The sequence below is a fragment of the Mytilus trossulus genome, chromosome 1 (genome assembly GCF_036588685.1).
Source record: "Mytilus trossulus isolate FHL-02 chromosome 1, PNRI_Mtr1.1.1.hap1, whole genome shotgun sequence".
Taxonomy (NCBI): Eukaryota; Metazoa; Mollusca; class Bivalvia; order Mytilida; family Mytilidae; genus Mytilus; species Mytilus trossulus.
This window is the reverse complement of record NC_086373.1, coordinates 49,185,145-49,431,712: the sequence shown is the minus strand read 5'-3', so window position 1 is coordinate 49,431,712 and position 246,568 is coordinate 49,185,145. Positions and strand designations below refer to the sequence as shown.

The 246,568-nt window shown below is 31.5% G+C and overlaps 1 protein-coding gene across 1 annotated transcript; it reads right to left on the bottom strand.

The window, feature by feature from the left end:
* Positions 1 to 71,678: 71,678 nt before the first annotated feature.
* On the bottom strand, positions 71,679 to 202,629 carry LOC134723611 (plexin-A1-like). Its single transcript, XM_063587207.1, has 28 exons — positions 202,623 to 202,629; positions 200,669 to 200,899; positions 198,899 to 199,132; positions 196,653 to 196,774; positions 120,082 to 120,224; positions 119,106 to 119,214; positions 118,362 to 118,507; positions 110,769 to 110,957; positions 110,457 to 110,526; positions 108,063 to 108,263; positions 104,343 to 104,507; positions 102,382 to 102,607; positions 100,339 to 100,487; positions 99,363 to 99,493; positions 97,689 to 97,748; positions 97,012 to 97,083; positions 96,745 to 96,811; positions 96,222 to 96,368; positions 94,418 to 94,574; positions 92,060 to 92,224; positions 90,801 to 90,907; positions 90,270 to 90,281; positions 81,708 to 81,788; positions 80,663 to 80,817; positions 79,992 to 80,139; positions 77,170 to 77,301; positions 76,750 to 76,833; positions 71,679 to 72,815 (listed from the first exon to the last, which is right to left on the bottom strand). Exons 1-28 carry the CDS (start codon positions 202,627 to 202,629, stop codon positions 72,711 to 72,713), a joined length of 3,615 nt encoding a protein of 1,204 aa, XP_063443277.1. The 3' UTR covers positions 71,679 to 72,710.
* Between the last annotated feature and the right edge of the window lie 43,939 nt (positions 202,630 to 246,568).

The window sequence follows — 246,568 nt, the reverse complement described above, 5'->3', positions numbered from 1 at the left end:
ATTTGTAGAAACAAAAAAAGTTATATCTTTTACATAGAGAAAGGACACTTGTCTATAGCTATTTTATCAAATTACACATGTTGTACTGTACTTGGCTATACATTCTTTTGAAGAAGATGAATTAATTAAGGCTTTTAAAAAAATCACCAAAATAAGCTTTTTGTGAGGATAAATAGTTATAAAAAAAACTTTGATATTGCAATATACAATGTTATCATAAGTAATCTACAGTAATCATGATGAAGAAAAGTAATCTAATGTAATCGATTACATATAAAATAGGGTGTAATTGTAATGAAATCGATTACATTTTATTAGCATGTAAATGTAATTCAATCGATTACATTTTAAAGTAATCGACCCCATCCCTGGTAGATATGTTACCTATTCATAACAAACGATATTTAGTGTACTCGATTATGCTTTCAACAAACCGTTGCTAGTAACCGTTGCAACGAACGGTTTGTAATCAAGATTTATTTCACCTGAAATTCCACAGGCAAAAACAAGCTATATATATAGCACATTCATCTATCTTATGTTTGACTGTTATATTAATGTAACAGTATAAAATGAAAAAGTTGACATATTTTAGGGGTAGGTTTAAGAAAATATAATAGAATAAGAGCTATTTTAACATTCAAAATTGATCCCATTCAAAATGTAAAATGTTAAAGGTAAAAACAAAACCTGTTTCGATATGGAGGTCACTAAAAAATTTTAGAAAGTGTAAGCAAGGTACTGCACAGTGAATAAATATAAACACGACGGAACAACTTTGATGAAGTAACTTGTTTTTATTTAATTATCAGGAGGATTTCTTTCCATTTTGATATAATTTCAAATTGTAGGTTATTTTAGTTGTTCAAATTCATTATCTTTAATACCATTCTTATATTTTTCCTGCAAATTGCAAAAATCATCATTCAGACGTATGGGAAATTTTACCAAAAGTTAACTTTTCATAAGTTTGGGACCACTGACTGTCGAAAAGGGGGTCCGCGCCAGTCATGCTTCCCTATATTATTAATCTTTTTTTTTCTCCAGAAAGGGGGCGGATCCCCTACCTCCTGTCCCATGCCCCACTAAATCCACCTCTGTATAATTATAAGACAATTATTCTAGTCAATGAAATTAGATGATTCAAGAAATGTGTTGTTTTTTTTATTGGCAACCGAATAGTAAATACTGATTTTTAAATATTTTCATTTTACTTTCTAGAATCGTTTCTTGAAAAAAAAATATCGAGGAATATCCTTTTCTCACTCAAAATGAAATCTCAGCTCCCTCATCCTCTAAAACAAAAAAATATTGTGTCATGATCGAAATAAATGATTTTAATAATAAAAACTAAATTCAAAATCATGCAACAACTAATTAAGATACGAAAACTACGCAAATGTTGACACGTTAACAAAATTAAACCAACACCAGTATCATGTGTTTTAGAAGGTAGTTTATAGTTAATATTTTAATTATAATTCATTTGTCTGTCTGAAAACAATCTTTTTTAACTATAAAAAAAACCCGAACTAAAATAAGATACCTGTAACAAACAGAAACACAAATATATATTAAGAATCTAAAGGTCGTGTCAATTTCAACTCAGTTCGTGTTAGGTCTGTTTGATTCATCCACTTGTGCATAACAAAGTTATTCCATAAAGAACCATAAACAAAGTGTTATAAAAACGTTAAAATCGCTATCAAATAAATATTTAAGCTAGTTTTTTGGTGATCAGTTCTTTAAATTTCATCGTGATTTATAAGATAATTTCATGTGTTAAATGATACCTCCAAAACAGCATCAACGGTTGTGTTACGTACCAACCGTAACTGATACATTTGTACGTAGCAAATCGGAAAATCTCTTATAAGAGTGGGTTGCAATGCCTAAATAATCTTGTTCTGATACAGTACCATCAAAAACTAAAACTTTGACTTGAATATAACAATTACAAAATTATTATGAGTAGCACATCCTTCGTGTCTTGAAATGAACATGATACCCAGAGACCTCCGTTGCGATAAAGTTCCAAATTTGCAATGTCCTGTTTTTATATTAAACGGTCCACTGCATTGTACTGGACAGAGTTAAGTGTAAAACGGTTCAAATTTTGAATGAAACAACCTAAAATCACATTTAGGATATAAACATAATTTTGCAAATACAGTCTGTGAGGGGTTCAAACATAAAATGAATTTAAAGTGTATTATAAATGTTGCCTTATCATTAATTATTCAAATGGACATTTGTGTTTTATTAAATAGTGTTCAAATATTGACACAAATTGATAATTATCACAAATAGTCATAAAATAAACTCATCAAAGATACCAGGACTTAGGCTGCATTTCTTTATAACCAAAATTTTTTAAACGTTGTGTGGTGTTTGTTGTTGTTTTCTAAACGCTATGAAAGTAGAAACAAATACAACGTTTAATAGAGGTTTCCAGATTTGCTACCGTACCAACCGTAGTACGAAGTGGGAGCCGTCATTTAACTTTTGAAAATTATTGATGCATACAGTTTTTATAAACACATGTTTTAGGAATCATATGCAGAACAGTTTTTAGAATTTTTAGCTGTAATTTGAGACTAATTTCATGTGGTTTCTTCTTGTATTCGAAGGAAACAATAGTGTGTGCACTCGATTATGCTTTCAAGCAATCGTTGCAAGTAACCGTTGGTACGAAAGGTTTATAGTTAAGAGTTATTTCCCCGTGAAACTACGTAGATACAAAGAAGCTAAATTACAAAACAAATTTAAAACTATATAAATTTTGTTTGCAATAACTTTATGTATCATTGTAAAATGTTAAAGTTTTGTATTTATTTTGGTAAGTTTTTAGAAAACATGATCAAATAAAATGAATTTGAACAAAATAAATTGACCTCAATAACAAAATGACAAAACTAATATAAAACCAAATTGTTGTTTAGTCTGTACGCGTGAGGTCTAAAACCCTTGTCAATTGATATTAAATCAAGATAATAAAATAAATAAAAAAAAGTCCAGGGAGACATACTTTATGTAAAGTAATATTCTGCTACAAAAAACCGAAGGTGTCAAAACGTTTGATTTCTAATTATTGTACTGATTATGTACATGATGTATGTCATTATACTTTTACCTTTTTTAGTGATAATGTTGTGTTATATGTAATATATATGTTGTATATATATAACTCGTATAAACATCAACCCAACAATGTTAGATCTGTAAATTTGCTTTCGCAAATTTTTGGTTCTTCCCTCGCCGGGATTCGAACCCATGCTACTGTGATATCGTGACACCAAATCGCCTGCACTGCAGTCGTCCCGCTAGACCACACGACCACCTGGGCTCTCAAAAAAAGTTGTATATATATATATATATATATATGTTGAAGAATTAAATAAAGATAATAGAAAAAAATCAGACGTCCGGAAAGAAATCATAAAAAATACAAGGTCAATTACATCTTCAATTTGAACAATTATGCATAAAGATATGGCTGATATCGTATTTACTTGACATCCTTCCTTTTTGGACAATTGTCTTTACCGTCGGGCTTAAAGTTTTTCTATATAAAAAAATCAATATGTTCTATAAATTTTAGAAACATGTCCTTTTTATTAAAACAACTGTTCATATATCTTTTTCGCAGTAAGCCGAGAGAGAAAACTCAGAAAAACTGGAGTTAACTATTTTAAGTAGTATCGTTTTCATGATACTAGTACATATAAACCTGAACAAATTACATAGAAACATTTACCAACCGATGAAAATGATCCTTAATTTTTAGTCCATAAATCAGTTGTAAATGGAACAAAAGACATTATATAGCAACATAGTATTTTCCGTACAACATTATACGAAGAGTAAGAAAGACATATTCATATTGCATTAGACTAAGTGTAAATATAGCGTTAAATTATTGCCGTTATCAGTGAACAAAATACGCTGTGTTGTATGAAGTTTTTTTTGCAATGCTGTACGACAAAAGGATTAATGGATGGATATTGGTTTAACATTACCCCTCGTAGATTATATTATACTACTCATAGGCACGTGCAATACACAATTTTACTCGCGACAATATTTACAAATATTAATGTAATAACAATATCTAGTGACATAATAATAATAAGCGAACACGATGAAGTAACATCGTGATGATAAATATTTCGACTCAAAAAACGGTTTTCGTTAGTGTCATAAAATTTATATTTATTCTTTTACGTGATTAATATAATCAACAATTTTATTAAAAAGTTCAGTGACAAAATATAACATAAAAGATAGATCGATGGTTTTACAATGTGTGTTGCGTTTTATGAAAAAATGTTGCTCCAATTTCGAAAAGATAGCTTAATTAATAAAAAAATATTTTAATGAGAAATCAACACAATTTTGAACTCATGTTTGCCATAAGCCCGTGCACTAGTTTAGTGACGCATCCAGAACTTTTCATTTAGGGGGGGGGGGGGGGGGGGGGGCGCTCCATCCATGCTTCAGTGATTTCCTATATAATCAACCAAATTTTTGCCACAAAAAGGGGGGCGGACCTAAGGCTCCTCCCCTGGATCCGTCTATGTAGTCATTAACGAAACCAGTAAGGTACAAGTAAGATATTATTAATAAGTAATTTCTAATTATTCCAATTTATATTTGAGTATAAGAAAACATTCTTTATTCTAATCCTTTTCTTAATATATACAGAAAACAAAAACATAGCCATACAGAAACGCAAATCTATTTTTAGAATATAAAGGTCGAGGCAACTCTGTTCCAATAAGGACTGTTTGATTCATTCTCTTGTGCACAAAATACATTTGATCGTATAAAATCACGTGCAATGTTTTCTAGAAGCAGAGAAATCGTAATAAAATAAACGATTAAGGTTTTAATCACTGATATGCAATTTTTTTTCTTTATTTTCATCATGATACATACAATAATCTCATGCATTAAATGAAACCTCCCAAACAACACCAACGGTTGTGTAACGTACCAACCGTACCTGATACGTAGCAAATCTGGAAACCTCTGTTAGAGGTTTCCCGATTTGCTACCGTACCAATCGTAGTACGAACTGGGAGCCGTCATTTAACTTTTGGAAATAATTGATTTATACACTTAACATCAACGTATGTTTTATGAATCATATACAGAACTATTTTGAGAATTTTTAGTTGTAATTTGGTACTTATTTCATGTGGTTTCTTATTGAATTCATAGTAAACAATACTGTGTGCACTCGATTATGCTTTTAAGCAACCGTCGCAAGTAACCGTTGGTACGAAAGGTTTATAGTTAAGAGTTATCTCCCCTAAACTTCATGGACAAAAAGATGCTAAATAACAAAACAAAATTTAAACCTATATAGTTTTTGTTCGTAATATCATTATATCAATATAAAATGTTTAAGTTTTGTATTTTTTGGTAGGTTTTTAGAAAACATGAACAAATTAAACTTATTTGACAAAAATAAATTGACCTCATTAACAAAATCATAATGATAAAATAAATTCAAAACCAATTCACATTAAGTTTCCTGTTTTTAAAAAAGTATATAACAGATAAACTTCGGTTTTATACAGATATAAGAAGATGTGATTTAAGAGCCAGTCAATTTATAAAAGTAAACCATTATAAGTCAAAGTACGGCTTATTATCTTGCAATTTTTAGTAGACAGAGAATTACTTCAAAAACAAAAGTGATCAGCAATCCTAAATCAACAGTCGACTAGTTATTGTAGATATTGCCCTTGATTGATAGAAACTTTGAATAGCAAATTTATCAAAAGTAGGATCTGCAAATATGTCAGTGTAGATGGCATTGTCAGTTGTGTGTTTGTGCTTGTGTAAGTCTACGGCAAAATGTGGAAGATAGAGAAGAATTGAAAAAGATAAAATATCAACAAAAATGAGATTTTAGTCATGAATTATATTGTAGTTACTTGAGAGCCCCAAGTTACTTTTAATTTAGATAACCTGTTAGCAAATATATAATTTGCCTTTGAGGAATTATGCATAGAGTTATAACTGTTATCGTATTCACTTGGCATCTCTTCTTTTTGTAAAATTAACTGTACACTCGGACTTGAAGTTTTCCTTTAAAAAAAACCTCATTAAATCATTATGCTATACAAATTTTAGAAAAATGTCCTTTTTTAAAACACAACAGTTCATATATCTTTTTCGGAGTAAGCCGAGTGAGAAAAATAAGAAAACTTAAAGCTGGTACTATTATACTTAACAGTAAGTAAAATAATCCCAGCCTTGAGTTAAAGTTTTTTTGGTAAGATCGTATTCATGGTACATATATAACCCTGAACAAATTACATAGAAACATTTACCAACCGATGAAAATTATCCTTAATTTTGAGTCCAGGTATCATTTGTAAACGGTGCAAAAGACATTGTATAGCAAAATGGTATTTCCCGTAGAACAATACCAAGAGTTAAATTTGTGCAAAAATAGCGTCATATTTTTTGGCGTAATCAGTGAAAAAATACGCTGTGATGTAAGAAGTTTTTCTAGCATTGCTGTACGATAACATGATTAAATAATGGATGGATATTGGTTAACATTATTCCTCCTGGATTAATTTATATAATCTACTCGCGATAAAATTTATCAATATTGATGTAATAACAATTTTTTAATGATATAATAATAAACGAACAAGATGAAATAATATCGTAATGATAAATATTTCGACTCAAGAAATGGTTTTCGTTAGTGTCATATATAATAAAATCTATATTCATACTTAATATAATCAACAACTTTTTTCTAATGATTACATCCACCCCGAAAAGTTCAGTGACAAAATATAAGAAAAAAGATAGACCAATAGTTTTATAATGTGTGTTGCGTTTAAGAAATGTTGCTGCAATGATCGAAAAGATTAATAGCAATTGATTTTAATGAGAAGTCAACACTATTTTGAACACAATTGTGCCATTTTAACGTAAACTAGTTATAAGGAGACCAGTTAGATAATATTAATAAATTATTTCTAATTATTCCGAATTCTATTTAAATATTAGAAAACATTCTTTAATCTATTTTCTATTCTAATTATACACAAATCAAAATCAATGCCAAACAAATAGAAAAACAAATCTATATTTAGAATCAAAAGGTCGAGGCAACTCAGTTCGAGTAAGGACTGTTTGATTCATTCTCTTGTGCACAAAATAAATATTTCCGTATAAAACCACGAACACAGTGTTCTAGAAGCAGTGCAATCGTAACTATATAAAAGATTAAGTTTTTTATCGCTGATATGCAATTCGATTTCTTTAATTTCCCCATGATGAATACAATAATCTCATGCATAAAATGATATCTCCAAAACAGAACCAACGGTTGTGTTACGTACCAACCGTACCTGATACGTAGCAAATCGGGAAACCTCTACTAAGTCTTTACTGACCCTGTTTGAACTTTCAATTATGCCTGCACATGTTGTTGGTAAACATATTTTTTACAAACGTAGAAAAAATATATCGTTTAATCAAGTTCAAGTTAGAAACAAATGTAGAGTTTGTACAAACAAACGACGAACGACAAACTGTAGACGCATCTTTAGCGATTGCATAGTTTGTTAAAGTTTATGTAAACTTTGCCAACGTATGTTAGAAACACATGATCAAAACATGTGCGCGCTTAGTCGTTTGCATCGTTTGTCTTAGAAAGAAATGCGCCCTTAGTTTTGGATATACGCCAAAACGCGCGTTTCGTCTAGTAAAGACTCATCAGTGACGCTCGAATCCCAAAAAGTTAAAAAGGCCAAATAAAACTTGAAGTTAGAGAGGATTGAGAACCAAAATTCCGAAAAGTTTTGCCAAAAATAGCTACGATAATCAATGTCTGAGGTAGAAAATCCTTAGTATTTCAAAAATTCTAAATTTTGTAAACAGTTCATTTATAAATATAACCATATCAATGATAATTAATGTCAGCATGAAAGTGCTGACTACTGGGCTAGTGATACTCTCGGGGAAATAAATCTCCAGCAGCAGTGGCATCGACCCAGTGGTTGTAAATACACTCATCATAGATACTAATGACACTCATGTTACAATTTGTGTCTAAAGTGCTGCAAGAGTTACAATATACTTCAAGCTGAGGTGGGTTTATCAGATAAAAATGAGGAAGCCTACAAAATGATTTAAATGGTACCTTGACACACACACCTCATAAAATGTAATTTCTGTCTATAACACTCACCAGCAATTCCGATTTCGCATATTTCAGAAATATTTCTCTGAATAGGTGGAGCATAAATTAAATATCTGAACACGGCACTGATCTTGATTTCACTTGGTAAAGATTCATTCCTATATATGATATTTTCATCTCGTATACCACCGCTGGTATTTGACGCATAAATGGTATGATAACCTTCTTGTAAAGTGTTTCCTAAAACAAAATCAAAACAACGTTATACATGTAATGCTACACTGATCCTATAGTTACAAATTAATCTATGAGAAAAATAAATTGAAAATAAAATCCGTTGTTTATTTTTGTTCTACTTATTTATTTATCTATTTTTTTTATTCGAATAATCTTTTCCATCATATCGTAAGGAAAGATCAGTATACAAATAAATAAAAGTTCTTTCTGGACACGAACCTTTGATAACTATTGCTTTTTTTGTTTCTTTATATTATCACTAATTTGCACTTCACTTATTGTGAGCAATGATGTTCCATGTTTCGTGAATTTTAAAAACTGACATTTTTTTAAAACAGTGAGAATTTGTTATCGGTTAATTTCATTCGGATGTATTTTATTTCAATAATATTCAAAACTCGCAAAAAACTCTTTTTTATTATTAATTTGAAGAAAAATATCCGAATTGGTATCAATCGATATCGAATTCTCACGATTTTTTTGCCGATTTCTTTTATAATAAAAATGGTCTTTGTACTAAATCAAAATCAAAATTACATGAGATATTCATCTTGTATCATAATTGTACATGAATTTCTTTGTCACATTACATTAATGAGAATACAATCTCAATAATGTGGTCATTGTTTTTACCTTATAACTACACAAAAAGCAGAACGACTCTCTTTATAAAACTGACGTAATTCTTGTTTCTCGTGTCTTAAGGGTCGGTGTAAATGTTGAAATGTAATGAATGAAAAATAATCATGTGTTAGGGTGATTTCTATAATAAACACATCCGCAGCTCATATGCAATCTACATATTACATATGATAGGTCTACAATACAGAAATATGATGAAACATACCAGCGACAATAAAATAAAGTTCCGTCACAATACTTATTCTCTTAATATCAATCTGTATCCATGAATTTGAGCCTTTAATACTAGAACACGATGAAAAATTGCCATCATTTACTTGACTATACAGTTGACTACTTGTTGAATTCTGCAAAACTGAGCCTATAGATGCAAGGTTATCTGTGATAGAAAAAAATCAAATACAATACATAATGATTGTCTTGGCAGATACTTTGGTTGATGTTCCAGATTAGGGACTCCAGAAAACATGTTCAAAAGTCTATTTCCCGTATACAGTAATGTAAAAAAAAAACTAAGTGGAACGTATCAAAAGCACTTGTTTTTCTAAATTTGTTTCTAGCTTCTGCCGACAAAACAAAATGCACATCCAAATCCTTAAAAGTTATTAATGTTCTAAAACATACAACATATAACTATCATATATTTAGGTCCTTTCGTTCCTGGAAACTTTCTTAGATGCATAATTTTTTTTGGTGTAAACACGGTCATATTTCCTTTGACTTTGATGTCTAAAAATGAGCCATAATAAGCTAGGGTTCGAATAACGCCTAGATATAGGTATGAAGCTACTAACATTTTTTACAACTCAGTCCAGTTCGATTTTCCTCACAACCATCTAGTAAACAATATGCATTACAAGTACCAGTACAGTTACATCCTACAATACATGAACCGTTTCCAGGAAAGCAATTTTGATGTATACAATTGTTTGAACAGGATTGTGAGCAGTTATTCCCCCAGAAAGTCTTTTCACATCCTAAAATAAAGAAAAACATAGCTAAGCTAATTTGATTCCCTTGTCGAAGTTATGTGAAACTAAATGTCGTTACAATCAAGACATATCCAACCTCCAAAATTCGCTAAGTAGCAGTTATTGCGACCATGCAAACTTTTTTTTCACAAAATAGTCTAGTCAAAATAGATGAAAAATGTGGCCAACCTCCAAAAAATTGCAACATAATTATTTTTGGTATTTTTCAAATCTAAAAGGCTTTCTTTGTAACATACTAAAAGTCTACCAAGATATCTTAGTGGGAAAATGGATTTTTTGGGTGAAAAATAGCAAAATTTGACAAAAATGGTGAAAAACTGGGAAAAGCTTGTTAAACATTCATTTTTGATGATAATAATTTCAAATCAAAAGTTTTACAACAGGTGATACAGTGTTTATGAAATTTTATAATAAAAAAATAGTTTTTGTTTTATAAACATGAAATTTTAGGTGAAAACATCCGATTTGTGTTGGAATTGGAGATCTTCAAAGCGTGAATTGATTACCAACAGGACTGGAAAAGTATAAATATTGGTAATAGAGGTTCATTTGATAATTAAAAAAAAAAAAAAAAACTTAATTCTAATCATTCCAAAACTTTATAGCAATTTTTAATGGGTAAATGGTGATTTTGGGTAAAATATAGCAAAATCATCAAAAAATCGTTAAAAACTGGAAAAACACCAATTTGGAATTTTAACTGTTTTCAAATCACTCCAAAAATAAAAAAATGCAAATCTTAATAGAATAATAATCAGATCAAACAAAATTCATTGTAAAACAAATTTGTAAATAACTGATTTTGTGTTAAAAAAAAAGCAAAATTTGGCCCAAAATTGACAAAACTAGAAAAAAATCACAAAATTCATAGTTTATTCAGAAATCAATTAAGATCTCAGATAACATTAATTTATATTCTTTATATGAAAAAGTGCAATGCTTAGATTCATACTATTTTAACCAACAAGAGATGTTAAGCGAAAATTATAGATTTGTTGACCATGCATAATGAGAGGTAAAAAGTATCATTGACCAGAACGGATGATTTAAAAGTAAATGACAAGATACATGGAAACATTTTTTTTAAAGATTATTCCATAGTTTACTGTATACAAAAATATCTTTTCATCAGTAAAGTCAGATTCAGCAGTGGGAACAGTATAAGAAAAACTCAAACCACAACATTCACCGCATCCTACCGACCATTTTGTCTACAGACACCTCATTTGGTGTGCAGTTTTGCTTACATTTGCATCTTACGATGTTAAAACTTGTATCAGTTGCAGGAGGAAGTTCAACAAAAATTGGACGAAGTTTTCCACGTGAAATTTACTAACCTGTTTTGTCTGCATGGTCTGTAAAAGGTTTACCCCAATTCAATACGGTATATGAGTTATGTGTTTTCATCAGATTAGAAAAGAAAACTAAAGGAATTTAAAACAAAATCGAAAATAATCATGCTAATTAAAAAAACAATCATTATCAGTAGAAGTATTATCATAATGATATTTAATAGTTAGAACTATAAACCAGACAACGTCTGAAATTGCCTATGTACTGATTATTACTCGACCAGTCTGAATTGATGTGAATTTTACTTGAGATTTGTCGAGGATTGCGGAATCGTAAAGCGTTACTATATGCGCAGTCGCCACTAACTTTATGACGTCGCGTATTCATGTAGATTATTGTAACAATGCATGTTTATGTTTTTGTTTCAATAGAATTTTGAACTGAACAGTCGTATTTTCATGAGGGTCATCCTAGTCTCATCACAACGCGAAGTACACAACTAAAAACCTAACATTGGTGACGTGTGTAACGAAGAGAATTGACATAAGAAGATTAAAATATTTGAGAGCGGGTAACAGATTAGCGGTGACAAAAATTTTCAACAAACTTGAGGACGCCATCAGTAATATGTCTTTAAACTGGGAGGAAATCTCAACATTTCTGGAAGCAGTTTATAAGAAAAAGAAATCAGTAACCAATATTAATGAACAGATATTAAATACAGTATATTCAGAGGGAATAACCAATGAGATAGTTGAGACTAATACGTATTATTAAGAACTAGAAAGCATAAGAAGAAACTCAGAACATTCTCGAAACCCGTTGCCTCCGCCACATCTTCAGTAGTGAAAAGCAACACCCCAGAGTTTATACCACATTCAAATCCATACACACATTCCAGTAGGGAGTCATTATAAACAAGTTTGACATCAAGTCATAAACTCATCATAGATACCACAAGTGAGACGCACGGTTCGTCTACAAAAACAAACCATGGCCTACCCAGGTTCTCCTTTCCAAATTCACGCTTTGCAGGATGATTCCACAACACCTATACGAATAGTTTCTTAATGTGGATGAAAAGCGAATTCCAATAACGCTAGTCTCAACGATTGTTTGATAGATTATCCTTTTCTGATGAACGAACATACTACAATGTGGACAGGCTTTAGAATGGAGAAATATATTGTGATAGCAGATATAGAGAAAACATTCTTACAAATAGAATTGGACGTAAATGACAGAGATGTAGCGATATCCTTTTGTTTACAGAACTCTAACAATCAGAAAAGTCCATTACTTACTTACAGCTTGAAAGTAGTTGATTTTGCAGCCACCTGTTCACTCTTCTAGTTTGAGCGCTACAGTGATGAAACACTTAAGAGAAAATACAACGTACGATTCCACAGAACCGCAAAGGAACATATATATAGACAACATGCTAACGAGCGTTCCTGATGAAACAGCTATCCTTAAGTTTTATTCATAGTCTAGCACATTAATACACGATGCCGGTCTTAACTTGAGATAATAAAATTTTCACAATGAAAACTATTGAAATTTTGCAATAGAGGTAAGGCAGTAGACATTAAAATACTCGGAATAGGCAGGTACACAACATCCTATAAAATTATGTATAACCAACTGACTTTGTCAGAAAATAATGACATACCATTGACAAAACATGAATTGTTGCGTCAGTCGTCAAGAATCTTTGATTCGCTTGGATTTATATCACGAGGAACTGTGACATAAAACCTCTTTATGAAAAAAATATGGAAGAAAAACCGGGACGAAATATTACCTTGCCCTTTTAAAGAAGAGTGGAAATCGATTGCTATTGAAATAGAAGAAGCAACAAAAACTAAAATGTCACGTCAATTAATACTTGAATATGATGCGCAACAGGAAACTAAACTTCACATATTACAGATGCCAGTCAACAAGCATATTGGGCAAGTGCCTTGTCAGTATAATAATTACAAAGAACAGAGACTTTGTCACATTTGAAACTTATGGGTGCACTGGTAGGAGCCAGATTAGCGAATTATTTAGTTGGATTTGTTGATACACAGAACACATAAATTTTCAAATGAAAGTCAAAAAGTGTTGAGTTGGATATCGTTAATATAAACGTTACCTATATTTGTATCTAATCGTCTCAAAGAGATAAAAAAAAATGGCCGAAAACAGTGATTGCAAATATTGCCCAACAGACCAAAAAACAAGCAAATTATCTAACCCGCTGAATAATAAATAATGCACTGCATAACAGACCCAAATGGATCGCCAACTAAGTAGAATGGCAAACCTGGACAAGAAATTTTGAATACTACAACATATTCTCAACGATTATCGGGACTTCTGTAGACGTCGGGATACATGTACCAAAGAGAAGTTGTATTCAAATTGAAAAATATAGCTTATTAAGTACATTGATTAAAATAACAGCGTACGTGTTATGAATTTTCTCAATCTGAAGATACATAAAAGCGAGCGAATGATTGGAGATTCCGAGATGACACTTACCTTTAATTTTCAACGCACGACCTCTGAACTTGAAATTGATAGTTTAAATCCATCATCAAAACAGAATATTGCTATCTAAGACTGTATTTGAATGATATCGGATTTTGCGACGCGGAGGAAGACTAAACAATGCACTATTAGATTAATACTAACATGTAGTACTAATATTTAATGTGTTTCCCAACTGAAAACCATTTTACGTGGTTGATAATTAGAGACATGCATAACAAAAATCTACACTCTAGACTAAAAAGCTCAATTGCGTATATTCAACAGACGTTTCGGATTCTAAGGATTTGTCAATGTGTGAAATATTACGTTAGAAAATGCTCACAGTACAATCAAGTAATAGAAAAACCTTACTGCGCACCTTGGCCCCCGCCACTTCCGAAAGATAGATTTGATAACGAATACCTCTGTTTTGTTACAGGTGTCTACATAACAGGTGCTTCATGTACAAAGGGACAAAATAACTTTATTTGCCTGTTTACCTGTTTAGCAGCACGAACAGTGCATCTCAAAGTTGTGCCGGATCTGACATAGAAGTCATTTATGTTAACTCTTAGGAGATTTGTTGCACGTCTTTAACTTCAAAGAACTTGGATGTCAGATAACGCTAATTCATTAATAGGTGCAGCCGATTCAACTCAACAGAAAGTGATGGATTGTGGAACTAAATGGAAAGTTATCACAAATAGAGTTCGAACGGTTTGGTGGATAGTTTGAAGGACTTAAAAGACTAGTGAAAAATGCATTTAAAAAAGAATTACGTCGAGTATTTGTTACTATTGACCTGCTTAGAACAATAGTAACAAGTTGAAAGTACATGTATGTTAAATAACCGTCCGACACTTACGCCATCACACTTACCTTACGGGAGGAGATTATTTCGCTACCACATCCAATGGATGATAGTGAAAACCTTCATAATTCTAATCATTCGTCTTGTAACCAAAGACTTCAGAGACAACATTATTTGTGGAAAGACCTATTGTATTTCTTCTGATTATTATTTTTTTTTCCGCCAAATTCTAACATTTTTGTTTGCAATATGTCGCTCAGATATTTCTTTTATTGTATCGTCCAGTTTATGCAAAGACGAAAAATTGTCTTTGTAAGAGTTATCTCCCTATTCACTGTTTATCAAATGTGTGCATCTCCTTCGTAACAAAAAAAAGATATCGACATAATTCTTTTTACAAATTGTTCGTTACATCCCCAGAAATTTTCGATCTATTTGGATCGAAGTGGTTCGATGAAATTTTCGAGCAGTAATCTACCTTTAAGAAATAAATTTGTCAGTATGGTTTTTTTTAACTCCTAAACCGTTAACCGTATAATTCTGGAATCGTTTTATTTGAGGTCCCTAGGTCCTAACTCAGGAAATGAGGTCAAGGTCAAGTTCTAAATTATGACTTTTGCTTGGTTTTGCATTTTCTCCAACATTTTGACAGATACATATAAAAGAACAAGAGCAAAATGTTTGCTTTATTGTAATTAGGATATGTTCCAGTTGGTCTGATACAATTTAATGGCATCTTATAGGAGTTATTGCCCCTGAAATGTCTTTAAATAAGAGTATTTGAATATAACTTCAACTTGGTTCATTATAAAGCCATATGACCTTAACAAAAAGGTAAGGCGACATATGACCTTGAAAAATTACAACCGGAAGTGACCTTGAGAAAACCGGCAGTATCTATTTTTGCACTTTCTTCATATAAACATTCTCGGAATCCATATATTTTGTAATATAGATACATACACTGATCGCTCAAGACTAGAAATGACTTTCGACAAACCGATAGTTGCCAATTATCTCCCGTTTTACACACAAAAGTAGTAAAACTATATATTTTTGGAATCAATGTAAAAGAGACTATCATAGGAGACCGGAAGTGACGTTTACTTCACCAGAAGTAGCACATTTTCTCCCTTTTTTCACTCAAAAATAAATGGAAACATTTTTGGTATCCGATCAGTATAAGGTAACTTATAAAAATATTTTTAATTTATTTATAATATCTTTATTTAAACTATGTTTAATTTAAATGACTTCATTTCTGAGATGTCAAAATACCCCTTAATGTATTGGCAAGTTGATAGGAACAAATTCCCTCTCCTACAAAATGTATGAACACATCTTCTTATCATGGAACTTCCATGTTCTGATCAAGCAATATCTGCCAGATTAGCTCCTGTCGAAAGACTTTTTAGAATTGCTGTCAATGTGTTCAGACCAGAGAGATGCAGACTTAATGACAAAATATTAAAATAACTAATGATTATCAAATGCAACTCTTAAACTATGCTACCATGAACATATTACACATGCATTATATATACGTATGTATAATATTGAAAATAATATAATGATTAAATGTAATGTGTAATTTAATTAATTACTTTCAAAAATTGTGTAATGTGTAATTAGTGTAATTGATCATTTTTGCAATGTAATGTGTAATGTAATTAATTACATTTCAATGTAATTGACCCCAAGTCTGGGAAAGACCTATTGGTTTTCTTCTGATTATTATTTGTGGAAAGACCTATTGTATTTCTTCTGATTATTATTATTTTTTTTTCCGCCAAATTCTAACATTTTTGTTTGCAATATGTCGCTCAGATATTTCTTTTATTGTATTGTCCAGTTTATGCAAAGACGAAAAATTGTCTTTGTAAGAGTTATCTCCCTATTCACTGTTTATCAAATGTGTGCATCTCCTTCGTAACAAAAAAAAGATATCGACATAATTCTTTTTACAAATTGTTCGTTACATCCCCAGAAATTTTCGACCTATTTGGATCGGAGTGGTTCGATGAAATTTTCGAGCAGTAATCTACCTTTAAGAAATAAATTGTCAGTATGGATTTGTTTAACTCCTAAACCGTTAACCGTATAATTCTGGAATCGTTTTATTTGAGGTCCCTAGGTCCTAACTCAGGAAATGAGGTCAAGGTCAAGTTCTAAATTATGACTTTTGCTTGGTTTTGCATTTTCTCCAACATTTTGAGAGATACATATAAAAGAACAAGAGCAAAATGTTTGCTTTATTGTAATTAGGATATGTTCCAGTTGGTCTGATACAATTTAATGGCATCTTATAGGAGTTATTGCCCCTGAAATGTCTTTATATAAGAGTATTTGAATATAACTTCAACTTGGTTCATTATAAAGCCATATGACCTTAACAAAAAGGTAAGGCGACATATGACCTTGAAAAATTACAACCGGAAGTGACCTTGAGAAAACCGGCAGTATCTATTTTTGCACTTTCTTCATATAAACATTCTCGGAATCCATATATTTTGTAATATAGATACATACACTGATCGCTCAAGACTAGAAATGACTTTCGACAAACCGATAGTTGCCAATTATCTCCCGTTTTACACACAAAAGTAGATAAACTATATATTTTTGGAATCAATGTAAAAGAGACTATCATATGAGACCGGAAGTGACGTTTACTTCACCAGAAGTAGCACATTTTCTCCCTTTTTTCACTCAAAAATAAATAGAAACATTTTTGGTATCCGATCAGTATAAGGTAACTTATAAAAATATTTTTAATTTATTTATAATATCTTTATTTAAACTATGTTTAATTTAAATGACTTCATTTCTGAGATGTCAAAATACCCCTTAATGTATTGGCAAGTTAATAGGAACAAATTCCCTCTCCTACAAAATGTATGAACACATCTTCTTATCATGGAACTTCCATGTTCTGATCAAGCAATATCTGCCAGATTAGCTCCTGTCGAAAGACTTTTTAGAATTGCTGTCAATGTGTTCAGACCAGAGAGATGCAGACTTAATGACAAAATATTAAAATAACTAATGATTATCAAATGCAACTCTTAAACTATGCTACCATGAACATATTACACATGCATTATATATACGTATGTATAATATTGAAAATAATATAATGATTAAATGTAAAGTGTAATTTAATTAATTACTTTCAAAAATTGTGTAATGTGTAATTAGTGTAATTGATCATTTTTGCAATGTAATGTGTAATGTAATTAATTACATTTCAATGTAATTGACCCCAAGTCTGGGAAAGACCTATTGGTTTTCTTCTGATTATTATTTGTGGAAAGACCTATTGTATTTCTTCTGATTATTATTATTTTTTTTTCCGCCAAATTCTAACATTTTTGTTTGCAATATGTCGCTCAGATATTTCTTTTATTGTATTGTCCAGTTTATGCAAAGACGAAAAATTGTCTTTGTAAGAGTTATCTCCCTATTCACTGTTTATCAAATGTGTGCATCTCCTTCGTAACAAAAAAAAGATATCGACATAATTCTTTTTACAAATTGTTCGTTACATCCCCAGAAATTTTCGACCTATTTGGATTGGAGTGGTTCGATGAAATTTTCGAGCAGTAATCTACCTTTAAGAAATAAATTGTCAGTATGGATTTTTTTAACTCCTAAACCGTTAACCGTATAATTCTGGAATCGTTTTATTTGAGGTCCCTAGGTCCTAACTCAGGAAATGAGGTCAAGGTCAAGTTCTAAATTATGACTTTTGCTTGGTTTTGCATTTTCTCCAACATTTTGAGAGATACATATAAAAGAACAAGAGCAACATGTTTGCTTTATTGTAATTAGGATATGTTCCAGTTGGTCTGATACAATTTAATGGCATCTTATAGGAGTTATTGCCCCTGAAATGTCTTTATATAAGAGTATTTGAATATAACTTCAACTTGGTTCATTATAAAGCCATATGACCTTAACAAAAAGGTAAGGCGACATATGACCTTGAAAAATTACAACCGGAAGTGACCTTGAGAAAACCGGCAGTATCTATTTTTGCACTTTCTTCATATAAACATTCTCGGAATCCATATATTTTGTAATATAGATACATACACTGATCGCTCAAGACTAGAAATGACTTTCGACAAACCGATAGTTGCCAATTATCTCCCGTTTTACACACAAAAGTAGATAAACTATATATTTTTGGAATCAATGTAAAAGAGACTATCATATGAGACCGGAAGTGACGTTTACTTCACCAGAAGTAGCACATTTTCTCCCTTTTTTCACTCAAAAATAAATAGAAACATTTTTGGTATCCGATCAGTATAAGGTAACTTATAAAAATATTTTTAATTTATTTATAATATCTTTATTTAAACTATGTTTAATTTAAATGACTTCATTTCTGAGATGTCAAAATACCCCTTAATGTATTGGCAAGTTAATAGGAACAAATTCCCTCTCCTACAAAATGTATGAACACATCTTCTTATCATGGAACTTCCATGTTCTGATCAAGCAATATCTGCCAGATTAGCTCCTGTCGAAAGACTTTTTAGAATTGCTGTCAATGTGTTCAGACCAGAGAGATGCAGACTTAATGACAAAATATTAAAATAACTAATGATTATCAAATGCAACTCTTAAACTATGCTACCATGAACATATTACACATGCATTATATATACGTATGTATAATATTGAAAATAATATAATGATTAAATGTAAAGTGTAATTTAATTAATTACTTTCAAAAATTGTGTAATGTGTAATTAGTGTAATTGATCATTTTTGCAATGTAATGTGTAATGTAATTAATTACATTTCAATGTAATTGACCCCAAGTCTGGGAAAGACCTATTGGTTTTCTTCTGATTATTATTTGTGGAAAGACCTATTGTATTTCTTCTGATTATTATTATTTTTTTTTCCGCCAAATTCTAACATTTTTGTTTGCAATATGTCGCTCAGATATTTCTTTTATTGTATTGTCCAGTTTATGCAAAGACGAAAAATTGTCTTTGTAAGAGTTATCTCCCTATTCACTGTTTATCAAATGTGTGCATCTCCTTCGTAACAAAAAAAAGATATCGACATAATTCTTTTTACAAATTGTTCGTTACATCCCCAGAAATTTTCGACCTATTTGGATTGGAGTGGTTCGATGAAATTTTCGAGCAGTAATCTACCTTTAAGAAATAAATTGTCAGTATGGATTTTTTTAACTCCTAAACCGTTAACCGTATAATTCTGGAATCGTTTTATTTGAGGTCCCTAGGTCCTAACTCAGGAAATGAGGTCAAGGTCAAGTTCTAAATTATGACTTTTGCTTGGTTTTGCATTTTCTCCAACATTTTGAGAGATACATATAAAAGAACAAGAGCAACATGTTTGCTTTATTGTAATTAGGATATGTTCCAGTTGGTCTGATACAATTTAATGGCATCTTATAGGAGTTATTGCCCCTGAAATGTCTTTATATAAGAGTATTTGAATATAACTTCAACTTGGTTCATTATAAAGCCATATGACCTTAACAAAAAGGTAAGGCGACATATGACCTTGAAAAATTACAACCGGAAGTGACCTTGAGAAAACCGGCAGTATCTATTTTTGCACTTTCTTCATATAAACATTCTCGGAATCCATATATTTTGTAATATAGATACATACACTGATCGCTCAAGACTAGAAATGACTTTCGACAAACCGATAGTTGCCAATTATCTCCCGTTTTACACACAAAAGTAGATAAACTATATATTTTTGGAATCAATGTAAAAGAGACTATCATAGGAGACCGGAAGTGACGTTTACTTCACCAGAAGTAGCACATTTTCTCCCTTTTTTCACTCAAAAATAAATAGAAACATTTTTGGTATCCGATCAGTATAAGGTAACTTATAAAAATATTTTTAATTTATTTATAATATCTTTATTTAAACTATGTTTAATTTAAATGACTTCATTTCTGAGATGTCAAAATACCCCTTAATGTATTGGCAAGTTAATAGGAACAAATTCCCTCTCCTACAAAATGTATGAACACATCTTCTTATCATGGAACTTCCATGTTCTGATCAAGCAATATCTGCCAGATTAGCTCCTGTCGAAAGACTTTTTAGAATTGCTGTCAATGTGTTCAGACCAGAGAGATGCAGACTTAATGACAAAATATTAAAATAACTAATGATTATCAAATGCAACTCTTAAACTATGCTACCATGAACATATTACACATGCATTATATATACGTATGTATAATATTGAAAATAATATAATGATTAAATGTAATGTGTAATTTAATTAATTACTTTCAAAAATTGTGTAATGTGTAATTAGTGTAATTGATCATTTTTGCAATGTAATGTGTAATGTAATTAATAAATTTTCAATGTAATTGACCCCAAGTCTGGGAAAGACCTATTGGTTTTCTTCTGATTATTATTTGTGGAAAGACCTATTGTATTTCTTCTGATTATTATTTTTTTTTTTCCCGCCAAATTCTAACATTTTTGTTTGCAATATGTCGCTCAGATATTTCTTTTATTGTATTGTCCAGTTTATGCAAAGACGAAAAATTGTCTTTGTAAGAGTTATCTCCCTATTCACTGTTTATCAAATGTGTGCATCTCCTTCGTAACAAAAAAAAGATATCGACATAATTCTTTTTACAAATTGTTCGTTACATCCCAAGAAATTTTCGACCTATTTGGATCGAAGTGGTTCGATGAAATTTTCGAGCAGTAATCTACCTTTAAGAAATAAATTGTCAGTATGGTTTTTTTTAACTCCTAAACCGTTAACCGTATAATTCTGGAATCGTTTTATTTGAGGTCCCTAGGTCCTAACTCAGGAAATGAGGTCAAGGTCAAGTTCTAAATTATGACTTTTGCTTGGTTTTGCATTTTCTCCAACATTTTGAGAGATACATATAAAAGAACAAGAGCAAAATGTTTGCTTTATTGTAATTAGGATATGTTCCAGTTGGTCTGATACAATTTAATGGCATCTTATAGGAGTTATTGCCCCTGAAATGTCTTTATATAAGAGTATTTGAATATAACTTCAACTTGGTTCATTATAAAGCCATATGACCTTAACAAAAAGGTAAGGCGACATATGACCTTGAAAAATTACAACCGGAAGTGACCTTGAGAAAACCGGCAGTATCTATTTTTGCACTTTCTTCATATAAACATTCTCGGAATCCATATATTTTGTAATATAGATACATACACTGATCGCTCAAGACTAGAAATGACTTTCGACAAACCGATAGTTGCCAATTATCTCCCGTTTTACACACAAAAGTAGATAAAACTATATATTTTTGGAATCAATGTAAAAGAGACTATCATATGAGACCGGATGTGACGTTTACTTCACCAGAAGTAGCACATTTTCTCCCTTTTTTCACTCAAAAATAAATAGAAACATTTTTGGTATCCTATCAGTATAAGGTAACTTATGATTGGATTCCAATTTTAACATTGATGTGAAAAGACTTTTAATTATTATTAATTTTTTCTTCTTCTGCCACTTTTGTCTTTCTTTTTACAAACGCAATCTTTTTTTTTTCTCTTTATAAACACAATTTAAGATATTAACAACATATGTTTACTTAATTGTTAGTTGCAACATGTCGTTACACATACATAATGGTTTAAAGGGTACGCTGACATAAAATTAGAGTGTTATCCCCTATTTTATTTTAAATACGCATATAGTGATATAACTCGTCAATCAAATATAATTAAGACCTAGGTTCTTTTAATTTGAGGTCCTTGGTTTATGACCTTGAAATTGAGCTCAAGGTCATAGGTTAATTTGAAATTCTAGATTTTGACCTTTGCTTTTACCTTATATGTATACATGATAAAGCCATGGGATTTTTTGCATTAAGTTCCAAGCCATATGACCTTGAAAAAGAATTTCCCTGTGTAAACCGGAAGTAGCCTTTTTTTGTACTTTTAGAATGTGGAAGTATACAGAACGATATATTTTTGGAATCAGTTGCATTTAAACAGTTAAATTAAACCGGAAGTAACATTTTTCAAACCGGAAGTAACAAAGTATGTCCCTTATTTTAAAAATGTTGTAGAGAAACCATATATTTTTGAAATCAGCATACTATAAGCTATCATTTGACGCTGTTAATGACTTTAGCTATTTTTATATCCAAAATACTTGTTTTATTGTGGAAAGACCTTTAATTTCTCTGAACAATTGGTTTTTAATTGTACTTAAATGGCTTATTACACATTTTAGCATCGTTTCTAAAGCGTGTATTTTCCCGTAAAATGCTTATATATTTACTCTATCATTTAATGACGTCGAATAGCTTATTATTTAACAAGCATATGACGGGAGAGTACGATATATTCATATTTTCCAACGGATTGATACGTTTAAAGAACGTCATGTTAGAATAATCAATATACCCGGACGTTGCATTCAATTACCATGGGACGACGTACCGCGCGTTGGTGTTAGTATAATACTTATTCCTTGTGAAATATAGAATATTCCAGATAATCACTGATGCCTTTACTTAAATATTCAATTCACTAACGATTTTATCTGATTATGTCGATCATTTGCACTCATTTTAGTTAATGCATAACTTGGCTGCCACATTGTCAATGAATAAAACTACTAACCTAGCTATGCAAATTACCCACGTTGACGTCACATCATCTGTGATGTAACTCTCACAACATTGAGCGATAAATTCGACCCATATCATTTATTATAATGGCATGTATAGTATAAATATATAACATAACAATAATATAATATGTATTTAAGTTACAACCGACCCGTAGGGGGCTATCAGTTACTTTACACTTAATGTTATTTTTTTTTCAATCAGCAAAATTAATGTTAAATCGTAACTTGTAAAAAGTAAAATCACAAAAATACTGAACTTAGAGGAAAATCTATTCGGAAAGTCCATAATCATTTCCATTCCTTAAAAGAAAAATTAATTTGAAAATTTGGCTGTTTGTCCTCAAATTAGCAAATGCTCTTTCATAGATAAAATTACTGTAAATGTTCACCGATCTAAATATCAATTGTCTCAAATTCTAGTGAGCTTTACAGAATATATACAAATGTCTCTCATTTTCGACAGTCTGTCGTCGCATAAGCTGTAGAAACATTCACTAGGAGCCTTAACATTTCCCGGTTTAATGCGCAAATCATTATAAAAGTCCTCAATTTTGTGAGAGTAGTGATTTTACCAATCCAATCGTTTTCACAGGAATCCATAATACTTCAGAGAAACAACAGTTGCCAAAATGTGAACTCCCGAAAAATATCTAACAACACGGTTTTGTACATTGTCAATGGGTAAGGTGGTACCTAACCCTACAGGGAGACAACTCTGTAAAGTCAGCTAAACGTTTGAATTACGTTGTGTTGTAAAGGGAATATTAAGCTTCTCAATGATGTAAATTGTTGTTTGTCAAACTGCTCTATGACCAGTGTAAATTTTCTGACAAAAAGGTTTGTTCCAAATTTTAAAACTTTTTATATTTTTGTTAAAGGGTCAAAGTAAATACTTTTTTTTGAAAATTAAACGAGCCAAACTAATTTTAGTGAAAGTGTTGGGTACATGTACCACCTTGAATCCCCAAACACCTGCACAATAATCAATGACTGGTACGACGTATGACTCGAAAAGGGTTTCAAATGTTTTGAATCGAATGTTCCAAACATTTTGAGTGTTTATCACGAAAAATAACACCAATATATTTGTACTGACTTATTTACTGGAAACTGATAAATCCGATTTTGAAATTAAAGTCGCCTTGTGGGACAAGCTGTTTTCTAGAGGGCATGACTCGGATTTTGAAAATTAACACTTGGTCTGCAGCGTTGGCTTTAACCTTACAAAACATATAAGCAACGGTGCATATATATATCAGCGTGGATTTCTGTTAAAATAACTATATCGTATGCATATAACTATATAAAGGAAGACTGATTGTTTCATTCTTACCAGGTAATCTCATTTCTAGATCTTAAATGTCAGTAGCTAAATCGATGACAAATAAGGCAAACAAAGTCGGCGATAAATGATACCCTTGACGGACACCATTTGAACACTGAAACTAATTTGTGCGATGATTATTTACACAGACACATGACTCTGTGTCAGTACATAAGCCTGAATTAGTATCGTGCTCGACCATCTGATATAGTGGGAGGAGGATTTTTTTTTTTTTTATGTTTTTTATTTTATTTCTGTGGAATAAAAGGACCGATTATTTATTTTCTGCATTGCTGAATCATGAGTTTTCATTTTCACTTAAACAAGGGTCTAATTTTTTTTTATTATTCCTAATTATATCTTTGTTGTTTGAAATTTACAATTTCTTAGAAAAAAACATAGTCAAGTCATTATGTATCTTTAATCAGAATTGATCGTCATCCTCTGGAACAGATAATCGACAGTTTTGTCAAGGAAACGTACATCAAGACTTATTTTGTATAAAAGCCTCCCCCCGGAAGCTTTGAATGTAATTCCAATTAAATCCATACCATTTATTTCCATATTTTGTTGAATCTAGTTATTAATGTTTTTTCCCAGAAATAAGTTTCGCAAACACTAACATCATCTGAACTTATATTACAGACTAAGGTTCGTCTCAAATTATTGTTATCAACAGACCAACCACTAACATTGATATGACAAAACTTTAAGGAATGTTGATCAGAAAGGTTTAAATCTTATTTGTATTCATTAGTTTGTTCATTTTCATTTGCTGATTCGATTGTTTTCTGTATAATCCTTCCCTTAGCAGTTAATCTGTACGATGAACCATGGAGCAATTCCTTAAACAAATTTCTTGGATTAATTCCAAACAAACGTTCAACATGAGATCTACTGCTTCGTAAATAGAGTTTTTGAAGTCTGTCGAGTTGCTGAGTTAATGTTTTTCTCGTTAAAATACACTTTTTAGTATCCACATTTGTAGCAGTAATTTAAACAAATCCAGGTTGGTCTTGTCTTCGACTTTTCAAACTTAGTGCTGCCACATCATTTTCTGAAATCTCAGTGTTAAATTTGGCAAGGATTTGATAAGCCCTTAATGAAAGTATTTTTAATTTTTTTTCAAACGGAACATCGGACGCAATAACTCTAAGTTCATCATTGTTCATCAGATTACCTTGTTTGGTTTGGTAAGACTGATTTGTTTGAACCGAGTTCGTTGAACCAATAATGCTGCCTTCGGCATCTCATTCTTCTTCTATGAATATCTGATTTCAAAACTTTTACTTCATCCTCTATACTAGACATTTTTTTCTATCGAGTTTAGTATAACAGTTAAAATAGTAGAACAAATTTGCATTTTACGCCAATGTTCTATTTCTAACCATGCCAGTCATGTTGGTTGGCAGGCGAGTTCATGGGACTCTTTCTAAACTAGATACCTAGTAATGATTGTGGCCACGTTTGTTAAAATTTTGCCCAGTAGTTTCAGAGGAGAAGACTTTTGTAAAGTTAACGGACGACGAACAACGAACGCCAAGTGTTTAAAAAAGCTCACTTGGTCCTTTGGGCCAGATGAGCTTAAAATATACAACGAATAAATTATTCTCAAAATATCCTTTGCAATGCTTTATGAACAATATTAGGTTACATTGTATGTAGATTTCAGGTATGCATGCATGTTGATATTTGCATTTGTTTGATTACGGAAAGGATTTTTTTATATTTTTTTAATTTTTGCAATAAAAGTATTTCAAAGCTACTTTAGTCATCATTTCGGTTGTATTGTTTTTGAACAAAAGTTTTTATAATTATAACATTAGTGGGAATGATATTTATATTTTTTGTATATTAACGTCTTAATTTTGTTCAGATTTATATGTTACACGCATTAATTTTTCAATGTTCATGTTGCTATACAAATAGATTTTTCGGTAAAAAAAAATTAAAAACAATTCCTCAGCTTAAATCAAGGCTTTGAATATACACATGTACGTTACGTTGTTTTAGAAAACACATTAATAACCATAATAATTAATGATTATGTTATGATTTGCCTAACCCTCCGAAGAATCTTATTTCAGTGAAGTTCGTGTTGCTAAATATTTAGTTGTTCTATGTTGTGTTTTGCTGATTGTTTGTCCTTCGTCCTTTTTTTTTTATAGAATAACGTCAGTTTGTGTTCAAAATATCAGTTTTAATATCATTTGTTATCTTTCGTCTTTATTGTGTAGCAATGGGTACTAAAATACTAATTAGTTGTCCTGGTTTTCATAGTTTAACAAAACAAGCTAGAGAGAAGCAAAGGATACCAGAGGGACATTCAAACTCATAGATTGAAAATAAACTGACAACACCATGGTTGAAAAGGAAAAAACAAAATGACATAGATTAGTTAAAAAGAAACAACATAGAAATCTTAAGACTAAGCAAAATAAACCCCAAATAAACTTGGGATGATCTCAGGTGCGCATAAAGGGTAAGCAGATCCTGCTTCACATGTGACACCCTTTGCACCCATAACAAATGAGAATGAAAAGGTATAATACTATTCACTTACCATTGATGGCCACGTAACATAACTCAATAATAGCTGTTTTTCCGTTAGAAACCACAGTATTGTAATAAATAACATATTTTCCAAGTTGATAACAAGAGATATTCTGTGTAATGTTCGGACTACCCGAACCTAGATCTTCATAACAAAGAAAACCGTCAGGTGGAATGGCGGTAGTGTTTGCTACAAACAGTTTGAAACCCTTCATCCGATCAGCGTCTGAAAAAACATTATAATGAAAAAATGTATGAATAACTATGTTCTTTTGTATTAAAATACAACATAACGGAGAATTATTCAACATGAAATATAATGAAAAGCATTCTTATTTAAAGGCAATATTATAAACGAATATTGAAAGAATTTTATTTTGTAATGGTTTTCTTTGCATTTTGCCCGTGTTGTACCCAAGAATCCGCAGTCAAAATTTGAGATCAAGCTGATCATCTACTCACTTAACGAAGTATTTATGAACAGTAGAACAATCACTTTTATAATTAAAAACCAATTATTAAGAGAGCAATTGAAGGTCTTTCCACCAGAAGCTTTTTTAAAATGAAAATATTAAAACTTGATTTTAAATGTCAGTTTCAGCGTCAAATGACAGCTTATTGTACGCTGATTCCAAAAGTATATGGTTTCTATATAAAAAGATATAAATAAAGGGGATAATCTTTTATTTCCGATTTAACAGATGTTACTTCCGGTAATGTTTGATAGTTTACTTGACACTGATTCCAAAAATATATGGTTCTATATACTTTAACATTGATTTAGTACGCAAATAGCTACTTCCGGTTTACAAAAAGTCACTTCCGGATTGCTTTTTTAAGGTCACATTGCTTACAACCTAATGCAAAAAGTCCCATGGCTTTATTATGTGTACAATGAGGTAAAAGCAAAGGTCAAAATCTAGAACGTTAAATTAGCATATGACCATGAGCTCAATTACGAGGTCATAAAAACATGTATCTCAAATTAAAAGACTCTAGGCCTCTACTTTATATTGTTAATGAGTTATATAACCATACGGTTGATATTAGAAATAAAAAGGGGGAAAACTCGCAGCAAATGTCTACGTACCCTTTTGACTCAGATTTATGTGGTAGGACATGTCATAACTAAACATTTTGTCGATATCTTATATGATTTCTGGTAATAAGAGATTACAAGGCAAAATCAAAATTTTGAACATGACCTTGACCTTTGACCTTGACCTCATTTTCATTTTTTTGGACCAAGGACCTCAAATCAAAAGACCCTAGGCCTATATCACTTATGGTTTTCCTGTTAAAAATACATTTCACTTATATCAAATACAAAAGGGGAAATAACTCTCATATGGAGTTTTCGGATAGGTTCGGTAAAAATTAATAAAATCATCCTGAGGATATAACAAGCAATTTTGAAAAATAAATTTGTCGGTTTCCTATACGGTTGCGAAGATTAAGCAATAACAAGAAAAACAGTGTTCGGGGTGATAATTCTTATATGGGACAGTATTCGGTTAAGTAGGGTTAGTTTCAAAAGGATATAAACTGTTCGATATCATATTCCAAATATCTAAGTGACATCTTGCGAAACAAAAAAACAGCGAAGGAACCAAATTTGGCGAAAGAAAAAAAATAATAATCAGAACAAAAGCTATAGGTCTTTCCACGGTAATGTGGAAAGACCTGATAATGAAATGCTGTGTCTAATATAATTAGATAGTTTGTTATTAGTATTCTCATTGATTTTTAAATATCCTGCTATGGAAATCTTTGGATCAAGAAATGTTTTGACAATTGCAAGTTTCATTCATTTAAATATAGGGTATATACATATGGATCTGTATACCTTGATAGGAGTACAATGTTTTCTTCAAATTATGATAATTTATCATTCATGCAATTACTTTGTACACACAATAGTGTGTTCTATGAAACCTTGTGAAGGGAAATTAAATTAACTTCGTGATATTTTTTTTTAACTTTCTTAAAAAAGCTGATCTTTTTCGTCATGAATTGTTTAATTCATTAGTTATTATTTGCTGAATGTCCAGTCGCAATCATTTTATTCATGTTCAGGACAATGTTCTGATTTGAAAAACTGTGATTATGTCTGAAGATATGTGCCACGTAAATATAAAAACATAAAAATAGGGGTACAGCAGTCAACACTGTGTTATAATCTTAATCACTATAAAACAAACAAACACATATGTTACAAAAAGGCATATAGACAAGACACATTAGCAAAAAGAAACGACAAGAGTACAAGTCATTAAAGTAATATGAAACGAATGAGGGGTGAAAAATAATGTTAATCAAATTCTTGAACCAATGTTAGATATATCATAAACTTAGTCTACTGTGCACGATTTTATCATTTTTTCGCATCAATTTCGTATAATCGTCAAAAAATATTTCAAAGGTCAGTGTTGTTGTGAAAACATGGCAGCTCAATAATGGTTGTGTTTTAAAGTCGAAGTTTAACGATTGTTACCCGTTTGTAAACAATTAACAAAGAAGCATATATATATTCAGGTAAGCACGTGTATATATTACCTTAGCCGTATTTGGCACAACTTTGTTGAATTTTGGGTCCTAAATGCTCTTCAACTTTGTATTTGTTTGGCTTTATAACTATTTTGATCAGAGCGTCACTGATGAGTCTTATTTAGACAAAACGCGCGTCTGGCGTATTAAACAATAATCCTTGTAACTTTAATAACTATTTACACCACTGAGTCGATGCCACTGCTGGTGGACGTTTTGTCCCGAGGGTATCATCAGCCCAGTTGTCAGAACTTCGGTGTTGTAAATTATAAATGTTCCAGTCTTAATTAAAACAGATTTAAAAAAGACAGAAAAAACGTGTGATAACATTGGTAAACATACTTTTTAATTCTTCTTAATTAATCACTTTTTGCATACTTACAACCTGTTCTGTAGTATATTTGTATGTCTGTGATGTACGCAGTGCCGAAGGAAAATTGAAACCTCCACCATGCATCTGTAGCAGTCAGTTTTGTGTGTGAACAAACCCATTTTGTTGATAAATGATTAAAATTATTTGATATGGGTGGTTCTACCGCATATTCCGCTTTACCCTTGTCAAAGGTAGTACTTTGAGAAGCCTTTCCAAATGGTGTGAGGTTTTCTGTAAAAAAAACCAAAAAAAAAAACATCATATTTAGTAATATATAAAGCATGAACGTATTTTTTTTACGAATGATATTTTAAAATCTATATGTCTTTGGAAAACAATTCTGAATAGCATTCTATTATGACCGTTATGACTATCGCAATACGTGTTGTATCAACCCGAAATGGTTGACTCTAAATGGAGCAATATTGCAAACAATTTTGAGGTAAGGCCAGTTTCCCCTGATTTATTTCACAGAAGGACCAATTTCAAAAAGCGCTGAAAGACAAGAAATAAAAATGTATCTGTAAGTAGTTAATTCCCCCCCCCCCCCCCCTTTACCCCCCATAACAGATGAAAGAAAAAAAAATACCGTGTTTTTAGGTGGGTAAAACAAAGGAATCCTCCGAGAAGGACATTTTTAATAAAAAGTTGAACACCTCTTAATTGTATTTATACAGCTTTGTAAATATAACAGAAGTGTAAATATGAGTCGTCGTGGCTCCGTCGGTAGCGCATAGAACTGAACATGATATATTGCTTTTAAAAAGGGGTTCAAACCTCAATCAGATTTTTGCATTTTTGTTTTGAAATATTTACTTGAAATATTTCTATTATATTTTAACAGATGTTTATTTAATTCGTATATAGTCATTATGTATCATTTTGGCAATACATCATTTCATTAAAGAAAACAATTAACGCGTTGCGTATTGTGTATTCCTTCTACATTTATCATAATAATGCGAGGAACAGTTGCCGTTACACTGAAGTACTAGCTTGAACATACCAATAACGCGAGACTTGATTATTCTGCAGCAATGAATCCCAATTGTATTATGTAATATACACATAACGAAAAAAAGCCATAGCAGAAAAATTTCAAAACAACGCAAACAATTTTTGAATATTGTATTTTAAAATGTACCAAATGTAGACAGCAATTTTATCGCCCATCCACCGAAAGTATAATACTGACATTGTTGCAAGTGTCCCTGTACCGAGTAAAGACATTTTATAACTTATAAGGGGGTGTGGCTTTTTTTTGCTAAACGTTTGATATTATACGACGACCTGTAGCTGTTTGTTTATAATGGAAATGTTTCTATTATGGGTTAAACGATCAGACTATTTATGCAATATTGAAAATATGACATTTATGAAGAAATGGTTATAAAAATCACATGAGCTGTGTTACAGTTTCAACTGTTTATCTTTATCTGCTAAGCACATGGCAAGCAGAATAGAGGTAATGAGTAGTATCACCGTTTCAAATGCTATATTATTTTGGCCTTTAATGCCATTAAGATTTTAATACCTAATACTAGTGGTTGATTATTCATATTTAATACTTATTTGAGGCGTTAACAAACACAAATAAATATTGTTTAAGATAAATAAAAAAAAAAAGTTTTGGCCTTGTTCATGCATTGGTATGAGTACTTGTTCACGGTATGAAAATAAATGGTGTAACGTATTTTCAATTACTATAAGTAGCATCCATTGGGCTATTTAAAACATGATACACCTATCTAATAACATGGAGCGGGGGGTCAGGGAAAAGTGGTCCTACCTCTTTGGAAACTGTTCTTGTATATACTGGCATATCGTTATTGTCGTACTGTTTCTATACTTAAATATTCATCTCCCCCGTCAATTTTGATGACTACATGTATATGCATTGTAAGCAACTGAGTAAACTAGATTTTCGAATGAGGTGTGTGGCATCGTTAAAGTCTACAATGCATCGTCCATAACACCGCAAAGTCCGAAATAAATTTCCGCTTAACTCCATAACGCCACTAAATCCAAATAACTTTCCACAAGAGTCCACAAAATACATATCCAGGTCAAGATCATAATAATGAGATAAGAATGTTGAAACTTTTGTTCTAGATTGAGCTGAACTTAATTTTCAAGTGTTTGTTCAAAATGCATCAGTCCGAGTAAAGACATTTCATAGCTTATTAGTGTGTGTGGCTCTTTTGCTAAGCGTTTAGTTCCATACGACGACCTGTAGCTGTTTTTTTTTTTAAATGAGAATGTTTATATTATGGGTTAGACTAGTTATACAACATTGAAAACATAACATTTATGAAGCCATGGTTATATTTCATTGACAACTTCGCATAATGCCATTCATAATATTGACTTTATGTAATGACCAGAATCAAATTTGCAACAAGCTCAATTTTGCATGAAAATCACACGAGCTGTGTTACGTTTTTTTTTCTTTTTCTGCTGAGCACAAGCAGAAGGGAGGGTAATGTGAAGTATCGCCGTTTCAAATGATATGTCATTTTGGCCATTATTGCCATTCAGATTTGAATATCTAATAGTTGATAATTCATATTTTAATGCTCATCAGAGGCGTTAACAAACACAAATAAATATTGATTTAGATAAGTCAATTATAGTTTTGGCTTTTTTTATGTATTGGTAGGAATACTTGTTCATGGTATGAAAATAAATGATGTGACGTATTTTCAATTATTAAGCTGTATTAAAACATTGTTGTGACGTCATTCTATTGTTTTACCCGTTTTTATTTCAGTAATTGGACTATTATTTACCTGTAAGAAACCATTTTGCTACCTTTACTTAGCTGTCCAATATCTTTATGAATAGCCCTCCTCTTTCTTAAAAATATTATACAGTTAAAGGTAGCATCAATGATTCTTACAGGTAACTGATAGTTCAAACACCGAAATAATTTTTTTTATTAATTACCCCAATTGTTTTCATCATGTAAACAAAAATACAAAAAAGAACAAATGATAATTTTAAAAAATCGTTTTATTAGAGTGACCTTCCAATGCAATAATTTTGTCACTATCAAACAGTTTCTCGAAAAAGAAAAATCACTTTCGAATTGATTTTTAACACTACCAATACTTATATCACAGTAATTTTTCTCATGTTTTTGGGTTGTCTCTTTTAGCACTAATTCAATCAGTTGATTATGCTCGTCGTAAGTCTTGTTTTTTGTTGCTTTTATGAATTTCTTTTTTCAAAAGATGTATCCTCGTCCGTCTTTAGGTTATCAAAATTGACCTATGGTGTTACTCTTATATTAAACTAACTACATGTTACATCATTTTCAACTACAATTACCATGAAAAAAGCAATAAAGTATTATGCTTTAAAATTTAATAGATCATGCCGCAATACAAGGGCCAGGAATAACCTAAACCTTATCCTGTGTACAAAGTACAAAGTACGATTCTTAAACTCCCTTCATGAATTAAGGGACTATACTAGTTTTTATAATTTTCAGGTTTCGGCGTTGATTTACAAGCTGTTGTTTTTCTAAGTCTGATATTATTGACTCAATATGAACCGGCACAATGTATGGAACGCCACAGCTGTCAGGCACAGAATAAATTCATTCTACATTCAATGTCATTTATGGTTATAATAATATATAAAATAAATTTATTTTGAAGTAGAGCTATCTGTATGGTGAGGCTGAGACACAGAATAAATTTATTCTACATTCAATATGAATTTTGTTTTATATTAAAATATATAAAAATAAATTTATTACGAAAGTACAGTAATTATGTTAAGGTTGAGACACAGCATAAGTATGGAACGCCACAGCTATCATATGTGGAACTCTGATATTACTTTATATTGTTTTATTATTACTTAATGATATATTGTCTTAATTAATATGGTTTTGACATAACGCAATGACGTTTTAATATAACTCAATATGGAATAGTCATTACTTAATAATATTTCGATATTACACGATATGGTTTCGTATTGACTTGATATAGTTTTGTCATTACTCAATATGGTGTTGTCATTACTCGATGTGGTTTCACCATTATTTGATATGGTTGTGTCATTAGTCAATGTGGTTTTAACATTACTTGATGTGTATGTGACTTAACGTAATGTAGTTGTTTCATTACATGATGTAGCTTTGTTATTTAGTAATGATGATTTGTCTATTCTTTATATGGGTTTAACACTACGTAATGATGTTTCAAAATTTGAGGATTTTACACTCCTTGATGTGTTTGTTTCATTATTTGATGTGGTCTTGTCATTCTTTGATGTGGTCCTGTCATTCTTTGATTAGGTTATTTCATTACTTGATGATGTAAAACCACGTGACTAATTAGGAAAAACCTGTTCTATTTTAGATGGATTTCCATGTTGTATGTGCCTTGAATGCGTGTGGCCATCTATCTAATTAGTGTTCAAATTAAAGTTCGGGTTACTGTTTGAGTTAGACTTGGAGTTAGTTTTCGAACTCAAGTCATGCTTAGAATTAAAGTTCTAGTTAGCTTTGTGTTTCGATTTGGACTGCGAGTTTGAGTCTCATTTAAAGGTAGAGTTCTTGTTAAAAAACTTTATGGAGGTAATAAATGTATCATGTTCTTTTGGTGGATAGTTGTCTCATTACCAAATCTAACTTTATTTTAACTCCAATGTTGCGTTTTGTATACTGCAACATTGTTTACTTAGTACGCACATCCCGGAGCCCTCTTTTTGGAAGCCCGAGCAAAAGCCCTTGTTCTTCGATAGAAAATTTAATTACGAACTCAAAAAGACATATAAAATAGCTCGAATTTCAACTCGAAATCTTAATTAATCTAAATGAGACTTAAATTCGAATCTTACTCAAGCTCTACATCAAGAAGTGATCACTCAAATTCAAAGTTGTAGCTAGAACTCTGCCTTTAAATGTGATTGAAACTCAAAGTCCAAATCGAAACTCAAAGCTAACTAGAACTTTATTTCTAAGCATGACTTGAATTCGAAAACTAACACCAAATTTAACTCAAACAGTAACCCGAACTTTAATTTGAACACTAATTAGATAGATGGCAACACGCATTCAAGGCACATACAAAATGGAAATCTATCTAAAAATAGAACAGGTTTATCCGAATTGGTCACGTTGTTTTACCTCATCAAGTAATGGTATAACCTCATCAAAGAATGACAGGACCACATCAAAGAATGACAAGACCACATCAAATAATGAAACAAACACATAAAGGAGTGTAAAATCGTCAAATTTTGAACATCATTACGTAGTGTTAAATCCATATAAAGAATAGACAAATCATCATTACTAAATAACAAAGCCACATCAGGTAATGAAACAACTACATTACGTTAAGTCACATACACATCAACTAATCGAGTAATGACAAAACCATATTGAGTAATGACAAAACTATATCAAGTCAATACGAAACAATATCGTGTAATATCGAAATATCATTAAGTAATGACTATTCCATTTTGAGTTATATTAAAACATCACTACGTAATGTCAAAACCATATCAAGTAAAGACAAAATATTATTAAGTAATAATAAAACAACATAAAGTAATATCAGAGTTCCACTTAAGACAGCTGTGGCGTTCCATACTTATGCTGTGTCTCAACCTTAACATAATTACTGTACTTTCGTAATAAATTTATTTTTATATATTTTAATATAAAACAAAATTCATATTGAATGTAGAATAAATTTATTCATCTTTTGAAGGACGATGCATATGGGAAGCAGAATAAAGGAAGACATTATCGCATTGTATCTGTCGAACAAACCACTCATGCGTACCATTCGCACTTTGCGAAAATCGAGACAAAATTACGTTTTGGTAACATATAAAAACCACAAGGGACTAAACACACAAATAAAGGAAAAAAGAGCGACACGACCTTTCAGAAAGAAAAAGAAAAAAGAAAAAGGGGGATATTCAGGCATTCAGATGGTACCATGTGGGTAAACATTAACAGACTCTTGAACATTCCAACAAAAGAATATAACTGATAGCAGGTTGTTATCTCTTCATATGTTCATATTAATTATATATTTGAAAACAAATCGACTGCGGTGCACTCGATCTGGTTTAATAAGAACCTGTTTTCATAGGCTATTCTTTTTTTCTCAGTCACCTTGTAAACTTAAACTAAAAGGAGAGGATTACAATTGAAATAGTATATACATAAAACTTGCCATTATTAGTTGCTTTGACTATATCCTCTTTGTAATCCACATTGAAATAATGTGTCTGAATAGATTCTGAATACACATTTGATTTTAATCCAAAATTTGAAACAACACAATCACTAATAACGACATCTTTCTCTCTCTTCGTGTTTGCATTAAGAATATTTTTTATCACTTTATCCATTTTGAAACACAAAACGCGTGTAAAGGTATTCACGGAAACTATGAGCGGAAAATATGAGTAGTCCTTGCCGACGCAAAAAACATGATACGCATACCCTGTGTGTTATTCTTCATGTAGCAACACATTTTGTTTACCTTCAGCTGTACTTTCTTTTTGTCTATTTTTGTAAGTTGAGCTACTGTTTAAAGGGGCCAGCATTTAGGATATATTTTTTATATATAATATATGTAATCTACAGAAAGATATCACAAAACAATTTTCATAATAGATGAAAATAAATCTTTGCTTGCTTTTTCTTTTGTTTTACCTTTTTCGACGTGTTAAACAATGTTTTACGTAAGATATAAGCCTCTAACAGTCCATTCTGTAAAATGTTGAATAGGTCTTCATCCTGTGGCCTCAGACCTGTCCAATAATTTTCAGAATTGACTGTTATCGGCTTATATCCCTTACATAAAAGTTTTTTGTTTTGTTTCCCCAAAATCATTGGTCTATAGAATATCTATCGATGACCATGTCAGTACCACGCGTACGGCTTGTTAAAATATATGATACTGCTCGTAAAGAGCCATACTCGACAAAGTATGGATATTGAATGTTAGTGTAAAAGTTTAAAATAAAAAAATAATAAAAAAAAAAAGTTTTAAATTACTTCAAACTTTTGAAATGTATTATATTGTACACGGCATCCTCAAAATGTTCAACACCTTAAAAGTATTCAATAAAAAGGTAATTATTTCTGATACAGAAAGACAAATATGTTGTGACTTACGTTGTGCTGTAACTGTCAACACAGCAGTTGTGAGAATAACCAACTGTAATAACATGTTAGCTTTTTCTACATCGTAGTAAACCTCTACGTATGTTCTTATCCTATGCTAAAACATAAAAGATGAGAAATGTGAAAAATAACTTCATATTGTTTTATGTATAATTACATAATTTGTATCGATCTAATGGGTTAAGCTTTTTTTCAACTGACTTTTATAGTTTGTCTAATGTTGTGAACTGTCCAATGTTAGGCGAAGAGACAAGCGCTCACGAGCATGATTAACCCCGTTACAATCTGTGTCAAGTCAGGAGCCCGTATTTCAGTGGTTGACGTTAATTTAATTATGTCTGTGAATTATGTGTTAAAATAGATGATGTGCTTACTCCTAATTTTTATTCTCAAATTGAAGTAAAGCAAGGGGATATTTTAAGTCCAAACCTTTTCAAGATTTTTATAAATGATTTACCGGATGCATTTAGGAAAGCCCAGACGCTATTCATATAAACGATCGCAGGATTGACCGCCTCATGTATGCAGATGATAGTGTTATTTTTTCTAGTTACAAGGCAGGTCTTCAAAACCGACTTGATGATTTATACAAATGTTGTACTAAATGGTGTTTAGAGGTCAATCTATCTAAAACCAAAGTTATTATATCTAACAGACCTGGTAAGGATTTAAAAGAATATTTTTATTTTGAAAAAGATAAATAAAATATAATTTAATGTTGGATGTAACGCGTCTTCTGACTGGCTGACGTTATTTTGTTATCAGCTCATAGACATAATTTAGTTATGTGACCGTGACGTCATCAACGTTTTTTCATGGTTTTCTACGGTTTGAAATGGAATTTAGAAATAAATTATAAGAAATGACTGTAATATTTTTTCTGTCTATTCGAAATAACATTAAAAATGTGGTTCACACTGTTAAATAACCCGCTTCGCGATTTCGCGTTTTCCACTTCGCGATTTCACGTTTTCGCCCCATAGAATATGAAAGGCGAAAACGCGAAATGGCCTTAACCGGCCAAGATAGATTTGCTATATACACGGGTCATACATAATCACAGGGTTGACACTATATTCAAACATTGTCACATTGTTTCCTATTGACCTTATAAGATGACAATACGAATAATAAAAATCTAGACTTAAAATAAGGCGTATACAATTGTAGGTACAGTTTCCATATTTATAACTAATATAGGACAATATTGTTGATTAAAAAAAATAAGGTTTACACATAGTTATATACTTTAATTCAGTCACGGGCCCGCGATATCACGGGTGTGTTTTGGTACCACATTATAGATCCATGGTAGTTTTTCAATAAAAATTCGAATTTATTTTAAGAGTTATTTTGACAACCTCTATAAAAAGTGCAATGGGCGTTTTTCAATAAAAGTGCGAATTTATTTCAAGAGCTTATTCACGAAGCTTCCGTTAACTAACGGACCCGTTAACTTAACGGAGACGTTAACGCGTACGTTCGTTAAAATTTAACGTGGTATTCACAAACGTTTCCGTTAACATTGTGATAACGGGTGTGTTATTATAACGGGTGCGTTAATATGCACATTAGACGTAATTGATATGTCGGGTGTTTTCATTGGTTTATAAATCGACTCGACACTACAATATGATCAAAGAGTTTGTTTACATTTTTATAATAACAGTTAACTTTTTCCAGCGGTTTTGTATTCTAGACAATATGCTACAATACGTCGAAAACAAACAATAAATCAAGACTACATCTTGTTTAGGTTTAATTTGTTGATTTAACTATTTTTATATGTTTTATTTGATTTAATAGGCTTTTGATAGTTAACGTACACGAGTGGTCTGAAAGTTGTCTATTACAAAAACAAAATGTCTCCCCTTTATACACATATACTATTTTTCTAAGAAGTTAACTATTTAGTCCTTTATACCGGTCGCTCGGTCAACTCGGATGCAAAACCTACCAATCGTATTGTGCTTTTGTTAATATGTTCTCGGTTTAAAGAACATGATTAACAGACCGGTATGCCGCGAAGCATTAAGAAAACCCACAAAAAATGTCATTCAAGTAAATGGTGCTAATAGTACTTTAAGGTAAATCGATTTTTACATCGAATGACGGTGAGGGCATTTCAGTGTATTGTTGCCACGTACATTTCTACACACGTGGCTTTCGTTTTTGACTGATAACTAAACACAAAACAAGATTCCCTATCGCTTGTTATACATTAATTGCATCAATAAATATTCATGAAAATTATTTTTAAAAACATACAGAAATAATTTGAGTATCATGTTTTGTCGTTGGAAATATATATATATCTGGTGTACCAAAAAAATATTGACACCTTATGTGTGTGGCATAACATCGTTAATTGTTTTCTGTTTAGTATTAAATTTATATTAAGATCCATTTTGTTACATCTTGTGATCAATTTTATTTGGAAATCGCCAATGGCAGTCAGCAGGATTAAAGAACAGCAGTTGTTCGACCTGTTAGTCAAATGCGTTTTGTTTAAATTTTTCACTTTTTTTGTCTTTTGGAAAATGTTGTTTGTGCTGTATTTAGACCCTTCTACAACGAAATTTGTTTTACATGCACACGTATAAAAATTGCGATTTTTATCCAACACAATCATAGGTTTGAACGTAGTTTTCAATTTAGACTTGTTTATATTTTTTCGTTTGGGCTTGTATCATATTTTCCCTCCGGTTTATATGATCCGTTCATCCTATATTGACTCTTTAAATTCAAGAGTCTATATAAAAATTAGGGTAAGTTTTATATGGCCTTCCAAATACCGTTTCGATCCCTAACATCACTGAAGAGACATTTATTGTCGAAATCCGGATCTGGTGTACCAAAAAATATTGACACCTTATGTTTGTGGCATAACATCGTGGCCACAAGTTAATTGTTTTCTGTTTAGTATTAAATTTATATTAAGATCCATTTTGTTACATCTTGTGATCAATTTTACCTGGCAATCGACAATGGCAGTCAGCAGGGTTAAATAACATCAGTTGTTCGACCTGTTAGTCAAATGCGTTTTGTTTAAATATACTTTTTCACTTTTTAGGTCTTTTGGAAAATGTTGTTTGTGCTGTATTTAAACCCTTCTACAACGAAATTTGTTTTACATGCACACGTATAAAAATTGCGGCTTTTATCCAACTCAATCATAGGTTTGAACATAGTTTTCAATTTAGACTTGTTTATATTTTTTCGTTTGGGCTTGTATCATATTTTCCCTCCGGTTTATATGATCCGTTCATCCTATATTGACTCTTTAAATTCAAGAGTCTATATAAAAATTAGGGTAAATTTTATATGGCCTTCCAAATACCGTTTCGATCCCTAACATCACTGAATAGACATTTATTGTTGAAATCCGTATCTGGTGTACCAAAAAAATATTGACACCTTATGTTTGTGGCATAACATCGTGGCCACAAGTTAATTGTTTTCTGTTTAGTATTAAATTTATATTAAGACCCATTTTGTTACATCTTGTGATCAATTTTATTTGGCAATCGCCAATGGCAGTCAGCAGGGTTAAAGAACATCAGTTAATTGTTACATAGAAAACAATCAGTTTTTAGAAATGTGTTTATATAATTCATTAAATGTATTGATAAAAAGCGGGCGGGCCCCTTCTAGTACATGCATTCAGTCATCCTTATTAGTAGTTTCTTAATATTTCGATTCTCAGTTTATCTTACATGTATGATTTTGTATTTCATTGTTCCTTATAAACTTGTCTACGATTGTCACCCTAAAATATCCCGTTTTTTTAAATTGAAGCTTGTCGCATATAACATAAAACATAGTTTATACAATCATTTATATTTTAAAATGCGTACAACAGAAATTTCAATTTTGAGACCTGTATCATGCCGAACACGTCAATTTTTTCAATGAGGTACGAACATCGCGCGTAACGTCATAACATTTGAACGGCATTCTTTCAGGCAACAATCTTGATTATATCATTAAACAAAAAAAATACTAAGTTTATGAATTCCGAAAGGTCTCCTGTCGCAAAACTTTTAATCAACGTTTAACGTTATTAATTTCGTTGTTCGTTTTAGAAAACAACCAAAAATAATGTGTTATGAGTTTCAGAACGGAAAAATTAAGCCAGTATGATAAATTCTAAACAAAAATGAAAATATTCTATGCTTTAAATTATATTTTTATCGATTAGTATCCGATATCGATTCGTTGAATGGGTTTCTACCAAAATGTCACAATAAAACCTGATTTGATCGCTAAGGAAGATGTGGTCTGAGTGCCAATGAGACAACTCTCTATATATCAAAGTTTAAATTTATAAAAGTAAACCATTATAGGTCAAGGTACGGCCTTCAACACGGAACCTTGGCTCACACCGAACAGCAAGCTATAAAGGTCCCCAAAAATTACAAGTGTTAAAACCATTCAAACGGGAAAACCAATGCCCGTAAATGGGGCTTAAAAATATACATAGTTTACACTAGTTGTTCATCTTGGTTAAGTGTTTTAATCACATGTGAAATTACTCACAATATTTATATGTATTAACTCACAAAACGCTAAATCTGTTCTACATTAACCAATAAAATTGTATTGAAAAGAACAGAAACATTCTTTGATATTATATAATTCGTAAAAAGTTTTAGCTTAAAACTTCATACTAGTCTTCCATTTAGCCTTTTCAAAATACTAAAAAAGTATCTTTAAACGAGAATAAAGAAAGAAAATCAACTCTGAAAGCGATACCGTGAACTTTGATGTGACGTACATTTTATCAATCAATATGACTATAGGATAGTTCAACAATTGTTGGTGTTCGGGCTCAGTGCAAGATGAACGTTCCTATCGCCTTTATTCTATATCCACAACCTGCCTTTATCCTATATCCACACCCTCATAGATACTTAATATTTTTATTAGTTCTGGATTTCTCAACACATAAATACATCGGCAAGTGAATGCAAAAGAAAATACATTTGACGGCATTTAGAGTTGGATTTTCACAAACCATTTGTTGAAAGGCGTAGAATTGTCTGAACAAATATTTGTTTATTTGGTAATATTACTTTTCTTCGGTTAGTTTTGTTTTTCTCCTGGTGCAAATCAAGTTTTTGGATAAAATATAAACTTTGTGTTATATTATCAGAAATTGATAAGTAACGCTGCACAATAGATATATTATCAAATAAACAAATAAACCTATGAGAGTTATGCTTCTATTGGTACTAATTTTGATAAAAATCTTACATGAAATAGTCCCTAAATATTTGTTATGAAAAAACCTGTAGATTTTCATGATATATATAAGAACTAATTGTACGTGACAAATACTTCTGCCCATTATACTTTACTGGCTTTTCTGTTTTTAAAGTACAACGTTCCTAAATGTTCTAAAAACTTATCTTCCAAAATATGCATGAACTCAATTTCATACTAAAAAATGTAGCGTCACTTTTTTATTTGGTTAAAGTTTTTATTTCATTTTCTGACTCTTGATAAAGGGCAAGGTATGATAAGGGGCGTTTTTTGTCCCCTTCCAGAATAACTTTATATATAAAGATGATTGATAGCCTTTGTATCGAAACTAAACAAAACAATGATCTTTTTTTTGTGTTCCGGTGAAAGGAAGGTTGTCTAGTAACGGTTTTATTAAATAGCCAAATCATCACTTATGCATTGCTTCTCATTACAACTGCATTACTCAAAATTAAATTGTTTGTTTAACAATAACTTCGAGTTACAAATGAATAGTCAATTACATTTCAGTTTAATAAATGCTTAGCTACAAAAAAAGTGCCTAGCAACGGTTCAACATTTTATAATTTCTGCCAATTGAGGTCTAAAATTAAGCATTTTTTTAATTTAGGACATGAGCACCAATGTAGACCACCATGATATTTTATCAATTAAAAGATACATAAGAGTAGAGTTGAAGGTTAAAAATATTAGGATGGTTTACGTTGGCGCTGATGTCAAATTTTGTCTCCAAACATGATTAAATTGTAGATTTTTTACACTTTTCGACGTTCATCGCCTTTTCAAGGTCGTATTATGCACAGATATGAGCACATAGCACAGTAAAATAAGGTGCTATGTGGACGAGCAGATACTGCAGTTAATTCCAACGGCGGGATGGGTTCAAACTTCAAAGTTTCCAAAATTCTGGATAAAATGGGGGGAGGGAGGCAGAAACGACCTTTATCATGATACCTTGTCCTTTGACAAATGCACATGTTTATATCTTTATTACCAAAGTCTATATAAACTATAGGTATATAATTAGATCATCATCAATAATACATACATAAACACAGACTATGTGATAGGCTAGCAGAAGGTGTTTTAGTAATAAACAAACATTTTATTATTTTAACATTTCAGATCTAAGCTTAAAAGATCTAAACATAAATTTACTTAAGCCCTAGTCCCACTAGACCACGATCGCACCACGCTCACCGCGATTTAAAATAAATTCAGATCGTGGTGAGGTAGCAGTATGAGCGGCATAAAATGTAAATTTCCATTGCTTTCACGATGCTACTACATGTACGTCCTCATTACGCTTCTACAACGACCCCGCTACGATTATACGACGTTCTTACCGCGCTTATTCTGCGACCTCACTACGCTTATCAAGATCTTTCTACGCTCATCACGTTCTCACTACGACCATACCACGAGTTATCCGATTGCAACACGATCTAACTACGTTTCTACTGCGCTTATATCAAGTTCTTACCACGATTATACTACGTTCATACTGCGATCTTACTACGTTCTCAGCAATAACGTCAACATCGTGTTCCATATCAATACAGTTCCATTCCTTCTATTTCTGATTAGTACGTACATTTCTCGGAAACAATACAGTCATGCCACCAAAATCTACTAGAACACGTGGGCGTGGTGGTAGGGGTTGATGTAGAGGCAAAGAGAGTTCTGATAGTAACGAATCCTGATCCAGCAGAGATGACGGACCGACCAAATCAACCTAAATTACAACCTATTGCTGGTTCATCAAGCTCAAATGACGATATTTTAGTGAACGATAGCAGAGATGACACACATGTGTCAATATTAGTAGATATAGGAAGCTGTGGTATGAGTCAATGAGACAACTCTCCATCCAAGTAACAATTTATAAAAGTAAACCATTCTAGGTCAATGTACGGCCTTCAACACGGAACATTGGCTCACATCGAACAGCAAACTATAAAGGGCCCCACAATTACTAGACGTGTAAAACCATTCAAACGGGAAAACCAACGGTCTAATCTATATAAAATTTTTTGAGGTCTTCAAGATCGTGATGAGCGTGGCCAACTTTGAACATGTCAAAACAATCGTGGTACGGTCGTGGCGAACTCATGTCGTAGTAGAAGCGTAGTTAGAGCGCACTAAGGTCGTAGTAAGATCGCAAAGGTCGCTGTACCATCGTAGTGAGAGCGTAGCGTAAACGTGATTCTATTCGGAGAGACTGCGCCACTATCTCACAGCGACGTTAAGTTACGACCTCATTACGACCATCACGTTCTCACCGCGACCCAACTACGCTTCCACTACGACTATACCACGTTTACACCACGCTGTTTAAGGCCATAGTACGATTATAGCAAGCCATTGCCGTCCTCATCACACTCTTCTTACGACCTGACTACGTTCATACTACGACCATCATTCTCATTGTCATTTTCACATAAAATATATCAAATCTCTCCAGGTTTTGTTGGTCTGTAAGTAATTAGGATTTCTTGTCCATTTTCTATAACGGCTCAACCATGCTTCTCGTTTTTATATAGATTAGACCGTTGGTTTTCGCGTTCAATGGTTTTGCACTAGTAATGTGTGGGGCCCGTTATACCTTGCTGTTAGGTGTGAGCCAAGGCTCCGTGTTGAAGGCGTTACCTTGGCCTATAATGGTTTACTTTTATAAATTATTACTTGGATGGAGAGTTGTCTCATTGGCACTCATACCACATCTTCCTATATCTATTGACACATCTGTTTCATCTCTGCTATCTAGATTGGTCGGTCCGACATTCTTTGCTTGGTCAGGATTCATTACTTTCAGAGCTCCCCATGCCTCTACATCAACTCCAACCACCACGCCCACGTATTATAGTAGATTTTGGTGGCATGACTGTATTTTTTTCCGAGAAATCTACGTATTAATCAGAAAAAGAAGGAATGGAACTTTTTGATATGGAACACGGACATTTGAGGATGAAATGAAACTCATCCTCTATATCATTTTTACAAAAAGGGCATGTTCTATTATTTCTTTTTATACCATAAAATCTTCCATTTTCTATAGCTAAGTTGTGGCTACTTAATCTTTTTTTTGTTATACATTTTTTGTAAACATTTGGAATTGGTTTGCACAAGGACGTATATGTTAGTTATACGTCCTTGGTTTGCATAAAAAAAAATTGCAGACAAAAATTATCTTCTGGTTTTAGACAATCGTACAAACTTTGCTTTATGACAGCAAAATATTCATCAGGCAAGTCACAAATAAGGTTTTGGCTATCCCATACATCACCTAAATCAATAAGAAAAAATTCATTCTTTATAAAATACAACCAGTTACACTTATTATTTGGACATCTCTCTAATTCACAAGATAAGTAGTTATAACAATTTTTCAATATACAGTTTGAAGTATTTAGCAATTTAAACCAATATTTAAAAATCTTACATTTTCTTGCGAAAATAAGAGGCAATCTACCTACATTGTAGTTCTTGATATATCATAACATTGTTAGTAGACAATTTAACACCATGTATTATCGACCTCGTACTAAACCGTACGAGTATACTGATACGGTACGAGCATACTTTCAGGTATACTTATATGGTCCAGACCGTACGCCTACGGTTCAAATACTCATATTGTCTGGAACATATATACATGTAGCATTGTTGAAATATTTTTTTATACTTGTACTCATCATGGATAATACACAATACAGAACTATATCCGCGTATAATTTATTCAATTCATCATTCATTCTGATACAAATTCATTTTCCTTTATGAAAACAAAACAAACATGCAAACCAATGAGTGATGGAAATCTGCTGAGCACCACAAAATGCATGAATGTGTGGTATTCTTTATCATTATTTTGATTTCAAACAAAGAGAAGTTGGTTCAAAGTCTATTTTTGAGATTTACGGACCGTTTTTGGCTGCTGTGGAGCCTAACAGGAACTGATTAGAAATCTTACTTATGTTTTATAGATATTTGCAAAGGAAATCTAAATATTAAATATAGGCTCCAAATTATATCTCCAGCATATACGGCTCCAAATTATATCTCCAGCACATACATAAAGAGAACGCTATGTTGGAGTTTCTTGTGAATAAACAAATGTTTACTAAAGAGTAAAAAGAGTATAATAGCTAGATAACTTTTCAGAAATGTTGTCTGTTTGATTGATAGAAAATCGCAACACAAAGATAATATTTATGGTGATAAAGCAAATACTATATATATATTTTTTTCATTTATCAAAAAATAATTTATGCTGATAAGATATACATTCTAAGAACAAAAGTCCATGCTTTTAATTAGATCTATAATCTCGGGTTTAAAAAACACAGAAAATTTGATCTTTTGATAATAAAACAAAATTGTTTGGACTTTAACGGTGCTTTTTTGTGGACTATAGCGGAACTTGTAATTGTGGACTTTAACGGTGTTTTCTTGTGGACTTTAGCGGAGGTCATTTTGTGGACTTAAGCGGAAATTTTGTGGACTTTAACGGCGTTGTGGACTTTAGCGGAAAATTGTTGTGGACTTTAGCGGTGTTGTGGACTTTAGAGGAATTGTGGACTTTAACGGTGCCACAAAGCACATACTAGTAATCTGTACACTGATATTCTTTTCATAATTTTGAAACTAGATACAAAAGTAGATTTGACCTGTTTCGTAGTGGACATAAGAAAATATACGGTATCACTCTGGTCCATTTGATGTGCTCAATTTTCTTTTTGCCAACAATTTAACTGCCGTTATAAAAGCCTGACTTCTATTGTAAGACCCTAATGTTAATATCCAGTCCATTTCTTTCAAACATTGATTATATACAACTGTTTATTCGCAAAATTTAATGACCTAGTTTCGTATTGAACATTTTGCCAGGGACATACATGTACCTGCTAAAATTAAAAATCCTATGTTGAAAACATATTTGTTAAAATATGTTGGCTCTAAACATACTTTTCTATAATTAATAGAACTTATATTTAGTAAAAAAAATTACATAATTTCAACCTTTTTTACAATATGTTAGAGTGTGAGTATTTATTGGAGACTTAGGGACATGCCATTGTGGTTATTTTAACCATTCAGGAATGAATATCTTATTTATCCCTTTAAAAATAGTATGTTTCTTTGCTTGAAAATGTTAAATGCAATTAAATGTACTGAATCCACAAAAAAATACTTGTAAAGAAAAAAAATGAAAAGAGGTTAAAGAGGTTTGGACAAGAATTTTCATTTTTATTGAAAACGCCCAGATACTACATAACAATAAACGTACTAAGCGAAGTTGGAATTTACAAAAAAAAAATACCTTGCCACTCCAATACCTTCCTATACAAACAATCAAACAGGAAGTATTTATCCTCTTTAAATGTAAAAATGTAATTCAGCCTAACATTTTAACTAATACCGGAAAAATAAATAATAATTATTGTACACACCATGAATTGTGATTTTACGCATTTTATTATATTTGATTACCTACAGCTATGCTTCTATGGTATTTAGTGTATTGATGTCAACACACGTACATGTATTTGTGTTCGCTAGAAAAGCAAATGTTATATTTGTACTAATGGAGAGAGTAGGAATACAGGTTGGATATTGTTGACAAAAGATAAATAAATTCAATAAATAAATAATCAATATTATAAAGGATGTATTAAAAAAATCTACATAATATTGTCAACAACATAAACAAATAAAAAAAATCCCTATTAAAAGAGGCCGGTAATAATAATATGTTTGTATGTGACGACATGGTAATTATACATGTATCATCATCCTTTGCGACAGAAAAAAAAATGAAGCTGATCTGAAAGATCCTTACATTGTACTCGCAATCAGAGGCGGATTTAACTGGGGCGGGGTACCTATACCCCCTTATAGAGCTACATTTATGTTTCATTTTACTTATTCCACTCAAAACGCTGTCTTGTTTGGTGCCCCCGGTCCAATCCTTTTTTTCTAAATCATGGATCCGCATCTGGCCATTTTACATCATGTACTGTGTTGCAACCCTATATAAATCTGGCGATGAAAAGCATAACTCGACTAACTAAGCTATATCTTAATAAAGCATAATAGGTGTTCGAGTGGTCTAGCGACTTGACACAGTGCAGGCAGTATTACCAGTATGTCACAGAAGCAGGGGTGTGAATCCCATTGTATCTACACACTGTAAATGTGAAAGTGTTTTCATATCTTCCACAAGAAAGGAAAATGGCTGCTATGTTAAAATTACTCATTAAAGTCACTGCGAGTACATACAATTACCAATTTGAAAAGTGTGTTCGTAAAATGGTCGAAAAACTGAATTGAAGCTAAAATTGTTCTCGTTGTTGTCGCTCTATTAATTTTCTGATAAACTTTTATATCAAAATGTATGAATTAAGATACCCTACATCAATGAAAAACCAATCATTTCACACAGTATATTTAATATATATATATATATATATTTTAATTATTAAAGTTTTGTATTACAACATTCTTTCGATAAACTTCTTTTCATGCAAAAAACATTTGGATCAGTCTTTAAGAAAGACATTTTGATAAGGTGAGGAAAATTAGTTTTTTTGAAAGTTAAAATCGCCACGTTTGCAATAGATTCTGGTACTGAGATATAATTCTAAAGATGAGGCGGAGAAGCCGTGTCTGTTGATTCTTTAACCTCTTGTTCTGGGGATATTTTAGTGGAACTCGATCAGCAAAGTTTGAATGGTGAATGGAAAGAACACCATAAATAAATGTCTGAGTGTAAAATTAAATTATCTAGCTTCTTTAATCTTCTGTTTTTGACAAGTGTTTGAAGGAACTACGACTCATATAAAAGTCGATAAGGAGAGGTGCAGAGTTCGTTCAATTCCCATATAAATGCCGAAAAATTATTGAAAAAGTGTACCTCCAAGTTCAACAAATATGTTGTCAACAAGAATTTCCAGAATAATGATCACTTGTTCATTGCTATATTGTAGCATGTTAATTTTCTATCCCTATGAACAAAATATGCCGTATAAAAAAAGTATTTTCACATATATTTTCTCTGATTAACTATGCATTGGATTTGAAAATGGATAGCCATGATTTCTTCCTGTTTTGATATTTTTTGCTGTGAATCATATAGTTTTTTTGTAGAATTTTCACCTTTTGTTAAATCAATAATCTTTTCTAAGAATGACTAACAATTAACAAATACTTATAACATTTCAAGGTTCTTTTCGAGTACTCTGTAAACTTCAGATACTATAAATAGTTTGTATTACTCCTTTATATCACTGCAGACGTTTTTACGTAGTTAGATATTTTTTCCTTATGTAAGAACAATGACATTCAAAATTTGATAAGCAGATCGATGTTTCAATAAATCGTAATTTTGATCATTGAGAAGCTTTAGTTAATATTTACGGAAGCCGATAAGGGCCATTCAAAAAAAATATTTTATGTCGTAATAACGACATAGCATGTCGTAATTTCGACATATCATGTCGTTATAACGACATCGCTATGTCGTAATTTCGACATAACATGTCGTTTTAACGACATCGCTATGTCGTAATTTCGACATAACATGTCGTTATAACGACATAGCTATGTCGTAATTACGACATAACATGTCGTTATAACGACAAAGCTATGTCGAAATTACGACATATCATGTCGTAATAACGACATCGCTATATATAAAAGAATATGTATTATGATTGACAAGAGACTAAATGACACAGAAATTAACAACTTTAGGTCATCATAATGCCCCAAAGAATTAGAATTGCCCCGCATAGTCAGCTATAAAAGAGGGAGGAAAGATACCGGAGGGAGAGTCCTCGAAGTGCTGTGTGGCGGACAGTGTTATTATTTAATTATTAGCTCCCTTGGTTAAACTCCAAATTTCTTATTTAATGTATTTTTTTGTTAAATAATTTACATGAAGTTTAATAAGTATATATTTGTTAATTACATAGCTTTTGCTATTTTAATTCATTGGTTAAATATTTCTATTTATATTGTAAAGTTTGATATTTGCATCGTCGCAAAATTTTTGATTACCCTCTCTGGATACCTTAAGTGAGAAACTTATATATTTTATACATTCTGTAAAATTTGAAACATGGAATGAAGTAAAGGGCTACACAGTCAGACAACCTTATAGTTAACCACAACATCATAGTTAACCTCTACTGGCACTGCATGCTAAGCATTCCATCTCCCTTTTAATAAGCGCAAACTAAATGGCTTTTTGTAATTAGGGTAAATTCGAAATATTGATTGATTTACTTTCAAACGTTGGGCACCATATACCTACAACACGTTACACTTAAAATGCGGTGTCGAAGAGGGTATTACATTGTTGGTTAATTCTGGTTCTGTTCGTTTTGTGATGTCATTTTATCAAAAATTACCTCGAGTTGTGGAAATCGATTTGATAATGTTTATGCTTTACGTTTTTTGAACTAAAAATGCAGTGCTGTCGCAATTAATGCAGGAAGGAAAGATGGGACGGAAGTACATGTGTACGGTTTTCCATATTTTTTTTTATCATAGGATGTTTAACTTTCAAGGTGCATAGCATCCAGTGTGATATCATCTGTCATTGTAAATTTTCTATATCTTAATTCAACCCTAATACAAATATATATGACACTGCAAATAAATCGAACATTTTTACCCTTGGTTAAATTTGAATAGAATTATATTTCCCTGGCACATATGTTGTCTATATACACCCCTTCAATTACTTAAACCTTAGCTTGAGAATTATTTCCCAAGTTAGTCATCTTGACTTCAGATATGATACATTTTAAAATATAGTAATCAACTCTTGGATCGTCCGCGAAAACGGCAAATATAATCCTGAGTTTTTATTAATTCGATGAAACGGTTTTCGTCGCTGTTTGGGTATTGTCTTTCAATTACCTCCATTTCATGCACAAGTTTATCTTCGGACGAAAAGTTCCGGCTTGCGCTAGTACAGGAATTGCTTTCATCACGACAGTTATACCATGAATAGCAGGACAAATCGCGAAGTAAAACATTCCGTTAACTGGTATTAAGTCTTTTAATACTGGTGATTGCACCTTCCTGAAGTGACGAATGTAAATGATCTATGTCGGTGTACTTCCGTAACATAAATTTCCTTTCGCTTTTTACATTTAGAGGACTGTCTTGGTGTCTCAAATTTGTCTTTGCAAAAGTTGGACGAAGTTCATGTAATGGGATTTTTTCCCAATTTCAATTTTTTTTAAATAACTCGTAAAAAGCTTTATAGCTTTTCGATTAATAAAAAATGCAAAATTTAACCTGTGTCGAACCTATGTTCTCGGGCGGAGTCTATAGCAACATGCACTTTTTTTTCCGGCAGCAATCATCAACCTCTTTTTCCAAATTTCATAAACGATTTGTTTTAATTATCATGAACATTTAACTGAAACTTAAGCACATGTAACGTCGGAAATTAGCGTCTTTAGGATCTTAGACGTTTTTAGATGTTTGGACGAATTGGCTACCGTTTAGTAATGTATGGAAGCATTTTATTCCTTTAAGACCCAAACATGCAGATGATAACCTGGTATTTTTTACTCCTCGTGTATCAAACTTTTGTTTTGATCAATTATAAAAAAAATACGCGTTATTTGCTTTGAAAAATGAAATATCAACTTGGACAAAATGACTACCGTTTGAAAAACGACTGTGTAGAGAAGATTTTATTGAATCAGCAATATTTGAACTCAAATGAGGCAAATATTTGTACTTTTGTTAGTTATTATTATTGTCTTACTCTTTTTTCATTTTCTGCTATATCTACTTTTAGTCGTTGAGTTAACGAAAAACGTCGGACATTTTTTTTTTATTCCAGCTTAATATGCAGCCAGCGAGTCAAATGAAATTAGGTAAAATAACGGCTTTAACGCCAAAAAGAATCGACACATGTCGTTGATCCTGACAAGAATAAAAAAGATCGGAGAATAAGAAATAGGATCACAATACATGAGAGTTAAAACAGTTTTTCATAAATGTACCGTTGGACATCCGTTTTTTTTCACAATTTCTTTCTTATTTTAATCCTCAAATATACTAGATATTACTTAGAATATGATCAAGAGCTGTAAAAACATAATTCAAAACATATATTAAATTTGTTTTAATAATGGGTCGTGTTTTCTAACATTTTTATTTTGTTTTTGCGAACGAAATTGCGAAGATTCTGTTTTAAAACCTAGGGGTTGCAGAATCATCGTGCCCTACGTTTGAAAGTAGAAATAGAGCAAACAATACTTCATTTCACCCTCATTACAAGAAGCCATGTAGTTTACGATTTTTTATAAGGAGATAGAAAGAAAGGCTTGCCTTGGAAGGACAAGTCCACTTATCTAATAAAATTTCAATTTCGACAACTTGGCAGTGTTTGTATCTATCATTATTTTTATCTTAATTCAATTCTTCAATATTTATTCACAACAGATATTTTACATATTACACTGAAAATCACAAGACAGTGTTTTAAGTATAATCACATATTTATCTATCATGTCATGCAGGATATATTTTTTACTACCGATATATATATGGAAGTGTTTAACGACCTTGACTGGCTTTTCAGCCCTCGCACGGTAGTGGGATCTATAAAATATATATGGTTCTCACTAAATGTATCCAAAGAAAGTACGCAAAGATTTTGAGACGATGCAAATATCAAACTTTAAAATATAAATAGAAATATTTAACCAATGAATTCAAATAGCAAAAGCTATGCAATTAACAAATATATAATTATTAAGATTCATGTAAATCATTTAACAATAACATACATTAAATATGAAATTTGGAGTTTTACCAAGGGAGCTAAAAATTAAATAATAACACTGTTTGCCACACAGCATTTCGGGGACTCTCCCTCTGGTATCTTTCCTCCCTCTTTTATAGCTGACAATGCGGGGGCTTTTCTAATTATTGGGGGCATTATGATGACCTATAGTTGTTAATTTTTGTGTCAATTAGTTTTTTGCCAATCATAATGCATATTCTTTTATTTATAGCGATGTCGTTATTACGACAACGCTATGTCGTTAAAACGACAAAGGGATGTCGTTATTATGACATGATATGTCGAAATTACGACAAAGCTATGTCGTTATAACGACATGTTATGTCGAAATTACGACATAGCGATGTCGTAATTACGACATGCTATGTCGTAATTACGACATAAAATATTTTTTTTGAATGGCCCTTATCGGCTTCCATAAATATTCCTTTTACAACACAACGTAATTAAAACGTTTAGCTGACTTTACAGAGTTAGCTCCCTGTAGTGTTAGGTACCACCTTAATGTCATAAATAATACAAAAGAAAAAAAGAGTCACGTAATCGAAACTTGTTGATCTATTTAGGTTTTAAAAACATCATGGTATTTAAAGTTTTTACAATACATATTGATATCTTCTTAAGTGTGCTTTGCAATTGATATTACGTTGATGTTAGTGGGAAGCCGAACAAGTAAAACATTTTGTTACTTTAAACTACGAAAAATAAAATAGTATGAGGTAAACATATGTTTTCCCTTTATACAATTGAAACACAAAAACTCTCATCTTTAACCCGCCACATTTTTTGCCCTTGTCACAGGTCTCTGGCCTTTGTTAGTCTCTTATCTTTTTAAATTTTAGTTCATTTATTCGTTTGACGTACATTTTCGTTGAACTAGTACTCTTTTTGTGTACATGTAGGTTCCAGATGAAGCCCGCCTCCAGGTGCGGGATGATCTCGCTGTGTGAAAGACCCATTGGTTGTTTTTGGCTGTTTTACTCTTTTTGGTCGGGTAGTAGTTGCCTTTTTTTACATATTTTCATTCTAAATTTTATCTTTATTCGGTCTGACTGTTTTATATAAGATGTATTCATGTTCTATTTTGTTCGCTTTCAAGTAAAATCTATAGTGTTGATATAATGTGAGGAATTCGATGGACTATGACTTTCCTTTGCACGACGGCTAGCTGTTTATCGTCCAGAATCAAAGCAAATTCGTATTCAGGACAAGAACATGCTCTTACGATATAAATATTGACCCTGCCATGAACTAGACTTACACGGGGGCCTTCAATTCGGTATTCTTTAAAAAAAGAAATTAGATCCTCTTATTTTTAGTATTTCATCTCATTGTTAACTATTACTTTTTTTGTTTTGTTTTGTTTTGCTCTATTCTGCATATTTTAACCAATTTTTCTCTTTTTTTTAAACCCCCATACACACTCTACTGTATGTAATGAAAAGTTTATACAATTGTCTTGTGACGGTCATCAAAGGTAAATGTATATTATATACAGATGAAAATTTAAACTATCATACATGTACTGCCAAAGTTAAATCTGAAATGACACCTCAATGAAAAGACAGTTTGTTTTGTATTGCTGATTTAAATATTGTCGATTCTTGAAATAATCTCAAATCTCTTTCGAGGTAGGATCTTGTGGTATTTGTTTTGATATGTCTTTGTTAAGATATTTACCATTTATAAAAAAAGAAGAAGTAGAATGATTGTCAGTGAGACAACTCTCCATATCAGACGCAGAAATTAACAGCTATTTGTCACCGTACATTTTGTATGTCATATTCAACAATGAGCAAAGCCCATACCGCATAGTTAGATCTAAATTTCACAGAAATCACATACATGTATGCAAAACAATTCAAACGTAAAAACTAACGGCCTAATATCAATGTTAAAAGAAATGAAATAAAATCAAAAATGAAACACAGTAATAACCGAAATACAGGCTCATGACTTGGGACAGGCGCATATATACAGAATGCGGCGGGATTAAACATGTAAGCGGGGTCAAAACACTCCCCCTAATCTGGGACAGTGGTGTAACAGTACAACATAAGAACGACGTATACAAATTCAGTTTAAAAAGGTTTAACTCATTTGATGGAATCCGATAACAAAATACAGTGTGGTCGTGAACGGGTACTTGTACATCTTAACAACAAAAACACACTTGGTAAGGAGTTGTATGTTTTATCAAGGACTTATATAGACTATATACGTCCCTGGTTTTATATATCATAAAATAGAGATGAAATTAATCAATTTGAATAGACTATTGCGAAAAATGACAAGGTTAGATATCAATATAACATCTTATTATAATTATAGCATATGTATTAAGGCGACATGTACATGTACAAATGTAAGGATGATTATGATTGTGATACCAGTTCCTTCCGAATGTATCCGGTTATAAACACATACGACGTTTGGTATAATTTGTGATACATCTTTTTCTAATGGCAGAAAGAATTAAATGACTTGAAAAAAAATCCCCCCAAAATTCGAAAGTGAGGAACAGTTCGAATTAATGGACATTTTAGGAAATAACAAAGTACGATTCTGATTTTGCAGGACTTTGAATTTTAATTCGACTGCTGAAATCATCATGACAATTAAAAAGTAAAATCACAAAAATACTGAACTTAGAGGAAAATCAATTCGGAAAGTCCATAATCACATGGCAAAATCAAATAACAATACGCATCAAAAACGAATGGACAAGAACTGTCATATTCCTGACTTGGTACAGGCATTTTCAAATGTGGAAAATGTTGGATTAAACCTGGTTCTATAGCGCTAACCCTCTCAATTTAATGACAGTCTCATCAAATTCCGTTATATTTACATTGATGAGTTAACTAAACAGACACAGTAAATAAAATAGTCAAAATATGGGTACATCAGTCATTTTCTTTTTTTTTATTTGAATTATAACTAAAAGAAACAAGTAAAGTTATGAATTAATTGACGCATAATTATCTGTGCGTCCTAATAAAAAAAAAACATGCACACATAAAAAAAAATGTGAACATAGCATATATATTTACAGAGCTTATGTGTTAAAACCACTGACTACGTGGTTGTATCGTTCATAAAAAAAAAAACTGTTAATATAGTAATGTACACTGAAATTGTTTCCATTACATATTTAACGAAGAAACACAAACAACAAATCTATTAAATCAGAAAAAGGGGCTTTAATGCTGGTAACTGTGTGTACGCATGTCCATTACAGTTTTAAGATGTCCTGTAGCGAATAGTTCATGCATTGTCATAGCAAACACGAAAACTCAGCAAACAGAAAGAGAGGAAAACTTCCAGTTTAAAACATTTGATTGGTTAATTGATTGGTTTGTAACGCCACTTAAAGCATTATTGTGCTATTTGATGGTGGTCAGTTTGTATTGGTGGCGAAAGCCGGAGTGTCCAAATGACACAAAAGTTCGACTACTTAAACCAATCGGACCACCGAACCCCTCTTATCAACATATGTAAAGGTAATAAAACAAACAAGTAGAAGATATAGTTCTAATTATTATAAAAGTATTGTTTGTTTGTGTTTAACGCCACTAAATCCACTTTAAAAAACGATCATCTAATAAATGTGACAACTTAATTGTATTAAGTCTGGTTCTTATTATTGGAAAATAATACATCATTTAAAATTGAAAACTACCCCTCTTTTTGTAAAGTCGCATACGTGTTTTCGGAAATCTCATCCCACTGATAGGTTTCCACTTTTTGGTTGAAATAATGAATGAGGAAGAAAACAAATTCCAGTTTTCAATCATTCTACAGTAAAAAGGGTATTTAAATTGGAGTTAGATATTCGATTTTGTTTTTCCTTGAAAACGACATGTGACCTTTGATCAAGATTTCGAAAGAAAACTGCACCATATTTTCTTTTGACGACCAGAAGAATCTCAAAGTACACATATTTCCGAATCCAATGATATATGATATAGCCGTGTATCATTCTTGACGATTAAAATTTCATAATTCCGACTTTGGTCACCGGCCTAATATGGGAGTCTCGGTTGATACCAGGGTCAATATGGAAAAGGGCATATTATAATCTATACATATTCACCTCATCAAAAGACAGTAAATGTATAATAATAAAATCGTAGTCTTCAAATTAATACTTCAACAAACTTCATATACATGTATATGTTTTCAGTTATATCTGTGATCGTACATGTAGTACTAGTACTACCAAAAGATTTGAAAACTATTTGATAAGAGTAGCACCGAACATTGGGTTTATAAAATAAAACAATTTTATAAAAAGTTTACAGAATAATGAAAACTTAAGATAATTTTTATCTTAAACAGTTATTTACGACCGTTAGATAAAATTCTTACTTCATTGTACATGTACATGTAGTAGACGAAACCACGACCTATAATGTGTATGAGTGTGTAGTAAATGATTAACGACGACTAAACAGGTACATGAAGCAGCGACTTTAAGAAACATGTTTTAGTAAACGTTTATACATGTATGTACATTGTATCATAAGCATGTTTTATAATCAATTTCAATTAATACAAACACATTCTTTTAAAGTACAAAACGTAAAACTGATCTTACCTTATACTACATGTAGTAAAATATGTTTTTGGTTGAGTGAATACGCAACTTCAACTAAATAAAAAAGCATATACTTTTTTATCACTTAAAGTACACTTTTAAAATGGAATATGAAACATAATTAGCTTACGTCTAGATCCAGGTGTGATAGTTCCTAATATGCAATTCTTCCTTGTTGTGTAAGCTCATATGACGAATTCATTGTATTTAAATAGCTAGACTACTTAAAACTATCTGTTTTCTTTTAACATTGAAATTCATATCCTTGTGCATTTTATGTTTTAACTGTAAATTTAGATACATATGCTTTATCTTAATAAAAACTTCTTTAACTTCTCGTAAACAAGCGAGGGTATTATAATTATTTTTACTGCTATCATGTAATCTTTTTTTTTTTTTTGGGGGGGGGGGGGTATTTAATAAGAAAGTATTGACGTTGCAGGGGGCTGTTGTATCATTCACTAACAGCACCTTTATTCATTGACAATGGACACAGTGGTGTCACAGGAACAAAAAAAAAAAAATCTATGACGTATGATAGTTTCTATATGAACACACAATTGAATTAGTTATTTAAAACTGCCAAAATTTTTTGCTTTACCAAATACCATAGTAGTATGAGTAGAACGCATACATTTTACAACTATGTGAATTATATAAATGTTTAATACGTTTTATTTGAACGAAACCTTCCTTAATATTTTGAAATGAGAAAAACAAAACCGAACAAAAGAAGAAATATTTCCTCAACATTTGTCGTAGATAAAACAATCACTAAACAATTTATAATTCCTTGAAATCAAATTTTATCTTTTGCCAGTTGATCAAATGACATGTATGTTAATACATAAATAAGATTATAAAATTAAAGCTTCCTTTTTGTAACTTAGTTTTCTTCGAGCATAACTGAGGGGTAATGCAATATCGAAATGTAAATCCGGTGCAATAAAGATTTAAATGTAGTTTCAGTCTAAAATAATTTCGACTTTGATATGAGATCATTAAAAAAAAAACGTTACAGATTAAAGTATTACACTTGAATCTGAAGATGTACGTTTCAATATGACAAGTTGCAAATATAAATTGTGAAATTTGAATAAAACATGCAATCTTAAGGTTGCAGTCTTGTAATTGACTGCTCCATAGGCTTACATGCAAAACAGCTGATCTTTGAAAATAAAAAAAATAAAAAAAGCTACATAGAAAAAAAAATTAATGTTCATATCATGTATGTACTAATGTAAAATTGTGATTTAAACGAAAAAAAAGGGGGTTTTGCCACGAAGAATAAAAAGTTACGCAATCCTGAAGTCAAAACATACTTTTTTCTACTTTCTTTTGCTATTTTTACTAGGCCACACCACTTCCAGTGAACATGATATCCTTCCACTTTCCTGGATTGATATCCCCAAAAGATGCAAGATTTTTTTTAAAGTCTATATATATGTTTCAATTTAGCACAAACCTATAATCAAACAGAAAAAATTGAGTTCAGAAAAAAATTCAGAAAAAAATGCACTATTTTGTTCCCTCCATGTTTTGACATGCACCGGAAACTGGAGTTGTAATACAATAGATATAGGAAGATGTGGCGTGAGTGCCAATGAGACAACTCTCCATAGACTGGTACCTATAACAATAATGACATGTCTTAAAAAAATAAATCATTTACTTAGTTTCATTAAGTAGCCATTTTTTAACATAAAAATGCCATTATAAGAACTGTTTGGCTGTAACCCCACTATTTTAGCAGTACCCCTCTCTGAAAACAGGCAAAATTTGGAAATCAATCATGTCTACTAAATGATCTATAAATCTCATTCTAGTCTATCTTTATGAATGTTTTCCTATTATTTGGATACTGTGGAGCTAGAAGAGTATTTTTTTCCTCCTGATGAAATGAACCAAATTCAATAGTTTACCCCTCCCCCTTTTTTCAATGAAATCTACCCAAGTAGGCCTCTTGTTTAAGAATACGTTGAGAATCTACCCAAAACTTTTTCATATTGAAGAATTTGCTACAATACAACTATCTGGGCACAAGAAAGACCATATATATATCTTTCTCTCTTTTGACTATACTGGTCTTTATACATGCCTACTATATCATGGTTTTTAGACTGTACTTGACCCACCAATGCATATAAAATTTGAAATAAAATTTAAAAAAAACATGAATACTCCAGTTGGTGTTTTTGGTAAGGTTATTGATAACTGGTCACACCTAATCACAAAAATCCTTTTCATGATGGACAGTTTTAGAAAAATTCTACTTTTTATACAAATTTTTAACCCATAATGGAAATTTCAATAAACAATGCAGTGCCGCAGACAGGAAAAGAAGTATAGACTCATGAAAAATGAACATTTTGTGAAAATCTTTTCACCAAAAGTTCATTTTATACATATTCTACCTAAATGTCAACAATTGAGCCATGCAAATAATAACCCTAAAGAAAAACATTACTTTTGTATGTAGCTGTCTCTTCAAATTTGGTCTAATTTTCAATATAACTGCAACTAAAATTTTCATCATAAGAAGAAGATTTCATTGAAAAAAAATCTTTCTATGTTCTTTTAATTGATAATCATGTATGTAATATAATCAAAATCTCAATTTGCCTCAAACTGTTGTGCTTTATATCTATTAATACTTTTGAATGGTGTCTTGTATAAAAATGCATAAGTATTACATAATTTCAGTTTTTTCAGTGTAACTTGTTATCCCATAATTTTTTTCTCTTTTAAAAGTTCTTAAATCATGATGTTTTATCATTCTGGGCACAGAAAAGTCCACATGAGCTACTTCCTTGCAGTGAAAATATGAAAAAATTACCCTGTGCAGGTTGCAGTATTGTAATTGACTGCTCCATAGGCTTACATGCAAAACAGCTGATCTTTGAAAATAAAAAAAAAAAAAATGCTACATAGAAAAAAAATTTCATGTTCAAATCATGTATGTACTAATGTGAAATTGTGATTTAAACGAAAAAAAGGGGGGGGGGGGTGCCACGAAGAATAAAAAGTTACGCAATCCTGAAGTCAAAACATTTTTTTCTACTTTCTGTTTGCTGTTTTTACTAGGCCGCACCACTTCCAGTAGACATGATATCCTTCCACTTTCCTGGATTGATATCCCCAAAAGATGCAAGATTTTTTTTAAGTCTATATATATATATGTTTCAAATCAGCATAAACCTATAATCAAACAGAAAAACATGAGTTCAGAAAATATTTTAGAAAAAAATGCACTATTTTGTTTCCCTCCATTTTTTTGACATGCACCGGAAACTGGAGTTGTTATACAAGACTGGTTGGTACCTTAACATAATTTAGAAAAAGCCAATTGAATTCTATAACATAATGTGGCTTCATAGAAATAAAGATACATCTCATTTCAAAGATTGACGTATGATATTCATGACTACCCTCCTCTCCGTGTCGACTGGTTCCTTTTTTCGTATTGGAGATATGTTAAATTTCAGGAACATTGATGATACACCAGCTGAAGTCAAGGTCATCATAAATATTAATTTAAATTGGGCTGTTCATCAGGTAGTCATTTCATTCCGCTAATAATATGTAGGTCAATTTAGCGATAAATAGATTTTCTAGGTAGGGAAGTGATAGATTTTTTTTTTATCCACAACAGGCCTTAAAGAAGTTCGGTTTACATGTATATTGCCCATATTACATAAAATATTGGCTACTGGAACGTTCCTGATTGATATTTATTCTGAAATGGTGCTACACACAGAGAATATGAAAGTAAAGATATGTGCTATGATTGTCAATATAATACAACAATAGAAGATACAACAGACCAGGATGTAGGCAACTATAATAATAGATCACCCCACAGGCTGCAATAATGAGACACCAGCAAACCGTTTAGATTTAGTTATTTCATGATGGCTTATTGTCATGGTAGCAGAGCAGGAATTAGGCCAGAGTATCCGTAGTGAATCAGCGACCCTAAATAGGCAATTATTCAAATACAGGACTATGTTCTTATATAAATCAGATCATTCTAAATACTACATAAGTTATGGTATGCATTTAGATTAATCATCAGCTTTCTGTAAATATTTTGTATTTCATGTAATACCAAGATTGCAACTTTTTTAATTCATCAAGATGAGTAACAGACAGATAACTTTGATTGGGTTCTTTTTATTTCTATATACTTTTACAATATGATGTTCGTTCAATTCAATGCTTTATTTACCGAATGTGCTATGATACGATTCTGAAACTGAATATCAGTCCTAGGGCTTAAATCAAAGTTTAATGTTGGATAAAAAGTGTATTCAAAGGATGAAGGGCTGGAAATTTAATCTGCAACTGGGAAATGAAGATGAATTGGATGGGGACAGCAATTCAGCAACAGGCTACCCACAGGACCCCCAGCAGTTGTTGGAAGGGTTTTTATACAAAGTCATGTAAAAATCTAGGCACTCTCTCTATACGAGGCATCATATCTAGCTAACTTTCCCATTCTGACCGGACATGGCAGTGAATTGTTATAACCCATCAACAAAACAGACTCATTTTTATTGTAGATTCATGATAATATGAGTGGGCTGTGCAGTCGTGTTGCTTTTTAGTGTGGCCATAGTAAAATCAATAATGCTTTAGTGTACATGCAACGATTTCTATTCTTATACATTGCATGTTTCATCCGTACCTAGTATTTCTATATTACTTTCGAATTATGATTTGTTTAATATAGATTTTTTTTCTGTAATCGAGAAAAATCAGTTAGATATATCTGTAATATGTTTAGCTGACATCTAAAATTGTTATTTAATAATGACGAAACTTATTTACCGGATTAAATGCACATCTGGCATTCCAAATCATAAAACGGGACATTTGTTATGAGTGTTTTGCCCCGATGATGACACAACTTGCAGCCAGTTCAACATATCCTCCTATTTTACTATCATCCCCTCAACCCTAGCTATGTGTTTTTATTTTTATTTTACATCGAGTGTTTGATGTTAACATTGAGAAAGGAAATGGAGAATGTGTCAAAGCGACAACAACCCGACCATAGAGCAGATAACAGCCGAAGGCCACCAATGGGTCTTCAGTGTAGCGAGAAACTCCCGCACCCGGAGGCTTCCTTCAGCTGGCCCCTTAAAAAATATGTATACTACTACAGTGGTAATGGACGTCATACTAAACTCCGAATTATACTCAAGAAACTAAAATAAAAAAATCATACAAGACTAATAAAGTTCAGATGCTCCTGACTTTGCGGCGGGGTTAAACATGTTTATGAGATCTCAACTCTCCCCCTATACCTCTAGCCAATGTAGAAAAGTAAGCGCATAGCAATACGCACATTAAAATTCAGTTCAAGAGAAGTCCGAGTCCGATGTCAGAAGATGTAACAAAGGAAAATTAATAAAATGACAATAATACATAAATAACAACAGACTACTGGCAGTTAACTGACATGCCAGCTCCAGACCTCAATTAAACTGATTGAAAGATTATGTCTTCATCATATGAATATCAGGCACAATCCCTCCCGTTTGGGGTTTAGTATCATACTATCATAAAAATATATGAGAAGAACATAACCCGTGTCATGCGAACAACTGTTTTTTTTTTTAAATAAATATGTTTAGTTCCGACAAGTGAATCAATATTAAATCCAAAATATGCAATCTTTAATGATCTGACAACAGTATCGTAACTATATCCCTTCTTAATAAGTCTGTTTAAAGGTTTTGTAAGCTTTTGAGGTGAATACTGACATTTGTGTGCTTTGTAAAGAATATTACCATAAAAGATTGGATGTGAAATAACTGAACGTATAAGATGTCTACATGTTGAGTTATATTTACGAATTATTTTTTCCTAAAAGTATGAATTGCAGTTGTAAAACTTACATTTATCATAACATCTTTTCGAATCTAAATTTTCAAACCTGTTCCAGAACAATAATAAATAAGTGCATAGTTGGAAATCTAAACAATGACAAATTAAATGCAGAAAATGAAACATGCCCACATAACCAGGTGATATGACCTGTAGTTGCTGTGGTAAAACCTTACACAGAAAAAAAATACTTTATTACACTCTCGTAAATAAAAGTTCCACATCACTATCATTTACCTACGAAAGCAATGTTTAACCCCACACGCCCCAGTCTATTAATAACATAGCTAAATAATGATCCCAGTCAGTAAGCTCTAGATATATTTTGATTCTGAGGTAAGAACCATATGCATTTGATTTAAGGAGGCATTCTGAGTTTTGCCTTAAACAAAAATTCTGACTGTATATATCTGCATTGAAAACAATAATCTTGTCCGTTTGGGGGGGGGGGGGGGGGTGTATTAGAAACAAAAATTTCTAGCATTAAATGAACATGATGAATAAAGAAACGGGCGTATTTTTTGGGGCCTGAGTTCACGGTTTGCATGCAAATCCCATACCTGACCAGAGTGTCTGTTTCGCCGGACTGATATATTGAATAATTTTGACTGCGACCTGCCTGCCGGGTGTGGCCTTTATGTCTCTGTTTGTTGACCGTCATTCATTCGTAGCCTTTGATTGATTTGGAACCCCTCACTTTCCTTGTTGGGTGTCAATCATTTGGATAAACATTGCTTGTTTGTCTTTCCTAACTCGTGTCGGATAAATATTGCTTATTTGTCTTTTTTAACTCGGGTCGGATAAACGTTGCTTGTTTGTCTTTCTTATCTCGTGTGCTGGAGTTTCTCGCTACATCGAAGAACCTTTGGCTGTTGTCTCCACTATGGTCGGATTGTTGTCTCTTTGACACATTCCCCATTTCCATTCTCAATTTTATTATAGTAAATTTCATTGAATAGCCCGGTTTATATCTCGTATACAACAAGAAGTCTGTTATGTTATGCTACCTAAACATACAACAAATGAAAATCTTCTATGTACATTTTTACTGACAAGTCCCACATCAAATACATTAGTACATAGCTTTCATCCATAGGATCCATCCAATCATTTTATTATAGACAATTAATGGGGAGAATACGGCATCAAAAATTTCCAACCCTTACACTTTAACTATAAAGTATACATGTTCCGCGTTAGGAACCTTTGCAAAAGTGCATTTTACACTTATTTTATGTTGTTTTAGCCAAAAAAAAGGTTTACAAAAAAATTGTTAACTTTTTATACTTCGACCCCCTTTCTAAAATCCTAGGTCCCCCTAGCTTGTCATGCCGGGACTATTTCCTATTAGACCTTATTTCAAATTGATTCACCTTTCAAGCAAATATGTTGCCGACGCAATAAAATATGCGTGTGCATTCCCAAGTTAATTGAGATCAACAGCCGACCTGGTGCAGAGTTCATTATTGTTTGCATTTAGTTTAAGAATATTACCTGTTCTTGTGAATCGAATCAAGATATTCATTTTTACATGTACCTCACTTGACATAATAGGTCAAGATCAAGTGAGCTTTTCTTACCATTTGGATCTGTCGTCGTCGTCTGTTAACTTTTACAAAAATCTTCTCCCCTTAAACTACAGGGCCAATTTAAAAAAAAACTTGGCCACAATCATTATTTGGGTATATATTTTGAAAAATGTGTCCAACGACCCCGCCTGCCAACCAACTTGGCCGCCATCGCTAAACATTTAACGTAGGGGTAAATGCAGTTTTTTTGGCATACGATATTTCATAAAACAATAGTGGTACTGATACAGAAACAAAACTAGAAGAGCTGTTATATATTTTATAGACAATGACAATGAGCATGACTAGAACTCGAAATGGTTGTAGAGACGCAACGTCAGATATTGCTACCATTTAGTTTTACAGAAAAATTACGTTAATTGTAAACGCCCACTATCTAATTTTTCCTGCTTTCCTGGTTGGGTAAATAAAAAGCAAAGTATAAAACACAAGTAGAAATGGCGTGAGATTCCACTACAATAGGATTTTATAATTTACATACTAGGATATTAAATTTAACTGCTAGTAATTATGTGTTTTTTGGGGGGAATGGTGCATTATATGTTCAACCCGAGTATGATTTTATTCAAGTAGTGGTACAAGAGACAATACAATGGCTTATAGTTATGATACTAAAGTTTTCTTACTTTTTGATCGTCTTCTAGATGTGTATTTTTGTAATATGTGGATCATTTCGTTATGTTGAAAGCAGGACATTTAAATTTGGTGGAGGAAGGAACTCGCGCATGCAGATCATGCCGTCCCTAAGCACATTACGCTTGTGGCGACGTCAAATAATGTTAACGGACAACCTTGCAAGACATTTTCATTAGTCCGTATTTTTTTTTATAGATAACCTTTTACTCTTAATACAATTTGATGTACCAACTTCAACTTTTAAAGTACTTTTTATTGGTGTAGTAATCAAAGCCGAAAAATAATCTTCACGAAATCAAATATCTGTTTTTTGGCCGTAAAAGTTTTGTGACGGCATGAAAGTTTAACTCGGACATTTCCCCTAGACATTGCAAACCTATTGTTTTGAGTTGAATATTTAGCTATTTTTTTTTATTAATTTAAAGTTTTGGAGCTTACACATAGTACAAAACCATCGTGCGTACAATTTAAAAAAATATCTGTCAAAAATTTTTTTTTTAACTAAAATGTTTCAACTTTCCAAACCAAATGTCCCCTGGGACATTTTCGTACATCATATTCTTTTGAAAATATCTATGCAAATTTTAAATGGAGACAGCCATGTTAACCAATACTGAACTATATCACGTCATAGAACGTTCATGCAAAATTTTGAAGAGTTGCGTGAACATTTCGCGAATTGTTCGAGTTTTATGTTTCGAGTTTGTTACATGGGACAACGATTAGTAAACTTTTTTTCTGATAATCTGCGTCTTCCGAAGCCTATGAATATTATATTGTGATTCTTTCTCTATCATAATGTGAAAATTTAAGAAGCAATATAATTTGAAATATTTATTTCAGCATTTCTAAGAAGATTTCCCCGACAAATATTTACTTAGCGCTATTTTTTGAGGTAGTACATGTAGCAATAGCTAACGTTGCGTCAGTGCTATGAACGTAATCAGGTCGTATGATGAGGACTGCATGAGCGTGCTAGAATCGATATCGTACTAAGGTCTTGAAAAGCGTAGTATATGGTTTATCTTGAATATTATAACAGATAGAGATAAACTATAAACAGCAATTATGTTCAGCAAAGTAAGATCAACAAATAAGCAAACATAGCCAAAAATGGTAAATTGACCCTTAAGGAGTTATTGCCCTTTATAGTTAATTGTTCACATTTTTTGTAAATTTTGTAACTTTCACAAAAACATCTTCACTCAATCAACTGGACCAAATAGAATTAAACTTAGCCACAATTTTCAGTAGGAATTCTTGATTAAAATGTATCCGATGATCCTGGCATTCAACCAACATTGCCGCCATGGCTTAAAATAGATTGATTATTTGATTAACGTCCAGTGGCAAATATTTCATGCATGTTCAGCACTAAAAAAAAAGCATAGGGATTTTCTGTATAGAAGTCCATGGGAAAATGTTAAAAAACAATTTCAAATGGTCACAACTTGAACACTTATTTGAATAATGATAAGTGGTCTTCAGTAACTAATGTAAGACTACACTACAGGAATGACCTGCTATTCATTTACCTATTAGACCAAATTAAACCAAACTTGGTCTTAATCGTTATATGGGTATCTGGTACTATCTGTTATTATTTTCGCCTTATTTTACATGATTTTAAAACCACAAACACAGTTGAACGACACAGGCTCTTCACCGCCTCTAGTTTCATTTATGTTGTGCTTTTTGAAGAATTTATTTTACTGCATTCTCAGTTCTCTGGTACCCTTTTGCAAAATTAGGGCATTTTTTTTCTACAAGAAAAAAACAAAAACATCCTGCAATTGTCTCTCAGGCCTCTCATACATTTGTACAAGAATCGACGTGTCAGCCAACTGAAGCCTCAGACATATTTCTCGGCGTCGTTGCTTCATGTTCATTTTCTTCGCAACTCTTCAAGTTTTGTCCACGGGACACATAAACCTATGATGACCCGCTATTCTAACTTGATCTGAGTTTTTGGGTGATACATATTGTGTAAGTTTCATAACATTTTGTTGAGGCAAACATAACTTAGAGAATGGAAACGAAAAATTCCGCCATTTTTTTCATTTCTAAAGGGGCATAACGATAGAACGGAAAAATTGACACAACCCAGATTATTTTTTTCTGTGTTTTGTGGTGCAAAGCATTGCATATAAGTTTTATATACTATTGGTTGGGGCAAACTAGAGTTAAGACAGCGTACGGACTGTCGGGCGATGAGACGGATAAGGGTAACACTTATTTTCTCCTCTATTGTGGTTTGGGCTCGAAAATTAGACATTTTTATTCATTGTACGTTTTATACTGAATATGTTCTCACCCGACCAATACAGATTATGTCTGCGACCAATACTATTATACGATAAGGTTGATCTGGTCTGGTCAGAATCATGTTGAGATCGAGTATTGTTGATTTAGGCCGTGTTCACACCAAACGCCTTGTACAGTAAACGTGTTTACAATTAGTTTAACGTAATGGACACTGGTTTCACATTACATTTGTTCACATCTATACATCTTGTTTAGCTACCTGTACATAAGTTTTGTTCACACTTGTAAACTATATGTCATTTAAATGTTCATTACGTAGAACAGAATTCAAAGTTTTCTGACAACTTTTCTAGCAGAAAGGGAACGACCATTTGACTTCAAAAAGGGGGATGGAAATATTCCAATCGCCAATTTGATAAAAAAAAAAAGATTCTGGTCATACAGATGATAAAAAAAATATTCTGAATCAAGAGTTTCCCGTTACATTATAGTGTTAAATATTGAAAAAAAAGATTTTGATCACCAGCATCGAACAAAAAATCGAGATAAAAACGTACGCGCGAAAAAAATTAACCCTCCCCCTTTTTGAAGTTAAGTGATTGCTACTTTATGAAAGCCATTTTATAATTTGCAGTAGTTTGAATATACTAGAGATGTCTCGATTACGCATTAGAAAACGTTAGCTGCAGCAGCATGCTTACAGCCGAAAAAAAGGATTGAGATATAAGGGATAACTACATTTTTATCTTTTCTGTTTGTTTCAAATGGTATTTCTTCTCCAAGGAGTATTTGGTAAGGGAATAGGTTTTTTTTTTTTATTATTTCAAGTGTAATTTGACGAATCTGAGATACTAGACAAACATATCATTTACCTCACACTTTGTTTAGTAATGTATTTATGCGTGAATCGTTGTTTGAGTAAAGACCAGTGGCAAATATTTCTGTGTACGACAAGTCTATTCGGGAAGACCTTTTCAAATGAATCAGGCAGCAACTATTTATTTCATTTGTTTTGATTTTTTTTTTGGAGGGGAGGAAGGGGGTATTAGGTTATAGATTTTTTTCTACAAGTCGAAATCAGTTTTAGCATAAAATAAAGTGGCAGCTGAGGGTGAAAAAAAAACAAAAAAAATCAGGGACAAAAACTGGAAACAAATTGTTTCTCCAAAAAATAAATCCATAGCCCAACACCCCACCCCTCCCCCTCCTTTATGTTTTATACTCAACTATAATAGCCATCCCCCTCCCTGAAAATTAATTGGTTGCTGCCTGATGGGTTCGGCAATGGTGCTGCTTTGGGTCTTGATCAGAAATTGATAAAATTGATAAAATTTAGACAACAATTTCTGTAAAGAACTATACTAATATTTATCAAAACTATCAATTTTACTCAAAAATAGTTTCCTTAAATATATACACTGTAAAACTAATGTCCTGAATGCATAGTTTTGTGTACACTTAACCTACACAAGGCCTACATTGACTATCGACTGTGTGTAGATAAAACATGATTTACACTACATGTAAACATTGAGTTTAATCAATGGGAACGCAATTGTGTTTAGTTTACGTGTGAGTTAAACTAACACAACACCGAATTTAGGTCAATGTGAACACGGCCTTAGTCTAGAAAGTCGAGTTAAGATAATGTAAAGATCGTAAATTTGTCGAGATCTTCGAAAGGATATTGAATTAGTGGTTGGATTTCATGATCAGTCGTGAAGAAGTCGTAAAGGAGTCGTTAATGGTCGAGTTTGAGACTTTTACGGTCTGGTAGCAGTCGGGTAGAAATTCCCAATGCAAACAGGCCCGATCAAGAACTTTGTTACGCTTGATCGTGGAAATTTGAATAAATGGTATAGAATTGATCTGATCAGCAGTGGGAATCCAGCTTTAATCTAAAATATCTTGCGATCGTGTCAGTCTATTTTGTGTAAAAGGTTTGATCATCAGCATTTGCTCTGAAGCCTTCAAGTTAATAATAAAAAAGTTTTGAAGAACAAAATAAAAGTGTTTTTGTTAATTAAAGTTATTGCCCTTGTACAGTGGAGATCACTTCTAACCTTTCATTAGAACTCTCAGAATAATCTGTCATAGAAATCTTCTAGACTGTCTTAGAACAGATCTACTTAGAACAGTTCTACCCTAGAACTGTTCTAAGTGGAACTGTCAGGACCGGTTCTAGGGTAGAACTGTCTAAAACTGTTCTAGGTAGAACTGTCCAAATCAGTTCTAGTCGTTGAACTGTCAGCGGAACTGACTAAATCAGTTCAAACCGTAGAACTGTCAGCAGAACTGTCTAAAACTGTTCTAGCCGTATAACTGACCAAACCTGTCAGGATTGTAGAACAGTTCTAAATGACGTCACTAGTACTGCAGTTAGGGCATCTCACTGGTCACCATTCAGTGTTATTAATATCGTTGATAAAGCCACATGCAAAATATATATTATATTCTTTTGGCTTATTTATATTCAAGACAAAGAGTTCTAGTCGTAGAACTGTTCTAAAACTGTTCTAGGGTATAACTGTCTAAAAGGTGTCAGGATGACAGTTCTTCATACCGGAAACACGTGTTATGTTCTCGCAATATTTGTTTTTGTGTTTTGGATTTTGAATTTTGAATTTTGAATGATCTTTCTCGGCTTTCGTAGTTTTCAGAAAAGAAGTTAATTGTATATCATATCGATCACGCTGATAATCTTTCGCATACATATAAGAACATTTATGTATATATAAAGCAGCTACGAATTTGCTGAAAAAGATGTGTGGCAAATAAACGCATGTGAGCTCACACATAAGCAAAACATTTTACAATGTCGTGTTTGGGAGAAATTCCTGGGTCCGGATTCAACAGGGGTCAACTCAATACCGGTAAGTTGTGATTTTGTGCCTTTTTGTTATCTTCATACTAGTATCTATTGTTTTTATGGTCAGTGTGGTCTGTTCGACTATCTTATACTTTGTATGGGTATTTATTTTTAATTTTATTTCGGTTCAAACTCGAGATCTCTATTTACCTCATTTACTCGAAGCGATACTGCTGACACAACTTATAAGGTCGCAATAAACAGACAAAGACAAACATATGATTATGTGATTAGTTATTTCAATAAATATTAACTAAATAGTTTTAAAAAGAGTATATCACACTTACGTATAGCACATGATGAATGTTTTGAAATCGGAAATGAATATTTTTTAACAAAATCCTGAGTAGAAGAACGCGTACAATGAGTAGTACAATGAGGATGCGAACAGATATGATCTTGAGAACAAAATAGAAAACTTCACATTTGTTTTGATAAATGATTTTTTAATATGTAAAACATGACATTTATGATGCAATGAAAACAGCAAGACATAATTAACAACACAATAAGCATTACTCATTTAATGGATAAATAGATATACTTAAGCATAGTAAACTCCAACATTTTGTAATAAAAAAAACACAGACTCTTTTTTTGTTGTTGCTTCTTTTAAATTAAATTTTAAACCGCGAGGTCTTTTTAACTCAGCCATCAACATGAATACTCTAAAAATAAAAAAAATCATGACAATATGTCAATATCTATTTGGGTTTGCATTAGAGTCTGATCAATATTAAAGAAATCCATTTTTTTTTAAATATTGTAAAAGTATCATTAGCATGTAAATTAATGAACTCTCTATAATAAAAATCTAACTAAAATATATGATGTTGTTGATTTTTGATTTTTAAAACGACAATATCAATTTTTCTTCAATTAAAAATAGTTAAGGTATAAAATGATTTGTCATAATACAGTAATAAAGTAAAAAGTCTGTGAAAAAAGACGTATGAGGAATGATATAACTAGATGTAGTATGTAAATATGTATAATGTAATTAGTAAAGGAATGTATAATATATAATGTAATGAGTAAAGAAATGTATAATGCATATTATGTTTTTTGACTCTAAAAATTTTGACTCCACTTCTAACATGAAATGAAGAAATGTTTTACATTTCTGAAGAACTAGCAATAATGAATTCTTATTAAAGTACAAAAGTACAATTAGTGATAATAATTATATAAAGTTTGTACACATTTTTTTTTACATATTATAATTGCACGTTCAATATCGCGTCAATCCATTTGCAAGTTGGTTTTTCATTTTACGAATTCTAAAATAATCTGTTGATCTAACAAAACATTTATGATTGATCTCACCTAATCTATAATAATACCCGAAAAGTTACTGGTATATCGTAGTTTGTTTTTATTCAATTAGATCTCTACAGGCACACAGGTTATACAACACATTTATCAACAGTTCTATGAGATGAGAGAGATTTCTGAAACTAAGAACCAGCTGCTGATTCCTCCATCAAATCTATCACTTCTTCAAGTTTATTTGCAAATTGAAGATCTTTACTTTCTTCCATGTCCTCAAAATCATCAACAATCTGAATAAAAGAGATAATATGAAATATATTTAAATTCTTTTGAAAATTGTACTGATAGCACATGTATATTACAATCACCAATGTGTACTATAAATTTTAATGAGGCATATTTGCTGTTGTCATTTTCAAGAACAGCTATCAACAGCAAAAGATGATTTCTGACAACCTAACTCACATTCCATTTAATCACCTGATTAAAGAAAAAATAAAACTTTTAAGATAGACAAACAACTTATTTTCTAATATATCACGTATGAAAAAACATGAAAGTAAATCTTAACTTACAATATGGGCAGACGCAAAAACTACTTTTAAAATATTTCAATGATATAGTTCGACATGAATCTATTCGTGGTGCAACTATGAGAAAGACAATAAAATCGTTCTAATTTTAAATAAGATCACTGCCGTCGAACACCGTTACTTCTTAAATTCTACAACTATAACATCTACATTATATCGAAAACGAGTGTTCGAAAAACATTTAATATATCCTTTTAAAGCCTTAAAGGTGAAAAGTATTCATGAACTAAAAAGAGCAAACAAAACTTAAAACTATTTTGTTGCGCTTAGCAGGTACATGCACATGATTTTTTTTAATGACACAAGCTTTTTACTACACTCAAATGCACTCATGTTTAGCGATTGCCCGATCACTACTAACACAGTTGTTTGTATTGAAGAAATTGAAATGTATCGATCGATTTCATTGGCCAATAAGATAAACACAACAATCATAGTATTGATTTAATTTCATCAATGAACTCAAGTGACTACAAAAGAATTTACTACAACTACTCACTGTTGCAATGAAACAAAACAAAATATATAAACATTAAAATAGCCGGTATGTCTATAAAATCCTTGAATATCAGACTGATTTATTTCCTGAATGGCTTTTATCACGGCTAATTTAAGGTGTTTTGCTGACAAGTTCCTGAAATCTTTCTTGTTTTATGACAAGCACGATGACGTCGATGTTGAGAAAAAGTAGTTTTGCGACGCATCCACAACAGTCAAAAATATAACCAAGGATCTTGAGAAGGTGAAACAAAACCTTCATTTAAAAAAGCAAACATGAGAATACATGCGACACATTTTTTCAGTAGAGTGCTACCTCATCTTGTAAACACAAAAACAGATAATTAAGTACTATCCGGTAGGAAGTTTTGATTTAAGACAACTTTCCATGGGTGCAATTCACCCTGACATTGCAATTTTAGATAAACATTACCGGGGCATTATACCTAAAGACTTGGACTCGGCTGCCAGGTGTTTTGGTCAAATTTTGGAGAAATTTCAAAAAGCCTGATAATCACGGACCTAAAGAAAAACCAAAGAAATATGATTGGCCATAAGACTTGGTGAAACATTATTATTGTTAAAATTTGTTTTTAATTTTCTAGTTTTCAGTTATATTGCTGTTTTCTTTGTTAGGAGATAACCATCAGTTCCCTTGCGGAGCTTAAAAATATTCCCACTATGTCCTCCATTTTGTTGGGTGAAACCATTCGATGATACAATGATATAGAGATGCAGTATGATTGTTAAGAAACGACTATCAATACCCCCCCCCCCCCCCCCCCCCAATAAAAAATGTCTGGCTCGGATTTCAACATTTGGCAAAGTCCTTTTCGAAGTCTGTTCGGCAATATATAAGTTTTCATCCTGTCTGTGACAAGTTCAGTTCTTACCAAGCAAAGCAAAATCGTAAATAATGCCCCTGATGCATTTCGAATGTTCGGATCGTAATGTACAAATATGGAGATGTAGTATGATTGTAAATGGGCCATCTATCCATCGGATAAAAAGATTATTTTTTTTTATATATGAACAAATCCATCAACAAATAGTAAAACCCTTGTCGTACAGTTTGTTGAGCCAAAATAACTGTAACCACCAGGCGGCCTATTTACGGCAATTTTGTGTAATTTATATATTCAATTCTGAACCTTGGGACACGTCGTTTAATGGAAGTTTTATTTCCTCCCCTACCCCCACTGGTGAAATGCAATGTGCATGATTGTTAATGAGAAAACTACTTATGTCCAAGTCAGGAGCATCGCACCTTTGTAAGTCTTGTATTTATTTTTAATTTTAGTTTCTTGTATACAATTTGAAGTTTAGTATGGTGTTCATTACTCATTACTAGTATCACTGAACTAGTATATATATTTGCCCAGGGGCCAGCCGAAGGACGCCCCCGGGTGCAGGAATTTCTCGCTGGATTAAAGACCTGTTTGTGACCTTTTGCTGTTGTCTGTTCTATGGTCGGGCTGTTGTCTCTTTGACACGTTTCCAATTTCCATTCTCAATTTTATATGGACACAAGAAGATGTGAAAAAAACATGTTTTTTATATTAACAGTTAAACAGAACGCTTAGCATACTACATGTATGCCAAGGTGTGATGAAGTGCGAAATGGTTGCAAAAAGAATAGCAATGACCAGATATATAGTGTTTCGTCTTTTCTAACCAAATCAATGCACAAGTAAAACATTTATACATGTAACAAGGTAAAAAAAAATACATCGCCGTTGATACTAGCTATTATGTGGTGATGTTTAGCATTTGTCACATATTTACAAAAAAAAATAATTAAGCGCTTGATATGTGGTACATATAAAGATGTGGTATAATTGTCAATGATGCGACTCTTCCACAAGAGATAAAATGACACAGAAATTAAAATCTATATGTCACCGTACGTCCTTCAATAATTAGCAACCGCATGGTCCAATATAAAAAGGCCCCGAAATGACAAATGTAGTTTAAACATGAACCTTAATGACAAAATTTATGTAAAATCGATATATTAAAACGAAAAACAAATATGCCCACATCAACAGACGACAATCACTAAATCCTGGCTCCTGGTAAGGACAGGCTCTTACAAATAGTATGTGGCGGAGTTAAACATGTTTTGTTAGCTTTTTATTTTGTGTCAAATGTTACATGTTGGTTTTGCTATTGACACTGAAGTTTAAGATTTTCCATACCCGATGAAATTTAATCCACAAATTCGAAGTGCATGTAGTGTACTAGACCGACATATATAATAGAATAGAATAGACAATTTTGTATTTCCCAAATTACAGGGCCCATAAAGGGCATAAAATCAGATACATTTGATTTACGTATAATTGGTAACAACAACAACAACATATATACAGCACCAAGTCGGGAATATGATATCCATCCCTTCCGTTGATTGACCATATAGTGGAGCGTATGGTTTAGCTAGTTATTTAAGGCTTTCCTTTCTAATTGAATTTGTACCTTGGACAGTTTTTTGAATATTTTTGTCGTTTATTAATTATTGACGTAATCTTCTTCCTTTTTAAACATTTAAAAACAGAAATAACATGTCAGTGGCGAATACATTGACGATCAATAATTTAAATGGAGACGTATGGACTGGTTGGAACACCCATTTTTCCTTTTGTATGACAAAAAAAAAAAAACCCAAATTAAATACCAAAAAAAAACAAAAAAAAATCTCGCACTTTTTGAGGCTGGATTCGCCTCTGCATATGCATGGGATCTAATTGACTTTATATCTCCGTGACGCCGTGAAAAGATAGAACATTGATCAAACGTAAAACAAAAGACTTGAATAATACTTATACACTGTTATACATTTATAAAATTCACACATCATAACTAGAAAAGAAGGGAAACTCCCGATCATTCATATGTGTAACAAATACACATTTCACCCATTGATTCATTCACAAAACTCTTGCTATGTTTATCATGTGAGTTGTTAGCATGTGTGTCTGGGCGGAGCTTCAGCGCTTGAAGATCGAATCAGGTTTGAAGCGACCAATGCCAATGATTGTTTCTTTACGTGTCGATCCAATTAAGTTATGTTCACTGATCGTGTCGTAGGACCTTTCGCTAAACATGAGTGCATTTGAGTATATTTGCTTACCTCAGATTTGTACTTCCCAATAAACAAATTATACAGCTGATGAATGGTTGATTGTCGACTGAACTTCAGCTCTGATCTCTGTGTCTGGAAGGAGAGACGATTATAGTTAGTGTAGTGTGGATTTGAAACAGATTTTTTTAAATGAATTTTATTAGACTGCTGCATCTCGAGATTTTTTAGACTTATTTTGTCTATAACTACAATCACTATTACAGGAAAAAAACGTTCTCATCATCGAACGCAAAGTCAAATTCAAAAAATGAGGAGTTTAAAAAGGTGACAAAATCAAACGTTATTCATTAACAGAACGAGTGGAACACACTGCACTATCCTTAACTTGGAACAGGCATTTTCCTGGTTTTATCAGATAATAAGCATGATATAAATACAGTATGAGATATAGAAAAAAATCATAATTACATTTGATATTTCGTCTATTTCACTCCAGAATTCCTTGTCAGTCACTGGTTCTACTCGAATGAAGAAAGGGTCGATGAGTTTTCTATATCTTGGTATATCTTTATGGAACAACAATTTCTGTGGTGGTGATTCCTGTTCAATTCAATAGTAAATAATCAATGATGATTAATTGCACATTTTTAGCTCACCTGGCCCGAAGGGCCAAGTGAGCTTTTCTCACCACTTGGCGTCCGTCGTCCGTCGTCGTCGTCGTCCGTCGTCGTCCGTCGTCGTCGTCGTTAACAATTTACATTTTGAACTTCTTCTAGAGAACCACTGAATGGAATGGAACCAAACATGGCATGAATGTTCCTTATGAGGTGCTGACCAAGTGTTGTTACTTTGTAGCCGATCCATCATCCAAGATGGCCGCCAGCGGGGGACTTAGTTTAACATAGGACACTATGGGAAATGCATACAAATGACTTCTTTTAGAGAACCATTGAATGGAATGAAACCAAACATGGCATGAATGTTCCTTATGAGGTGCTGACCAAGTGTTGTTACTTTGTTGCCGATCCATCATCCAAGATGGCCGCCAGCCGGGGACTTAGTTTAACATAGGACCCTATGGGAAATGCATACAAATGACTTCTTTTAGAGAACCACTGAATGGAATAAAACCAAACATAGCATGAATTATCCTAATGGGGTGCTGACCAAGTGTTGTTACTTTGTAGCCGATCCATCATCCAAGATGGCCGCCAGCGGGGGACTTAGTTTAACATAGGACCCTATGGGAAATGCATACAAATGACTTCTTCTAGAGAACCACTAAATGGAATGAAACCAAACATAGCATGAATATTCATTCCTTATGGAGTGCTGACCAAGTGTTGTTACTTTGTAGCCGATCCATTATCCAAGATGGCCACCAGCGGGGACTTAGTTTAACATAGCACCCTATTGGAAATGCATACAAATGACTTCTTTTAGTGAACCACTGAATGGAATGAAACCAAACATGGCATGACTGTTCCTTATGTGGTGCTGACCAAGTGTTGTTACTTTGTAGCCGATCCATCATCAAAGATGGCCGCCAGCAGGGGACTTAGTTTAACACAGGACCCTATGGGAAATGCATACAAATGACTTCTTTTAGAGAACCACTGAATGGAATAAAACCAAACATAGCATGAATGTTCCTTATGGGGTGCTGACCAAGTGTTGTTACTTTGTAGCCGATCCATCATCCAAGATGGCCGCCAGCGGGGGACTTAGTTTAACATAGGACCCTATGGGAAATGCATACAAATGACTTCTTTTAGAGAACCACTGAATGGAATGAAACCAAACATGGCATGAATGTTCCTTATGAGGTGCTGACCAAGTGTTGTTACTTTGTTGCTGATCTATCATCCAAGATAGCCGCCAGCCGGGGACTTAGTTTAACATAGGACCCTATGGGAAATGCATACAAATGACTTCTTTTAGAGAACCACTGAATGGAATAAAACCAAACATAGCATGAATGTTCCTTATGGGATGCTGACCAAGTGTTGTTACTTTTTAGCCGATCCATCATCCAAGATGGCCGCCAGCGGGGGACTTAGTTTAACATAGGACCCTATGGGAAATGCATACAAATGACTTCTTCTAGAGAACCACTAAATGGAATGAAACCAAACATAGCATGAATGTTCCTTATGGAGTGCTGACCAAGTGTTGTTACTTTGTAGCTGATCCATTATCCAAGAAGGCAGCCAGCGGGGGACTTAGTTTAACATAGGACCCTATTGGAAATGCATACAAATCACTTCTTCTAGTGAACCACTGAATGGAATGAAACCAAACATGGCATGAATGTTCCTTATGTGGTGCTGACCAAGTGTTGTTACTTTGTAGCTGATCCATCATCCAAGATGGCCGCCAGCGTGGGACTTAGTTTAACATTGGACCCTATGGGAAATGCATACAAATGACTTCTTATAGAGAACCACTGAATGGAATGAAATCAAACATGGCATGAATGTTCCTAATGTGGTGCTGACCAAGTGTTGTTACTTTGTAGCCGATCCATTATCCAAGATTGCCGCCAGCGGGGGACTTAGTTTAACATAGGACCCTATAAGGAAATGCATACAAATGACTTCTTTTAGAGAACCACTGAATGGAATAAAACCAAACATTGCATGAATGTTCCTTATGAGGTGCTGACCAAGTGTTGTTACTTTGTAGCTGATCCATCATCCAAGATGGCCGCCAGCAGGGAACTTAGTTTAACATAGGACCCTATGGGAAATGCATACAAATGACTTCTTTTAGAGAACCACTGAATGGAATAAAACCAAACATGGCATGAATGTTCCTTATGAGGTGCTGACCAAGTGTTGTTACTTTGTAGCCGATCCGTCATCCAAGATGGCCGCCAGTGGGGGACTTTTGAATGAAATTAAACATGTTCCTTTTCTTATAAATGAGGTTGTGTTGTCACTTTTAGCCAAATTTTATATTTTTTTATATGATTTCAAAAACCCAAGTAGAATCAGGTGAGCGATACAGGCTCTTGAGAGCCTCTAGTTCTATGTATCATATTTTTAATGGTACTTTCCATATGTAGATATTCTTAAGAAAACATGAATTAAATAAACGGAACTGTCAATATTTGATAGTGAAAACCCCCCGGCAAAAACAGGTAATAAACATTGTTTTCGACAGTTAATTACATTTAGATTTAGTAAATTACTTATTGCAATATCAAAGTACATAAATGAAGAATAAAAAAATAAATAAAAAAAAACAACATGGTATAATGTTTTATAATGACTACTTATAAACCTGACCTTGTTAACTTTATGAGCTGTTTGTGTAAAGCTTTCTACAAACACTTGTCTTATAATGTCCAAACATGGTTCCACATGACCAGGTACATTAACATCAAACAGTATGTTTGGTTTACCAATCAGTGGAGCCCAAACTCGTGTACCATAACTAAAATTTAATTAATAGTATCGAATATATACAACATAAAAACGTCCTGACTTTTCAAATGAAAATGATTTCGTTCCGGTCCGAAGTCAGTAGCCTGTATTTCAAGGGTTGTCCTGTGTTGCTGTACATCATATTTGTTTTGAGCTCATTGTTTTGTATATACAACATGCCGTTATTCCTCTCCTTTAATTGCTTACATTTGTCATTTTGGGCCTTGAATAGCTGACTATGCGGTATTAGTTTTGCCCTTTGTGAAGACAGTACGATAATCTTCAGTTCTTTGTCATTGGGACTCTGGTGGAGAGTTATCTCATTGCCAATCCAGTCACATCTTCTGTTTTTATAGAAGTTTATTTCAATAAGAAAATAGCAAAAACATAAAAGTATGAAACAAAATATATAGAAAAATGTGATCGAGTTCATCATTGAACAGGTATACGTTTAAAACATGTTACATTGGAAGGAAAATAGCATGAAGTGACCTCCAATATTTATCTGTTATTTAACATGAAAGCACACTTACCACTCATTTTTCCATGCTTGTAAGACTTCTGTTTCAATTTTAAAATCGTTTCCAATTTTATCCAACATGCCTAGGAAGTATCGAATGGATATGGATAGTGATTGTGGATCTATCAGTCCTTCAAACGTTGAATCAATGTAATCGGTTAAGAGCAACTAGAAATTAAACATTAAATATATGTGTATCTGTCGAGCAATATTATACCTATCAGCTATTCATTCCCAAGATTTGTCTAATATGTATGCATAGATGCAGTGTTTTCAATTAAGATTCTTATATTTAAGGCAATACAACTACTGATAGGTCTATTTCTAATAAGAAAATTACAAAGTCTTTAAGTTCACATCCTCATCTTGGAATATTTGTTCTTAAATCATGACTTTAAAAAAAATTCAACAGTCAACACTGTATGTGTCACAGATATATAATTATCTCGTTTAATCATGTTAAACGGTTGGAGAGCTGGCATGTTTAGGGTACTTAAAAGATTGAGTTAACGGTTTGATTGTGGAAATATATAGAATTCAATCTTATTTGATTCTGTTTGAAAATTAAATGATAATCCTTTATTATGTTTATTACACCAGAAAGAAATAAAGAAACCCAGAGATGGATAATTTTAATGTTAACAATTTCTCCTGTCATCGTTGTTAAAATGAAAGATGCTCCGCGTACATCTCCCATTCTCTTTTGAATTTTGGACAAGTTGTAGGCACTGATTTGATGATTTGTTGATGGAGATTTATGAAAAGGTATAGTTGGCAATGTCAGTTAACAAAGTGACTTCATAATTAAAAAATATATTGGTCAATTTCAAATTTGAACTATGATGTTTTCACATAATTTCGAATATGTACTCATAGCTTGTGTATCGCTCACGTTTGAGTTTAAAAAATATCTCAAGGCTGCTTAGTTGCCAGCTATTGAACAGAGCATGTTTCCAGTTAATAACAATAAAGGTACATGTACCAATTTTACTCAACATTCATGTAAACATATGTGTCTGTTGTACCGTTTAAAGATATAGTCGCAGTCATTTTCTTACCTTGGTATGGAATAATCTATTTAAAAATATGTCCCCGAAGTCAGTCTCTCTGTTTGACTTTATGTCATCTGATAGATTTGGCTGAAGAAAAAAAACACGCAATTAACTTCTGTTTATTTTAAGTACTAAGTAAAGTTGTTTTTTTTGTTTTTAAGTAACACATTATTATTCATTTATTCTTGCATTTATCATTATAAAGAAATTAAAGAAAATAAATATGTGTGAATAAACCAATAAAATATTTATCAAATTTTCGAAGATTCATGTTGAACTTTATTTTACTCGATAATTGAAAAGGGATAATAATGATCTTTTTATTAATGTATGTGAAGTTAGCAGCCGGTTCGTTATTCGTTATTCGATATTCAACATCCAATCGGCTGCTAGCAGCCGGTTTGATATTCAAAATTTAGTGAAAAAAATTATAAGAAAATTAAATACTTGATAACATAAAAAGCATGATTTTCATATTTAAAAAGACTGATAAAATACGTAGGAAATCGTTAAATGACCTTTTCAAGCTGTCGTAATTTCTCGTCGTAATTTCTCGTTGTCCTCGAATATAAACCCTTTTTCATGTTACATATTTGTCTATATGTAATATAGAGTTTTGACAATAAAACGACTTCAAAGATGTACTTTTGTGTATAATATTTCTTAAGACAAAAAGAAAAGCCCATAACTCTAGAAATATTTATAACTATAAAATAATAGAAATATATATGGAAAGCCAAAAACAGAAAAACAAATCATTCGAAAAATGTCAAAATTTTAGGACAAAGGGCACAGGGTAATGGTGAGAGCCCCCCTGATCTCTCAATCTTTCTAATATTTGACAGACATTTAGTCAATAGGTAGATACAAACGTGACTAAAAGGAATTTGGGTACACTTCCTGTCTTCTATGTTTACGGAGCGCCCAAAGTGCCAGTTGGATATTCAAAATATATAGCGAAAACCTATCCGAGACCGCTTAAATGAGGTTGAGACCCCCCGGGTCTTTGAATGTCCATAAAATTCAACCAAATCATTGACTCTGTATATATAGAGGTTGTATTAGATGGATTTACTAGAATAACGTCATCTTCCATATCTACGGAGGGCTAAGATTGTCACTTTTCAGTCGAAAAATGTCAAAATTTTAGGACAAAGGGCACAGGGTAATGGTGAGAGCCCCCCTGATCTCTCAATCTTTCTAATATTTGACAGACATTTAGTCAATAGGTAGATACAAACGTGACTAAAAGGAATTTGGGTACACTTCCTGTCTTCTATGTTTACGGAGCGCCCAAAGTGCCAGTTGGATATTCAAAATATATAGCGAAAACCTACCCGAGACCGCTTAAATGAGGTTGAGACCCCCCGGGTCTTTGAATGTCCATAAAATTCAACCAAATCATTGACTCTGTATATATAAAGGTTGTATTAGATGGATTTACTAGAATAACGTCATCTTCCATATCTACGGAGGGCTAAGATTGTCACTTTTCAGTCGAAAAATGTCAAAATTTTAGGACAAAGGGCACAGGGTAATGGTGAGAGCCCCCCTGATCTCTCAATCTTTCTAATATTTGACAGACATTTAGTCAATAGGTAGATACAAACGTGACTAAAAGGAATTTGGGTACACTTCCTGTCTTCTATGTTTACGGAGCGCCCAAAGTGCCAGTTGGATATTCAAAATATATAGCGAAAACCTACCCGAGACCGCTTAAATGAGGTTGAGACCCCCCGGGTCTTTGAATGTCCATAAAATTCAACCAAATCATTGACTCTGTATATATAGAGGTTGTATTAGATGGATTTACTAGAATAACGTCATCTTCCATATCTACGGAGGGCTAAGATTGTCACTTTTCAGTCGAAAAATGTCAAAATTTTAGGACAAAGGGCACAGGGTAATGGTGAGAGCCCCCCTGATCTCTCAATCTTTCTAATATTTGACAGACATTTAGTCAATAGGTAGATACAAACGTGACTAAAAGGAATTTGGGTACACTTCCTGTCTTCTATGTTTACGGAGCGCCCAAAGTGCCAGTTGGATATTCAAAATATATAGCGAAAACCTACCCGAGACCGCTTAAATGAGGTTGAGACCCCCCGGGTCTTTGAATGTCCATAAAATTCAACCAAATCATTGACTCTGTATATATAAAGGTTGTATTAGATGGATTTACTAGAATAACGTCATCTTCCATATCTACGGAGGGCTAAGATTGTCACTTTTCAGTCGAAAAATGTCAAAATTTTAGGACAAAGGGCACAGGGTAATGGTGAGAGCCCCCCTGATCTCTCAATCTTTCTAATATTTGACAGACATTTAGTCAATAGGTAGATACAAACGTGACTAAAAGGAATTTGGGTACACTTCCTGTCTTCTATGTTTACGGAGCGCCCAAAGTGCCAGTTGGATATTCAAAATATATAGCGAAAACCTACCCGAGACCGCTTAAATGAGGTTGAGACCCCCCGGGTCTTTCAATGTCCATAAAATATTAGGCAGATTGAACGATCAGGGGGCTATCACCATTGCCCTGTGCCCTTTGTCCTAAAATTTTGATAATTTTTAACTGAAAAGTGACAATATAAGCCCTCCATAGATATCGAATATAACAATATTCTGGGAAATCCTTCTAATACAACCTTTATATATACAGAGTCTATAATTTAATTAAATTTTATGAACATTGAATGACCAGGGGGGTCTCACACTCATTTAAGCGGTCTCAGGTAGGTTTTCACTGTATATTTTGAATATCCAACTGGCACTTTGGGCGCTCCGTAAACATGAAAGACAGGAAGTGTACCCAAATTCCTTTTAGTCACGTCTGTATCTACCTACTGACTAGATGTCTGCTTAATATTAGGCAGATTGAACGATCAGGGGGCTATCACCATTGCCCTGTGCCCTTTGTCCTAAAATTTTGATAATTTTTAACTGAAAAGTGACAATATAAGCCCTTCATAGATATCGAATATAACAATATTCTGGGAAATCCTTCTAATACAACCTTTATATATACAGAGTCTATAATTTAATTAAATTTTATGAACATTGAATGACCAGGGGGGTCTCACACTCATTTAAGCGGTCTCAGGTAGGTTTTCACTGTATATTTTGAATATCCAACTGGCACTTTGGGCGCTCCGTAAACATGAAAGACAGGAAGTGTACCCAAATTCCTTTTAGTCACGTCTGTATCTACCTATTGACCAGATGTCTGCTTAATATTAGGCAGATTGAACGATCAGGGGGCTATCACCATTGCCCTGTGCCCTTTGTCCTAAAATTTTGATAATTTTTAACTGAAAAGTGACAATATAAGCCCTCCATAGATATCGAATATAACAATATTCTGGGAAATCCTTCTAATACAACCTTTATATATACAGAGTCTATAATTTAATTAAATTTTATGAACATTGAATGACCAGGGGGGTCTCACACTCATTTAAGCGGTCTCAGGTAGGTTTTCACTGTATATTTTGAATATCCAACTGGCACTTTGGGCGCTCCGTAAAGATGAAAGACAGGAAGTGTACCCAAATTCCTTTTAGTCACGTCTGTATCTACCTATTGACTAGATGTCTGCTAGGCAGATTGAACGATCAGGGGGCTATCACCATTGCCCTGTGCCCTTTGTCCTAAAATTTTGATAATTTTTAACTGAAAAGTGACAATATAAGCCCTCCATAGATATCGAATATAACAATATTCTGGGAAATCCTTCTAATACAACCTTTATATATACAGAGTCTATAATTTAATTAAATTTTATGAACATTGAATGACCAGGGGGGTCTCACACTCATTTAAGCGGTCTCAGGTAGGTTTTCACTGTATATTTTGAATATCCAACTGGCACTTTGGGCGCTCCGTAAAGATGAAAGACAGGAAGTGTACCCAAATTCCTTTTAGTCACGTCTGTATCTACCTATTGACTAGATGTCTGCTAGGCAGATTGAACGATCAGGGGGCTATCACCATTGCCCTGTGCCCTTTGTCCTAAAATTTTGATAATTTTTAACTGAAAAGTGACAATATAAGCCCTCCATAGATATCGAATATAACAATATTCTGGGAAATCCTTCTAATACAACCTTTATATATACAGAGTCTATAATTTAATTTAATTTTATGAACATTGAATGACCAGGGGGGTCTCACACTCATTTAAGCGGTCTCAGGTAGGTTTTCACTGTATATTTTGAATATCCAACTGGCACTTTGGGCGCTCCGTAAACATGAAAGACAGGAAGTGTACCCAAATTCCTTTTAGTCACGTCTGTATCTACCTACTGACTAGATGTCTGCTTAATATTAGGCAGATTGAACGATCAGGGGGCTATCACCATTGCCCTGTGCCCTTTGTCCTAAAATTTTGATAATTTTTAACTGAAAAGTGACAATATAAGCCCTTCATAGATATCGAATATAACAATATTCTGGGAAATCCTTCTAATACAACCTTTATATATACAGAGTCTATAATTTAATTTAATTTTATGAACATTGAATGACCAGGGGGGTCTCACACTCATTTAAGCGGTCTCAGGTAGGTTTTCACTGTATATTTTGAATATCCAACTGGCACTTTGGGCGCTCCGTAAACATGAAAGACAGGAAGTGTACCCAAATTCCTTTTAGTCACGTCTGTATCTACCTATTGACCAGATGTCTGCTTAATATTAGGCAGATTGAACGATCAGGGGGCTATCACCATTGCCCTGTGCCCTTTGTCCTAAAATTTTGATAATTTTTAACTGAAAAGTGACAATATAAGCCCTCCATAGATATCGAATATAACAATATTCTGGGAAATCCTTCTAATACAACCTTTATATATACAGAGTCTATAATTTAATTAAATTTTATGAACATTGAATGACCAGGGGGGTCTCACACTCATTTAAGCGGTCTCAGGTAGGTTTTCACTGTATATTTTGAATATCCAACTGGCACTTTGGGCGCTCCGTAAACATGAAAGACAGGAAGTGTACCCAAATTCCTTTTAGTCACGTCTGTATCTACCTATTGACTAGATGTCTGCTTAATATTAGGCAGATTGAACGATCAGGGGGCTATCACCATTGCCCTGTGCCCTTTGTCCTAAAATTTTGATAATTTTTAACTGAAAAGTGACAATATAAGCCCTCCATAGATATCGAATATAACAATATTCTGGGAAATCCTTCTAATACAACCTTTATATATACAGAGTCTATAATTTAATTAAATTTTATGAACATTGAATGACCAGGGGGGTCTCACACTCATTTAAGCGGTCTCAGATAGGTTTTCACTTGTCCATATATTTCTTTTTTGGGCATTCCATAAATATTTCTATTTATAATTCATAATGTTTTCTAGAGTTAGTGGTTTTTCTTTTTGTTTAAAGAAATATCATGTATAAAAGTACTTTTTTTGAAGTTGTTTTATTGACAACAATCTATATTATATAAAGACAAATATGCAACATAGAAAAGGGTTTATATTCGAGGACAACGAGGATTTACAACAGCTTGGAGAGGTCATTTTACGATTTCGTACGTATCTTATCAGTCATTATAACTATGAAAATCATGTTTTTAATGTAATCAAGTATTTCTATTTTTTCAAGATTTTCAACAAATTTTTGAATATCCAACCGACTGCTAGCAGCCGGTTGGATATTGAATATCGAATATCGAATAACGAACCGGCTGCTAACTTCACATACATTTTTTTTATTATACATTTCAATCACACATGTAAAACACTCCATTATGAAACGTGCACCACTTCATAAGATTTGTAAATTGTGAAACGTCAGGTAAACATGTCAAAAAGATGACAATTAAGGTGCCCTGTACAAATGTGTATCAATTTTTCACTACTAATCATGCTAATGAAACGCACTAGCAAGTCGTTATTCATATCCATACTGTAAACAATTTCAGAAAAACAATGCGTCAAAACATTAAGTGCGTATTATAACTATTACTATATGATTTTAAATCGCTCTTACTTGATGACCTGTTATATCCGACAAACTGATTACGTGGTTATTTTGTCACATGAAGAAAAAAACGCCTAAAAAATAATTCAGGGTTATAACTGGCTACCTAAGCCGCGATTTTTTTTTCATAAACAGTTGGAAAGAAAATTCAAGTACGAAGTTGACAAATATGAAAAACCAAATATAAACTAAGTACGAGCTAGACTTTATATTGTGATGTCATTCTAGGTTGTATATTATATATAAAGTTAAAAATTCTCAGAATTGTAAAAGTTATTGGAATTTTATCAAAATGCAGTACCTAAAGATCGGACAAAACAATATTGGGCGATTTTTACTGATCGACAAAAGAACTCTGCAGCGGTATTCAAATAGCTCAAACATGTTACAATTTAGCGTTAAGTATAGTATTTACCAAATATGTGGAATGCATAGATGACAACGCGCAAATTATGAAATCTAAGCTGACACAGGAAGATTCATCGGATTTTCTAATTGCAAGTCTATAGAAAATATGTATTCCCGAGTTCTAAATCAATATTTATTCATTAGTGAGACAAATGGATTAAATATGCTGTTAAAATATCAGTCTGTTTGCAATAACAACAACTAAAAGTGTCCTGATTTAACACAAAACTTGTGAAATTTAGAAAACACAATTGCATATAGATATCGCCTCATAGAAGCGCCTCGAATATTTTCCTTTGCTTCACGTCTTGGACTAGTTGAGTTACAATTAATTTGCTTTTAATCTTATGGACAGTAATAAGTGTAACATATTGACCCTAGACATTGTCAAACTGTCTTTAAACATTGTTCTATCAATCTTAACATCGAATAGCTAGCTTAGCCTCAAATGTTCAATTGTCACTTAATAGACCAAAGGCAATACAGTACCGTATTTTAAATGAACTCTCACACGTTATAATTTATGAAGCAATATAAAACAACACATATGCAAAATTGGAGAAATGATGAAATGATTTTTTTTTTCAAAGTTGTAAACATACGTGTATCATTTGATTAGTGTCGAATATACATTTGTAAGAATCTCGAGTATGTTGATACACACATCATGTTTTATGGTATTTTTCTAGCACTTGTTCTATAAGGCATACTGGTCGATTAATATGATTTGTCCATAGAAGTTTGCCAAAGATAAATATAAAATAAATGTAAATATCTTTAAATGTTATACGTTATAGCAAAATATCATGCCAGAAAAACAAAATGTATTTAAAAGAAAATACTGAGATGAGCACATTTTTTGTATTATAAATATAGATTTTTTTCTCGAGGACACTTATAACAAACATCGAAAATTACATGCAAAGGGATAATAAAAGAAGAATGTGTTTATAGTACACAGATGCCCCACTCGCACTATCATTTTCTATGTTCAGAGGACTGTGCAATTGGGGATCAAAACTCTTATTTGGCATTACAATTAGAAAGATCATATCATACGGAACATGTGTACCAAGTTGCAAGTTGATTTTACTCCAACATTATCTAATACTAACTTGACCAAATGTTTTAACCTGAAGCGGGACAGACGAACGAATGGAAGAACGAACGGACGCACAGACTAAAAAAACATGCTCTAAGGTTAGGCATACAAATCAAATGAGTTAATTTCTTTTATCTCGGATAGTCCGCCTAAAGTTTGTTTGATACACTTTAAGACAGCGTCTTACAAATCTATAAATGTACTGTGTAATATAAGAACTCAGAATATAGAAAGTGTGTTCTCTTTCATTTTCTATGTTATATGATGGAATAGTATATTTAAAAACAGAATACATGAGGTACAATGTATTAGTTTTTAAATGAGACAATCACCAGATGACACATAATAGATAACAGCATCATACGATATGTATTTTTAAGTTCAAACAAACGTCATTGATCTTATACTACAGTAAGCCAAACGAATGTTTTGTCTACATGAGACTTATTGGCGGCGCTGGACAAAAAACAATTAGGAAGCAAACTCAAAAGAGAACGTAAAAGGGTTTGGAAATTCAAAAATAATATCTAAGATATGGTGGCGGAAAACGTTAGTTCTTGAGTAAAATGTGTTTTTAGCAGTTATAGATTTTAAGCTTTTTCAGTGTTATCTGGGCCTATGATACTCTCCGGGATAAAAAGTCCACTGTCAGTCTTATCAGTCCAGTTCATTAAAAATCGGACAACATACAAAACTTATAATGTGCATTAAAAATTTAACTGCGCGTTCTGTTACATAAGTCTGGCTATAATTATCTATTGCATGGGTCTAGAAACACACACGTTTGAGAACAAACTAACAAATTGTGAACGGTTAATTGAGACAAAAACAAAAAAATGTGTCGTGTGAGCAACGGTTTGACTATTACTAGTGACAAAAACGTCAACCAGAAGTTCACTCGACCCAAATATATATTCCAAGTCATACACATTTATACATTTGAAAGTTATCATGGTTATAAGAACAACAATAATGTAACAGCTATATTAATTAAGCATCATTCTGTAGCAGATGGTTTGAAACTATACACAGCGGATCACATCACTCTACTTACCGAACATGTTTCCTTAAGAGAAAAATATTGCATAATATTATAAACTCTGTCATAACTATTAGAAAAACTTTTAAAACAAACTTATACATATCTTCACTTACTGGTCATGTGTACCTGCAGGAATTAGGGTTTCACTTTGACATTGCATAATTCAGTCACGACCAGTCTTTAAAATAATGTTGAAGACATGTACATGTATAAATACATATAAATCAGACTAGAAAGCTGTTATCGAGTTGCAAAAATGTATATTATTGTATAGAAGCAATTACAACTAGTATCTATATACAAAAAAAGATATATAAAAGAAAAATTAAAAAATCATTTTTCAAGTTAGACAATTTCTTACAGTTTATTGATATCATCATCTTAACGGCTAATATAATAATTTTGATACTTATGATGCAAAATTTGATCTATGTTCAGGACTTTTCTTGTTTGTATCTCTACTGAAGACACACATACACACATATGTTGACCTTAATGTTGTCAACAAGAAAAAACAAGTAAATAAAAAAGAAGTTAGCATACCAAGTGCCATTTCTGTGTTTCTAGTTCTTCGCCTCCACATTTTTCTGGCATCAGTAATGTGATATCCTCTGACGTCACACTTTCAGTTCTTACTCCAGTTGAATTCACTAGCAAATAAAAATAAGATTTATGATACATGTAACTCTTATTCGAAAATAATTTTCAATATTAAAGTGTAATAAAAATTCAAAATAAACGTTATGCATGTAATTGAAATACAATATATTATATAGAGAATAATACATGGCAAAATCCGTATCATATGTCGTATCATCCCGAGACATCAATATCAGCCCAAGGGCCTTTAGGCCCGAGGGATGATATTGGTCGAGGGTGATACGGCATGTGATACGGATTTTGCCATGTATTATACGCTTTATCATATGTTTCAACAGAAGAGTATTATATGAACTGTTTTCTGTTTCATAACACTGGGTTACCTTCAGATCTACTTTTGTCTTGTTTCAATGGCCTTAAAAAAGAACTGCTCAATTACTAATCCGAAGCACCTTGGTTACCTTACAATTTACGTGCTGTTGTTTTAAAAATATTTGTTTATTTTTGTATTTTTATAGTTGCATTTAGTGTGCCAAAAAAAAAATAAAAAAATTGACGTTCTTGACGTCACATACAATATGAAAACGACGTTCGTGACGTCACATACCAAACAATGACGTCATAAAAAAAAATTGAGGAAAATTTTTCATAAGCAAAAAAAAACCAAAACTGACTTTATGTAAAAAAAAAAAAAAAAAAAAAGTAGGGGTGTGATAAAGGGTAGGGGTGCGATAAAGGGTAGGGGTGTGATAAAGGGTATGCTATAAAGGGTGCGCATCAAAGTTGCGCGATATGGATTAAACAGCAGGCTATTTATCACATATGCAAAACTACTGTATTTACTACTAAACATATGATAAATAGTAATATGTCTTCAATGTATAATCAGTTACTGTAAAACTTTATATATATGCCACTTATTTTCCCCAATACATTTTAAGACCTTTTAACGCGAGACAAAAGAAATAAATATATAAAAAACAAATCTAATCACAGTAACATGATGATCAACTATTTCCAACGTGTTTGACAGGATAACTATACAATGTTCCAAAGCACGTTTTTAAACACCTACTTGAAGACAATCGGATATCGCAAGTGAACTCAATATCGACTGAGATGCAAAAACATATGCACATTTTATACACACACACTGTTTTGAAATCTACTAATGACAGTAAAAAATGTCGACAACTATTTACCATAAACATCGTCGTCGTCATGTTGTTTGTACATAAGTGCCATTTTACTGTCGTCCTGAACCATATAATGTTTTAATGTATTCAGGCATACCAATCCATTGTTTCTATCACTAGTGTTGTCAATATCATTCAGCAAAAGTTTTCCTGCTTTTCCCTGTTGCCATTCTAAGATAATAAATAAATATTTGATAACAAAAATTAGCCTGTCGTGAGTGTATCCACTGCTTAAAGTCGTCATTGAAATATTATTAATTAAACGTAATACAATGATCATTATCAAAGTATCCGTTGATAAAGCTGTTTCAGATTATTTAGATTGAAAGTAAAATGTATTTCTTGTCTAAAAAGTCTTCAAACTTAATCGGTTTTTTTAACTAAAGAAAGTCTTTGACCTTTTGAGACGTGTGTAAACTGTGTCATACTTACTAGCAACTGCAAAACTTAAGTTGCGATATATTTTATGATAAAATGATTCTTGAGTTCAAAAAGGCGGTGTAGTTTTGTAATCATTTTTATTTTAATTATTACATCATTGGTAGTCGATTGATTGATTGTTGATTACTTAACGACATCCTGTCAGTTGAAGAAGTGCACTTATCACTACAAAAGTCAAAAAGTCTGAAAAGACCAGTTTTTGTCTTGATTTGCATGAACTTTTACTTGACATTCTCCAAAAGTATGACTCGTGTCTTAATTTTTCTTGACAAATTCTCATTTATATCAAATTTGTATGAAATTTACTCGACATATTCTTGACATTCTGAATATGGTCTTAAAATTTCTTGACAAATTCTTGACATTTGAATACTGTCTTGAAATTTCTCGACATATTCTCGACATTCTTATTCTTTCTCAGTTTGGCTTGACATATTCTGAACATTTTGAATTGTGTCTTAAATTTACTTGACAGTTCTGAGTTTTACAAATCATGACCAATATGCATAATATAACTTTAATCTTTATTTCTTTTTACATAATATACTGTTTTTTTAAGTTACATTCCTTACAACAAATATGAAAGTTGGGCATGTAAAACAATTGAAAATTTGAGTATTTAAATAGTTTCACAAATGCAAATATGGCAAAGAAATCTAATGTATAAAATAATTTAAATGAGGGTGTGTTGATATAAAACAATTTAAATCTTTTTTTTTTGTAAAAAATACAAATTTTGATTCCTCAATCTTAATTATTAATTTAATTATTAAAACCAATCAAATGGTAGACATATTTCACTCTACATTCATAATATCCAATGTTAATATGATAAATAATTATTGTACAAAAATGTGGTTTATATAAATAGCAAATTATGATGATATAAAATCATTCATTTAACAGAAGAAAAATTTGTGTAATGTCATCTGTTGGAATATATATTAAGTATTATACATGGACAGGTTGTTCCCCATGACAGTAAGTTATAACACACCCAAGAATACATGCAACTGTCAAATAGAAATTACTGATTTACCTGTAAACAGCCATACAACTTATCAGTTGACCTGCCATAAACATTCCAAAGATTAAAAGAAAATTATTATCCACTCCAGGAATAATAATAAAAAAAGTATTCATAATGGGTCCCGTCAATGATTTCTATTTACTATTCAAATTTGAGTATTGAATTTTATAATTTTTAATCAATACTTTCATTGGTCTCAAACAAACATACATAATATAGATCTAAACATTTTTTTTCTTTTCAGGAAGTAGCCCGTTATCACAAATTTTTGTTGATAAAAAATTATGAAACTCAACACTCAAATATAAATCAAAATTGTTTTGGGGTTGTTCTAAAAATACAGAGTTTGAATCCAGACGAGAACAAATTCTTTGACAAACACGAAAGCCCCCTCCTCTTTTTTTAGCCACACAAACCCAAAAGATTTCATAAACCGTTCAGGCTAAATTAACTGTTGAGATAGTGTCAAGACATATTTAATACTGTCAAGAATGTGTCAAGACATATTCAGACATTATTAAGAATGTCAAGAATATGTCAAGACAAATTCAGACATTATTAAGAATGTCAAGAATATGTCAAGACAGATCGAGACAAATTTAAGACAGTCAAGAATTGGTCGAGACTAATCCAGACTCTTATCAGATGATACAGGAAGTGTCGAGAAATTTTAAGACAATGTTAATACTGTCAAGACACTTGTCAAGAAAAATCAAGAACCTTTTTAGACAAACTAATACTATGTCAAGAATTTTCAAAAATTATGCAGACAAATTAAGAATGTCAAGTAAAAATTCATGCAAATTCAGACAAAAACTGGTCTTTTCAGACTTTTTGACTTTTGTAGTGTATGCATATTATATACTAGATGTCTCTAAATAAGAACTACATACCCAAAGAAAGTTCATCATTGTGTGGAATCTCCGAAGCAGGTTTATTCTTATAAATCTGCGCACAACATTTCTGTTTGACTTGTGATATTGTATCACAGTCGAGAACTTTAACAGGATAATGCTGGTCACTGTTTCCATTCAAATCTATTTGCAGTGTCTAAATAAAAAAGTTGTTTATTTCTTGATTAATGTATGACAGAATGTTCTTTGTCCCTCGAGTTAAATGTATTTAATATATACTGAACAATTTAGAAAAATTGAATATCTAGCGTATTGGAAATTGTATTTTAATCTTATAATATTGATACCTGTGGAATTACCAGAAAGGCAAGAAACGCTTTGAAGACGTACATGTTTAAATAAGATACACAAACACCACGATGATGACAAGCAGGTCGCAAAGCACTACATTTCGATGATAAGCTGACTTTGAGACACAAATTGAAAAAAAGAAAATTATCACAGAAAATTTGGATCGGTGAACATGAACTCTTAGCAAATTAATAAGGGTCAAAACTGTCTGAAAAAAATACATTCGTTATTTGCGGACTTCTTTACTTTCACTTCAAAACCAAATTGATGATTTTCTTTCACTAAGGGTGCATTTCTTTCTAACACAAACGATGCAAACGACTAAGCGAGCACATGTTTTGATCATTTGTTTCTAGCATACGTTTGTAAAGTTTACCTAAACTTTGACAAACTATGCACTCGCTAAAAATGCGTCAACAGTTTGTCGTTCATCGTTTGTTAGAACAAACGCTACATTTGTTTCTAACTTCACCCTAATTAAACGATGTATTTGTTTCTACGTTTGTAAAAAGTCTGTTTACCAACAACATGTGCATTTATTATTGAAAGGTCAATCAGGGTCAATAGCCACTGAATAAACGATGTATTTGTTTCTACTTTTGTAGCGTTTAGAAACCAACCACAAACGCCACACAACGTTTACCAAAATTTTGGTCAGAAAGAAATGCACCCTTAATAACACACTTTTGTTAAGTGTTTAAAGTTGCATATTACCTACCCAATCGTATGACGTTTGCTCATCGCAATAAATACGTCCCACACATGTATGCTCACACTATACAATTTCATTTACAGGGATTTGCAACTAATATCAAACAAAACTGCTTCAGCATAGTTATCAGGAAGAAAAAATGAAATTGACAGTACTATCTATTTTTATTTGACCGATACCATGTTTGCATCTCAATTTAAAGTAGAAACAAGTTTTCATGGTGATATATATCTTCAATCTAAGAATAGTTGTCTGATGTTATAATTTACCAATTGTGTCTCATTCGCAATTATGACATTAGACTAAGAGTGACTTCGAACGCGGCTAATGAGTGCATTGTAAGAGAGATGTTCCCAGACTGGTCATCAGAGTTTTTTGTTGTTTTTTTTGCTTTGGAAGTTTGATAAACATGTAGTGTTTTTGATTTTGATCCAAATATACGTGGCCCATTCTTTTTCCTTGTTACACATCTCTTACATAAATCTGTAGAACCTATGATAGGACCAATTTTTTTTTCCAGTCAGTATGGTATCTGGGGATAGTAATATAAACGATAGTCAATATTTTGTTCACCTCAGAGAAAGGTACAATGATATTGATTTGTTTTCCTACTTGATTAAATTAAAGCTGTTAAAAGTTTCTTAATGCAATTATTTAGAGTTTTTGTTTTAAATGTGCACTCGTCTGAGTATGTATGCATAATAATATCGGATAAGATTGTAATTCAACATTTAACATGTTTATGTACAAGTAATGTTATATAACTGATATTTTACTTACAAGACTCTGATGTTCAATCCTCATTTTAAGTAGCTTCTCCTCTGCAATTGTGTTCTTTGAATTACCTGTCAGTGCATCTATTGGTCCCATTTCAATAATTGTTTGCACTGCTCTATATAGCATAAACAGATGTATCCCGCTGCGTGACTGCAATCATACATTAAAAAACAAACATTGTTTGTGAATGATAAATTAATTTTAGCAATACATTTTCCTTTGCATTTAAAGTGAATTCTAAAGTCTCCTTAACACATTGTGACGTTGCTGATAACTTCTCTTCGGACATTGTGACGTCCCTGATAATGCATGATCTCGTCTCAAATCCGCAATACGTGAATTATAGAGCGACTGATCAGGGTGATATAGGCGTTACTAGTTTTAAATGAAAATAATATGATTATGAACAGATATTTTAACCTTTACTACACGATAGAACATGTTACACGTTAGTTATTATATATTTAATAGTAGATTTTAAGCAACTACAACACAAGTTTTACCAATGCTTCAGAACATTACATACCGTTAAATGTTTGTACAGTCCTATCTGTAACCAATTGACCATTAATCTCATAGTTATCGAGTCAAACCTGTTCAATACACAATAAAAGCCATATAACGTGGAGAATATTTCATTAACGTTAGGGGCAAGGAGCAAATATTCAACTATATATGTAGATGATCTTTCAGAGTTTCAATTTAGTAATGTTAAAATAAAAATCATCATTAAAAAAAACAAATTAAGATTTGAACATATGCATACTGTTCTTTCAACTGAACTTTAACGTACCTTCGGAATAAAACTTTATGTTGCTTTTTCGTTGATGACCGAACCATATCAACCAGTAGACACTGAACCAGACTAAAAAAATATATTATCATATTGTTAGTTAACAAAGTTGAATTCAACAAATAAATGAAATACAGACAATATCATGGCCAAAAAGAAAGATGTCTTATATTTGTAGGGAACATTGTGTCGTTTGTCATTTTATCATTTGTCATGGTGCTTCATGATTATTTTCGCTTCCCTAGGGGTTCGCATTTTTGTTATTTTACTTATCATCAGATTGAGCTGATGCGTCAAATCCGTTTCGACTGATGTTATCCGCTTTTGTCTTATGTTATGTTGTCACAATGCTGTCACATGTATGGGGAGGAGCGCTAACAAGCATCATTATTCACACCACGGTACTTATGTCTATCATCTCTATCCTACGTCAGAAACACCTGTGATCAGTTGTTGTTCTTTATTTGCAGTCTGTCATATCTTGTCTTTAGTTTATTGCTGTAGTATAAATCAGACCGTTCATTTTTTTCTGTTGAAATGTTTGACATTTTGCAATCCATGGTCTTTAATAGATAACTATAAGGTGTATTCTTTTATTGTTGAATACTGTCATTTGATCGTTATGAATAGTCACAACATAGTCTTTTGAGTATGAAGATAATACAAAATAAACTTACTCAAAAAAGAGTCTCATATTTCCAAGCAATGAGATCGACAACACAGATGCAAAATGAGCCCTAAAATGATAAAAAAATTGTAAGGGTTCCGCGGAACCCAGTGTCTCGCCTATTTTTGCTGTAAATCGCAGGCTCGACAATAATGAGGAAAAAAATCAATAAAAATATTACTCTTGTAACTATTTTATGATTGTAAGAAAATCTAAGTCCATTTAAAAGTAAATTACAGAAAAAACGGAGTAATCTTTTTACAAACTTTACTTCTGGATACAATCTTATGATCATAAATAAGCTTCTGTTCAAGTTTGGTACAAACCCAGGATAGTTTAAGAAAGTTATTAAAATTTTAAAAACTTTAACCACAGAGTGAATGTAATGGTTCCCCGCAGAAAAACTAAGTCCATTTAAAAGTAAAATTTGGAAAAATGGATTTATTTATTTTCAAAATTTACTTCTGAATACTATCTTATTATCATAAACAACCTTCTGTCCAAGTTTGGTACAAACCCAGAATAGTTTAAGAAAGTTATTAAAATTCTAAAAACTTTAACCACAGAGTGAATGTAATGTTTCCCCGCAGAAAAAAACTAAGTCCATTTGTAAGTAAAATACGGAAAAAATGGAATTTTATTTTTACAAAATTTACTTCTGGATATTATCTTATGATCATAAACAAGCTTCTGTTTATGTTTGGTACAAACCCAGGATAGTTTGAGAAAGTAATTAAAATTCTAAAAACTTTAACCACAGAGTGAATGTTTTGTTTCCCCGCAGAAAAAACTAAGTCCATTTATAGTAAAATACGGAAAAAATGGAATTTTCTTTTTACAAAATTTACTTCTGGATACTATCTTATGATCATAAACAAGCTTCTGTCCAAGCTTGGTACAAACCCAGGATAGGTGGAGAAAGTTATTAAAATTCTATAAACGTTAACCACAGAGTGAATGTTTTGTTTCCCCGCAGAAAAAACTAAGTCCATTTATAGTAAAATATGGAAAAAATGGAATTTTATTTTTACAAAATTTACTTCTGGATATTATCTTATGATCATATACAAGCTTCTGTCAAAGTTTGGTAGAAATCCAGTATAGTTTAAGAAAGTTATTAAAATTTCAAAAACTTTAACCACAGAGTAAATATTTGTTGACGCCGCCGACGACGCCGACGACGACGGAATGTAGGATAGCTTAGTCTCGCTATTTCGACTAAAGTCGAAGGCTCGACAAAAATCAGATGGTTTAGTATCAATTGGGTATCATTTATAAGACGTGCATTGTATTAATTAGCCATAAAACAGAAACATAAATTTTAAAAGGAATTCAGTTATAGTGTTGATAAGCTGTATATATTGCAGCTTTAATTTGTAGTTTATACTTTGCTCCTTTATACGTTCTCAACCAAATAAGAATATTTAAAAATAAGATAACTTAACATATGATTTGAGTATTGACATAATTCATATTTTGTATTCTTGCATTACACGAGGCACCATAGAATACAAGTTTCTCTTGGATGTTTCTCAATTTCTTTACCTCTTCTGTTATGATGTTATCTGGTTAACCGTTTCGTGGTATGTAACAAATTGTATCAAATAATGCACAGAACGAATAATCATATATGCATGTATTTACTTTTACATTGAATAAAAGGAAAGATGTATGTTATTATTACTTCTCTTGCATTGTCAGCATATTCGGTCGATCTAATGTTTGAATGAGTGACTTCAGGAAAAGCTTATTTGACAGCAACATTTCAAACTTTTCGACTGCACTTTTTATTCCGGCTTTCCTGTCATCTGTTATCTGAAATTAAATCGACAAAGCGTCTTTAGTATCACAATTTAGAAACCTATGTTTTTTTCTGGTTACTTTAAAAGGCTTTATGGCGTACATGTATTTAGTGTATAATTTTTAATCAGTAAATATGAATGTTTGAAAACACATATTCCTATCAGCAAGTTTGTTTTTTCTTTCCTTTTGGTTTATGTTCAAAGAGAATACGTAAAAATCACAAAAATTTAATAACTCATTAAAAGTTTTAAAAAAGATAAAAGCAGGAGGATGGACGTTACGCTATCATAAAATTCAGCCGGTCTATAAAATATAACCATTGAATAAAGTTTGGAACATGATTACTGTTTGATTTTGTCGAAGAACAACGATCTTAATTTTGTGTTTGTGCTATGTGAACCATATAATTAATAGTGTCCTGTGGTGACTCATCATTACTGGCTATAACTGAAGCTTAACGTTAGGCAGAATTGTCTCACCAAGCCGGGGCACCTAAAACCATCAATGCACTTTTTATCAAGATCGTTTACTCAGTTTTTAGTAACTTAAGTATATTACATGTGTCATGTTTTGTATACTGTTGTTTATCTTCCCGTCGTATTTCCTGTTTGTCATGGTTATTATACGTTAATGCCTCATTAGTAATATAAAAACTGCGATTACATATTGGCTTTAAAACAATTGATTATGTTGCAAAAAGATATTTGAAAAAAGCATATTTGCCCATTTTATTTTTTTTATTTATTTCCATACAACTTGCTATACACGAAATCACTTTTATTTCAACGGATAAATAATATATGAATCGTACTTTAACTTTTTTTGTCTAAAATGAAATATAATAATACACCTCTTACCTCTGAATCATGAAGTAACGGATTATTGCTTATGTCTTGGTTCGGAAACAGCTGATGAAGTATATAGTTTTGATAGCTTGAATATGGCACTTTTGTAGTAACGAGGTCCGATTTTATGTCCCTGATATTCATTTGGGCATCAGCGAATTCTAAAGAATAAAACAATCCAAGAAAAACGTATTAAATGGTGTTAGTTTAAATAAAAGAGAAGAGTTTTAATAAACTCGGTGTTTGTATTCACTTTTTAACTTCTTATGTTCTTAAATTCTTTTATTTTTCGAAAAACTAAGGATTTTCTTATCCCAGGCATAGATTACCTTAGCCGTATTTGGCACAACTTTTGGGAATTTTGGATCCCCAATGCTCTTCAACTTTGTACTTGTTTGGCTTTATAAATATTTTGATATGAGCGTCACTGATGAGTCTTATGTAGACGAAACGCGCGTCTGGCGTCTGGCGTACTAAATTATAATCCTGGTACTTTTGATAACTACTTATACAATTGAAGCTTTAGAGCAAGTGCAATGCAATTTCCAAATTACTTAATATTTCAAGGATAACAACTATTCAATACCTTTTTAGATCGGCTTTGATTTCTAAAATTGTCAAAAAACAAATCTTATATAAACTTTTCATACAAATTTGGTTACAAACGTACCAGTGAGACCGTTTACAATTTAATTTTCCATATAATTAATATTTCTAAGGGACACAACTTTTCTTATTTAAACGGCATTTTGTTTTGAATATGTGAAAGACAATGCAGATATAAAAAGTGAACAAGAATTGTACACGTAAGGGCGCTAACTGGATAGACAGACGTACGAACAGATCAGACGGATGGACGGACGAATGCTCGGTATTTCCATGTCCCCACAGTGCGTTGCGTTGTGTAAGATAAAAAGCATCTCGAATTTAAGATGATTCACTATTCCAGGAAGTCAACATTTGACTTGAAACTCAAGGTTAGTTTTCCATTCACACATATATTGTTTTGAATATGTGAAAGACAATGCAGATATAAAAAGTGAACAAGAATTGTACATGTAAGGGCGCTAACTGGATAGACAGACGTACGAACAGATCAGACGGATGGACAGACGAATGCTCGGTATTTCTATGTCCCCCACAGTGCGTTGCGTTGTGTAAGATAAAAAGCATCTCGAACTAAAGATGATTCACTATTCCAGGAAGTCAACATTTGACTTGAAACTCAAGGTTAGTTTTCTATTCACACATATATTGTTTTGAATATGTGAAAGACAATGCAGATATAAAAAGTGAACAAGAATTGTACACGTAAGGGCGCTAACTGGATAGACAGACGTACGAACAGATCAGACGGATGGACGGACGAATGCTCGGTATTTCCATGCCCCCACAGTGCGTTGCGTTGTGTAAGATAAAAAGCATCTCGAATTTAAGATGATTCACTATTCCAGGAAGTCAACATTTGACTTGAAACTCAAGGTTAGTTTTCCTTTCACACATATATTGTTATTTTATATGTCTTTTATGCTATTGCAATTGAAGAAAGACCCAGTAAAAAGCATTTATCTAACAAACAAATTAACAGAAATTAAAAACAGCAATCATAGTAAGACTCTTGTATGTTAATCACATTTATCGTATGAGTGAGATGAAACTTGAGTGGTGTGTATACTTGCCATTTCAATTATCATGTTACTGTAAGTGAGACACGCATACCTTTCAAAACCCTTTAATATCTGTATATCATCTAAATCAAAAGGAATCATTGGGTATTCTTGTTTTTTTTCTTCTTTTTCTTGACAAGATAATTTCAACAATGCAATTATTTGGTAATATCCCGGGTACTTTAAAATTTGTAAACAGATTTTTAATGATAATCATTTTAAATTATTCTTTGCGATGTATTATTGGTGAATTTACATGACGGATTTATAGATGTGTACCCATTTTGTCTCAATCGATAGTATACAATGATGATAATCATTTTGAAGTATTTTTTTGCGACGTAAAGTTTCTTCCGTCTGAAACACTAGAATTAAATAAAAACTTAACCTTCTCTACTAGCTTTTCGTATCGTTTCTTCCCTTGTCATAAGTTCCATTTTAAATTCTTTGATAGTCTTTTTCTTCTTCTTTCGTAAAATAACTACAGCACATACGCCAATAACAATAGCTGAGGCCAATGCGGCAGCCAAAGCACCAACTACAAAGGCTAATGTATTGACGTCTTCTTTGTATAGTAGGTCACCAATATACGCTTTGATGTTTCCAACATTAACCTTTTTATAAAAAAGAAAGATAACAGTACACAAGATTTCAAACATATTAAGAAAGAATGAGTAAGATTACAGGAATCGTTTTAAAATTTACGATATCATGTAAATACTTTTTTTTTTTTTTTATAAATGATAAATATTTAAGCAAAAAGATACACACACATTGTATCCGATTATTTATTAATTGTTGTTTGCATTAAATGTTCTGTGGAGATGCTCATCATATAAATATGAATAACTGTTCTTCCATAGGTTGAGAAATTTTAGTTTTATAAGAGAAACTCTACAGCCAAATTTACGACAAAATGACGATTAATTTCCTTTTCTGGACGCTGATGTTCCTTTAACACCTTCTTCCGGTGTTTATATTTCACAACTTGTTGTTAGTTTTTGGTGGGGTTCGTGTTGCGTATTCTTTAGTTTTTTTATGTTGTGTCATGTGTTCTATTGTTTGTCTATTTGTCTTCTTCATTTTTATTCAGGCGTTGTCAGTTTATTTTCGATTTATGAGATTGACTGTCCGTCTGGTCAATAGGCCAAATATGTGCATTTCTGGTAAATTATCAAGTCAGATATTTCGTTACCACAAATAAATTAAGACTTAAACTGAATATTTCCATAAACACCAAGATTTTTTTGAAAATTTGACTGTACCTGTTGGTTAGATTGATATCGTTTTAACACAAAACCAGTGCACACGCAATTGATCAGACACTAAATGACACTATACTAATTCGTATGTCGAAAGGAATACAATGTACATTGCAAAATCTTCATGAAAAGTTCAGAAGACTTTTTTTATAAAGTGTGTTCTTTACCATTTAACTTTGTACTTGTTTGGCTTTTTAACTGTTTTGATATGAGAGTCACTGATGAGTCTTATGTAGACGAAACGCGCGTCTGGCGTATAAAATTATAATTCTGGTACCTATTTTACACAACTGGGTCGATGCCATTGCTGGTGGACGTTTCGTTCCCGAGGGTAGTCAGCACTTCGGTGTTGACATGAATATAAATTATATGGTCATTTTTTGTTTTAATTTCCTGTATACAAAACTTTGATTTTTTCGAAAAACTAAGGATTTTCTCATCCCAGTGGTAGATTACCTTTGCCGTATTTTGGCACAACTTTTTGGAAGTTTTGGGCCGCAATGCTCTTCAACTTTGTACTTGTTTGGCTTTTTAACTGTTTTGATATGAGCGTCACTGATGAGTCTTATGAAGACGAAACGCGCGTCTGGCGTATAAAATTATAATCCTGGTACCTTTGATAACTATTTTACACAACTGGGTCAATGCCTTTGCTGGTGGATATTAGAATGACACTTTCTTGAACCATGTAATCAATATTTATATCTACAGTTTTATCCACTAACCTATAAGTACTTTTGGGTCAATTTGTATATTATATATCATGTTTACAGACTTAAAAAGACTTTATTTCACAAATGTCATATTTCTTTATTTTGCGGTACATGTATATGGATATGCATGTCAATTACAAAAAGGGTTTAATATTATGTATTATATTAAAAAATAATCTTTGTAGTGGAAAAGCACCAACACAATGTGAGAAGGTTCAGTCTTTGAGTTTGATCTATATAAGACAGAATTTCGTTTACAAAATGCATTGTATTTCAGTTGAACGAACAGTTCCATCATTATCATCTACTCAAAGTATGACTTATATGAACTTTCATAATGTTTTTTATATAAATATATTCAAAATATAACTTACAATAACATGAACCGTATTCACATCTGTTTTATTTGTCCGAGGTACCGATTTTGGTGGGAAACATGTAATTAGTTGCATAGTTATATCAGTGATGAAACAACTTCCATCCAAACCAATATGTATTGTGTAGTCTGTAGGTCGTGCTCCATTTAAAATTTTTTTACCCTATAACAAACAATGAAAGTACAATGTAGTGGAGTAAAAGCTTCATACAGTCTATTTTGTTTTAATAATAAAACAGTTTTTTAACGAGAGAGAGAGAGAGAGAGAGAGAGAGAGAGAGAGAGAGAGAGAGAGAAAATTCCATTACGTAATACCGATAAAAAAAAAATAACAACAGCCTACACAATTTGACGTCTGTTTTTTTTAATGACAGTTGACCTTGACAGATAATTTACACATGTGTACCAGGTTAGTATGAATTAATGATATTTATAATTTCCATTATCGTGCTCATGGGTTTGCATTGTCACGGTGGGTATGGTTGTCCTGCGAGAGAACGTACTGTGCTGGTGATTCGGTCCTGACGGGTGCTGGTGATCAATGAAAAAATGTAAACAAAGACGAAAATGATGATTTTTGACGTTTTCACTCATAAAAAATGGAAGAAAACAGTTGAGATTTTTCAATTTCGTTTCTTATGGGTTCATATGTAAACCATTAAAAAAATGACCCTCTAAACTATTTCAGTAAGCGTAATACAAAAATGCTCATTTTCAGAAAATCTCGAACTGAAAAAATAAAACAAAAATGTTCATATAGTCCGCTTTCTATACCGCAATCCACACGACAAAACAATTTTGAGAAAAAAACATTGCAATTTATTAAAATTTAGCATTTTCTCAATTTATTCATGTCCTGATACTGTGTTGGTGGGTCCTGTCATTGTGCTGGTGGGTCCTGATACGGTGCTGGTGATTTTGGATAAGAAGTTGGTCATATTTGAAACAAATGTTACAAAATCAATTAAATTAGCCAGATAATTGTTGCCAACAGGATCTATGACTCCTATTTTAGCTCTTGTTCATCCATTTGGCTGTTGAATATGTGTTTTCAAATGATCTGAACTTGTATTACATAATAACATAAAAGGGCAACATCTTTCGTCTAATATCAGATAACAATATATAGTATCTAAAATAAGTTAAAAATTCCACAATACTATATAATTCATTTTATGTGTCAATTTGTTCGAAAAAAGTCGAAAAGAAGACTTTTTTTAATGTCATGATTACTGTAAACCAACTAATTTTCGCGACCGATTTATTTTCGCGACTTTCGCGAGTAGACAAAAAACGCGAATATAAATAGTCGCGAATATGTCAAATTTAGATATTTCCATACTAAACTACTTACAGTAGATAGGAAATCGCGAAATTAAATAGCCGCGAAATAGACTAGAAAGGGTAAAACGCGAAATAAATAAAGTATCGGCGAAAATAAGTTGGTTTTCAGTATATGTCGCTTTCTAGATCCATGCTTAGCATTTATTTCAGATGACATGGACTCCTCACCCTGATGACCCTGCTGCCTTTCATAACTTTATCCGTATACATATATTAATAGATAAACAAAAGGCTGCATGCAACACGTATTTTTGTATCTAAAATGATTCGTTGTAACGAGAATATTTGTGGTGAATGGAAACTGTGAGGGTCACAATCTTAAATTGCTTATAAATGTTGCTGGAACCTGTTTCGTTATCTGATCTGAATTTTCTAAAATGTGCAAGGTAGATAGACATTTTGATTTTTTTTACTCGGTAATGAACCATTGTGTTGATCCCATGCTAAACATAACAAAAATCTCTGTACAAAGGTCTGTGAATTTTCTACAAAAATAGTGATTTTATTTTCACTAAATTCTCTTTTTCTACTAAATACAATAATGAACTATAAATAATAATGCTTTGCAAGAAGTTTCCCCTAGATATATGTACAAAATTATATCTCTTTTTATTATTCATTGTCTGTGCTGTTTTGATACTAATTGCAGTTTGCACATTTTGGAATTGACAGGCCACAGGAGGGGTCATTCTTATAGTCAGCACTCAATTGTTCACAAACAAATGTGTTTTAAGCTGCTAAAGACAGGATTCAAACGCTCAGAAAGTCCTTTGTTGTATATTTTTGCTCTCCATTTTTATGCAAACCTTTTACATTTTTATTTTATGGGTTATTGTTGAAGGTCGTACGATGACGTATGGTTGTTAACACATACTTCCTTTGGTTTCTTATGGAAATTTGTCCATTGAAAACAAACATACCACATCATCTACTTTATATAAGTTTTGTATAAATTACAACGTATTTTGGTGATCTTGCAAAATGATCGTAATCCCGAAAATCGTAAACATATTTTCTTATCTTAAAAGGGGGCAAGAAGGGTTCCATTAACAGGCCAATGAATAAGATTACAGTTAGTTTAATTTTTTTTTTTTAAATAGGGGTATTTTTTCTCTCATAATAACAGTAAACAGATTCACAACAATGTCAATTTCAAGAAAGCAGACAGCAGCTAATAAGTCAATTATACCAGAACAGCATCAATGATCTTGAATATATGCCACTTTTAACTAAAATATAAAAGTACAGAACCAGGACATAGGAGCACAGAACCAGGACCGTTTTTCTTATCACCAGCACAGTGTCAGGACAATTCCGTTTAACGAACTTGCACGACGTTTGCAATATAATATTGTTGTAATATACTTTGCATGGTACTTGTGACACATCAGAGAAAAATTAAGCAACAAAACAGTCGTTTTATTGCCGTTCTGATACAATGTAAACAAACCCACCAGCACAGAATCAGGACCCACCAGCACCCGTCAGGACCAAATCATCAGCACAGTACGTTCTCTCGCAGGACAACCATACCCACCGTGATTGTATTTATTGTTTTGTATATTTCCTTTTCACGTTTGATGCTAAATCAAACGAGTGGTTAAATCTAATAAATCAGGCACTATAGATAATCTTATTATTTTATTAAGAGTCTTTTTCATTGAATAGAATTTGTAGTTTCGATTTCCTTTTTTTCTCTCTAATTTATTAAAGTAATAGAACTAATTGATAATATTAAAATTCGTAAATCATTAGTAAACGTCATGGCATAATAATACAAAACAACAACATACAAAATTAAAGACTGACCAACATGGAATTAAGAAGAATGTTTCAATATATAATTGGAGTTGACCTAGCCCTCAACAATAGCAACTACTCTAAGGACGTATTTTTTTTCTCTTTTTTCTTATGTTATCATTTTTTTTCATATTGTGCTGATCTTGTAAATTGCCAAAACATGAGATCCGACAATTGATTATTACATTGTGCTAGAAAAGGGCTAAACACTATCGTATTTGTTTTTTTGTTTAATATTTTCAAGATAAATCAGTAAACATCAACTTATTGATCCTTTAAAAACAAATATTCGTAATACTATAATTATTATACTTGTACTTCAATGACTACATATGTATTGCTATATTTTGTATTGATAGGATGTGTTCTGATTGATATTCAGTACAGGTTGAACATGTTTAGTTTTGATTGTCCCTGACATAGAAATATCTTTCTAAAATTGCAAGTACTCTTAGATCATTACTTTGTGTCTTTTATTTTTTTTCCGTTGTTGTTGTGCCTCGCGGAAATATTGAAAATTGTTTCTCATTTTTGAAATAAAACATTATAATCTATATCTTATTTCAAAAATTACCATAATTTTGATAGAAGACTCTTTATCATATTCTTTAACGCCTTTGAATTTTTCGAAGGTAGGATCGGTTACATATTCTAATGGAATCTGAACTGTCAATCCATCGAAATGAACAATAACGGTTTGATTAGTTTCATTTCCTAATTGTGGAGGTGTTTCACAAACAGCTGAATAATCATCTGGTATATCGCAAGGTCTTTCCTGAAAAACGCAATTTTATGATTTAAAAAAAATTAAACCTTTACTTCGAAATACATCATCAATCACAACAATCTTTACAACACAACACACCTTTTCAACATTGTTGTTTTCTCATTTGATAAAGTTTATATGTTTCCCTATCTGGGTTAATAAAATATAATAATGACCTAGTAGTATGTTTCATTGTGATACGTCATTTTGATTAGCTAACAGCAATCTCGCGTCCTTTTGAAATTATTTATTCATTATATAATGAAATGTAGCATTTTTGATGATACGAAGTCCCACAAAAAATGCACATATAAATTAACACAAAAACTTAATAGCAATCGTGTGTTAATGATCCTAGCTCAAAAAATATAATCATAAGTATTGAATGCTTCTTTTTGTTGTTTCATAGGGTTGCAAACAAGTTGACTGTGCTCACATTTCCGCGCCTCATTGTTCACGCCTGTAATTCTCTTATCAAGTGGTCTATTAAGGTTAACGCATTGATGTTTTATTAGGTAATTGTCTTTGGTCTGCTGTGTCTGTATTAACTTTGTATCATACGCTTGGTGTGTATTTTATTATGTTTGAAACATGTTGTATAAACAGACTTATAATCTTAACTAGTAAATTACCAAAATCAAGAATATGATAGAGAATATAAAGAAATTATCACATCACAAGCTCGGTCGCTAAAATATTTTTTTAAAGCTACAGCGTATATATCAACAAGTTTAACATGATAATTTATTAGTCATGTTTCAGACTGTGATACTTATTACATGATTTGACTATAGAATACTGTAAATTCAGAAATTATTGCGTGCATTTATTATTGCGATTTTGTCATTTTACACTTGAATGCGATTTTAATTTTTACGATTTTGAGAAAAGTCATGCTTAATTCAGTTAAAATATTACAAAATGCGAGTTTTAATTATTGCGTTTACAACTCAGTCGCATTATTCGCAAAAATAAAAACCTCGTATTAATTTCTGCATTTACAGTAGTATGAGGAAAAAGAAGTAAACCCGGTTTTTATATCATAGTGAAATTAGTTTTATTTTAACTGGACTTAGAATGGAAAATGTAAATAGGCATACAGCCTTCGCACCTCTCTCTATACACATAAACAAAAATTAAAGAAATAATTAAAGAGAACGTGCATATTTACACGTTTTCAAAATAACTAAGAATAATGTTGAAAAACTATTCTAAATCAAATAAAGCTATACAATGTAAAATAACAAAAATACCGAACTCGAATGAAAATAAAAACTGAAATTTAAAAGCTAGCGCTCAAACAAATCATACAAATGTAAAACAACTGTGAAATTCCTGACTTTTAAAGGTATTTATGTGTTTGGTTTCATCATTTTAGATTCAGTTTAGTTGTTTTTCTAAAGACATTTGATTAAAATGGAATATATCGACGTTAAAAGACATATCAATAACCCAAGTACAAACAGGCACTACTGGGAGTATTACGTCTATAAATCTAAGTTACTACAAAAATATATATAAAAAAAACATGTCATAAAAACAATTTATCTTTGTGAATTAAATAAAATAGCTGATTTCTTTTTAATTATATATCGGGACTCAAAAGTCATAATTCCTAATAATCAATAATGTGAAAATTTTTATAAATTTCCTGTTAACTTTGAATTTTAAAAAAAAACTAAGGATTTTCTTATCCCAGGCATAGATTACCTTAGCCGTGTTTGGCACAACTTGTTGGAATTTTGGATCCTCAATGCTCTTCAGCTTTGTACTTGTTTGGCTTTATGAATATTTTGATACGAACGTCACTGATGAGTCTTATGAAGACGAAACGTACATCTGGCGTACTTAATTATAATCCAGGTAATTTTGATACTATTATCACCACTGGGTCGATGCCACTGCTGGTGGACGTTTCGTCCCCGAGGGTATCACCAGTCTAGAAGTCAACACTCTTGTTTTGACATGAATATCAATAAATTAATGTGGTCATTTTTTTATAAATGCTCTTCAACTTTGTACTTGTTTGACTTTATAAATATGTTGATACGAGCGTCACTGATGAGTCTTATGAAAACGAAACGCGCGTCTGGCGTACTAAATTATAATCCTGGTACTTTTGATACTACTTATTGTCGTTTCACATAATATTATATCTCAAACAAAAATAAATAACTGCCAGCATTCTGATTTTGTACTTACCACTCTTTCAACTGTTACTTCTCCTACATTTTTGAAACCTTCACCTTGAATGGTAAATGTTGAACCTCCGCTGAGAAATAAAAATTAATAAAATAACAACTATAATTTGTATAAAGACTGTGATTTAGAAAGGCAAATATATAGCTTTGAATGTATCTCTAATCAAACTTTAACAGGAAAATGTTGAATATATGCCAAAAGGAAAGTCATTTTAAAAAACACTCAAAGGAAAAAGGAACGGATTAATTTTTTTTTTTATATAATGACATTTGTAATTGAATTAATCATTTATCTCAGCACTGTTACTCATACCTCTTTTGAGCTGTTTGTGGTTCACTTGAAATATTAAACGTTGGATCTGGTAAGTATTGAAATGTTCTGCGCAGTTCAAATATTGTCAAGTCATCAATCACAATGTGTAGCAGGGTCATATTTCGAGGTTTTTGAGAATTTCCAGTTTTGCATTTGATGTGTGTTGACCTGATAGTATCTTCTAAAAGACTGTAATAGAATTAAATAAAAAAATCAAATGCAAACAGGTTTTATTGCAAAGATTTGGCATCTCTGAAAAAAAGATTAAAGTACAATATGTGCAAAGCAAATTATTTTTCGATTATGAAAGACCAAAATTGTGAAGATATCTACCGATATTCGAACAAAAAGCTTTGGGGTTGTTCTCAAGATCTAAGAATATAATATGTGTTTTTTTTATTATTTGATACTCTTTTTTAAACTATATATATATATATATATATATTATAATATAATTATTTTCTGTGACTGTATCTTACGTTAATTTGTAGGATCCTTTACTATAGATAATTTAGCTGATCTGTAACAATAACATCTTCATGCCTTATATATCATGTACTGTAGTACGCCGCTAGATTAAAACTGACGTGGAAAGGTAACACATGGCCAGCGAAAGCTCTTTTTTTGAGAGCCCAGGTGGTCGTGTGGTCTAGCGGGACGGCTGCAGTGCAGGCGATTTGGTGTCACGATATCACAGTAGCATGGGTTCGAATCCCGGCGATTATATATATATATATATATACAACTCGTCTAAACATCAACCCAACAATGTTAGATCTGTAAATTTGCTTTCGCAAATTTTTGGTTCTTCCCTCGCCGGGATTCGAATATTTTACAGTGAATTTGTATAATCAGTGATTATGTAGAATCCCTGAAATTTTCAGTGATTATGTAGAATCACTGGCAAGTTTAGGGATCATATATACTCACTAAAATTTTTCAGGGATTATGTATAATCACTAGAAAAAACGTCAGGGATTATACATAATAACTGAAATGATGAAATAGTTGTATTCATAAAGAAAATTAATAAAAGTTGAATAATTTATGATATTTAATGATATCAAAACAGCATTACACTGTAGACATAAATTGTAAAATGTAAAGCACAAAATATCAAAATGATAACCTTATTTAAAGAAATGTTAGGCACAATACATTAAAATAATATGCTTTAGAGAAATAAAGCGTTCATTAAAAACATCTGTAGGTACCCCCAAAAAGGGGAATTAGCAACCTCGAACTGGTTCTTGCAAGATACCATTGTTGTTGAGCCTTTCGACTTTAGTCGAAAAAAGCAAGACAAAGCGATCCTACATTCTGTCGACATCGTCGTCGGTGGCGTCCACAAATATACACTCTGTGGTTAAAGTTTTTGAAAATTTAATAACTTTCTTGAATTGTACAAAAACAAAATGTACCAAACTTTGATATAAGCTTGTTTATGTTCATAAGATAGTATTCAGAAGTAAATTTTGTTAGAATAAAATTCTAATTTTTCTATAACATTACATTCACATTGTGGTTACATTTTTTAAAAAATTTTGATAACTTTCTTAAACTATCATAGATTTGTATCAAACTTGAATAGAAGCATGATTCTAATCATAAAGATAGTATCAATAGGTAAATTTTGTAAACAAAAATCCATTCTTACCGTATTTTACTTACAAATTGACTTAGTTTTTCTTCCATTTCCAGTTAACATTACATATAGTCTGCAGTTAAAGTTTTTAAATCATTTTTAAGATTCTTAAACTACCCTGGAGTTTTACCAAATTTGGACAGAAGCTTCTGACGATTTAATCAAATTTAAAAGATAGTATCGAATTTTTTATTGATTTTTCTCATCATTTTTCATCATTTTTGTTAAGTGTGTGATAAACAGCAAAAGTAGGCAAGACACTGGGTTCCGTGGAACCCTTACAATTTTTTTTTAAGCCAGGCAATATCCTTTTTCAGACTTTTGGTGAACAATACCATTATGTTTTTGGGGATTCCCTTTCCTTTTTTACTGTATGGAATTGCTATGAGAATATTTTAGTACACCAAATGCTAGCTTTCTCTTAAATATTTTATTCTAATTGTCAATCCTTAGTCTTTCTATACATGTTGAAGCGAATTAGTTCTCTTTGTTTAAATTTCTTGTTCATCTGAACAAAAAAAATAAAAAATAAAAAAAAATAATTTAGATATATCCATAATCTTCTTACAAATAATATGCTCTGCAGATTTACAAATAGGACATGACTGTCCATTTTACGATGGTTTCTAAAAATAAACAAACAATACACGTAAAGTTATCTCTATAATGGGAATCTTGATATTATTGATTTTGAAGTCTTCAACTTTATCTGAAACCCTCTGTTGGTTATATCTAAAGATCATCACCTGTGTTTAAAAGCAAAATTATTTCACCTGGCAAGGAAATTAAACTGGAATATGAAGGTTAAATGATAACTTATGTATATATATGTATCAATATATATATTTTTTTTATCAAACAAAGGATCCTTAAATTAATCAAAATCCCTGAAATTATATTAGGGAATTTGTATAAAAAATATTAAAATATTCAGTGATTATGTAAAATCACTGGTCATTTTCAGGGATTATATATAGTAACTAATGATTATAGTGATTCTACATATTCCCTGAAAAATCAGGGATTCTACATAATCCCTAATTATACAAATTCACTGTAACATATATATATATGTAAGGTATTTCGTAAGATTTGTTTCCTTTCATACAGCTTAATTTGAATTTTAACCCTTTTGTCCTTTCAGAGATGGGTCCGATTACTTTCAATGTAATTGATTAAATTACAATTACTTTGTCAATTGTACGATTAAATTAAATTAACGATTACATCATTTCTGAAAGTATCTGATTAAATTAATGATTACATTGGCAAAGTAATCATGATTACATCTGATTACAATGAATTAGAAAATAACATTTGTGATGTCAATGAAAAATGTTTTATATAGCTAGTATATAGACATAGGAAGATGAGGTGTGAGTGCCAATGAGACAACTCTTCATCCAAATTTAGATTTATAAAAGTATAGCATTTATTATGAAAAAGGATTTTTTTTTTAATTATTATAAAATGGTAACCCCAATTTTTGTCAATTTAATAAACCACAAAAGTTTCATGTATATATACATGTACATGCACATTGCTTTTACTTATTGGTTATGACCTATCACACTTTATCGTCATTGATCTCTGAATAGTTTTGACTTTAATGAATAAAGTTTTATGAAACATTTGCTGTAACTTGTCTTCTGATCTCTTCCAGACTTTATATGTATTGCAAGATGCAATTTTTGGAAGTTAAAATATGAATGAAATAAAGTTACCAGTTAAAAACTATGCAATATTTTTTAATAGAATTGTTACATCATATTGTAAACAACATATAAGTACTAAAATCATTGCATTTTACATGTCCAGTCCAAATCCATACCAAAATTTGTTTACTTAGTTTGTTCTTATTAAATCATTTTTCTCCTTTATCATATGCATTGCCCTACGGCTATGCTCAAATGGTAATTGCAATAAAAACAAATCTTAATTGGGTCTTCTACCTGTCAATTCAAAGTTGACAAAAATCACAATTTTAACAAAAGAATATAATTCAGGGTTTATAAAGAAAGTTATTACTTGAATGTTACAGTTATTATCAAATGTATCATGTGTATATATGTACATGTACATCTGTAAAATGTGAATATATCTACAATATCTTTTTTCAAAGGCCAGAGACATATAATTGTAGTATATGTCTCTGCTTTGGCTAATGATGAATTTTCAATACTGTAATATTTCTTTTGCTGAAGTATTCAAATCAATTAGTATGCTTAAAGTAAACAAAAATAATTAAACATGTAATATATTTATTAAATATGAATAATAAAAAGTTCAATTATTGACATAAACACAGTTTTAGATTTTTTTCATTGTAATCAGAATGTAATCAAAAAGTAATCAGGATTACAGGCTATTTTGAAAAGTAATTGATTAAATTAAATCACATGTAATCAGATTTGAGGCTGATTAATGATTACACTGATTACTTAAAAAATTGTAATCAATTACAGCTGATTAACGATTACAATTACAATTACCCCAACTCTGTGTCCTTTAGATGGAAATATAATTAAGCAAAGATAACATGCTTATAATCTTGTATACCAGATACGCGTTTCATATACTCAAGACTCACATCTTTACAACACATTGTTCATGTCACCACAAAAATCATGACTAACTTGTTGGCCTTGGACGTCAAAACATTATTTCTTACTATATGTGCCATGACTGAAAGTGTATATGTTTTCTTCAATGCTTTAGTTTTTATCTTGTGTGTGCCTCAAAATTGTTATCAAATGGAGGCGAAATATCAGAGGGACAGTCAAACTCAATTGCAAAGATCGAAAATAAACTGACAACACCATGGCTAAAAGACAAACAGACACATAATAGTACAGAAGACACAACATTGAAAACTAAAGACTAAGCAACACGTTACTGTCTTAAGATGATTCAAGGAAAGCAGGTTGGTACCCTTCAGGAGCATATCGTATCACAACCAGTTTCTGAAGGGTAGATATCGAAACGAATATAGCTAAGCTGGAAGAATAAATCTGCAGATTTGATTGATATTGGTGTTTGCTATGCATTAATTGACATTGAAATAAATATTCTATATTATAATTGTGATGTTATATGCGTCTGTTTTTTCTTTGTTTCCCTGTTATACTTGATGTGTTTCCATCTGTTTTTTGTTTGTAACTCGGATTTGTATTATTTCAATCGATGTATGACTTTTGAACACCGGTATACTACTGTTGCCTTTATTTATGTTGTAATAATAATTTTACTGATTAGAAATCCACACCCCACTTTACATATCATCTCCTAATTTTCTTGCAATTTGGATAATATATTTAGATATATATTCTTATGAATTAATGACAGTGTCAAAATACATATGATACTCTTCAAATGATAGTATTTAACATCCATCTCCGAGTGGAATTCGGGGATAACTTTATTCAGTATATGGATGAATACCGGGAGACGAGAATTTCCTGAACTGATAGGGTAATTCCACATTTAACTTTTACACAATAATTGCACGCCAACTATAATAAACAAACTATGAGGAAGTGTGAAGACATGGTCAATGCAAGCCGGCAAAAAAAGATAAAAGGGCATCACACTGAAACAGATTTATTGACATGAATCTTAGCTTATCACATGCACTAATTCTCTTTAGGACTGAACAATGTACCACCTTTTATGCAATTATTATACAGCGAAAGGGGGATGTTGACGTATTGATATATGATTTATATCTGTTGTGTTTTATATAATTGTATATAGGATCTTTAAATCACTATTTATCCGCTTCTCTTAAGTTGTATGCAATATTGAAATATATTTATAATATATTTACTAGTAAATATATTTATAATATTTATAATATATTTAGTAGTAAATGCAGTGGCTTTGAATATTTGATAAATAGCCTGCTGTGTAAACCGTTTCGCCTTATTTTGATGCGCATCCATTTATCGCAACCCTTAGGCCACACACCACAATTAATTCTTTTGTCGTTTTTTTATAACGTTTTGTACCATTAAAAAAATTGCACCATGCACTTTTGTCAAATTTGTTATGTGTGTAATGTATAGTACTAGTCCAAATATATATATCCAAAATTCAGAGAGATTGAAGCAATCACTTTTACAAATTTAGCCAATACACATCCATACCCCTATTGACAAGCCAAGGGATGTTCCGAAAACTGTTAATATGACCTCTTTGCACTCGGTCTAATCACTCATTCCATATCAATTTCAGTTTAAACATAGGATTTGGAAACTTATTTCACATCTATTTTTCATTTTCAAGTGAGAAGTGAGTGAGGAAGGGTAAGAAACAGAATTAAAGAAAAATACATTCTAATCAAAAGGAACTAAAGGACAACGAAAAGTGGGGTCATTAATTGTGGTCTTGGGCCTTTTATCGCATGTCAACCCTTTAACACATTTCTTTATCGCACTTCCACTCGAATTTCTTATTTGTGAAAGTAGTGATTCCGACTAAATGTGCATGAAGTCCGATGTTGATTAAACTTTATTTTTTTGTATTTAAAACGCGCATTTTGTACTCACGAGTCTCAAATGAGCCCCTTGTTTATTACATTACTACTTTAATTGTTTCTAGTTACCATTTTTTTGTTAACAGGTTTTATACCGAATGCGTTAAATAAAGTACAACATTATAAAGAGCTTTATTTCTATGGACAACAGCTGAGGACACAAATTATAAAGCATTCCAGGTGATTCGGATAAATAAGCAGTTTTACACACGATAACAAGCTCTTAAATAATGGAAAAATAAATATAAATGTACTAGTAAGGAGTTTCAACATACTCTCTTGATTAATTCAATGATAAAGCGTTTAAAACATGGCAAAATTCGTATTCAATGCCGTATCCACGTCGACCATATATTACCCCTCGGGCCTAAAAGTCCTTGGATTATACGGCATGCGATACGGATTTTGTCGTGTATAGTTCTCTATTTATCAGAAACAATCAAATATTAAAATTGTAAACGCAATGATATATGGACACTTGAATACTTAAGGAGCCTTATCATAAAAAATTATAAAGGCAAAACTATTCAAATTCATTTTAGCTAAGTCTTAGTAGTTTTTAGGGCATATTCAAATCTGTAATTCTATCAATTGCGTCCTAATACCGACTATGACATTTTGTCTTAAAACGTAAAATAACAGATAAACTAAACTCAAAGGAATGTTCCAACCGAAAAGTCCCGTATCAAATAATACAATCACATGAATAATCAAATGTTTAAATCACATTAATGTGAATTTGCATTGGGGTATACATTGTAGGCATGCATAGCAGAAAACCTCTCGACACATACGATGCTTCTCCTTATAGAGTGCATGCAATGCCTTCAGTATTTCTTTATCTTAATCAATTGATGAAACTTGGTCAGCGTTAATGTCAATGTAATATTTCATTTGCTTAATAATTTAAAATGTTGATTAACTAGTAATAAGACTTAGTTTTAAATCTGAACTCGTGTTTCTGTTAATCAAATTTTGATAAGATCTGTGTTTATGAAAAAGAAGATGTGTAAAGCCCACACTGCATAGCCATCTATAAAAGCCTCCAAAATGACAATGTAAACAATTCAAACGTGAAAACTATGTATGTACAAAAGTTGAAGTTGATTTCTAGCGATTATAGAACAGTTTGAACATAATTTTTTTATTACCAGTGCTTTAAACTGTCATTACAAATATGAGTGATCATGACGGAAATGAGGTTTCACAGTTATTACTGAAATTAATATAGTTTTAAATCTTTTTCTGTCATGTGATATACATTTCCTACATTTATATACACATAACTTCCACTAATGCGATAATTATTTAGGCTGACTAGTAAAAAAAGTTGCGAGTCATGTGGGCTAGTATAAAGAAACAAACAAAGTAACAAGTACACAAAGCATAATTTTGGAAGCACATATTACTCTACCTGCATTTTATACAAAAATCCTCGTCACAAAAAGATATATTGTACCGATCTTGTCCTTTAAAATCAATATGTTCACCGCTAATTGTCACAGTTGTACCACCAAAAACGATTCCTTTTAATGGTGAGACATTTATGATCATAGGTTCCTGAAATATTTTTCGCAAAACAGTGTATTTTAAATAAAATGTAAATAACAAAAATACGGGAATTCCGAGGACAACTATAAACAGAAAGTCCGTCTTCAATTTGACATCAAACGCTAAAACACGTCAAACGAAAAGATAACTACTGTCACATTCCTTTATTTGTACAAGCATTCTCTTATGTCGAAAAGTGTATATTAAATTTTGTTGAATAGCTACAATGTAGATAACATTTGACTTGCGAGACAGTCGCATAAAATACAACAATATTGACAACGATGTGGGTTCGCCGCGATATAGCCTTTTTGTGCTAATGCGGCGTAAAGCAACCAACAATCAATCAATCAACAACGATGTGGGCAAAATTAAGGTAAACAGACGAAAAGATCATTATGTTTTGCAGATGATCACACATAACTTACCATTAATCCCTCATTATTTGTCAAATTAAGGAATCTAAAATATATTTATTGGCAAATTATGAATAAAAACAACTGTCTAAATGTTAGATTGATGAAATAAGTATCATGTTAAACATTGATGCAAGTGAATGCGCCTTTTACTTAAAGTAAACATATTGCTCATTCATTCTTTGAAATACCTTAAAACTGAAGTATTTATAAGTTTGGTTGCTGTAATAAGTTGAATTGACTGAGACACTTATTCCCACTGTCTGATTGGTGTTGCCTTCTCCAATAACACAAGTCAACCTGTAAGAACAGATGCAATATAAGAACAAGGCAACATAAAACACTTATTTTGAACTAGGTAAAATAAGCGTGATTTACAGATATAAGTTTTGGATTTCAAATATTTTGGCCACGAGCATCACTGAAGAGACATGAATTGTCGAAATGCGCATATCGTGCAAGAAAATTGGTACCGTTAATTGTATTACAATGTTTTTTATATGAATCTTTACTTTTTCATCAGCTCTTCAATATTTAAATTTCGCATTTTCAAATGTTGCCCTGAGTACTAGTATCCCTGAAAAGACATTTGCTGTCCTGTCGAAATCCACATTTAGTGCAGTAAAATTGGAACTGTTTGTTGAGTATAAACAAATTTGGTTTCGATTATTGGTTTTGACTATTGATTATTACCCGAAACCAAAAGATTACCAAATACCATTTCCTATCACAAGATATTTACCACTAGTAATGTTACGAGTACCAATGATTGAATTCTATTATTTTTAATATAGCTTTCGCACCTTGTTTTTTTTGAAGAGATGTAAACTTCAGAGGAATGACTTTTGTTGAAAGATGTCAACATTGTTTGCTGTAAAAAAAAAACGTAACTTTCAAAGAGTGTGATTCTTAAAAAATTTGAAATTAATCTTAAAAACCGTGGAGTAATAATCTTATACGCGTATTTAGATAAAAGGATCGAACCATACAAATCACAACATTTGTTACTTCGAAATCACGTAGTGCCTGTATCGTTATTGAAAGAACTTTTTACTTCTCATTTAGCTTTCTTTTGTTATGTATTTGTTTTATCTTCTTAACATTCTTTGCCCCCTTTTGTACTTTATTCTGGAGATTTGTTCATAAACGTTAAAAAATAATCTTTACTCAGTATTTGGTTTTCTAACTGTAACGTTGTTACATATTACTCCACTAATATTAACAGAAATATCATCATTAGCATTTCCAAGATATTTCCCTGTAATTGTCAGCAATGTACCACCATTAACTGGTCCATTTGATGGATATACCTATTTAATCAAAATGCAAGAATCAGATCGACAAACACAGAAAAATGTACAGATTGAAATTAAATAACAACGTGATAATGAGACAAATGTTAAATTGATAGGGCTTTTTATAATATATTCAATATCACATTAACCTTACTAATGTTCACATACAATGAAAACGACTTTTTTCATGCTCTGTTTCTTATATATTGTAGAATTTCTCATTTAATTAAATCTATTGTGAATTGTTTTGAAAAACTATTAATTCATTTGAGCTACTTGCTTTAATTCATGCGTCATTTTCCAGTTAAGTCAACAAGACTATATGCTACAGCTGATTTAAACATATATGCACAATTGATTAAAATGTAAAGCTGTATTTTACATTGAATATATTGTAAATTGCACAACTTTATGGTGCAAATTAATATTAGTACTTTTGTATAAACGTCTAGATATATGATCGATTACAAAACACCAATAAACAACATATCAGTTTTGATTGGTACATACGAGAAATACTTGTTACTCTATTTCTTTGAACAATTGTTTTAAAAATTATAAAGTTCAGGTCGATATCAGAAATATTTAAACCATCATTCAACGAATAATAATATTTATTTTTTATTTCAATGAATATTAACTAAACGCTTTTGAAATCGAAATATTTTTGACTAACGTAATGAAGTATTACCTTATCAATGATCGGAACACACGTTATGATTGAAGTATTTGAGTTGACATTACAGTGAGCATCTGAAAAGTAAATTCCACACAAGTGATGAGTTGTGTTATGTATTGCTTCTCTACAATGTTTTTTTTTTATTTCAAAAACAGTTGTAGGAATCCATATCAGTAAATAAATAGAAAAGGAATCCCCTAAATATGATCTCTAAAATAGTTATCAAAGGTACCAAGACTATATAATTTAGTACGCCAAAAACGTAGATAAGTATAATCTTTAATTTAAAAATTCGTCCTACGTCAGTGTAGCATACGACGTGTTGTCAACTGCATATCAAAACACTTCAAATACTGTGCTTATGGCATTTGTTTATGTCGTTAAAATAATCAAGAAATACATAAATGAATATTAACAAAATATTTCAGAATGAGACAGCAAGGCATACAAAAACCGAGTTAATGATTTAGATGCTTGAGGGTTTTAATAACTTGTCAAATCCTGTTCTGAAAGTACACATAATTTTTCCAAACATTCCTATTCAAAATCACCATAAACGAAACAATTAAAAGACAAGTTTGATTCAGATGTTGTTTTCTATGGAAAGCCAACGGGGTCAAAATTCTTAATTCGTAACTTGTCAATTCGTAACTTGTAACAGTGTATTTCTAAATTGTGAATTCGTAAATTGTTAATTTGTAACTTGTTACTGTGAAATTCATAATGCTTAATTCGTAAATTTTCAATTTGTAACTTGCACCTTTGTAGTTTCTACATTCTTAATCGGTAAATTGTCAATGTGTTACTTGTAACTGTGCAATTTTCTTCATTCGAACATAGTCGATTTGTAAATTGTATACCTTTGTATCAACATTCAACATTCTTCATTTGTTAATAAAGTTATTGTCATTTTGTAACTTGTAGATTTCAAAATTCTTTATTGGTAAATTGTCTTTTTGTATATTGATAATTTGTTACTTGTAACATGTGACTTGTCGATTCGTGAATTGCCGATGTGTGAAATGTCGAGGTGTTAAATGCATGTCATCGTTGTATTATGCTAACGATCATTATGCTAACGATCATTATGACGACAGATGGCGCTCGGGTTCTTCTTTGGTGTATAAGCCTCTTATAAGTAGGAGCACCGCCATATTGAAAATATACCAAAGGAATTTAAATCAATTTTATACAGCGCATACATATAAAAGATAACAAATAGATAAATACATTGTTTGTTTTATATGGCATGTATAAAAGCATCTTCGCTAGCAAAGGGTTACGATCCACTCCCGCTCTCTTCACCCTTGGCGGATTGAGTTAAAATTTAGGAGACACAAGGTAAGGATTCGTATTGGTTGCAGTCAAAACTCGCTGCATCCAATCAAAAAGCGTCTATAACATGATCACGTGTAAATTTATAACGTGTTTGTTAACAATTACCAAGTGTTTATTGTGCAACAAGTCTGTACATCCTAAAACATACGACTATATTAAGTTACAACTTGAAGGTTTTTAATCAACCAACAGAAGTTCCTGTGTATGTTTCATGCATAAATGCATTAATGTTGACGTATATTTTCATTTCCGGCTTTACCAAATGCGTAGAATCTAGACGCTACCGTGTTTTACCTCCAAATTGAAGAGTTCAAGTGCTACCATTGGTCAAGAATAATGCATTCGGAATGGGCGTGATTTTTATCTTCCGATAGATGGCGCAACATTGTTATCACAAATGTTGGCTCAATCCGCCAAGGGTGAAGAGAGCGGGAGTGGATCGTAACCCTTTGGCTAGCGAAGATGGTATAAAAGGTACTCGGTTTTATATTGAGGTAACCTCGTATAAACATGTTTGATTACTGTTCTGGTCACCAAACCTGCAATGAGGTGTGTCACTTCCTTTATTAAGATACATAGATGTGTCGCTGGAACGGGCTTTCTTATCAACTTCGCAAATATATTAAACTTATAATATATACTATATATCAAAAGAATTGCGATGTTAAGAATCACTACAGTTCTATCTTTTCTGTTTTTTCAAATAGTATTTTTTCGCCAAGGAGTATTTTGCAAAAGGAGGGGGTAACGTTTTTTTTTTATTTCTATCTGTATTGTAACGGATCTGAGATACTACACAAACAAACAATTAAACTCACCCTTTTCAGTAATGCATTTATGAGTGAATCGATGAATGAGTAAAGGCCAGTGGCAAATATTTCTGTCAGTGTGTACGTCCAGTCGATTCGGGAAGACCTTTTCAAATGAATTATGTGTTCGGCAATGATGATGGATGAGTCTTGTCTGTCTTGATAAGGGGTAAATAAGGCTACGTAAAGTGTTTTATAACAAATTAATATATCAAGTTTAGAGAAATATTTCTGTAAAGAACTTTATTAATAAGTGTTATAAGAATTAATTTTATATAAAAATCGCTTCTTTTTTAAATACACATGGGAAAAAGAGTTCGGAATGCTTAGTTTTGTGTACACTTAACCTACACAAGGCCTACATCGACTATCGACTGCATGTAGACAAAACATGATCTACACTATATGTAAACATTGAGTTTTATTAATGAGAACGTAATTATGTTTAGTTTATGTGTGAGTTACACTTACACAACAATGTGAACACGGCCTTAGTTTTGTTATGTTTAGTAATCAAGTACTAGTACTCTAGTGTTTTTTTAAAAATCAAAATCTAAATCTAATTTTCAAATTGTACACAAGAAACTAAAACCAAAATAATACAAGACTAACAAAGGCCAGAAACTCTTTTGAAGACAGTATGTTTTCCAATTTGACAACTACATGTATCCACCAGAGAGGTAATTTTAAATATACTAATTGAAGGTTGGGACATATTTTTTAAAAGATAATTTTTTTTTCAGGTCGGTTAAACGTTCATAAGATCTAAATGTTAAAACGTTTGATCTTAATTGTGACCACTGTGCCGACTCTAAGTAAAGCTTATTTTTTTTTGTCATAGTACGGGAGCAAGAGTAAAAATGTATCGTAATACTAAACAGTATTGAAAGGTGGTACATATACAAAAAAGTAGTGAGACGACATATATCACAAAACAGGAAAACACTGGATATCAAACCTTCATTACACATTGTGTCAATAGGTCAAACAACAGATTGGTGTGGTTATTACGAAAATCCGATTTATTTGGTGTAAGGGTCACAGATTTCAGCAACCCATTACGTCTTATCCATTTCAAACAGTAGCTTGACTGGATATCTTTAAAAAGTTTTACAAAAATTCATTCTGAATAGCTGATTTCGAAACGGAACAATAGTAACTGTCATAAAGACCTTGTTTATAAGCATTTTCCGTTTTTTTTTTAAAACACATGTGTACTGATAAAGCAAATGGCGGTGCCCACAATACAACGAGAACGTCTTACTCAATATGTATACAAAAAGCAATTAAAATAATGAGAGGATGTAAAACTTTATACATTTACAACAGGTAGTGACTGCAGTATATATTTTTATCATTATAAACTACACTGTTATTGGGCGTAATATGATGAAAACTGTCTATAAGGTGTCAACTCGGCCAAAACATAATAACTCGGCCAATATAGATTTTTTTCTGTATTGGCCGAGTTCTGATCCGGCCAAAACAGGATTTAGGAACGTCTCTTGGTTTTAGATCGAAAATAACGATAAACACAAACTGAAAGTAAACAGTTGTTTGGAAGGCGCAGTTTTCATCTACTCATCATAAACATGCTGAAACGTGCATATAACTATGTCATGCTAAAGACGGTCACATTCATTTAAAAGGCATTTTGAAAGCAGACAATAGATATATTTCAGGTTTGGGGAACGAGTAGATTTTCACAAAGTTCATTTCTTGACGACCTCATTTCACGATGGTACAAATCTATTTATTGTTTACTTTCGCTTCTAATGTTTTGTAAACTCATTTATTTTTAAACCCGAACAAGGCATATGCATTCTGTAATTGTTCAAATATTCGTGCTTTGGTCATTCGGATTATGGATAGTTGTATCATTTTCAACTCCTACATTTTTAAATATTTTTTTTTTTTAAATATATTCATTTTGTTTCTGCATAACACATGCAATGGCAGTACCTTTCCAATTACTATGTATGTGCTGCGTCTAAATTTAAGTTGTAATACTTTATAGTGACTGGGAAGGGTAGAACAACTCATTAAATGAGCAAATGTTGAAGACACCTGGAAACAGCACCAGATCATTTGATATTGCATCTTATAAAAAGAAACTGAGATTTGGATTGGTCCATTTCAAGGTAAAATGTTTCTCTTGTGAAATAAAAATAAAAAAATATTGTAACACTGTATTTAATTGATAAAGATACTATTACGTGTATTTCTGTATTTGCCTTGTTATTGGTCCTCGGCCAGCTGTATTGGCTTTCAGCTTCGCCTCAGGCCAATACAGCAAGTCTCGGACCAATAACAAGGCCAATACAGAAATACTTACGTAATAGTATCATATTATTACAAAACACGTACTGTATGGACCGGGAACCCTAAAGGTAAATCCAAAAATGTCGGGACCCAAATATAAGAGAAGGCCAATTTACTTTTCACTAGACATGTATATTGATATCATAGTATTTTAAGAAAAGCTAAATTATGTTTAAAAGAAGGAGAACTGATCATAGGCATTGTATGGTTTATATAATTTGAACATTGGTTTAATACTGTTGCCTAAATACTTCATTTTCAAATTTTGTTCTTGCTTTTTAAAACAAAGAATTATCTGTACACTTTAGTCTTTTGCAATGATCTATTCTTTTTGAAATGTCATATTTGTTTTTTCATACAAGTAAAGCATATTAAAATTGTATTGTTTTTGTTTTAATTGACATATTTATTGTTTCAATTATATAAACAATGATGTATAAAGTATCAAAAACTACATCGTCCTGAACTTGCAAGGAGAATTTGCCACGGGACGTTCAGCAACCAACAATCAATCAATCAAAAACTGCATCTACATGAAATATGCATATTCGAAAAGAAGTCGGGTATATGTCGCTTAGTCCACAAACACATGAAACGAATAAACTAGAAGGACTATAAATCATTGAACATTATAGGCATGTCCTACCTATATGACATTTATCACCAACCAATCCTTCTAAACATCCAAATGTACATGTTCCGTTTTCTAAGTCACACGGTCCTCTACAGTACATCGGGCACATTTTATTGCAAAGAGGGCCGTAGTTAGCAGGAGGACAACCTAGAAAACAATATAATTCAAGTTAGGAAATACATAGAATTTCTAAATAACTAAATGGTTTCCAAATTGTTAACTCACTCAAAGCATGCAACGTGCAAAAATGCATTGTTGTTTGTATCGTGAACTGGCGACTGGTTATGATGATGGAAATATATAATAAATATATATATAATAAATAAATATATGGAAAATATATTCTTTAAGGAACATTACCAAGCTAAGTCTGATATCAATTATAGTTTATTTTTCAAAAAATAACACTGAAATACCAAAAACTACAAATTGTAGCCTATTAAATGCTTTGTTGAAATTGCTTTTTGATTCATTTACTTAAAATAAAAGCGTTTTTATTGATCGAATGGCGCATTGTCTCATGTATGTTTCTTTCTTTCATGAACAAATGAATATTAAAAATTGCTAGATTATATACATAAGAACGCACTTACCCATTGTCGTCCAAAAAAAAATCAGTATTTTCCATTTTACGATCGACAATTGTTGAGTTTTTGTTTAAATGTATATACATAATATTTCCCGTGATATTTGTCATAGAGAATAGTTTGTATGCATTAAAAAATGCTTAACATAAATAATTTTTAATTATAAATAAACTTCTAGAAAAAAGTGACTAAAAACTGCACTATCGTAGTGTTTAATCAGCCTAGGTAAATACCATTTAAAAAAAAAAAAAAAAAAAAAAAAACGTGATTACTGCTCCAACGTTGTGCATGATGTTCCTATTAATGAACACGACGTTACAACACCACGACGTTAAGGGCATACGATACAGTTTTGATTCTGTATTTACAAGTTCATGAAAATTTGCATATAGGCTATTTTTTACCTGATTAAATCAAATATGTAATAAAAAATATACCTTCATGTGCTACTTTTTTGAGTAAAATGAGGTCGAAATTTGGTATATTTGCTCAAAATTCAAATTTGTGACCGTAATTTCTTTTTTGAAAGAAAGACATTATAACTTTTTTGTTATAAAAGATAAACACAAATTGTTTTTTGTTAGATAATCGGTAATTTCTGTATTTTATAAGTATCATAAAAAATATGCAATTTTTTATTCAGAAATAACTCATATTTATCAAATGTTCATGAATTGAGGAAAATACGTAATTTTTTACTGCATGTTGATCAAAATTAAAAAAAATCCTCTATTTACAGTTTTATAAAATTTGGGTCACATAATCTCCCTGCAAAATGAAACAAATTGTCGTTTTGAAAAATAGGGGTCCATGAACTCGTTTTCAAATTAAATCAGTTTGAATGACAAAAATCAGTCGAAAAATGCATCTTTTCCCGATATGTTACAGTTTGACGTCGCGAAAATAACATTTTACGTAAGCAACGTCATTACCTCCACTGTACCTGTATCGTATGCCCTTAAAGAGAGTTTTCTGAAACTTTTGACGTTCATTTATTCAATTTGCAAGTTTCATTTGCTTTTTTTTATGTAGTTGGTTGATTCCAAATCTGTCTTATAATCTGTATTAATTTTGTGATGTCTATTTACCATGAATTTATTTACCTCAAGTTGTGGAAATCGATTAAATAATTTTTACCATTAATTCACCACCTTAAAATGTTATATTGTCGTAAGTAATTAACTTGAAGGAAGGAAAAATTGGACAAAAGTATACGATTTTCAATAAATGAATTATATCAAAACTTTAATCACAGGCTGCTAAAATTGCATGGTGCATATCATCTGTCATTATAAATTTTTCATATCTTGATTCAACCGACACTCTGCAAGTAAATAAAACCATATTTACCTTTGATTAATTTGAATTGAATTGTATTAAAAATTTGCTTGACACGTAACTTGTCGAAATACAACCATTGAATAAAATTATTACAACACGATCTTGAAAATTATTTTCCAAGTCATTTGAAGTTGCTTGCTTTTAAAATGTACTAATCTTCTCCTAATCGTCCGTATAATACGGGGTTGCATGAATTCAATGAATTTATTATGAAACTGTTTTTGTCGTTGTTTCCGATAAGTCTTTCAGTTACCTCCGTTTCGTGCACAACATGCACCGTGAGGTTTATTTTTCGACAACCAGCTTTTTATTTTAAATTTCAGCACGCGATTCGTTTTAAGTATCAGGAATATAGAGGGAGGGTAGGAGGGGTCCTGATCCCGAAATCCCTGGCTTAAAAACCCGAATTCCCGAGGTCCTATCCTCTCTCAATATACAATTGAACAAATTTTGCACATGTAACGTCGAAAAAAACCCGTTTGTTTGGATTTTTCGACGTTTTTCGACGTTTGGACAAAATGGCTACCGTTTTATAATGTTACGTAGCATTTTATTCCTGCAAGACCCAAACATGCACTTAATAAAAAAAATAAAAAAATAATCTGGACTTTATGTTCTTTTCGTGTATCTAACTTTTGTTTGTAATTATAAATTACTTATTGAAATATCAGGTAAAAAACCCACATTAATTGCTTTGACAAATGAAATAACAACTTGGACAAAATGGCTACCGCTTGAAAAACGACTGTGTAGTGATGGGTTTATAGAATGTACAATTTTTTTAAACTCACGAACAAAGAGGCAAATTTAATATGGTATAATTATCTCACAATTTTTTGAAATTTTTAGCTATGTGTTCTTCTAAAACTACCTGTCAGCTGTAAAGTCAACGAAAAACGTCATTGGACATTTTTCTTGTTCCAGCTTAAAATGCAGCCACCGAGTCAAATGAAATTCGACAAAAGAACGACTTTAATTTAACCAAAATCTAACCCACTCCGTTGCTTCTGCCAAGTTTCGGGAAGATCAGAGAATAAGAAATAGAATCACTATACATAAGAGATAAGACAGTTGTTCAAAAATGTAACGTTGGACATCCGTTTTTTTCACATAGCTAGTTTGTTGTTTTAATCCTCAAATATACTAGGTATTACTAAGCATATGACCAAGAGCCATAAAACATAAAGGATAACATATACTGAATTAGTTTTTATAGTGGTTAGTGTTTGTTAACAGTTTGTTTTATTTTGCGGAGGAAATTTCGAAGATTTTGTTTTAAAACATAAGGGTTGTAGGAACAGGGTTTGTTTGTCTTATCATTATAAATGAAAACAGGATAACAGAACTACACAACAATTTGATATTATTAACTTTACATAAAGGTCGGATATAGAACCAAAACCAAAATTGCAAAGGTTGCAAAGTTAATGTTAAGGTAAACAAATATGTATAATTATTTAATTTTTTTAATCGAAATATTGTCTCTTTTTAAAAACCCAAATTACTTTTGTTGTAACAAGTAAAGGCAGTCTTTGAAAAAGAAAAAAACCCAAGACATTCATTAATACAAAAATTAGGCATCTAATGTTGAAACGATTTCTGTTTAAACATTTATTGATGAAGTGGTGTTATTATGAAAAATTGATTTAAAAATAAAGCTGAGTTATGAAACAGTGTGTGCTTTTTAAAATTACATAATTTTAGATAAAAAATTATATAAGTATTAAATTGTACATTATGTGCCTTGAATGCGTGTGGCCATCCATCTAATTAGCGTTCAAATTAAAGTTCGGGCTACTGTTTGAGGTAAACTTTGAGTTAGTTTACAAATTCAAGTCATGCTTAGAATTAGAGTTCTAGTTAGCATTGAGTTTCGAGTTGGACTTCGAGTTTGAGTCACATTTAAGGGCAGAGTTCTAGATAACACTTTGAATTTGAATCACTCTTCGACGTAGAGTTTGAATTAAGATTCGAATTTAAGTCTCATTTAGATTAATTAAGATTTCGAGTTGAAACTCGAGCAATTTTATGTCTTTTTGAGTTCGTAATTAAATTTTCTATCGCGGAACAAGGCTTTCATCTCGGCCTTCCAAAAAGATGGCTCGGGGATATACGTACTAAATAAACAATTTTGCAGTAAACAAAACGCAACACAGGAGTTGCAATAAAGTTAGATGTGGTGTGATTGCCAATGAGGCAACTATCCACCAGAGTTTAAATGCAGTGGATATAAGAAATCATATATAGGCAACTGTACAGCCTTCAACACTCCGTATAGTCAGCTACAAAAGGCCACCATGCATTTCAATATATCGTTTGTTTAATGTGCTTTGGATGGATAACGCCAAAGTTGAAGTTCAAATTAAAGTTCGATTGGCTCTTAAGAGTCATTTGGTATGAAAAAGGGGAACGGCAGGCAATGATAAAAAATAAAATCCTAAAGTGTTTTACAATATTTCGGACATAATGGGGATATCCCAAAACCACTTGGTCCTGTTTTTTTTTTATCTGAAGCTCTCAAATAGAAGCAGTATTATAAAAACATTGTAAAATATTCCACGGAACGCTGTGTTTCGCCTGATATTGCTGCTTTCAGTGTAAAAGCGTAATGTTGATCGGCTGTACATTCATCGGTAAACAAAAATTAAAAAGGTGTTTTTCTGTTACAGTAGATGCTTTTTCTTGATATTGATGAAAAACTCCTACTCAAGTTTTAAAACACTTCATGGAGGTAATACATTTATCATGTCAAAACAGTTTAATCCAGTTTTATTTAACTAAATGTAGCTGTATGGTTTTCAACAATGAGCAAAACCCATACCTCAGAGTAAGTTATAAAAGGTCCCGAAATGACGCAACTTTCGACGACGTTGTTGTGTCTCACTGCAGCTACATTGATGTCGCAGGCTCGATACAAATCAAAAGACTAATACTTTTTTGTTAGCAAATTGAACACTTCAAATCAATTCACACATAAGTAACAGGAAAATTGGGGGAGGGGCTCGGACTAAGCGACAGAGCATCAATACTATAAAATAAGAATAGTCCGATTTTTTTTTAGCATGAATGATCATTTGGACATATATACGAATATCAATCTTTTACTTACAATTAATTGAATTCTCTGATCTACCTCGCACTAATTGAAAAATATAGGTTTTGGAATATCTGTTTCACATGTGACGACGAACATGTTCCAGTTGTCGTAAACATAATACCATCTTCTTTAACTCGAATGGGAACTTCCAAATAAAACCAAATCACTCGGTTCGTAATTTCGCGAATGTCACGACGTTGAGAAGACTCTCCTTACTTTTCTGGGGAACCCGAATTCACCCCGATGGATTTAAAGTACCCAGTCATACCGATCTATTGAGTCAGCCAATTGAAACTGTTCTTTAAGCCACCGCAACTTTACCACAATTGAAAGTTGGTTGCATACAATGTAGTGTTTAACATCTGTCCGTACGTCTGTCCGTCTGTCCGTCCCGTTATGGGTTTAAGTTTTCTCTTTACTGTCTGTTTGAACATATATTGAAGGTGTGTTGCATGTGGTCAGGGTTTAATTTTTATTTTATTAATATGTGCTGTTTTGGAAGAAAGTTGAACTTTGTCATTTTTGGGAAATTTACTTATATAAGGAGGGCGTTTTCAGATAACTCCTCCTACAGTTTGAATGCTAGGAATTTATCACTCTGCTAGCGGTGTGTACATGTTTTGAATGTGTGCATGTGGTCAGGGTTTTTCTTTTTTATTTTTTTTCCTCGTTTGGGAAAAAAATTGAACTTTGTCCTTTTTGGTGTAAAAGCGGTTAAATGAGTGGAGTGCGGGGGCATCACTTTGTCTAGTTGACCTTTTTTATAGTGTTGTACTGTTATACTACTGTTACAGTCCGATGTTTGCCCACATACATGTTAAACTCCGCCACGTGCACTTTCTTTATGTACCTGCCCTAAGTCAGGAGCATGAAGTTCAATTGTTGTCGTTTACATATATGTCGTATTTATTTTTTGGTAAAATAGACCGTTAGCTTTTTCGTTTGATTTTTTGTTCACATAGTGCATAGTGGCCTTTAGTAGCTGACTATACAGAGTGTTAAAGGCTGTACGGTTGCTTAAACACGATTTCTTACATCCACTGCATTTAAACTCTGGTGGGTAGTTGTCTCATTGGCAATCACACCACATCTAACTTTATTTCAACTCCTTTGTTGCGATTTACTCGGCGTTTCGCATACTGCAACATTGTTTATTTAGTACGCATATCCCGGACTCCTCTTTTCGGAAACCCGAGATAAAATCCCTTGTTTCGCGATAGAAAATTTAATTACGAACTCAAAAAGACATATAAAATTGCTCGAATTTCAACTCGAAATCTTAATTAATCTAAATGAGACTTACATTCGAATCTTATTCAAACTATATCTCAAGAAGTGACTCAAATTCAAAGTTGTAACTAGAACTCTGCCTTTAATGTGACTCAAACTCGAAGTCCAACTCGAAACTCAATGCTAACTAGAACTTTCATTCTAAGCATGACTTGAATTCGTAGACTAACACAAAGTTTAACTCAAACAGTAACCCGAACTTCAATTTGAACACTAAATAGATGGATGGCCACACACATTTAAGGCACATACAACATAATAATCTATCTAAATATAGAACAGGTGTTTCCGATTTGGTCAAGTGGTTTTACCTCATCAAGTGATGGGATAACCACACCAAAGAATGACAGGACCACATCAAAGAATGACAATAATCACATCAAATAATGAAACAAACACACCAAGAAGTTTAAATAGTAAAATTTTGAAACATAATTACGTAATGTTAAAACCATATAAAGAATAGACAAATCATCATTACGAAAAAACAAAACCACATCATGTAATGAAACATCTACATTACGTTAAGTCACATACACATCAAGTCATGTTAAAACCACATTGATTTATGACACAACAATATCAAATAATGGTGAAACCACATCAAGTAATATATGACAAAACCATATTGAGTAATGACAAACCTATATTAAGTCAATACGAAACCATATCTTGTAATTTCGAAATGTCATTAAGTAATGACTATTCCATATTGAGTTATATTTATTAAAACATCATTACGTAATGTCAAAACCATATTAAGTAAAGACAAAATATCATTAAGTAATAATAAAACATCCTTACGTTATGTCAAAACCATATTAAGTAAAGACAAAATATCATTAAGTAATAATAAAACAACATAAAGTAATATCAGATTTCCAAATAAGACAGCTGTGGCGTTCCATACAAATGTATTAGTTAAATGAACATGATGAAGTTAAATCTTCATCAATTTAGAATGAAGACGAATTAATATACCCCATAGATACAAGTTACTTTATCATTTTGTGTTAGTGTCTGATCAGCCTTATTTTATCAGAGCTCTCAATAGTTTGCCCCTGCTTTTATTCCAAATAAAACTCTCTTATTGTGGATATTCATTTTTTTTAAAGAATACAATGAGATATTTACAAGCATGTAACCGGATTTAAATACAATCATTCTAATAAAAAACTTCATTCATATACTCTTTGTTGTGTAAGGTACATATTGCGATAAACAGGGTTGTCTGAAGAAAGCATGACAATCAAAAGAACAATATGTAACTCAATAGCAAAATTTTCATTCACCAATCCAAAACCCACCACATTATATGTGCCTGTCCATAGACAGGAGCCTGCAATTCAGTTGTATTGTTAGTTTTTGTGATTCATATTTGTTTTCTGTTTTATATGTGTTGCACAAGGTATGATGTTAGCATTGTTATGTTTCTTGTTTTACATACATTTGGTCATTTCAGAGCCATGTATAACTGACCATGCGGAATAGTTTTTGCTCATTGTTAAAGGCCGTATAATGACCTATTTTTGTTAATATCGGTGTCATTTGATCTTTCGTACAGAGTTGTCTGATTGGTAATGATACCCAATCTTCATATGATTATATAGCTAGTGCATAACATTTAAGAAATAACTTTCAATGCTATGATTGTCAAATACACATTACATGTTTGATGGATATATATTGAAAGTGTTTTATTAAATGTGAGTTATGGTCATTAACGCCAACAACCAACATTTCTGTCAATCAAAAAAAAAAAACCAAAAAAACGCAAGATACGGTACTTGTAAATAATATGTGATATAAATTGTCAGCTAAGTTAAGTCCTATCACTCTTAAAAGACCACTTAGTAAGTTTTAAGACATTAGAGAAGACCTACTTTATCAATTCAAATCATAACGTTAACTTTTGAGGAAATCCATCTCGGGACACTTGAGTTTGTGTGCAATATGTGAACAATTGCCGGATTTCAAACAATCGAAGAAGAGCAACTCCTGAACAGTAGAGGTAAACACTTTCAAAATATCTTTCTTTAAAGGGAGCTTTTTTACGTGTAGAATAACTTGTGGATTGATTAAAGTAGATTTGAGTAATCGTACGAAGAGTTAACAGATGGGCTGCTGAATTGATCGACTATGGTTCCGTATTGGTATCTATGGCATATAGACACAATAGATTTTTCCAAAGCCGATTTTCTTTGGGTTGACTAGTCTACTTCTTAAATGTTCACCAACAATAGTTTGCTTCAATAAGAAGATTACATAGACCGGTATATATCTTTTCCGCCTTATATATATAATCAAGTCAGATGTGTTTTTTTAATTATCATTTAAAAACTTACCAACTATCCCAATTTCACATACTTCAAGTGAGGAATTTGTTCTATAAGTTGGGGGTACATATATCAAATATCTGCAAACAGCATTGACATTTATCACAGTTGGTAATAGTTCATTTTGAAATAAAACAGTTCCATTTTCCCATAAACCACTGTAGTTGGATGCGTAAATGGTGTGATTATTTCCGTTTGAACTGTTCACTAAAATGAAAAAACGTGCAATATCCTGAATTTACTGACTATACGAGTACATAAAGAATGTATGCATATTAAAATCCATTTAAAATTTGTTGTAAATGAGTCTTTGAGAAGTGGTTTGTATCTTTCTATATTAAGCACATTGTGGTAATTTTACTTAGTCACGAATGTGATTTTTTAATTGTTGTTTATTTACCTTATATATGTCTCAATAAATGATATCCTTCAAACCAACCTACATAGACACAAATTTTGAAAAGGAAAGTGAAACAACGATAATACTTTAATTAAAGGAAAACAAATACATGATGCACAACGCCCCTACATTATGAAATTATATGGATTAATATTGTTTTATAGGATGGAAATTCATGATTTTCATCGAACCTGTAACTTGTCTTCTTTTGGACTTTGAAAGCCAGCAAAACACCTTATCATTCAAAAAGAAAAGATATACATGGAGAAGATGCTCACTAAAAACATATCGCACACCAGCGATATATCCTCAATCACAACATTATATATGTTTGCCGTATTACATTTTCTTTTATTCTATAAGCATAAATCAGGAAGTTTAATTAATATTTTGAATTGTGTCATACAGAGGATTCATTAATATTCTTTGGATAATAATTGTTGTGAATTTCGTGGATACAGGAAAACCACCTATCAACATGTTTAAAATCACTGCATTAGTTTGCCCCTGTCCTTAGTCAGGAACCTGATGTTCAGTGGTTGACGTTTGTTGATGTTGTTCACAAGGATTTCTCTTTTCTTGTTTTTTTTTATATTTTGTTTTTCCCGTTTGAATGGTTTTACACTAGTCATTTGTTGGGCCCTTTTTTAGCTTGCTGTTCGGTGTAAACTAATACTCATATGTGAAGGACCGTACTTTTACCTATAATGGTTAACTTTTACAAATTGTGACTTTGATAAAGAGTTGTCTCATCGGCACTGATATCCCATCTTAATATATCTATTTGCCAAAACCACGAAATTAATTAACAACAAATATGCGAGCTTTCCTCAATCCACAAAAAAAAAATAACCACGAAAAGAAATGAATCCAAAGTATGTGTCCATGGCGATATGCTAGTGTACGGGTTATGTTCATGGTTAAAGACGATAAAGTTCCATGTAGTTTTTTACTACTCGTCTTTTTACTTTTTTCAAATCTAAAGATTATTATTCCCTTGGCAAAAATACTACATCTCCTTAATCTTATATAGAGACATTAAACTAAAACCAAATACAGCGTATATTTCATTATTTACAGAGAAAGGAATACATTAATTAGAAATATAAGAAATATAAACTAGAGGCTCTAAAGAGCCTGTGTCGCTCACCTTGGTCTATGTGAATATTAAACAAAGAAAGCAGATGGATTCATGACAAAATTGTGTTTTGGTGATGGTGATGTGTTTGTACATCTTACTTTACTGAACATTCTTGCTGCTTACAATTATCACTATCTATAATGAACGTGGCCCAGTAGTTTCTGTGGAAAATGTTACAAGTAGTAAAAAGTTACAAATTTTATGAAAATTGTTTAAAATTGACTTTAAAGGACAATAACTCCTAAGGGGGTCAATTGATCATTTTGGTCATGTTGACTTATTTGTAAATCTTACTTTGCTGAACATTATTGCTGTTTACAGTTTATCTCTATCTATAATAATATTCAAGATAATAACCAAAAACAGCAAAATTTCCTTAAAATAACCAATTCAGGGGCAGCAACCCAACAACAGGTTCTCTGATTCATCTGAAAATTTCAGGGCAGATAGATTTTGACCTGATAAACAATTTTACCCCTGTCAGATTTGCTCTAAATGCTTTGGTTTTTGAGTTATAAGCCGAAAGCTGCATTTCACCCCTATGTTCTATTTTTAGGCATGGCAGCCATCTTGGTTGGTTTGGCGGGTCATGCCACACATTTTTATAACAAGATACCCCAGAGATGATTGTGGCAAAGTTTGGATTAATTTGGCCAAGCAGTTTCAGAGGAGAAGATTTTTGTAAAAGATATATAAAATTTAGGAAAAATAATTAAAAATTGACTGTAAAGAGCAATAACTCCTAAAGGGGTCAACTGACCATTTTGATCATATTGACTTATTTGTAAATCTTACTTTGCTGAACATTATTGCTGTTACATTTTATCTCTATCTATAATAATATTCAAGATAAAAACCATAAACAGCAAAATTTCCTTAAAATTACCAATTCAGGGGCAGCAACCCAACAACAGGTTCTCTGATTCATCTGAAAATTTCAGGGCAGAGAGATCTTGACCTGTCAAACATTTCAACCTGATGTCAGATTTGCTCTAAATGCTTTGGTTTTTGAGTTATAAGCCAAAAACTGTGTGTTTACCCCTATGTTCTATTTTTAGCCATGGCGGCCATCTTGGTTGGTTTGGGGGGTCACACCACACATTTTTTAAAACTAAATACCCCAAATATGATTGTGGCTAAGTTTGGATTAATTTGGCCCAGCAGATTCAGAGGAGAAGATTTTTGTAAAAGATATATAAAATTTAGGAAAAATGGTTAAAAATTGACTTTAAAGGGCAATAACTCCTAAAGGGGTCAACTGACCATTTTGGTCATGTTGACTTATTTGTATATCTTACTTTGTTGAACATTATTGCTGTTTACAGTTTATCTCTATTTATAATAATATTCAAGATAATAACCAAAAACAGCAAAATTTCCCTAAAATTACCAATTCAGGGGCAGCAACCCAACAACCGGTTGTCTGATTCATCTGAAAATTTCAGGGCAGATATATCTTGACCTGATAAACAATTTTACCCCCATGTCAGATTTGCTCTTAATTCTTTGGTTTTTGAGTTATAAGCCAAAAACTGCATTTTACCCCTATGTTCTATTTTTAGCCATGGCGGCAATCTTGGTTGGTTTGGCGGGATACGCCACACATTTTTTAAACTAGATACCTTATGATGATTGTGGCCAAGTTTGGTTTAATTTGGCTCAGTAGTTTCAGAGAAGAAGATTTTTGTAAAAGTTAACGACGACGACGACGACGACGACGGACGCCGGACGCCGGACGCCAAGTGTTGAGAAAATCTCACTTTTCCCTTTGGGCCAGTTGAGCTAAAAAGAAGATGTAGTATGATTGCCATTGCGACAACTCTCCACAAGAGACCAACATGACACAGCAATTAACAGTTATAGGTTACCGTTCGGCCTTCAACAATGAGCAAATCCCATACCGCATAGTCAGTTATAAAAGGCCCCGAAATGACAATGTAAAACAATTCAAACGAGAAAACTAATGGCCTTATTTATTTAAAGAAATGAACGATAAACAAATATGTAACATATAAACAAACGACTACCACTGAATTGCAGGCTCCTGACTTGGGACAGGCACATACATACAAAATGTGGCGGGGTTAAACATTTTAGCGGGATCTCAATCCTCCCCTAACCTGGGACAGTGGTATAACAGTACAACATAAGAACGAACTATTAAAATCAGTTGAAAAAGGCATAACTCATCAGATGGACAAAAGTACAAGTGGACGTGGCCGGGTACTTGTACAAAAGTCGGTTAACAAGGAGAAAGAATGATACATGTATATTTTCATATGCTTTTAATTTGGCTCCTTAATCATGTTAATTGAAACCTTCAGAACGTTTAAAAGAAGCAAACTTATACAGCCCAATTACAGTTTAAAGCAAAGTAATACGCTTTGACACATTCCGCATTTCCATTCTCATGTTAATTTGGCTAAAACAAGTCGTGGACTTGAAGTTGATTACAAACTTTTACAACATTATCTCATAAAAACATAATTAACTGCTATACTTTACAAAGGAAAATGATATAAGGATGCCTGGAATCGAGTAGTGGTAAAAAGAATTAAAAACATATACAAGAGAATGCTGAACATTTAATATTTCCTTATCTGTATAATTAGGGTACCCAAATGGTCTGTATCAATTTTTTGCTGAGAAGGTAATGTATACCTTAGTAATTATAAAAATTACAGACAGGATAGAAATGTCTGGTTATGCTATTTTTGTTTGTTATAAAAGGAATAAGGAGAGATAAGGTTAAACTGTTCACTACAAATGAATAATTTCGAAAAACCGTCTCTTAATTTCTTAAAGTTAGCAGTTCTTATTCTAAGATTATCTATTTCGAACAAGTTTCGTAATCATAATCCATAACACATACCCCACTTACCTTTAAAATATAAAAAAATTACGATTTGAATAAGATCTGTATTCTTTATATCTATAGAAATATAGGCGAGTGAAAACTTTAAAAAAAAAAACTAGTTTACGATTTTAATACACCCACCTACAATGTAACATATGACTATATTATTTACATTTCGGAAGCTTATTACCTCTACTTTCTGTTTTGCCCGGTGTCAATTATGCGGACGGTGCAATGTTTGTTTGTTCAATCAAGGTCTATAGGCCGGTGACCAAAGTCGGAACTTTGAAATTTTAATCGTCAAAAATGGTATGCGGCTATATTATATATCATTGAATTTGGAAATATGTGTACTTAGGAGATTCTTCTGGTCGTCAAAAGAAAATATGGTGCAGTTTTTCAGAAATCTTGATCAAAGGTCACAAGTCGTTTCCAAGGAAAAACAACATTGAATATCTAACTCCAATTTAAATACCCTTTTTACAGTAGAATGATTGAACACTTGAATCTTTTTTTCTTTTTTTATTCAATTGTTCATAAAAAAAGTGAAAACCCATCATAATTGAGTTTTTACAATGTCATGGCAATTTCTATGAATTAAATTTGTATAAATAGGAATTTAAATAATTTTCAGATAATCTAACAACTTTAAAAAGATATGTTTAATGGTACAACAGCCTTTTATTCGTTTGAAAATGGAGAAAGTTTCGATCAGTATTCAATCCCAAACTAAGTGACGCAAGATATGTTTTATTTTCTTTGCAAAAAAATAACATAAATATACGTAGCTTCAATATATAATTCAGACCTTAAATAACTTTTGTAATTTGGGAACGTTATTTAACGACGGTCTTACCCTTGGCTTTAATACATACATATGTTCGTAAGTGGAAGGTATAGCAAATCTCGAATGTCAGTATTGGTCCATCGTGTTTGACAAACACGACAAAATTCTTAAACCACGAATCCTATAATAATATTGCTGATATGAATGTTAAACTTTGGACATTTAACGTGTTGTGCATAACAATAGAGTGATGGTCAAATGGTGTGTACCAAATAAAGCAAGCTTTTATCTAGCATCATTGAACATTAATTTCAAACATTACTTCATTGCAAAATTTACTTTATCCATATCATTCTATAAATGGGGGGACATAACACAACAGTTTACTGAAACATCAGTGCACCTCTAAAGAGGTAAAAAAAAAGAACCCTGTATTAAAAGAAACGTCTTGTCCTGCTGCTTGCATATCAAAATATCCCTAAACAAAAGTCAAGAAAAAACCCATATCTGATCCACATAGACAGTATACTAGTACACTAACCATGATCACATGACTAGTCTGCTGAATGTTTCCTATTGTCGTGGTCGTTATGTCCTACAGTCAGGTCTGTTTGATAGATTTGATATCTGAACTAGGAATAGCATTTATATCGCAAGGGCTGATGGTAAAAACTTTCTTCTGTGAATGTTTTTTTTTTGTAATTCAGAATACAGTTTGACTCCCAGGAAAGGTTTATAGTGGCTGTATGACAAATTAGCATTAAACATCATTTACTTAAATCGTTCTGTTTTAGAGAATAGAATTCCTTGTCTTTGTCGTAGCATTTTTTTACAATAAATAAAAACATATGAAAGAGAGACGAAAGATACCAGAGAGACATTATAAGTCATAAGTAGAAAACAAACTGACAACGCTTTGGTAAACAAAATGGAAAACACCCACAGACAAACAATAGTACACATAGCACGACCTTTCATAGCCGTTACATAGATTTTTTGACTTGATCCGGCTGCTATTTTATCTGTATTTTTAAAAGAAACATTAGAGGAAACAGTAGTTAACCGATGATTAAGTTTTTGAACAAACCGTGAGGAATTCCAAAAATTTCAAAAAGAGTTCAGTTCGGTTGTGTCAACAACATGTACATGTAACCCGGGTCATGCGAATCAAAAGTATCAATATGTGACAAACAGAAATGGAACACAAATTAATTGCAAATTTTCAGATCTGATCTGATACATAATATCTAAAAATCTTAAACCGCAAAAAAGATGTTGCTAGTGAGCTGGGTCACGACAGAGCTTAAAGGTAACATTCTTTGTGATACAGTGATATAAAAAACTTATTTTGTGTCTATTTCAGTCGCCAATTCTTCGTAATAATTAAGTACATGTCACCAAATTTAAATTTCCACGTTCGACACTAAGGTGGCACAATTGAAACTGAAACTGATAAACCTTCCTATCACGAGATAACCCCTGCTTTTCAGTATGTTTCGTGTTCATCTTTGATGGTCTATGTAGAGTTTTGCAGAATTTTGTTTGTCATTAATGTCGTTTACGACTTTTACCGTGCCGTTTTGTTATTTTCTTCGACTAATATGTTTGAATATCCCTTTAAAATCTGCCGTCTGTTTTTAGTAGTCGGAGGTACAGCCATGTTCATGAAGTCTGTATTGACTCAACATGCAAGATCGTAAGGTAGCATTTGAAATGTGTGCACCTTTTACGATGGCGCAGAGGAAATTCATAAATCGATAGAGAAAAAACAAATCCGGGTTACAAACTAAAACTGAGGGAAACGCATCAAATATAAGAGAACTACGACACAACAGAAACACACCATTAAAATGTAGCACAAACGAACTATAATATAACAATAGCCATTTCCTGACTTGGTACAGGGCATTTTAAAATAAAGATGGTGGATTGAACTTGGTTTTGTGGCTTACCAAACCACCCGCTTTAATGGCGAAGTTAATTATAACATTAAAATGACAACATTACATGACAAGAATACAATACAAATACATTGGAGAAAATATAAGACAGAGAAATAAATGAATAAAAGTCTCAAAAAGTTGTAATCAATACGCCTGGGACAAGAACATCGCCCTTCAAAGTTTGTCATAGATTGTTGTTTGTAGTCGTCAATCTGTCTCAATATCAAAAGAAAATGGAATGATATGAAGTAAACATTCTAGTTTATGTAGTATCCCATATCAAAAGCTAACTGGGAAATGTTAGTACTGACTGGCCGATATGTGGGCAAAAGAGAGACAGGAAATATTTAATATATCTGATTTTGAAATCAAAGAACTAAGCAAAATAGTGTTCTTTAGGTCTTTGAAAACGTTACGCATTTCAAATTGCAGTGCGAAATGTAAATACCACTATGTTATGTAGACTAATGCATCATTCGTATCCTCATTATTATAAACAATTTTCAAGCGAAAATAATAAACCATAGATGTACATCTATGAATGAACTAAAGTCATAATCATCCGCGCAATTTCATGTAAATTTTCTCATTAAACCAATCAACTGTGTCAAAATACCTAAATTTACTTTAAGTGGTAATAAAAAAATCATTTATTCGACTTCCGCATTTAAGAAAATAACACTATTTAAGGGTTCAAAATGAATGTTTGCTTCTTTGAAATGTGAAAGCCAAATTTCAACGGACTTTCTAGTTTTATTATCTTTTGGGGATTTTGTCGGATCCCTATTTCTTAAATAAACAACTGAAAAACATATTTTGCCTCTTATATAAATAAAATCATATTAACACAACCATAAAAAAGAATTAAGAGCACACAAATAATTCAGCGAAATAATAAAACAACAACAATAAGAAGTAATATCAAGTACAATATATTTCAGGAAAACTATGTTTTCACCCCAAGCATGGACGGGACACAATAATCCGATTTTTTTTTTTGAGTTAATGATTGAATAGCAGAGATTTTTGAAAGTTTAAAAAATATTGTTTTAAACAATCTTACCTCATAAAAACATGTGTACATGAAAAGAAACAAAATTGCAGTTTTATTACTTTATAGTAGATACGATATAATTAATCCATCCATCAGCGCTTTATTGTATGGTGTTCGAATCATGTAAAACACAAAATGTCTCCGTTAACAGTAGTTTGTACCTTCATAATTTGTCATCAACAGGCTTTTAGGATTATTTTTTTCGCCTTAATAATAGAGCATTATGTGTTATGTTTGAACAACACAAAAAAAGAAAGATATTCAAGGGCAGCTTTTGAATAAAAAGCAAAATCGCATGCCACTAATGATCTGCATTTGAAGTCGAATTTGCTGACGAAAGCAAAATTGCACCATACGACTTTTTGACGACCATTCTGAAATTCAAGTAAAATTATTTGTTTAGGACTGTGCCAATTTTAAGCCATGTACCATGAAGTGAAATTAAACTCTTTCTATAAGCGACTTTTTCCTTTTTTGTCACCGCACTACTAAGGTCAATATTGAACATTTTAAATTTTGCTAGATTTCAACTAAATGGGCCAAGGAATGTTTACATGATTTAAAAGTCAGTATTGAGACTTCCCTTACAGCTTTTATAGTTGCCATAAATAACCCGATCTGCTAATAGGAATCATTTTGCTTTCGGCTAAATTACAATGACAATATCGAAAGAGATGCTGCGAGTTCATTCTATTTCAATCTTCGAATGAAAACTGTTTGTACCTAACGCTTTTTAATAACAAATCCGGAGAAATCCTTTTAATGTTAGCCCATTTTTAAAGACATTATTAGTTGTTTTATTAAATATGACTTAAAATAACATTGTTGAACGTTGACTATCATTCATGAGTAACTATGATCCAACACAGTTTATGTAGTTTTTACACATATCGGAGAAGTGTTTTTTGAGTGTCGTTTGTAGAGATATCTGGTTTCGTTAGCCTTATATTATAGCAGGCTAGTCGTGGTAGATCTTAGTTTTAGTTAGTTTTAATCCATATTGTTTACACTTATACATATTATTTGGAACGTTTAGTGTATGTCAACTAATGGCACGTATTACAGTTGTGATATCTGCGCATCATGATAAACCGAAAACAACAAAATTTGAAAATAATGTGAGAAAATAACGAAACGCCGTTGTCAGATCAACAACAGAGAATTAAGTGCAAACTAAATATTCACAAAATTAATTTGATTTTAGCTCACATTTAACCAATTAAAAAACAAGATAAATTCAATCAGATTTTTATTTTTCACAATTGCATATATATTTTAAACAAAATAACTTTAGTTTAGCCATACATTCGTATATGCACTACATTTGTATATGCAAATTTTCAATGAATGCTTGACAGAGGATCTATTTAAATAACGCACTTGGGTTTTTTTTTTCCGAATGCCTTGAATGAAAATGGTATGTGGTACATCTACTTTGAAACTATCATTTAAATCTATTACCCGTAATCAAATCAGATTTGAAACAAAAGTGGTTCAAATGCATTTAAATTCAAGTTTCTTTTAAGATGTTTTATTTATAACATTGTATCTGAAGTAATTAAAACATTAATATGATTAATATAAAATCTCCTTAATTTTTTAAGAGGTTTAAGACGGTTGATGCTGATTTGTAATGTTGTTGTTGTGACAGCTACAATGTAATGTCGTCCTTGATACATGTATTTCGGATAACAGATATCCTCCATCAGTATGAGTACGATGTAAAATGAATCTGATCAATCTATACAACATTCTATGTTTTGCAAGCTATATTACGCAGCCTCTGTTTGACATATTTTATCAGCTTAGATCGATCATTGTTGTTCATTTGGGAAAGTATTTACACGCAGTTGTTGTCATTACATCTTGATGTCATTTTGGAATTTTTTATGTTGTTATGCCATTTCATATCTCAAATTATTATTTTAGGCATGTCATTGAGTCGTTTATTTGAAATTTGGTAATTGAACTAGCACGTCTCTATATAATATAATGATCATGTGAAATTGTTTCACTTTTTTTTAGTGTATATAATTCAAGTTTGCTATAGGTGTCAGACCACCAATTATAAATCCCTATCTGTTCAACCAAATTTTGCAATTTTCACAGCTTTCTAAAATTTTTACCTTAAGTTTAACTTCATAGAAACCAGGTATATCCTGAATTGTACATGTTTCAGCTTTCTACATGCCAATTTTCAGCATACCTTTAAAGCCTTCTAACAAAATAACTGACCTTTAAATAGAAGTACTCCAAAACAAAAACCTGGTTTTCTGGAAATCTAAAATTAGCATACTATGGAGCGCATTAATCCTCAATTTTTAATGCAAACTCATAGACAAGTAAATTTTGGCTCAAAATGATCTAGATATATTTATCTTTCACCAAAAGTTTCATTTCTGCAAATTTGTTTGTTAGTTTAAGTAAACAAGGACATCAAAAGCACTATTTTGTGTCAGAGTAGGTCTACTTTTACATACGTTCTAAATTGGACGGAGTAATTGGTGGTCTGACACCTAAAGAGCAAAAAAAGTTGATCAGAAATCTTTTGTTTTGTTTTTTCTTAATCCTTAGTCAATTTGTAGTAAAAAAATCCTTTCTGAGCATAATGCGACTCATATTACAAATTTCACAGCTCAATTTAAACTGACTGTAATGTAAGCCTTTGATAGAAAATACTTGAAAATCTCATTTTGGACTAGAGGTACATAAACTTTCAATGTCAAGATCAGTTTTTGTTGATTGTTCCTTGTTTGTTCTACTGCTTTAAAGACTTTCCACAATTTTTACAATGAGTTTAGTAAAAAATCAAAGGTATTGAAGAATCAAGGAATATTGACCCCCCTTTTTTACACCTGGTGTCAGTAATGTGACTATAAACTGATCAAAAGTGCAGTGTTGGCCATCTAACTGTTTTATTTACTATCAGTCAATAAAATTTAAGGTATAAAACTTTCATTTGAGATAATAAATGAGATTTTTGTTAGTTTATGCAGTGTTTATATCAGGCTATGTTATCTGCCATATACATGGTATGCCGCAATGATATAAGGGGTAAAAATCAAATAATTTCATTAAATCTTCATGACAACAATTTTTTTGGGGGTAGTAATCAACCTATGGTTTAATGTTTAACACCACAAAAACAACTTACTGTGCATTTATAACAATTTATAACATTTTTTATATGAAAGCATATTGTCAGGGTGGGAAAAGCTAAAAATAGCACAAATTCAGGTTTACGGCTCCAAATTTGCAATATGTGACTTTTTACCCCCAAAAAGATTAAAATGTGGCTACTACTATTTCAAATAATCAGTTAAGACCAAAAAATCAATTGTTATCTGAATTTTGGGTTTCACCACATTTCTCTTAAAGGTGTCAGACCACCAATTATAAATCCCTATCTGTTCAACCAAATTTTGCAATTTTCACAGCTTTCTAAAATGTTTACCTTAAGTTTAACTTCATAGAAACCAGGTATATCCTGAATTGTACATGTTTCAGCTTTCTACATGCCAATTTTCAGCATACCTTTAAAGCCTTCTAACAAAATAACTGACCTTTAAATAGAAGTACTCCAAAACAAAAACCTGGTTTTCTGGAAATCTAAAATTAGCATACTATGGAGCGCATTAATCCTCAATTTTTAATGCAAACTCATAGACAAGTAAATTTTGGCTCAAAATGATCTACATATTTTTATCTTTCACCAAAAGTTTCATTTCTGCAAATTTGTTTGTTAGTTTAAGTAAACAAGGACATCAAAAGCACTATTTTGTGTCAGAGTAGGTCTACTTTTACATACGTTCTAAATTGGACGGAGTAATTGGTGGTCTGACACCTAAAGAGCAAAAAAAGTTGATCAGAAATCTTTTGTTTTGTTTTTTCTTAATCCTTAGTCAATTTGTAGTAAAAAAATCCTTTCTGAGCATAATGCGACTCATATTACAAATTTCACAGCTCAATTTAAACTGACTGTAATGTAAGCCCTTGATAGAAAATACTTGAAAATCTCATTTTGGACTAGAGGTACATAAACTTTCAATGTCAAGATCAGTTTTTGTTGATTGTTCCTTGTTTGTTCTACTGCTTTAAAGACTTTCCACAATTTTTACAATGAGTTTAGTAAAAAATCAAAGGTATTGAAGAATCAAGGAATATTGACCCCCCTTTTTTACACCTGGTGTCAGTAATGTGACTATAAACTGATCAAAAGTGCAGTGTTGGCCATCTAACTGTTTTATTTACTATCAGTCAGTAAAATTTAAGGTATAAAACTTTCATTTGAGATAATAAATGAGATTTTTGTTAGTTTATGCAGTGTTTATATCAGGCTATGTTATCTGCCATATACATGGTATGCCGCAATGATATAAGGGGTAAAAATCAAATAATTTCATTAAATCTTCATGACAACAATTTTTTTGGGGGTAGTAATCAACCTATGGTTTAATGTTTAACACCACAGAAACAACTTACTGTGCATTTATAACAATTTATAACATTTTTTATATGAAAGCATATTGTCAGGGTGGGAAAAGCTAAAAATAGCACAAATTCAGGTTTACGGCTCCAAATTTGCAATATGTGACTTTTTACCCCCAAAAAGATTAAAATGTGGCTACTACTATTACAAATAATCAGTTAAGACCAAAAAATCAATTGTTATCTGAATTTTGGGTTTCACCACATTTCTCTTAAAGGTGTCAGACCACCAATTATAAATCCCTATCTGTTCAACCAAATTTTGCAATTTTCACAGCTTTCTAAAATTTTTACCTTAAGTTTAACTTCATAGAAACCAGGTATATCCTATATTGTACATGTTTCAGCTTTCTACATGCCAATTTTCAGCATACCTTTAAAGCCTTCTAACAAAATAACTGACCTTTAAATAGAAGTACTCCAAAACAAAAACCTGGTTTTCTGGAAATCTAAAATTAGCATACTATGGAGCGCATTAATCCTCAATTTTCAATGCAAACTCATAGACAAGTAAATTTTGGCTCAAAATGATCTAGATATTTTTATCTTTCACCAAAAGTTTCATTTCTGCAAATTTGTTTGTTAGTTTAAGTAAACAAGGACATCAAAAGCACTATTTTGTGTCAGAGTAGGTCTACTTTTACATACGTTCTAAATTGGACGGAGTAATTGGTGGTCTGACACCTAAAGAGCAAAAAAAGTTGATCAGAAATCTTTTGTTTTGTTTTTTCTTAATCCTTAGTCAATTTGTAGTAAAAAAATCCTTTCTGAGCATAATGCGACTCATATTACAAATTTCACAGCTCAATTTAAACTGACTGTAATGTAAGCCTTTGATAGAAAATACTTGAAAATCTCATTTTGGACTAGAGGTACATAAACTTTCAATGTCAAGATCAGTTTTTGTTGATTGTTCCTTGTTTGTTCTACTGCTTTAAAGACTTTCCACAATTTTTACAATGAGTTTAGTAAAAAATCAAAGGTTTTGAAGAATCAAGGAATATTGACCCCCCTTTTTTACACCTGGTGTCAGTAATGTGACTATAAACTGATCAAAAGTGCAGTGTTGGCCATCTAACTGTTTTATTTACTATCAGTCAATAAAATTTAAGGTATAAAACTTTCATTTGAGATAATAAATGAGATTTTTGTTAGTTTATGCAGTGTTTATATCAGGCTATGTTATCTGCCATATACATGGTATGCCGCAATGATATAAGGGGTAAAAATCAAATAATTTCATTAAATCTTCATGACAACAATTTTTTTGGGGGTAGTAATCAACCTATGGTTTAATGTTTAACACCACAGAAACAACTTACTGTGCATTTATAACAATTTATAACATTTTTTATATGAAAGCATATTGTCAGGGTGGGAAAAGCTAAAAATAGCACAAATTCAGGTTTACGGCTCCAAATTTGCAATATGTGACTTTTTACCCCCAAAAAGATTAAAATGTGGCTACTACTATTTCAAATAATCAGTTAAGACCAAAAAATCAATTGTTATCTGAATTTTGGGTTTCACCACATTTCTCTTAAAGGTGTCAGACCACCAATTATAAATCCCTATCTGTTCAACCAAATTTTGCAATTTTCACAGCTTTCTAAAATTTTTACCTTAAGTTTAACTTCATAGAAACCAGGTATATCCTGAATTGTACATGTTTCAGCTTTCTACATGCCAATTTTCAGCATACCTTTAAAGCCTTCTAACAAAATAACTGACCTTTAAATAGAAGTACTCCAAAACAAAAACCTGGTTTTCTGGAAATCTAAAATTAGCATACTATGGAGCGCATTAATCCTCAATTTTTAATGCAAACTCATAGACAAGTAAATTTTGGCTCAAAATGATCTACATATTTTTATCTTTCACCAAAAGTTTCATTTCTGCAAATTTGTTTGTTAGTTTAAGTAAACAAGGACATCAAAAGCACTATTTTGTGTCAGAGTAGGTCTACTTTTACATACGTTCTAAATTGGACGGAGTAATTGGTGGTCTGACACCTAAAGAGCAAAAAAAGTTGATCAGAAATCTTTTGTTTTGTTTTTTCTTAATCCTTAGTCAATTTGTAGTAAAAAAATCCTTTCTGAGCATAATGCGACTCATATTACAAATTTCACAGCTCAATTTAAACTGACTGTAATGTAAGCCCTTGATAGAAAATACTTGAAAATCTCATTTTGGACTAGAGGTACATAAACTTTCAATGTCAAGATCAGTTTTTGTTGATTGTTCCTTGTTTGTTCTACTGCTTTAAAGACTTTCCACAATTTTTACAATGAGTTTAGTAAAAAATCAAAGGTATTGAAGAATCAAGGAATATTGACCCCCCTTTTTTACACCTGGTGTCAGTAATGTGACTATAAACTGATCAAAAGTGCAGTGTTGGCCATCTAACTGTTTTATTTACTATCAGTCAGTAAAATTTAAGGTATAAAACTTTCATTTGAGATAATAAATGAGATTTTTGTTAGTTTATGCAGTGTTTATATCAGGCTATGTTATCTGCCATATACATGGTATGCCGCAATGATATAAGGGGTAAAAATCAAATAATTTCATTAAATCTTCATGACAACAATTTTTTTGGGGGTAGTAATCAACCTATGGTTTAATGTTTAACACCACAGAAACAACTTACTGTGCATTTATAACAATTTATAACATTTTTTATATGAAAGCATATTGTCAGGGTGGGAAAAGCTAAAAATAGCACAAATTCAGGTTTACGGCTCCAAATTTGCAATATGTGACTTTTTACCCCCAAAAAGATTAAAATGTGGCTACTACTATTACAAATAATCAGTTAAGACCAAAAAATCAATTGTTATCTGAATTTTGGGTTTCACCACATTTCTCTTAAATTAAGGTGTCAGACCACCAATTATAAATCCCTATCTGTTCAACCAAATTTTGCAATTTTCACAGCTTTCTAAAATTTTTACCTTAAGTTTAACTTCATAGAATCCAGGTATATCCTGAATTTTACATGTTTCAGCTTTCTACATGCCAATTTTCAGCATACCTTTAAAGCCTTCTAACAAAATAACTGACCTTTAAATAGAAGTACTCCAAAACAAAAACCTGGTTTTCTGGAAATCTAAAATTAGCATACTATGGAGCGCATTAATCCTCAATTTTTAATGCAAACTCATAGACAAGTAAATTTTGGCTCAAAATGATCTACATATTTTTATCTTTCACCAAAAGTTTCATTTCTGCAAATTTGTTTGTTAGTTTAAGTAAACAAGGACATCAAAAGCACTATTTTGTGTCAGAGTAGGTCTACTTTTACATACGTTCTAAATTGGACGGAGTAATTGGTGGTCTGACACCTAAAGAGCAAAAAAAGTTGATCAGAAATCTTTTGTTTTGTTTTTTCTTAATCCTTAGTCAATTTGTAGTAAAAAAATCCTTTCTGAGCATAATGCGACTCATATTACAAATTTCACAGCTCAATTTAAACTGACTGTAATGTAAGCCCTTGATAGAAAATACTTGAAAATCTCATTTTGGACTAGAGGTACATAAACTTTCAATGTCAAGATCAGTTTTTGTTGATTGTTCCTTGTTTGTTCTACTGCTTTAAAGACTTTCCACAATTTTTACAATGAGTTTAGTAAAAAATCAAAGGTATTGAAGAATCAAGGAATATTGACCCCCCTTTTTTACACCTGGTGTCAGTAATGTGACTATAAACTGATCAAAAGTGCAGTGTTGGCCATCTAACTGTTTTATTTACTATCAGTCAGTAAAATTTAAGGTATAAAACTTTCATTTGAGATAATAAATGAGATTTTTGTTAGTTTATGCAGTGTTTATATCAGGCTATGTTATCTGCCATATACATGGTATGCCGCAATGATATAAGGGGTAAAAATCAAATAATTTCATTAAATCTTCATGACAACAATTTTTTTGGGGGTAGTAATCAACCTATGGTTTAATGTTTAACACCACAGAAACAACTTACTGTGCATTTATAACAATTTATAACATTTTTTATATGAAAGCATATTGTCAGGGTGGGAAAAGCTAAAAATAGCACAAATTCAGGTTTACGGCTCCAAATTTGCAATATGTGACTTTTTACCCCCAAAAAGATTAAAATGTGGCTACTACTATTACAAATAATCAGTTAAGACCAAAAAATCAATTGTTATCTGAATTTTGGGTTTCACCACATTTCTCTTAAATTAAGGTGTCAGACCACCAATTATAAATCCCTATCTGTTCAACCAAATTTTGCAATTTTCACAGCTTTCTAAAATTTTTACCTTAAGTTTAACTTCATAGAAACCAGGTATATCCTGAATTGTACATGTTTCAGCTTTCTACATGCCAATTTTCAGCATACCTTTAAAGCCTTCTAACAAAATAACTGACCTTTAAATAGAAGTACTCCAAAACAAAAACCTGGTTTTCTGGAAATCTAAAATTAGCATACTATGGAGCGCATTAATCCTCAATTTTTAATGCAAACTCATAGACAAGTAAATTTTGGCTCAAAATGATCTAGATATTTTTATCTTTCACCAAAAGTTTCATTTCTGCAAATTTGTTTGTTAGTTTAAGTAAACAAGGACATCAAAAGCACTATTTTGTGTCAGAGTAGGTCTACTTTTACATACGTTCTAAATTGGACGGAGTAATTGGTGGTCTGACACCTAAAGAGCAAAAAAAGTTGATCAGAAATCTTTTGTTTTGTTTTTTCTTAATCCTTAGTCAATTTGTAGTAAAAAAATCCTTTCTGAGCATAATGCGACTCATATTACAAATTTCACAGCTCAATTTAAACTGACTGTAATGTAAGCCTTTGATAGAAAATACTTGAAAATCTCATTTTGGACTAGAGGTACATAAACTTTCAATGTCAAGATCAGTTTTTGTTGATTGTTCCTTGTTTGTTCTACTGCTTTAAAGACTTTCCACAATTTTTACAATGAGTTTAGTAAAAAATCAAAGGTATTGAAGAATCAAGGAATATTGACCCCCCTTTTTTACACCTGGTGTCAGTAATGTGACTATAAACTGATCAAAAGTGCAGTGTTGGCCATCTAACTGTTTTATTTACTATCAGTCAATAAAATTTAAGGTATAAAACTTTCATTTGAGATAATAAATGAGATTTTTGTTAGTTTATGCAGTGTTTATATCAGGCTATGTTATCTGCCATATACATGGTATGCCGCAATGATATAAGGGGTAAAAATCAAATAATTTCATTAAATCTTCATGACAACAATTTTTTTGGGGGTAGTAATCAACCTATGGTTTAATGTTTAACACCACAGAAACAACTTACTGTGCATTTATAACAATTTATAACATTTTTTATATGAAAGCATATTGTCAGGGTGGGAAAAGCTAAAAATAGCACAAATTCAGGTTTACGGCTCCAAATTTGCAATATGTGACTTTTTACCCCCAAAAAGATTAAAATGTGGCTACTACTATTACAAATAATCAGTTAAGACCAAAAAATCAATTGTTATCTGAATTTTGGGTTTCACCACATTTCTCTTAAAGAGCAAAAAAAGTTGATCAGAAATCTTTTGTTTTGTTTTTTCTTAATCCTTAGTCAATTTGTAGTAAAAAAATCCTTTCTGAGCATAATGCGACTCATATTACAAATTTCACAGCTCAATTTAAACTGACTGTAATGTAAGCCTTTGATAGAAAATACTTGAAAATCTCATTTTGGACTAGAGGTACATAAACTTTCAATGTCAAGATCAGTTTTTGTTGATTGTTCCTTGTTTGTTCTACTGCTTTAAAGACTTTCCACAATTTTTACAATGAGTTTAGTAAAAAATCAAAGGTATTGAAGAATCAAGGAATATTGACCCCCCTTTTTTACACCTGGTGTCAGTAATGTGACTATAAACTGATCAAAAGTGCAGTGTTGGCCATCTAACTGTTTTATTTACTATCAGTCAATAAAATTTAAGGTATAAAACTTTCATTTGAGATAATAAATGAGATTTTTGTTAGTTTATGCAGTGTTTATATCAGGCTATGTTATCTGCCATATACATTGTATGCCGCAATGATATAAGGGGTAAAAATCAAATAATTTCATTAAATCTTCATGACAACAATTTTTTTGGGGGTAGTAATCAACCTATGGTTTAATGTTTAACACCACAGAAACAACTTACTGTGCATTTATAACAATTTATAACATTTTTTATATGAAAGCATATTGTCAGGGTGGGAAAAGCTAAAAATAGCACAAATTCAGGTTTACGGCTCCAAATTTGCAATATGTGACTTTTTACCCCCAAAAAGATTAAAATGTGGCTACTACTATTACAAATAATCAGTTAAGACCAAAAAATCAATTGTTATCTGAATTTTGGGTTTCACCACATTTCTCTTAAAGAGCAAAAAAAGTTGATCAGAAATCTTTTGTTTTGTTTTTTCTTAATCCTTAGTCAATTTGTAGTAAAAAAATCCTTTCTGAGCATAATGCGACTCATATTACAAATTTCACAGCTCAATTTAAACTGACTGTAATGTAAGCCTTTGATAGAAAATACTTGAAAATCTTATTTTGGACTAGAGGTACATAAACTTTCAATGTCAAGATCAGTTTTTGTTGATTGTTCCTTGTTTGTTCTACTGCTTTAAAGACTTTCCACAATTTTTACAATGAGTTTAGTAAAAAATCAAAGGTATTGAAGAATCAAGGAATATTGACCCCCCTTTTTTACACCTGGTGTCAGTAATGTGACTATAAACTGATCAAAAGTGCAGTGTTGGCCATCTAACTGTTTTATTTACTATCAGTCAATAAAATTTAAGGTATAAAACTTTCATTTGAGATAATAAATGAGATTTTTGTTAGTTTATGCAGTGTTTATATCAGGCTATGTTATCTGCCATATACATTGTATGCCGCAATGATATAAGGGGTAAAAATCAAATAATTTCATTAAATCTTCATGACAACAATTTTTTTGGGGGTAGTAATCAACCTATGGTTTAATGTTTAACACCACAGAAACAACTTACTGTGCATTTATAACAATTTATAACATTTTTTATATGAAAGCATATTGTCAGGGTGGGAAAAGCTAAAAATAGCACAAATTCAGGTTTACGGCTCCAAATTTGCAATATGTGACTTTTTACCCCCAAAAAGATTAAAATGTGGCTACTACTATTACAAATAATCAGTTAAGACCAAAAAATCAATTGTTATCTGAATTTTGGGTTTCACCACATTTCTCTTAAAGAGCAAAAAAAGTTGATCAGAAATCTTTTGTTTTGTTTTTTCTTAATCCTTAGTCAATTTGTAGTAAAAAAATCCTTTCTGAGCATAATGCGACTCATATTACAAATTTCACAGCTCAATTTAAACTGACTGTAATGTAAGCCTTTGATAGAAAATACTTGAAAATCTTATTTTGGACTAGAGGTACATAAACTTTCAATGTCAAGATCAGTTTTTGTTGATTGTTCCTTGTTTGTTCTACTGCTTTAAAGACTTTCCACAATTTTTACAATGAGTTTAGTAAAAAATCAAAGGTATTGAAGAATCAAGGAATATTGACCCCCCTTTTTTACACCTGGTGTCAGTAATGTGACTATAAACTGATCAAAAGTGCAGTGTTGGCCATCTAACTGTTTTATTTACTATCAGTCAATAAAATTTAAGGTATAAAACTTTCATTTGAGATAATAAATGAGATTTTTGTTAGTTTATGCAGTGTTTATATCAGGCTATGTTATCTGCCATATACATGGTATGCCACAATGATATAAGGGGTAAAAATCAAATAATTTCATTAAATCTTCATGATAACAATTTTTTTGGGGGTAGTAATCAACCTATGGTTTAATGTTTAACACCACAGAAACAACTTACTGTGCATTTATAACAATTTATAACATTTTTTATATGAAAGCATATTGTCAGGGTGGGAAAAGCTAAAAATAGCACAAATTCAGGTTTACGGCTCCAAATTTGCAATATGTGACTTTTTACCCCCAAAAAGATTAAAATGTGGCTACTACTATTACAAATAATCAGTTAAGACCAAAAAATCAATTGTTATCTGAATTTTGGGTTTCACCACATTTCTCTTAAAGAGCAAAAAAAGGTGATCAGAAATCTTTTGTTTTGTTTTTTCTTAATCCTTAGTCAATTTGTAGTAAAAAAATCCTTTCTGAGCATAATGCGACTCATATTACAAATTTCACAGCTCAATTTAAACTGACTGTAATGTAAGCCTTTGATAGAAAATACTTGAAAATCTCATTTTGGACTAGAGGTACATAAACTTTCAATGTCAAGATCAGTTTTTGTTGATTGTTCCTTGTTTGTTCTACTGCTTTAAAGACTTTCCACAATTTTTACAATGAGTTTAGTAAAAAATCAAAGGTATTGAAGAATCAAGGAATATTGACCCCCCTTTTTTACACCTGGTGTCAGTAATGTGACTATAAACTGATCAAAAGTGCAGTGTTGGCCATCTAACTGTTTTATTTACTATCAGTCAATAAAATTTAAGGTATAAAACTTTCATTTGAGATAATAAATGAGATTTTTGTTAGTTTATGCAGTGTTTATATCAGGCTATGTTATCTGCCATATACATGGTATGCCGCAATGATATAAGGGGTAAAAATCAAATAATTTCATTAAATCTTCATGACAACAATTTTTTTGGGGGTAGTAATCAACCTATGGTTTAATGTTTAACACCACAGAAACAACTTACTGTGCATTTATAACAATTTATAACATTTTTTATATGAAAGCATATTGTCAGGGTGGGAAAAGCTAAAAATAGCACAAATTCAGGTTTACGGCTCCAAATTTGCAATATGTGACTTTTTACCCCCAAAAAGATTAAAATGTGGCTACTACTATTACAAATAATCAGTTAAGACTAAAAAATCAATTGTTATCTGAATTTTGGGTTTCACCACATTTCTCTTAAAGAGCAAAAAAAGTTGATCAGAAATCTTTTGTTTTGTTTTTTCTTAATCCTTAGTCAATTTGTAGTAAAAAAATCCTTTCTGAGCATAATGCGACTCATATTACAAATTTCACAGCTCAATTTAAACTGACTGTAATGTAAGCCTTTGATAGAAAATACTTGAAAATCTCATTTTGGACTAGAGGTACATAAACTTTCAATGTCAAGATCAGTTTTTGTTGATTGTTCCTTGTTTGTTCTACTGCTTTAAAGACTTTCCACAATTTTTACAATGAGTTTAGTAAAAAATCAAAGGTATTGAAGAACCAAGGAATATTGACCCCCCTTTTTTACACCTGGTGTCAGTAATGTGACTATAAACTGATCAAAAGTGCAGTGTTGGCCATCTAACTGTTTTATTAACTATCAGTCAATAAAATTTAAGGTATAAAACTTTCATTTGAGATAATAAATGAGATTTTTGTTAGTTTATGCAGTGTTTATATCAGGCTATGTTATCTGCCATATACATGGTATGCCGCAATGATATAAGGGGTAAAAATCAAATAATTTCATTAAATCTTCATGACAACAATTTTTTTGGGGGTAGTAATCAACCTATGGTTTAATGTTTAACACCACAGAAACAACTTACTGTGCATTTATAACAATTTATAACATTTTTTATATGAAAGCATATTGTCAGGGTGGGAAAAGCTAAAAATAGCACAAATTCAGGTTTACGGCTCCAAATTTGCAATATGTGACTTTTTACCCCCAAAAAGATTAAAATGTGGCTACTACTATTACAAATAATCAGTTAAGACCAAAAAATCAATTGTTATCTGAATTTTGGGTTTCACCACATTTCTCTTAAAGAGCAAAAAAAGTTGATCAGAAATCTTTTGTTTTGTTTTTTCTTAATCCTTAGTCAATTTGTAGTAAAAAAATCCTTTCTGAGCATAATGCGACTCATATTACAAATTTCACAGCTCAATTTAAACTGACTGTAATGTAAGCCTTTGATAGAAAATACTTGAAAATCTCATTTTGGACTAGAGGTACATAAACTTTCAATGTCAAGATCAGTTTTTGTTGATTGTTCCTTGTTTGTTCTACTGCTTTAAAGACTTTCCACAATTTTTACAATGAGTTTAGTAAAAAATCAAAGGTATTGAAGAATCAAGGAATATTGACCCCCCTTTTTTACACCTGGTGTCAGTAATGTGACTATAAACTGATCAAAAGTGCAGTGTTGGCCATCTAACTGTTTTATTTACTATCAGTCAATAAAATTTAAGGTATAAAACTTTCATTTGAGATAATAAATGAGATTTTTGTTAGTTTATGCAGTGTTTATATCAGGCTATGTTATCTGCCATATACATGGTATGCCGCAATGATATAAGGGGTAAAAATCAAATAATTTCATTAAATCTTCATGACAACAATTTTTTTGGGGGTAGTAATCAACCTATGGTTTAATGTTTAACACCACAGAAACAACTTACTGTGCATTTATAACAATTTATAACATTTTTTATATGAAAGCATATTGTCAGGGTGGGAAAAGCTAAAAATAGCACAAATTCAGGTTTACGGCTCCAAATTTGCAATATGTGACTTTTTACCCCCAAAAAGATTAAAATGTGGCTACTACTATTACAAATAATCAGTTAAGACCAAAAAATCAATTGTTATCTGAATTTTGGGTTTCACCACATTTCTATTAAAGGTGTCAGACCACCAATTATAAATCCCTATCTGTTCAACCAAATTTTGCAATTTTCACAGCTTTCTAAAATTTTTACCTTAAGTTTAACTTCATAGAAACCAGGTATATCCTGAATTGTACATGTTTCAGCTTTCTACATGCCAATTTTCAGCATACCTTTAAAGCCTTCTAACAAAATAACTGACCTTTAAATAGAAGTACTCCAAAACAAAAACCTGGTTTTCTGGAAATCTAAAATTAGCATACTATGGAGCGCATTAATCCTCAATTTTTAATGCAAACTCATAGACAAGTAAATTTTGGCTCAAAATGATCTAGATATTTTTATCTTTCACCAAAAGTTTCATTTCTGCAAATTTGTTTGTTAGTTTAAGTAAACAAGGACATCAAAAGCACTATTTTGTGTCAGAGTAGGTCTACTTTTACATACGTTCTAAATTGGACGGAGTAATTGGTGGTCTGACACCTAAAGAGCAAAAAAAGTTGATCAGAAATCTTTTGTTTTGTTTTTTCTTAATCCTTAGTCAATTTGTAGTAAAAAAATCCTTTCTGAGCATAATGCGACTCATATTACAAATTTCACAGCTCAATTTAAACTGACTGTAATGTAAGCCTTTGATAGAAAATACTTGAAAATCTCATTTTGGACTAGAGGTACATAAACTTTCAATGTCAAGATCAGTTTTTGTTGATTGTTCCTTGTTTGTTCTACTGCTTTAAAGACTTTCCACAATTTTTACAATGAGTTTAGTAAAAAATCAAAGGTATTGAAGAATCAAGGAATATTGACCCCCCTTTTTTACACCTGGTGTCAGTAATGTGACTATAAACTGATCAAAAGTGCAGTGTTGGCCATCTAACTGTTTTATTTACTATCAGTCAATAAAATTTAAGGTATAAAACTTTCATTTGAGATAATAAATGAGATTTTTGTTAGTTTATGCAGTGTTTATATCAGGCTATGTTATCTGCCATATACATGGTATGCCGCAATGATATAAGGGGTAAAAATCAAAAAATTTCATTAAATCTTCATGACAACAATTTTTTTGGGGGTAGTAATCAACCTATGGTTTAATGTTTAACACCACAGAAACAACTTACTGTGCATTTATAACAATTTATAACATTTTTTATATGAAAGCATATTGTCAGGGTGGGAAAAGCTAAAAATAGCACAAATTCAGGTTTACGGCTCCAAATTTGCAATATGTGACTTTTTACCCCCAAAAAGATTAAAATGTGGCTACTACTATTACAAATAATCAGTTAAGACCAAAAAATCAATTGTTATCTGAATTTTGGGTTTCACCACATTTCTCTTAAAGAGCAAAAAAAGTTGATCAGAAATCTTTTGTTTTGTTTTTTCTTAATCCTTAGTCAATTTGTAGTAAAAAAATCCTTTCTGAGCATAATGCGACTCATATTACAAATTTCACAGCTCAATTTAAACTGACTGTAATGTAAGCCTTTAATAGAAAATACTTGAAAATCTCATTTTGGACTAGAGGTACATAAACTTTCAATGTCAAGATCAGTTTTTGTTGATTGTTCCTTGTTTGTTCTACTGCTTTAAAGACTTTCCACAATTTTTACAATGAGTTTAGTAAAAAATCAAAGGTATTGAAGAATCAAGGAATATTGACCCCCCTTTTTTACACCTGGTGTCAGTAATGTGACTATAAACTGATCAAAAGTGCAGTGTTGGCCATCTAACTGTTTTATTTACTATCAGTCAATAAAATTTAAGGTATAAAACTTTCATTTGAGATAATAAATGAGATTTTTGTTAGTTTATGCAGTGTTTATATCAGGCTATGTTATCTGCCATATACATGGTATGCCGCAATGATATAAGGGGTAAAAATCAAATAATTTCATTAAATCTTCATGACAACAATTTTTTTGGGGGTAGTAATCAACCTATGGTTTAATGTTTAACACCACAGAAACAACTTACTGTGCATTTATAACAATTTATAACATTTTTTATATGAAAGCATATTGTCAGGGTGCACGTGGGAAAAGCTAAAAATAGCACAAATTCAGGTTTACGGCTCCAAATTTGCAATATGTGACTTTTTACCCCCAAAAAGATTAAAATGTGGCTACTACTATTACAAATAATCAGTTAAGACCAAAAAATCAATTGTTATCTGAATTTTGGGTTTCACCACATTTCTCTTAAAGAGCAAAAAAAGTTGATCAGAAATCTTTTGTTTTGTTTTTTCTTAATCCTTAGTCAATTTGTAGTAAAAAAATCCTTTCTGAGCATAATGCGACTCATATTACAAATTTCACAGCTCAATTTAAACTGACTGTAATGTAAGCCTTTGATAGAAAATACTTGAAAATCTCATTTTGGACTAGAGGTACATAAACTTTCAATGTCAAGATCAGTTTTTGTTGATTGTTCCTTGTTTGTTCTACTGCTTTAAAGACTTTCCACAATTTTTACAATGAGTTTAGTAAAAAATCAAAGGTATTGAAGAATCAAGGAATATTGACCCCCCTTTTTTACACCTGGTGTCAGTAATGTGACTATAAACTGATCAAAAGTGCAGTGTTGGCCATCTAACTGTTTTATTTACTATCAGTCAATAAAATTTAAGGTATAAAACTTTCATTTGAGATAATAAATGAGATTTTTGTTAGTTTATGCAGTGTTTATATCAGGCTATGTTTTCTGCCATATACATGGTATGCCGCAATGATATAAGGGGTAAAAATCAAATAATTTCATTAAATCTTCATGACAACAATTTTTTTGGGGGTAGTAATCAACCTATGGTTTAATGTTTAACACCACAGAAACAACTTACTGTGCATTTATAACAATTTATAACATTTTTTATATGAAAGCATATTGTCAGGGTGGGAAAAGCTAAAAATAGCACAAATTCAGGTTTACGGCTCCAAATTTGCAATATGTGACTTTTTACCCCCAAAAAGATTAAAATGTGGCTACTACTATTACAAATAATCAGTTAAGACCAAAAAATCAATTGTTATCTGAATTTTGGGTTTCACCACATTTCTCTTAAAGGTGTCAGACCACCAATTATAAATCCCTATCTGTTCAACCAAATTTTGCAATTTTCACAGCTTTCTAAAATTTTTACCTTAAGTTTAACTTCATAGAAACCAGGTATATCCTGAATTGTACATGTTTCAGCTTTCTACATGCCAATTTTCAGCATACCTTTAAAGCCTTCTAACAAAATAACTGACCATTAAATAGAAGTACTCCAAAACAAAAACCTGGTTTTCTGGAAATCTAAAATTAGCATACTATGGAGCGCATTAATCCTCAATTTTTAATGCAAACTCATAGACAAGTAAATTTTGGCTCAAAATGATCTAGATATTTTTATCTTTCACCAAAAGTTTCATTTCTGCAAATTTGTTTGTTAGTTTAAGTAAACAAGGACATCAAAAGCACTATTTTGTGTCAGAGTAGGTCTACTTTTACATACGTTCTAAATTGGACGGAGTAATTGGTGGTCTGACACCTAAAGAGCAAAAAAAGTTGATCAGAAATCTTTTGTTTTGTTTTTTCTTAATCCTTAGTCAATTTGTAGTAAAAAAATCCTTTCTGAGCATAATGCGACTCATATTACAAATTTCACAGCTCAATTTAAACTGACTGTAATGTAAGCCTTTGATAGAAAATACTTGAAAATCTCATTTTGGACTAGAGGTACATAAACTTTCAATGTCAAGATCAGTTTTTGTTGATTGTTCCTTGTTTGTTCTACTGCTTTAAAGACTTTCCACAATTTTTACAATGAGTTTAGTAAAAAATCAAAGGTATTGAAGAATCAAGGAATATTGACCCCCCTTTTTTACACCTGGTGTCAGTAATGTGACTATAAACTGATCAAAAGTGCAGTGTTGGCCATCTAACTGTTTTATTTACTATCAGTCAATAAAATTTAAGGTATAAAACTTTCATTTGAGATAATAAATGAGATTTTTGTTAGTTTATGCAGTGTTTATATCAGGCTATGTTATCTGCCATATACATGGTATGCCGCAATGATATAAGGGGTAAAAATCAAAAAATTTCATTAAATCTTCATGACAACAATTTTTTTGGGGGTAGTAATCAACCTATGGTTTAATGTTTAACACCACAGAAACAACTTACTGTGCATTTATAACAATTTATAACATTTTTTATATGAAAGCATATTGTCAGGGTGGGAAAAGCTAAAAATAGCACAAATTCAGGTTTACGGCTCCAAATTTGCAATATGTGACTTTTTACCCCCAAAAAGATTAAAATGTGGCTACTACTATTACAAATAATCAGTTAAGACCAAAAAATCAATTGTTATCTGAATTTTGGGTTTCACCACATTTCTCTTAAAGAGCAAAAAAAGTTGATCAGAAATCTTTTGTTTTGTTTTTTCTTAATCCTTAGTCAATTTGTAGTAAAAAAATCCTTTCTGAGCATAATGCGACTCATATTACAAATTTCACAGCTCAATTTAAACTGACTGTAATGTAAGCCTTTAATAGAAAATACTTGAAAATCTCATTTTGGACTAGAGGTACATAAACTTTCAATGTCAAGATCAGTTTTTGTTGATTGTTCCTTGTTTGTTCTACTGCTTTAAAGACTTTCCACAATTTTTACAATGAGTTTAGTAAAAAATCAAAGGTATTGAAGAATCAAGGAATATTGACCCCCCTTTTTTACACCTGGTGTCAGTAATGTGACTATAAACTGATCAAAAGTGCAGTGTTGGCCATCTAACTGTTTTATTTACTATCAGTCAATAAAATTTAAGGTATAAAACTTTCATTTGAGATAATAAATGAGATTTTTGTTAGTTTATGCAGTGTTTATATCAGGCTATGTTATCTGCCATATACATGGTATGCCGCAATGATATAAGGGGTAAAAATCAAATAATTTCATTAAATCTTCATGACAACAATTTTTTTGGGGGTAGTAATCAACCTATGGTTTAATGTTTAACACCACAGAAACAACTTACTGTGCATTTATAACAATTTATAACATTTTTTATATGAAAGCATATTGTCAGGGTGCACGTGGGAAAAGCTAAAAATAGCACAAATTCAGGTTTACGGCTCCAAATTTGCAATATGTGACTTTTTACCCCCAAAAAGATTAAAATGTGGCTACTACTATTACAAATAATCAGTTAAGACCAAAAAATCAATTGTTATCTGAATTTTGGGTTTCACCACATTTCTCTTAAAGAGCAAAAAAAGTTGATCAGAAATCTTTTGTTTTGTTTTTTCTTAATCCTTAGTCAATTTGTAGTAAAAAAATCCTTTCTGAGCATAATGCGACTCATATTACAAATTTCACAGCTCAATTTAAACTGACTGTAATGTAAGCCTTTGATAGAAAATACTTGAAAATCTCATTTTGGACTAGAGGTACATAAACTTTCAATGTCAAGATCAGTTTTTGTTGATTGTTCCTTGTTTGTTCTACTGCTTTAAAGACTTTCCACAATTTTTACAATGAGTTTAGTAAAAAATCAAAGGTATTGAAGAATCAAGGAATATTGACCCCCCTTTTTTACACCTGGTGTCAGTAATGTGACTATAAACTGATCAAAAGTGCAGTGTTGGCCATCTAACTGTTTTATTTACTATCAGTCAATAAAATTTAAGGTATAAAACTTTCATTTGAGATAATAAATGAGATTTTTGTTAGTTTATGCAGTGTTTATATCAGGCTATGTTTTCTGCCATATACATGGTATGCCGCAATGATATAAGGGGTAAAAATCAAATAATTTCATTAAATCTTCATGACAACAATTTTTTTGGGGGTAGTAATCAACCTATGGTTTAATGTTTAACACCACAGAAACAACTTACTGTGCATTTATAACAATTTATAACATTTTTTATATGAAAGCATATTGTCAGGGTGGGAAAAGCTAAAAATAGCACAAATTCAGGTTTACGGCTCCAAATTTGCAATATGTGACTTTTTACCCCCAAAAAGATTAAAATGTGGCTACTACTATTACAAATAATCAGTTAAGACCAAAAAATCAATTGTTATCTGAATTTTGGGTTTCACCACATTTCTCTTAAAGGTGTCAGACCACCAATTATAAATCCCTATCTGTTCAACCAAATTTTGCAATTTTCACAGCTTTCTAAAATTTTTACCTTAAGTTTAACTTCATAGAAACCAGGTATATCCTGAATTGTACATGTTTCAGCTTTCTACATGCCAATTTTCAGCATACCTTTAAAGCCTTCTAACAAAATAACTGACCATTAAATAGAAGTACTCCAAAACAAAAACCTGGTTTTCTGGAAATCTAAAATTAGCATACTATGGAGCGCATTAATCCTCAATTTTTAATGCAAACTCATAGACAAGTAAATTTTGGCTCAAAATGATCTAGATATTTTTATCTTTCACCAAAAGTTTCATTTCTGCAAATTTGTTTGTTAGTTTAAGTAAACAAGGACATCAAAAGCACTATTTTGTGTCAGAGTAGGTCTACTTTTACATACGTTCTAAATTGGACGGAGTAATTGGTGGTCTGACACCTAAAGAGCAAAAAAAGTTGATCAGAAATCTTTTGTTTTGTTTTTTCTTAATCCTTAGTCAATTTGTAGTAAAAAAATCCTTTCTGAGCATAATGCGACTCATATTACAAATTTCACAGCTCAATTTAAACTGACTGTAATGTAAGCCTTTGATAGAAAATACTTGAAAATCTCATTTTGGACTAGAGGTACATAAACTTTCAATGTCAAGATCAGTTTTTGTTGATTGTTCCTTGTTTGTTCTACTGCTTTAAAGACTTTCCACAATTTTTACAATGAGTTTAGTAAAAAATCAAAGGTATTGAAGAATCAAGGAATATTGACCCCCCTTTTTTACACCTGGTGTCAGTAATGTGACTATAAACTGATCAAAAGTGCAGTGTTGGCCATCTAACTGTTTTATTTACTATCAGTCAATAAAATTTAAGGTATAAAACTTTCATTTGAGATAATAAATGAGATTTTTGTTAGTTTATGCAGTGTTTATATCAGGCTATGTTATCTGCCATATACATGGTATGCCGCAATGATATAAGGGGTAAAAATCAAATAATTTCATTAAATCTTCATGACAACAATTTTTTTGGGGGTAGTAATCAACCTATGGTTTAATGTTTAACACCACAGAAACAACTTACTGTGCATTTATAACAATTTATAACATTTTTTATATGAAAGCATATTGTCAGGGTGGGAAAAGCTAAAAATAGCACAAATTCAGGTTTACGGCTCCAAATTTGCAATATGTGACTTTTTACCCCCAAAAAGATTAAAATGTGGCTACTTCTATTACAAATAATCAGTTAAGACCAAAAAATCAATTGTTATCTGAATTTTGGGTTTCACCACATTTCTCTTAAATGTGTCAGACCACCAATTATAAATCCCTATCTGTTCAACCAAATTTTGCAATTTTCACAGCTTTCTAAAATTTTTACCTTAAGTTTAACTTCATAGAAACCAGGTATATCCTGAATTGTACATGTTTCAGCTTTCTACATGCCAATTTTCAGCATACCTTTAAAGCCTTCTAACAAAATAACTGACCTTTAAATAGAAGTACTCCAAAACAAAAACCTGGTTTTCTGGAAATCTAAAATTAGCATACTATGGAGCGCATTAATCCTCAATTTTTAATGCAAACTCATAGACAAGTAAATTTTGGCTCAAAATGATCTAGATATTTTTATCTTTCACCAAAAGTTTCATTTCTGCAAATTTGTTTGTTAGTTTAAGTAAACAAGGACATCAAAAGCACTATTTTGTGTCAGAGTAGGTCTACTTTTACATACGTTCTAAATTGGACGGAGTAATTGGTGGTCTGACACCTAAAGAGCAAAAAAAGTTGATCAGAAATCTTTTGTTTTGTTTTTTCTTAATCCTTAGTCAATTTGTAGTAAAAAAATCCTTTCTGAGCATAATGCGACTCATATTACAAATTTCACAGCTCAATTTAAACTGACTGTAATGTAAGCCTTTGATAGAAAATACTTGAAAATCTCATTTTGGACTAGAGGTACATAAACTTTCAATGTCAAGATCAGTTTTTGTTGATTGTTCCTTGTTTGTTCTACTGCTTTAAAGACTTTCCACAATTTTTACAATGAGTTTAGTAAAAAATCAAAGGTATTGAAGAATCAAGGAATATTGACCCCCCTTTTTTACACCTGGTGTCAGTAATGTGACTATAAACTGATCAAAAGTGCAGTGTTGGCCATCTAACTGTTTTATTTACTATCAGTCAATAAAATTTAAGGTATAAAACTTTCATTTGAGATAATAAATGAGATTTTTGTTAGTTTATGCAGTGTTTATATCAGGCTATGTTATCTGCCATATACATGGTATGCCGCAATGATATAAGGGGTAAAAATCAAATAATTTCATTAAATCTTCATGACAACAATTTTTTTGGGGGTAGTAATCAACCTATGGTTTAATGTTTAACACCACAGAAACAACTTACTGTGCATTTATAACAATTTATAACATTTTTTATATGAAAGCATATTGTCAGGGTGGGAAAAGCTAAAAATAGCACAAATTCAGGTTTACGGCTCCAAATTTGCAATATGTGACTTTTTACCCCCAAAAAGATTAAAATGTGGCTACTTCTATTACAAATAATCAGTTAAGACCAAAAAATCAATTGTTATCTGAATTTTGGGTTTCACCACATTTCTCTTAAAGGTGTCAGACCACCAATTATAAATCCCTATCTGTTCAACCAAATTTTGCAATTTTCACAGCTTTCTAAAATTTTTACCTTAAGTTTAACTTCATAGAAACCAGGTATATCCTGAATTGTACATGTTTCAGCTTTCTACATGCCAATTTTCAGCATACCTTTAAAGCCTTCTAACAAAATAACTGACCTTTAAATAGAAGTACTCCAAAACAAAAACCTGGTTTTCTGGAAATCTAAAATTAGCATACTATGGAGCGCATTAATCCTCAATTTTTAATGCAAACTCATAGACAAGTAAATTTTGGCTCAAAATGATCTAGATATTTTTATCTTTCACCAAAAGTTTCATTTCTGCAAATTTGTTTGTTAGTTTAAGTAAACAAGGACATCAAAAGCACTATTTTGTGTCAGAGTAGGTCTACTTTTACATACGTTCTAAATTGGACGGAGTAATTGGTGGTCTGACACCTAAAGAGCAAAAAAAGTTGATCAGAAATCTTTTGTTTTGTTTTTTCTTAATCCTTAGTCAATTTGTAGTAAAAAAATCCTTTCTGAGCATAATGCGACTCATATTACAAATTTCACAGCTCAATTTAAACTGACTGTAATGTAAGCCTTTGATAGAAAATACTTGAAAATCTCATTTTGGACTAGAGGTACATAAACTTTCAATGTCAAGATCAGTTTTTGTTGATTGTTCCTTGTTTGTTCTACTGCTTTAAAGACTTTCCACAATTTTTACAATGAGTTTAGTAAAAAATCAAAGGTTTTGAAGAATCAAGGAATATTGACCCCCCTTTTTTACACCTGGTGTCAGTAATGTGACTATAAACTGATCAAAAGTGCAGTGTTGGCCATCTAACTGTTTTATTTACTATCAGTCAATAAAATTTAAGGTATAAAACTTTCATTTGAGATAATAAATGAGATTTTTGTTAGTTTATGCAGTGTTTATATCAGGCTATGTTATCTGCCATATACATGGTATGCCGCAATGATATAAGGGGTAAAAATCAAATAATTTCATTAAATCTTCATGACAACAATTTTTTTGGGGGTAGTAATCAACCTATGGTTTAATGTTTAACACCACAGAAACAACTTACTGTGCATTTATAACAATTTATAACATTTTTTATATGAAAGCATATTGTCAGGGTGGGAAAAGCTAAAAATAGCACAAATTCAGGTTTACGGCTCCAAATTTGCAATATGTGACTTTTTACCCCAAAAAAGATTAAAATGTGGCTACTTCTATTACAAATAATCAGTTAAGACCAAAAAATCAATTGTTATCTGAATTTTGGGTTTCACCACATTTCTCTTAAAGAGCAAAAAAAGTTGATCAGAAATCTTTTGTTTTGTTTTTTCTTAATCCTTAGTCAATTTGTAGTAAAAAAATCCTTTCTGAGCATAATGCGACTCATATTACAAATTTCACAGCTCAATTTAAACTGACTGTAATGTAAGCCTTTGATAGAAAATACTTGAAAATCTCATTTTGGACTAGAGGTACATAAACTTTCAATGTCAAGATCAGTTTTTGTTGATTGTTCCTTGTTTGTTCTACTGCTTTAAAGACTTTCCACAATTTTTACAATGAGTTTAGTAAAAAATCAAAGGTATTGAAGAATCAAGGAATATTGACCCCCCTTTTTTACACCTGGTGTCAGTAATGTGACTATAAACTGATCAAAAGTGCAGTGTTGGCCATCTAACTGTTTTATTTACTATCAGTCAATAAAATTTAAGGTATAAAACTTTCATTTGAGATAATAAATGAGATTTTTGTTAGTTTATGCAGTGTTTATATCAGGCTATGTTATCTGCCATATACATGGTATGCCGCAATGATATAAGGGGTAAAAATCAAATAATTTCATTAAATCTTCATGACAACAATTTTTTTGGGGGTAGTAATCAACCTATGGTTTAATGTTTAACACCACAGAAACAACTTACTGTGCATTTATAACAATTTATAACATTTTTTATATGAAAGCATATTGTCAGGGTGGGAAAAGCTAAAAATAGCACAAATTCAGGTTTACGGCTCCAAATTTGCAATATGTGACTTTTTACCCCCAAAAAGATTAAAATGTGGCTACTTCTATTACAAATAATCAGTTAAGACCAAAAAATCAATTGTTATCTGAATTTTGGGTTTCACCACATTTCTCTTAAAGAGCAAAAAAAGTTGATCAGAAATCTTTTGTTTTGTTTTTTCTTAATCCTTAGTCAATTTGTAGTAAAAAAATCCTTTCTGAGCATAATGCGACTCATATTACAAATTTCACAGCTCAATTTAAACTGACTGTAATGTAAGCCTTTGATAGAAAATACTTGAAAATCTCATTTTGGACTAGAGGTACATAAACTTTCAATGTCAAGATCAGTTTTTGTTGATTGTTCCTTGTTTGTTCTACTGCTTTAAAGACTTTCCACAATTTTTACAATGAGTTTAGTAAAAAATCAAAGGTATTGAAGAATCAAGGAATATTGACCCCCCTTTTTTACACCTGGTGTCAGTAATGTGACTATAAACTGATCAAAAGTGCAGTGTTGGCCATCTAACTGTTTTATTTACTATCAGTCAATAAAATTTAAGGTATAAAACTTTCATTTGAGATAATAAATGAGATTTTTGTTAGTTTATGCAGTGTTTATATCAGGCTATGTTATCTGCCATATACATGGTATGCCGCAATGATATAAGGGGTAAAAATCAAATAATTTCATTAAATCTTCATGACAACAATTTTTTTGGGGGTAGTAATCAACCTATGGTTTAATGTTTAACACCACAGAAACAACTTACTGTGCATTTATAACAATTTATAACATTTTTTATATGAAAGCATATTGTCAGGGTGGGAAAAGCTAAAAATAGCACAAATTCAGGTTTACGGCTCCAAATTTGCAATATGTGACTTTTTACCCCCAAAAAGATTAAAATGTGGCTACTTCTATTACAAATAATCAGTTAAGACCAAAAAATCAATTGTTATCTGAATTTTGGGTTTCACCACATTTCTCTTAAAGGTGTCAGACCACCAATTATAAATCCCTATCTGTTCAACCAAATTTTGCAATTTTCACAGCTTTCTAAAATTTTTACCTTAAGTTTAACTTCATAGAAACCAGGTATATCCTGAATTGTACATGTTTCAGCTTTCTACATGCCAATTTTCAGCATACCTTTAAAGCCTTCTAACAAAATAACTGACCTTTAAATAGAAGTACTCCAAAACAAAAACCTGGTTTTCTGGAAATCTAAAATTAGCATACTATGGAGCGCATTAATCCTCAATTTTTAATGCAAACTCATAGACAAGTAAATTTTGGCTCAAAATGATCTAGATATTTTTATCTTTCACCAAAAGTTTCATTTCTGCAAATTTGTTTGTTAGTTTAAGTAAACAAGGACATCAAAAGCACTATTTTGTGTCAGAGTAGGTCTACTTTTACATACGTTCTAAATTGGACAGAGTAATTGGTGGTCTGACACCTAAAGAGCAAAAAAAGTTGATCAGAAATCTTTTGTTTTGTTTTTTCTTAATCCTTAGTCAATTTGTAGTAAAAAAATCCTTTCTGAGCATAATGCGACTCATATTACAAATTTCACAGCTCAATTTAAACTGACTGTAATGTAAGCCTTTGATAGAAAATACTTGAAAATCTCATTTTGGACTAGAGGTACATAAACTTTCAATGTCAAGATCAGTTTTTGTTGATTGTTCCTTGTTTGTTCTACTGCTTTAAAGACTTTCCACAATTTTTACAATGAGTTTAGTAAAAAATCAAAGGTATTGAAGAATCAAGGAATATTGACCCCCCTTTTTTACACCTGGTGTCAGTAATGTGACTATAAACTGATCAAAAGTGCAGTGTTGGCCATCTAACTGTTTTATTTACTATCAGTCAATAAAATTTAAGGTATAAAACTTTCATTTGAGATAATAAATGAGATTTTTGTTAGTTTATGCAGTGTTTATATCAGGCTATGTTATCTGCCATATACATGGTATGCCGCAATGATATAAGGGGTAAAAATCAAATAATTTCATTAAATCTTCATGACAACAATTTTTTTGGGGGTAGTAATCTACCTATGGTTTAATGTTTAACACCACAGAAACAACTTACTGTGCATTTATAACAATTTATAACATTTTTTATATGAAAGCATATTGTCAGGGTGGGAAAAGCTAAAAATAGCACAAATTCAGGTTTACGGCTCCAAATTTGCAATATGTGACTTTTTACCCCCAAAAAGATTAAAATGTGGCTACTTCTATTACAAATAATCAGTTAAGACCAAAAAATCAATTGTTATCTGAATTTTGGGTTTCACCACATTTCTCTTAAAGAGCAAAAAAAGTTGATCAGAAATCTTTTGTTTTGTTTTTTCTTAATCCTTAGTCAATTTGTAGTAAAAAAATCCTTTCTGAGCATAATGCGACTCATATTACAAATTTCACAGCTCAATTTAAACTGACTGTAATGTAAGCCTTTGATAGAAAATACTTGAAAATCTCATTTTGGACTAGAGGTACATAAACTTTCAATGTCAAGATCAGTTTTTGTTGATTGTTCCTTGTTTGTTCTACTGCTTTAAAGACTTTCCACAATTTTTACAATGAGTTTAGTAAAAAATCAAAGGTATTGAAGAATCAAGGAATATTGACCCCCCTTTTTTACACCTGGTGTCAGTAATGTGACTATAAACTGATCAAAAGTGCAGTGTTGGCCATCTAACTGTTTTATTTACTATCAGTCAATAAAATTTAAGGTATAAAACTTTCATTTGAGATAATAAATGAGATTTTTGTTAGTTTATGCAGTGTTTATATCAGGCTATGTTATCTGCCATATACATGGTATGCCGCAATGATATAAGGGGTAAAAATCAAATAATTTCATTAAATCTTCATGACAACAATTTTTTTGGGGGTAGTAATCAACCTATGGTTTAATGTTTAACACCACAGAAACAACTTACTGTGCATTTATAACAATTTATAACATTTTTTATATGAAAGCATATTGTCAGGGTGGGAAAAGCTAAAAATAGCACAAATTCAGGTTTACGGCTCCAAATTTGCAATATGTGACTTTTTACCCCCAAAAAGATTAAAATGTGGCTACTTCTATTACAAATAATCAGTTAAGACCAAAAAATCAATTGTTATCTGAATTTTGGGTTTCACCACATTTCTCTTAAAGAGCAAAAAAAGTTGATCAGAAATCTTTTGTTTTGTTTTTTCTTAATCCTTAGTCAATTTGTAGTAAAAAAATCCTTTCTGAGCATAATGCGACTCATATTACAAATTTCACAGCTCAATTTAAACTGACTGTAATGTAAGCCTTTGATAGAAAATACTTGAAAATCTCATTTTGGACTAGAGGTACATAAACTTTCAATGTCAAGATCAGTTTTTGTTGATTGTTCCTTGTTTGTTCTACTGCTTTAAAGACTTTCCACAATTTTTACAATGAGTTTAGTAAAAAATCAAAGGTATTGAAGAATCAAGGAATATTGACCCCCCTTTTTTACACCTGGTGTCAGTAATGTGACTATAAACTGATCAAAAGTGCAGTGTTGGCCATCTAACTGTTTTATTTACTATCAGTCAATAAAATTTAAGGTATAAAACTTTCATTTGAGATAATAAATGAGATTTTTGTTAGTTTATGCAGTGTTTATATCAGGCTATGTTGTCTGCCATATACATGGTATGCCGCAATGATATAAGGGGTAAAAATCAAATAATTTCATTAAATCTTCATGACAACAATTTTTTTGGGGGTAGTAATCAACCTATGGTTTAATGTTTAACACCACAGAAACAACTTACTGTGCATTTATAACAATTTATAACATTTTTTATATGAAAGCATATTGTCAGGGTGGGAAAAGCTAAAAATAGCACAAATTCAGGTTTACGGCTCCAAATTTGCAATATGTGACTTTTTACCCCCAAAAAGATTAAAATGTGGCTACTTCTATTACAAATAATCAGTTAAGACCAAAAAATCAATTGTTATCTGAATTTTGGGTTTCACCACATTTCTCTTAAAGAGCAAAAAAAGTTGATCAGAAATCTTTTGTTTTGTTTTTTCTTAATCCTTAGTCAATTTGTAGTAAAAAAATCCTTTCTGAGCATAATGCGACTCATATTACAAATTTCACAGCTCAATTTAAACTGACTGTAATGTAAGCCTTTGATAGAAAATACTTGAAAATCTCATTTTGGACTAGAGGTACATAAACTTTCAATGTCAAGATCAGTTTTTGTTGATTGTTCCTTGTTTGTTCTACTGCTTTAAAGACTTTCCACAATTTTTACAATGAGTTTAGTAAAAAATCAAAGGTATTGAAGAATCAAGGAATATTGACCCCCCTTTTTTACACCTGGTGTCAGTAATGTGACTATAAACTGATCAAAAGTGCAGTGTTGGCCATCTAACTGTTTTATTTACTATCAGTCAATAAAATTTAAGGTATAAAACTTTCATTTGAGATAATAAATGAGATTTTTGTTAGTTTATGCAGTGTTTATATCAGGCTATGTTATCTGCCATATACATGGTATGCCGCAATGATATAAGGGGTAAAAATCAAATAATTTCATTAAATCTTCATGACAACAATTTTTTTGGGGGTAGTAATCAACCTATGGTTTAATGTTTAACACCACAGAAACAACTTACTGTGCATTTATAACAATTTATAACATTTTTTATATGAAAGCATATTGTCAGGGTGGGAAAAGCTAAAAATAGCACAAATTCAGGTTTACGGCTCCAAATTTGCAATATGTGACTTTTTACCCCCAAAAAGATTAAAATGTGGCTACTTCTATTACAAATAATCAGTTAAGACCAAAAAATCAATTGTTATCTGAATTTTGGGTTTCACCACATTTCTCTTAAAGAGCAAAAAAAGTTGATCAGAAATCTTTTGTTTTGTTTTTTCTTAATCCTTAGTCAATTTGTAGTAAAAAAATCCTTTCTGAGCATAATGCGACTCATATTACAAATTTCACAGCTCAATTTAAACTGACTGTAATGTAAGCCTTTGATAGAAAATACTTGAAAATCTCATTTTGGACTAGAGGTACATAAACTTTCAATGTCAAGATCAGTTTTTGTTGATTGTTCCTTGTTTGTTCTACTGCTTTAAAGACTTTCCACAATTTTTACAATGAGTTTAGTAAAAAATCAAAGGTATTGAAGAATCAAGGAATATTGACCCCCCTTTTTTACACCTGGTGTCAGTAATGTGACTATAAACTGATCAAAAGTGCAGTGTTGGCCATCTAACTGTTTTATTTACTATCAGTCAATAAAATTTAAGGTATAAAACTTTCATTTGAGATAATAAATGAGATTTTTGTTAGTTTATGCAGTGTTTATATCAGGCTATGTTATCTGCCATATACATGGTATGCCGCAATGATATAAGGGGTAAAAATCAAATAATTTCATTAAATCTTCATGACAACAATTTTTTTGGGGGTAGTAATCAACCTATGGTTTAATGTTTAACACCACAGAAACAACTTACTGTGCATTTATAACAATTTATAACATTTTTTATATGAAAGCATATTGTCAGGGTGGGAAAAGCTAAAAATAGCACAAATTCAGGTTTACGGCTCCAAATTTGCAATATGTGACTTTTTACCCCCAAAAAGATTAAAATGTGGCTACTTCTATTACAAATAATCAGTTAAGACCAAAAAATCAATTGTTATCTGAATTTTGGGTTTCACCACATTTCTCTTAAAGGTGTCAGACCACCAATTATAAATCCCTATCTGTTCAACCAAATTTTGCAATTTTCACAGCTTTCTAAAATTTTTACCTTAAGTTTAACTTCATAGAAACCAGGTATATCCTGAATTGTACATGTTTCAGCTTTCTACATGCCAATTTTCAGCATACCTTTAAAGCCTTCTAACAAAATAACTGACCTTTAAATAGAAGTACTCCAAAACAAAAACCTGGTTTTCTGGAAATCTAAAATTAGCATACTATGGAGCGCATTAATCCTCAATTTTTAATGCAAACTCATAGACAAGTAAATTTTGGCTCAAAATGATCTAGATATTTTTATCTTTCACCAAAAGTTTCATTTCTGCAAATTTGTTTGTTAGTTTAAGTAAACAAGGACATCAAAAGCACTATTTTGTGTCAGAGTAGGTCTACTTTTACATACGTTCTAAATTGGACAGAGTAATTGGTGGTCTGACACCTAAAGAGCAAAAAAAGTTGATCAGAAATCTTTTGTTTTGTTTTTTCTTAATCCTTAGTCAATTTGTAGTAAAAAAATCCTTTCTGAGCATAATGCGACTCATATTACAAATTTCACAGCTCAATTTAAACTGACTGTAATGTAAGCCTTTGATAGAAAATACTTGAAAATCTCATTTTGGACTAGAGGTACATAAACTTTCAATGTCAAGATCAGTTTTTGTTGATTGTTCCTTGTTTGTTCTACTGCTTTAAAGACTTTCCACAATTTTTACAATGAGTTTAGTAAAAAATCAAAGGTATTGAAGAATCAAGGAATATTGACCCCCCTTTTTTACACCTGGTGTCAGTAATGTGACTATAAACTGATCAAAAGTGCAGTGTTGGCCATCTAACTGTTTTATTTACTATCAGTCAATAAAATTTAAGGTATAAAACTTTCATTTGAGATAATAAATGAGATTTTTGTTAGTTTATGCAGTGTTTATATCAGGCTATGTTATCTGCCATATACATGGTATGCCGCAATGATATAAGGGGTAAAAATCAAATAATTTCATTAAATCTTCATGACAACAATTTTTTTGGGGGTAGTAATCTACCTATGGTTTAATGTTTAACACCACAGAAACAACTTACTGTGCATTTATAACAATTTATAACATTTTTTATATGAAAGCATATTGTCAGGGTGGGAAAAGCTAAAAATAGCACAAATTCAGGTTTACGGCTCCAAATTTGCAATATGTGACTTTTTACCCCCAAAAAGATTAAAATGTGGCTACTTCTATTACAAATAATCAGTTAAGACCAAAAAATCAATTGTTATCTGAATTTTGGGTTTCACCACATTTCTCTTAAAGAGCAAAAAAAGTTGATCAGAAATCTTTTGTTTTGTTTTTTCTTAATCCTTAGTCAATTTGTAGTAAAAAAATCCTTTCTGAGCATAATGCGACTCATATTACAAATTTCACAGCTCAATTTAAACTGACTGTAATGTAAGCCTTTGATAGAAAATACTTGAAAATCTCATTTTGGACTAGAGGTACATAAACTTTCAATGTCAAGATCAGTTTTTGTTGATTGTTCCTTGTTTGTTCTACTGCTTTAAAGACTTTCCACAATTTTTACAATGAGTTTAGTAAAAAATCAAAGGTATTGAAGAATCAAGGAATATTGACCCCCCTTTTTTACACCTGGTGTCAGTAATGTGACTATAAACTGATCAAAAGTGCAGTGTTGGCCATCTAACTGTTTTATTTACTATCAGTCAATAAAATTTAAGGTATAAAACTTTCATTTGAGATAATAAATGAGATTTTTGTTAGTTTATGCAGTGTTTATATCAGGCTATGTTATCTGCCATATACATGGTATGCCGCAATGATATAAGGGGTAAAAATCAAATAATTTCATTAAATCTTCATGACAACAATTTTTTTGGGGGTAGTAATCAACCTATGGTTTAATGTTTAACACCACAGAAACAACTTACTGTGCATTTATAACAATTTATAACATTTTTTATATGAAAGCATATTGTCAGGGTGGGAAAAGCTAAAAATAGCACAAATTCAGGTTTACGGCTCCAAATTTGCAATATGTGACTTTTTACCCCCAAAAAGATTAAAATGTGGCTACTTCTATTACAAATAATCAGTTAAGACCAAAAAATCAATTGTTATCTGAATTTTGGGTTTCACCACATTTCTCTTAAAGAGCAAAAAAAGTTGATCAGAAATCTTTTGTTTTGTTTTTTCTTAATCCTTAGTCAATTTGTAGTAAAAAAATCCTTTCTGAGCATAATGCGACTCATATTACAAATTTCACAGCTCAATTTAAACTGACTGTAATGTAAGCCTTTGATAGAAAATACTTGAAAATCTCATTTTGGACTAGAGGTACATAAACTTTCAATGTCAAGATCAGTTTTTGTTGATTGTTCCTTGTTTGTTCTACTGCTTTAAAGACTTTCCACAATTTTTACAATGAGTTTAGTAAAAAATCAAAGGTATTGAAGAATCAAGGAATATTGACCCCCCTTTTTTACACCTGGTGTCAGTAATGTGACTATAAACTGATCAAAAGTGCAGTGTTGGCCATCTAACTGTTTTATTTACTATCAGTCAATAAAATTTAAGGTATAAAACTTTCATTTGAGATAATAAATGAGATTTTTGTTAGTTTATGCAGTGTTTATATCAGGCTATGTTGTCTGCCATATACATGGTATGCCGCAATGATATAAGGGGTAAAAATCAAATAATTTCATTAAATCTTCATGACAACAATTTTTTTGGGGGTAGTAATCAACCTATGGTTTAATGTTTAACACCACAGAAACAACTTACTGTGCATTTATAACAATTTATAACATTTTTTATATGAAAGCATATTGTCAGGGTGGGAAAAGCTAAAAATAGCACAAATTCAGGTTTACGGCTCCAAATTTGCAATATGTGACTTTTTACCCCCAAAAAGATTAAAATGTGGCTACTTCTATTACAAATAATCAGTTAAGACCAAAAAATCAATTGTTATCTGAATTTTGGGTTTCACCACATTTCTCTTAAAGGTGTCAGACCACCAATTATAAATCCCTATCTGTTCAACCAAATTTTGCAATTTTCACAGCTTTCTAAAATTTTTACCTTAAGTTTAACTTCATAGAAACCAGGTATATCCTGAATTGTACATGTTTCAGCTTTCTACATGCCAATTTTCAGCATACCTTTAAAGCCTTCTAACAAAATAACTGACCTTTAAATAGAAGTACTCCAAAACAAAAACCTGGTTTTCTGGAAATCTAAAATTAGCATACTATGGAGCGCATTAATCCTCAATTTTTAATGCAAACTCATAGACAAGTAAATTTTGGCTCAAAATGATCTAGATATTTTTATCTTTCACCAAAAGTTTCATTTCTGCAAATTTGTTTGTTAGTTTAAGTAAACAAGGACATCAAAAGCACTATTTTGTGTCAGAGTAGGTCTACTTTTACATACGTTCTAAATTGGACGGAGTAATTGGTGGTCTGACACCTAAAGAGCAAAAAAAGTTGATCAGAAATCTTTTGTTTTGTTTTTTCTTAATCCTTAGTCAATTTGTAGTAAAAAAATCCTTTCTGAGCATAATGCGACTCATATTACAAATTTCACAGCTCAATTTAAACTGACTGTAATGTAAGCCTTTGATAGAAAATACTTGAAAATCTCATTTTGGACTAGAGGTACATAAACTTTCAATGTCAAGATCAGTTTTTGTTGATTGTTCCTTGTTTGTTCTACTGCTTTAAAGACTTTCCACAATTTTTACAATGAGTTTAGTAAAAAATCAAAGGTATTGAAGAATCAAGGAATATTGACCCCCCTTTTTTACACCTGGTGTCAGTAATGTGACTATAAACTGATCAAAAGTGCAGTGTTGGCCATCTAACTGTTTTATTTACTATCAGTCAATAAAATTTAAGGTATAAAACTTTCATTTGAGATAATAAATGAGATTTTTGTTAGTTTATGCAGTGTTTATATCAGGCTATGTTGTCTGCCATATACATGGTATGCCGCAATGATATAAGGGGTAAAAATCAAATAATTTCATTTAATCTTCATGACAACAATTTTTTTGGGGGTAGTAATCAACCTATGGTTTAATGTTTAACACCACAGAAACAACTTACTGTGCATTCATAACAATTTATAACATTTTTTATATGAAAGCATATTGTCAGGGTGGGAAAAGCTAAAAATAGCACAAATTCAGGTTTACGGCTCCAAATTTGCAATATGTGACTTTTTACCCCCAAAAAGATTAAAATGTGGCTACTTCTATTACAAATAATCAGTTAAGACCAAAAAATCAATTGTTATCTGAATTTTGGGTTTCACCACATTTCTCTTAAAGGTGTCAGACCACCAATTATAAATCCCTATCTGTTCAACCAAATTTTGCAATTTTCACAGCTTTCTAAAATTTTTACCTTTAGTTTAACTTCATAGAAACCAGGTATATCCTGAATTGTACATGTTTCAGCTTTCTACATGCCAATTTTCAGCATACCTTTAAAGCCTTCTAACAAAATAACTGACCTTTAAATAGAAGTACTCCAAAACAAAAACCTGGTTTTCTGGAAATCTAAAATTAGCATACTATGGAGCGCATTAATCCTCAATTTTTAATGCAAACTCATAGACAAGTAAATTTTGGCTCAAAATGATCTAGATATTTTTATCTTTCACCAAAAGTTTCATTTCTGCAAATTTGTTTGTTAGTTTAAGTAAACAAGGACATCAAAAGCACTATTTTGTGTCAGAGTAGGTCTACTTTTACATACGTTCTAAATTGGACGGAGTAATTGGTGGTCTGACACCTAAAGAGCAAAAAAAGTTGATCAGAAATCTTTTGTTTTGTTTTTTCTTAATCCTTAGTCAATTTGTAGTAAAAAAATCCTTTCTGAGCATAATGCGACTCATATTACAAATTTCACAGCTCAATTTAAACTGACTGTAATGTAAGCCTTTGATAGAAAATACTTGAAAATCTCATTTTGGACTAGAGGTACATAAACTTTCAATGTCAAGATCAGTTTTTGTTGATTGTTCCTTGTTTGTTCTACTGCTTTAAAGACTTTCCACAATTTTTACAATGAGTTTAGTAAAAAATCAAAGGTATTGAAGAATCAAGGAATATTGACCCCCCTTTTTTACACCTGGTGTCAGTAATGTGACTATAAACTGATCAAAAGTGCAGTGTTGGCCATCTAACTGTTTTATTTACTATCAGTCAATAAAATTTAAGGTATAAAACTTTCATTTGAGATAATAAATGAGATTTTTGTTAGTTTATGCAGTGTTTATATCAGGCTATGTTATCTGCCATATACATGGTATGCCGCAATGATATAAGGGGTAAAAATCAAATAATTTCATTAAATCTTCATGACAACAATTTTTTTGGGGGTAGTAATCAACCTATGGTTTAATGTTTAACACCACAGAAACAACTTACTGTGCATTTATAACAATTTATAACATTTTTTATATGAAAGCATATTGTCAGGGTGGGAAAAGCTAAAAATAGCACAAATTCAGGTTTACGGCTCCAAATTTGCAATATGTGACTTTTTACCCCCAAAAAGATTAAAATGTGGCTACTTCTATTACAAATAATCAGTTAAGACCAAAAAATCAATTGTTATCTGAATTTTGGGTTTCACCACATTTCTCTTAAAGAGCAAAAAAAGTTGATCAGAAATCTTTTGTTTTGTTTTTTCTTAATCCTTAGTCAATTTGTAGTAAAAAAAATCCTTTCTGAGCATAATGCGACTCATATTACAAATTTCACAGCTCAATTTAAACTGACTGTAATGTAAGCCTTTGATAGAAAATACTTGAAAATCTCATTTTGGACTAGAGGTACATAAACTTTCAATGTCAAGATCAGTTTTTGTTGATTGTTCCTTGTTTGTTCTACTGCTTTAAAGACTTTCCACAATTTTTACAATGAGTTTAGTAAAAAATCAAAGGTATTGAAGAATCAAGGAATATTGACCCCCCTTTTTTACACCTGGTGTCAGTAATGTGACTATAAACTGATCAAAAGTGCAGTGTTGGCCATCTAACTGTTTTATTTACTATCAGTCAATAAAATTTAAGGTATAAAACTTTCATTTGAGATAATAAATGAGATTTTTGTTAGTTTATGCAGTGTTTATATCAGGCTATGTTATCTGCCATATACATGGTATGCCGCAATGATATAAGGGGTAAAAATCAAATAATTTCATTAAATCTTCATGACAACAATTTTTTTGGGGGTAGTAATCAACCTATGGTTTAATGTTTAACACCACAGAAACAACTTACTGTGCATTTATAACAATTTATAACATTTTTTATATGAAAGCATATTGTCAGGGTGGGAAAAGCTAAAAATAGCACAAATTCAGGTTTACGGCTCCAAATTTGCAATATGTGACTTTTTACCCCCAAAAAGATTAAAATGTGGCTACTTCTATTACAAATAATCAGTTAAGACCAAAAAATCAATTGTTATCTGAATTTTGGGTTTCACCACATTTCTCTTAAAGAGCAAAAAAAGTTGATCAGAAATCTTTTGTTTTGTTTTTTCTTAATCCTTAGTCAATTTGTAGTAAAAAAATCCTTTCTGAGCATAATGCGACTCATATTACAAATTTCACAGCTCAATTTAAACTGACTGTAATGTAAGCCTTTGATAGAAAATACTTGAAAATCTCATTTTGGACTAGAGGTACATAAACTTTCAATGTCAAGATCAGTTTTTGTTGATTGTTCCTTGTTTGTTCTACTGCTTTAAAGACTTTCCACAATTTTTACAATGAGTTTAGTAAAAAATCAAAGGTATTGAAGAATCAAGGAATATTGACCCCCCTTTTTTACACCTGGTGTCAGTAATGTGACTATAAACTGATCAAAAGTGCAGTGTTGGCCATCTAACTGTTTTATTTACTATCAGTCAATAAAATTTAAGGTATAAAACTTTCATTTGAGATAATAAATGAGATTTTTGTTAGTTTATGCAGTGTTTATATCAGGCTATGTTATCTGCCATATACATGGTATGCCGCAATGATATAAGGGGTAAAAATCAAATAATTTCATTAAATCTTCATGACAACAATTTTTTTGGGGGTAGTAATCAACCTATGGTTTAATGTTTAACACCACAGAAACAACTTACTGTGCATTTATAACAATTTATAACATTTTTTATATGAAAGCATATTGTCAGGGTGGGAAAAGCTAAAAATAGCACAAATTCAGGTTTACGGCTCCAAAATTGCAATATGTGACTTTTTACCCCCAAAAAGATTAAAATGTGGCTACTTCTATTACAAATAATCAGTTAAGACCAAAAAATCAATTGTTATCTGAATTTTGGGTTTCACCACATTTCTCTTAAAGAGCAAAAAAAGTTGATCAGAAATCTTTTGTTTTGTTTTTTCTTAATCCTTAGTCAATTTGTAGTAAAAAAATCCTTTCTGAGCATAATGCGACTCATATTACAAATTTCACAGCTCAATTTAAACTGACTGTAATGTAAGCCTTTGATAGAAAATACTTGAAAATCTCATTTTGGACTAGAGGTACATAAACTTTCAATGTCAAGATCAGTTTTTGTTGATTGTTCCTTGTTTGTTCTACTGCTTTAAAGACTTTCCACAATTTTTACAATGAGTTTAGTAAAAAATCAAAGGTATTGAAGAATCAAGGAATATTGACCCCCCTTTTTTACACCTGGTGTCAGTAATGTGACTATAAACTGATCAAAAGTGCAGTGTTGGCCATCTAACTGTTTTATTTACTATCAGTCAATAAAATTTAAGGTATAAAACTTTCATTTGAGATAATAAATGAGATTTTTGTTAGTTTATGCAGTGTTTATATCAGGCTATGTTATCTGCCATATACATGGTATGCCGCAATGATATAAGGGGTAAAAATCAAATAATTTCATTAAATCTTCATGACAACAATTTTTTTGGGGGTAGTAATCAACCTATGGTTTAATGTTTAACACCACAGAAACAACTTACTGTGCATTTATAACAATTTATAACATTTTTTATATGAAAGCATATTGTCAGGGTGGGAAAAGCTAAAAATAGCACAAATTCAGGTTTACGGCTCCAAATTTGCAATATGTGACTTTTTACCCCCAAAAAGATTAAAATGTGGCTACTTCTATTACAAATAATCAGTTAAGACCAAAAAATCAATTGTTATCTGAATTTTGGGTTTCACCACATTTCTCTTAAAGAGCAAAAAAAGTTGATCAGAAATCTTTTGTTTTGTTTTTTCTTAATCCTTAGTCAATTTGTAGTAAAAAAATCCTTTCTGAGCATAATGCGACTCATATTACAAATTTCACAGCTCAATTTAAACTGACTGTAATGTAAGCCTTTGATAGAAAATACTTGAAAATCTCATTTTGGACTAGAGGTACATAAACTTTCAATGTCAAGATCAGTTTTTGTTGATTGTTCCTTGTTTGTTCTACTGCTTTAAAGACTTTCCACAATTTTTACAATGAGTTTAGTAAAAAATCAAAGGTATTGAAGAATCAAGGAATATTGACCCCCCTTTTTTACACCTGGTGTCAGTAATGTGACTATAAACTGATCAAAAGTGCAGTGTTGGCCATCTAACTGTTTTATTTACTATCAGTCAATAAAATTTAAGGTATAAAACTTTCATTTGAGATAATAAATGAGATTTTTGTTAGTTTATGCAGTGTTTATATCAGGCTATGTTATCTGCCATATACATGGTATGCCGCAATGATATAAGGGGTAAAAATCAAATAATTTCATTAAATCTTCATGACAACAATTTTTTTGGGGGTAGTAATCAACCTATGGTTTAATGTTTAACACCACAGAAACAACTTACTGTGCATTTATAACAATTTATAACATTTTTTATATGAAAGCATATTGTCAGGGTGGGAAAAGCTAAAAATAGCACAAATTCAGGTTTACGGCTCCAAATTTGCAATATGTGACTTTTTACCCCCAAAAAGATTAAAATGTGGCTACTTCTATTACAAATAATCAGTTAAGACCAAAAAATCAATTGTTATCTGAATTTTGGGTTTCACCACATTTCTCTTAAAGAGCAAAAAAAGTTGATCAGAAATCTTTTGTTTTGTTTTTTCTTAATCCTTAGTCAATTTGTAGTAAAAAAAATCCTTTCTGAGCATAATGCGACTCATATTACAAATTTCACAGCTCAATTTAAACTGACTGTAATGTAAGCCTTTGATAGAAAATACTTGAAAATCTCATTTTGGACTAGAGGTACATAAACTTTCAATGTCAAGATCAGTTTTTGTTGATTGTTCCTTGTTTGTTCTACTGCTTTAAAGACTTTCCACAATTTTTACAATGAGTTTAGTAAAAAATCAAAGGTATTGAAGAATCAAGGAATATTGACCCCCCTTTTTTACACCTGGTGTCAGTAATGTGACTATAAACTGATCAAAAGTGCAGTGTTGGCCATCTAACTGTTTTATTTACTATCAGTCAATAAAATTTAAGGTATAAAACTTTCATTTGAGATAATAAATGAGATTTTTGTTAGTTTATGCAGTGTTTATATCAGGCTATGTTATCTGCCATATACATGGTATGCCGCAATGATATAAGGGGTAAAAATCAAATAATTTCATTAAATCTTCATGACAACAATTTTTTTGGGGGTAGTAATCAACCTATGGTTTAATGTTTAACACCACAGAAACAACTTACTGTGCATTTATAACAATTTATAACATTTTTTATATGAAAGCATATTGTCAGGGTGGGAAAAGCTAAAAATAGCACAAATTCAGGTTTACGGCTCCAAATTTGCAATATGTGACTTTTTACCCCCAAAAAGATTAAAATGTGGCTACTTCTATTACAAATAATCAGTTAAGACCAAAAAATCAATTGTTATCTGAATTTTGGGTTTCACCACATTTCTCTTAAAGAGCAAAAAAAGTTGATCAGAAATCTTTTGTTTTGTTTTTTCTTAATCCTTAGTCAATTTGTAGTAAAAAAATCCTTTCTGAGCATAATGCGACTCATATTACAAATTTCACAGCTCAATTTAAACTGACTGTAATGTAAGCCTTTGATAGAAAATACTTGAAAATCTCATTTTGGACTAGAGGTACATAAACTTTCAATGTCAAGATCAGTTTTTGTTGATTGTTCCTTGTTTGTTCTACTGCTTTAAAGACTTTCCACAATTTTTACAATGAGTTTAGTAAAAAATCAAAGGTATTGAAGAATCAAGGAATATTGACCCCCCTTTTTTACACCTGGTGTCAGTAATGTGACTATAAACTGATCAAAAGTGCAGTGTTGGCCATCTAACTGTTTTATTTACTATCAGTCAATAAAATTTAAGGTATAAAACTTTCATTTGAGATAATAAATGAGATTTTTGTTAGTTTATGCAGTGTTTATATCAGGCTATGTTATCTGCCATATACATGGTATGCCGCAATGATATAAGGGGTAAAAATCAAATAATTTCATTAAATCTTCATGACAACAATTTTTTTGGGGGTAGTAATCAACCTATGGTTTAATGTTTAACACCACAGAAACAACTTACTGTGCATTTATAACAATTTATAACATTTTTTATATGAAAGCATATTGTCAGGGTGGGAAAAGCTAAAAATAGCACAAATTCAGGTTTACGGCTCCAAAATTGCAATATGTGACTTTTTACCCCCAAAAAGATTAAAATGTGGCTACTTCTATTACAAATAATCAGTTAAGACCAAAAAATCAATTGTTATCTGAATTTTGGGTTTCACCACATTTCTCTTAAAGAGCAAAAAAAGTTGATCAGAAATCTTTTGTTTTGTTTTTTCTTAATCCTTAGTCAATTTGTAGTAAAAAAATCCTTTCTGAGCATAATGCGACTCATATTACAAATTTCACAGCTCAATTTAAACTGACTGTAATGTAAGCCTTTGATAGAAAATACTTGAAAATCTCATTTTGGACTAGAGGTACATAAACTTTCAATGTCAAGATCAGTTTTTGTTGATTGTTCCTTGTTTGTTCTACTGCTTTAAAGACTTTCCACAATTTTTACAATGAGTTTAGTAAAAAATCAAAGGTATTGAAGAATCAAGGAATATTGACCCCCCTTTTTTACACCTGGTGTCAGTAATGTGACTATAAACTGATCAAAAGTGCAGTGTTGGCCATCTAACTGTTTTATTTACTATCAGTCAATAAAATTTAAGGTATAAAACTTTCATTTGAGATAATAAATGAGATTTTTGTTAGTTTATGCAGTGTTTATATCAGGCTATGTTATCTGCCATATACATGGTATGCCGCAATGATATAAGGGGTAAAAATCAAATAATTTCATTAAATCTTCATGACAACAATTTTTTTGGGGGTAGTAATCAACCTATGGTTTAATGTTTAACACCACAGAAACAACTTACTGTGCATTTATAACAATTTATAACATTTTTTATATGAAAGCATATTGTCAGGGTGGGAAAAGCTAAAAATAGCACAAATTCAGGTTTACGGCTCCAAATTTGCAATATGTGACTTTTTACCCCCAAAAAGATTAAAATGTGGCTACTTCTATTACAAATAATCAGTTAAGACCAAAAAATCAATTGTTATCTGAATTTTGGGTTTCACCACATTTCTCTTAAAGAGCAAAAAAAGTTGATCAGAAATCTTTTGTTTTGTTTTTTCTTAATCCTTAGTCAATTTGTAGTAAAAAAATCCTTTCTGAGCATAATGCGACTCATATTACAAATTTCACAGCTCAATTTAAACTGACTGTAATGTAAGCCTTTGATAGAAAATACTTGAAAATCTCATTTTGGACTAGAGGTACATAAACTTTCAATGTCAAGATCAGTTTTTGTTAATTGTTCCTTGTTTGTTCTACTGCTTTAAAGACTTTCCACAATTTTTACAATGAGTTTAGTAAAAAATCAAAGGTATTGAAGAATCAAGGAATATTGACCCCCCTTTTTTACACCTGGTGTCAGTAATGTGACTATAAACTGATCAAAAGTGCAGTGTTGGCCATCTAACTGTTTTATTTACTATCAGTCAATAAAATTTAAGGTATAAAACTTTCATTTGAGATAATAAATGAGATTTTTGTTAGTTTATGCAGTGTTTATATCAGGCTATGTTATCTGCCATATACATGGTATGCCGCAATGATATAAGGGGTAAAAATCAAATAATTTCATTAAATCTTCATGACAACAATTTTTTTGGGGGTAGTAATCAACCTATGGTTTAATGTTTAACACCACAGAAACAACTTACTGTGCATTTATAACAATTTATAACATTTTTTATATGAAAGCATATTGTCAGGGTGGGAAAAGCTAAAAATAGCACAAATTCAGGTTTACGGCTCCAAATTTGCAATATGTGACTTTTTACCCCCAAAAAGATTAAAATGTGGCTACTTCTATTACAAATAATCAGTTAAGACCAAAAAATCAATTGTTATCTGAATTTTGGGTTTCACCACATTTCTCTTAAAGAGCAAAAAAAGTTGATCAGAAATCTTTTGTTTTGTTTTTTCTTAATCCTTAGTCAATTTGTAGTAAAAAAATCCTTTCTGAGCATAATGCGACTCATATTACAAATTTCACAGCTCAATTTAAACTGACTGTAATGTAAGCCTTTGATAGAAAATACTTGAAAATCTCATTTTGGACTAGAGGTACATAAACTTTCAATGTCAAGATCAGTTTTTGTTGATTGTTCCTTGTTTGTTCTACTGCTTTAAAGACTTTCCACAATTTTTACAATGAGTTTAGTAAAAAATCAAAGGTATTGAAGAATCAAGGAATATTGACCCCCCTTTTTTACACCTGGTGTCAGTAATGTGACTATAAACTGATCAAAAGTGCAGTGTTGGCCATCTAACTGTTTTATTTACTATCAGTCAATAAAATTTAAGGTATAAAACTTTCATTTGAGATAATAAATGAGATTTTTGTTAGTTTATGCAGTGTTTATATCAGGCTATGTTATCTGCCATATACATGGTATGCCGCAATGATATAAGGGGTAAAAATCAAATAATTTCATTAAATCTTCATGACAACAATTTTTTTGGGGGTAGTAATCAACCTATGGTTTAATGTTTAACACCACAGAAACAACTCTTACTGTGCATTTATAACAATTTATAACATTTTTTATATGAAAGCATATTGTCAGGGTGGGAAAAGCTAAAAATAGCACAAATTCAGGTTTACGGCTCCAAATTTGCAATATGTGACTTTTTACCCCCAAAAAGATTAAAATGTGGCTACTTCTATTACAAATAATCAGTTAAGACCAAAAAATCAATTGTTATCTGAATTTTGGGTTTCACCACATTTCTCTTAAAGAGCAAAAAAAGTTGATCAGAAATCTTTTGTTTTGTTTTTTTCTTAATCCTTAGTCAATTTGTAGTAAAAAAATCCTTTCTGAGCATAATGCGACTCATATTACAAATTTCACAGCTCAATTTAAACTGACTGTAATGTAAGCCTTTGATAGAAAATACTTGAAAATCTCATTTTGGACTAGAGGTACATAAACTTTCAATGTCAAGATCAGTTTTTGTTGATTGTTCCTTGTTTGTTCTACTGCTTTAAAGACTTTCCACAATTTTTACAATGAGTTTAGTAAAAAATCAAAGGTATTGAAGAATCAAGGAATATTGACCCCCCTTTTTTACACCTGGTGTCAGTAATGTGACTATAAACTGATCAAAAGTGCAGTGTTGGCCATCTAACTGTTTTATTTACTATCAGTCAATAAAATTTAAGGTATAAAACTTTCATTTGAGATAATAAATGAGATTTTTGTTAGTTTATGCAGTGTTTATATCAGGCTATGTTATCTGCCATATACATGGTATGCCGCAATGATATAAGGGGTAAAAATCAAATAATTTCATTAAATCTTCATGACAACAATTTTTTTGGGGGTAGTAATCAACCTATGGTTTAATGTTTAACACCACAGAAACAACTTACTGTGCATTTATAACAATTTATAACATTTTTTATATGAAAGCATATTGTCAGGGTGGGAAAAGCTAAAAATAGCACAAATTCAGGTTTACGGCTCCAAATTTGCAATATGTGACTTTTTACCCCCAAAAAGATTAAAATGTGGCTACTTCTATTACAAATAATCAGTTAAGACCAAAAAATCAATTGTTATCTGAATTTTGGGTTTCACCACATTTCTCTTAAAGAGCAAAAAAAGTTGATCAGAAATCTTTTGTTTTGTTTTTTCTTAATCCTTAGTCAATTTGTAGTAAAAAAATCCTTTCTGAGCATAATGCGACTCATATTACAAATTTCACAGCTCAATTTAAACTGACTGTAATGTAAGCCTTTGATAGAAAATACTTGAAAATCTCATTTTGGACTAGAGGTACATAAACTTTCAATGTCAAGATCAGTTTTTGTTGATTGTTCCTTGTTTGTTCTACTGCTTTAAAGACTTTCCACAATTTTTACAATGAGTTTAGTAAAAAATCAAAGGTATTGAAGAATGAAGGAATATTGACCCCCCTTTTTTACACCTGGTGTCAGTAATGTGACTATAAACTGATCAAAAGTGCAGTGTTGGCCATCTAACTGTTTTATTTACTATCAGTCAATAAAATTTAAGGTATAAAACTTTCATTTGAGATAATAAATGAGATTTTTGTTAGTTTATGCAGTGTTTATATCAGGCTATGTTATCTGCCATATACATGGTATGCCGCAATGATATAAGGGGTAAAAATCAAATAATTTCATTAAATCTTCATGACAACAATTTTTTTGGGGGTAGTAATCAACCTATGGTTTAATGTTTAACACCACAGAAACAACTTACTGTGCATTTATAACAATTTATAACATTTTTTATATGAAAGCATATTGTCAGGGTGGGAAAAGCTAAAAATAGCACAAATTCAGGTTTACGGCTCCAAATTTGCAATATGTGACTTTTTACCCCCAAAAAGATTAAAATGTGGCTACTTCTATTACAAATAATCAGTTAAGACCAAAAAATCAATTGTTATCTGAATTTTGGGTTTCACCACATTTCTCTTAAAGAGCAAAAAAAGTTGATCAGAAATCTTTTGTTTTGTTTTTTCTTAATCCTTAGTCAATTTGTAGTAAAAAAATCCTTTCTGAGCATAATGCGACTCATATTACAAATTTCACAGCTCAATTTAAACTGACTGTAATGTAAGCCTTTGATAGAAAATACTTGAAAATCTCATTTTGGACTAGAGGTACATAAACTTTCAATGTCAAGATCAGTTTTTGTTGATTGTTCCTTGTTTGTTCTACTGCTTTAAAGACTTTCCACAATTTTTACAATGAGTTTAGTAAAAAATCAAAGGTATTGAAGAATGAAGGAATATTGACCCCCCTTTTTTACACCTGGTGTCAGTAATGTGACTATAAACTGATCAAAAGTGCAGTGTTGGCCATCTAACTGTTTTATTTACTATCAGTCAATAAAATTTAAGGTATAAAACTTTCATTTGAGATAATAAATGAGATTTTTGTTAGTTTATGCAGTGTTTATATCAGGCTATGTTATCTGCCATATACATGGTATGCCGCAATGATATAAGGGGTAAAAATCAAATAATTTCATTAAATCTTCATGACAACAATTTTTTTGGGGGTAGTAATCAACCTATGGTTTAATGTTTAACACCACAGAAACAACTTACTGTGCATTTATAACAATTTATAACATTTTTTATATGAAAGCATATTGTCAGGGTGGGAAAAGCTAAAAATAGCACAAATTCAGGTTTACGGCTCCAAATTTGCAATATGTGACTTTTTACCCCCAAAAAGATTAAAATGTGGCTACTTCTATTACAAATAATCAGTTAAGACCAAAAAATCAATTGTTATCTGAATTTTGGGTTTCACCACATTTCTCTTAAAGGTGTCAGACCACCAATTATAAATCCCTATCTGTTCAACCAAATTTTGCAATTTTCACAGCTTTCTAAAATTTTTACCTTAAGTTTAACTTCATAGAAACCAGGTATATCCTGAATTGTACATGTTTCAGCTTTCTACATGCCAATTTTCAGCATACCTTTAAAGCCTTCTAACAAAATAACTGACCTTTAAATAGAAGTACTCCAAAACAAAAACCTGGTTTTCTGGAAATCTAAAATTAGCATACTATGGAGCGCATTAATCCTCAATTTTTAATGCAAACTCATAGACAAGTAAATTTTGGCTCAAAATGATCTAGATATTTTTATCTTTCACCAAAAGTTTCATTTCTGCAAATTTGTTTGTTAGTTTAAGTAAACAAGGACATCAAAAGCACTATTTTGTGTCAGAGTAGGTCTACTTTTACATACGTTCTAAATTGGACAGAGTAATTGGTGGTCTGACACCTAAAGAGCAAAAAAAGTTGATCAGAAATCTTTTGTTTTGTTTTTTCTTAATCCTTAGTCAATTTGTAGTAAAAAAATCCTTTCTGAGCATAATGCGACTCATATTACAAATTTCACAGCTCAATTTAAACTGACTGTAATGTAAGCCTTTGATAGAAAATACTTGAAAATCTCATTTTGGACTAGAGGTACATAAACTTTCAATGTCAAGATCAGTTTTTGTTGATTGTTCCTTGTTTGTTCTACTGCTTTAAAGACTTTCCACAATTTTTACAATGAGTTTAGTAAAAAATCAAAGGTATTGAAGAATCAAGGAATATTGACCCCCCTTTTTTACACCTGGTGTCAGTAATGTGACTATAAACTGATCAAAAGTGCAGTGTTGGCCATCTAACTGTTTTATTTACTATCAGTCAATAAAATTTAAGGTATAAAACTTTCATTTGAGATAATAAATGAGATTTTTGTTAGTTTATGCAGTGTTTATATCAGGCTATGTTATCTGCCATATACATGGTATGCCGCAATGATATAAGGGGTAAAAATCAAATAATTTCATTAAATCTTCATGACAACAATTTTTTTGGGGGTAGTAATCTACCTATGGTTTAATGTTTAACACCACAGAAACAACTTACTGTGCATTTATAACAATTTATAACATTTTTTATATGAAAGCATATTGTCAGGGTGGGAAAAGCTAAAAATAGCACAAATTCAGGTTTACGGCTCCAAATTTGCAATATGTGACTTTTTACCCCCAAAAAGATTAAAATGTGGCTACTTCTATTACAAATAATCAGTTAAGACCAAAAAATCAATTGTTATCTGAATTTTGGGTTTCACCACATTTCTCTTAAAGAGCAAAAAAAGTTGATCAGAAATCTTTTGTTTTGTTTTTTCTTAATCCTTAGTCAATTTGTAGTAAAAAAATCCTTTCTGAGCATAATGCGACTCATATTACAAATTTCACAGCTCAATTTAAACTGACTGTAATGTAAGCCTTTGATAGAAAATACTTGAAAATCTCATTTTGGACTAGAGGTACATAAACTTTCAATGTCAAGATCAGTTTTTGTTGATTGTTCCTTGTTTGTTCTACTGCTTTAAAGACTTTCCACAATTTTTACAATGAGTTTAGTAAAAAATCAAAGGTATTGAAGAATCAAGGAATATTGACCCCCCTTTTTTACACCTGGTGTCAGTAATGTGACTATAAACTGATCAAAAGTGCAGTGTTGGCCATCTAACTGTTTTATTTACTATCAGTCAATAAAATTTAAGGTATAAAACTTTCATTTGAGATAATAAATGAGATTTTTGTTAGTTTATGCAGTGTTTATATCAGGCTATGTTATCTGCCATATACATGGTATGCCGCAATGATATAAGGGGTAAAAATCAAATAATTTCATTAAATCTTCATGACAACAATTTTTTTGGGGGTAGTAATCAACCTATGGTTTAATGTTTAACACAACAGAAACAACTTACTGTGCATTTATAACAATTTATAACATTTTTTATATGAAAGCATATTGTCAGGGTGGGAAAAGCTAAAAATAGCACAAATTCAGGTTTACGGCTCCAAATTTGCAATATGTGACTTTTTACCCCCAAAAAGATTAAAATGTGGCTACTTCTATTACAAATAATCAGTTAAGACCAAAAAATCAATTGTTATCTGAATTTTGGGTTTCACCACATTTCTCTTAAAGAGCAAAAAAAGTTGATCAGAAATCTTTTGTTTTGTTTTTTCTTAATCCTTAGTCAATTTGTAGTAAAAAAATCCTTTCTGAGCATAATGCGACTCATATTACAAATTTCACAGCTCAATTTAAACTGACTGTAATGTAAGCCTTTGATAGAAAATACTTGAAAATCTCATTTTGGACTAGAGGTACATAAACTTTCAATGTCAAGATCAGTTTTTGTTGATTGTTCCTTGTTTGTTCTACTGCTTTAAAGACTTTCCACAATTTTTACAATGAGTTTAGTAAAAAATCAAAGGTATTGAAGAATCAAGGAATATTGACCCCCCTTTTTTACACCTGGTGTCAGTAATGTGACTATAAACTGATCAAAAGTGCAGTGTTGGCCATCTAACTGTTTTATTTACTATCAGTCAATAAAATTTAAGGTATAAAACTTTCATTTGAGATAATAAATGAGATTTTTGTTAGTTTATGCAGTGTTTATATCAGGCTATGTTGTCTGCCATATACATGGTATGCCGCAATGATATAAGGGGTAAAAATCAAATAATTTCATTAAATCTTCATGACAACAATTTTTTTGGGGGTAGTAATCAACCTATGGTTTAATGTTTAACACCACAGAAACAACTTACTGTGCATTTATAACAATTTATAACATTTTTTATATGAAAGCATATTGTCAGGGTGGGAAAAGCTAAAAATAGCACAAATTCAGGTTTACGGCTCCAAATTTGCAATATGTGACTTTTTACCCCCAAAAAGATTAAAATGTGGCTACTTCTATTACAAATAATCAGTTAAGACCAAAAAATCAATTGTTATCTGAATTTTGGGTTTCACCACATTTCTCTTAAAGAGCAAAAAAAGTTGATCAGAAATCTTTTGTTTTGTTTTTTCTTAATCCTTAGTCAATTTGTAGTAAAAAAATCCTTTCTGAGCATAATGCGACTCATATTACAAATTTCACAGCTCAATTTAAACTGACTGTAATGTAAGCCTTTGATAGAAAATACTTGAAAATCTCATTTTGGACTAGAGGTACATAAACTTTCAATGTCAAGATCAGTTTTTGTTGATTGTTCCTTGTTTGTTCTACTGCTTTAAAGACTTTCCACAATTTTTACAATGAGTTTAGTAAAAAATCAAAGGTATTGAAGAATCAAGGAATATTGACCCCCCTTTTTTACACCTGGTGTCAGTAATGTGACTATAAACTGATCAAAAGTGCAGTGTTGGCCATCTAACTGTTTTATTTACTATCAGTCAATAAAATTTAAGGTATAAAACTTTCATTTGAGATAATAAATGAGATTTTTGTTAGTTTATGCAGTGTTTATATCAGGCTATGTTGTCTGCCATATACATGGTATGCCGCAATGATATAAGGGGTAAAAATCAAATAATTTCATTAAATCTTCATGACAACAATTTTTTTGGGGGTAGTAATCAACCTATGGTTTAATGTTTAACACCACAGAAACAACTTACTGTGCATTTATAACAATTTATAACATTTTTTATATGAAAGCATATTGTCAGGGTGGGAAAAGCTAAAAATAGCACAAATTCAGGTTTACGGCTCCAAATTTGCAATATGTGACTTTTTACCCCCAAAAAGATTAAAATGTGGCTACTTCTATTACAAATAATCAGTTAAGACCAAAAAATCAATTGTTATCTGAATTTTGGGTTTCACCACATTTCTCTTAAAGGTGTCAGACCACCAATTATAAATCCCTATCTGTTCAACCAAATTTTGCAATTTTCACAGCTTTCTAAAATTTTTACCTTAAGTTTAACTTCATAGAAACCAGGTATATCCTGAATTGTACATGTTTCAGCTTTCTACATGCCAATTTTCAGCATACCTTTAAAGCCTTCTAACAAAATAACTGACCTTTAAATAGAAGTACTCCAAAACAAAAACCTGGTTTTCTGGAAATCTAAAATTAGCATACTATGGAGCGCATTAATCCTCAATTTTTAATGCAAACTCATAGACAAGTAAATTTTGGCTCAAAATGATCTAGATATTTTTATCTTTCACCAAAAGTTTCATTTCTGCAAATTTGTTTGTTAGTTTAAGTAAACAAGGACATCAAAAGCACTATTTTGTGTCAGAGTAGGTCTACTTTTACATACTTTCTAAATTGGACGGAGTAATTGGTGGTCTGACACCTAAAGTTTAATAATCAGAAATGATTGATATGATTCATTTTACATCGTGCTAATACTGATGAAGGATATCTGTTAACATTTGTTAATTTTATTGTTATTTCAGGTGATGTTGTACCCTTTAAGACTTGTTATATATTATATTTTGTAGTGTATTGTATCATACTTATATGATCAATTGCCCCGTAGGATTTATCGTTGCTATTATATAGTCATTATACAAGTAGTACTCTACAACAGATTCATTTACCGGATCACCAGCAATGATGGTGATACATGGCTATGTACACTATGTATATACAACTCGTCTTAACATCAACCCAACAATGTTAGATCTGTAAATTTGCTTTTATATATAATTTTTTGTTGACTAAAATTGCGGTTTTCCTGCCGAAAGTCGGATGTTACTTTCACACTCCGTGGACTTACACCAATGAAGACTTGTCGCTCTTGAAACTTAAGATGCTAATAGGACTGACAATTGCCTTTAAATCCAACAATCAATCCTTTTTGAACTTTCCTCGGAGTTCAGTATATTTTTTACTATACTTTTTAGCCAATGGACGATGCAGCAAAGAAAAAACATATACATATTGGTATTTCAAAGTGAAGCTCCCAAACCTTCCCCTTAATGATGTACTTAGGTGAGGTTTCGGAATAAGTGTCAAATGTTCGGACTCCTTGATGTTTTTCCATACGATACGAGGTAAAATATTTTGCCCCATAACACCTATTTATCTTTTAACATAAGCCTTTATAGCTCATAAAAGGTCATTTGAAAAAACGTAAGCAGATTTTTGATTTTCTTCAAAAAATGCGAAGGCAAATATAAGGCAAATGTCCGAGTCAGCCTTTTCCCGCCATATTATATAAATCAAATATCTCAAAAGGAGATCCTTGACCTACCAATATTTTTAACTTATTTTAATCCTTTACTTAAAGTATCAATTTTGAATTCTTGATTTATATAATTTTGCCTAAGATCACCTAAGTACATCCTTAAGGCATGAATTTCTTGTGTTTTATATCCTTCAACCGTTTTTCTTATTTAATGATTTTGTTCAGCCTAATTTTGATTACATACAATAATGGTTGAACATACAAATGCTAAAAAGACTATCTTTTTGAAGGTTGAAAGAGTTTTGGGAAACTGCATGGCTTGTTGTTATTGACAGTTTAATTAAAAAGAAGCGTAGTTGCAGTAATTAAACAGGTGTGACTGTATTTGGTTTTATTGTGAATATCAATTGGAACACAGACAAACATTTTGGCTTTCACGCATTTTCATCCTTTTCACTTAAATTTATGGAAAATTTCGCTATTTTTATCAAAAAATTTTCCAAAGAGTTTTTTTTTAAGTAACTCTTATCATTTGTTTAATTGTTCTAACAGATGGTCATATTTCTATAAACAATATCATTATTCAGAAAACAAAATATGCAAAAAAGCTGACATCTTGTAAAATAGTAAATTGTCCCTACTGACCTTTCATTGCGATCGTGATTTGACGGAAACTTCACCATACGAATATTTGACGACCGGGGAAAAAAAAGGTAGTACAGATGATGTGCTTTCAAATGGCATTAATTTAGTCGTATGTTAGGTGGGTTCATTACAGTGAAATATTATTGTTAGTGTCACTCGTCGAATAGATACATTTTATAAAATTGACTTCCACAGAGGAAAAAGCGACTTAAACAGTTAGTTTAAAAATGTTATATGATGAATTATAATAAACATACCGCTTAAATATAGATAAATTATCGTCACTATGCTTATTTCTTTGATGTCAACCTGAACCCATATTTCCGGACCTTCTATTGTTACACATGAGGTTTTATTTCCATCATTGACTAGACTATTTACTGTATTATCACTTGGTGGTAGTAAAATGGAACCTTTAAATGCATTGTTATCTGCAAATAGAACAAGTATTAACGTCGCACCACTCTTATCTTAGAAATCATAAACTAGAGGTGTTTCCTCTTCAGACAAAAATGAAATATTTAAAGATTTAGACTCGATAAAAACTGATCACGCAAAACTGTTGACTGTATGACAAAATGTGTAGGTTGGGACTTCTTTCGGTTCAAATTAAAATGATATACCACATGTTTGGAAGTCAAATTTAGGTGTAATCTATATTGGGAATTCAATCAGAATTTAAAAAGGGATTTTTAAAAAAGAAAACTCATTAAGAAATTATCCATTAAAGATATAGTATTGCAATTACAAATTCTGCTGCAGAATGGTGAATTCGACGGTTTAGATAATATATTCAAGTGTGCTGCATCTTCATATGATGATTACATAACACCGATGTAATTTAAAAGTTAAACTCTCATAAGTTCAGGTTAACAACTATTTTAACTAAAATATAAATAAAGCGGTTCTGCATGTTCCTGAAGCGTCCAAACATTCATTAAAGTTGTGTCTCATCTATTTCTATTTGTATTTTACAACTAATATATTTTGTACGTGAATTATTTATACATAGGCCATGACAAAGTTACCATTACAATAAGTATGACTTACATTTGTTGCAATAGGGTCCTGTTCGATTATCTTTACAACCGTCGGTACAAACTCCAGTTTCGTTATGGCAATTACCGTTCAAACATTTTTCATCACTACATCCTCCAAAAATACAGGTCCCATTTTCAGGAAAGCAATGCTGCTCTATACAACTGGTTGCACACGATTTTTCGCAGTTATTCCCCCAATTACTCTTTTGACAACCTTGAATTAAAATGATGATCTAAGTTTGTTTATGTCAGTTATTCAAGTATACGCTAGATGATGATTTATAATGCTTTCGACTTTTGTGATTGTAAGAAGCTGTGCTTACTTGTTTTTTTATGATTTCAAGATATTGATCACATTTCAACACTCTGGATTCTGTTTGGTTTGACTTATGTTGTATAATGACAAATTGTTTATCAACTGATAGTGACGTATTTTCCAATATAGTTCCAAAAGAGTATATCCAATGGAAAGTTATAAAAAGTTTCTACTTAAATAGCATGCTTTGGGTTGAATTTCACCCTCCGTAAGGTAAACAAACGTTGATTGCAGGTGTATAGAACACTAGCATTAAATAATTTTATTATTATCATACTTCACGTTTAAATGCCAGATATTGATTAGTTAATACTAGGGAGATAATTCACTCTATATTATGGCTCAGCGGGAAATATTTTTTTAGTTAGTGTCATCCACTTGTTTAGATCAATCAAACATTGATTATTTATGAAAACAGTCAGTTGGATGATTTAAAAGACAAGTTCAAATTCTACGTTTCAACCTCAAACGACCTTGTTCATGGACTGTCAACATTACTTAAAGGCATCTTCCTTCACTTGTATTATACAGGACGTCATAGGTAGTTACTTCCAATTTAAAATTTGAAAGACAGTAAGGACAGAACGTTCAGTATAATAAATGAAGTAAAATGTATGAGAGGCTATCTTTGCGTTTTTTAGTCGTGCGATTTCATGAATAAGAATATTTTTTTAAGATGTATTGTTCTTTAAACTTTAATTATGTATTAAAAAAGTAAAATAAATGTTTAATTGGAGGTGCACTTGGTTATTGTATCAAATTACTAAAAAAATTATCTGTATCGCTATTTCAATAAATATGTATTTAACTAGACCCATAAATGTGACTTATTTTTACACACCAATATTGATTAAAATGAAGGTTAAACATATTTTTTATTTCATAATCACAAGTATTATTTGCAAGTACCAGTGACTTGCAAACGTTTCTAAATCAAAATTTTGCTTCGAGATATACCACTAATGCATGTCTTTTTATAAATTCATAGTTTAACAGTTTGAAACAAAAAATAGGAATAGATACTAGTGTATCAATTTAAGCGGACAATCAAATAGTTGCCAGCAAAATATCATGTTTAATTGCTGTCTAATTTATATAAGATTACATCATATTTTTATAAAAAAGGTTTAGTCAAAATACCGTCAAGAAGGGTCAAATGTATTGAAGATAAAAGGGAAAACAGAATAATCATCACTCACCATTAATGGCAACATAGCATAACTCAATAATAGGTTCATAAACATCTGTTTTACTTGATTCATCCGATCCGGAGCTGTCGTAATAAATTACATATTTTCCAAGTTGATTACATGGAATTGTCTGAGTGGTGTTTGGAAGACCTGTACTAGGATCTTCGTAACAGAGAAATCCTTCAGGTGGAATGGTTGATGTATTGGTCACATATAATTTAAATCCATCCATTCTAATAGCATCTGTAACAATTGTAAATTAATCACATTTATGAGTACAATATATTTTCATATGACTTTAAACCTTTTTTCTTTAGTTTGATAACTCAATGTATATAGGAGTCATTTGGAAAATTTGACTTCATATAATATAGTAGATTTTTTTCTTGAACCGAAGTTGTGTAATTCTTAATTTGGTATAAACAAATGAATTTCTACTGAGCCAAAATGAAGGCAGCTGTTCGTGTAAATTGATACGATTGCCGACAGCACTGATCATTGAGAAACACTTAACACATGTTGCAGTAACCTTCAACATGTTCAGGGAATCTGTCTTAGTAAAAGTCGTTGTCACACACAATGCTGATTTTTGTTCATGAGGCCCCAAATACCAATTTTACTGTGATACAAAACATGTATGTTTTTATAAACAGAATGGTAAAAGAAATAATTATTTCAGAAAAACAAAAGGTGAGGTAAAATTGTTAACTGAATAACTGAATGGTTGAGGGAGGACAACGAGTCACGGCCAGTGGAGGACATATCTGTACCTGAACTAAATATATACTTAGACGGATTTTTCTTGTCTGTCCGATCTCAGAAAGATGAGGAATATGAACTTGATATTTCATGGATCGGATGGAATAAATATTGAATTCTACAACATCGGAGAGGTATTATCTGCCAAAAGGAAACACCTGAAGTCCCAGGGACTTGGAAAAAAAAATGAAAGCACATCCTTTCACATGGACTGAAATAGACATTTTATTTGAACTGTCCAAATATGAGAAAAAAAGGGTGCAGGTAGATGAAGCTAACATTGATGAAGAGATGAATAAAAATAGACCAAATTGATGCCCGATTTATATCGATCAAAGGCCGTCAGTCGTCTCCAGAAGCAACGAAGAAGCACATCCATTTCGAAAGGGCAAATATCCACTTTTGATATATTGGACTAGGACAAAGTGACGGCAGACCATTTACACCTAAAACGTTTTCAACGCCAGGTAATTTTCATTTTTTCAATTGATTAAATATTAATATAAAATGTGTCTGTGTAACTGTATTTAAACCACACCGGCAAAAAATGTTTGGACTCCATGGTATCTAATATCCGGCGCGGTGACGGAACATGATTGGACAGATAAAAGGTTGATTTCTGTTTATTTATTTGTTATCTTTATGTTATCGAAGAATGTGTACACATATATAACTATTTTCTATTGTGAGGTGTAATATTTTCTACAACCGTTCTATATTAACGGAGAAATAAGTAAAAATATATGTCAACATGTCGAATTGAGTGAACCTTGCCTCGAAATTTTTTAATATCTCGTTAAATTGTTCACATTGTACGGGAAGAAAGGTATGAAAAGAAAGTCTTTTTAGTTACCGTTTTTGTATGGTTGCTGCTCCGTTGAAGTTAAATCCATATTGGTTTTATTTAACTAGAATGCAGAATTAAGTATTTAAGCAGATTTTGTTGTAACAAATGAGGATACACATAAAAATGATTGATAATATACAAGTCATGTAATTATAAACTATAAGTATACTTACAGTTTTCTCTGTAATATATTGTTATATCTGTGATGTATGCTGTGTCGAAAGAGAATTCAAACATCCACCATACTTTCAAATTGCCACTTCCTGTCAGTTTTGTACTTGAACACTGATCTAGACTATATTGATTTGATATTGGAGGTTTGATAGCATATTCTGGTCTACCTTTATTTTCGTCAATCGAATAAGACGAACTTTGCGTGGCTGTGCCATATGGTGTCAGGTTCTCTGTAAAAAAAAAAGCATTATATGCAAAAGTGAAGCCAAACAGAAAAGATGCATATTTCTAAAGATATACTATTATTAAAATAATAGCTAAACTCTATATGATATGTCAAATAAAATATATTTGGGAAACACATGTGGAGCTCATTATCCCAATCACTCTGGATTGCATTTGTGCTGTCACTAGCTATAGCTCAAACAGAAAAATAACATTGCAACATAACTTGAAAACCGTTTAAGTTCACCTGATGCTTTGGGCCAAGGGAGCTTTTCTCATCACTTGGCGTTGTCGTCGTGCAAACTTTTACAAAAATCTTCTCCTCTGAAACATCTGGGCTAAATTGAACCAAACTTGCACCCAATCATCATTAGGGTATCAAGTTAAAAAATGTGTCCGAAAACCAACGCCTACCAACCAACATGGCCTACAGGGTTAAATATAGAACAGAGGGGTAAAATTCAGATTTTTGTCTATATTTCTAAAACTTAAGCAATTAGAGTAAATCTGATATGGGTAAAACTGATAATCAGGTTTTGACCTTTCTGCTTTGTAATTTGAGACGAAAAAGGCAAATCGTTGTTGGGTGGCTGCATCTGAATTGGTTATTTAAAGGAAATTTTGCCGTCTTTTGTTATTGTCGTACATACTTTATGAGTATATAATACTATATAATATCTAATAATCTATAATATATACATTATAATACTACTAATGATGATTTAAACGTATTTTATATGATTTCAAAACAACAGAAGATACAGGTGAGTGATACAGGCTCTTGAGAACCTCTAGTTATTTATTTATTAAATACTTTTAGTTAGTTGCTCTGCCCTCCGTAAGACATAGTTCCCTGTGCATTTGGAATGCAATACACACCAATTGTTTTCATTTGGTTTATCTAGAGTTGAAACTGACATGAAAAATTACTTCCAAAAAAAGTATAATTCAGTTTTTGAATGTTGAATGTTGATTTATGTTTCGTCTGGGAATCGAAAAGCATTTAAACGATTTTTCTTTATTGATCATAAAAATTAATAATAATGCACTCGTTCAAAAAAAATTCTGCGTTATTATCTACTTTTACATAATTATTTACTATAAAAAAAAACACGTCCATAGATTTAAGAATCGAGAATACTCAAGACATGTTTACAATAATTAAACATACTACATTTGTAGCTCATGTACACATACATATTTGTACTTAGGAATCGTATCTATGAGTTTGATTGTAATATTAAAACTGAAAACTAATGAAATAAGTAAAATAAACATTTGCGTGGTGGAATGGGTATCGTTTTGAATGTGAAAATGTATGAGTGTGGTCTTTTATTTGTGCTTTTAATGTTTTATAATTGTATAATTGCCAAACTTCACAGCAAATTTGTCAGCAAGACAATATCCCTCTTTGAATGATTGACTGTCATTAAATGGCGATTTGTTCAACCGTTTTTGTGTTTTGAATAGATAGAGAGAAACTGAAAAAGGATACAAATACAAAATTAGCAATAACAGATTTGTTGTTATTAATTATATTCTTGTCTACAATGTTGTATAGTGTCCAATATTGAAGATTCACATCACTACAAAAGTCTTAAAGTCTGAAAAGAACAACTTTTAGTATTAATTTGCATAAATGTTTTCTCGACATTCTCCAAAAGTATGACTTGGGTTTTAATTATTCTTGACAAATCCTCATTTATATTAAATTTGTATGAAATTTACTCGACATATTCTCGACATTCTTAGTATGGTCTTAAAAATTCTTGACAAAGTCTTGAAATTTGAATACTGTCTTGAAATTTCTCGACATATTCTCGACATTCTTATTTTTTCTCAGTATGGCTTGACATATTCTGAAAATTTTGAATTGTGTCTTAAATCTACTTAACAATTCTGAGTTTTACAAATCATTACCAATATTCATGATATAATTTTAATCTGTATTTCTCTTTATATAATACAAGAACACACCCGTGATATCGCGGGTCCGTGACTGAATCAAAGTATATAACTATGCGTAAGCCTTATTTTTGTATTGGTATTATCATCTGATAAAAGTCGTGCCGATTATAAGATACAGTTTCTCTGCTTTCAAATCTTTCTGTTTGAACCCGTCGACCTAGAACTCTTCAATTATTGGTAATATTCAGGTCCTTAAATTGAGTATTTTTAATCAACAGCATTGTCCAATAAAGTTCAATTCTTTGATTCGCTGTTTTACGTCATGTCCGCTAACAAATTGAAAACTGTACCTATACGCCTTATTTCAAGTTAAGTCCAAATTTTTAATATTCGTATATATTATCTCAGAAAGTCTTACTAATTAAAAAACTACAATAGGGAACAATTTGACAATGATTGAATTTAGTTGTGTCGACCCTGTGATTATGACCCGTGTTTAAAGCAAAATCAAATACACCATTTGGTGGTGCGCCTGTCAGATGCGGAACGTACATTTAAGGTTAAAGTAACAGGTGAATATACTAAATTGGTATCGGTATCGGATTCGACCCACAACTTGTTAATTATTGGCAATATTAATTATCTGGAAAACAAAAGGGTCTGGAGTGGTGTAATTTTTAATCTACACCATTGTACTTAATTAGTTATAAATAAAGTTGAATTCTTTGATTCATCGTTTTAAAGTGATGCCGGCTGATAAATTGGACCTCGTAATTTTAGTATTATAGATACTGTTGCATTGTTGTTTGAAGTTACACTTGTTACAACAAAAATAAAAGATGGGCATGCAAAATAATTGAAAATTTGGGTATATAATTATTTTTACAAATACAAATAAGGCTATGAAATATAAAGTATTAACAATACAAATATGGGTATTTTGATATAAAACAATTTAAATGTGGGTTTTTAAATAACTACAAATATTGATTCGTTAATCTTATAAATAATTACTAAATGATTAAAACCAATCATATTGTAGACATATTTCATTCTACATTCATAATATTCAATGTTAATATGGTTAATAATTATTGCACCAATTTGTGGTTTTTATAAATAGCAATGTATGATGGTATCCTAATTCCTCCAAGGATTTGTATTGTCTTACTATACAAATCCTTGATTTAACAGAAGAAAATTTGTGTAATGTCATCTGCTGGAATACAAATTAAGTATTACACGTGGACAGGATGTTCCCCATAAAATTAAGGTATTCCACATCCCAGGGTACATGCAACTGTCATATAGAAAATTACTGCTTTACCTGTAATCAGCCATACAACATATCAGCTGACCGACAATGCCACTACAATTTAAAAAGTTTGTTGATAGATGAAAATAAAAATCATTATTTGAATTAAAAAAAAAATTAAAATGGATTTTCTTCATCAAAATTATGAAATTAATTGTTTTAACCAGAGACAATATAAAAATAAATTGAATAATTTCCCAAAGATAAAAAGAAAATTATCATCTACTCCGGGAATAATAAAAAAAACGGTATTTCTAATGGGTCCCATCAATGATTTCTATATAAATCATTGGTCTTTGAAATAAATCCCAAACAGACATGCAAAATTTAGATCTAAACATTTTTTAGGAGGACGTTATCACAAATATTTATTTTTGAAAAAAATATGAAATTCAACACTCAATTTTGAATAAAAAATGTTTTTGGTTGTTCTTAAAAATGAATAAGGTTTTTGAATCAAGATGGAGACAAATTCTTTGACCGAAACGAAAGCCCCCCTTTTTAAGCTACACAAACGTAAGATATAAATTTTGTGGGGTCCGAAAGAGACATATGGTCACATTTTAAAACTGCCTCATGTAACCTATTTTAGCAAAGCAAATTTGACTGACAGTTATGCGAATGGCTGTCAAGAATGTGTCGAGATATATTAAGAAAGCTTTAAGACTGTCAAGAATGTGTCAAGACATATTCAGAACAGTATTTAGAATGTCAAGAATATATCAAGACTGATCGAGACAGATTTAAGACAGTCAAGAATTGGTCGAGACTAATCAAGACTCTTATTGATTACCTTAGACGTATTTGGCACAATTTTTTGGAATTTTGGGTCCTCAATGCTCTTCAACTTTGTACCAGTTCGGCTTTTTAATTAGTTTGGTCTGAGCGTCACTGATGAGTCTTATGTAGACTAAACGCGCGTCTGGCGTATTCAACTATAATCCTGGTACCTTTGATAAATATCTTATCAGATGATACAGAAAGTGTCGAGAAATTTTTAGACAATGTTCATACTGTCAAGACACTTGTCAATAAAAATCTAGAACCTTATTAGACAAATTCATGTAAAGAATTTTTTTAAATTATTCAGACAAATGAAGAATGTCAAGTAAAAGAATATCCAAATTCAGACAAAAACTGGTCTTTCAGACTTTTTGACTTTTGTATTGCATAGACCTGGGAGAGCGTCACAGGCTCTTTATAGCCTCTTGTTTAATTTTAACAGACACAATTTCAAAAAGTTTACATTTTAATATGAAAAATCAAATATTAACTAGAAACAATATTTGATTTTGAAATGAACAAATGTTTACAGACCCATATAAATCTAGAAAATTGGGATTGTAAAAGTCACATCGATCCTTTACATAGAAAAAGATAATAGCAAGTTGCTTATATTAGATAATTAGTTCACAAATATTGAATGACTTACTTTGTGCTGTAACTGATAAGACAACAGTTGTCTGAATTATCAACACTAATAACATGTTACTTTTCGATACATATTCGTATAATGTCCAACTATGTTTGTGCTAAAACAGAAAAAAAAAACCGCTAAAATATATATATTAATGTATACACATTTAATAAGAAATATTGTGTAAAATAATATCTAATGAAACATTATGCAAAAAGATTACTAGTAGATAAAATAGAATAAAATAAAATCATTTATAGAACCAAATCAAACCGATATGATCCGATATATCAAAGGAATGATTTGTCGGATATGTTTATGGATCAAACTGAAAGAAATCAAGTTTGATTGATACAGATTGTTCTTGCACTCCGTACCTCCTCTTATATTCCTAATATTTCTTTCCGTTTATCGAACAATGCAGCTTCCCTTGCACTTTGGAGTACGGACCAGGGGCGGATCCCGGATTTTGGAAAGGGGGAGGGGCGAAGTAATTAATTTTACCGAGCGGAGCGGATTGATTGTCTATTATAAAATGATTGAATGGATCCAAAGCTATGTACTATTTAATATATTTGAAGTGGAATTTGTCAGTTATGAAGTTGTGAATAACGTTCGACATATGGAGTCATATAGGCCACACTCAGAAGGCCGGTTGCAGTCGGGCATTGAAAAAATATGTTAAGTATATCAGTTTGGCGGAACAGACCTTCTGGTCAGATATCTGATTCACATGCAATCCTCTCTCCCCCCCCCCCCCCCCTCCGAAAAAAACCAACATGCGCCCGTTTTTTTTTTAGAGTGTAATGGAGTATCATTTTCTGTTGAGTGGAATTGTGATAAAGAAGTCAATACTTCCTTGCTTAATACATTGAAGGCGTCATCCTTAGCCTAAACATGTGTTACATGTACTGTTATCTGAATTTCAAAATGACTGAGTGACGGGTTTTTTTCGACGTACTTGTCAACTCCACCGTAGCGAATCACATAACGTTGACATAATCAATAATATATTACAGTAAATACGAGCGAAAAATATTTTTATAAGTGGAGAACTGTCGCATTAAAATTAAATACACAGCAAAATTCACGAAGTCTAGGCTGATAATAACTAATTTCATATTAAAAAAAAAGTGCCAGCAAAGGGACTCTACACTCTCTACGCCCCCTCTGAAACCGCCACTGCGGACTAATCCCAACAAGAATTTTCTGGAATTATAATACTTTATTCCGAAAGCAATACAGCTTATAGGATACATATACACAATTTTACACCAATATAAGAATTTCACAAGAGATATATAGTAAATATAAATATAAGGTGTGCATGAAAGAACATATAATACATAATACATAATACAAAATACAAAATACGAGCGGAGAATGATATGATACTTAAATAAAGTGAGAACAAAAATATTATTTACTGCAATTAAATTCTAAGTTTTTCAGCAGATTTTAGAAATATACCTAAGTTATTCAATTCTTTAATATTTCTGACAGATAACAACTGGATAAGTTTGAATGTAGAAGGATTTCTCCAATAATACTTTTTTATATACTTTTCTCGAATCTGACTATATTTTTTACATTCAAGTATAAAATGGTATTCATCTTCAATAGAGCTAGTATTACAATTTGTACATAGTCTATTATTTTTATCAACATTATAATATCTACCTGTTTCTATACTTAATATATGAGCTGATATACGATATTTACAAATGTATGGTTTGTATATATAATTTACAGGTCTATCTAAATAAAATTGCAATGTGTGTGTACAATACATGTATCTATACAAATGACATTTATTTGAATTCTCAAAAAACATAGTTGCTTCACTAATGAATGCACCAAGCATTCTTTCTTTTAATTGCGATAGAAAAATATCTTTACAATCTACACTTTGGTTCAACCAAACATAATTAAATCCATATCTCAACAAAATATCTCTAATTTTACAACACCAGTTGTGTTTATCGTTCTTTTTAATAAAACTTCTGTCATACATCTCATCATAGCTATTCTTTAATATACAATTTTCTGTACTCAAAATCTTAATCCAATATTTGACCATTCTATACTGCCTTTCAATGTACATTGGCAATCTACCTAATTCACAATAAACCATATTAGTTACAGCACTCATTTTGACTTTAAGAATACGTTTTAAAAAATACAAATGAACTTTTTCAATATTTGGTGCCATATGAAATCCCCATATTTCCGAGCAATAATTCAGTATACTTGCTACATAAGTATCAAATAATGACAACAAAGTTTCAGGATTATAATAATCATCATGTATTTTATTGAATATACTAAACACAGCCTTTTTACCCTGTTCTGATAGTTTCTTTTTAGTATTTGCAAAGTTACCAGTATAATAAAATAAAATTCCCAAATACATGAACTCGTTACATACATCAATAGCCTTTCCATTAATATACCATTGCTCTTCTGGTCTAATTTTCCCTCTGTTTCTAAAAATTAAGCAAAGTCGCACGTTTTGATAACCCTTTTTTATGGGGCTATTTATCTTGAGATGAATTGATTATTGTTTGCTTATAGTCTCCATTTCCCGATAACCTCAATAATATAGGGTACACGTATCATTTAAATTAACAGCTATCGGCATATAACATCACTGCCTTTGATGAACACTACATTCACACAAAATTAACAAAATATTGTTAAACAGACATCGTCAGTGTTACTGTAAACGACAGAAACAATAAAGCATAAAGATAACCATCAAATCAAGATAAATGTTACATTACTTAAAAGGAAATGATGTAGCTCAATAAATATAGTGAAATAATATGTATCTAAATTAATTCTTACCCGTTCCCTTTAAAAACACTGCAAAGAACCTCATTTGTGCACAAGTGAGCACAAACAAGAACGCAGGACCACAAATGAGTATGATAGGTGCAGACAGGGTGTACAAAAAAAAAGGGGCGAAAGATACAAGAGGAATAGTCAAACTCATAAATGGAAAATAAATTGTCAACGTCATGGCTAAAAATGAAAAAGACAAACAGACAAATAATAGTACACAAGAAACAACATAGAAAACTAAAGACTGAGTAACACAAACCCCACCAAAAACTGGGGGGGGGGAGATCGCAGGTGATCCGGAAGGGTAAGCAGATCCTGCTCCACATGTGGCACCCATCGTGTTGTACAATTCGTACATTATTTATTCTTTTCCTGACCTGTCACTACTTTTGTTTAATCAACGTATCTTTTTTATCAATTTAAGTTCGTTTTAGGTAAACATTCAATTATGACGACAAATTTTCTTTCTTTCCGGTCAATTTCCTATTGTTCTTTCTATGTGACATTATCAGGCATGGTGTCCATTTTTCGTGATTTCACAATAGGAAATTAAAAGAAATAAGAATTTTTGCCGTCATAATAGAATTTAGACAAATAATGAAACACACCACGCGTTGCTTGAATAAAAATAAACAACAGCTCAAAAAGAGATTTTTTTCATTAATAATGATGAGAAAGTTGAACCTTAACTTTATCCGTGCGCGATGTGTTTTTTTTGAAATTTTTAAGTCTTTTTTGTTTCATTTAATAATCGTTTGTCTAGCAAAACACGTTTTTGATTTCGTATTCATTATTTTATTCAATATTTTTTTTAGTTTTTTTTTTTATTAAAATTAGTTATGTATCACTTTTAAATCATTATGCTTTGCACGGGCAGCAGCCCATGTTGTCCGGTATAGAACAGGTCTAGGATTGACAAAGAGAAACATTTTGTGTACTTAGTTGATACGTTCAATGGTTTTGTCTCCAAAAGCTTTACAAATGACACTAATATCGATTAACGCGTGTCTTGTCAATACAATACAAATACAATACAAATACAAAGTTTTTTTATTGTCAATTATGACGCCCAATAATTTGAGCAGTACAATTAAGTTCAATTTCTTACAAGTGATTACATATTGATTACATTGATTATTTAACAATTAAACAAAGTCAAGTCTTTTTCACCCAAATAATTTCTGCAAAAAAAATGAATATATATTAGTGTTGTCAATTCGTACACTTTTGCCTAACCAGTTACTCGGATAATCGTTCAAACGATTAACCGGTTAACCGATAATTTAAGTTGGTGTTTGAAAGCTTTATCAATAGAACCCTACACATAGATATAAGATGTGGTATGAGTGTCAATTTGACAACCTTTCATCAAAGTCATAAATACGCTTTTAGAATTATTTTTTTCCTTAAGCATTATAAGGCTTGTCTGTGAGGGATCCTGGCAAAGTTTGACTTTTAATAATCAAAAACACCGTATCCAACTATAGCGTTTGTACCAACTTCAGATTAAAAAATCTAAAAAACAATCTTAATCTCGTAGAACTGAATATGTCATATGTCTGAAACCGATTATTCTTTCCTTTTCTCTTGTTGTCTCCGAAAATAATGGGGTGTGTTTTCGGATTTAAAGTAAGACTAACCCTTGCACTACGGAGGTTGCACATTTAAATTTAGGTTTACACGAAAACGAAATAATGAAGTAATTAGTAAAATTAAATCTCATTTCTGATTTAAAGTTACTGTTAAAAAAATATGTTTACTAATTATGTTTTTTTAAGATCCTACCCCGAACTCTAATTAATTTTATGTTTTTAGGATTAACAATAGCAATCAATATACTGGACAATTGATCTGTCAAACTAATTACCGCGACGACAATTTTTAAATATAACTATTAAATGATTTGATTTTCAACACAAATTTATATCAAATCTATCGAAATTGAAAAAAGTCCGGTTAACCGGTTAGCGTTTTTGGTATTCGGTATTCGGTCGTTCGAACGATTAACCGGTTAACCGGTTAACCGTTGACAACACTAATATATATATATATAGTTTTACAATATAATATAGATGGACAAACTACCGGTGACTAAACTGTATCTAGAATTGATTTTCTCTCTTTGAATAAAGTACATAATAATGAACTTACTTTTTTAATTATAAGTATATCATCCTATAATAAATGTTAAATAAATATAAGACAAGAAGTATTCTGTTTCCTTTCCAAGTGCTACATGTACTAAAAAGCAATACTAGAACAATAACCGCATACTTTGTATGACTGACCGTGAGTTGTAAATGTATTTCGTTGTTTGTTTTAATTTAGCTAAAAATAATTCATGGACAAGTAGATCGTGTTGTGTTTGTAAACGATTTATTCTTTTAAATTATTTTGCAAAATATGACAGGTAGGTTTCTTAATAGAGTTTTTATGCAAGGGTTATACATTGATGAACATCCTAATAGTTAGGTGAACAGTTCGATTTCAAGGTTTAAAAATATTGCGTAAGTATGTGTTGTTGAGGTACATGTAGTAACAGTCAAACCTGTTTTAAGAGACCACTTAAGGAAGAACAAAAAAGTGGTCTCTTATAACATGTTGTCTTTTAATACAAGTTCAATCTATATGAAATATACTACAGAGGGATTTAAAATTGTTGGACCTTTTAACACCAGGATTTTCTAAATACAGGTGGTGTCTTTAGCAAACTTGACTGTATATCTGAAATTAAACATTGTTTCCAAGAACATCTAATTATTTTCTGATAAAACACAGTTTTTTGTTTTTCTTATGACCTTTAGTGGCATTAGCCTGCTCTTTTTTTTTTAAATCTACAAGGGTGTCTTTAACGTGCAAGAGATATGGCTCTCTCAACACGGGTAAGCCATTTAGCGTCCCCTTCCGACGGACTGTCATCGTTTCGTCAAGACCATACTCGCAAATGGTGTCAAGGGAGAACGAGAGCCAATGTGTAGTGGTTAGTGCATCGGACTACTAACACAAAGGTTCCTTGTTCGATTCCCGTTCCGGGATGAAAATTTCAGGAACTGATTTTCGGCTCCATTACCGTTCTACAACATACCAGGGTAACTGAAACTTAATTGTTTTGCAGGTCATCCTTTTATGTTTATAGAACAACCAGTGTAGTTCAAAGTAAAGACAATTCAAATGATATCTCTGTAATAAGGTCTCTGGTATCGACTATGATATGTAGGTTTGACTGTACGACATGAACATCTAATGTGTGCTACTTTCATCCGATGAATACACTGCATATTTGTATAATAACATTCCTTTGGATTGTAATGGCTGCACTGATGTTTTGAAAAAAAAACAATATTTAATAAGGTAATACATTATTCAAGATTTGAAATGTATAATAAAGCCTGGGTATTTCGTATTTTTGTTGACAACCCTTATCTAATCACAAATCAATAATCAATATAAATTAGTGATTGTTCAGTTAGCACAATAAGAATATATCGCGGCGAGTTTCAATACATTTATTCGAATCTTAAAATCATTATATTTTTGAAACAGTATCAAATATATATATCTTTTTATAAAGGCAACAGTAGTATACCGTAGTATACCGCTGTTCGAAAGTCATAAATCGATTGTGAGAAAACAAATCTGAGTTGTAAACTACAACTGAGGGACATCAACTGTAAGAGGAAAACAATAAAACACCAGAAACACTGAAGTGCAACAAAAACAAAAGACAATGCAACACACGCAGAAACGAACTTAAAGAAAACAACTGCCATTTTCCTGCCTTAGTACATGACATTTTAAGAATAAATGGTGGGTTGAAGCTGGTTTTGTAGCTAGCCAAACCTCGAGCTACTACGGCAATGCTAAATGTTACACTAAAATGACAACATTTCAAGACAGGACAACCGTACAAATAAATGCAAAAACATTGAGGACAGAGAAATACACAAATAAACTATGCAATAGTACATTTGACATGCTTATACTTACCAGTCTTATATTGTATATTCAGATCAAAATAGTAAGAAAGCTAAACAAGTACAAAGTTGCAGAGCGTTGATGATCCAAAATTCCAAACAGTTGTGCCAAATACGGCTGAGCGTATATATGCCTGGGATAAGAAAATCCTTAGTATTTAGAATAGTTCATACTTCTGCAAACAGTTAATTTATAAAAATGACCATATACAATAGATATTCATGTCAACATCAACCAAAGTGAAGTCTGGACTAACAATAAAATAAAAACGAACACGTAAAACAACATAACACATAAAAAACAGCATAACAGACCACGCATTGCCTGTCACACGACTAAATCGACGCCACAAAAATGACGTCACAAGTAAATATCTAAAGATTTGATACATTTCAAGATCATAAGAAACCTCAAATTAAAAAAAAATATGCATATGTTTTTTTCTAACTAAATGGAAATTTATTATTATACAACTTATGTATATATTTTTTTCTTTCTGAGGAAAATTCATTAATTTGTCCACATTTAGAAGAAGTTTACTTATAATTAATTGCTTCCTTCCAGTATCTGATTGTACACGGTTAATTACGTGCGCAATACCAATGCTTTTTGTTATTTGTTTACTATAAGGTGACAATCGGTAAACTTCGGCTTCAAAACACGGCAATAAAAATATGAGCAGCAATATTTGTTAAATCATAACAGACAAAGAGAAAATAAATTGACGATTATACGATATATTTGCGTAAAAAATGAAAACAATCCTGCACAGAGGACTAAGTTAATGATATATATATATGTATTTGTTCAAGAATTGGATAAACACTACTTTTCACCACTCACTCGTTTCATATGACTTTAAATGTATTTTATAACAATTACAGGACTATTAGTAATTAGATAATTAACATTATTATATAGCTATATCTTCTAAGCCAAACTGTAAAACAAATAGTGTACGTTTAGTTGCTTCAAACTAGAATATTATGAATGAACTGGGTGTTTTATTATCTTTATCTTTACATACGAATAGAAAATAAAACTAGAGTCTCCAAGAAGCCTGTGTCGCTCACCTGATATTTTTATAAAATAAAATTGAGAAAGGAAATTTGGAATGTGTCAAAGAGACAACAACCCGACCATAGGGCAGACAACAGTCGAAGCCCACCAATGTGTCTTCAATGTAGCGAGAAACTCCCGCTCCCGGAGGCGTCCTTCAGCTGGACCCTTCAAAAATATGTAAACTAGTTCAGTGATAATGGACGACATACTAAACTCCAAATTATACACAAGAAACTAAAATTAAAAATCATACAAGATTAACAAAGGCCAGAGGCACATGACTCTATGGACAGGCGCAAAATTGCGGCGGGGTTAATCATGTTTATGAGATATCAACCCTACCCCTATACATCTAGCCAATGTAGAAAAGTAAACGCATAACAATACGCACATTAAAATTCAGTTCAAGAGAATTCCGAGTCCGATGTCAGAAATTGTAACAAAAGAAAACAAACAGAATCACAATAATACATAAATAACAACAGACTACTAGCAGTTAACTGACATTTGCATGTACATTTGATACCTCAAAAATGCAACCGTTATAATATTGATTTAGTTTCATAAGACTGTTGTAAAAGATTACAAAAAAATATGAAAAATTGTTAAAAATTTACTCTTAAGGCCAATATCTCCTTATGGGGTCAATTGACCACTTTTGTCATGGACCTATTTGTAAATCTGACTTTGCTGAACATTATCGCTGTTAACAGTTTATCTCTATCTATAATAATATTCAAAATAAGAACGAACCAAAAACTGAAAAATCTTCTAAAATAAATAAGTCAGGGGAAGCAACCCAACAAGGATTATCAGATTCGTCTGACGATTTCAGGACAGATAAATATTTTCCTGATCAATATTTTTACCAGTATCAATTTTGCTCTAAATGCTTTATTTTCAGAGATATAAGCCAAAAACTGCATTTTACCCCTATGTTCAATATTTAGCCATGGCGGAAATGTTGGTTGGCTGGGGGATCATCGTACACATGTTTTAAACTAGATAACCCAATGATGATTGTGGCCAAGTTTGGTTAAATTTGGCCCAGTAGTTTCAGAGGAGAATTTTTTTGTAAAAGTTAACAACGGACAACGGACGACGGGCGACAGACGATGGACGACGGATGATGGATGCCAATTAATGAGAAAAGCTCACTTGACCTTTCAGGTCAGATGAGCTAAAATTTACAAATAACAAAAAATCATTGAACTCAGAGTATAATAAAATAGATTATAATAAAATTGAGAATGAAAATGGGGAATGTGTCAAAGAGACAACAACCCGACCATAGAACAGACAACAGCAGAAGGTCACCAACAGGTCCTCAATTCAGCGAGAAGTTCTCGCACCCGGAGGCGTCCTTCAGATGGCTCCTAAACAAGCATAGATACTAGTTCAGTGATAATGAATGCCATACTAAACTCCAAATTGTACACAAAAAACTTAAATTAAAAGTAATACAAGACTAACAAAGGCCAGAGGCTCCTGACTTGGAACAGGCGCAAAAATGCGGCGGGGTTAAACATGTTAATGAGATCTAAACCCTCCCCTTTTTCTCTTGCCAATGTAGAAAAGTAAACGCATAACAATACGCACATTAAAATTCATTTCAGCATGTTCAAGAGAAGTCCGAGCCTGATGTTAAAAGATGTAACCAAAGAAAATAAACAAAATGACAATAATACATAAATAACAACAGAATACTAGCTGTTAACTGACATTCCAGCTAAAGACTTCAACTAAACTGATTGAAAAATTATATTTTCATCAAATGAATATCAGGCACAATCCTTCCCGTTGGGGGTTTAGTATCATACCATCATAACATAAATAAGAAGAACATAATCCGTGTCATGCCAACAACTGGTTTTTTTTAAATAATGTGTTTAGGTCCGATGCAAAGATCCTATACTGTGGATTCATTTATTTTCGTGAGTACCAATTTTCGTGGTTTGAGGAAAACTTACATATTCGTGGATATTTGATTTCGTGGTTTTGGCAAAGTCTACACTCATTCCTTTATAAAATTTGTATTTCGTTGAACATTTGAATTCGTGGTTCTCCTTTACCCACGAAATCCACGAAAATTGGTATCCAACGAATAGTAATGAATCCACAGTATGTTGCACTTTGTAAATACAGCTGTTTCTCAAACCACGCCTCTTTTGGGGAGATCTAGAATATTCATAGAAAATTAATTTTGTTTTCATGCTGGTTCCCAGTTATGCTCTCTGTGTTCCATCTCATAGAGGCATAACTTAGGAATGTTACCATGTGCCATGTGTTACATGTGCCATGTGTTACATGTGCCATGTGTTAGATGTGCCATGTGTTACATGTGCCATGTGTTACATGTGCCATGTGTTACATGTGCCATGTGTTACATGTGCCATGTGTTACATGTGCCATGTGTTACATGTGCCATGTGTTACATGTGCATATTGTTTACATTGAAATATGTGGTAACCCTTCATTCGATGTAGGGGTAATTGAAAAAAATTGTGTTAGTTTAAACTCTGAAATGTTCAGGGCATATAAACGTTGAAAATATGCCACATATCCCTATATTTTGACCTTTGAAAAAAATAATAGTGCATATGAACTTTCAATTCTAGGATAAGATTTTTTTCAAAACTTCTTAGTAAAAGTGGTACAGTTTTAGCCGTAAAGGGAGTTCCTATGGGAAATTGCATTGTCAATATTTACAGAAATGCAACCTATAGCTATATAGGGTGAAAAAGAGAAAATTCAGATCTTAACCTAATTTGCTTTATCTGACAGATTTTAAAGAAATTAACTCAAATATGAAGTATTATAAATATTTCGTGAAGATTGATAGAATCCTGGGCCTTAGATATGATGACTCAGCATAAATTCACAGTTTACAGTATGCATAGTTTACTCAAAGTCCTGAATACAAAATTAATTCATAATATTTGCATATACGATGTAAGTTAAATTGTTAAGAAGTGCTTATATTTACTCTTCGCAGTCACTGAAATTCATCGATCCTCCCTGAATATTATTGATGGAGTGTTTGTGTCCTGTCGATAACCCAAAAATAAGCCGAAACACCTAAATCTGCTTTTTTTTTGTCACCACGGCAAAACAAATACAAGCTAGAAATACACAAATATCTCAACAAAACTTACAATAGTGTGTTCTAACCTGAATATGTACTCAATATTCCAAATTGCTAGAAACAGCAGAATAATTTAGAAAATTTGAGGGCCCGGGAAAACATAGAAAATTGCCTACCCCTGGGTAATAAAACAAATAATTTAACTTATAAATGCTATAATTTTATGATTTTTAAGTTCTTTATATAGAAAACAATAACTACATGTATGCCTGGAAGTTATGCAAATATCAGATGTTAGCAGTCATTTCTATAACATTTTAAGTGAATTTATATCTCAGACTGGTATCTGCATACATACCACTATAGCAAATATGGCTTTGTTTACACACTTCTAGTATATTTATTAGGTAAATTGTGTCAGATATATGGCTACAGACAAAAATTCTAAATTGACCATTTGAGGTAGAAAATGTGAACAATAATTGACAAATACAGTAAGATGTGGACTGGAGACAGAGGCAGGATAGGATAACTTATATTATCTTGAATGTTGTAAGGATTGACAGCTAAATATTACATTTATAGTATTCTGATATGCTTTCAATATTTTATAAAAACAGTTTTAAACAGTTTCTAGGCATTTTATATCAGAAAATATGCAAATATGGTAAGCTGGCAATAATTAAAGTCTTTTTTTCAAATTCTTTTGAAACAGGGGAGGGGGTATACAATGTTCATTAAAAAAAACACTTAGAGTATACACAGTGATTTCCTTAAGGCTATAATTCTGATGAATGAGTATTAATGTGAAAAAAACTTATTTTAGAGAGTTTTCTATTTGAATAAATGTTTGTATAAGTGAATCAATATTAACGCCAAAATATGCAATCTTTAATGACCTGACAACAGTATCGTAACTGTATAGATCCCTTCTAAATAAGTCTATTTAAAGGTTTTGTTAGCTTCTGAGGTGAATACTGACATTTTTGTGCTATACAAAGAGTATTTCCATAAAAAATTGGATGTAAAATACCTGAACGTATAAGAATAAAATTGAGAATTGAAATGGGGAATGTGTCAAAGAGACAAAAACCCGACCAAATAAAAAGACAACAGCAGAAGGTCACCAACAGGTCTTCAATGTAGCGAGAAATTCCCGCACCCGGAGGCGTCCTTCAGCTGGCCCCTAAACAAATATATACTAGTTCAGTGATAATGAACGCCATACTAATTTCCAAATAGTACACAAGAAACTAAAATTTAAATAATACAAGACTAACAAAGGCCAGAGGCTCCTGACTTGGGACAGGCGCAAAAATGCGGCGGGGTTAAACATGTTTGTGAGATCTCCTCAACCCTCCCCATGTACCTCTAACCAATGTAGAAAAGTAAAAGCATAACAATACGCACATTAAAATTCAGTTCAAGAGAAGTCCGAGTCTGATGTCAGAAGATGTAACCGCATGTTGAGCTATATTTACGAATGATGTCCTTATACCGATGATAAAATTTAGTAAAGGTTTTGACTAGTTTGTGATATCGAAAAACCCTGGTGTAATAATTTTTCAGTAATATATTAATTTCTCTCGTTAAAACCTAAAACATTGTTACGTACACGAGCGAATCGTACAAGTTGGGATATATAAACACGGTATGATGGTGACAAGAGAACGTCACCATCTAAAAATGGATAATTAAAGATAGGAAATGAAAAATCATCTTTTTATCATAAATTTTAGTATTAAGCTTTCCGTTAATGATATAGATATCAAGATCGAGTAAAGAGCAGTGGTGATTGTTAGTGTTAGCTTTATTTAAAGTATTAAGTTCAACAGGATAAATTTCTTTAGTATACATACTGAAGTCGTCATTATTGAGAGCCAAAATATCATCCAAATATCTAAAAGTATTATTAAAGGAGTAGGTTCGGTAAGACCTCTTTTTGGCCCGTAAAATATTACAGTTTTACAAATTTATTAAAATGTAAACTTTTAATACTTTATTGGACAGTTGAATACTTCTGCTACATAAATATGGGCTGTTTTTGACATTACAATGCACATAAATCGGGTTGTAGCACCATTAAGTCATGCTAAATTACTGAAATGTTCAAAATTCTATCATTTTAGTTAAATTTTAGACGGTTTCCGTGTAAAACGAAAGTGGCCGCATTCGTGTTCATCCATAATATTGAAATGTAAGTTATATTTTATGATAATACATAACATATATAAAGGTTGTGGATGAACACGGATGCGGCCACTTTCATTTTTGACAAAAACCATCTGAAAAGTGACGTTTTTTGGCATATTTGAGAGATTTTTCATATTTGAGCTAGAATCGGATCGTTTTTAATGACTAAATCAGTTAAAATCTTTCACAGAAACTAATTGAATCAAGTGAAATAGACACTTAAGTGTTTAAAAAGTTGTCAAAATCTTTCGTCATATGAAACTGAAATTTGAGGCCAAAATGAGACCTTAACGGACCTACTCCTTTGTGTATCAGATGTTGTTTCGATGGGTTTTTGCTGATTTTTGTCATAAATTGTAACGCATAGCAACAAAAAAAACAGGTCCGCCATTAGTGGTGCACAGTTAGTCCTCATTGGAATCCCGATAACTTTACGAAAACGGAATATCCAAAGCAAACAAAAATGTTATCCAGTAAAAATTCAAGGGCAGATATAGTATCAAAGCATGTCCAATTGACAAAGCTTTTTTGTGTTTATTGCTACTAAAAAAATACCTAAAAGAGTTTGAACATATATATTCACATTCTGACTTTTTAAATGCCCATTTAATTAGGTGTATGATTTTTTTCTTAGTGAGAATGTGAGGCAAAGTGATATATAGGGTAGAAAAATCAAAACTTTGAACAGATTCAAAATCACCAATATAAGCATGCAATTTATCAAGTACTTCCAACGACTTATTGACACTCCAAAAGTAATTAATTCCCCTATTTTCGAAAGCCTTATTTGAACAATTTATTATCAAGGTTTTTGATTGTACCAAGTGTACTGGTAGGAAGAAAAGACAATTTAGTAGTGGAACAATGGCTTGAAGACGAAATAAATCTATATTTGTAAGGTATTTTGTGTAGCTTCGGAAGCCAATTCATAGTTGGGACTTTCATTGTATTTGGTTCTGCTTGTAAAGCGGTAGCTAAATGTTTATGTTTGTTACAGATATCGTTTTCTGAAAATGAAGTCAGTTGGAATGTTGGTGAATTGGTGATTTCTTTTTTCAGAACCTCAATGTACAATTTACGTCAAACAAAAACAATATTATTAGCAGCTTTATCGGCCGGGACAAAAACAACTTTCTTGGCTAGTTCTTTTAGTTTATGTTTGATCCGAGAAATAGGTTTATTGTCAATGGTTATTGTTAAGAGTAAAATGTTCTTTAAAATGTTGAATACGTATATAAACTATGTTCATTACTGAATTAAAAAAAGAGCCCAAAGTTTTTTTGTCAGTTTTTTCCGTTTAAATAGTAGTTTGTTTTCAATTTTTCTACTCAATTTGCATTATGTTTCGGCGAAAAAATATGCGCACGTACTTTTAGCGTTGTGATATTTTACTTTTATATGTATATTTAAATCAATCGCAGACGAACAATCAACAACAGAAAAACGGAGTCTGAGAGGAGTCGCTTGCTACAAACTGCATTTTCATGATTTTGTCAATGCGTGTAGTTAATTTCTGTTTTCTATGTAAAAATGTACCAATGTTTTCTGCGAGGGGTTTTGTACAGTTAGCAAGGAGTGTGTTAGCAACATGGTCGTATATCTGTAACTTTAATCTTAAGTTTAATGTGTACAAGGTGACTGAACAGGGAGGACCACATTAACACATTTTAAGATTCAAATTTAAAGAAATGGCTAAATTAATATAGAAATAATGTACAGAACACGAATGGTCACAACTATAACAAAACTATTACGGACTTCAAGGTCTTTGTTTATTATTGATTGCACGCTGGTTTCGTGTTGTAAAAATGCGATAAAATGTAAATTTTACCAATTGCTACTTTGGTATCAACAGTCGGTATTTATTACGAGTAATTAGTTGTAATATTCATATAAAGCTTTCAGTGTATTTTGTTGAGGAAACCAGATTGTGAAATTCTTTTCAACTAATTTTATAAATAAATTTACAATATCACGCATTTTTACAACATTACGTCTGGATGCAATGAGGGAAATGTTTGTATCTACAGTGCATACAGTCATTATCACGCACGATTTCCCATAAAATTATTGTATATACATTGTTTTATCCTGTAATTGGGTGTCCTACTATACAGATACAACACTACAGATATCGCTATGCTGTATCTGTATACTATACAGACATCGCTGTAAAGCTCCGCCCACTGCCGGACTGAGTATTGTTTGAACCTGTGTGACCTCAGAATCTGTATTCCAGTTGCATTCCAATGACGATGACAATTGTCAATTTCAAAACTTAAATGTGTATGATTGTGTTACAAAATCAACCATGTCAATTTTAGCATGCATGTTTAGTGAATGTCAAGTCTGAAGCGTAGGCCAACTCGTACACTTCTGTTTTTTGACAATGTTTTGTTATTTGTTTTTACTGTTGAAATTAGTTGTTATATTAAAATAGATAATTATTCACCTTGAGTGATGTTTTATTGTTGACCATTGGAGATTCTTTTTTGGCGAACCCGTCTTCAGCGTAATGTGTGATTTTGATATTACTACGCGGACCGCAAGGGATTACACATCGAAAATAAATGCTAAATATGTTAGTTTTTGTGTCTTTCAAAACACAAACAATTTACAGAATTAATTGCAGGATAAAGATAGTGTCTTTAAATATTAGCTGTATTTGTACTCGACTCGAAACAGGTGTAGTAGCTCGCTAAATGCTCGCATACACCGTGTGTCCTAGCCTCGTACAAATACAGCTGATATTTAAAGACACTAAACAGTTATTGTCTATATAAACATCGAATTACCTTCCTTTAATCGACCCTAGTATTTTAGTATTGAAAAACCCAAATTAATTTGTGGGAAATTGTAACTCGTTCATTTGAATTGCATAGGAATTAATTGTAAATAAAATGTAAGACAAGAGTACTAGTAACTCGATATTTCATTACACCTCCTTGTCACATTGAATACTTGGGATGCACGATATTTAATACAGAAGAATAATTTCCATTTGCGTTTAGGTTTCTTTTCAAAATAACTGATTTACATTATAGTAACTTAAGCTAAAAATGAAAAAAAAAGATAAAAAGATAGCTATCAAAAGTGTTGTGATATATATAGAATGTCTTACGGACAGCAGTATGGAGAGAGACATTGAAAATATCTTTGTCGCTGGCGAGGAAGTTATAAATGTTACGCACTATACTTCTATAACAGTAACACGAACAGTCTAAATTTGGAATAGTGCCTTTTTAGAGTAAAATCTGTAATATCAGTAAAACAAAAATAAACACATCTAATCAATTGTATAAAGTCTCAAATGTGATTTAGGGTACTAAACCAAATCCATTGTTGATTTTCACATTTTTTTTAAAAACATTAAAAAACGACCGCATTATTGTAGCACATGTGCGTTGAGTCAGACAACTGTACAGCAATCGCAACTACTCTGCCATCCTCGCTACGTAAATATTAACTGTAACTATTAAAATTGAGAAAGGAAATGGGGAATGTGTCAATTCGACACCAACCCGAGGAGACAACAGCCGAAGGCCACTGATACGATGCTTTTTGTCCGCAATTTGCTTTTTGTCCGCTTTTGCTTTTTGTCCGATAATTTTGCTTTTTGTCCGACACTTTTGCTTTTTGTCCGTTGCTTTTTGTCCGTTTTGCTTTTTGTCCGATAATTTTGCTTTTTGTCCGAAACTTTTGCTTTTTGTCCGTTGCTTTTTGTCCGCTGATTTTGCTTTATGTCCGATATAAAAACGTGTATAGTTTTGCAGGTTTTATTTTGAACTTCGAAAAATCATCATGAGGGTATCATATTTAAAAAGAAATATGTCTGATTACCTCACCTACCAACCAAGATGGCCAACATGACTGAAATAGAACATACGGGGTAAAATTAAAGTTTTGTCTATTATTTTAAAAAAACATTAAAAAGGGAGAAAATCTGGCAACAACAGGATGTTGAGCTCTACCAAATTTCAAAACAGTCAGATGACGTCCGAATTAACTATAGTTCGCCCAAAACCAATGTTATGGAACTTAAACGCAATGCTTATTACCACACATTCCAGATCAAGTTGAATTTTGATGGCGTCACTTTTACTGCTGTAGAGTTTGGAAATGGAAAAAACTGCTGAACTTTTTATATCTGTTCTTAAACTGAAGTTTGCCTTTGAAAAAATGGTATGAAGCTTATACGCAATGAGTAAACCACAAAACACAGGTCAAGTATGAATTTTTATGGCCTCACTTTTCCTCTTATGCCCTATATATAGATGGGGAAAATACTGACTTTATCGTTTGTGTTTCTTAACTTAATATAAAAAAGAAGATGTGGTATGATTGCCAATGAGACAAATCTCCACATGAGACTAAATGACACAGGAATTAACAACAATAGGTCACCGTACGGCCTTCGACAATGAGCAAAGCCCATACCGTATAGTCAGCTATAAAAGGCATCGAAATGACAATGTAAAACAATTCAAACGAGAAAACTAACGGCCGTAAGCAATGTTTTTGTAACTTAAACACAATACTTATTACAACAGAAGTTAGATCAAATTACAAATGTGGGAAGTGTCACTTTTGTCTTTATCAAGTTATGTCTCTTTCTAAAGTAATATGCGAGCGGGGCATTATCTGTGTTCCATGGACTCATTTCCCATTTTAATATAGGATCAATTGCCCTAAACTGTTTTGCCTATAGCTACTATCTTGAAAATTATAATAGATACAGAAAAACTTAATGGTGATCAGCAAGATCAGTTTTACAAATGAGACAACATGATCGAAGTCGTTAATCGACTCCTTGATACAGATAATGTCCATTGATGTTTTGACCATTTTTTTTCCGGAAAGGGGGGGGGGGGGGGGGGGGGCGGTTACCTTATATCTTTAATTGTAAATAACAAGAAAACCTAAGGTATAATTTTTAATCATTGTAACAAAATTCAACTGATAAATATGAATATTTTTACAAACGTAGATTTTATGTGTTTGATTTTTAATGTTTTTAAATTGGCATTTTTAGGGGACATAGTGCTTTTTTTTTAAAGAATCTGTATGAACTTTAACCATCTTAACTTTTAGCAGTAAAAAACGTACGGTTACCCTATTGAATCCATTGATATTCTCAAAGCATTGTCTTAAAGCTATCTTCTTGAATTTTGTTTTCAATAATTCTATAACTTATATTAGCTTCTGATCACATAATGCTGTTTATCTCCGTATAATACATACAAATACCGCGCTGAACTTAAGTACGTCCATTATTCATTTTCCATTATTCAAAATTCAATAATGAATAATGAAAAAGTTCATTATTCACTTTTCAACGTTAAATGTTGAATAATGAAAAATGAAATAGTTTAAATTTCAGTATTCAAATTGAAAAGTGAATAATGAAATAGAATTATATTATTTGACTGTGACACTATATCCCGTATTTCATAATTCGTCATTTTCGTATGATCTAATTAATTTTCCAATTAATATACAATTTTGTAAGAAATAAATCAAAACACTATGTGAAATAATGCCGGATCTTTTTAATTTATTTTGTCTTGTTTCGGAGGATAAACTAGTGGGTTTTCCTAACTATTTTTAACAGAAATTCCTTGGTTTAATGTATGGACGACCTGAATACCAAAACATATATAAAAATCAAAATACTAAACATTGTCTTTTTTATTTTCACAAGATCTTTGCTATTCTTAATCCTCTGATTATAGCTATAACATGTCGATTGTGCCGCAATGACCATTAGAGGGGTTACGGAGATTTAAATGCCAAAATACGCGTGAAATTAAGAAAAAGCCAATTTTGAAAAATGAAATGGATATTTTGAATAATGGAATGGACTGCTGCGACCCTTCAGCCCCTAATAACAGATTATACCTTATGACTCATTCGAAAGCTTAACGTATTGCTACATTATACGTCATTCAAAAGCAAACCAACAGAGAAACAAGAGGTAAACATGTATACAGCCTATAACTATACAAAGAGGAATAAAATTGTTACAAACAGTATGATCCGCATTAACCATTAGAGGGGCTACGGAGGACGTAAATGCCAAAATACGCGTATGTTTTTTTGAAAAATACTTAGCACTAAGTGTGGAAAAAAAGCGTTTGTAAACATGTTTTTATATTATTTCCGGACCTATGGCCAGTCAAGCTATGAAAATACGGAGAGTCAAACAGTAAATAGGCCATAAAACATGTAAAAAATAATCTCCATGTTCTTATTTACCGTATTTGCAGGCTAAATTAGTACTTTTTTTTATTGCACTATAACTTTCATATCTACCGGGGCCAGAATACGAAACCAAACTCCTTACTGTTTATTGCTACCTTATACGTCATTCAAAAGCGTTCCAACAGAGAAACAAGCGGTATATAGCCTATAGCTGTACAAAGAGGAATAAAATGGTTATGAACAATTTGTCACGTAATGACCATTAGAGGTGCCAAAATACACGTTGTTAAAACAGTTTTGTTACTCTATCAAGGTTACAAATTATGTATTAAGGTTTCTTGAATTAGAGGCTGAAAGGTCTTAGCAGTCCATTCCATTATTCAACATAAGCTATGTCTTTTAATAGTCACATGCACTTCGATATTTAGGTCATTAGTTTCTCCTCTAAAAGACGACGAGGAACACACTGACTACATACCTTTTGCTCCTCTATTAATAAGCCTTCGGATGAGGTATAAGGTATAAGTGTAAATAGGGGTTGAAGGGCCGCAGCAGCCATTCTATTATTCAAATTATCCGATTCATTATAAAAAAATGGCTATTTCTTCATTTTCACGCGTATTTGGGCATATTGGTCCTCCGTAACCCCTCTAATGGTCCTTGCTGTACAATAAGCATGTCATATCTATAATCAAGGGATGCGGAATAGCAAAGGTCTAGAGAAAATAATAAAGGACAGCGTAAAGTATTTGAGTTTGTTTTTTTTATATTTATGGTATTCAGGTCGTCCATACATTAAATCAAGAAACTTCTGTTAAAAATAGTTAGGGAATCCCTCTAGTTATTCCTCCGAAACTAAATAAATAAACAAACGGTTAAAGATTTCAAAGGGTGTTTTGATTTTTTTGTCTGATATTAGTTTGAATATTTGTAAGATCAAAATTACGAATTCTGTAATACGGTATATAGTGTCACAGTCAAAAAATATTATTTTATTTCATTATTCACTTTTCAACTTGAATACTGAAATAAAAACTAGATATAGGAAGATGTGGTGTGAGTGCCAATGAGACAACTCTCCATCCAAGTAACAATTTAAAAAGTAAACCATTATAGGTTAAAGTACGGCCTTCAACACGGAGCCTTGGCTCACACCGAACAACAAGCTATAAAGGGCCCCCAAATTACTAGACTAAGTGTAAAACCATTCAAACGGGAAAACCAACGGTCTAATCTATATAAAACAAAACGAGAAACGAGAAACACGTATATATTACATAAACAAACGACAACTACTGTACATCAGGTTTCTGACTTAGGACAGGTGCAAACATTTGCAGCGGGATTAAACGTTTTCAAACCTTCTCCCTTTTTCTGAAACAATAGCATAACATCACAACATAGAAAAACACACGATAAAATATCAATTGGCAGACTTAACTCAATCAAAAAACGTATGATTACACAATGAACGAATAAATTTGTTCTGCGATATCTGAATACAAATGCACAGTTAATTAAATATTAGAAACAAACATGCATAATCAACAATTTAAGCTAACAAACAAATTCAAACAAAGCCATGGCAGGACATCACTGAGATATATTTAACCAATCGAAATCCACTTTAGAAAAAAACCCGGTTTTGAAAAATAACTATAATCTTGAAGTTTATACAAATGGAGTTAGAATAAGTGAAAAATTGAAGATATTACAAATTATCAAAGCTGGTGTACAGACAAGATCCATATAAGTAAAAAATAACAAAAAAGCATTATAATAAACAGTATCAACAGGTCGAATTAACAAGAAAATACGATTTGAGAGTACTCGCAGTTACTGACAGCTAGTTAAAAGCCAATTCATTATTCATCACTTAACGTATAGTAATTAATGAACTATTTCATTATTCTTTATTGAATTTTGAATAATGGAAAATGAATAATGAATAATGGACGTTAACATGTCTAGCCCCGCCACATTTTTTATGTATGTGCCTGTCCCAAGTCAGGAGCCTGTATATTCAGTGGTTGTCGTTTGTTTATGTGTTACATATTTGTTTTTCGTTCTTTTTTTTTTACATAAATCAGGCCGTTAGTTTTCTCGTTTGAATTGTTTTACATTGTCTTATCGGGGCCTTTTATAGCTGACTATGCGATATGGGTTTTGCTCATTGTTGAAGGCCGTACGGTGACCTATAGTTGTTAATGTCTGTGTCATATTGGTCTTTTGTGGATAGTTGTCTCATTGGTAATCATACCACATCTTCTTTTTTTATATGTACTTCAGCGCTATCATACAAATTGTGTCATTTTGGCACAACCTGTAACTTGTGAAAAATGCTCGGTGACCTATCATATTTATTAAATTTTTGAACATTACACAGTTCATATATACATTTTTGTACTACGTTTTGGCAAATTCTAGCATTTTTAATCTAAACTTCCATACCACCTTAAAGAAGATTTTCATCTATCTTTTTTAAGTTTTGTCATATATTATAGAAAGTTATAATAGATTAAGATACACTTCAAATCACAAAAATTATCAGTAAGTCAAGATCTACAAACAAATCAAATGGTGTCGACAACGTAAAGTAGACTGTGAATCTTTATAGAAGTAATTGCACTTAAATGAGGATTTTTTTATCCGCTTTTGTGTTTTGAGCAAAACTAAACCAGATAGAAGGAATCTAAACAGCACGTGATCAGCAATACAAGATCAACAAAACAGATGTTGTCATGAATTATATTCTTGTGTACAATTTTGGAGAGTGTCCTTTGTTGAATATGATCATAGACCGCGGTGATCACAAAGGCTATTTAGAGCCTCTAGTTTATTATTATTAGAACTATGCATAGTTGGTCAAAAATGACTGTTAAGACTAATGTCGAATACTTTTTGCTTGATATATTTTTGGAACATATGTGAGGGACAAGGGTTATTTGAACGGACGTAATTCGAGTTCGAACGTTTCTAACTCAAGTATGACTTTTTTCTTGCTTTTACTTTCGACATGTTAAGTTTAGCTTATGTCATGAATGTCACGCCCTTATTGTAAAAACACTTCAATAAACATCAGACTATATGCCAGGTCTTTCTAACAACTAATGACTAACAATTTGGGGTGTAATTTAAGGAGGATTTTCCAAGGATGCAATTGCTTGTAGACTGTATAATTATTTACCCTCTACAGTATACCAAATAGTCCACAAATCCTCAAAAGGGACCTTTTAATGATAGGTCATGTCAAGGGAGATATAAAGCAACAAACGCATAGCAGGGCAAACATCTTCGACATTGATTCCGCGTGGCTTTCAAATTGACACGAGTATACATTGGTGTTCATGTAAAACCTTTGGGGCTATATAAGTTTCATGGAAATTAACAAAGAGCATGACAACCTTTCCTTGGTGATGTTTTAATTGCTGTTCGGCGTATTAAAGCCAGACTTTTCTCGGGATCCTATTAAACATCTAGTGGTGCTACTACATGTACCATGTGCTGTAGATATCTTGTTGCACAAAATAACAGAAAGATTGTTTGTTAGGACTCAATGTTGATAATTCGACATTGGATGTTTCATATAACCATTGTAGCCGAAAAATAATAATGAAACACTTTGGTTTGATATCGATCTATTGTTTAAATTGTAAATTTTCATATTCATTTTTTTTTATCGATTATCATTTTGAATATAGATTTTGTTTTTGAAAAAGCAAGTGTTGGACTCACTCTTTTATTGGCACTTATTTCATGTTAGCTGTCATCTTTTAAATGTACTTATCAGAGACCAGGGGTGGTGTTCTCGAAAGTATCCTAAGATTCGTCCTAAGTCATAGATAAGACCAATTTTAGGACGGACTTAAGATCAACTTAGGACACTCTAAAGTTGTGTCTCGAAGCTCTCTCAGACGAATCTTATGTTAGGACGTCCTAAACATATTCTAAGTCGAAATTTTAAATCGTTAAAGATATTTGTTGATAAAACATTTATTAATGACGAAAATGTTTAATAAAATAGTTTACGAATTTTATAATAACATGTACAGAATAAATTGCATAATTACCAATGTAATTATATAAAAAAAAATAGATTGTTATTTAAACTGGAAAACAATTTGTTTTGAAAAGAAAATTGAATTTTTAGTATAATCGTATCGTGAAACACGAAGTTCAAAGTTTAAAATCATGCACCTTTTCTTCATATACGAGTTAACAACCGATGATGCGTTTACTTTCATGTTCATTTTCACGTAAAATAATGAGCAAAAAGCGAAATCCAAACTTTATTACACTAGGATGAAGATAGGATGCTCTTAAGACACCTTGCTGGGTGTCCTAAAGTTAGGACGAACAATGAGATATATCATAAGTTAAGAGAGCTTCGAGAACACGACTAAGAACAAAGACTTGTCATAAGATAGACTTAGGACACGTCCTAATCATAAGATAGCTTCGAGAACACCACCCCAGGATTGCATTCCGGCGGCTTTCTTTCGTTTACTTTTGCGTACATTTTATACAGACTAGTATTTTTTTGTAATTTTTTCACAAATCTTAGCTGCATGTAACATCTAGAACACCCAGAACAGCAAAACAAATTTTAGATTTCAGAAATAAATAGCATTTAGCCATCAACGAATAGCTTTTCAAGAGATGTTTTCGTTAAAGTATAAATCCATTATTTTTGTGCAATTTTAAGTCTTGGCAATCATACCACATCTTCTTTTTTTATATAACCAAAAAAAAAAGATAAACAGCACATTACGTAAAGCATTAAGTATTACCTGTAGTATTTTATAACCTTCATTGGTGGTAGTTCATATATATTTCTGCTGTTATTTTTGGATATAAGTTATTGTCCTGAATAAACATCTTTATGCGTTTGTGTTTTTTTTCCGCATACGTTTCAGTTTTATCATGAAAATTTCTTCTTTTAACCAAGACAAAACTTTAAATTCGGCCGTTATAAATGTTTTCGCCAGAAATCCATGCTTAAACTAAAAACTACTATAGTAGCCAAGGAATTTGTTTTTGTCCCGGCTGATATAGACGCTAATAATATAATTATTGTATTCGTCTTCAAGCCATTGTTCAACTACTAAATTGTCTATTCTTCTTACCAGCACACTTGGTACAATCAAAAACCTGATAATAAATTGTTCAAATAAGGCCTTTGAAAATAGTGGAATTAATTACTTTTGGAGTTCCAAAAACTCGTTGGAAGTACTCGATAAGTTAACTGCTAGTAGTCTGTTGTTATTTATGTATAATTGTCATTTTGTTAATATATTCTTTTCTTTCATATTCTGACATCGGACTCGGACATCTTAAACTGAGTTTTACTGAGTGTATTGTTGTGCGTTTGTTTTCTACATTGGCTAGAGGTATAGGGGTAGGATTGAGATCTCAAGAAAACATGTTTAACCCCGCCGCAATTTTGCGCCCGTGTCCCAAGTCAGGAGCCCCTGGCTTTTGTTAGTCTGGTATGCTTTTTAATTTTAGTTTCTTTTTTATAATTCAGAGTTTAGTATTACGGGGCGCCGAATGGGACTCTTGTGGTTTTGTACAAAATTCAATTCTGTCATAACAAAATCATTTTTGTCTTACAAAACTATGTGCTACAGACTTGTTTTGTGAGAACTTCAATTTTATGATGACAAAATTCATTTGTGTAGACAAAATTCATTTTTGTCAAGATAAAATTCATTTTTGTCAAGACAAAATTCATTTTTGTAGACAAAAGTCATATTTGTCATGACAAAAGTCAATTTTGTCTAAATGGTATGCAAATATAAACATATTTGCATACAAAATTGACTTTTGTTACCTGATATGGAAATTAAATCACAAAAGTCAATTGTGTGAGGTAAGATTCAATTTTGTGAGACAAAATTGACTTTTGTGAGACAAAATTAACTTTTGTGAGACAAAATAAACTTTTGTGAGACAAAATTGACTTTTGTGACGACAAAATTCATTTTTGTAACAACAAAATTGACTTTAATGAGACAAAATTGACTTTCGTGAGACAAAATTAACGTTCGTGAGACAAAAATCAATTTTGTCAATTTTGTTGAGACAAAATTCAATTTTGTCAATTTTGTTGAGACAAAAATCAATTTTGTCTCACATTGGTCAATTTTGTCTCACAAAAGTCAATTTTGTCAGTTTCGTTGATCACATTGGTCAATTTTGTCTCACAAAAGTCAATTTTGTCAATTTTGTCTCACAAAAGTCAATTTTGTCTCACAAAAGTCAATTTTTCGTTTAGTCTCGCTTTTTTTTTTTTACTAAAGTCAAGACTCGACAAAAATAAATATTTTCGATACAATTGTTTTAAATTACTTAAAATAAAAAGATCGTGGTTGTTTAATCAGTTGCTATGTTATTTGGCACGTGTCAATCGATTCATTAATTTTCGGCATATCAAAGAAAAACCGGCACGTGTCTAAATAATGTTGAATATTTCGTTTATTTACGAATATTTTTTCTGTAAAATTTGAAATTTCTGCATTAAATATCATTTTCTGACATGATATATCAAAATAATACATATAACAGCACTCCTTCTAGACCTTAGTAGCATAGTCAATGCCTTAGTGTAATAAGGACTCCTTAGCAGTGTTTAGACGTACTGAAAAAAAAAACATCCGTCATTCTTTAATAATCATAGAAGGTTAACAACTACATGTAGTTTGTTTCCCGGCCGTTATTGAAATTCTTGACAATACCTTAATATTTGTATATTCCGAAGGCATACTGAATGTTTAACCAGAGACATATAATACATTATATTATATGTCTCTGGTTTTACGGAGCGGACCAACCTTGTTAACAACATAGTACTATTGTGAATTATTTTTTCGGATAACAATCTTTTAGACATACATTAAAAACGGTGTCATTGATAAGCAACCATGAACACAATGAAAAATAAATCTGTGAAAGTGTTCCATGTTTATTCCATTCAAATAAAGACTTGTTTTGTTAATACCATACTTTTAACTATTCTATAAAAAAAAACACAAAAAAAAAAACCAAGATTCTATCTTAACTTGTAAATTCAATTTCAAGTTTTAAAAATTTCTCAATTTAAAATCCTTCTTAAGGAATATGATGATACATGATATATTTGCCTGATCTTATATTTGTTTAATTAAAAATTAAATAATGCCTTCATATAATGTTTATTTTTATTCAATTTTCCACAAAACATATTTAGCTTAGTTTAAATGAAATTCAGAACAGAGATTTCTACCAATAATGAAGAGGATATATATTCGTGTTAATTCACCTCAGTTTAATTTGTGAATTCAAGTTTAACATTTAACATTTTAATCCGCAATACACATTTACCCGACAATCTTGTATAATGTATTTTCTCAATGGAATAACATAACGTGCATGTGATGGTGTCTTCCTCGAATGCCAACATTTTATATGGTACCTATTCCTTGAATGCCAACAAAAATATTTCAATAGATGTTTATATAATAACAATAGGTGTTTTTATAAGTATTTAACTGTTAAAAATAATTAAAGAACTTTAGAGAAATGCAACATTTTATCACTTTCTCGTAAGGAATAATAGAAAATTTTAGGGGTAAAATTATTATGAATTTAAAGAAATAAAGAAAATTAAAATGTTTCATTACTTTTAATAAAAAAAATATGTTTGGAATGAATATATGTTAATATTAACATTAGAAATATTGAAAAAATAATGAAATTTTAGTTTAATACAATTATTTAAACTAAATAAAGGTTATAAGAGATTTGTTTAGTTCCATATCAATTTAAATATTTCATTATTTAATATAAACTATATGAAGATTTCAGTTGTACAAATAATGAAATTAAAAAAATAATTAAGGTTATTTGATAACTTCTAAGCGGGAAACTCTACAAAAAGTTTAAAAAATTTCATGAAATATGGTAAAAAGAATTCAGATGATCTTTTTTTAGGAATCACTTACAATAAAAAAAAAAAAGGTGTAATTGTATAACCAAGAAAAGTATCCTGAACAAACTGAAATAAAAATAGTAATCAAACACATATACAAAGTTTCAAGAAATTTAATCAGCAATATGGAAGGATATTACAGCACACACAACTATAGAAATATTGAAGAAAAACACCTTCAAAGTCCAAAGAGTCTATTGTAGAATTTGTGTAAACTGGAATCCTTACAGTCCTGACTTTGTGATGCAACACTTTTGAAAGTTTCATTTTAAGAGAATCCATATTTGTTCAAGCAGGAGCAGCAAAATATGATTTTTTATAACTTAACAAACATGAACTATATTTAGCTACCTGTATTTATCTATTTGTTAAATTAGTATCATAATTGTTTTGATAAGCATGCACTTTTGTTGTGATAACTACTTGCACCTATTCCTTGAACGCCAACATAATTTTACAGGTAAATTGTCGGTAGAACAAAGGATGTTGGCATTCAAGGAATAAACCCATGTGATCATCAGAAACTAAGACAAAATATTTATAACGGTATTTATCAAAACTTAAATATTTGAAAATATCTTAGTAGCATATGAATTGGCCAAATAGTTCAACCAAGGATTTGTATAGTTTCTTTAAAATAAAATATTGTTGGTGTTTTGGCGACTAAACCAGCAACATTGCCGTTATAAAATAAAAAATATAAAACTTTCGCCATCTGATAATGATAGGTTAAAATGTTCATTAAAATGTATAATATTTGTCTTAAAACTACATATAATGGGTATTTTAGAATGAAATGAAGTTCATCTTCAATAGTAGAGCTACAACACATGTCATCTCGTGGACTTCTTTTCTTTCATACTTTCCAGTTTCATTTTTTAGTGGAGCTACCCCACGTCTAAATTTAGCAAAAGCACTTTTGTTCTTAATTGACAGAATATTTTTAACAAATAACAGTTGGCCAACAGTATATTTTTAAGTCCATTTCGCTCAGTGTAATAGAAATTACAATTTTAACTCTTTTGTCGTAGAAAATTTAATGTTAATTTCATGTTATTGTTTGTACGTACAAAATGTATCATTATATCAAAATGTGTACTCCCAGCCAAGATTCACTGAATAACCTCGAAATATTTACAGATGATAAAATATTTACACAAGAAGTCATGAATCTGTATGAACATGTTTATTAAGTGTTCACAAAAAAGTAAAGATGACTGTAATTTACTTAAAGTCGGAACAAATATATATACTTTAACCGTGAGAAAAAATATAAGCTTTGGTGAGCTCTATAACTGACTATCATATAAAAACCGCAATGTATGAACGTTACACAATTAGAGATGAACGTTTGACAAATACACATTATTTGATATACACAATTATACACGATTGACGAACGCACGATACACGGTTACGAATGAATGATTGATGAACGCACGATACACGCACGATACACGGTTAAGAATGAATGATTGATGAGCGCACGTTACACACGGTACACGCACGTTACACGATTAAGAATACACGATGCACGCACGTTACACGGAAAATACACGGAACGATGAATGATGAACGCACGATTGGTACACGCACGATGCACGCACGCAACACGCACGATACACGATGAACGCACGGAATAATGGTCAGTTTGAATTTTAGAAGGTCTGTATACATACATGTATTTCTATATTTTGTTGCTTGTTGAAGTATGTTTCATATTTTAAATATTTTAAAATACAACAGAATAAAGAACAAAAAACTTTGCATCAATGAAATAGCTTTTTAACTCTTTTTTTCTCAAGTATTTTTGAATTTCAAGATTAAAGATTCTTTATTTCTCAAACACCATACAGGATCATACAGTTACAATGATACAAAAAAGTTCATCAAAAGTTATATAACATAACACAAACACACATGACAAGATAAGATGAAAATATGAAATAAAATAAGAAAAACAGTATAGTACTTAGTGAAGAGTGGTGATTAACCAGGAAGACTCACTTGAAAAGTTATAACCCTGATAAATTTGCACAGCTTTTTCAACTTATTTTTAATTTTTAACTGAAATAGTTTTTCAAATTTTAGTATGTTACATCTGTGCAAGAAAAAAGTGTCCAAATATTGTGCTCAAAATTTGCCAAAGAACTACACTGCAAAGTGTAATAAAATTCATCACCAATCTCGTTACAATATCTAAGGTTTCGCTCAATTTTATTCCATCTACCAGTTTCGATAGGTAACTTATGGTTACCCGTTCGAAATCTACAATATACCATTCTATCTTGTGTCACTTAAAATGTTCAGATATTCCTCAAATTCAAAATTTTGTTTAAACAATTTCTAGGCCAAACCTTTTGATGAACAGTCAATATCAGCTGTACATTTCTGTTGAAACTGATTAAATAACTTTTGTTTTAAACTTATACCCAACCACTTAGAATTAAAACTTCCTTGTGACAACCAAATATTGCTATATCCACATTTATCTAATGTATCTTTAACGTATTTCAACCAATCTGACCTAAATTGGTTGTCAGAATTCTTCAAGAACATGTATTTGTATAATATTTTAGCAATCCTGTTATCATCCCCATTTACCATTGTTTACCAAAAATTTAGCATACACAGCTGTATGAATAAGGACATGGGATTAAAGTTGTGCAATCTCCCCTTTTTCAATACTTCATACATTGATTTATTTGCTTTTCTAACTAAAATTTTCTAAGCACTCATAAAGCTACCTGTTCTTGAAAAATTCAACCCAAGGTATGTCAATTCGTTGACTATCTCCAATGCAGTTCCATCATATATAAAGTTAATATTTTTGGGTAATCTGCCACCAGAAAAAAATATAATCTTAGTTTTACTTGTGTCAACCTTTAATTTCCAGGTACTGCAATATTCAAAGACTCTATCTAATTGCAACTGTAGATCGGATGCATTATCCGAAAATAACATTGTATCATCTGCGTGCAATAACACAAATAGTTTTCAGAAATTTAGTCTATTTTTTATTATTAATTTATATTTTTGTCAACACAATTTTGTTAGTATCAAGGGTTCTATTTTACATTTTTGTTCCTTTAGACACTTTTTAATTATTAAATTTTTACTACAACACAATTTTGCAAATTATACTTTACTTTTGTTTCTAAATTTTCAAAGAGTAATATTTTAATGCTTTAATTTACTGACTGTATTTTACCTTTTATTAATTAATAATTGCTATTACAACACCTATTGTATTTTGTTTGTAGGCATATGTTGAATATATTTTTATCAAATGTTGGCATAGGTTGAAGACACCACTAATTTGAATACAAAATTGACTTTTGTCGCCCAATTTTCAAATTAGGTAACAAAGGTCAAGTCTGTGTAACAAAAATGAATTTTGTCATGACAAAAGTGACTTTTGTCCGCTGAAAGATAATTTTGTATAACAAAATTTTAAATTTGTAGTATGATACAAATTTTGTTAAACTGAACTCATTTTTGTTGAACAAAAGTCACTTTACCTAGTATGCATATTTGTTTAGGGGCCAGCTGAAGGACGCCTCCGGGTGCCGGAGTTTCTCGCTACATTGAAGACCCATTGGTGGCCTTCGGCTGTTGTCTGCTCTATGGTCGGGTTGTTGTCGATTTGACTCATTCCCCATTTCCATTCTCAATTCTATTCATTATCTAATAGCAACACATTTAATCATTATATTGTAATCAAACATCACATAAAAATTGTGGAGTAGTTTTTAAGTAAACAAGTTAGTCAAGTGGTTTAAACGAGTTAGTTAAGTCGTTCTCACAAGTAAGCTTACTCGTTATAACGACTTTAAAATAAAACTTCAATCAAATTAAAACTAAAAAATGCTAATTCACATTAAAATTAAAATATGAGGGGCAGCAACCCCAAAACGCGTTGTCTAATGTAACTGAAAAATCTCGGGCATATAGATTATGACTTAATGAATATTTTTATCCCAGAACTAAATGATTTAATTTCAGAGATATAAGCTAAAATCTACATTTTACCACAATGTTCTATTTTTAGACATGGTGGCCATCTGGATTTTTTGGGCGGGGTCATTGGATACCTTTTTTAAACTACATATCCTTAGGATGATTGTGGCCATATTTGCTTTAATTTTGCCATTAGTTTCAGATTTTCTGAAAATTATCGACGACGACGGATACCAAGTGATGAAAAAAACTCACTTAATCCTCTGGTCCAGGTGAGCTAAAAGGCAAAACGGACAAAAAACAACGGACAAAAAGCAAAAGTGTCGGACAAAAAGCAAAATTATCGGACAAAAAGCAAAATGGACAAAAAGCAACGGACAAAAAGCAAAAGTGTCGGACAAAAAAAGCAAAATTATCGGACAAAAAGCAACGGACAAAAAGCAAACGTGTCGGACAAAAAGCAAAATTATCGGACAAAAAGCAAATTGCGGACAAAAAGCACCGTATCAGGCCACCAATGGATCTTCAATATAGCGAGAATTCCCGCACCCGTAGGTGTCCTTCAGCAGGCCCCTAAAAATATGTATACTAGTACAGTCATAACGGACGTCATACTTAACTGTAGGAGTTGCAAGAATGACCAAGTAGTTACAATTGTACTAGGCAGGCAATACTCGTGTTATATCAATCTATTTAAAAGTCTGTGATATTGTTATCCGATTAAGTTTTAACAGTAAAATGCACGTTTACATTCATGTTCATGTTTAACAAAAACAAAAAGGGCAATTTTGATTTGAATGATCAAATTAATCATACACAATTACATGTGTAACTGTGAAAGTTCAGACACACAATGTCTAATCCTTTATGAAGTGTTGCGAAATCGATAAAAAAAAAAACATTATTTACTTCCTTTTATAGTGTGCTTGTGGTCATATATGATATATCCTAAAATATATGGGGTCAGTAAATTCCATTATGGGGTTCGACTTTCGTTTGTATTCCATATGTAATTACTGACCCCATATATATCATATTATGTCACTAGCACACTATGTTACTAATAATACCAGCTTACACCAGCAGTTTCGCTTCATATTCTTGCAGAAAAAGTCAAATAAAGTCAGCATCAACATGCCTTGTTTCTATATAAACCGTCACTTTTACATATCTTCACGAAAAATCTAGATTTAGATTATTTGAGTATCATTTGTATTAAAGTTCTATTTTGGTATCTCTCCGTGGTCCCCGTTTAAACTATGTCGATTTCATTGAAAAATCAGGAGACACATTTTTTTAATTTTTAAAAGCAACTTAACAGGTAAGTGACGGGTGAGAATTGCTGATTAAAACAAATCTGTACATTGTCGGTAAAAGAAAATTAACATGTAATCGCTCCAAAACAGGAGCCTCATAATTTGTCTTGACTTACATCTAGCTAGAAATTGTCAATGAGGGTCGGTTGAAAACAAAACTTTACGACAAAAAAAATGATTTCAGCATCCCAATTGTGAACTTTCGATTTCTATGTAGCAACATTCCAGCAGCGTCTGCATATGCAGTAAATATCTCTCAATATTCCCGGGCTTGTATTTCCTATCATGATCTTCTTTGATAGATGGTTGCTACAGACGCCACCATGATTTGATTAACCGTTATGGAATATCCATTTCACAGTTGATAGTGGGTTTTCCTTATTAGATAACTACAATCCCGTTCCCTTTTCACGAATGTGACCTAACGAATTATACTTATTACCAAGTTTGTACTAACATGAGCAACACGACCGGTGCCACATGTAGAGCAGGATCTGTTTTCTTTTTCTATGTTGTGTTTTGTGTAATATTGGTTGTCTGTTTGTCTTTTGAATTTTAGTCATAGCCATATTAGATTTCTGAGTTAACATGTTCCTTTGGTATCTCTCGCCCGTCTTTTTCGTACCGATTCTATTGCTCATACACATAAATTTTATATTTTCCGACAATGTTCAGATATTGTAATACTATACCTTATATGTTTCGGCTGAACACACAACACGAAATGCGATACATATGACTATAAAAAGAAAAGTCGTATCATGGGTGAATAGTTTTCTATAACACTCCCAAAATAATATCGAGTAAATGTCGTACTATTATAATACATTAAAAAAATGTTGTAAAAAAATATACTCTATTGACGAATGTTAAATCTACAGCTTAAAAATTACAGTTGGGTAATTTATATTCCGCGTTGCCCTATTTTTTTATTTTCATCATTTAATATCATTTTTTTAAAATGCAAGGTTTATTTCTCTCGTGAAATCATTAACATGTGCCATTGCAGTCATGTCAACTGTCGTTTATATAGCAGTTCTGGGAAAGTGACGGTTGTCTCTAGTGGAAAACTCTCTAAAAAGATCCCAATCTCAATTTGGTGTTGTTTGTGTGACTCAAGCATACATATTCATGTATCCTGCATTATATCTAGGTTAGTATATATTTTTTTGTATGACCTAAATCCCTTATTATTTAAAAAAAATGAATGGTATAAAACCCTATATATAAAATGGTAAAAGCTTCTTTGGACGATTTTAGTATAACGTATTTATGCAACTTCCTTCTACCAAACATTCTTACAATGCAATTATGATATTAAGTAATTTACGAGTTACATTCGTAAATGGTGCTTAACACGACTAATTAAGCTAAAATAAAGTAGTTGTTATCTAACAATAAGGATATACATGTACGTTACATTAAAATATCATAATTGATTATGATCGTTTATCTGAAACCTATTTAGGGGGCACATAACACGTTTTATGGAATTACCGATATTAGTTAGATATGCATTCAGAAGTTTAGTAGGCCAAACAGCAAGATTAATAGACAGAGTATCAAAACACAAAAAGAGCTTGAACAAAAAGAGTGAGATTTCACATCCAAGAAAAAACGTTCCTCGAGAGAGCAACATAAATCTTTAAAGTCACCGATTTGACTCAAATTCTCATATTTGATTAATAACATAATAAAACGGGGAAATTATATAAAAAAAAGTTTAACATAAACTGCCGTCGGTAAAAATATGTATAAGCATTTCATGATTTTAGTCTAGATGCCATCTTATTAATCATTGAGATGACTTCCGAAACTGCCGACGGCTAAATCACCCGATTTAAACATAAACACGAATATAAATAGGTAGCCACCTCATGCAATCGGGCTTTTCTAAGTTTATTTTATTTCATGTTATAGATTTTTTTTTTAAATAAGTTAATCATCGTTTTTACCTGTTTAAAAATGATATTTTGTGGATAGAATCAGTCAACGAAAATGATTCACCTGTATTTCACTTTCAAAGCCGACATTCTTTTCCTTTTAATGGCTTAACAGGGATAAAACACATGTTATAAATCTCTCAGGCTTATGGGTTCAATTGAAGTTAACATGACTAAGGATTCAATGGGCTCAATTATTCACTTGCAAGCGAATGATTCACCCGCGATGGCTTTTATCTTATTGACAAAATGGAACTAAACTGGCTGCTTAAAGTGAATAATATATTAACTATTTCATTTTAATTTATGATGGACCAAACAAAAAATATGAACAATCTCGTATATAATGCCCCTTTAACACTAATTGAATGAAATATTTATTAGGTTAAACATAATGAATGCTTTCTCAGTGGGCTTGCTATAACTTTTACGGACATCGTTAACAGGCATTATATAATGTGGCCACTATTGATAAACCAGAGGGTTTTTTCTAACAAATTACCAACAGAACTAAATGCAATTAAGACTATCTTTCAATTCAATCCTGTTTGTTGAATGTTAAGTAGGCATTCATTAATTAATGATTGATTGATTGGTATTTTAACGCCCATTTCAGTAGTATTGTGATATTTAGTGGCGGTCGGTTTATATTAAGTGAAGGGTGTAAAACCAGAGTGCCCAGAGAGAACCATGCACCGTCCTTGTATAGGAAAATGAATTTACGGAGAAAAAAAAACACGAGCTATATTTCCGATGTAATTTTTCGACCGATACCTATATATTCGAGGAGAATAGTCTCTGAAAACTGTCACTACGCTCGTACTAATTTTGTGTTGTTTCATAAAAACCATTTTTATCCATTGTGGTCCCTTGATAATTTATTTGCACTGTTTGCTTAAACGGTCATTAATTAAGACTGAGTATTTGAGCAGTAATACATTTATTTACATATGTCATTGACATAATATAATGTTTAAGACCATTTTATTTTATACAAGTTCATGTATATTTAATTGTGTAATGTGTAAATTACGTGCTTTGTTTACCTTTATACAATTTAAGCAATGATAAGATCTTTAATATTTGTAAACGAAATAACCGAGATAAGAATAGGCTATCTATGTCGGGTTTGACAAAATACAAAACGCAATAAATAACACAAAGACTTAACATGATTAAAAATGTAACAGTTACCGTTATTTACCTACATTCAACGAGTGATATCGATCGATTTTAAATATCATAAATATAGTATTTATAAGTATATATTATCTATATATTAAGCTAGTATTGAATTTCTCTAATTGTTATATATCTTGACATAAAACGTACACTTACCTTCACTACAAATGAGTTTCTTGTAAAATGAATATTTTTACTGCAATATGTTGTAAATAATACTAAGACTAATTCCCTGAAGTTTGAATAGGTGCCTAAAACATATCTTACTTCCGGTTTCAGGTGTGACGGTAACCAATACTTCCTTGTCGGGTGAATTGATAAGCAGAGTTCATTTTATTTAAATGGACAACTTTATTTTGTTTATTTATATACCACAAGTATTGTACATATATTTTTTTTCAAATTAGGTCCTAACATGTAATATTTGATATCGCACACGTTTAGTCGGTCGGTCTCTTATTATGTAATGCATGCAATAAGATAGCACCACCACATTGTTAACTGGTCTATTACCATGATTACTGTGTATCTTAGTCTTCTGAATGAGATTTTTTTTTACCAGATCTCGTTTACAAAATGGTAAAATCGACTTTTTCGTTAAAATTAAAGTTATGTTTATTTAATATCACAGTTTTACACTACATGTACAATATAACTTATTGTTTCCTTCAAGAGCACATTTCCTTTTCCGCAAATGGGATTTTCACGCAATTTACAAGTTTTATTGTGAATCACTTACAAACGTACACTTATCTTGTTTAAGATTTTACATGTAGACTAATTTTATGTTATTTTTATTATAATTGCAACTAATCATTTCGGTCATTTAAATGTAAATTTGAAGACCAACTTATTCAATACAGAAACAAGGAAAACTTAAGCAAAGCATGTATTTAGTTTAAGATTTGTAATAGAAATATTAATGACACATATTCATGCTATTATCGCCGTTGCACATTTGTTGCAAAGACGCATAATAAAACTTGATAATATAAAATGTTTTAGTAAATATGTAGTTATAATAAGAAAGAAAAACCAATAAACAAAGTTCAATAAATAAATAAGATTATCTTTTTCCTCTAGCATACACAAAAAGTAAAAAAATCTAAATATGTTTTGAATGGGACATTATTGAAATATTGCTATTGTAACAAATTCCTACACTGCAGTTTATATAAACTTGAATGTTTCACTCGAGTCATTGTATTTTGCTGCTCTTCTAACATATAGGAGAGATCGATTACACGGTATGAGTAGGGACTAACTATTTAGATTGTGGGTACCTTTATCAAAATAACAGGTACAAAAAACTTAGTATCTATAACAACGTACAATATCATTTAGCACGAACAGCAAATAGTTTTAGATATCCGCTATCTAACACGTTTCAATGATTGCTTGTTTTCACTTTACGCCCAGTGGCAAATATGTCATGAATGTTAAGGACAAGGACACGATAACAATGAATACTATTATAAGTACACGTACAATGTATGGCTAGCTATTAGGCGACGACCGGAGTGACACGGATGCTTGAGATTAACGCTTTTACTGAACACTACGAAGAAGTACAGAAAACAGAGGGTCTTTACGGTACATTATAAGTTATCTTAATTCAATTTTGATCGAGTGAGTTGAAACCTTAGCTAAAGAGTCTGTATGACTCGCCTTTATATAATAAGTGCATCTTCAACAATGCCCAATCTCCAACATTCTAGACTAGATTATAATTTGTGACTCAAATATCTTTTTTGTTTAATTTTGTTCTGATGATCATATAATTATACTGTTGGTTGTTTCTCTCCATTTCTCTAATTTTTGCTCAAAGTGAAAACTCCAAAAAGAAGTTGATTGACATTTTCTGATATGTTCACTTTTTAGGAGCTCGTCAAAGTCTTACTTAATATTTTTGCATTTAAAATTTCTCTCGATCTGTTATTGTTTTCAAGATTATAGGCAAAAGCGAAGAAAAATTGGGTAAAATTTGTAAATAAAGGGCAATAAATCCTATAAAAAAAATGATTTTTGACAGTTTTGATGAAATGAACAGTGGTAAGATCTAAAAACATCCCGAACATTTTTGCTCTGCCAAATGTTTTTTTGATCAATTTTATATCAGTTTTGTATTTAAACAAAACTTGCATTTTACTGCTATGTTCAAGTTTTAGACATGACACCTATGTTGGTGTGCAAGCAGGGTCATACGATACATTTTTAAAACAAGATACACCAACGACAAGTTTGGATCCAAATGGTCCAGTCGTTTCCGAGGAGAATATTTTCATAACAATTAACGGACGACGGACGACATACAACGGACGCTTATTAATGAAACTACTCATTCGACTTTTCGGATCAACAAACGCAAATATTCATCAGCACTCGTGACCGCTTTAAAAATGTAAGTCACTATGACAAATTCAAACTGCAAATAAATCGCGAAGACCACACGCGTGTTTTTAATTATCTAAAATAATCTAACAGTTGTACCTAAAACAAACTTTTTTTTAACTGAAAATCCGCATCACAATATACCCATCCCCCTTTTTTTTTTTTTTTTTTTGTATTTCAAAAATATGCAAATATGTGAACTGTTCACATTTAGATGTGTAACTGTTAAGTCATCAAGTATTATGTTTCAATTGTGTGTCAGCTAGAAGTAAAGTCATTCGTTGTAAATCTTCTTAATAGTAAAAGGACGAGGCCATTTAAAATTTGTTATAAATATATCAGTTGTCACGAAACAGGTGAAGGACTGCCAGGTCGTATACTTACAAAATAGTAGGAATACAATATACATGTACCGAAACTAATTCATAAACAGATATGCTGAATACATGTGTCGGGATAAGTCACGCAAGTCAAATGCAACATATCGATTATAAAAATCTGAGGGAAATTTTCCTTGTTTTCTGATCCCTGTAATTCTAAGAATTGAAAGATAAGAAGAACACAATAACAACATGGAGACTGAGGATGTCATTATATGACATTTATAAAGTACGGAGACACTTTAGTTCCAAAGATAGACTTTTAATCTTGAATGCATAATTTTGTTTTTATAAAATTGTGAACACAACTTTTAATACTGTGCGCACAACTTTTAATACTACATGCGCACAACTTTGAATACTGTGCGCACAACTTTGAATACTGTGCGCACAACTTTGAATACTGTGCGCACAACTTTTAATCTTGCGCACACAATTAAAAAAAAAGTTGTGCGCACATGATTTGTTGTAGCGCGCACACATAGATACAATTCATCCTTGGCATTTAATGGACTTTTAAAGCACAACAGTTTTAGTGTGTAATGCTATGTTATTGGTGGACTTTTTGTCGTTTGAAGTTTTTCCATTGTATTGTTTGTTTAAATTGGACTTATGAGTGTTTGGTTATACCCTGTTATTTCCTTTCATTATCATTTTAAAATTAGGTAATGAAATAGTTGACGGCACCTTTTTAAGAGCAGGGTTGAAACGTTCTCTCTACTGCACGATGCTAGCTAACTTAGCTGTTAAATAATGGTATTGGTTTCATCAGTAAATGAATACACGAATAATAAAGTAGGGTATAAATGTTCGTGTTTAAACATTTCAACACTGATTGTACATTTGTGATTTTAGGGCTTTATATAGCTGACTATGTGGTATGGACTTTGCTCATTGTTTCCAGCATTACGATGACCTATAGTTGTTAATTTCTGTGTCATTTGGTCTCTTGTGGAGAGTTGTCTCATTGGCAATCATACCAAATCTTCTTTTTTATACTCACCGATTTTCCAACATTTGTCTCGCATTTAAAGGAAGTATAAAAAGGCAGTCAACGCTCAACAAGGTGAGTTTACCAATACCTCAAAGGTCTAATAAATACATAATTAAAAAATATAGTTTAAGTGTTTAAAAATTATTTAGTATTAAGATTGAGTCTCAAAAAAGTGGTTTATTGTGTAATTGAAATCAAAATTACCAATAAACTAAAATGCACAAAAGTGTGACAATTGACGAATAAAGGAAAATTTAAGTGTCTTATGATACACAAGTAATCAAAACTTTATTCAAAGAAGGCGAAAAGTGGAATATTCTTTACCAGAAAAACCCTATCTAATAGTCTATATTATCTTGTAGAAAATCGTTAATCTTAAAATCGACTAAAAGTAATAAGATCTTTAACTAATATCTTAAACAAAAATTCAAAATCGACGCAAGGGTATGAATGTACCAACTGCAGTTCATACTTTTTGATCGATACGGAAAAGAGAGGACAACACTATATTTTTCGACTTTACCGATACAGATCAACCGTGTTTAGAAAAAAGGAAAATCACAAAAATACTGAAACCCGAGGAAAATTCAAAACGGAAAGTCCATAACCAAATGAAAAAATCAAATGACAAAACCCACATCAAACGAATGGACAACAACTGTCATATTCCTGACTTAGTACAGGCAATTCCCAATGTAGACCATTGTGGATTGAACCTGGGTTTATAGCGCTAAACCTCTCACTTTGTATGAGAATCGCATCAAATTCAATTATCCTTTCTGTTAAGTTTTTTTTCACTTTCCGTCTCAGTTAATCAAAAATGGTCTCAATTGTGCATGAATGTATTTCGCACCAAGGGTATTCAATAAAATTTTACGTAATGTTCTTCAATTATACTAAAACCCACAGCGTACGATTCATAATTATGCTAACTGTTACATTTAAGTTACATGATTATAACAATACTTAGTCTATAATATCACACTATTTCCTAATATTTCAATGGGTTATAGCCAAAGATGACCTGAAACGGTGACTTTTCTAAATGTAAACAACAACAAATGTCGAAAAGGACATTTTTTTTATTTATCAAAACCGAAATTCTATTTGACAGAGGTAATTAAATCAATTGCCTTTGACATACATGTTCAATTTAATTTTTTCCCGTCAAAATCTTCCTCCTATATAAAATGTAGCAATGAATAATTTTAGATTAATTGATAATTGAATAAGAACACCAAAAGTGTTATCTTTCATAATTTAAAATATCTATACATCTTGGAAAAGTGCCGAAGCAATCTAACTTTACTCACATTTAGAGGACCAATGAGTTTAGATTGGCCATATTCAATAGTACGGAAAAATGTAGTGGTGATCTTGGTAAACAACTTTAGCGCTAAAAAGTAAAATCATCAAAAATACTGATTTCCGATGAAAATTCAAAATGGAAAGCCCATAATCAAATGGCAAAATCAAAAGCTCAAACACATCAAACGACTGTCATTGTCCTGACATTTAATGCGTTTTGACATTAGTGTT

Coding starts and splice junctions, on each gene's coding strand:
- LOC134723611 (XM_063587207.1), bottom strand. Junction 108,264..110,456: donor AAGTAACAGTTGAAAGAGTG/GTAAGTACAAAA, acceptor TGCGTTTTTCAG/GAAAGACCTTGCGATATACC. Junction 72,816..76,749: donor TTGGGAAGTACAAATCTGAG/GTAAGCAAATAT, acceptor TCTTTTATTCAG/ATTGTTGATGATTTTGAGGA.